General features: G+C 42.2%; 4 protein-coding genes, 2 long non-coding RNA genes, 1 other non-coding gene and 2 pseudogenes across 7 annotated transcripts; 5 read left to right on the top strand and 4 right to left on the bottom strand.

Moving 5' to 3' along the window:
- Positions 1-18,079: 18,079 nt before the first annotated feature.
- LOC114678341 (uncharacterized) lies at positions 18,080-19,945 on the top strand. Its single transcript, XR_003729695.2, has 2 exons — positions 18,080-19,004; positions 19,496-19,945. It is a non-coding gene; the product is annotated as an uncharacterized LOC114678341 (long non-coding RNA).
- Positions 19,946-21,206: 1,261 nt separating this feature from the next.
- Positions 21,207-26,303, top strand: LOC144341180 (uncharacterized). The gene is made up of 3 exons (XR_013417964.1): positions 21,207-21,347; positions 25,910-25,976; positions 26,170-26,303. It is a non-coding gene; the product is annotated as an uncharacterized LOC144341180 (long non-coding RNA).
- On the bottom strand, positions 25,438-38,737 carry NOA1 (nitric oxide associated 1). Its single transcript, NM_001193688.2, is given in 7 exon segments — positions 25,438-25,749; positions 26,487-26,607; positions 28,716-28,832; positions 30,466-30,597; positions 35,220-35,425; positions 35,925-36,089; positions 37,754-38,737. Coding segments are annotated over 7 exon segments (1,896 nt in total). The 5' UTR covers positions 38,697-38,737; the 3' UTR covers positions 25,438-25,537.
- Positions 38,738-40,276: 1,539 nt separating this feature from the next.
- On the top strand, positions 40,277-167,095 carry POLR2B (RNA polymerase II subunit B; the record flags this gene model as incomplete). Its single annotated transcript, NM_001261497.1, is given in 29 exon segments — positions 40,277-40,345; positions 47,506-47,578; positions 51,894-52,044; positions 55,579-55,691; positions 55,817-56,036; positions 56,420-56,578; positions 60,853-61,017; positions 63,619-63,815; positions 63,962-64,081; positions 65,266-65,452; positions 68,793-68,936; positions 69,177-69,316; positions 69,419-69,530; positions 73,914-74,068; positions 75,442-75,640; positions 75,958-76,126; positions 79,342-79,438; positions 80,582-80,676; positions 81,769-82,019; positions 82,110-82,199; positions 82,454-82,561; positions 83,346-83,459; positions 83,833-83,993; positions 88,682-88,877; positions 89,377-89,811; positions 90,898-91,024; positions 91,668-91,784; positions 99,296-99,405; positions 166,863-167,095. Coding segments are annotated over 25 exon segments (3,525 nt in total). The 5' UTR covers positions 40,277-40,326.
- On the top strand, positions 55,250-55,343 carry LOC114678611 (small nucleolar RNA U13; annotated as a pseudogene).
- Positions 89,555-167,373, bottom strand: IGFBP7 (insulin like growth factor binding protein 7). Its single transcript, XM_001083041.5, has 5 exons — positions 166,865-167,373; positions 99,298-99,407; positions 91,670-91,786; positions 90,900-91,026; positions 89,555-89,813 (listed from the first exon to the last, which is right to left on the bottom strand). Exons 1-5 carry the CDS (start codon positions 167,337-167,339, stop codon positions 89,794-89,796), a joined length of 849 nt encoding a protein of 282 aa, XP_001083041.3. The 5' UTR covers positions 167,340-167,373; the 3' UTR covers positions 89,555-89,793.
- On the top strand, positions 128,504-130,604 carry LOC693688 (ubiquitin-conjugating enzyme E2 C). The gene has a single exon (XM_078003523.1). The coding sequence runs from the start codon at positions 129,095-129,097 to the stop codon at positions 129,632-129,634; it is 540 nt and encodes a 179-aa protein (XP_077859649.1). The 5' UTR covers positions 128,504-129,094; the 3' UTR covers positions 129,635-130,604.
- On the bottom strand, positions 162,997-163,099 carry LOC114678592 (small nucleolar RNA U13). The gene has a single exon (XR_003730026.2). It is a non-coding gene; the product is annotated as a small nucleolar RNA U13 (small nucleolar RNA).
- A 35,128-nt stretch (positions 167,374-202,501) lies between the features above and the next one.
- LOC114678630 (small nucleolar RNA U3) lies at positions 202,502-202,610 on the bottom strand (annotated as a pseudogene).
- Positions 202,611-211,695: the final 9,085 nt, after the last annotated feature.

Raw genomic sequence — 211,695 nt, 5'->3', positions numbered from 1 at the left:
CAGGTGACCAGTTGTAGGGAGAAAAGTCACAGCATGTTTGAGGTAACAATCCAGTATGGGTAGTAACCCAAAGCATACACTGCTTGGTGGGAGGTGGGGGAGAAATTGAACAATTCACACAAGATTTTAAATAGTAATTACTTCCCAACCACAAGTCCCCTTAATAGTTTTAATATGCATATCCCTTTTCAGTAGCAGGCCTGGAATTAGTGAATTTTGATTGAGTAGCAGGCCTGGAGTTAGTGAATTTTGAAACAGTCTCTGTCACCCAGGCTAGAGTGCAGTGGCATGATCTTGGCTTACTGCAACCTCTGCTACCTGGGTTCAAGTGACTCTTCTTCCCCAGCCTCCCAAGTAGCTGGAATCACAGGTGCCTGCTACTGCGCCTGGCCAATTTTTGTAGTTTTAGTTGGCCAGGCTGGTCTTGAACTCCTGACCTCGTGATCCATCCGCCTCGGCCTCCTAAAGTGCTGGGATTACAGGCGTGAGCCACTGTGCCTGGCCAGATGTTTTTTTTTTAAATAGACATGAGGTCTCGCTATATTGCCCAGGCTGGTGTCAAAGTCCTGGCCTCAAGTAATCCTCCCGATTTGGCCTCCCAAAGTGTTGAGATTATAGGTGTGAGCTGCTGCGTCCCACCACCAGATGTTTGGACAGGAAGATAAATTGAGTTACACAGTACAGTGTTCATTGGTGCCAGGGCATGATTTTAAGCTTTTATTGTGTTTAACGAAGCTCTGAGAAGAAACCCAAGAGAAAGTGATACATCTTGTAGTAAGCCTCTGCTTCCTCTTAACAGAAAGAAACTTAAAACAGTTGAACTGTATGTTGAGCAAGGCATATACTTTTGTGCAATTTAGGGAAGAGTTGAGAGACCTCTCTGGCCACGTGGGGCTTTGAAGCAATATGATGGCATTTTGTTATTTTTTAATTTTTTTGAGATGGAGTCTTGCTCTGTTGCCAGGCTGGAGTGCGGTGGTGCAATGTTGGCCCACTGCAACCTCCGTCTCTCGGATTCAAGCGATTATCCTGCCTCAGCCTCCCAGGTAGGTGGGACTATAGGCGTGTGCCGCCACACTGGCTAATTTTTGTATTTTTAGTAGAGACGGGGTTTCACCATGTTGGCCAGGATGGTATCAATCTCCTGACCTCATGATCCACCCGCCTCAGCCTCCCAAAGTGCTGGGATTACAGCACCCGGTTGCTGTTACTTTGTTTTTTATAAAATGAGATGGAGTTCTCACTGTGTTGCCCAGGGTGGGCTCAGATGATCCTCCCACCTCAGTCTCCCTAAATGCTCGGGTTACAGATGAGCCACTGTGCCCAGCCTGTGTTCCCCCCTCCCAGACGGAGTCTTGCTCTGTTGCCCAGGCTGGAGTGCCATGGCATGATCTCCTTTCACTGTAACCTTGGCCTCCTGCAAGACAGGTTCAAGAGATTCTCCTACCTCAGTCTCCTGAGTAGCTGGGATTACAGGTGTCCGCCGCAATGCCCAGCTTATTTTTGTATTTTAGTAGAGACGGGGTTTCACCATGTTGCCCAGGCTGGTCTCGAACTCCTGAGCTGAAGTATTCCTCCCACTTTGGCCTCCCAAAGTGCTGGGATTACAGGCGTGAGCCACCATGCCCGGCCTGTTGTTTTTTTGTTTTGAGAAAAGGTCTTACTCTCTCCCAGGCTGGAGTGTGGTGGCATGATCACAGTCCCTGCAGCCTGCAACTTCTGGGCTCAACCGGTCCTCTTGCCTCAGCCTGAGTAGCTGGCACTACAGACCTACCCCACCACACCACCTGCATCCTCCTCTCAAAAGCGTATTATAGGCATGAGCCATCATGCCCCGCCACATTTTGTTTTGACGCAGCATCAGATCTGGAAGATTCTGAGTCTGGAGAAGGATATTTCATATTTGGATTGGTGAGTTATTCACCCTCTTTCCACTTCCCGCAAAACTCCTTATCAGCAACAAAGCAAAATGATTTTTTTTTTTTCCCCTTGAGACACGGTCTTGCTCTGTTGCCGAGGCTGTAGTGCAGTGGCACCATCATGGCTCATTGCTGCTGCCTCAACCTTCTGGACTCAAGCAATCCTCCCACCTCAGCCTCTTGGAGTAGCTGGAACTACAGGTGCATGCCACGCACCCAGCTAGTTTGTTTTTTTTCTTTCTTTTTATTGACAGGGTTTTTGCCTTGTTCCCCAGGCTGGTCTTGAACTCCTGGACTCAAGCAATCCACCCGTTTCGACCTCCTAAAGTGCTGGGATTCCAGGTGTGAGCCATTATGCCCGACCACAAAATGAATTTTCTAAGCATTGATTTTATTATGGTAGAGTCGATGATGAGTAGCATGGAATTTTCTAGCTCATCTGGGATATATGGGGAGTTTATCTTGAATATATAAATCCTTTGATAATCTGATTTGGTGTGTTTAATGAATGAAGTAATTGGTACAAGGTCTTTCTCCAGTCTTTTGCTGTTGCTTTCCCACAACTATCCCTGGTAAGGGTTTTAACATATATTACACATTCACACTTGCCTTGTTGCTCCATCCATTTTTCTTCCCAAGGGTCTCACTTGGATTGAATGTAGGAAGAGTTAACAGTATAGTAGGGTGAGCAGCCTATGGAAACTCATCCTCAGCTTCATAAAGGCAGATTGATGAAAGTTCTAAGACCCATATGCTAACATTTGCTACTCAGGGAGGTCAGTGTGAAGAAAGTGGTGGCTTTTCTTATTTTTCTTCTTTTTGCGACGGAGTCTCGCTCTGTCGCCCAGGCTGGAGTACAGTGGTGCGATCTCTGCTCACTGCAACCTCCGACTCCCTAGTTCAAACAATTATCCAGCCTCAGCCTCCTGGAGTAGCTGGAATTACAGGCACCCACCACCATGCCCAGCCAATTTTTGTATTTTTAGTAGAGATGGGGTTTCACCATGTTGGTCAGGATGGTCTCCATCTCCTGACCTCGTGTTCTGCCTGCCTTGGCCTCCCAAAGTGCTGGGATTACAGGTGTGAGCCACCCCCGCGCCCAGCCAAAAGTGGCTCTTTTCAAAGGATTTGAAGTTCACTGTATCAAGAGCTTTGTGGGCCCTGCAGTGGAAGCCAGGTTTACAAGGGGCTTCTCTTCCATAATCAGGCAGATCATTTTAACTTTACTAAGCCTGTTTCCTCATCTATAAAGTGGATGTGTAGCACATCTATCTATAGAGTGGCATTTGCTTGGCATATAGTACTAGCATTAAGACTTCTTTCACTAGATAACCAACTATTAAAGAAAAGTTGCGTTCTCAGTTTCTGGTTAAGTTGTATAGCTCATCTTTTTTGCATGGTTTGCGAAGTAGTGAGCATTTTACTGGTATGTAAGTAGTATGTAAGCCTTTGTGTCGATCTGTTAACATTTCCATGAGAGCCACAATGCTTTTATTTTCACATACTGGCCCTTATTGGGACAAAGAGTTAATTGCCTAGGCCAAGAATAGTATGTGTATATTGATATTAACTAATACACAATGGTAGTTTTACTGTGATTTTAAAATTCTGATAACGTAGAAATCTCTTTGTAAACAGACTGTTTTCTTTGTGGATGCCTAACAAAGTAAGGAGAATTGCCAGGCGTGGTGGCTCACGCCTGTAATCCCAGCACTTTGGGAGACTGAGGCGGGTGGATCTTGTGAGGTTGGGAGTTTGAGACCAGCCTGGCCAACATGGAGAAATGCCATCTCTACTGAAAAAATACAAAATTAGTCGGGCATGGTGGCACATGCCTGTAGTCCCAGCTACTTGGGAGGCTTAGGCAGGAGAATTGCTTGAACCTGGGAGGCGGAGGTTGCGGTGAGCCGAGATCACACCATTGCACTTCAACTTGGGCAACAAGAGCGAAACTCCATCTCAAAAAAAAAAAAAGTAAGGAGAGTCATCCCAAGTATCAAGAAATAGCAAGCTTTGAAAAAGATGATTGTTGTTTTTTGAGACAGGGTCTCGCTTTGTCATCCAGGCTGGAATGCAGTGGTGCGATCTTGTTTCACTGCAACCTCGGCTCACTGCAATTTTCTTGCCTCAGCTTCCCAAGTAGCTGGGACTACAGGCATGCGCCACCACACCTCGCTAAGTTTTGTATTTTTAGTAGAGATGGGGTTTCGCCTGTTGGCCAGGCTGGTCTCGAACTTCTGACCTGAAGTAGTCCTCCCACTTTGGCCTCCCAAAGTGCTGGGATTACAGGGGTGAGCCACCGCACCCGGCCAAAAAAGATACTTTTTTCAACTTTGTTTTGAGAAAGTTCAGGCTTCCAGAGACATTGAAACAACTGGCCGAAAAAGATATTTTTTTCAACTTTATTTTGAGAAAGGTTCAAGCTCATAGAGACATTGAAAGAATGGTATACTAGGATGGGCGTGGTGGCTCACGCCTGTAATCCCAGCACTTCGGGAGGCCAAGGCGGGCACATCACTTGAGCTCAGGAGTTCAAGACCAGCATGGCCGACATGGTGAATCCCCCATCTCTACTAAAAATACAGAAATTAGCCAGGCATGGTGGCACACACCTGTAATGCCAGCTACTCGGGAGGCGGAGGCAGGAGAATCGCTTGAACCCAGAGGTGGAGGTTGCAGTGAGCTGAGACCGTGCCGTTGCACTCCAGCCTGGGTGACAGAGTGAGACTCTGTCTCAAAAAAAAAAAAAAAAAAAAAAGAAAACGTACTCCAGTTGGATTCACCACTCACATTTGCTTTCTATATATTTATGTTATTTGCTAAACCACTAGAAATTCAGTTGCAGATATACCCTTTCTAAATATGTCATTTGTATCTCCTAAGGATAAGGGCATTTTCTTCTACAATCAATATAATACATTTGGGACATTGAAGATTATTTAAAAAAATTTTTTTTGAGACAGTCGTCTAGCTCAATCTTAGCTCACTGCAACCTGCACCTCCCAGGTTCGGTTTCAAGCCATTCTCGTGCCTCAGCTTTCTCAGTAGCTGGGATTACAGGCGCATGCCACCACTCCTGGCTAATTTTTGTGTTTTTAGTAGAGACGGGGTTTCACTATGTTGGCCAGACTCTGGAACTCACGGCCTCAAGTGATCTGCTCACCTTGGCCTTCTGAAGTGCTGAGATTACAGGCGTGAGTGACTGCACCCAGCAAAATTAATGTAATGTTCTAATATACAGTCTCTACAGATTGAGTATCCCTTAACCAAAAAGCTTGGGACTACAGTGTTTCGGATTTTGGATTTTTGAGTATTTGCATTATACTTACCAGTTGAGCATCCCGAATCTGAAAATCAAAAATCTGAAATGGTTCAATGAGCATTTCCTTTGAGCATCATGATTTCTCAACATGGAATCAGCATTTGCAACCTAATGCGCTTATTATTATTAATACCACACCTCTCACAACTTCATGCTGATCCACGTTCATTTTGTAGATGTAAGTTATCTACTATTGTATTACTAAATCCTAAATGTTATAGGTTATTACAAAATCAGATCTGACTGGGCGTGGTTGCACACGCTGTAATCCTAGCACTTTGGGAGGCTGACGTGGGCAGATCACTTAATGTTGGGAGTTCAAGACCAGCCTAGCCAACACAGTGAAACCCCATCTCTACTAAAAATACCAAAATTAGCCAGGTGTGATGGCACACGCCTGTAATCCCAGCTACTCAGGAGGCTGAGGCAGGAGAATTGCTTGAACCCAGGAAGTGGAGGTTGCAATGAGCTGGAATTGCTCCAGTACACTCCAGCCTGGACAACAGAGTGATACTCCTTCTCAAGGAAAAAAAAAAAAAAAAAAAAAAAATCGGACCCCTATATCTTTGAAATCTAGTAAGTTAGTGTAAGTCTAAAGGAATATCCATAAATATCATAATTTGTTATGGTCTCTTAAATATTCTGTTTTCTACTTCTTAACATTTCCAAAATCAGCATGATGTCCCTTAATATCTTATAAAGTTGAATTTCTTTTTTTTTTTTTCTTTTCCTGACACAGAGTCTTTGCTCTGTCGCCAAGGCTGGAGGGCAGTGGTGCGATCTAGGCTCACTGCAACCTCCACCTCCCAGGTTCAAGTGATTCTCCTGCCTCAACCTCCCAAGTAGTTAGGATTACAGGTGCCTGCACCATGCCCAGCTAATTTTTGTATTTTTAGTAGAGATGGGGTTTCACCATGTTGGTCAGGATGGTCTTGAATTCCCGACCTCAGGTGATCCGCTCCCCCCTCGGCCTCCCAAAGTGCTGGGATTACAGGTGTGAGCCACGGCCTAAAGTCGAATTTCTTCCCTCCTCCTTTTCTTCCTTTCCTTCCTTTGTTTCCTTTCCCAAAGTGCTGGGATTACAGGCATGCATCACCGCACCCAGCCTATCCTTGTGTTCTTAAGATAGAACTACTTAGCCGGGTGTGGTGGCTCACGCCTGTAATCCCAACACTTTGGGAGGCTCAGGCGGGTGGATCACGAGGTCAAGAGATTGAGACCATTCTGGCCAACATGGCGAAACCCCGTCTCTACTAAAAATGCAAAAATTAGCTGGGCGTGGTGGCATGCACCTGTAGTCCCAGCTACTTGGGAGGCTGAGGCAGGAGAATAGCTCGAACCCAGGAGGCCAAGGTTGTAGTGAGCAGAGATTGTGCCACTGCACTCCAGCCTGGCAATAGAGCAAGACTCCGTCTCAAAACAAACAAACACTTTCATATTTTCCAATAGTACCTAAGTTTTAGAGGCATTATGTTAAAAGTTTCTTTTTACACAGAAGGTGTATTTGGAATGTTTAATTCAGTGTTTATTAAAACAACAAACAATAATGAGTAACATCTTACTGGCTTCCCTTTATTATGACATCTAACCACCAGTTTAAATTTACTAAAGACTGGCTGGGCACAGTGACTCAGGTCTGTAATCCCAGCACTTTGGGAGGCAAAGGCAGGTGGATCACCTGAGGTCAGGAGTTGGAGACCAGCCTGGTCAACATGGTGAAACCCCATCTCTACTAAAAATGCAAAAATTAGCCAGGTGTTGTGGTGAGCGCCTGTAGTCCCAGCTACTCAGGAGACTGAGGCAGGATAATTGCTTGAACCTGGGAGGTGGAGGTTGCAGTGAGCAGAGATTGCACCACTGCCCTCCAGCCTGGGTGACGGTGCGAGGCTCCTCAAAAAATAAATTTACTAAAGACCATAATCTACCAACACTTGGCAGATTAATTTCATCCTTTTGACATAAAAGTAAATGTATAAAACAGTCATACCCTGATTCTGCTTTATTTTTATTTTTTTATTTGAGAGCATCTCACTCTGTTGCCCAGTCTGGAGTTCAGTGGCATGATCTCAGCTCACGGCAGCCTTGACAGCCCCCGGCTTAAGTGATCCTCCCACCTCCACTTCCCGAGAAGCTGGGACTATAGGCATATGCCACCATGCCGGCTAATTTTCTTTATTATTTCTACAGACAAGATCTCACTTATGTTGCCCAGGCTGGTCTCAAACTCCTGGGCTCAAGCAATCTGCCCTCCTTAGCCTGCCAAAGTGCAGTGATTACAGGTGTGAGCCACCATGCCCGGCCCTGATTCTACTTGTACAGAGATATCTGAGATAGCATAAGCCGGCATTTTTAGATAAGCCACTGTATTCATTGTGTGTGCAGTTCTTTACAGCCGTAACCGAGGTGGGCGGATTACTTGAGCTCAGGAGTTTGTGACCAGCCTGGCCAACATGGCAAAAGCACGTCTTTACCAAAAAATACAAAAATTAGCTGGGCATGGTGATGCACGCCTGTAGTCCCAGCTACCTGGGAGGCTGAGGCGAGAGAACTGCTTGAACGTGGGAGGCAGACGTTGCAGTGAGTTGAGATCACGCCACTGCACTCCACCCTGGGCGACAAAGCAAGACCCCATCTCAAAAGAATATGTCACAAAGTTTTGGATTTGTTTGAAAAAGTTCTTCATTCTTGGGCCTGTGAGCCTGCTGTATTACAGCCTTGCTATTTGTCTCATCTGATTCACTTATTAGAGTATCACTTGAGTTAAAGACACTTATAGTTGGCCAGTGTCTCTTGGTGTCCCAGAACCAATAACCGACTCTAGAAAGCAGGAGGCCGTGAGAGCAACAAATGTCCCCCAAATGGCTTTCTATCTGCTTGCTTGGTGTCCACTGGACACTTGTGTTGTATTTTGCTTAATTTTAAATCTTTTAAAAAGGTAAGCTGCTTTTTGTGCTGTCCTGCCCTGTTTCATTTCTCCTTGACCAGCCACAGCAGTAATAGCACTGATAGCAATAATAGGCATAGGAATTTTCTCTCTTTTTTTTTTTGAGACGGAGTTTCCCTCTTGTTGCCCAGGCTGGAGTGCATTGGCACAATCTTGGCTCACTGCACTCTCCGCCTCCTGGGTTCAAGCGATTCTTCTGCCTCAGCCTCCTGAGTAGCTGGGACTACAAGCATGCATCACCACGCCCGGCTAATAATTTTTGTATTTTTTTTTTTTTTTTGTAGAGAGGGGCTTTCTCCATGTTGGCCAGGCTGCCCTGGCCAACATGAACCCAAGGGTTCTTGGATCTCGCGCAAAAAAGAATTCAGGGCAAGTCCACAGTAAAAACCAAGTTTAGTAAGAGAATAGAGGAATAATGGCCAGGCGTGGTGGCTCACGTCTGTAATCCCAGCACTTTGGCAGGCCGAGGCGGGCGGATCCCGAGGTAGGGAGATCGAGACCATCCTGGCTAACACGGTGAAACCCCGTCTTTACTAAAAATACAAAAAAAATTAGGCGGGCGTGGTGGCGGGCGCCTGTAGTCCCAGCTACTGGGGAGGCTGAGGCAGGAGAATGGCGTGGACCCGGGAGGCAGAGCTTGCAGTGAGCTGACTCAAAAAAAAAAAAAAAAAAAAGAGGAATAAAAAAATGGGTACTCCATAGACAGAGCAGCCCTGAGAGCTGTTGGTCGCCTATTTTTGTGGTTATTTCTTGATGACATGCTAAACAAGGCGTGAATTATTCATGCCTCCCCTTTTTAGACCTTATAATGTAACTTACTGACGTTTGTAAACTGTCATGGCGCTGGCTGGAGTGTAGCAGTGAGGACGACCAGAGGTCACTCTTGTCGCCAGTTTGGTTTTGGTGGGTTTTAGCCGGCTCCTTTACTGCGACCTATTTTATCAGCAAGGTATTTATGACCTGTAGTTTGTGCTGACCTTCCTGTCTCATCCTGTGTCATAGAATGCCTTAACCATCTGGGAATGCAGCACGGTAGGTTTTGGCGTCATTTTACCCAGCTCCTATTTAAGATGGAGTTGCTTTGGTTCACGCGCCTCTGACATTTCCTCCTCCCTTTTATAGGAGAACCCTTAATCCTAAAGGTTGCAGAGGGATTAAATTCTATCTTCTGTAACTTCTTCAGGCTGAATACGGGGCAAAGATATTTCTGCCTAACTATGAGGGTCTCTGGCTAATTAGGGTAGAGAGGAGCTCAGTCAGAAAGCATCAGTATGGTAAGGTCCATTCATAACTCTTGAGTTTTGACAAAAGGTGATATCTGGAAGATTAGTGTTTAAGAAAACATTTAGTAAACTTGTCCTGTATTCCTACACAAAGAGTACAACAGCAATATATTCCACAAGAGTAAAGCAAAATAAGTAAAGTTATTCCAAGTAAACTAAATTAGAAGGCTTTTCATGAACTGGGCAACTGTTGGAACTAAGCTGATATGGGGTTGTTAGTTGATTATAATGTGCCCAGAATAAGAATACTGATCCAGATTTTACATTACCCATCTTCTTGTTTCTTCTGAACAGCAGTCAGAGATTACTGCTTGGTTCACAGGAATGAGCAACGTTAGCCTAAATTGCAGAAACAAACTTAAAAATAACTAATAAGACTAGAATTTAATAACAAGTGTACCATAGTTCTTGAAACATAATATTTTTCTCCAATTTCCTATTTTTACTAAAGAGAAATCGTAAGACTGATTTGCTTTATTATACTTGGCCTGATTATATGTATAAAGTGCAGCAAGAATAATTATTTTTCACATAAGCTCTTTTTAAATTGGCTTTGATGGAACCCTATTCCATAGAAGGAATTTCAGATAAGACTTTTTTTTTCTTTTTGCAATTATTATTATTATTATTATTATTTTACCATTCACTCAACTGTTTGCGCAGAGAGAAGCCAGAAATCTCACTGGTAAGAAATTCTTAACCTTCTCCCGGGATGCCAGGCTTCTGGGTTCCCTTTCCATGAGTGGCCCTAGTGGTGCAGCTTGTGGCACCATCACCCTGGAGGCCAAGCAGCATCATAAAGGAAAAATATTTTTTTGTTCTGGCTAGAGCAAAGTATGTGTGATAAAACATAGACATTAGCTACTCTGCTTAGCACCCAATATCAAACTGGCAAGGCTTAAATTTGCCCCCAGATGGACCCTATCATCTTTTTTTCTTTTTCTTTTCTTTTCTTTCTTTCTTTTTTTTTTTTTTTTTTTTTTTTGAGATAGAGTCTTGCTCTGTCACCCAGGCTGGAGTGCAGTGGCGCGATCTCAGCTCACTGCAACCTCTGCCTGCTGGGATCAAGCGATTCTCCTGCCTCAGCCTCTTGAGTAGCTGGAATTACAGTTGCACGCCACCACGCCTAGCTAATTTTTGTATTTTCAGTAGAGACAGAATTTTACCATGTTGGTCAGGCTGGTCTTGAACGCCTGACCTCGTGATCCGCCCGCCTTCGCCTCCCAAAGTGCTGGGATTACAGGTGTGAGCCACCGAGGCTGGCAACCCTGTCATCTTTAATCCAGCCTCTGATTTAGAGTTTCAGCACATGGACTCTGGGCAATATGGTTGCCCTGAGTAGCAGAAAAGATAGGAAAAAAAAAAAAAGGGAAAGGAGAGAGAAAAAAGCATTGCCTATGATGGGGTGGGGAAGGCAAAATGCTCAGGGAGGCCAGAGAAAGAGCCACCCATTGCAGCAACACTGAAAAGTTCAGTGGCTGTGGCTGCTGTCATGAAGGTATCTTTTCCGACAGTCCCATCAGTTCTCAAGTTTCCCCTCTTAGGGAGGAAAAAGCTCCCCATGTCCCACGATCCTGTACATGCCTAATCCTGTCACCCACAGCCATCAGCAAAGAGTGCAAGGCAGATTAATACAAAGAGCATAGTCTGCAGTGCCAAACCCCTTTTTAGCTGAGTGGGAGACTTTACTGAGAGGGGCCTCTAACCCCCTAAATCTTAGAAGGGACTCTAACCCTTCTAAGTCAGGCCTCTAACCCGAGGTTAGTCAAGCATCCTTGCCTTTTATTAAGAGGGGCCTCTGACCTACTCTGTCTTAGAGGAGACTCTAACTCCCCTAAGTTGGGTCTCTAACCCAATCTGATTCTTTACCCCACCACTTACCAAAGTTGTCCAGTCACTGCTGGAGTCTATTTCCTGTGGGTGAGGGGGGTCTCCTCAGTATTGTCCCTTTTGTGGTTTGCAAGATAGATGTTACCAGACCCCACCACTTACCCAATGTTAGCCTTTGGGTCGGGAGTTTCTGCGGTATAGTCACTTCCCTGGTCACCAGAAAGATGTTACCGGACCCCAGCACTCACCCAAAGGTAGCTGTTGGGTCAGGGTTTCTGCACTAGAGTCTCTTCTGTGGTCACCAGAAATATGTTTCAGGAAAGGGGGTCCCAATCCAGGCCCCAAGAGAGGGTTCTTGGATCTCACACAAGAAATAATTCAGGGCGAGTCCACAATGCAAAGTGAAAGCAAATTTATTAAGTAAAGGAGCTGGGCACGGTGGCTCACGCCTGTAATCCCAGCACTTTGGGAGGCTGAGATGGGTGGATCACTTGAGGTCAGGAGTTCGAGACCAGCCTGGCCAACATGGTGAAATCCCGTCTCTACTAAAAATACAAAAATTAGCCTGGCATGGTGGTGCATGCCTGTAATCCCAGCTACTCAGGAGGTTGAGGCAGGAGAATTGCATGAACTCAGGAGGTGGAGGTTGCAGTGAGCTGAGATCGTGCCACTGCACTCCAGCCTGGGTGACGAAGCAAGACTCCATCTCAAAAAAAAAAAAAAAAAAAAAAAAAGTAAAGGAATAAAAGAATGGCTACTCCATAGAGCAGCCCCAGAGCTGCTGGTTCCCCATTATTATGCTTATTTCTATGCTAAACAAGGGGTGGATTATTTATCCCTCCCCTTTTTGGACCATATAGGGTAACTTCCTGATGTTGTGGCATTTGTAAACTGTCATGGCACTGGTGGGAGTGTAGCAGTGAGGATGACCAGAGGTTACTCTCGTCACCATTTTGGTTTTGGTTGATTTTGGCTGGCTCCTTTACTGCAAGCTGTTTTATCAGCAAGGTCTTTATGACCTGTAGTTTGTGCTGACCTCCTGTCTCATCCTGTGACTTAGAATGTCTTAACCATCTGGGAATGCAGCACTGTAGGTTGCAGCCTCATTTTACCCAGCTCCTATTTAAGATGGAGTTGCTCTGGTTCACACACCTCTGACACTCATACATATGTGGGAAACGTGCCTTGTAGCAGAACCTGGAAAACCTCAAGATATTCCCTGAGACCTATGCAGATCCCCAGATTTCAAGTCCTGCCAGAATACTTGATCACTTTCATTAGAGTAAGTGGCCTCTTCAAACTTAATAACCTTGTAAACATCTGATGAAATTAATTCATAAAGCATTTAAAAATCACCTTTGGGCCAGGCATGGTGGCTTATGCCTGTAATCCTAGCACTCTGGGAGTCCCAGGCGGGCAGATCACTTGAGGTCAGAAGTTAGAGACAAGCCTGGCCAACATACTGAAACCCTGTCTCTACTAAAAATACAAAAATTAGCCGGGCATGGTGGTACATGCCTGTAGTCCCAGTTACTCGGGAGGCTGAGGCAGAAAAATTGCTTGAATGAGGTGGAGGTTGCAGTGAGCTGAGATTGCGCCACTGCATGCTAGCCTGGGCGATAGAGTAAGACTCCATCTTAAAAAAAAAAATTGACTTTACACCTTTTGCCCAATGGTTTTTTCATCTTGATAGTTTTTACACTAACTGGTGGGGACAGTTCAAGGAGTTTCTTTTTGGGTTACAACACTATCACATCTCTAGATACCCCAATATAAGATTCTAGTAAAACATGGAGTCAAAGATGGATTTAGGAACAAAGGGACCTCCTCTATGGTTCTCCTTGCTCCCTGCCTCCCCTTCTGCCTCAGTATGGGTCCAGTGTGCTCTGGCAGGACTGGTGGGTGTGGGGAGGGGAGGGATAGAGATGCAGAAATGCTGGCACATGGCCGCTGCTAAAAGGGGTTCTGAAATTACTTCCAGCCACATGTCCTCCCCACCTCTCTCCCTGGTCATGGAGCCAGGAAAAGAAAGGAGTTTGTATGGCCTCAGGACCCTCAGCTTGGACTCTGCCTCAAACCCTTGTCCATTTTTCTTTCTTGGAGAGCAGTAGGATACTATTTTGAGACATGAAGGCCCTTCATTTCTGTGTTCTCATTACCTTCCCCATTACAGAGACTTCCAGGTAGAGGACTTCCTAGGATAGCTTTCTTCTAGTATAAGTACTGGAGCTAGAGGGAGAGAGAGCCTAGAATTGAGTCTGCATGGATTTTTTTTTTTTTCATTGAAATTTACCAAAGTAATATGTACACATAAGTAAAAGCAAAATATTTCTAAAGGATTTATGATGAAATCAAAAGCCCAAAATCTCTCCCCTCTTCTTTCCTCAGTCATATAGCAGCTTTATGTATCAGACTTCTGAGGTAAATTTAAATTAGGATAATATTTCTTTTTTTTCTTTTCTTTTTTTTTTTTTTTTTTTAAGACGGAGTTTCAGTCTTGTTGCCCAGGCTGGAGTGCAATAGCATAATCTTACCTCACTGCAACCTCCACCTCTGGGGTTCAAGCGATTGTCCTGCCTCATCCTCCTGAGTGGCTGGGATTATAGGCATGCACTACCATGCCCAGCTAATGTTTATATTTTTAGTGGAGATGGGGTTTCACCATGTTGGTCAGGCTGGTCTCGAACTCCTGACCTTAGGTGATCCACCTGCCTCTGCCTCCCGAAGTGCTAGGATTACAGGTGTGAGCCACCATGCCCTGGCCTCAGTATTTCTTATTTGATAGATTTATATTGGATTCACTTTTTTTTTTTTTTTTTTTTGAGACGGAGTCTCACGCTGTTGCCCAGGCTGGAGTGCAGTGGCGCGATCTCGGCTCACTGCAAGCTCCGCCTCCCGGGTTCACGCCATTCTCCTGCCTCAGCCTCCTGAGTAGCTGGGACTACAGGCGCCCGCCACCGCGCCCGGCTAATTTTTTGTATTTTTAGTAGAGACGGGGTTTCACTGTGGTCTCGATCTCCTGACCTTGTGATCCGCCCGCCTTGGCCTCCCAAAGTGCTGGGATTACAGGCTTGAGCCACCGCGCCCGGCTTTTTTTTTTTTTTTTTTTTTTTTTTTTTGAGATGGAGTCTCACTCTGTTGCCCAGGCTGTGGTGCAGTGGTGCGATCCCGGCTCACTACAACCTCCACCTCCCAGGTTCAAGCGATTCTTCTGCCTCAGCCTCCTGAGTAGCTGGGACTACAGGCATGTGACACCACACCCAGCTAATTTTTGTATTTTTAGTAGAGACGGGTTTCACCATATTGGCCAGGCTGGTCTCGAACTCCTGACCTCGTGATCCGCCCACCTTGGCCTCCCAAAGTGCTGGGATTAAAGGCATGAGCCACCGCGCCCAGCCTGGATTCACTTTCTATAGGTCAATTAGATAGCACATTATATTTGTATTTTCTTCAGGGTGATCAACACCAAAAGCTAATGATGGATTAAAATGGCCACAAATTCCAGTACATGTTTGAATCTGTGCTGCCATTGTGACTTGCTTTGACCAATAAATGCAACAGAAGTGGCACTGTGTGACTTTGAGCTTCGGCCTCCAGAGGCTTTGCAGGCTCTACTCTCAGGCGTTTTGTGAACGCTGTCACCTTGTGAACAAGCTTGAACTAGCCTATTTGAGGATGAGACCCTTGGAAGACAGAGTGATCAATGGAAAATGTCTCACTTGCTCAGCTGTTACAACCATCTCAGCTGAAACTCCTGTGCGTGAGGTCAGCCTGGCTGTGTGCTGTGTGCAAATGCATGTCGCCACAGAGCAGAAGTACCATTGAGCAGAGCCTAGATTAAGTTGCCAAACTAAAGAATGGGAGCAAATAATCGCTTGGTTCAAGTCACCAAGTTTCAGGGTGGTTTGTTATTCAGAAATAGATGTGGATACCAACCTAATCATGTCCTCAAACCTAGTTAATAAAAAAGAAGCATTTTCAATGAACAAGTGAGCAACTGTACCTAGAAGTGACTTACTCCATGCCCAACGGGGGAGTTAGTGGGTACATGGGACAGTTACACATTGTTCTCCTTTGTTGAACAGTCTCTTGTCCAAGTTCCCATGCTGAAAAATTTTAACACATTTCTCAGAATTAGCTTTACATAAAGATTTATTTATCTAATGAAAAAGCTAGTGTTTCAGTAAAATACATCTTTTATCTGGTATTTTAAAGGAAAGCAGCCCCATTTGCCTTCCTGTTGAGTATTTCATCATAGTCCTTTTTTTGTTTTGTTTTTTTTTAAGACAGAGATTTGCTCCTGTTGCCCAGGCTGGAGTGCAATGGCACGATCTCGGCTCACTGCAACCTCTGCCTCCTGGGTTCAAGCGATTATCCTGCCTCAGCCTCCTGAGTAAGCTGGGATTACAGGCGCCCGCCACTATGCCCGACGAATTTTGTATTTTTAGTAGAGATGGGGTTTTACCATGTTGGTAAGGCTGGTCTCGAACTCCCAACGTCAGGTGATCTGTCTGCCTCAGCCTCCCAAAGTGCTGGGATTATAGGTGTGAGCCACTGTGCCCCGCCTCACCATAGAATTTAAAGTCAAAGACAGAGAAAAAAACATAAATCTATTTAGGTCAAATGCTAAATGCCGAGAAAAACTTGCAATAATAGAAAGCTTTTAATTGGACAACCCAGTAACTCCTGTTTAGGGAAAGTCAGTAAGATGTAGCAAGAAACAGGCAACCGGATTGAGTGCTACACAAGTAGGAAAAGCAGGGGGCACTTAAACAACTTCAGGGTCAAATTAACAAATTGGTTTTTGAGGCTTTTTGTTTTGCAAATAGACAGGGATCACCGGTTCTAATCTCATAAGTAGGACTAGGATGAAAAATTAGTCTCTTTTCTATGATAGTTTAGTGTAATTTTTGGATGTTTGCTTTCCAAATTTCCTGTATATCTGATTTACTATTTTCTTAATCAGAATTGTGGGTAAGGATCTCCATGCATGCTGTGATCTGTCCGTGGTACTTGGCAAGCTCACCAGCAATGTGAAAGATTCCCAGCCAGCCAGCGAAGCACAGTCCATTTAAAGGCATCCGAGGTGGTGAGAGAGCATGGAAATCACACTGGCATACCTGTTTTGGTTTGGGCAGCAGTGCTGAAGTAAGACAGCAGGGGCACAGCACATTACACACACACACACACACACACACACACACACACACACACACACACCCGCTCTGAGACAGATGCTCAGGGAGAAATTGTATATGGTAGAATTCAAGGGAAGCCAGAAGGAGATTAAGTGGTAGTTGTCCAGAATTCCCAAGAGAACTGTGCTATTATCTATGAAGGTCTTCAAAGTAGGTTTCCTTCCTAAGGTTGAAAAATTCTCACCTTTAGATTTACTGATGGGTTTTAGTATATAGAGGAATTATTGTTATTGTTGAAGACATGAAGACATGGATACTGATGGAACTGTGTTTTTTTTTTTTTTTTTTTTTGAGATGGAGTTTTGCTCTTATTGCCCAGACTAGAGTGCAGTGGCACAATCTCGGCTCACTGCAACCTCTGCCTTCCAGTTTCAAGCAATTCTCCTGCCTCAGCCTCCAAGTCGCTGGGATTACAGGCGCCCACCCTGCCCAGCTAATTTTTTTGTATTTTTAGTAGAGATGGGGTTTCACCATGTTGGTCAGGCTGGTCTCAAACTGCTGACCTTGTGATCCACCTGCCTTGGCCTCCCAAAGTGCTGGGATTACAGGCGTGAGCCACTGTGCCCGGCTCAATTTTTCTTTTTCTTTCTTTTTTTTTGAGACAGAGTCTCACTCTGTTGCCCACGCTGGAGTGCAGTGTGGTGATCTCAGCTCACTGCAACCTCCATCTCCTGGGTTCAAGGGATTCTCCCTGCCTCAGCCCCACGAGTAGCTGGGATTACAGGCCCCCGCCACTATGCCTGGTTAATTTTTGTATATTTAGTAGAGATGTGGTTTCACCATCTTGGCCAGGCTGGTCTTGAACTCCTGACCTAGTGATCTACCTGCCTCGGCCTCCCAAAGTGCTGGGATTTCAGGCCACCGTGCCTGGCCGGAACTGTTCTATATTGTGATTATGGTGGTCATTAAACAAACATATATGTGTGATAAAATCCATAGAACTGTACATGAAAACAAAGTCTGTTTATAATAAAAAACCCCAGGCTGGGCGTATGGTGGCCCACACCTGCAATCCTAGCACTTTGGGAGACTGACGCAGGAAGATTGCTTGAGGACAGGGGTTTGAGACCAGCCTAGGAAATATAGTGAGACCTTGTTTCTACAAAAAAATTAAAAAATTAGTTGAGTGTGGTGGCGCGTGCCTGTAGTCTCAGTTACTCGGGAGGCTGACATGGGAGGATCGCTTGAGCCTGGGAGGTGGGGGCCACAGTGAGCTGCGACTGTGTCACTGCACTCCAGCCTGGGTGACACAGTGAGAAACTTTTTCCAATAAAACAAAACAACAAAGCCCCACATGAGTTCTAGAGATAGAGTGCCTGGGTTTGTTTGAATCACAGCTTCATCACTTATTATTTAGATCCTGGGTAAGTTATTTGTGCCTCAGTTTCCTCATCTGTAAATGTGGGTAATAATAGTATCTTCTGCATGGGGTTGCTGTAAGGATTCAGTTAATATATGTAAAGCACTTGAAAGAGTGCCTGGCTCATTTTATGTACTATATAAGCGATAGCTACTATTATTATTATTATATGAGTATAAAGGAGTAAAAAGATATATGGGCTATCATATGATTATAGTAACTATGAGTAATCTGAAGTCTGAAATACAACTACCATGAGGTACTGGCTTTATGCAGGAAAAGAAGAAACTCTGTAAGAGGTTAGTGTAAATGCTACTAAGCAAATTTAAGTTTGCTCTTTCCCTGTTTTCCAGGGAAGGCAAAAATCAACCAAACAAAAAAATCCTTTCACTCTATTGATTCATGCGTTGAATGTCTGCTATTTTCTTTTCTTTTGTTCTTTTTTTTTTTTTTTTTTTTTTTTTAAGACAGAGTCTCACACTGTTGCCTGGGGTTGGTGTGCAGTGGCATGATCTTGGCTTGCTGCAACCTCCGCCTCCCAGGTTCAAGCGATTCTCCTGCCTCAGCCTCCCAAGTAGCTAGGATTACAGGCATGTGCCACCTTTGTATTTTTGGTTGAGACGGGGTTTCACTATGTTGGCCAGGCTGGTCTCAAACTCTTGATCTCATGATCCACCCGCCCAAAGTGCTGGACTTGCAGGGGTGAGCCACCGTCCCCAGCTATGCCTGCTATTTTCTAGGGCTTACTGAAAGGTTAGAAAGGATCTTGGCAGTCTTTCACTTCCATATATTTCACTTCCAATATCACCTGACACGTGATGATGTATTCTCTAATGCGTCTGCTTTTTTTTTGTGTATGTGTGACCTCAGTTTTTTCCGATTTACCACAGCTGCCGGGTAGAGGTACTGACGGTGTCTGTGATTAAGCATCATACCTATTACAGCATCTACCAATGAGAGTATTAAGACCAAATGAATTCTCCCACTAGATTGATTACACAGGAGGTAAATTCTGAGAATTATTTGCGAAGCAAAAAGAAGCTTTTGAAAACAGGAACCTGGGAATCCAAGCAGTGGGTGTTTTGAGGATGATCCAGATACACTTAGGAGTATTCAGATCCTGAAACTCCATGACATGAAGGGAAAAGGTGAGGCATCATTGCAATATGATGTTAAAATAGTAATCTTGGCCTGGTGTGGTGGCTCACACTTGTAATCCCAGCACTTTGGGAGGCTGAGGTGGGAGGACTGGTGAAACTAGGAGTTTGAGACCAGCCTGGGCAACAAAGTGAGACCCTGTCTCTACAAAAATTAAAAAATTAGCTGGGTGTGGTGGCACTTGCCTATAGTTCCAGCTACTCGGGTGACTGAGGTGGGAGCATTGCTTGAGCCCAGGAGGTCGAGGCTGCATTGAGCTGTGATTATACCACTACACTCCAGCCTGGGTGACAGAGTGAGACCCTCTCAAACAAAAAAAAAAAAAGAAAAGCAATCTTGAACCATTGTCCTCTCATTACAAGGTCTTCATGGGGGCAGATAATATGACAGAGGGACATTCAGAGCAGGCAGAGGTGTCATCTATTTGATTCACATGGGTCTGAAATCTTGTTTTTAATGTTTAAGCATTACTCTTTAACAGTTGAGAGAAAACAATCCCCCGGGAGGAGGAAAGCGGCCAAGAGAAAATGGAACAGCTGAGAAAGAATGGATATGATTCTAATGCTCCACGACACAGAGCCAAGTGGGAGGGAAGCCAGGGTAAATGATCCGAGCCCGTCTACGAAACAGCCCGCCTCAGCTTGCGCGCTGGGTGCTTACTCAGTGAAGCAATAACAACTCTGTCGTGGCTGACACAGCTGGAGCTCCTCCACGTCAGTCAGCTGCAGGAAACCAGCCTATGTCCATTGTGCAAGGGGTCTGAACACTAGAGACACAGGCATACAAGACTGTGTCTCTACTCCACTTCTCCTTGGTTGTTATGGGAAGTGAGTGTCTCAAGTTAAATAAACTAGACTCTGGGGAACTATACAGTAAAGACTTAGTGATTGGCACAGCTTGGCATTTATGGTGATTAAAGATACAAACATATTACAACTTCATTTTGTCTCAGTAACTTTGAAGAAGATGCTGTTATTTTAGTTTAATTAGAGGGGGTAAAAGCAGAGAGATTATGTGTAACTTTTTATTTTTTTATTTTTTTTTTTATTTTTTGAGACGGAGTCTGGCTCTGTCCCCCAGGCTGGGGTGCAGTGGCCGGATCTCAGCTCACTGCAAGCTCCGCCTCCCGGGTTTACTCCATTCTCCTGCCTCAGCCTCCGGAGTAGCTGGGACTACAGGCGCCCACCACCTCGCCCGGCTAGTTTTTTGTATTTTTTAGTAGAGACGGGGTTTCACCGTGTTAGCCAGGATGGTCTCGATCTCCTGACCTAGTGATCCGCCCGTCTTGGCCTCCCAAAGTGCTGGGATTACAGGCTTGAGCCACCGCGCCCGGCCACGTGTAACTTTTTAAAATAAAACTTTGAACCTAATATTACATAAAAGTCAAAAAGTACTTTGATGGAATTTATTTTACTTCTTTTGGGTGTCATGAATACAAAAGAGGTGACATGCTCAACACCACAAGGCTGCAGAGCCAGGTAAACAATCTAGAATAAACTTGCTTCATTGTTTTCTAGTAACCCCTAACCACCTCTTTGATCTGCGGAAGTCAGGAGTTGGTATTTTGCCATTAATTTCTCCTCCCATTCCTGGCCAGAAGAGCCTACTAATTCTTGTACCCTGTCATAGTGTAAGCGACTGCTGATTCAAGAGATGTCTTTATACTCAGATTAATGGATAAAGCAGTACAGTCATGTATCGCATAATGACTTCTTGGTCAGCAATGGGCCACATATACAGCTGTAGTCTGGTAAAATTATAATGGAGTCGGAAAATACCTATTGCCTAATGATTTGTGTTACAGTTGCCTACAGAATTCAGTACAGCAACATGTTGTACTAGGAGCCACAGGCTATACCATACAGCCTAGGTATGGAGTAGGCTATACCATCTAGGTTTGTGTAAATACACTTTATGATGTTTGCACAAAGACGAAATCGCCTAATGATGCATTTCTTAGAATACATCCCTATTGCTAAGCAATGCACTACTGTGTCCTCAGAGACTAATATAGTAATGGAACTTTCTTAAAGCAAAATCTACTAGGACGTACTTGAGCCTAGCAGTGATCCTAGGCTGCATTGGACTGGAGGTATAATATGGAACAAATTAATACCAGATCCCAGCAGAAGTCCTCAACTAATTCTAGGCATAGAGCATCTTTCTCACCGTTTGCTGGCTTTCTTTCCTGCTTTTTTTTCTTTGAGATGGAGTCTTGCTGTGTCGCCCAGGCTGGAGTGCAGTGGTGCAATCATGGCTTACTGCAGCCTCAACCTCCCAGGCTCAATCAGGGGATCTTCCCACCTCAGCCCCCTGAATAGCTGAGACTACAGGTATGTGTCACCATGCGCAACTAAATTTTTTTTTTTTTTTTTGTAGAGACAGGGTCTTAACTATGTTGCCAGGGCTGGTCTTGAATGCCTGGCTTCAAGGGATCCTCCCGCCTTGGCCTCCCAAAGTGTTTGGATTATGGGTGTGAGCCCTGTGCCTGGCCCTGTTTTCTGAAGTACATTTTCCTAAGTTGTCAGGGGATTAGTAGTCAGTTTTTAGATTGTTTCTCCACAAAGGCCCAGTTCACCCTTTGCTGACTATTTTCCTGCCTGTTTTTCATTTTAATTGTACCTAAATATCCTAGCCTAAGTTCTGAACTGTGAACTCCTGTTTTCAACTGTAGGTAGAAATATAATGACCACAATTTTTTTTTTTTTTGAGATGGAGTTTCGCTCTTGTTGCCCAGGCTGGAGTGCAATGGCACGATCTCAGCTCACTGCAACCTCTGCCTCCCGGGTTCATGCCATTCTCCTGCCTCAGCCTCCCAAGTAGCTGGGATCACAGGCATGTGCCACCACACCTGGCTAATTTTGTATTTTTTTAGTAGACATGTGGTTTCACCATGTTGGTCAGGCTGGTCTCGAACTCCCGACCTCGGGTGATCCACCCGCCTTGGCCTCCCAAAGTGTTGAGATTACAGGTGTGAGCCACCGCGGCCAGCCACAATTTTAACTTACAAATAAATGGTATTTCATTCCCTCCAAAATAAAAACTAGAAATCAACTGCCAATCAATTTTCTCCATTTGGGAAGCTGTCGCCCTCTAGAGGTAATATGATGTTGGTGGCTCTTTCCAGTTGTCACCAGGACTGATGGCAGAGGGAGTTGCTACTGCATTCAGTGTCTGAGATGAGAGATACCAGACATACCGAAATGCAGTTTTTCTTTTTTCTTTTCTCTTCCTGTCTTTTTTCTTTTCCTTCCCTCCCTCCCTCCCTCTTTCTTTTCCTTTCTTTTTTTTTCTTTTTGAGACGGAATCTTGCTCTGTTGCCCAGGCTGGAGTGCAGTGGTGAGATCTTGCCTCACTGCAGCTTCCGCCTCCCAGGTTCAAGCGATTTTCCTGCCCCAGTCTCTGGAGTAGCTGGGATTACAGGCGCCTGCCACCATGTCTGGCTGATTTCTTTTTGAGGCGGAGTCTCTCTCTGTCGCCAGGCTGGAGTGCGATGGTGCCATCTCGGCTCACTGCAACCTGACTCCCAGGTTTAAGCGATTCTCGTGCCTCAGCTTCCCGAATAGCTGGGACTACAGGTACACGCCACCGCAGTCAGCTAATTTTTGTATTTTTAGTCGAGATGGGGTTTCACCATGTTAGCCAGGATGGTCTCAATTCTCCTGATCTCGTGATCCGCCCGCCTCAGCCTTCCAAAGTGCAGGGATTACAGGCGTGAGCCACCACACTCGGCTGAAATGCAGTTTTATACATAAAGAACCACCTTGCCCAAGATACCAATAGTACTTACTTTGAAACACTATAAAAGGTCTACAACATTACAAGTTGCATCTTAAAAAAATTCTCCATTATATTTAGTTTAAGAGGACTTAGAAGAGGGCTGAAGAGTGGGGAGAAGGCAGGAGAGTGTGAAATACATGGGGACTCCCATGTGTTGGCAGAGAACATGGCCCTCTCAGGAATTTCATGGCTCTAACTGCGTTTCAGCCTAGCTTATCTTACCAGCACTTATTTCAACATTAGGATCTGGGACTTCACTTGGCAGTTGTTCGTGACACAGTTGTAGTACTACTTACTCAGCTAGGAATAACAAAAGGTGTAGACTTTCTCTTTTTTCCTGTTTTTAGACAAGGTCTCACTCTATTGCCCAGGCTGGAGTGCAGTAATGTGATCATAGCTCACTGTAGCCTCCATCTCCCAGGCTCAAGTGATCCTCCTGACTCAGCCTCCCCAGTAGCTGAGACTACAGGCACATAGCACCATGACTGGCTAATTTTTTTGGGTTTTAGTAGAGATGAGGTCTTGCTGTATTGCCCAGGCTGGTCTTGAACTCGTGAGCTCAAGCAATCTTCTCACCTTGGCATCCCAAAATGTTGGGATTACAGGCATGAGCCACTGTGCCTGGCCAATAAAGACTTTTGACTGATGTAATATTATTCAGTCATATAAAGACAAAATGTAAATAAAATGGTTAAAGTGTCCTCTCAGTTGCAGAATAGACCTCAGTTGCTAGAAAGACATAGCTTTTTAAAAATCTTGTTTAGTTTTTTGGGATGAAGTTTTGCTCTTGTTGCCCAGGCTGGAGTGCAGTGGTGTGATCTCAGCTCACTGCAACTTCCACCTCCTGGGTTCATGCAATTCTCCTGCCTCAGCCTCCCGAGTAGCTGGGATTACAGGCACCCACCACCACACCCAGCTAATTTTTGTGTTTTTAGTAGAGATGAGGTTTTACCATGTTGTCCAGGCTACTCTCTGACTCCTGACCTAAGGTGATCCACTTGCCTTGGCCTCCCACGAGTGCTGGGATTACAGGCGTGAGCCACTGTGCCTGGCCTACAATTCATTTTTATTAAAAATAATAATAATAATAATAAAGATGGGGGTCTCACTATGTTGCCCAGGCTGATCTTGAACTCCTGGCCTCAAACGATTCTCCTGCCTTGGCTTCCCAAAGTGCTGGGATTACAGGTGTGAGCAACTACATCCGGCCTTGAATCCTTTTTTATCTAAGATTTTCCGACATTGTCAAATTGTGTAAGGTAAATTTCTACTTGTTCTCTAGAATCCATTCTCCCCATTTTTCCTTAATAAAAACCCCAAATGGTTCCCATTTCCTCCTCCATTTCCCAGCTTCCTTATGGGTGGGTATGGCCACGTGACTTGACCTATGGACTGTGTAAACTGATGTGTGCAACATCCAGCTTTTCCTCCCTTCTTTTAAATAGGGAAGCTGCTTGCTCTCCATGCTTTCTCCCTTTTCACCCTTACTGGGAAAGGATGACAACTTGGGCAGCCACCTTAGACCTACAGATGGCCATGGAATGTTCCACCAGCCGGATCCTTGGAGCAGAGCCACCTACTCACTTTTATCTTATTTAAGCCAACGTATTTTGGAGAAATTAATTTTCCTGCCATTTTTTTCATATGCTGGCTGCTAACTCCAAATAAGAGAAATGACATCTGGTCTCAACATAAAAAACAGTAATGAGGTGGGGCATGGTGGCTCATGCCTGTAATCTCAGCACTTTGGGAGGCCGGTGGGTGGATCACTTGAGGCCAGGAGTTAAAGACCAGCCTGGACAACCTGGTGAGACCTTGTCTCTACTAATACAAAAATTAGCCAGGGGTGGTGACACATACCTGTTATCCCAGCTACTCAAGAAGCTGAGGCATGAGAGTTGCTTGAATCCAGGAGGTGGAGGTTGCAGTGAGCCGAGACTGCACCACTGTACTTCAGGCTGGGTGACAGAGCAAGACCCTGTCTCAAAAAAAAAGAAACAACAGTAGTGGGAGAAACTTGAATGTAGCAGGCCTCCAATTTTATATATATGTGGGTCACAGATACATACCGTATACATACTGTACAAAAAAATAAACTTGTTTTTATAAGCTGAATACATTATGAACAGGCACAATCTTGAACAGTTTAAAAAAGTTAACTGGCCGGGCGCGGTGGCTCACACCTGTAATCCCAGCACTTTGGGAGGCCGAGATGGGCGGATCATGAGGTCAGACTGAGACCATCCTGGCTAACACAGTGAAACCCCATCTCTACTAAAAAAAAAAAAAAAAAAAAAAAAAGAGTTAACTATTAAGAGCTTTGAAAAGGGTGAGGCTGGCCGCAGTGGCTCACGCCTGTATTCCCAGCACTTTGGGAGGCTGAGGCGGGTGGATCACCTGACGTCAGGAGTTTAAGACCAGCCTGGCCAACATAGTGAAACCCCATCTCTACTAAAAATACAAAACAGCTGGGCATGGTGGTGCATGCCTGTAATCCCAGCTACTAGGGGGGCTGAGGCAGGAGGACTGCTTGAACCTGGGAGGCAGAGGTTGCAGTGAGCTGAGATCGTGCCACTGCACTCCAGCCTGGGAAACAGAGCGAGACTCAGTTTCAAAAAAGAAAAAAAATGAGAAAAAAAAGGGTGAGAGTGGGAGCTTTATTTATGTTTAATATGTTTAATACAATTTCAGTGTATATTCTTGTGTTCAATACAGTTAATATCTGGAGTGAACAAGGTCGGTCTCATACATCTATCTGTCCTTTCTTCTTCCGCACGTTGAATACAAGGGAAACAGGCTTCTTGGTTTTATAGGCCACACTTTTCTTGATGCGCTCTCCTTTGATGTTAACAATATATGGCAAGAGAGGGGGCCGGACGGTCAAAACTGTTCCTTCAGGTGTATAGCCTCGGAGATGCAGTCTGTCCTTAACATTAGGTGTTACTGAAACCCAACCTATGCAGGCACGTGACACAACACAAAAGGCTGTTAGCAGTCATCTTATTAAAAATACCAAACCAAAGCTGAAAATGGAATATCAGAGAAGGCTGTCACTCTCTTTCACTCTCTTATTATTTTATTATTTTTAAAGAAACTGTCTTGCTATGTTACCCAGGCTGAACTCAAGTTCCTGGGCTCAATTGATCCTCCTGCCTCAGCCTCCTGAGAAGCCAGGGGAACAGGTAGGCACACCTTATTTTTAGCATACAATGCGTTTTTATGAAAAGTACAAACTTATTTTTAGAATAGGCTGTATTTTATTAATAAACTAGTATGTATACCTTAAAATAATCAGCTCTCATCAGTTAAGGCACTTTTCTATTAAAAAAATTGTCAGTAAGGCTGCTTTATTCACTTTTTGTTTTTTTTTTTGAGATGGAGTTTGGCTCTTGTTGTCCAGGCTGGAGTGCGATGGCGTGATCTCGGCTCAACGCAACCTCCACCTGCCAGGTTCAAGCGATTCTCCTGCCTCAGTCTCCCGAGTAGCTGGGATTACAAGCATGCGCCACCACGCCCGGCTAATTTTGTATTTTTAGTGGAGACTGAGTTTCTCCATGTTGGTCAGTCTGGTCTCAAACTCCCTACCTCAGGTGATCCGCCTGCCTTGGCCTCCCACGTGCTGGGATTACACGTGTGAGCCACTGCACTCGTCCTTTTATTCACTTTTTAAAAAGTGCTTGGCATAAAATTACCTGCAGAGGAAAACTTGATGTCTGCCACTGCTTCAGATCCCCCCCGTCCTCCTTTTAACATAATATCTTCAGCAACAAGAGGAGGAAATCCTGCCATTCGTTCTTTTCCACCCATTGGAACCTTCCAATGAAATAAAGATATTTACAAGTTCAAATTAAATTTCTTGGAACTCTAACATTAAGTAAATCACTGATAAGATAATTCTGTACAGGGATCAATAATAAAATCCTTTCAAATATTCAACTGTTGAAAAGAACGTACAATCACTTCTGGGGCCAAATGAAAAGGAAGGGAACTCTGTGATGGGATGAAGCCTACAAATCTCAGGGCCCTGGGCCACACATTGGGCAAGCACCTGGTAACAGCCTCTGGACAGGAGAATTGTGCTTCACTGACACTGTTTTTAGAATCTTCTACAGGGCTTCACATAGATTAATGTTGGGCAATTAAGGCACGGTCCTTCCAAGTACCTCAGTTCTTACAAGTGTGGCCATCAAGATTAATGCCTGGTCTTTATGAGTTAAGGGTCCATATATAATGGATAAGATTTAGTTTTATGTTTACAGGTGTTTCCATGATGAGAAGTAATTGAGTTTTTTTTTTTTTTTTTTTTGAGACGGAGTTTTGCTCTTGCTGCCCAAGTTGGAGTGCAATGGCACGGTATCAGCTCACTGCAACCTCCGCCTCCAGGGCTCAAGTGATTCTCTTGCCTCAGCCTCCCGAGTAACTGGGATTACAGGTGTGCGCCACCATGCCAGGCTAATTTTTTGTATTTTTAGTAGAAACAGGGTTTCACCATGTTAGCCAGGCTGGTCTTGAACTCCTGACCTCAGGTGATCTGCCCGCCTCGGCCTCCCAAAGTGCTGGGATTACAGGAGTGGGCCACTGTGCCTGGCCGTAACTGATAATTTATTCATCTATTCATTAGCAAATCTCTCCTGTGTTTAGCACTAAGGACACAAAGATAGATTTTGCAGTATGGTTTCTGCCCCCAAGGAGATCAAAGGGGTAAATAATATGTAAGCAAATACAAGGTCAGAAATGTAATGTGAGGCATCTATAAGTACTACGGTTGTGAAGGAAGGAGTAATGAATGCGTTCAGTCAAGGAAAACATTAGCAAAGAAGCAATATATATATAAAACAAAGAACAACAACAAAAACAAATAAGCAATTATGAGCAATATTTTGAGAAATGAGTCAAAGTTATTCGGTGGAAAGATATTCTCGGTCAGCACAGGTACAGATAAAAACTGGAAAAAGGATGATGAGTTCAGGGAACTGTAGCTTCACTGTCCAAAGTATGGTGTGTGTGTGTATGTGTGTGTGTGTATGTGTGTGTATTAGTGATGAGGCTATCAGTTTATACAACTTTTTGCAACAATGTCACTATTGGGCACTCAAAATGTGGCTGGTGACACTAAGCAGCCATATTTTAAATTTTCTTTTCTTTTCTTTTTTTTTTTTACAGACAGGGTTTCACCCTGTCACCCAGGCTACAGTGCAGTGGCATAATCATGGCTCACCACAGCCTCATACTCCTGGGCTCAAGTGGTGCTCCTGCCTCAACCTCTCGAGGAGCTGGGACTACATGGACTATAGGTGCATGCCACCATACCTGGCTAACTTGAGCAAAAATTTTTTTTGAGATGGAGTCTCTCTCTGTCACCCAGGCTGGAGTGTAGTGGCGTGATCTTGGCTCACTGCAACCTCTGCCGCCCTGGTTCAAGCAATTCTCCTGCCTCAGCCTCCTGAGTGGCTGGGATTATACGCACCCACCACCACACCTGGCTAATTTTTGTATTTTTAGTAGAGATGGGGTTTCACCATCTTGGCCAGGCTGGTCTTGAACTCCTGACCTTGTCATCCATCTGCCTTGGCCTCCCAAAGTGCTGGGATTACAGGGGTGAGCCACCACGCCTGGCCCAACGTGAGCAAATTTTAATTGTCACTAATATATTTAAATTTAGATACCCACATGTGGCTAATGGCTACCAAATTGGACAGTGTAGTCTAGAGAAACAACAGCTGTGTGGCTATTCTAGGATCAGTCTATATAGCGCAAATGTGCTTTATAGCCAGAATTCTCAAAGAGAATGAGGTGAGGGAAAGCTAGCTCAAGATATTGTATAACAGTTCTGTCCAACAAAGGCCTTCCTAACAGAGCTATTGGACCATTCCAGTGTATACTAACCATAACCATGCAATCATTAAGGTGTGTTGCCTTACCTGGAGTAACGTATGACCTGCATGCTTCTGATACAGAGTGTCTGCCCTGTCCAAGGAGGTGATATGCACAGGGAGGGTGTTGGAAGCCACGACTGTAAACCAAGCTGACTGATTTCCCTTAAGAAAGGAAGAAGTCATTTGACCTGGTGAAAAACTTGGAAAACCTGCATATTCAAGGTACAATCAACTATCAAAAAAAACCCAAAAAACAAAAACCAAAAACCCAATCAGACTCCCTTTATAAGTATTGGTATGGCAGTAGCTGTAAATCAAATTATACTAAGAACAGGGGCACAAGACTGAAGCAGTGCATTTCAGCAATTCATGTGAAACTATGACTTCTTTGACAGACTCAATACTATTTTTGAAAAAACGTGTCTATTATTAAAAATTAAAAGGAAATACTATCTGCTTCAATTGTCTCTGTAAAGTTAGGTTTAAAATATTAACATTTTATGTGCTCTAATGAAATATATAAGGGTGCAAGCCTGGTGTAGTGGCTCATGCCTGTAATCCCAGCACTTTGGAAGACTGAGGTGGGTGAATCCCTTGAGCTCAAGTTTGAGACCAGCCTGGGCAACATGGCAAAACCCCATCTCTATAAAAAATACAAAAATTAGCTAGGTGTGGTGATGTGTGCCTGTAGTCCCGGCTACTTGCGGGGCTGGGGTGGGAGGATCACTGGAGCCCAGGAGGTTGAGGCTGCAGTGAGCCATAACTATCACTGCACTCCAGTCTGGGCAACAGAGTTTCAAAAACAAACAAACAAACAAAAACAACCAACTCCCCCCAAAACAAAAAACCAACAACCTCCCAAAACGAAATATATAAGGGTTCTAAGTGTGTAAAGCAAAATTTCTAACAAAGTATGAGCAAACACAAAACCCAAGAAATGTGCTATAGTGATGGCCTGTAAGGTGTATTGTGTTGTTGGACATATCCATGTTTCATTTTCCTTTTTTCTCTTCACTTTAGCAAAGGGAGAACAATTCCATAGACACTCCAAAATCTCTAGATGCTAAATAAATGAATACCAAACAAAAAAGGATATGCATAAAAACACACATATCATGGGAAACAAAGTGTGGAATTAATTTAATGCCTGTAACCCTGTACCTAAAGGTTTGACTTTATCCCATAGATTTGACTCTGTCCCACAGAATAGGGATAGTATCTTGTTTTAAATGCCAAGCTGTGTGGGGTACTCAATTGAAAACATAGTTTTTAAGACCTAGCACTTTTTGGGGGGGATGAGAGAGTAGGGCATTTATTTTCTCCAAGTTTTTTTTTTTTTTTTTTTTTTTGAGATGGAGTCTCACCCCATCACCCAGGCTAGAGTGCAGTGGTGCGATTTCAGTTCACTGCAGCCTCCGCCTCCCAGGTTCGAGTGATCTTCCTGCCTCAGCCTCTCTAGTAGCTGGGATTACAAGTGCGCCACCACGCCCAGCTGATTTTTGTATTTTTAGTAGAGATGGGTTTTCACCACGTTGACCAAGCTGGTCTTGATCTCCTGGCCTCAAGTGATCAGCCTGCCTCAGTCTCCCACAGTGCTGGAATTACAGGCGTGAGCCACCATGCCCAGCCATCCCCAAGTTTTTATTACAGAAATTTTTAAACATAAAAACAAATTAAACCCTATACAATCATGGCTTAGTTATCAACATTTTGTCAGTTTTGTTCATATATCTGCTTCCTTAAAGTGAATCCCAATATTTTAAAATCAGTTTTTAATGGTACAGACTTTACTTACCTGCAGGAAATCTATGCGGCCTATAGCACCCAAAAACAGAACCATTCCTGGTTTAAGCACAAAAGTTCTTGGAACAATGGACTGTGTTGGCAAAACAATATTTACTTCTTTTTCTGTTAGAAGATTTAAAATCTGTGAAGCAAATGGCAGATTTTTTTAAGAAAAATACTTTTATTGAAAATATATTACGATTTACCTGTAAAATAAAAAGTGAAGAAAAATATGCCAGACTTCAAAATAAACTAAATTATGTCAGTTTGCTACACATCAAATTTATATAGATTCTTCCTGTCAAAATTAATCTCAATCTGATGGCTCTACCTTTGTTTTACAACTTAATCTACAGTAATGGCAAAATAACTTTATAGGTGTATGAGACTTTCCTATGTCAGCAGCATTCCCTAAATGTCAAAATTAATGTGAACCTGAAAACATGTTGATTCAATACCAAGATAGAAAATATACGTTCTCCTTATCAAGGCTTGTGGGGAGGAGCAATTTCAGCTTAAAGTAATGGTATATGTGACCTCATGTCCTAGTGGTAAGTTGCATGCATTAAATGCAAAATGGTCACCCATTCTAGGAGCAAGTAAATTGGCTGAATAACCTCTTTCTAAATTCTGGTCTTCAATTTCCTTATTTATCCCAAATATTCAGCAGAGAATGAGAAAAAGTTATAAATCCCCTATGCTTATAACATAGAGGATTTATAATTTATCCCTATAATTTATCATAAATCCCTTCTAAGGATGACAAGTTCCTAGAGAGACTAGAGAAAAATAGAAAAGGAAAGACAGAAGTACAAGATTCTGGAAAGATTTAAGGAATCAAATTCTGGTTAAAAAAGAATAAAGGTGGTACAAATTGGACACAAAACTTGTAAACTTCCTTTTTAAGAATAACAAGAGGCTGGGCACAGTGGCTCACGCCTGTAATCCTAGCACTTTGGGAGGCTGAGGCGGGTGGACCACCTGAGGTCGGGAGTTCAAGAGACCATCCTGACCAACATGGAGAAAGCCCGTCTCTACTAAAAATACAAAATTAGCCGGGCATGGTGGTGCACACCTGTAATCCCAGCTACTCGGGAGGCTGAGGCAGGAGAATCACTTGAATCCGGGAGGCGGAGGTTGTGGTGAGCCGAGATCGCACCATTGCCCTCTAGCCTGGGCGACAGAGCAAGACTCCGTCTCAAATAAAAAAAAAGAATAACAAGAAAATAAAAAATAGAAATGATACATCACAAGAAAATAATAAGGGAGCTACAAATAGTTTTCTTCATTATTTGTGTTTAAAAAGGCACATTAAAAGCCATTTGCAGGTCAGTCGATAGTGGCTCATGGCTGTAATCCCAGGACTTCCAGAGGCAGCAACAGGCAGATCCCTTGAGCTCAGGAGTTTTTTTTTTGAGATGGAGTCTCACTGTGTCACCCAGGCTGGAGTGCAGTGGCACGATCTTGGCTCACTGCAACCTCTGCCTCCCAGGTTCAAGCAATTCTCCTTTCTCAGTCTCCCAAGTAGCTGAGATTACAGACATGCGCCAGCATGCTTGGCTAATTTTTTTTGGTATTTTTAGTAAAGATGGGGTTTTGTCACATTGGCCAGGCTGGTCTCGAACTCCTGACCTCAAGTGATCCACCTGCCTTGGTTTCCTGAAGTGCTGTGATTAGAGGTATGCGCCATCACGCCCAGCTGAGCTCAGGAGTTTGAGACCAGCCTGGGTAACATGGCAAAACCCCACCTCTATGAAAAATACAAAAATTAGCCGGGGTTGTGTGTGTCTGTAGTTTCTAGCTACCCTAGAGGCTGAGGTGGAGGATCGCTTAAGCCAGGAAGGCAGAAGTTACAGTGGGCCAAGATTCCACCACTGCACTCCAGCCTAGACCAGACTGGGCAACATAGCAAGGTCCTGTCGCTACAAAAACTAAACAATTAGTTGGACATGGTGGTGTGTACTTGTGGCCCTAGCTAATTGAGAGGCTGAAGTGGGAGGATTGGCTGAGCCCAGGACTTTGTAGTTACTTGATCATGCCACTGCATTCCAGCCTGGGCAACAGGGAAAACCTTGTCTCTCTGTTTATTTTTTTTTGTTGAGACAGGGTTTCCCTCTGTTGCCCAGGCTGGGCTGCAGTGGCAAGATCTCAGCTCACTGCAACCTCTGCCTCCCAATAAGTGTATCAAGTGATTCTTGTGCCTCAGCCTCCTGAGTAGCTGGGATTACAGGCATGCACCACCATGCCCAGCTAATTTTTTGTATTTTTAGTAGAGATACAGTTTTGGCATGTTGCCCAGGCTGGTCTCAAACTCCTGGGCTCAAGCAATCCTCCCACCTCCGCCTCCCAAAGTGCTGGGACTACAGGCGCAAGGCACGGTGCGCAGCCTGAGTCTTAATACTTCCATTTCACAACAGAGATACTTGGTTCAGTGTGGGAAATCCTGGTTTAAGACAGCAAATAAGTGTATCTGTAAACTAACAGAGAAGAAAACTACCAGTGCTGACAGACATTTATATCTAAAAATTTGGGGTTCTCATTCTGCTGTCTAGAATATTTTGCAAATTCTTGCCTTTCTGACACAACTCTTTCATAGAGGGTATATGACTTAAGTAACTGCTATGCCTGATCTAACAGCATCTGAGAGGGAAGAATTAGTCTGGGCGTGGTGGCTCACATCTGTAATCCTAGCACTTTGGGAGGCCGAGGTGGGTGGATTACCTGAGGTGAGGGGTTCAAGACCAGCCTGGTGAAACCATCTCTAGTAAAAATACAAAAAGTAGACGGGTGTGGTGGCACATGCCTCTAAAACCAGCTACTTGGGAGGCTGAGGCAGGAGAATTGCTTGAACCCAGGAGGCAGAAGTTGCAGTAAGCCAAGATCATTGCGCCACTGCACTCTAGCCTGGGGGAGACCGTCTCAAAAAAAAAAGTTGTGGGGAGGAAGAATTAGTTCATTAAGCTAAAGTGATAGAATATTATTAGAAAGCAGTTCTGAACTTTTGGACTGCTAAGGAAGAAAAGATGGCATTAGCAATTATTCTAGGAGGGCAATAAAAGTTAAAAGGTCTGTATGATTCAGTGACAGGGGACACCAAATAGAATACAATTCTGAGAATGTAACTGTAAGTGTTACTGACAAGGCCAAGAAAAGTACCTAAGAAACCAATGTGGTTTTGTAGGGAGACACAGAGATAATTAGAATAATCAGAAACTGGTCAGTAACCAGATTCAAAGGAAGTGATTAATGAATCTCTTGTGAGGCTGTATCCTGGATGCACATTTGAGTCAATCAATGATCTGAATGAAGATCCAAACTGCAACGCAAAGGCAAGGCAAGGGAAAGTAATGAGATTTAATGAATATTTAACAGAGTAAGATATAGGCTGAATTTAACAAGACAAAGTCAAAGTTACCTATGAGTCCCAAAGTTGTCCATGAGCAGTTGGATTAAAGAGAGGCATAGGAACAAGACAGGTAGAGTTAATGCTATTCTTTTTTTTTTTTTTTTTTGAGAAGGAGCCTCGCTATGTCACCCAGACTGGAGTGCAGTGGCGCAATCTCAGCTCACTGCAAGCTCTGCCTCCTGGGTTCATGCCATTCTCCTGCCTCAGCCTCCCCAGTAGATGGGATTACAGGCGCCTGCCACCATGCCTGGCTATTTTTGTATTTTTAGTAGAGACGGGGTTTCGCCGTGTTAGCCAGGATGGTCTTGATCTCCTGACCTTGTGATCTGCCCGCCTGTGCCTCCCAAAGTGCTGGGATTACAGGCGTGAGCCACTGTGCCCAGCTGGAGTTAATGCTATTCTAAATCATGCTCACCTGAGAGCACTGCGTTCTCAGTGTCAAACTTTAAGAACAAACATAGAAAACATTCTGATGAGGCCTGGGTCAATGAATAGCCTGTTTCTCAGGGAGCACAGCTGTAGGAAATGAAGACAAATAATCCAGATTGTCAGCACAGTAAATGCTCAATGTTTGCTGGATGAACTAATGAAAGAGAAGAAAAGGGAGGGATAGGTGAAGAAGAGATGGGATGTTACACTTTAAAATATTTCAAAGTCTGGCAAGGGAAATAGGTATTACGTTAGTCCCATATGGCTTTAGGGAACAATGGGTGCATGTTACAGGGAGACTGTTCAGCTCAGTACACTCAATATAAAGAGAAGGTCAAAGACCCAAATGAGTTACCTTGGAAGGTGACGGGGCACAGTTTCAGTTAATGGTGAGTCACTCCTGTCAGTTCAAGATGGAGGACCCCTTGATGGATATGTTATAGGGGTAATTCAAGCAGGAACTAGGGAGGTGGACTTCAGTGATATTTATGTTTTTTTCCAATCTCAAAACCTAGGCTTCTGTAAATGTTTCCCTAACTAAGGTAACAATCACAATGATAAGAAATAAGTTGGTTGTCAGCAATGAAGTCTATCAAATGGAACAGAGAACTTGAGGGCATACAGATTCACCCTTAAACAGCTTTTATGAATGAATCAGAACTGAGTCTAAAATGGAAGTATACTTCTTTTCCTGTTTTCTGCCAATTAAGACAGTGGTACTTGTACAATTGAAAGTAAATGTTTCAGAGGCTGATATGACTAGTAATAAAACTCCAGTTTCCCATTTAGCTGGCTCTGCATGCATTACACTCTTTCTCTATTGCAATTCCCCTGTCTTGATAAATTGGCTATATATGAGCAGCAAGCAATATAAACCCATTAAAAAAGAAAAAGAAAGTAAATGTTTCTAAAGGAAACCAAATACATACACAGTTTTCTTTTGTAATTCCAGGGGTGTCATAAAACCAGTGGGCATCTTTCACATCTTGTGCAGTCAATTCTACTTGTTTGGTGGATTTGTGCGTACCCATAACAGGTTCATTTTCCATGTCAAAGGCAAGTGAATCAGCATCAAACTCAAAGGGAACTGTATCCTTCCGTTCTTCTGAATACAAGAATGTCCTTCCAACCCTTCCTAGAACAAGTTATAGTAAGGTTATCAGTCACTCCTTTAATACTTTTGACTCCAGACATAATTTTTATGTTTCCCTCAAACAAGTTACTAAGATTACAGTGTAGGGAAGTGAGGCAACAATGATACTTTTTTTTTCTTCCAAAAAGCAATGGGAGTCAAACTCTTGCAATCATCAAGTGTGTGGCTGGCGGTGTACATGGAGTGGCAGGGGTGAGTGTGTGTGGAAATCAAACTGTTTTAAAGAAAGCCTGAAAAGATATACCAAGGAAAGACAGACAATCTAATCTAAAGCTGCTGCATGGAGTAAAAACTTTTACTACCTGTACCGCTCTGGGTTTCCAAATAGTAGCCTGAGTGCTAAAAGGCCTCTTTGTTGCAGAACGAGGAAGGCAGTCTCTCCCCACAAAAACTGGCTAGCCTTGGACAACCGTATTTCACGTTGCTTAACAAAGAATTTTAGCATAATACCAACCAGGGTTTTCCCATAGAGGATGCTTACCTACGACATAACCATGCTTTTTCAGGACATTAAGCTGATTTTGTTCTTGCTCACTAAGATCTTCTTCAGCTTGAGTTGAATCTTTTTTAAGTCTTTGATGTCTTTTAAACCTTCTGTAAGGAGTTGGGTTGCAAATGGGAAACTTTAGAAGGTTTAATGTAGTACCTGAAATACACAGAATAAATACATCTTTAGAAAAGGGAATAAGGGGGAAGAAAATGAACATTTTTGAGGATCTACACTGTGTCGGTTACTGTAATAAAACATAAAATTACTGACACTTTACAAATGAGGAAATAGGTTAAGAGATTAGCTCACAGGGGAAACCAGAATTTGAATCCAAAATCTATAGGCCCGATTTCTTTCAATTTTCATCACATTACCATTCAGTATAAAAGTAATATTTGTGTAAAATTCAAAGTGCAAGACAGAGAAGAGCAGCTTACTAAATGAAACTCTGGTTTCAAGGGAACAAATAGGGCAGTCAGTTTTGTAAACTTAAATTTAAACCTGGCTGGGCGTGGTGGCTCACATCTGTAATCCCAGCACTTCGGGAGTCCCAAGCGGGTGGATCACTTGAGGTCAGGAGTTCCAGACCAGCCTGGCCAACATGGTGAAACCCCCCTCTCTACTAAAAATACAAAAAATTAGCTGGGTGTGGTGGTGTGTGCCTGTAGTCCAGCTACTCGGGAGGTTGAGGCAGGAGAATTGCTTGAACCCGGGAGGCAAGGGTTGCGGTGAGGTGAGATCACACCACTGCACTCCAACCTGGGTGACAGAGTGAGACTCTGTCTCAAAAAAAAAAAAAAAAAAAAAGCTAGAATTACAGATGTGAGCCACTGAGCCCAGCGAAGCCACACATCAAATTGCACTAATGAGCCAGGAGTGGTGGCTCACACCTGTAATCCCAGCACTTTGGGAGGATGAGGTGGGTAGATCACTTGAGGTCAGGAGTTGGAGACCTGCCTGGCCAACGTGGTGAAACCCTGTTTTTACCAAAGATACAAAAATTAGCTGGGCATGGTGGTGCTTACCCGTAATCTCGGCGCTTTGGGAGGCCAAGGTGGGCAGATCACGTGAGGCCAGGAGTTCGAGACCAGCCTGACCGACATGGTGAAACCCCATCTCTACTAAAAATACAAAAATTAGGCCGAGTGCGGCGGCTCACGCCTGTAATCCCAGCACTGTGGGATGCCGAGGCGGGCGGATCACGAGGTCAGGAGTTCGAGACCAGCCTGACCAACATGGTGAAACCCCGTCTCTACTAAAATTACAAAAATTAGCTGGGCATAGTGGCGTGTGCCTGTAATCCCCGTTACTCAGGAGGCTGAGGGAGGAGAATCTCTTGAACTCCGGAGGAGGAGGTTGCAGTGAGCTGAGATCTCACGCCACTGAACTCCAGCCTAGGCGACAGAGTGAGGCTCTGTCTCAAAAACAAAACAAACAAAAAAACCCACAAATTTCATTAGGTTCAGACAGTAAAAAGGGCGCGCACTTTCTGAAACAATATACAAAGAAGTTACAAAGCAGATCTCCAGAACAGGAACTTTGTTTTGTTCCCTGGTCTATCTCCAGTGCCTAGTGACTGGGAACAGAGAAGTGCTCCATAAACACTGTAATTAGAAAATTACTACAACACATCCTGAATTTTTCCTAGCAGTAAGCTGACACAGAAGAGAGGTATGACCAGAGTGGGGAGAGAATTTGTAAAGGGAAGGGTACCGGCAGCCCGTAGTGGACATTAAGGGAGGATGTAGTCGGTGCCTCAGCTAGGACCAGACGTCCACCTTGTCAGAAAACGAAGAGGGAGAGAGCCTCCTAAAACTCACCTGGCCAAGGGGAGATGGTGGCTCTGTCGATGGCCTCGGAGCCCTTGGCGGTGCAGTAATCGGACTCCAGGAGCGTGTTAAAGAGAGTGGATTTGCCGGCGTTGGTGGCGCCCACTAAGTAGACGTCCCCACGGTAGCGCCAGGAGCGCTGAAGGGCAGAGATCAACTCTTCCACTCCATAGCCGGTCTTGGCGCTGATCAGTCGCACGTCTCTGACCACCGTGCGGGACCAGTTCGGCGGATTCGAATTCTCCCCGTCCTGTGGCTCGTTCTTGACGGGGATCTGTGGCCCTTGGTGGCCAGGGGCCAGCAGGAGCCCGGCCCGGGCACAGTCGTCCCACAGTCGCTCCCGCAGCCTCTGCCGGTAGCCAGGAGCATCCTGGGGCAGGAGGTCCACTTTGTTTCCCAGCACGATCAGCTGCTTGGGGCCCACCAGCGCGGGCAAGTCGGGCAGCAGGGCGTCGGGCAGGTCGAGCAGGTCCACCATGTAGAGAACCAGGGAAGGCCCGGGCCGCCGCAACGCGGAGCTCACCAGCTCCAGGTACTGCTCGCGGCTCACCTGCAGGCGTAGAGCGCGCCGGTGGTGCACCAGCAGCCAGCATCGCTGGCACACGGTCCGCGCCAGCCCGCCGTCTGCCTCCGCCATGCGGAGGAACTTGTCGCAGGGCAGGTAGCCGGGCACGCCGGAATCCTGGCAGTGCAGCTCTGCCCCGCAGCCCGAGCAGTTCACGCCGCTGGGCGGCACTGCCGCGTCCGGGTGCCCCACGACCGGGTGCTCCCGGGGCCTGGTCCGTAGGTTTTGCTGTCGCCGCTCCTCCCGCCGCTGCTGCCTCTGTCGCTCCTCCTCCTCCTGCTGTTGCTGGAGCTCCTGCAGCTGCTCTTCGCGGGTGGGCTCCAGCTCCGGCTCCGGGATGTACTCCGGGAACAGAAAACGCTCCTGCATGTCAGCACCTTCTCCAAAGCCCTCCGTGTCCACGGGGTCATAAGGAAGCTCGCGTCCCAGACTCGATGAGTGCTGGAAGGAGGAGGCGGCAGCGCGCCTCCTCCCCAAGAGCGGCTCCCGGAGGCCATGGCGCGCTGCCGTGGGAGCGAATCCACGAAAGAAAAGGCTCAGCAGCCTGAACTGCAGGCGAGCGGGCAGCATGAGGAAGTAGCTCCAGGCAAAGGGGCGGAGTCACAAGCGCGCACGCGTACTAGGGCCCGAGGCGACGCGCGTGTTAGAACCGAGACGAAAGCGAGTGGGTACCTGGGAGCTGTCCTGGTTAGTTTTGCGTCTAATCTCGTGAGTTCTCGCGATTTAAGCGCCGAGACTGAGAACCTACTTAAAGCTATAGTAAAGGCATTGGAGGCACTGGAGGATTGAGCTAGATGGGCAGAAGAGAGCGATGAGCGTTTTGAGTTTTTTCACTTTCAGGCTTAACGCCTCACTGCTAGCCCAAGCCGCCCGTAATAAATCACATTTAAAAAGGAGCTTCCGGGCCGGGCGCGGTGGCTCACGCCTGTGATCCCAGCACTTTGGGAGGCCGAGGCGGGCGGATCATGAGGTTAGGAGATCGAAACCATCCTGGCTAAGACGGCGAAACCCTGTCTCTACTAAAAATACAAAAAATAAACCGGGCGTGGTGGCGGGCGCCTGTAGTCCCAGCTACTCAGGAGGCTGAGGCAGGAGAATGGCGTGAACCCGGGAGGCGGAGCTTGCAGTGAGCCGAGGTCGCGCCACTGCACTCAAGCTTGGGCGACAGAGCGAAACTCCGTCTCAAACAAAACAAAACAAAACAAAACAAAACGGAGCTTCTGGCCGGGCGCGTGGCTGGAACGGTAGGCGAGCGGGCAGCTCGCCTCTAATCCCAGCACCTTGGGAGGCCGAGGCGGGCGGATCACCTGAGATCGAGACCAGCCTGGCAAACGTGGTGAAACCCCGTCTCTACTAAAAATACAAAAATTAGCCGGGCGTGGTGGCGCGCGCCTGTAATCCCAGCTATTTGGGAGGCCGAGGCAGGAGAATCGCTTGAACCCGGGAGACGGAGGTTGCAGTGAGCCGAGATCGCTCCACTGCACTCCAGCCTGGGCAACAGAACGAGACTCCATTTCAAAAAATAATAAACAAATAAAAATAAAAATTGCTTCGTGTTTTGGTCTTTATAAAGGCAAATCAATTGAGCATCCCAATGTCGCGGATTCACAGAACGAGCACTTTTTATTAATAAGTATACTTGGCTTTGTTTTCAGGTGTCGTTATTTGTGCAACGACATTGAAAAACAAGCAGAAATAAAACATTAACGGGACGGATGCGACAGCAGATTGCGGGAGCTGTCCTCTCAATCAGCCACCGGCAGCGGCGGCCCACAATTTGCGCGTGTGCAACCCAACTCCCGCCCAAGCTTGCCCTACAATTTGCGCAGGCGCAGATCCTAACTTTGGCGTCCCTGTGGGCGGCCTCTTGTGTGAGACGCACAGTATTCTGGGAACGTCGGAGACGGAAGTTACTTGGTCTTTAGCTCCCGACGCTGGTGGCTTCTGCGCGCTTTTTGTCTTTGATTTCGAGTTAGGAGCTCGGGAACCGTTTGGCAATATGTACGACGCGGATGAGGGTAGGTGAAACACATGCCACGGCGGTCCAGCAGGGAAGCTTGGGGAACTGATTGGATTGATGATTGGGGCCTTCCCTCCCGCCGGCCGGACAGTCCCTAGCCTTGTTCCCACACCTTTCAGGCCGGGAACGAAACTGGGGTAGGGAGAGGCAGAGGGTGCAGGGAACACAGCGTTAATGTTCCCGGTTAGGTTCACTGCTGCTCTGCACTTTCTCGTTCCCTTAGATCTGATCCTCGCTTCCTGTAGTGAAGTAGCGTGCAGAACCGTAAGATAAATTCCGTGGTTTTGAATTTGAAGCAAAGAGCACCCTTTAAAATTTTTCCTTAAAGCCACAGTCGACTTACTGAATAGCTGAAGTGTTGAGTGTCAGCCTGTGTCAGGCAGTGTGGAAGGCCCTGGAAATATATCGGGACAGAGAATATCGGGGGGGAGGGTGGGAGGACTCGGTTTAGTCTGACATTTCTTCATGCTGTTTGTAAGTCAAAGTAAATTGTCTTAAAGGATGGCGTTTAAATTTCCTCTTCTCACAGTGTCACAGTTCTCACAATGTCACAGTTCTCAGATGATATGTATTCTGCTACACTGGACCAATGTATAATATCTGTTTCTTTGCGCATATGGAATTCTTAGTAGTGGCCGAGCGCGATGGCTCCCACCAGCACTTTGGGAGGCCGAGACGTGCAGATCGTTTGAGGCCAGCCTGACCAACATGGGGGAAATCCCGCATCTACTAAAAATACAAAAATTAGCCGAGTGTGATGGCGCGCGCCTGTAATCCCAGTTATTCGGGAGGCTGAGGCCACATCGCTTGAGCCCAGGAGGCAGAGGTTGCAGTGAGCTGAGATTGCGCCTCTGCACCACAGCCTGAATGACAGAGTAAGACTCTTGTCTTGAAAAAAAAAAAAAAAAAAAAAAAAAAAACAGAATTCTTAGTTGAATCTAGTGTATTTTCATAGCTGCCTTTTCTATTCTCCATATCTACTAATGCAAATCTTATTTTCTTCTAGCTCTCAATTCCTTGGCCACCCCTTACATCTCCTCTCTTTATTCCCTCAGCTACTTCTGATAAATGAGATGGAAAAAATTGAAGCAAAAGCTTAAACTTTTTAAAAAATTTTTTTTGAGAGATAGGGTCTGGCCATGTTGCTCAGGCTGTTCTCAAACTCCTGAGCTCAAGCCATCTGCCTGTCTCAACCTCCCAAAGTGCTGGGATTACAGGCGTAAGCCACTGTGCCCAGCCAAAAACTTAAACTTTTAAAGCTGTTTAAACTTCTGTCTCATTTATATCTTGTGTTCTAGAAATTTATTAGCATCATTATAGTACTTGTTCTTTTTAACTGTTATCTCAGTAGAAGAAAAATTCGAAAAAAAGATTTTTTAAAGCATAATTTTTGGCTAGGTAATACATTCTCAGCTCACAAGCCAGAAAGTTTAAAAACGTTAAAGTGGGGTGGCTGGTACAGTGTCTCACGCATGTTATCCCTGCATTTTGGGAGCTTGAGGTGGGTGGATCGCTTGAGCTCAGCAGTTCAAGACCAGCCTGGGCAACAGGGGAGACCCCCTCTCTATAAGAAATGGAAACATTAGCTGGGTGTGGTGGTGCTCACCTATAGTCCCAGCTACTTGGGGAGCTGAGGCAGGAGGATCGCTTGAGCCTTGGAAGTTGACACTGCTGTGAGCCAAGAACAAAGTGAGACCCTGTCTCAAAAAAAAAAAAAATTAAAGTGTCAGGTCTCCTTCTTACCCACCATCTGCCCAGTTTGAACTCTCCACAGTGGGTAACTACTGTTACAATAGATTTTAATCACTCCGCAGTTTCTTTTTTTTTTTTTTTTTTTTTGACAGTCTTGCTCTGTTGCCCAGGCTTGAGTGCAGTGGTGCAATCTTGGCTCACTGTAACCTCCGTCTCCCAGGTTCAAGCAGTTCTCCTGCCTCAGCCTCCCTAGTAGCTGGGATTACAGGCGTGCACCAACATGCCCAGCTAATATTAGTATTTTTAGTAGAGACAGGGTTTCTCCACGTTGGCCAGGCTGATCTCAAGCTCCTGACCTCAGGTGATTCACCTGCCTCAGCCTCCCAAAGTGCTGGGACTGCAGGTGTGAGCTACTGCGCCCAGCCTCCACAGTTTCTTTATGCATATTTGAGCAAATATAAATGGGATTTTTCTCCTTTTTTAAAGACAGAAAGTAATATTCACACTTTTCTCCACTTTTAGATTTTGCTTAATGTATCTAGATTTTTGTATCAGTACACAGAAAGCATCGCCCCCGCCCCTTCGCCCACTCCGCCAGTTACTTAGTTTGTGTGGATGTACCATAACTTAAGTAGTCTCTTGATGGATATTTGATTTATTTCTAGTCATTTTCGGGTTCAGTGCTGTAAATGAATAATCTTGTACATATAATTTGCCCAAGTATGTCTGTGGGATGCATTTCTACATATAAAATTGTCACGTCAAATGATACACACCTTTAACATTTTGCTAGATGATGCCAAGTGACCACCATAGTGGTGATTTGTACTAGTTTTGCAATGTATAATGATCCCGTGCAAAAAAGAGTTTATCATAGTTGCTTTAGCAGTGAGCCTACATTTTATTCTTGCCCATGTCCTCTGAAATGTTTATTAGATAATGTCCTCATCAGTTTTCAGCCACTATGTGAAAATGTCAGATTTCTGTCATCCACATGGAAACAAGTTAAACTTTTCATTTTTTCCTTTTTCTTCTAGTATTTTACCTTTCTCCTTTCATTCACAGCCAAACATAAAAATAATAAGCTGTCCTTGTTTCTAATTTTCATCTTTCATGTCCTTTTCAACTGATTACAATATGTTTCTACTCATGCTACTGCATTAAGATAGCTCTAAGATTGACAGTGACTTCTCAATTGATAAATGAGATGGATATTTAAAAAATCTTATCTAAACCCTGTGGTCTTCAAAACTGTTGATGACATCTTCCTGGAAACTCACTCAGCTTTCTAGCCACATCACTTCCACTTGATTCTTCTTATCTGACTTTTGTTCTCATTTTCTTTCCTGTTCACATTCTCTTTGGGTGATCTCATCCATTTTACATTGTTTAGTTACCATTTGTATGTGGATGACTTCTGAATGTATACTTCTAGTTTAAAAGCCCTGGTATCTAACTGCCACTGGCCAACTAGGATATCTCCCAGGCTACTTCACCTTGTCACTGCCCAAACTGAGCTAATTATTTTCTTTTGCTATTCCCCTCCCAAAGTCACTGCCTCCTGTGTTCTCTGTCTTGGTGAAGGGCACTGTTGGCCCTCTGTATCTGTAGGTTTCACATCTGTATATTCAATTAATCTTGGATTGAAAATATTAAAAAGCTTGAGGCCAGGAGTTTGAGACCAGCCTGGGCAACATAGGGAGACCTCATCTCTACAAAAAAATTTAAAAATTAGCTGGGCATGGTGGCGTGTACCTGTGATCCCAGCTACTTGGGATACTGAGGTGGGAGGATTGCTTGAGCCCTAAGAGTTTGAGGCTACAGTGAGCTGTGATCACACCACTGCACTTCAGCCTGGGTAACAGTAAGGCCCTGTCTCAACAAAAAAGAGAATATTAGAAAAAAATTGTGCCCTTGTAAAAATGTACAGACTTTTTTTCTTGTCATTATTCCATAAACATTACAAGTAAACAATTCTTTACATAGCATTTACATTGTATTAGGTATTATAAGTAATCTAGAGGTAATTTAAAGGATACAGGAGGATGTGCCTAGGGTATATAACAGTGCCATTTCATGTCAGGGACTTAAGCATCTGTGTTTTGGTATCTATGGGAGGTCCTGAAACCAGTCTCCAATGGACACTGAGGTACAACTGTTGTACCCTCTGTTGTTGAAATCAAAAACCTGGCCATCATTTTTGACTCCTCTCTTTCACCTCCATATCTAATCAGTCACCAAGCCCTGTTGGTTCTGTCTCCTAAATACGTCAAATCTGGTCACTTCTCTATCCCCTTCACCATCATTCTAGTTCATGTTGCTGCCATCCCTTGCCTAGATTACTCCTAACTGATTTGTGTACTTCCAATCCATTCTCCACACTGGCCATAGGGATCTTTCAGAAACGAAAATGTGACCTAGCCACAACCCTGCTAAACTCAAATCTCTTGATAAAGGCCAAACTCTTCTTATTCCACTTCCAACTTCACACTCTGCGCTTCCGCTACATTGACCTTCTGTCATTCTTTGAATATGCCATCCTATCTTGCATTATGGGGTCTTTTGCACAATTTGGTTTTTTCTATTCGGTAGGGTTCTTTCTTGACTCCTCCTACCTTTTTCCCTTCCTTTTTGCCTGATTACTCCTGTTTATAACATGAGGTCTCTGCTCAGCTTTTTTTTTTTTTTTTTTTTTTGAGATGGAGTTTCCCTTTGTCGGCCCAGGCTGGAGTGCAGTGGTGCGATCTTGGCTCACTGCAACCTCCGCCTCCCAGGTTCAAGTGATTCTTTGCTTCAGCCTCCTGAGTAGCAGGGATTACAGGCGTGCTCCACCATGCCTATCTAATTTTTGTATTTTTAGTAGAGACGGGTTTCACCGTGCTGGCCAGGCTGGTCTCAAACTCCTGACCTCGTGATCCATCTGCCTCGGATTCCCAAAGTGCTGGGATTACAGGCGTGAGTCACTGTGCCTGACCAGCTTTTTAAAGACAATTTTAGAGACGGGGGTCTCGCTTTGTGGCTCAGGCTAGTCTCGAACTCCTGGTTTCAAGTGTGCCTGCCACCTTGGCCTTCCAGTGGTGGGATTACTGACATGAGCTACTGCACCTGGCCTCTGCGCAGCTTTTGGGAAGTCTTCCCTAACCTCTTCAGGTCTTTGTCAGGAATATTCATATCACTTTTTTTTTTTTTTTTTTTTGAGACAGAGTCACACTCTTGTCACCCAGGCTGGAGTGCGGTGGCATGATCTTGGCTCACTGCAACCTCTACCTTCTGGGTTCAAGCGATTCTCCTGCCTCAGCCTCCCTAGTAGCTGGGACTATAGGCGGGTGCCACCATGCCTGGCTAATTTTTGTATTTTTAGTAGAGATGGGTTTTCTCCATGTTAGCCAGGCTGGTCTTGAACTCCTGGTCTCAAGTGATCTGCCTGCCTTGGCCTCCCACAGTGTTGGGATTATAGGCATGAGCCAGTGCACCTAGCCTCAAAAAAAATTTGATGAGTGGATGAATAAATGAGTCTCTTTCATGGGTTCATTTTCCTTCATATGACTCTCAAAGTTGTTCCCAGATATCCTGCCTTCAGTCTTCCTTCTCTATGTACAATCTCATTTTTCTCCCACGCATTTGTTAATGATTCCAACTCTGTACTTTTTTTTTCAAATTTTAAAATGTTTATTTTATTGACACAGATACACATGTGTTATATGCCAATGTGTATCTATTGTGTGTTACATGTTGTCTATAATTTAGACTCTTCATTTGAGTTTATATTCGTATATATGTGCCTACTAGAAGTATTTGAAGGGATATGTGATCTGTAGATATCTCTAAAGCCGATCTCATTACCTCTCCTTTTTCCACCATCTTACTTGCTTCTCTGGTATGGCAGTGATACTAACTTTTAATCTCTCATCAAAGCTGGAAATCTCTGAGCTATTATAGATAACTTTGTCTTTCTTACCCTTCCCCCAGGTATAGGGATTAATAATTCCAGTCCATTTAAGAAGGGTTCATTAAAAATTTATTTTGTATATGTATCACATTTTGAACCCAAAGTTTTACAGGCTATGTATGTGTACATTAGAATAAAAACCAAAAATACAGCACACTTATTCTTTCACATAAGATGATGGGATTAATATTAGAGGACCAGTGCATACTGATTTTTTTGAATGCATATTTAAATTACTGTTGCATAACTACCCGAAAATTTAGCTACTTAAAAAATTATTTTGTTATGTTCATGGATACTGTGGGTCAGGAATTTGGACAGGACTTGCCTGCCTTCCACCGTGACTCTGGTTCATTTGGGAAGACATTAAGGCCGAGTGTTGACAGCGGGGTGAGAGATGATCTGTAGTGTTGACTCTCATGTCTGACATGAGACGTAGCTTGGGAGGACTCAAGGACTAAAATTGCTAATGGAGCATCTGTAAGTGACCTCTCCTTATGGTTTGGGCTTTCTCAGAATGTAGCAGCCTCAGAATAGTGTATGACTTTAAAAAAAAAATTTTTTTTTTTAAATTTAAATTTTTGAGACAGAGACTCTCTCTGTTGCCCAGGCTGGAGTGCAGTGGTGCAGTCTCAGCTCACTGCAACCTCTATCTCCTGGGTTCAAGCAATTCTCTTGCCTCAGCCTGCTGAGTGGCTGGGATTACAGGCATGTGCCACCATGCCCGGCTAATTTTTGTATTTTTTAGTAGAAACGGAGTTTTGCCATATTGGCCTGGCTGGTCTCGAACTCCTGACCTCAGGTGATCCACCCACCTTGGCCTCCCAAAGTGCTAGGATTATTATAGGCCTGAGCCATCACTACTTTTTAATGACAGCTTAGGGCTCCAGAAAGTGTTTTAGCAAACATGACAGAAACTTCATTGCCTTTTCTGACCTGGCTTCTGAAGTCATGCAGCATTGCTTCAGCGGCATTCTCTTAAGTTACAGGAGAGTCAGAATCTACCTGATTCAAGGAGAGGGTGCATAGACCACTATATCTTATGATGGGAGTGTCAAGATCACATTATAGAAGGCCATGTGGGATGGGAGATAGGCTAGTGGCCATCTTTGGAAAATGTAATCTTTCATACCTGTACATGTATGAAATGTTGCTGTAATAGATCGCCCCACCTCAGGGTATTGCCCAGCTGTTGGAATCCTTCCATGGCTCTGCCCCCTCATTCTGTCTCTTACTCTAGTCTCTGAAAATCTTACTGATCAATAAAATGGGAAACTTAAAATTCATACAACTTACATTACAACTCTCTAATAAACCTCTTCGTATATTGGAAGAATACCTGTGTGACATAGACATAAATTATTTTATTAATGTAATTGAAATTTTAGAGAACCTGGGGTGAAAGCATTACTTATTCAGCAGAAAGTAAATATGTTTCTGCTACTTAAAGTTACAGGAGCAAGATGTTAACTAAGTGGCATCTCATTGCAAATGAGTACAATATTTTGTTTTTACAGATATGCAATATGATGAGGATGATGATGAAATCACCCCGGATTTGTGGCAAGAAGCATGCTGGATTGTAATTAGGTAACTTTGGACCAAACTGAGTTAGCTTGAAAAGGCACTGTAGATTTCCTGCTTAGTCTTCTTGATAAATAGCTGTTCTATATAAATGTGCTACGTGACAGTAGTTACTTTATTTATATATTTAACATTTTAAGTAATTCAGACCTAAAAATTAACACAAAGAATTCATTTAATCACTTCACCCAGATTCCGAAAATGTTACCCCATGCTACATTTCTTTGTCTTTTCTTCTTTTGGTACATATTTTTTTTCTGAAACATGTGAGAATAACTTGCAGATCACTTGATCCTGGGAGGTTGAGGCTACAGTGAGCCAAGATCGCACTGCCGTACTCCAGCCTTGATGACAGAGTGAGACCCTGTTTCCAAAAAACGAAAAAAAGAGTAACTTGCAGACATAAGGACATTCTTTTACATCATCACAATTATGGTGATCTTATTTAATCTGTAGACCCTACCCACATTTTGCCAGTTGTTCCACTCATGTTTATAGCAAAATAAAAATTTTTCTGACCCTGGATCCAGCCTAGGATCACATACTGGATTTAGTTGTCATGGCATATTCTTCCATTTCCTTTAATCTGGAACAGTTCCTCAGTGTGTCTGTTCTTTTTTTTGTACCTTGACATTTTTGAAGAATACATGCCAGTTACTTTTTAGGATGCCTTTCAGTTAGGTTTGTCTAATAGTTCTCATAATTGGATTCAGATGCTTACTTTTGGCAGAAGTGACATAGTCTCAGTGCATCATATCAGGAGGCACGTTTGTTTCGTTACTAGTAATGTTAATTTGATTGCTTGGTTTTCTCATTATTTTAAATAGACAAAGTTAAAATTGGTTTTTAACTTTGTTAAAAACAAATTTGTTAAAATTCACTGCAAATTCCTATCCAATTCTAAGTGTAACTAAATGTGATAAAATTCTGAGAAGCCTTGTATAGGTAAGAAAAGTAACTTATAAGTGATAAAGTAACATCCTGTTATGTTAGGATGTTAAAGGCTTATAACTCTTCTCTCATCCCCTGACCGCTGCTTTATATACAACAACATGACGATGGATGCCTCTCTGAGCCCCATCAGCTCCAAGGTGCATGACCCCTTGGTCAACATTCTCTCTTTTCAAAGAACACATGCTTCCGACATTCTGCCAGTTGTATTTGGAGTCTAACTGAATACCTTTCTTGAATGTTGTTTTGTTAGAAAGATATTGTTTTGCCTGTAATCCCAGCACTTTGGGATGCTGAGGCAGGCAGATCACTTAAGGTCAGGAGTTGGAACCAGCCTAGCCAACATGGTGAAGCTCTGTCTTTACTAAAAAATAAAAAAATTAGATGAGTGTAGTGGTGCACGCCTGTAATCCCAACTACTTGGGAGGCTGAGGCAGGAGAATCACCTGAACCTGGGAGGCAGAGTTTGCAGTTAGGTGACATGACGTCACTACACTCCAGCCTGGGCGGCAGAGCGAGACTCCGTCTCAAAAAACAAAAAAGATATGAGTCAGTGTGTTTGTCCAGAATCTTACAAAAGAAAGTATTGAAAGCTAGGTGCTGTGGTGTGTGCCTGTATAGTCCCAGCTACCTGGGAGGCTGAGGCAGAAGGATCACTTGAGCTCACGAGTTTGAGTGTTGCCTGGGTAACATAGTGAGACCTTGTCTCTAAAAATAAATAATAATAAAAAAAATTGAGTTTTTGGGATATAAGTATATATTTTTCCATAAGGAGTGGGGGTGAGAATGGGAGCTCTGTTTCTGGTGGCAGGGTTTGGAGAAGGGGCAGGGGCAGCAGTTGCCACGTTTGGTTGCAGAGGTGGCAAGAAGCCCGTGAAACAGCCGAAGAAGCAGGCCAAGGAGATGGATGAGGAAGACACAGCTTTCCAGCAGAAGCAAAAAGAGAAGCAGAAAAAGCTTTAAAATTGAAGGCTGTGGGGAAAGGGCCCCTGGCCACAGGTGGAATTAAGACATTTGGCAAAAAGGCTTGACGAGGTGGCTCACGCCTGCCCGTAATCCCAACACTTTGGGAGGCTGAGGCGGGTGGATCACTTGAGCTCAGGAGTTTGAGACCAGCCTGTGCAACATAGCCAGACCCTATCTCTCTCTCTCTCTCTCTCTTTTTTTTTTTTTTTAAAAACAAAGAATAAAAGAAATCTGGCAAAAAGTCAGCTTTTCTTTGTGCCTGAGGTGATGGTAACCTTTGACTCCATTTGTATTTAAACATCTGTATTTTCTGCCGTACTATCTTTTGCCACCTATAGCTAGAATGAAGCATTGTCTTGGAGCCTTTTATAAATACAAAAAATAAAGCAAATTGGCTGTAGAAGACAAAACTTTATTGAGACAGTTACATCTTCTGTGATGTTTGGGTGTTAAACACCAAGAGGTACAGGTAGATGTTCTGTGGAGTGTGCCTATATTCTACATTCTTCTAGTAGAAAAAATATTTTATCTTAGAAGAAGAAGTTGTTTTCAACATATGTGGTAGATTGCTCAAGGATAAAGTACTCTATTGTGAACTGTCATAGCATTTATCATTTGTTACAAAATAAGTTATTTGATTTTTAAGTTTAAATTGACTGTAGATACTTTGGTTATTGAGAAATGAATTTTGATTTTTTTTTTACTTTTCAATATCAAGTGATCTTTACCTAGCAATGTGAATGTGATATTAGTTAATATCACAAGTAACTGTATACGATGACTTCAGGTAAAATAAGCACTAGAGTAGATATAAATATGAAATATTTATATAGTTTAGATGTTTAAGCACCAATCTAATGATTTTGGGGAAAGTAGGTATAGTTCAGCTTCCTGGGGTAATGAAACTTATCTATAGTTTAGAAGCTATTTCCTCTTAAATTGCCTATAAAAAACCATTGCTATTTATATTACAGGCAATGCCATGTTTTTCTTACACATCAATGACTAATCCACATGGTTTTGAGAAATTTCTTTCCTAATATGTGACAGTCTCTACTGAAATAAATTGCCTCAACTATTATTTAGTTCATACCTTACACATGTATGGTTGTCTGCTGTGTTTTCTACCATAGAACCTAACTTCTAATAGTGGTGGCCATACTTGACTGGATCAGGGTGGGCCCGATTTGTTGGCCTGTCACTGATGTGTGGGGTGACCTGATGAAGCCAAAATGGGAGGCTGATGATTAGTTGGACTCTGCATATTGTCTCAGAAAATTGATGTGAAGATGGGGGAGTCAGTAGTTGGGGAGCAGAAGCTAAGAAAGTCTCACAGATACAAGATGACAGAGGTCACAAGATACAGGAGTGGAGATGGGGAGGTGTGGTGGGGCACTTCCTACTGCTGAGGGGTGATGGGATAATCTTGAGGGTTGTGCTAGATCCTCCAGCCTCTGTGAAGCCCAGCTTTGTGGCTATTCCTGGATGGTAATAGGGAGTGATCTGTTGAGATCCTCTTGCACTTGTATCTACTTGTATCTTTATGTCTTTCCACACCCCTCACCTGAAAAGTATCTGTTCCTTATAAAAATAATGTCTACTCTTTAGATTATAGATCTCTCAGCCATGCTACATTTTTATCACCAGTCTTTTGCTGAGTATTTTTATGTAAAGACTTACTCTTCTTATCCCACCTTTAACAATTCAAAATAGAACTAATGATTGGTAACCTAAAGTTGGTATTCTCACGCATTATTTTAGTCATTGATATCACTACCCCCCCCTATTCAAATCAAAGTTCTTATTATCTTTGGCTATTGATTTTTCTTTAGTTTTATCTCCTGACTCATTTTTCAAGAAATATTTCAAAGAGGTAGAATAAAATTTGTCCATAGAGGACATACAGTTTTTTTTTTCTTTGAGATGGGGTCTCGCTGTCTCCCAGGCTAGAGTGTAATGATGCCATCATGACTCAATGCAGCCTCAAACTCTGGGCTCACATGATCCCCCTACCTCAGCCTCTTGAGTATGTGGGCCTGTAGGCACATGCCACCATACCTGGCTAATTTTTTTATTTGTAGAAATGAGGTCTCATTACGTTGCCCAGGCTGAACTCAAGCAATGCTCCTGCCTTGGCCTTCCAGGAGCTGGGATCCTTATAGTTCTTATATCGTGCTTTAAGTATTTTACCCACAAATATAAGCTGCTTTTCCCCAAATAATAAGTTCTACAAAGAAAATATGCCTGGTTTCATCCTTTTTAAGATAGATCACAGTATCTTGTTTAGTGGTTGACATATAATGGTTGGTATTTAATGACTGTTGAATTGATTATAATGAAAATGGGGAATTATGCTAGAAATTATCACTGAGTTGCAACTGACTGAACTCAAATATTTTCCCAGTTCCTATTTTGACGAGAAAGGCTTGGTCAGACAACAGCTGGATTCTTTTGATGAGTTTATTCAGATGTCTGTTCAAAGAATTGTGGAAGACGCTCCTCCTATAGACCTACAAGCTGAAGCTCAGCATGCTAGTGGAGAAGTTGAAGAACCGGTAAGATGGTTAGTTCTAATAGTTACACCAGTACAAGAAGAGTATTGGTTTGAAATTTCAGCCCTTCTGTTAACTGACTTAAAGGTTAAAAAAAGTCAGTTGGAGCTTTTAGCAAAGTACTTATAGCACCGTCAGTCACTTTCTGATTTATTCTCTCTAATGAGGAGGTGTATTTTTTTTTTCAAGTAATCCCATCCTTATTCACATAGTAGGTATTGAATAGTTGGGAAGAGAGGACTCTGAAATATGAACAAATAAGAGAAGTGAGCCAGAGATAGTCACGTTGCTTTAGATAGATAACCCTACTTTTTTCTCTCACATTATAAAAATGATAAAAAATGTTTGAAGGAATTTTCGTCTGATTTTATATATTGCATGAAGTACACTATTATAACCATATGAGGTAAGAAAGGTAAATCACCCAAACATATCAGCTATCTTTATTAAGCTTCTTACAGCTTTTGCTCACATATATGCATGTTTTTTAGCATTGTTAAAATCATACCAAGGGTATAATTTTATAATTTGGTTTTATATGAGTGATTATAAATAAATATGTAGTCCAAAATAATGACTGTCCTAGTTTTAGAGAAGTTGAGAGGCAGTTGTTGGAACATATTGAGCTTTGAGAGACAGGGAAAACTGAAAAACAAAGTGAGGTAGGGAAAGCCCCCCAAAAAGAGTTAGACACAGGGAGAGTCCATTGTTTCTAGCCTGATCAGTTTCTCTTCTGTGTAGCTGATCTCCTAAGGGCTGGTCTGTTATTTCCATTTTAGTTGGACATGCTGTATGGAATTTTGCTATTAAGAACGAAAGCGATTGGCTCTTCTAGGGCTCTACTGGAAAGGGGGACATTAAGTTTCTTTTTTATTCTTGGGTCATATTTTCTTTTTTACAGGGATGACAGGCGCCCACCACCATGCTTGGCTAATTTTTTTGTATTTTTAGTAGAGACAGGGTTTCACATGTTGGCCAGGCTGATCTCCAACTCCTGACCTCAAGTGATCCACCCCCTTCAGCCTCCCAGAGTGCTGGGATTACAGGCATGAGCCACTGCACTTGGCTTGTTGGGTCATTTTTTCTTCATGATCTTTGTATAACAAGCGAAATAACAATAGAACGTAGCAAATTCAATGTGCCAGTAATGGAAGTACTAAAGGAGGAGGAGATCTCTGAGGCTTAGTTATCAGAGCTTAGTAGAAAAGATGGAAGAGACTTAAATTTACTGCGAATAACAGATAGGAGTTCTCTTAGAAGAGAAAAGGTGCTTAGTCATTTCAGCAAGGAAATATTTGGCGTCGCCGGCGTGGTGGCTCATACCTAGAATTTCAGCTCTTTGGGAGGCCGAGGCGGGCAGATCACCCGAGGTCGGCAGATGACCCGAGGTCAGGAGTTTGAGACCAGCCTGGCCAATATGGTGAAACCCGCTTTCTACTAATAAAGTACAAAAATTAGCCAGGCGTGGTGGTCGGCACCTGTAGTCCCAGCTACTCGGGAGGCTGAGACAGGAGAATTGCTTGAACGTGGGAGACGGAGGTTGCAGCGAGCTGAGATCGCAGCCACTGCACTCCAGCTTGGGTGACAGGGCGAGACGCTGTCTCAAAAAAAAAAAAAAAAAAAAAAGAAAGAAAGAAAGAAAAAAAAAGAAAATACCTGGTATATTTAGGCTGGGGATGGGATGGGGACCACAATGATCAGTATGTGATTTTGGCTTATCTATTTTTTTTTTTTTTGAGGCGGAGTCTGGCCGTATTGCCCAGACTAGAGTGCAGTGGCGCGATCTTGGCTCACTGCAAGCTCCGCCTTACGGGTTCACGCCATTCTCCTGCCTCAACTTTCCGAGTAGCTGGGACTACAGGCGCCTGCCACCACGCCCGGCTAATTTTTTTGTATTTTTAGTAGAGACAGGGTTTCGCGGTGTTAGCCAGGATGGTCTCGATCTCCCGACCTCATGATCTGCCTGCCGCCGCCTCCCAAAGTGCTGGAATTACAGGGCTTATCCATTTTTACTAGGCATTAGGAAGATAAGATGGAACCCGGTTGTCGAAAGCTTTGAATGTCATTGGATGTTATGAGGAATTACTGAGAGACTGTCAAAGAATATACATAAAGCATTATTTTAGAAAAGTTACTTTCGAAAGCGATGCTTACTTGGAATAGAAAGAGGCTAGAGGAGGCCTGGTGCAGTGGCTCACGCCTGTAATCCCAGCACTTTGGGAGGCCTAGGCAGGAAGATCTCTTGAGGCCAGGAGTTCGAGACCGTCCTGGCCAGCATGGTGAAACCCCATCTCTACCAAAAAAATACAAAAATTAACTGGGTCTGGTGGCGCGCGCCTGTAGTCCCAGCTACTCGGGAGGCTGAGGCAGGGGAATCACTTGAACCCAGGAGGCGGAGGCTGCAGTGACCCTAGATCACACCACTGCACTCCAGCCTGGGTGACAGAGTGAGACCCTATCTCAAACAAAACAAAACAAAAGAGGCTGGAGGAGATAAAAATCAGAATAGCCTATGATTAAGATAGTAATGACCTAGACTAGATGATGGCACAGATAAGGAGTAGAGGGTTGGCTTCCCTTTGGTTCATTATCACCACCGCTCTCTTTGCCCTTTGTCTACCCCAGCTTGGGAGACTTGAGTATCAATAATTAATCATTAGTAAAACATCTGCTCAGTTCTATTTTCTTCTCTGAGACTTGATTTAGAGAAAAGTACACTATGCATTTATCTGTAGAAAGTTGTCCTCATGGATCTTGTTTTATTAGGCAGCAAGTGAATGTTTAATTGAAAAATTTCTTTTTTTGCTATGGACTAAGCTATATTCCAGCCGGGGTTGGAAGTTCTCAGCCCTTTATATAGAATGTTTAGGATATTTTTTGTGTTTTTTAAAATAAAATTTTTTTCTTTTGTTTACTTGTTTGACAGATTAATTTGTATGTTTAATTGAAGAGTTAGGTTTATTTTTAAAAATGTTCTATTGATTAGATTAGAGCACAGTTCTAGTTGTCTGGATTTGCTATCTTTGTTCTCTGGTCACTTTGTATTTTTGATGACGCTTACCAAGGAGAGGGCACAAGAAACTATGTAGATCATTAATGTAAATCCATTTTAACTGATATAAACTCAGCACATGATGTGTACAGTCTTTGTTTACTTTTAGTATATTAAGTCTCTTTTTGTCTTCTGCCTTAAGAAAGCAATTAGCAGATCCTTTTGTAGTTGATAAGTGTGATGATTAGGTGTGAGATGTGCCTTCCTTAAACCTTGTTACAAACCTTGTTAGCACATTACCTGTCTAATGTGAAAATAAATTTTTAAGAAAAGAGGAAAAAAGAGAAAGTGATATGGTTTAAAACTTGACATCTGTGCGGTATGGATATTGACTTTGAGAAGTCCCCATTTCAGTAAAACGGATTAATTTTGCCAGTTTGTAGAGCTGCTTCTACTTAAAATGTTAATGTCAATTAAAATGGAATCATTAAAACTTTTATGGAAAAAATTACTTACTCTTTTCATGTTTTTTTGTTTAATTTCAGCCAAGATATTTGCTGAAGTTTGAACAAATTTATCTTTCCAAGCCTACCCACTGGGAAAGAGATGGTGCTCCTTCACCAATGATGCCCAATGAAGCTAGATTAAGAAATCTCACGTAAGAAAAAAGTTTTCCTTGTCAGCAGCAGATACTGAAATAGAATTCTGAAAATGTAATTTTAACCACTTGAGGGTTTAACAGATAACCTATTGCTTAAGTGTGATCTACTTTTATCTTCAAAGGTATTCTGCTCCGCTTTATGTTGATATAACAAAAACAGTCATTAAAGAAGGTGAAGAACAACTTCAGACTCAGCATCAGAAAACTTTTATAGGAAAAATTCCAATTATGTTGCGGTCAACTTACTGCCTTTTGAATGGCTTGACAGATCGTGATCTTTGTGAGTTAAATGAATGCCCTTTGGATCCTGGTGGCTATTTCATTATTAATGGATCAGAAAAGGTATAGTAACATTATTTTAAAAAATGACAAAATCGTAGTTAAAATTTAGTTTAAAGTTGAAATAAAAAAAAAAAAAAGATTTTCATGCAGGATAACCTGGCAGTGACAGTTGGCTTATTTAGGGTATGACAGCTAAACTTATATAAAGCAAAACTTTATTTAGTTGTATATAATATGCACTGGAAATTTGGTCAGTTTCAGTCGGTTTTGGAGCTTATGTATTTCTATGAAGTGTTTATGCAAAATGGAGTTTTTAAAGTTGAAGAATTAAATATTTCAGTGAGCCTATATGATCAGATTAAATTAAGATGCAGATTTTACTCTCTTTTCTCTTCAGTGACCTTTTGGATTTTATTGCTATAACCTTCTTATTGTCCAAATAGGTTCTGATTGCCCAAGAGAAAATGGCAACAAACACAGTTTATGTGTTTGCCAAAAAGGACTCTAAATATGCCTACACAGGAGAGTGTAGGTCATGTCTGGAGAATTCTTCGCGACCCACCAGTACTATATGGGTTAGCATGCTGGCAAGAGGAGGACAGGTATGGACTGGATATGACGTTATTTGGGTTTATTCCTTTGTGCCTTGTTTTAAAATTCACTAGACTGCATTCTCGGTCCAAAAAAGCTTTTCTGGAGCAATATTGTTGTTATGTATTGTATCGTTTACCTATCGCTGTGTGACAAATTACTCTTCCAGCAACATTTATCATCTCACGGCTTCTGTGAGTCAGGAATCTGGGTGCTGCTTAGCTGAGTCTTTTGGCCAAGCATCTCTCACAAGGCTGCAATCAGATGTTTCCCTGGGCTGCCGTCATCTCAAGAGCCATTCACATGGTTGTCTGCAGGATTTAGTTCTTGATTGACTATTGGACTGAGTCTCAGGTTTTTGCGCGCTGTCGGCTGGAAGCCTTTCTTAGTTCCTTGCCATGTGGACCTCTGCGTATAGCAGCTGACAGCAGCAGAGCAGCTTGCTTCTTTAGAGAGAGTAAGCAAAAAGAGCTATAGAGAGAGAGAGAACGAGCAAGGTAGAAAGCAGTCTTTTATAACTTTAAAGTTGTAGCAACATTCTGTCATTTTTGCCATGTTCTTTTTGTTAGTTGCAAGTCAGTATGTCCAGCTCACACTGTGAGGAGGATATTACAAGGGCAATAGTAGGAGGCAGGAATCACTGGGTACCAGCTTAGAAGTTGCAGACCACTGGTATAGTTATAAGCATAGGTTGCTTATAATAATGGAATCTAGTAGTAGCTAGCAGTTCTTAAATATTTGCTGTATGCCAATTCTCTTACTCAGATTGCTTGATTTAATCTTTACAGCTATCTTGGAAAACCTCTATTTCAGTTCGTGTGTGTGTGTGTGTGTGTATGTGTGTATGTATACGTATACATATCTGTTTTCTTTTTTCTTTGAGACAGTCTTGCCCTGTCGCCAGGCTGCAGTACAGTGACATGAGCTTAGCTCACTGCAACCTACGCCTCCCTAGTTCAAGTCATTCCCCTGCCTCAGCCTCCTGAGTAGCTGTGACTACAGGCGCACACCACCACACCCGGCTAATTTTTCGTGTTTTTTAGAAGAGATAGGGTTTCACCATGTTGGTTCAGGATGGTCTCGATCTCCTGACCTTGTGATCTGCCCTCCTTGGCCTCCCAAAGTCCTGGGATTACAAGCATGAGCTACCGTGCCTGGCCAGGAGTTTTAAATAATTAAAATGGTTTTTATTTGTGAATGGTTTTTGGTAACTGGTGTTTCCATTTGTTTTTTGTAATTTTTTTAAAAAGCTTTATTTTCAATTTAATTTAATAATTATGCATGTGTGGGATGCAGTGTGATGTTTTGATACATGTATACAATGTATAATGATACTAGGGTACTTAATGAAATTAGGGTACTTAGCATGTTTTTAATAATATTTTATTTGTAAAAAATAAAATTTGTAAGGTAAGCATTCTTCCCCTGTGCACAACATTGCTGGGTATTGTAAGAGATTATCAAAACACACAATCCTTATTGAGAAGGTGGCCAGGTGTGGTGGCTCATGCCTGTAATCCCAGCACTTTGGGAGGCTGAGGTGGGTGGATTGCTTGAGCCCGGGATGTGAGACCAGCTTGGGCAACATGGCAAAACACTTTCTCTAGCAAAACAACAACAAAAACCCCAAAATTAGCTGGATGTGGTGGCAGGCGCCTGTAGTCCCAGTTATTCAAGAAGCTGAGGTGGGAAGATAGCTTGAGTGCTGAGGTTGCAGTGAGCCCAGATTGGCGCCACTGCACTCCAGCATGGGTGACAGAGCCAGACCCTGTCTCAAAAAAAAAAAAAAAAAAAAAGAAAGAAAAAACAGAAAGTAATGGTTTTTTGGGAATACAAGCTTTAGGCATTAAATGATAGTAACACAGTGCAGAGGCCAAATGACACCTATTACATATATTAGTTTTATAGAAATTTGGAGGAGAATGAGATACTAGTATGGTGTGGTCCATGCAACGTTTTTTTTTTGTTTGTTTGTTTGTTTTGAGACAGAGTCTCACTCTGTTGCCTAGGCTGGAGTGCAGTGGCACGATCTTGGCTCAGTGCAACCTCCACCTCCTGGCTCAAGTGATTCTCGTGCCTCAGCCTCCCAAGTAGTTAGATTATAGGCCTGTCCCACCACACCTGGCTAATTTTTGTATTTTTAGTAGAGACAGGGTTTCACTATGTTGCTTAGGTTGGTCTCGAACTCCTGAGCTCAAGTGACGTGCCTGTCTTGGCCTTCCAAAGTGCTGGCATGAGCCACTGCCCCTGACCTGTTCATGAAACTTAATAGAGAAGAGTGGACTTGACTTACACTTTGAAAGGTGGTGTGGAGTTATATAAGCAGAGAGAAACTGGAAGGACTTTCTTATTAGAGGAGAGTGGGGATGAGTGTTTGGAGAATCACTGGAAGATAACTCTGATTGAGCTGAATGGAGTATGTTGAATAGTGAATGACAAGTAGGTGATTAGGGTGGATCTGGATTAGTGGATCTTAACTAAAGGTTCACATCAATAACCTACGACTCTTCCAAGTTCAATGGTGGGAATGGGGCTGGAATGGGGCCCAGGTACAAGTATTTGAAAGAGGTCCCCAGGTGATTGTGATGTGCATTCTTTGTTGAGAGGCATCGGCCTGGATGATGGAGGGCCAAGACCCAAACAGTATATTAGGGAGACTATCATGGCAACTCTGAACAAAATGAATTAATTGGAGGCAGAGAATGGAAAATGATCTGGATTTGATGGTGAGTTTGATAAATAAAAGGATGAGTCAGTTAAGATACTATGGTTTGTATTCTGAGGTTCCAGGAGAGTGGTGAACTTCGAGTAATTGATTTAGGAGAGAATATAATAAGTTCAGTTTTAGATAAGATTTTTGGGGAGTGCATGTTGTAGACATTATGATTTTTTTCTTTAAAAAAAATTTTTTTTTTGGAGACCAAGTCTGGAGTGCAGTGGCTCGATCCCAGCTCGCTGAAACCTCCGCCTCCCAGGTTCAAGCGATTCTCCTGCCTCAGCCTGCTGAGTAGCTGGGATTACAGGTGTGTGCCACCATGCCCAGCTAATTTTGTATATTTAGTAGAGACGGGGTTTCACCATGTTAGCCAGGCTGATCTCGAACTCCCAGCCTCTGGTGATCTGCCCGCCTTGGCCTTCCAAAGTGCTGGGATTACAGGTGTGAGCCACTGCACCCAGCCTGTGAGCCATCGTGCCCGGCCTAAAATTTTAAAAATATTTATAGAGATGAGGTCCCACTATGTTGCCCAGGCTGGTCTTGAAATGCTGGGCTCAGGCAATCCTCCCACCTTGGCCTCCCAAAGTGCCGGGATTACATGCATGAGCCACTATGCCCAGCTATATTATTTTTTAATGTTCTGCTTGTTCTGAAATAAGATCCATGATGAAACAAATAATAGACTAAATGGAATAATTGATGTCCACATAGAAACAACGAATTGGCAATTGGAGATATGGGGGCTGAGGGTACAGGAAAAAGATCAAGATGAAGATTTGGGTGTCATTTATGAGAAGCTGTTACTGAACATGCCCATGAGAGGAGTTCTGAAGGAGGCCTGAGGTGGGAGGAGGAAGATGACGGAAGTTATTAGAGGGATTATAATAATGTAGGGTTGTGAGGCCAAGGGAAAATAGAGTGAAATTGATATTGAAGCAAACAAATATGATTAAAACTGAGAAATCAGGTGTGTCATAGGTTAGTAACTTTTAATTGGTTTTTTAGGTGTGTACAATTAAAGAGGGAGAAATTGGAAAAAAGAAGCTGTGTGAAAGGGCTATTAGTTTTGAAACATTGAAACAAGGCAATGCCTCACAGACCAGCTCTGATTTAATGTTTATTTTTCATTGTGTGCTTAGCTTTTTTTCCATATTTGTCTATCCATATTGTCTCTTTTTTTACCTCTTATATATTTCTTTCTTCCACAGGTTTAATTTTTTTTGGAGGGGGGATAGGTTGGGGAGGGTGAGGAATCAGTATTCATATTTTTTTGCAGCCAGAAGTGATTTCCAAATACAGTATTGAGTAATTCTGAGAGAATCTTGGCAGGCAGATAGGAGAGAACGGAAGTTCTCCAGGTCTGTGACCAGCCTGTGTGTAAAAAAATTAGTACACTTGTTTCAGTGGTTTTGAAATGCATTCATAGCAGGTTCCTCACAGTATTGGGAGGCATACTTCTTTTGAAATATGCACAAAGAATACATATATATATTAAATAGTTCTCTTGATGTTTTTCTATTGCTGTGAGCTTTTGTGTATTCATGTTCTAATGATAGTTTATTTTTCTAGGGTGCAAAAAAGAGTGCTATTGGTCAGCGCATTGTGGCAACTCTACCATATATCAAGCAAGAAGTTCCCATCATTATTGTGTTCAGAGCATTAGGTTTTGTGTCTGACAGAGATATTTTAGAACATATTATTTATGATTTTGAAGATCCAGAGATGATGGAAATGGTAATGTGAAAGCAAAATGTATTCACAGAGCTTTATAAGAGATTTAGAGTTACTGATTGTTGCTAACCTTAAAATAGTAGAAAGCTGTTCTGAAGAGTAATTTAGCTGTCACAAATCTCATGCCATTTACTGTGTGGTAAAAGCTTTCAGCCCTGCCTGGGCCTCTTTTCTGACAGTTTGGTGTAAAATAGACATGAAAACCAGAGGCAGCTGGAGTTAATGACAACAGCAAGAAGAAACAGTGGTAAGGAAGCTTGCAGAAGCACACCAGCTTGGTGCAATTTAGTAAAAAGGGAAAATGAGTAGTTGATACTTCTTGTTTAACTTTTCATTTTGAAATAATTTCAGACTTACAGAAAAGTTACAAAAAGGCCAAGCATAATCCCAGCCTTTGGGAGGCCAAGGTGGGAGGATCACTTGAGTCCAGGAGTTCGAGACCAGCCTGGGCAACATAGGGAGACCTGTCTCTACAAAAAATACAAAAGGTTAACCTGTCATGGTGGCATGTACCTGTAGTCCCAGCTAGTGGGGAGGCTGAGGTGGGAAGATTGCTTGAGCCCAGGAGGTGGAGGCTGCAGTGAGCCCTAATCATGCCTCCCCACTCCAGCCTGGGCAACAGGGTAAGACCTTGTCTCAAAATAAAAAATAAAAGTTGCAAGAATTATATAGAGAATTCTTATATGCTCTTCACTCAGATTCACCAGTTGTTACTTTTGTCACATTTGCTTTATCATTCATTCTTTCTATATATAACACATTTTTTTTTCTGGACCATTGGAGAGTAAGTTATAGGCAATAGCCTCTTACTCCTAAAGACTTCAGTGTATATTTCCTAATAATCAATACATTCACTTACATAATCATAGTATAATTATTTAAATGAGAAAATTTTACTTAGATACAGTACTGTTTTTGTTGTTGTTGTTGTTTGTTTTGTTTTTTTTGAGATGGAGTCTCAGTCTGTTGCCCAGCCTGGAGTGCAGTGGTGTGATCTTGGCTCACCACAACCTCCGCCTCCCGGATTCAAACGATTCTCCTGCCTCAGCCTCCCAAGTGACTGGGACTATAGGCATGCGCCACCACTCCCAGCTAATTTTTGTATTTTTAGTAGAGATGGGGTTTCACTGTGTTGGCCAGGCTGGTCTCAAACTCCTGACCTCAGGTGATCTGCCCACCTTGGCCTCCCAAAGTGATGGGATTACAACAATACTGGTAATGTACAGATCTTACTCAGATTTTTGTCAGTTGTCCTGATAATATTGAAAACTATTAAGTAATAAGATCTATACATTAATAGTATATAGTAATTTAAGTTCAGTATCTTATATAGTTCAGAGTCCAATTCAGAATCATATGTCACATTTTGATTGTGTGTCTTTTTAGTCTTTTATAATCCTTCCTTGGCCTTTTTTTTTTGGAGACAAGATCTTACTTTGTCGCCTAGGCTGGAGTGCATTGGTGTAATCTCAGCTCACTGCAACTTCCACCTCCCGGGTTCAAGCGATTCTCCTGCCTCAGCCTCCCAAGTAGTTGGGACTACAGGCACGTGCCACCATGGCTGGCTAATTTTTGTATTTTTAGTAGAGACAGGGTTTCACTGTGTTGGCCAGGCTGGTCTTGAACTCCTGACCTTGTGATCTGCCCGCCTCAGCCTCCCAAAGTGCTGGGATAGATTATAGGCGTGAGCCTCCAGGCCCGGCAAATCTTTTTTTTTTTTTTTTTTTTTACATCCGAAGTACATACTGGATAAAAATTTAGTTTTCTTTTGTAGATTTAGGTTCTCATTTTCTTTCCCAGGATGGTCTCGAACTCCTGGGCTCAAGCCATCCTCCTGTTTTGGCCTTCCAAAGTGCTAGGATTATAGGAGTGAGCCCCACCCGACCCGGGCCAAACATTTTTAAATACCAAAACTGAAAACAGTCTGGCACATTAAGCATTTGTAGTTCAGTAAACTTTAATTTGACTATGAAACTTCTGTAAATTGGTTTTAGATATCTGGAACTTTATTTTGCCATTGGTAAAACGTAAAAAAGAAATGCACCACTCTTTTTTTTTCCTTTTGAGACAGTGTCTCACTCTGTCACCCAGGCTGGAGTACAGTGGTACTATCTCGACTCATTGAAACCTCTGCCTCCAGGGTTCAAACGATTCTCTCACTTTAGCCTCCCGTGTAGCTGGGACTACAGGCCTGTGCCACTGCGGTGGCTGATTTTTGTATTTTTAGCAGAGATGGGGTTTCACCACGTTGCCCAGACTAGTCGCAAACTCCTGGACTTAAGCTATCTGCCCACCTCAGCCTCTTAAAGTGCTGGGATTACAGGCATGAGCCACTGCTCCCGGCCATGTACTACTCTTTTTATAATGGAATTATTTGTATTTTTCTAGAAAGTGTAATGCCTGTGCTGATGAGTGGATTTTGTCAGAGATCTCTAGATCTCTGAGGGGTCTGCTAAGAATTTGTGATTCCTTGATTTTCTAAAAATATTCACATTTTATTAGGTTCGTAGGGACACTTGGTATGTTATAAACTAAGTGACAGTTTACTCATTTTAAGGTAACAACATGAATTTGAAAATAACCTTTATTTAAATTGTCTGATAGGTTAAACCTTCTCTCGATGAAGCTTTTGTCATCCAAGAACAGAATGTTGCACTAAATTTCATTGGTTCGAGAGGGGCAAAGCCTGGTGTTACTAAAGAGAAAAGAATTAAATATGCAAAGGAAGTTTTACAAAAAGAAATGCTCCCTCATGTTGGTGTCAGTGATTTTTGTGAGACCAAAAAAGCCTATTTCTTGGGGTATGTTAAGTTTCATTGTTTTAAGTTCTTTATCAAGATATAGTTGAGATAAAGGTTTTTCTTAAAGTCAAAAATGATGTTTTTAACATATAAATCAAGAAAAGCCTAAAACTGTTTTCCTTTCTTTTTTCTTTTCTTTTTCTAAGATATATGGTGCATAGGTTACTTCTGGCAGCTTTGGGTAGAAGAGAACTAGATGACAGAGATCACTATGGAAACAAGAGATTGGATCTTGCTGGGCCGCTGCTGGCATTCTTATTTAGAGGGTAAGGAATTATAGAATGACAGAATGAAGTCGTTAAAGTAGGGAGATTTATTTCACTTTAGGTCAATCATTGCACATGGCCAGGCTAAACTGTGTTGGCACCCACGTTGGGTACTTATGAAGTTAGCTACATTCTTATTGCTACTTGCTCAGATTTAGTTTTGGTTCATGTCTAGGAAAGCCAGGTTTATGAGGACAATATATTACATGTTTATATTTTCTTTATTCCTCTGGTAGCTTTGTAAGATGTTTGAGAAAGCTGAATGATTGCCTTGGTTTCCCTAAGGGCTAATATTGGATTTTGTCCCGCTTTGTACACATATATACAAAAGCTGGAGAGAAATATATAAAAATACTATCAGTGATTGTCTCACAGTATTGATATTATGTGCAGTTTTTAATTCTATTCTTGATGTTTTTATATTTCCCATATTTTCTATAATTGGAAAAAAGTTATTTTTAAAAATGAAATATGTAGACAGTACAAAAAGGATAACATTAGCAGTGTTTTGCACGTGTTTTGTTATTTAGTATGTTATAGGTTAGTGTTTTTCAACCTTTTTTTGTTATTACTCCACTAAGGAGCCTCTTTTAACATTTCTGTTTTTTGAGATGGAATTTCGCTTGTGTTGTCCAGGTTGGAGTGCAGTGGCGCGATCTGGACTCACTGCAACCTCTGCCTTCTAGGTTCAAGCGATTCTCCTGTCTCAGCCTCCCGAGTAGCTGAGACTACAGGCATGTGCCATCAAACCCGGCTAATTTTTGTATTTTTAGTAGAGACGGTGTTTCTCCATATTGGCCAGGCTGGCCTCAAACTCCTGACCTCAGGTGATCTACCTGCCTCAGCTTCCCAAAGTGCTGGGATTACAGATGTGAGCCACCACGCCCCGCCTCTTTGACATTTTTGTGTAATTGCTCCCCTGCCATGTATGTTCATGTACTATGCGTATATCTGTGCTTGAGACATAAAAGAGCAACATAAAAGAGCAAGAACTTTCACTCTGCCCAAACAATTTTTGCTCACCTTCCCCATACTTTTTTTCTACTCACATATTTTTTTACTCACATTTTTTTTTGCAATATTGCAAAATACTCGCATTTTTTTTTTTTTTGCAATATTGCTCCTGTTGAGAATATATGTTGTAGACCTCTACATGTTTAAAATAATATCATTTTATTTGGCAGTATGTTTAAGAATTTGCTTAAAGAAGTGCGGATCTATGCACAGAAATTCATTGATCGAGGAAAGGATTTTAACTTGGAGTTGGCAATTAAAACACGGATCATATCTGATGGCCTAAAATACTCTTTAGCTACTGGAAACTGGGGTGATCAAAAGAAAGCTCATCAAGCCAGAGCTGGAGTATCTCAGGTAAGTGTGCCAACTATGACTACAGGTTCAATAGGAAACATGTTTATAGGACTGGTAGATTCTTTTGTTTGTTGAATGTAAATTATTTTGCTTTTCTTACTTGATCAAATGTAAAACTACTGGGTGCCGGGGGCGGTGGCTCACGCCTGTAATTCCAGCACTTTGGGAGGCCAAGGCGGCCTGGATCACCTGAGGTCAGGAGTTTGAGACCAACCTGGCCAACATGGCGAGACCCTGTCTCTACTAAATATACAAAAATTAGCTGGGCTTGGTGGTGGGTGACTGTAATCCCAACTACTCTGTTTGAGAAACTGAGGCAGGAGAATCGCTTGTACCCAGGAGGCGGAGGTTGCAGTGAGCCGAAATCGTGCCACTGCACTCCAGCCTGGGCGAAAAGAGTGAGACAACAAAAAACTTAAGGAGACTTTTGAATTATGAACATGAAATTTTCTTAAATTAACTATTAGCATTACTAAGATAGATTTTTGGCTTGCAGTTTTAAAATAATTAAGAAATTAGAGTAGCTACTTAGTGGGTGAGACCGTCCATGTTCGTGAAATTGTTATGTCTTAAAAGCTCCATATTAGAAGCTAACCCAGAGAATAAATGGTCATTGCCCTCCTTTGTTGGAAAATACAGTACTTCTGACACTGGTTTCTATATGTTGGTCTGTTGCATATATAGTGACTACAGTAGCTATTCTCAGATGGAGTAATGGAGAAAAGCTTTTCCAGGAGTGTCTCACTAGGCATTTTAATTTTTTGTATTTGCTTTTCATAGATGATTGAAAATCTATAATGTACTTTATGCCATTTTTAGGGGTATCTCCCCTTCCTTTCCTTGTTTAAACTAGCCTATACCAGTATCACCTGATTGATTTGGCATTCGGACACCAATTTCAAGCTCCTTTTTCCTAGAAATCTGGATGCTCTAAGAAATTTTGAGGGGCTGCTGATAGCAAAGTTAATATTTAAATTCCTTTTAATTCAGTAAGGATTTATTGGGTATGTTTGATATTTGTGATACTGAGTTCACATACGTGAATGAGATGCTATCTCAGCCTCAGGGAGCTCATCAGCATCTAGCAGAGGAAACAGATTCATTCATGTGTAGCTCACTATGCCCTGTGCTGTGTTATGACAAATGCCACATTGCAAATTCAGTGCAAAGAATTTTTTTTTTTTGAGACAGAGTCTTGCTCTCTCACCCAGGCTGGAGTGCAGTGGCGATCTCCGCTTACTGCAAACTCTACCTCTCGGGTTTATGACATTTTCCTGCCTCAGCCTCCCGAGTAGCTGGGACTACAGGTGCGTGCCACCACGCCTGGCTAATTTTTTGTATTTTTAGTAGAGACGGGGTTTCACCGTGTTAGCCAGGATGGTCTCGATCTCCTGACCTTGTGATCCGCCCACGTCGGCCTCCTAAAGTGCTGGGATTACAGGCGTGAGCCACGGCGCCTGGCCAAGTTCAAGGAATTGTTATTGGGACCTGTGATGTGCCAGGCACTCTGCCACATGCTGGAGATGCAGTGATCCTGATCTTCAGTAGTTCACAGCCTATGCTTGTAGATAGATGTAAACAGATAATTATAACATGGCATGGTAACTATTTTGATAAGAGATGTGCACTACCGCTCTGTGGGAATGCTGGAGAAAGGTACTTAGCACAGCCTCAGAAGGTGAAAAGAAGTCCTTGTTTGGGAGGTAACACCTGAACTGAATCTTGAAGAGTAATTGGAAAACGCCCCAAGTTGCCAGGTAGGTAGAACCAGCAGCTCATAAGAGAGCTTAGAGAACTTCTTAATATTCTGAGTTAAGAGATAGAGGGAGGAAGGAATGTGTGTCTGTCGTGGGAGCTAGAGCAGTTCTGGGTTTTCAAATCAAAGTGGAGGCTTAGGAGGATGGGAACCAGCTCATGAAGAGGAGTGACGTGGTCATTTTTGTTCTTTCGGACAGATTCACAGTAATTGGCAGTGTGGAGAAAAGACTTGAGAAGGGCAAGGTTGGTGGCAGGAAGATTGTTGCAACAGCCTGGGGTGAGAAATAATTAGGGACTGGACTAGAGCAGTTTTATAGAGATGGAGAATAAATTTTAGAAATATTTAGGAAGTAAGTTTCATAAGACTTTGTGATTGATTTCGTTGAACGGTTGAAAACTCCAATGAGTACAGAAAAGAGAATAGTTCTTCCTGGAGGTGGGTCAGATGGCTTTGTAGAGGTGGTATCATTTCACCAGGCAGAGCAGAGTGGAGAAGGGCATTTCATTCTGTGGCAATAGCATGGTCAAAGGCATGGAGGTGAGGGTGTGTGGTGATGTCAGTTGAGTACAGGAGTGTAAGGAGACTAAAGGGAAGGTCGTTTTTGGGGCTTCATTGAGGAGGACTTCAGTGTTGTGCTCTTCAGTAGCCAGTGGCTATCTGTTTAATTTTTAAGTGGGTAAGTGTTTAATAATTCTGGCAAGTGAGGAAGGTAGATTGGAGGGAACCAGGCAGGGATTGGAGGGAACCAGGCAGAGCTGATGGACGTAGTATAGATGAGGGGAAATGGGCTGGTCTATTACTGTGACATTGGGAAGGGAGGGGCTAGGTTTTTTAGAAAATTTGAAAATAGAATTGACAGGGTATGTTTATAGATGTGTGGAAGGAGGAACTTGTAGACAAAAATGATTTTGAGATTTCCAGATTGAGAGAAAGGTGATGCTGCTTATCCATGACAGAAGACTTAGGAAAGAGGAAGGAGGTTTGAGTTATTTAAGGACTAGGGGAAGATGGAGATTTATAAATAATTAATAATACAGAGCTTGAGTTGTCTGCTTTATGTTGCCCTAAATATTATCTTATTTATAAATAACATCTTGGTTAGTATCCTGTAAGTATTGGTAATGGATGTTTGCATTTTTCTATTAGATTCAGAGGCCTCAGTCTGGAAAAAGTAATGAGATGAATTAGTGATGTCTGTTATGATCAAAGGAGTGTGAGTTGGTAGAATTTAACTTAACACTTATTGAATATCTAATGAATGCCAAGTACTGTTTTAGGTGCTGGGATACAACAGAGAATAAAACAATTTTAAAAATTCCCTGCCTTCATGAAACTAATGTCCTAGTGTTTGTTTGGAGACCATACACAGAATGTTTATGTGGTATGTTAGAATGTATTTGCCATCCCTGCTGCAAGTGGCAGGTAAGTTAAGGTGTTAAACAACATTATTCAGGGAAAGAATAGAGAAATGGGGAACAGTTTGATACTCAGTAGATTATGTGTAAAACTTGACTTTGCCTCAGTGTAATACTATGAATCACAGAAATGTCCAGACTTTAAAGATTGGTTATTTTTTTCTAGGTATTAAACCGCCTGACTTTTGCATCTACTCTTTCTCACCTGCGTCGTTTAAATTCTCCTATTGGTAGAGATGGCAAGCTAGCAAAACCAAGACAGTTGCATAATACGTTGTGGGGGATGGTGTGTCCTGCCGAGACCCCAGAGGTAATACATTAGAATTTATATTCAGGACAAAAAGTCAGTGAGTAATTATGTAGGGCATAATTGCTTTTAGAAGTAGATGTTTAAAAAATTATGCAGAGTGGTTTAGAAATAAGATTTTTTTAATAATTGTATTCTTAGAAAGAATAAATCTTGAAATCACATTGAAGGAAAAATGTTTATGGAAAAGAAGTCTGATAGGCATGCAAAATCAGAATGACTAATACTTGGTTTATTTTTTAGGGCCATGCTGTAGGACTTGTGAAGAATTTAGCGTTGATGGCATATATTTCAGTTGGATCTCAACCATCTCCAATTCTGGAATTTTTAGAAGAATGGAGTATGGAAAACTTAGAAGAAATTTCTCCTGCAGCTATTGCTGAGTGTGTATAGATGGAATTAGCTTTTTAAACTGTGGTTAATCTTTAGTTGTTGCTTGGTATAGAATTGTTAAGCATAAAATGCTTTTGCTTTTTCTTTTGTAGTGCAACCAAGATTTTTGTTAATGGCTGCTGGGTTGGAATACATAAAGATCCTGAACAACTTATGAACACCCTAAGGAAATTGCGACGTCAGATGGACATCATTGTGTCTGAAGTAAGAATCTTTAGTTAAGAGGGTGTGGTCTGTGAGATTTTTAAACAAGGCATACGACTAGTGAAAGTTATCTTTGCATTGGCATCTTTTCTTTGAACTTTATTTCCTTGAACTGTAAAGTGTAAATTTAATTATAAGTTATTGCTAGGCCGGGCACAGTGGCTCATGCCGGTAATCCCAGCACTTTGGGAGGCTGAGGCAGGTAGATCACCTGAGGTCAGGAGTTCAAGCACAGCCTGGCCAATATGGTGAAACCTCATCTCTACTAAAAATACAACAATTAGTCAGGCATGGTGGCACGGGCCTGTAATCGCAGCTACTGGGGAGGCTGAGACAGGAGAATCACTTGAACCCAGGAGGTGGGGGTTACAGTGAGGTGAGATCGCACCACTGTACTCCAGCCTGGATGACAGAGTGGGACTCTGTCTCAAAAAATAAAAAAAAGCCTGGGCATGGTGGCTTATGCCTGTAATCCCAGCACTTTGGGAGGCTGAGGAGGGCGGATCACAAGGTCAAGAGATTGAGACCATTCTGGCCAACATGGTGAAACCCCGTCTCTACTGAAAATACAAAAATTAGCTGGGCGTGGTCATGCGCACCTATAGTCCCAGCTACTCAGGAAGCTGAAGCAGGAGAATTGCTTGAACCCAGGAGGCGGAGGTTGCAGTGAGCCAAGGTCACGCCACTGCACTCCAGCCTGGCCACAGAGCGAGACTCTGTCTCAAAAAAAAAAAAACATTGCTTGCCTTAATCTTTGGATACATGCTTCCAAAAATTTTGACACATTTTAAATTATTAAATTATATTTTAGAACTCAAATTATATTTTAAAGTAAAAATTCTTTTGGGGATCTTTTTATAAAGCTGAGAATACTTTTAAAAAGGGAATAAGCATCTGGGATTTATCCTTTGAATTCAGAGATTCATTAATAAAATGTGATATACCGCTAATAGATTCTTTTATATTTTGGAGGATATTGAAGTGCTTTGGGATTAGGATGGGTTTTTAAAAAATCATTATAATAAGGCCGGGCCTAGTAGCTCATGCCTGTAATCCCAGCACTTTGGGAGGCCGAGGCAGGCGGATTACTTGAGGTCAGGAGTTAAGACCAGCCTGGCCAACATGGTGAAACCATGTCTCTGCTAAAAATAAAAAAAATCAACCAGGCATGGTGGCATGCACCTGTAGTCCCAGCTACTCGGGAAGCTGAGGCATGAGAATTGCTTGAACCTGGGAGGCAGAGGCTGCAATGAGCAGAGATTGCTCTGTTACACTCCAGCCTGGGTGACAGAGCAAGACTCTGTCTCCAAAAATAAAAATAAAATAATAATTAAAAAAAAATCATTACAGGCCGGGCGGGGTGGCTCAAGCCTGTAATCCCAGCACTTTGGGAGGCCGAGATGGGCGGATCACGAGGTCGGGAGATCGAGACCATCCTGGCTAACACAATGAAACCCCGTCTCTACTAAAAATACAAAAAAATTAGCCGGGCGTGGTGGCGGCGCCTGTAGTCCCAGCTACTCGGGAGGCTGAGGCAGGAGAATGGCGGGAACCCGGGAGGCGGAGCTTGCAGTGAGCCGAGATCACGCCACTGCACTCCAGCCTGGGCGACAGAGCGAGACTCCGCCTCAAAAAAAAAAAAAAAAAAAAAAAAAATCATTACAATATATTGTGGACTTTATTACTCTCCCAAATAAGGGTTTTAGTATACTGTTTGAGGAATGTAGCTCAGGCTTTTAATTTTCCCAAATCCATATACCTTGGGTGAAAGTGGTTTTGGAGAGAAACTGAACACACTTAGCCAGTAACTACTCTTTGTACCTAACAAAGCAGAGAAGAGAATTTGGTGGTTCTGGGCCTTTTCCAGCAGCAGGCCCTGAGTGTTTTTTCTGGGGCGGGGGGCGGGGGTGGGGACAGAGTCTGGCTCTGTTGCCCAGGCTGGAGTGCAGTGTTGCGATCTTAGCTCACTGCAACCTCTGTCTCCCAGGTTCAAGAAATTCTCATGCCTCAGCCTCCTGAATACCTGGGATTACAGACGTGTACCACCATGCCCGGCTAATTTTTGTATTTCTATTTTTATTTTTTTGAGAGAGAGTCTCGCTCTTTCGCTCAGGCTGGAGTGCACTGGCATGATCTCAGCTCACTGCAGCCTCTGCCTCCCAGGTTCAGGCAATTCCTGCCTCAGCCTCCTGAGTAGCTAGGATTATAGGTGCCTGCCACCATGCCTAGCTAATTTTGTATTTTTAGTAGAGGCTGGGTTTCTCCATGTTGGCCAGCCTAGTCTCGAACTCCTGACCTCAGGTGATCCGCCTGCCTCAGCCTCCCAAAGTGCTGGGATTACAGACATGAGCCACCGTGCCCAGCCAATTTTTGTATTTTTGGTAGAGATGGGGTTTTGCCATAGGTGGCCAGGCTGGTCTTGAACTCCTGGGCTCAAGCCGTCTGCCTGCCTTGGCCTCCCAAAGTGCTGGGATAACAGATGTGAGCCACTGAGCCCAGCCTGGCCCTGGATTTTGACCCAGGCTTATTTACAGCTTGAAGGCAGGAAGAGAGTGATTCACTTGAGGGCAGGCAAGGCTAAGAGAAAGCTCAAAAAAAGGTCTCTTTCTTTCTCTCTCTATCTCTGTATTTTTTAATAGAGGTGGGGTCTCACTATGTTGCCCGGCTGGTCTTGAACTCCTGGGCTCAAGCAGTCCTTCCTGCCTTGGCTTCCCAAAGTGTTGGGAGCTATACAGTAGGTTGGCTGTATTTTTTTTTTTTTTTTTTGAGAGGATCTCCCTCTGTCGCCCAGGCTGGAATGCAGTAGCACAATCATGGTTCATTGCAGCCTCTACCTTCTGGGCCCCAGCGATCCTCCCACCTCAGTCTCCTAAGTGGCTGAGACCACAAGGTGTGTGCCACCACACCCAGGTTTTGTTCATCATACAGTATGTGTTATGTATTTAACTCTGCTGTTGTAGTGAGAACCAGCCATAGGTAATACATAAACTAATAAAACTGTGTTTACAAAAACACCTGGTGGGTGAGGTAGAGTGGTCGGGTGTGCTGGCTCATGCCTGTAATCCCGTAACTTTGGCTGGCTGAGGTGGGAGGATCGCTTAAAGCTAGGAATTTAGGACCAACCAGCCTGGGGCAACGTATCAAGACCCTGTTTTTATTTAAAAAAAAAAGACCATAGAGCTATATTCTGTCAGGAACGTTAGTTTTCTAAGAACTTAAGGCAGTGCATTTGAAAGCAGAATCTTTCTTGGACTTTAGAATACTACTCATGATATTTTTGCTCACAGTGTTTTCTCCTTAAATTACTTTCTAAGGACAGGCAGTAGACTAGGAACTTGGAGCATTTTTCTCTTTCTTGTCTTTTGACTCTTTCATTTTGGAGAAAAACTTGATGTTTTGTTGTTTTATTTTGTTTTTTGAGACAGGGTCTTACTCTGTTACTCAGGTTGGAGTGCAGTGGCATGATATCAGCTCACTGCAACCTCTGCCTCCCAGGTTCAAGTGATTCTTCTACCTCAGCCTCCTGAGGAGCTGGGATTACAAGCGCGTGTCACCACACCCAGATAATTTTTGTATTTTTAGTAGAGACAGGATTTCACCAAGTTTGCCAGGCTGGTCTCAAACTCCTGACCTCAGGTGATCTGCCCACATTGGCCTCCCAAAGTGTTGGGATTACAGGCATGAGCCATTGCGCCTGGTCTCTAATAGCATATTTTATTTGACTTGATACATCCCAAAGTATTACATCAACATTCTATTAATATAAAAATTATTAATAAACCATTTTACATTCTTTTTTTCCTGTTTTGGTGCTGTCTTTCAAATCCATTATGTGGTTTATACTTAACAGCACATCTCAGTTCAGAATGGCGACATTTCAAGTGCTCAGTAGTCACATGTGGCTATCCACTGTGTTAGATAGCTAGACTGTAAGCCATTTATCTGATGGTGGGTGTGAGTAGTCAGGCTTACATCTGATAGGTGTGTGTGAGAAGTCAGGCTAATGACTGGGAAAGTATGGTCAAAGCATAGTGACATAGGGCTGGTTTTTGAAAGGTTGTAGGGTGAGATATATGTCATCAGCAAAGAGCCAAAATAAGAAATTGTCATGTACTAGTGTTTGTGGTATTGAAAAAATATTTCCTACGTTAACTTGCATGACATTATTACCAGATATTATTGTTCAGCTTTATAATTGCCAAGGCTAGATTTTTTGATTCATAAAATTTTTACCTAAGTTTATAATATGTTAAACAATGGTAAACTAAGATTTGCACATTTTACTTGAGAAATTGGTTGCTCCAGAAATTTAGTAGGATTTGTATTGTATTTTTAACTAAGAGAAAATAAAAATTCATGGAACTTTTTTCTTTCTATATATAGGTTTCTATGATCAGAGATATTCGAGAGAGGGAGATTCGGATCTATACAGATGCAGGCCGTATTTGCAGACCACTTCTGATTGTGGAAAAACAAAAGCTACTTTTGAAGAAGAGGCATATTGACCAATTGAAAGAGAGAGAATATAACAACTACAGGTAAAAACATGCAGTGAGAAAAATGTGTGTATTAAAAATTGAGATAGAATTTACATACCATAAAATTAACCATTTTTAAATTTAATTTTATTTAATTTTAATTTTTTTTTTTTTTTTTTTTTTACACAATCTCAACTCTGTCACCCATGCTGGAGTGCAGTGATGCGATCTTGGCTCACTGTAACCTCCGCCTCCTGGATTCAAGCAATTCTCCTGCCTCAACCACCCTAGTAGCTGGGATTACAGGCATGCGCCACCACACCGAGCTAATTTTTGTATTTTTGGTAGAGACAGGGTTTCGTCATGTTGGCCAGGCTGGTCTTGAACTCCTGGTCTCAAGTGATCTGCCTGCCTCAGCCTCCCAGAGTGCTGGGATTACAGGCATGAGCCACCGCGTCTGGCAAGTTAATGATTTTTAAAAAGTATACAATAGTGGTTTTTAGTATGTTTGCAAGGTTGTGCACCCATCATCTAATTTTAGAATACTTTCATTGCCCCCAAAAAACTCTGTACCTTTAGGAGTCACATTTGTTTTTCTTAACTTTTATTATGAAGCAAGATAATTAATAGGATTTTGTTTAAGCTTAAAAGTCTTTTGATTGCCCAGGTGTAGTGGCTCATGCTTGTAATCTCAGCACTTTGGGAGGTCAAGGTGGGAGGATTGCTTGAGACCAGGAGTTCAAGACCAGTCTGGGCAATATAGGGAGACTCCCATCTCTCCAAAAAATAAAAAAATTAGTCAAGTGTGGTGGAATGCACCTGCAGTCTAGCTACTCAGGAGGCCTGAGGCAGGAGGATCACTTGAGTACAGGAGTAGTGAGCTTTGATTGTACCAGCCTGGGCAACAGAGACTCTGTCTCAAAAAAAAATTTTTTGTGATATGTTAAAATCTATTAATAGTAATAAGGAGAAATAACCTATATAATCTAAATATAATATATTACATATAATATGATATAATATGAATAATATAAGAAATTTAGTGAAAAGATGAAGCTGATTTAAATTTTTTTTAGCAAATGAATGTATAGTTATGTATACTAATGTAAAAATCATTCAAATAATATGTGTAATAAATTTAAAAAATTGCCCTCCAATTTATACTCTTCTTCACAAGTAAATACTGGTAACAGTTAGGTGTGTATTCTACCAGGCCTTATTCTCCAGCAGCTTACCTTTTTCACTGTCAACAATCATGTAACTATGTTGGTCAGTTATATATAATATTAAACTATATATATAAATATATATTATATGTATATTTAATATATAATAAACTATATTTAAATATACATATAGGAATACTTTTAAGTAGGAGGAATAGTTAGTTAAAATATTTCAGGAAATATAAAATTGAGTGAATTCTTTTTTAGTTGGCAGGATCTTGTGGCCAGTGGGGTAGTGGAATATATTGATACACTGGAAGAAGAAACAGTGATGCTTGCAATGACTCCAGATGATTTACAGGAGAAGGAAGTAGCTTATTGTTCCACATATACACATTGTGAGATTCATCCCTCAATGATCCTTGGTGTCTGTGCATCTATTATTCCCTTTCCTGATCATAACCAGGTTGGTATCACTTTTCGTCTTCTGGTGTGAGGAATTGGGAGAAGTAATAAAAATTGGAAGTAACTCTGTAATCGTATCTGGAGGGAAAAAGCCTTTAAATGAAAGGCTCTGAATTCCTACAGAATCAGCATTTGATATACTTGCTGTTGTGTTTCATGGTTAAGAGCCGTAATTGATTATTTCGAATGGTTATTACTTACTGTTTTTGAAAAAAATCAGGAATTTTACCAATCATATTTCTTCTGATTTATTGTCAGAGTCTTTTCCATTAGCAATAGTAACTTTTCGTTGATTCTGCTTTTCATTTTTACGTTTAGTCCCCTAGAAACACATACCAGTCTGCTATGGGTAAGCAGGCTATGGGAGTTTACATCACCAACTTCCATGTTCGCATGGACACATTGGCCCATGTTCTCTACTATCCTCAAAAACCACTTGTAACTACACGGTCTATGGAGTATCTACGATTTAGAGAGCTGCCAGCAGGTATGGTCAGTTTTGCTCTACGTTATTTAAGATCCTGCCATGTTTAAGGCACTTTTCTGGGTGCTTGGCAGGATTAAAAAATAAATATGACATAGTGTCTGTTCTCACGGAATTTATAATATGGTGGGAAACGTGAACATAATAAAAAGGTAGTTATGTGGAAAGTCTTATGGTGGAGGTACAAAGTCCTTTAGAAGCACAGACTGATGGAAGCAATTAATTCCTGTTGGAAGTCTAGATTCAATTTCATGGAGAAGGTGGCATTTTAGATTGGAGCAAAATTGATGAAGGGGTGTTTGCATTTGAGAGGTGGTTTAAGCAAGGGCACAGATGGATGAAGTCATGAAAAATGGGTACAGTTAGGAGTCATGTCAGCTTAGTGTGGGTGGAGTGTAAATATATGGGAGTGAAAGCTTGGTCTCAGTGTGGAGAGAGCCTGAACAGGTTGACTTTTATTTTGAAAATGGAGACACATCCAACCTTTTGGATCAGGGAAGTAATACAATTAGAAATTTGTTTTAGGAATACCATTCTGACAGCGGCATAAAGAGTAGATTACAGTGAGGTACTGTATTAGCAGGGTGATAATTTAGGGGTTTTTGCAGTAGTCTAAATGTGAAATGGCAGGGTCCTAAATAAATGAAAAAGAATGATGGGTAAGATACCTTTTGAAATACACTTGATAGGGCTTGATGAATGGCTGAGTATGGAACAATGAAGAGGAATTGGAAATATTGTTGGTGTTTCTGGCTTGAGTGATTAAAGAGAGGTGCTATGAATAGGTTGGGGGAAAAATAAGATTGGGAACATGTTAGAAGGGGGAAGAGGTTTTAGAGGTAAGATAGTAATTCTGTTTTGGATATGTTGATTTTGATTTAGTGTCTTAGTGTCAGAACACTAAGACGTGAACTTCCAACAACAGTGAGTTGCAAACATGATTTGAAAGAAAGTCAAGTCTAGAGATGTAAAATTTTTTATTTATTAATGATAATTATAGATTACTATGAAATTGCCTAAGGAGAATTTAGATTGAGAAAAAGGCCAGAGGCAGACAATTTTAGACACCAGGAAGATAAATCAGGAGAGAAGATTTGAGAATTAGCTGGTAAGGAGGGGAATCTCAGGGAGACTGGATGGTAGGTAAAATGGCGAAGAGAAATCTGAAGGGTATGAGTGTGGACTATTAAAGGAGATGGTAGAGTTCTTTGGCACTGTTGTTATCTTTTGTATTAACAGACTTTTGGCTTTGAATGTGAGTAACATTTGTTATTTGTTAGTAAAGTTCATCTTTAGTGTACTGTAATGGGGCTCTAACATTTTGATAGGAAATTCTCATAGGTTAAAATTACTTACTTTCAAAATCCTCCACAAGGGGTTCCTCTTGTCTAGAAAAGCAAAATCTGTTAGGTTGTCTACACAGTATGCACGTATCTTTGGGCTGTGCTTGCAGTGCTGTGTTTTCTCCAACATTTAGATAATACAGTTTCTTTATGGCTAGAGAAGAAAATACATATACTGAAGGACTAGGTTGGAAAGCAAATGTTCCTTTGGTACTGGCGTAAGTGGAGAGTCATGGCTGGCAGGACTGCAGTTCTGTTATTCCTGACTTCATCATGGCATCTTTATTTTGAAGTTCTTTTTTTTTGTAGAGATAGGGTCTGCTTTGTTGCCCAGGCTGGTCTCAAACTTCTGGGCTCAAGTGATTTTCCCACCTCAGCATCCCAAAGTGCCAGGATTACAGATGTAAGCCACTACAGCCGATCCATCATACCATCTTTAAAAAAACTTTTAACATTTTACCACATTTGCTCTATTATTCTCTCCCTTTTTATTACTTCTCCTGAACCACATGAGAGTAAGTTGCAGGCGTGAAGCATGTGTTTCCTTCTTCAGTATGTGTTTCCTAAGAACAAGGACATTCTCTGTAGTGCAGCCATCAAATCAGGATAACATGGCTATCCATATAGTCAGCAGTCCTCAATTCAAATTTTGCCAGTTGTCCTAATGATGGTTTTTTTTTTTTTTTTTAAAGAAAGCAGTTTTTATTGTATTCAAACCTAACGATGTCTTTAGTGGGTCTAGGAGCTAATCTAGGATTGTGGATTGCATTTAATTACATGTTTCTTTAGTTTCCTTAATCTAGAACAGTTTCTTAGTCTTTCCTTGTCTTTCATGACCTTGACATTTGTGAAGAGTTCAGGAAAGTTATTTTGCATTGTGTCTCAATTTAGGTTTGACTATTCTTTCCTCATGATGATATCCAGGTTAAGAATATCAAGTTATTTTATATGTTATGTTATGTTATGTTATGTTATGTTATTTATTTTATTTTCGAGACAGATTCTCACTCTGCTACCAGGCTGGAGTACAGTGGTGTGATCTCAGCTCACTGCATCCTCCACCTCCCGGGTTTAAGGGATTCTCCTGTGTGAGCCTCCCGAGTAGCTGGGACTACAGGCACACGCCACCACGCCCAGCTAATTTCTGTATTTTTAGTTGAGATGGGGTTTCACCATGTTGGCCAGGATGGTCTTGATCTCTTGACCTTGTGATCCACCGGCCTTGGCCTCCCAAAGTGCTGGGATTACAGGCGAGAGTTGAATATCCAGTTATTTTATGGGCTCATCCAACAGTGTTTTGGCAGCAGCAAGTAAGAATTTCATTGTGGCGGTAAAGATATGATAATTTTTTGGTGGTACAAGGAGAGGGAAATAGGGTAGTACCAGTTTCAAACCTAAAACCAGAAATCGGGAGACAAGGAGCTGGGGCTTGAGCCTATTGCTTATTAATTTTGAGATCATGGGTAGATTGTTAATTCACTCTTCTGATTCATGAGAATAATAATGCTTATTTTGTTTATGGCACAGAGTTGCTGTGAGGATCATGAAACTTGGTTTGGGGAGGCACTTTCTAAGTAGGAGGTGACTCACATGTATAATCACTTATTATGAGAATGGATACATTGGGAGTGACTAGTCTTAGGATTTGCTTGTGTGAGATATTTAGCCATCAGAGTAGTTGCCTCACAGATTGCTATTCTAGGAGGAATAGACTTTGGCAGTTACCGTGACAACAAACACCCAAGCATTTATGGCAAATATGATTTAATTAAAGTTGATTTAAAGAAAGGGCAGTTTTCCTGTTTTCCGGGTGATGTTTTAATGTATGCTTTTTTTTTTTTTTTTTAAAATATGTGCTTTTTAAATTCACTGCAGGCATCAACTCAATTGTGGCCATTGCATCATACACTGGATATAATCAGGAAGACTCTGTTATCATGAATCGTTCAGCTGTAGACCGTGGCTTCTTCAGGTTTGTATTTTGTAAATTTGTCACAACACAGATACAGTGGAAACACTAATATTTTATTCAGAAAAAGTTCTTAAAATATAGTTTAGCTACGCACTACTCCAGAAAGCAGAAGGCCTGGCTGATGGTCACAAACAACTGAAGATACTACTTCTTATATCTCTTAGGAATTTCAAATGCTAGTATTTTGAGCCTTTCTTTTGGTAAGGAAATATACATTTACATTTAGATAATATAGAAATGTCTAAAGAAGAAATAAAAATAACTTAGAATCCATAGATAACTACTGTTAAAATTATGGTGTGTTTTCTTTTCACTCTTTTTTTCCATTATGCTTCAGCTTGATTGTCCTATTGACAAATAGACCTCAAATTCAAGGCATATAAAGATTGTTTTAAAAACTGGGAATTTAGTAGAGGGGAATGGATTTTCCTTTTTCTGTGTAGTTTCAAAGGATAGCACTAGAACTCAGAGGATACATATTATGGCTTAATGTAAAAACTTCCTTTTTTTTTGAGACAGAACTCGCTGTTGCCAAGGCTGGAATGCAGTGGTGCAATCTTGGCTCACTGCAATCTCCGCCTCCCAGGTTTCAAGAGATTCTCCTGCCTCATTTTCCCAGGTACCTGGGATTACAGGCTTGCACCACCACACCCAGCTTTTTTTTTTTTTTTTTTTTTGGTATTTTTAGCACAGACCATGTTGGCCAGGCTGGTCTCGAACTCCTGACTTCAGATGATCCACCCACCTTGGCCTCCCAAAGTGCTAGGATTACAGGCGTGAGCCACCATGCTCGGCCAATGTAAAAACTTCTCACTGGAAGTGTTTGAGTAGAACCTAGGTGACCATCTTTCAGGGTTATTTTGTAATGGATTCTTAAATTGTGTAGGAGGTTGGACTCATTGACCCTGGGTCTTTTCTATTTTGACATATAATTCTAGGTGGTTAAGGTTATGGGTCAGATGCTACATATGTATAACTTGTGATAACATTTGGAGTTTAACTCCGACCCTTAATGCAGTTATTCTTGTCCCAGATTCATAGTTTAAATTGTCTCCCAAATTTCAAGTAAATGAGAAATTGTTGGTATAGTCTCAGCCCTTTTGTTAAAAAATAGACTTTACCTTTAGAACCATGTGGTTTTAGGTCTGTTTTCTATCGCTCATACAAAGAACAGGAGTCTAAAAAAGGATTTGATCAAGAAGAAGTTTTTGAGAAGCCTACACGTGAAACATGCCAGGGTAAGTGACGCTAACATTTAAATGATGGAATCCAAAGTTAACTTACTGTGGTTTTCCTAAGTGATTTTGATGGGTTGTGTCAGCCTGCGCCTGCCCCCATCCCCCTCCCCTTTTTTTGTGCAATGAAACTGTGTTTTCATGTTGTTCTTAGAGTTCACATCTAAGAAAATATGTGTATTTCATAAAAGTCTTTGCACCTACGAGTGAGCTTGCTACAGACCTTCCTTCCTGGTAGGTCCTGCATTGAGGAGGCAGTTTAGGAAATCAGAGAGGTCATGTAATTTCTGGGGACACACTTCACGCCTGTCCCCTCTTCCTTTCCAAATTATGGTGTGATCATAATATTTGTTCAGCCACATTATTTGTAAACATTTAAAAAATAACCAGTGAAAAGAGGATACCTAGCATTTGTTGTTTCTTGTAGAAAACTCAAACTTACTTTCTAGTTATTTATTTTGACAGACACTTAAAAACTGCTTATGCAGTGGGATGGTTGGGATGTTCCAGGAAAATGCAACATTTCTGCTACAGTTTTGACTCTGAATAGCATTGCATGAAGTAAAATGTATTTTGTTTCCTTTGCCATCTTCCTGTTACTCACCTTCCATTGGGTGGTTCTGTGTAGTAGTGAATTGATGTCCATTGGAGTTAAGATTGAGTTAAGATGAAATCCACAATTTCTGTGGGAGGATGTGTGCAGAGGGAATCCACAGATATTCTCTTTTTAATTAAAAATTTTTTTCTCCTGTACCCACTGATAGCAGAGATATTCTTTCTCTTATAATACAGAAATCAGAAGATGGCAAAAAACATATCCAGAGTCACTTGATAAAAGTCTGTCATGGAAGAATCTGCTTTCCCAATGCTGATTCCAATGTTCTTTTTCTTCATAGACTTTTTTTTTTTTTCCTTTTTTTCCTGTGTGGACTGTGGTTTTACAGAATTCAGAATAGTTTGTAATATTTGGAATAAGGGTATGATTCATGGTATAGAAATTCCTGTGGCCTTCTCTCTGACTTGGAACTGATTCATGTATGTGGTTTTTAATCTTTGTTGGGGATTATGTGACATTCCATGTCTATTTCCTCACAGGCATGAGGCATGCCATTTATGACAAACTGGATGATGATGGTTTGATAGCTCCAGGGGTTCGTGTATCAGGAGATGATGTTATTATAGGCAAAACAGTCACCTTGCCTGAAAATGAAGATGAATTGGAGAGCACTAATAGACGCTATACCAAGAGAGACTGTAGCACTTTTCTCAGAACTAGCGAGACAGGCATTGTGGATCAGGTTATGGTAACTCTCAACCAGGAAGGATATAAATTTTGTAAAATAAGGGTGAGTATTGAACTTTGTATGAACTTTGTTCATGTAGCTAGTCTTAGAAAGTAAACCAGATCCACTTAACTTATTTTTATATGAATTTAGGTACGCTCTGTTAGGATTCCACAGATTGGAGACAAATTTGCTAGTCGACATGGCCAAAAGGGTACTTGTGGTATTCAGTATAGACAAGAGGTAGGTATCTTTGATCTCCCTCACACCCAAATCACAGTTTTGTTAAACATTTTTTTTTTTTTAATCAAAATTTGCTTTAACTTAAGAGCTCGAAGATGATACAGATTGAACTTTTTTATTTTATTGTTGAATAAGTATATGAACATACCATGTTGAAACAGAATATGGGACATACAGTAATTCATTTGGGAGGGGGTGTCAGTTCTAGTTTAGTATATGTATCTTTAAGTCCCTTTTAAAATTTTTCTTTATAGGATATGCCTTTCACCTGTGAAGGTATCACCCCTGATATCATCATCAATCCCCATGCCATCCCCTCTCGTATGACTATTGGTCACTTAATTGAATGCCTTCAAGGGAAGGTAAGAGATGTTCTTCAAAAATATAGATTCTAAGCTGATACTTCTTCTAAAACTCTGATAGGTGATTGCTCTCAAATTTGAGCCAGAGTATTTTGTAAAAAGCTAGTGTGAGATTTACTTTTCTGCTTTCAAATTGATTATGATTCTGCCATTTTTTTTTTTTTTGGCAATTTGCAGTTATACACAAGTCAGGATTTTTGTGAGATATACTACATTCAACTAATACTTACATATGTGGTTTTCCTTTTGACTGGTTCTTTTCTATAGATGAAGAGTTAATTTATTGATGGAGAGTTCAATGTGAACTTAATAATTTTATAGTTCTATTATCAGCTCTATATGCATCTTTTGGTGGAGGTTTTCTATTTTTAAGTATTCTTTTAAGGTAAAGTGGCAATAGTCTAACATGTGGATGGCTTGGTTTTAGGGCATTAAAATGTCATTTCCTTGAGCCATCTGAAGTACTTATGAGTCTCAGTCTTTTTGTACTTGATCCCATGGATCGACTTCTGTTGGAATACTTATAATTGAGTTTTTCTTTTTTAAGCAGGTTCATTTCTTCTAAATATTTTGTGTAAGATTATAAAATGAACCTTAATATATCACAGCTTTCCATAACATAGATTTCGAGTTCAAAGTCTTTTAATTTAAAAATACTTAAAATAAATACTTTCAAATTTTAAAAGTATTTAAAATTTTTTTGAATGCATTTTTATTGATATGACTTTTAGGTGGAGACAGACTGAAGCAACATTTTAAAGAGTACTTTTTTTTTTAAAAAAAGGTATCGGCTAACAAGGGTGAAATTGGTGATGCCACTCCATTTAATGATGCTGTTAACGTGCAGAAGATTTCTAATCTTTTATCTGATTATGGCTATCATCTCAGAGGAAATGAGGTATATTTGCTCTTATAGTAGTATTTTGTCATTTGTGTTTTTTTGTATGTGTGTAGTTTTATTCTGAAACAATATAACCTTTCATTGAAGTATAATATGTGCACATATAGAGATGTACAGCTTGATGAATTTTCACAAAGTAAGCACAGCTGCATGACTAGCACCAAGATCTAAAAATGTGAAGGCAGCGACTGAACCTTTTTCAGTCGCTACCTTTCCACTCCCACCCCAAGCTAACTACTCTCTTAATTGCTAACATTTTAGATTAGTTCTGTGCTTTTTTATATAAATGGAGTTACACAATATATGCACATATCTTCTTTGACGTTGTTTAATTTTTAGGTCAACACTTCAAAATCTGTGTTTGTTGCAGGTCCTATACAATGGGTTCACTGGTCGAAAAATCACATCACAAATATTTATTGGCCCCACTTATTACCAGCGATTGAAGCATATGGTGGATGATAAGATTCACTCTCGTGCTAGGGGACCTATTCAGATCCTCAATAGACAGCCCATGGAGGGTAGATCTCGGTAAGAACTGTATCATCATCGTTATTATTAATTAACCTTATATTATGAAAAATGTCAACACACCAAAATGGAGATAGTGGTATAATGAATGCCTGTGTGCCTGTTACCCCCATTTCAACAATTATCGACTGATGGCCAGTCTTGTTGCATTCATCTCTATCCTTCTAACCTTTGATATTATCATCATGTTTTAAAGGCAGAGTCTCACTCTGTCACCCAGGCTGGAGTGCAGTGGCATGACCATGGCTCTCTGCAGCCTTGAACTGGGCACAAGCAATCCTCCTACCTTAGCCTCCCAAGTAACTAAATTGATATTGTTTCTTAAGTCCTTTTTTGAATTTATTGGTTGCCCTCCAACCTTTTTTTTTACTACAGGCCTATGCCACTACACCTTTTAAAAAAAAAAAATTTTTTTTTGTAGAGGCCAGGCAGTGGCTCATGTCTGCAATCCCAGCACTTTGGGAGGCCAAGGCGGGTAGATCACCTGAGGTCAGAAGTCCAAGACCAGTTTGGTCAACATGGTGAAACACCGTCTCTACTAAAAATACAAAAAATTAGTTGGGCACACACCTGTAATCCCAGCTACTCGGGAGGCTGAGGCCTAAGAATCGCTTGAACCTGGGAGGCGGAGGTTGCTGTGAACCGAGATCATACCACTGCACTCCAGCCTGGGTAACAGAGTAAGACTTCGTCTCAAAACAAAAAACAAAAAAAATTTTCTAGAAATGGGGTCTCACTATGTTGCCCAGGCTGAACTTGAACTCATGGCCACAATCCTCTAGCCTCAGCCTCCCAAAGTATTGGAATTACAGGCGTAAACCACTGCGCCCAGCCCTCTTGATTATTTTTAAGCAAAGTCCAGACATCATATAATTTCTCCTATAAATGTTTCAGTGTATATCTTTAAAAGAATGGTTCTCAAATCTCTTGATCCCAGGAACCCACAATGCTTTTGTTTTATGTGAGTTGTATTTATTGATATTTATCATATTAGAAGTTAAAGCTGAGATTTTAAATTTATTATTTAAAAAATGCTAATAAGCTCATTACATGTTAACATAAATAACATGTTTTGGCTGGGCGCGGGGCTCCCGCCTGTAATCCCAGCTACTCAGGAGCCTGAGGGAAGAATTGCTTGAACCCAGGAGGTAGACGTTGCAGTGAGCCAAGATTACGCCACTGCACTCCAGCCTGGGCGACAGAGTGAGACTGTCTCGATAACAAAACAAAACAAAAAACCATGTTTAATGAAAAATATATCTATTTTCCAGATGAATTTAGTAACAAGAATAACATTGGTTTACATTTTTGTGAATCTCTCTAATGACTTGGCTTAATAGAAACAGCTGGATTCTTACATCTACTTCTGCATTCGTTCCATTGTAGTATTTATTTTTTATATTTAAGTATATGAGGAAACTCTGATTTCATGCAGATAAGTGGTTGGAAAGAGAGGAATATTTTGATTTTTTTTTTTTTTTTTTTTTTTTTCTGAGACAGTCTCACTCTCGCCCAGGCTGGAGTGCAGTGGTGCGATCTTGGCGCACAGCAACCTTCACCTCCTGGGTTCAAGCGATTCTCGTGCCTCAGCCTCCCGAGTAGCTGGGATTACAGGTGTGCGCCACCAAGTCCAGCTAATTTTTGTATTTTTTGTAGAGCCAGGGTTTCACCATGTTGCCCAGGCTGGTCTCAAACTCTTGGCCTCAAGTGATCCGCCTGCCTTGGCCTCCCAAATTGCTGGGATTACAGGCAAGAGCCACTGCGCCCAGCCCCTGCCCCCGCCCCCCTTTTTTTTTGAGACAGGTTCACCCCTGTTCCCTAGGCTGGAGTGTGGTGGCACAATCACAGCTCACTGCAGCCTCTACGTTCCAGGCTCAGGTGATCCTCCCACCTCAGCCTCAAGTAGCTGGGACTACAGGCATGCGCCACCATGCCCAGCTAATTTGTCATATTTTTTAGTAGAGACAGGATTTCGCCATGTCTCCCAGCTGGTCTCAGACTCTGGAGCTCAAGTGATCCACTTGTCTGCCTTGGCCTCCCAAAGTGCTGAGATTATAGGCATGAGCCAAGGCGCATGGTCTATGGATATTTTTTTGATGCTACACCAAAACGATAAGTTGTAGTTTCTCAAAGATTGGTTTTGATGTAGAAACTGAAACCATATGAATGAACCTTCTGCATTTTTTATGTTTAAAGTTCATTGGTTTGTCTTGTACTTCAAATGTATCTTTTACACATGCATATTTTGTAGCATCCTAATTGGTCATTTGGAAAATAATTGGTTTGCTGAGTTATGCAGATTTTCAAATGGTGACATATTTCATTATAATAAAAAAATTGCATTTGTTAATATGACTACTGATGTCATTAGAAAAGCCTTTAAATATGTCAGGGAGCTATCAAGCCCATAGTGGTGCATAGAAGTTTCCTAAAATTCTGATTTTTGCTTGAAGCTCACAATTTTAATCATTTTCAGCAAATACTTAAAATTATTTTCCTCAGAGTAAAAGACTTACTTTTTTTGTTTGCTTTCATTTCTTCTTGTTTATTTCTTTGTCTGCCAAATATCTACAGCATCGTCAACTTAATTCTAAGTCTGAATTAACATAATGGGTGTTAACATGTTGATGAGTTAACCTAGTTGATGTCAGCTGGCTAGTCGAGTAAAAAAGATATTCCATGATAAAAGGGACTAGTTCAGAATCATGCAAGTGCTTTTGTTCAAGACAGTCGTCTTCACTATACAGTAGAAGTGCTTATGAAATGTTCCATTTTATTTTACTTTATTTTTTACATAGAGACTGGGTCTTACTATGTTGCTCAGGCTGGTCTCAAACTCCTGGGCTCAATCCAGCCTCTCACCTTGGCCTCCCAAAGTGCTGGGATTATAGGTGTGGGCCATCGTGCCTGTTTGAGGACTTTCATTTTTTAAAAGTTACAGGATATGAAAGAGATGTGTACTCAACGGTCAAAGTTTAATAAAACTATTTATTTTCACTGCTTCATTAAGGACATTTTTCAGTAAAACTGGTTTTTCTCCCCTTCAGTTGAATGGAGAATATGACTGCTAGTAATGTTTGGTTCTACTACCCTGAGTTCTGCTAAGGTGCCAGCAGTTTTATTCATGTTTCCACCATCAGTGCAAATGTAAACACAGTGAAAGAAGCAAATGTATGTTGTTAGTATTACTATTAAAAATAACTTTGACTCTCAGGAGGTCCATAAACCACACTCTGAGAACCTCTGCTCTAGAAGATTAGGATGTTAAACCTAACCACAGTACCTCCTTAATATTAAATATCCAGGTTTACATTTCCCTGAATATCGCATAAGTGTTTTAATGGTTTGTTGGTTTCAATCAGTATACAAATAAGGTCCATGCTTTGCAATTGATTGATAGTGACCCGTAAGTCCTTTTTTGAATTTATTGGTTGCCTTCCAACCTTTTTTTTCCCTTGTAATTTATTTGTTGAAGAATCTGGACTGTTTGTCCAGGGCTTGAGACTGAATTTTGCTGCTTGCATCCCAAATGCTGTGCATTCCTGCTTTTTTCATTTTGTTTTGTTTTGTTTTGTAAATAATTAGATCTTGAGGCTTGAGATTTAGGGTTTGAGTTTTTTGGCAGTAATCCTTCATAGGTGGTATTCTATACTTCCAGTATCTGGTTGCCTTTCTTTTTATGATTTTTAGCAGCTATTAATGATCACTACCTAAAGACCTTAATTAAATAGAGATTTCAAACTGATACCATTCTATTTTTTTCTCATTTCTTCTTCAGTTTTTTAGCCAGACTATTTCTAAAACTTTGTTTCCTCAACTGTTTGATTACCTAGTGACGTAGTTCCTATAGTAAGGGCAGGAATAAATGCTTGATTCTCTTCTTTTATTTACCAGTTTTCAAAATATCAAGTTGGTTTTCTAATGATCCAGATCAGTGGTCCAAAGTCGACCAATGATTTTTTTGTTTTGGGGGAGTATCATTATAAACCCATTGGTTTTATTTTGTGTATTTTGGATATTAAGTATGTTAAGGAAGCCATCACCATCTATTTGCCTGGCCATCTGAATAATGCATTTCACTTCTTATGTTGTGGAAACCTATTATCATTTACCTGTTCTTTCCATTACTTCAGCCAACATGTGTTTATGATTTCAAGGTTGATTGCCTGGGACAGTCATTCCATTGACAAGCTGCCTTATTTAGGTTGTCTTTTTCATTATTCATTTTTTTAGTTTAGAGTTGAATTCTAGAAAGTTAAATGATAGCATGATGAACCTCCACTCTATGCGTTATTGTATCTTATGAGGAAAATTAAATGCTATACTTAAGAATCTAATGTATCTACTCCATTTGGGGACCTTCTTTTTTTACTTTTATTTGTTAAAAAATAGAGATGGGGTCTCGCCATGTTGCCCAGGCTCCTGAGCTCAAGAGATCCACCCAGTCCACTTCCCAAAGTGCTGGGATTACAGGGGTGAGCCACTTTGCTTAGCCCATTTGGGGACTTTCTAACGCACATCAAATAGTTGGTAGACTTCTCCTCTCCCCACCAGTAGAGAGAATGCTAGGGTATAAAAATTAGCCTAGTTCTCCTTCTTTGCAAATATTATTCTCCACCTTTGCCATTATTCAAGGCAGTATTTATAATAAAAAATAAGTACAAAGTAATAATTTTTTCTCTTAACAGTGACGGTGGCCTGCGTTTTGGAGAAATGGAACGAGATTGTCAGATTGCCCACGGAGCAGCCCAGTTTTTAAGGGAAAGATTGTTTGAGGCATCAGATCCATATCAGGTTCATGTTTGCAATCTTTGTGGAATAATGGCGATTGCCAACACCAGGACCCATACATATGAATGCAGGGGCTGCCGCAATAAAACCCAGGTGTGTATAGACTTTACTGGCAGTTGATGTTTGTTTAGAGGAAACTATGTTGGTCTGATTATCCAGGCAGATTTAGTGTGGTGGAACAGATTGGCATTTTTACAATTTTGATAGCATGCTTCTATAAGATTCCTAGTTCTAAATATGAAAAAGATAATTTGATTTTTCTAAAAACCAGTTTAGGTTTTAGTGTGGTAATTTCTTTAAGCTATTCATCTTTTGGAAATAATAAGACTTTGTACAAGGGATTTTAAACAATGAGTTTTTAAAAACCTTTTAGTTGAGGTGGGTGAATATAAATTATGTCTGGCAGAAAGGGTAAAATACCAAAGCCTGCTAGGAGAAAGAACCACCATAAGCTGAGGTAGCAGAGTGCGTGTTCTCAGCTCCGCTCATTTATTCGTTATCTGCAGTACCAGATCTTTGCCTTTTTCTGGGGTAGAGAAGTGGAGTCACTTCAGTACAATTCTGCTAATTACTATTTGTTTTTTCTTTTCAGATTTCTTTGGTGCGAATGCCTTATGCATGCAAACTATTGTTTCAGGAACTTATGTCTATGAGTATTGCACCGCGAATGATGAGTGTTTAGCTATTTTAGAAGACTCAACAAGATAAAAATATCTTGGTGTCTTGTTTCTATTGTGTGGCTTTTAAAAAATGATAAATAATGTACTGTGTTGTGATAAAAAAGTAGTTTATTTGTTTAATGATATGCATGCTTTTCTTCTGTAAATATATAATAAAGTTTTGTAGATAGTCTCGATGTGTGATCTTTATTTTGTATTTCTCTGTATAACACCAGTGAATATAACTAAAGTGTTAGTGGATTGGATTAAAAGAAACTTATTAGGCAAGAACAGGTAATGTAGTTATCCATGACTACTTTTAACCATGCAGACTAATGTATTCTGGAGGTTTATAGCTCAGCACCTTCACCTGTTTAAAAAAAGAAAAAGATAAAAATTAGTTACATATAGGGATGTGGTTGACTTTTGAACTGTCAGGTAGTTGAGTGTTTCCAAATAAATGAAGATGTTAAAATGTGGGGATAAAGGATATATGAGTAATTGTATAAATAATATGCTGGAGTGCTCTGTGGAACTCGAGTTACATGATTTTAGCCATGAAAGGCAATTTTGCTGTATTGGTTGATGCATCAAAGGTACATCTTATTATAGAACGGGAAGAGCACATTTCACAAATGAGATTCAGAGAGGTTAAAGACCTTTCCTTTGTAGTCCAGATCTTCAAAAGGTAAAGTGGAGGAAAAATTAGTAGCAGAGCTGAGACTCTAACGCATGGCTTGACTCTTAGCTACTGCTCTGTTTCATTGCCTGGCATTACACATTATGGCTGAAGAGAATCTGACCACATACTTCTTTACTTTATTTTCATATCACAGCTGAGTGATCTGCACAGTGGCATGGTTTGACATGCTGATGGTAAATTTTGTTCTTTTGTCTAAGGGAAAGCCAATTCAGACATCAGTTTCATAGAACTATATAAATGTAAAGTAGCACTGCTATGACACTCAGGATGGGTTCTTCAGAGGAAGTTTTTTGGCAGTGAAGGAAGGGGAGACAGAACAGAAGTGGGCATTTGCCAGTATACTCTCTTTCTGGCTTTTTCTTTTAAAAGCAAAAGTGAAGGGTGAGAATTGCCCACAATCGTTTTCTTTTAAATGGGAATTTAATATAATAGTCACGACACAAAGGGAAAATGCCAAGTAGATAGGTAGAAAGCTATGGGAAATAGAAGCCATTCCAGGCAAGTTTGAGTTTTGACTCTTACATGTTAGATAAGGTAAAAGCATCTAAGTCATAATAACGACGTTGAGTCACCCATCCAGATAATCTTTTGGAGTCTCGTGCTCTACATTTTAATGGCATACTTAATGCCCTTATGGATTCCTAACTACAGAATTTCATTAATAGCTATGTCTGATACTTTCATAATTAGTTCTGTTCTTTTTTAAGCAAATGTACTAGTCATTTTTAAATGGCTGTGAGATTTATTTTGTACCTTTTTTCACTGGTATTTCATGTAAGGCATCAACCACTGTAATTTTTGCCGATGCTGAAGCCTGTCCTTGGGAATTGGATGCATGGCACTCATATTCTCCAGCATCGTCCTTACTTAGAGGAGATACCTGTGAAAGAAAAAGGATCTAGTATTCCTCTGTGGTGGTCTTCTCTTTTGTCAGTGGTTCCAATGAGGTCATTATATCATAAGTTTCCTAAGATGACCAGGGGATTCATAGCAAAGGTGCTGCCAGAAGTAGTGCAAGTCCTGTGCTAGGAGACTTCGATAGCTACTACATTTGGTTTGCTGAGGAGTCATCTCAGGAAATGTAATGGACAACTTTTGATCATACTGCACAGGTTAAAAACTAGATAGGTACACATTATCGGTTTGAGGGCAACCTTGATAAGGGTATATGATCAAAGTATTCTCTATGAATATCAAGGGTCAAGTAAAATAAGGTATTTATTAATCAATAATGAGTTAAAACGATGCTTGGACCATGCAGCTCTGTGTAAGGATTTTGCTTTGAACTCTTAGGAAAATAGTAGTTCTTGTTAATTCATTGGTTGTTTTCAAAACATGCAAATAAAGCACTTTTCCTTTAGTTTCTCTGAAAGAGAAGCAGCGACTCCACGGTAAAGCTATTCCAAAGAGATGTGGAAGAGCAAGCACCTTCAGGCTGGCAGTACATCAGGCACCTTTGCCAGGTCCGCTTATGTCTAATGCTAAGAATGAAACTCTTGCCAGCTCTTGGTTCTGGTACTCACCAGCACCCAGCCAGTTACTTCATGCTTTTCTGGGCCACCCCGGGTCTGAATGGCCAGGTTGTCCCGGTCACCAGGTAGGAGTTCTGTCCTTTGAACTCCATAGTGACCCCTTTTTACCTGCAAAAACAAAAGGAGAGAGTAATACTGAGTTTTGTACACCAGATCATCTACTTGGAAGTGGCCACATCCCTACAATTTCACATGGTGTATGTCAGAGTTTCTAATAGAGAAAACCCAGCATTTTTCTCAACTATTTCCCTTTACTACTTTTAAAATAGAGATCCTTTTATTTCTTCCTGCCAGTTTTCTGCTAAGCTTACGTGTTTTAAACTAATGTGTTTTTCTGCATGCTTGGGGAATACACATGTTCATAATTTCCTTCCACTGGCCACCATCATTCATTCACTCATACTCTTGGAAATTCTGCTTCTCGGTGCCAGGCCTTTTCCCTGTCATGCCATGTTCGACTGATGAACTGTCACCCAGTACTAGGTGTGATGCTTGGGACCTTGGGGCTCTTCCTGCAACAGCTTCATCAATGGACAATAGTAGGCTGAGACCAAAGCCAATACCATTACTTTGTTCTGAGGGCTAAGAATTACTCAAATGATTTACTGAACACCTAAGATAAAAAACACCTATCAAAGGAGTTCGAGACCAGACTGACCAACATGACGAAACCCTGTCTCTACAAAACACAAAAATCAGCCTAGTGTGTTGGCGAGCGCCTGTAGTCCCAGCTACTCAGGAGGCTAAGGTGGGAGAATTGCTTGAACCTGGGAGGCGGAGGTTGCAGTGAGCCGAGATAGCGCCACTGCACTCCAGCCTGGGCAACAGAGTGAGACTCCATCTCAAAAAAAGAAAAAAAAAAAGAAAAACAGCTGTCAAATACATGTGCTGTCATTGTTCTTTTATGACAAAACTTGTTGACTGTTTCTGTGTATGTCATGTTGAGATTCAGAAGAAATTTCTTTGATTCAAGGCCAATACTAATGTATCCTTTTTGCTCTCATTTTAAAAGGCAAAATGTTTATTGTATAAACTCTGGAAAATATACAAAAGAATGAAATTCACTTGTAGCTCCTCGATATATATACATTTAGCAGCTGAGTTACAGAGTACAAATATTTTAAGCCTTGTGATAATGGTGAGTTAAAAAAAAAAAAAGGATATACGAATTGTTTGTTCATTCCATCCCAGACCTCCTTTAAGAGGCTGACATTTATTGATACTTGACATTTATTGATACTACCTTTGTAATTAGAAAGGATTTACAACCTCAGGTAATTTCCTTTTCATTTTCTTCTATAATAAAGCAAATCTTAATAAAGACCAGATAATAGTGTGTATATATAGACACACTGTATGTGTAAATACAATAAATACATATATAAGTAAATCTATATATACACTTTGTTAACTTCCATCTCAGTGTTGCTTTTCCCATGTGGATCCCACTCCTACCATGTGTTTTTTGTTACTCTGCTGTTGTCTCGGCTTCAAACCTACACTGTATTTTCTCAGCTTTATGATGCCAGGACTGGGACTCAGCAAACCACATGTGATCTAGGCCAACTCCTGCTCTTGAAAAAATACCTTGATTGACTGATTTGGAAAGCCTGGCTCTTTGCATTTTTTTTCTGGAATTTTCCCACATTGCTACTAATGCTGTGAAGACAAACATGTACTCAATAGGTACCTTTCCCCTTAGTTTCCCAAGTAGCTGGAAGAAATGGTTTATGCTAATACAGCTTTTGCAATAGTTACTTAAAAATGGGTTTTAAGAATATTTTGGTAGAAGTATTAATTTGATTCAATGTCTAAAGTAATATGTCTCTGACCTTTATTCACTGAATTTCAGAATCATATAAGAGTTTTATGTGTGACCAAAGCAAGAAAATAAGAAACACTGCAGCACTGAAATACTGAATCTCAGCAACTGAGCCTCAAATCCCATAGCTCTTGGTAAAGAGCATTTTATGTTAATTAACTTGAACCACAATGGAAAGGGAAATGTATCTTGTTAAATATAATATTTAACAGAAATCACTGTATATATATACTTTGTTTTTCCCTTCTTTTCACAGGTGTTGGCATGGTGTATTTTAATTAATGTTACATAATTATAAAAGGTTATACATCATGTAGAAAACATAGAAAAAACTGCCAAGAATTTTCATATGAAACATTTTTATATGTCAAGCTCTCCCTTATTCATGTAAAGGGATTCTAAGTGTTGATAAGCATGTGTTTTCTGGGTTTTTTTTTTTTTTTTTTGAGACAGAGTCTCGCTCTGTGCAGGCTGGAGTGCAGTTGGTGTGATCTTGGCTCACTGCAACCTCTACCTCTGCCTCCTGGATTCCAGTGATTCTCCTGCCTCAGCCTCCTGAGTAGCTGGGATTACAGGCACATGCCACCACACCTGGCTAATTTTTGTAGTTTTAGTAGAGACAGGGTTTTGCCATGTTGGCCAGGGTGGTCTCAAACTCCTGACCTTAAGTGATCCACTCGCTTTGGCCTCCCAAAGTGCTGGGATTACAGGCATAAGCCACTGTGCCCGGCCAATAAATATGTGTTTTCTCGTTAAAATAGGAACTAAAACTAAAAAAGAGAGGTTAATATTCAGTGCTTGTAAAGATGCAGAGAAATGGCACTTCTCCATTGCTGGTGGGAGTGTGAATTAGTACAGTCTATTTAAAAAGTAATCGGACAATGTCTATTAATACTAAAACAAATATTTTGACTTATTCAGGTAACTGTTGGGAATCTATCTTATAGCAATAAAAGCACCGTATGATATGTGTACTTTGATGCTTAAAGTAGGATTGTTTAAGTTGACAAAAATTTGGAAACAACAGAAAAAATACAGAACTGATTTAATACATTATGGTATTCATACTTGGAATATTACGTAGCTGTTGAGAAGCAGACTTGGACGGATGTCCATGAAGTATTTGTTGAGAAAAGCGAGTTTCAGAATAGTTTATTGGCACACTATATTCTCATTTCACCGTAGGGATATATGTTTGAATAAGCTTGGATATGAAAAAGAATGTGGAAAGATACAAACCACGGCAGTTCACACTGGTTATCTCAGGCAGGAGGAGGAGGTGGTGGGGGGACATTATCAACTCTTTCTTTATACGTCTTTGGATAATTTCCGCTTATTATCATTACCTTAGAGGTCACTATTTTTGATTAAAAATATTCTTAGAGTTCATGGAAGCCCTAATCTGAAGAAATATTCAGGCAAGAAAAGAATTAAATAGAGAGTCTCTCGGTCTCAGAGACAAGTATTGGGAAGGTGTTTTGCTTTCGCTGTGAGCATCATCTCTGATTTAAAAGGGTTAAGTCAAACATGGCTATTTCAGTTCATGTTCCCATTTCAAAATATTGCCCTTCGAATCTTTCTAGGCTAGGGGTTTGCTGAAAGGCTTGTTAAAGCCAGCAGGATAATAACTGCCAGTAAGGAAAGTAAAGACCACTCACCAGGCTGTGCCAACCGTAAGAATTGCCACTGCAGTCTCAAGTGTCATGGAGAGAAGGCTTGTGCCATCAATTCTGCTGTTGCTAAGAATCCTTGAGCTAGAAAGACATGCTGTCTTTATTTAAGCCTCAGTTTCTCTTGTTTAACAAGCGTGGATTCTAATATTCTATCCAAAAAGGTGTTCTACTCTTAAATTGGATTTGAAACACATGTGCTAGTAAATATGTCTGTATTCTTAACAGTCTGGTTACAAGGACAGCGATGAGAAAACAAATACCCTGTTTAATTATTTAGGACAGTGACTTCCCAAGTTTCCTTAGTTTTGACATGGCCCAAACTAAGAAATACATTTTACATTGTAATCTGGAATATACAAAAGTTTCAGGAAATGACACCTTTTTAAGTGGTGTGATGCCTTAACATAGGTTCTGTTCTATTTTTTATTTTTTATAAGAACATGCTGGTTGTGATCGCTACGTTAGTTCCAGGACTCGCTGATGAGTCACAGTCTGCAGTGTAAGAAACACTGCTTTGGGTCATGCATGTGGCAAATTACATTATGAAGGTAGAGGACAACTGGCAGAGCATCATAGTTGGGTTTTGCTTGTTCTGGAAAGTCTGCAGAAAAAATTGTTTCTCTCCTACTTCCTCTTCACTTCTTTTCTTCAGCACCCATCTCATTGACTGACATAGTGGGTTTTGTTACGGGATCTTGCTCTGTCACCCAGGTTGGAGCGCAGTGGTGCCATCATAGCTCACTGCAGCCCCACCTACTGGGCTCAAGCGATCTTCCCACCTCAGCCTCCCAAGTAGCTAGGGACTACAGGTGTGAGCCACCACACGGGCCTCAACTGCTGTGGTGTTTTTGAATAGCCCTGAGGACAAGCCCTCAGTGAGGCCTATTGGGATCTGCCCTGTACAGTCCTAAAAGGGAAAAGATTCCCGAGGCAAACGTATTCCTCTGGTATGTGAATACTTTAGCTGGGATTGGGTAGAGCAAGGACTGAAGAAATTATTTTTTGCCAAGATTTGCCAATAAGGTCACATGCCCCAGGACACTTGGGTGACCCTCACTTCTCATTGTGTAAGTATCCCTAGGAAACTGTAGAGAACTGAAATGGAATTTTTCACGAGTATTCCTTGGAACATTATTTCTCCACCTCCCCACACCCTGAGCAAACCAGCAATCTCCAAATTAGCAGTGAGGAACGCCTGCAGTTCTTGCAGTAAGGATGGAGGGGAAATCATCCACGGACTGCATTTCTGCTCTTAATTGCTCTTGCTCCGCCTTCCTCTTAAAAACATAATTGATTGGGGTGAAATTTTATTGCTCCTTTAAGAGAAGCTTCACTGTAAAGGATGGTATAGTAGTGTTGACTCTGCCATCACCCCCACCTCAGGCATTTTCTGGTATCTGTTGCCAGATTTTACACAAACCAGGGGGATTCACGCTGGTGCCAATGTCAGTGGCCGCATCCCTCTGGCCGCACGGGGGAGCCAGAGGTTAGCAGGTGACCCGACCTGGGCTTGAGCCCTTCAGTGGGATTTTCACAACGCAGCAGGGAGAAGGGAAACCCTTTCTTTCCTCTGGGGTCTTTAAGCTGTGATAAAAATGTGAGTGGAGTTGACATCTCCCACTGCACAGGAAGCTTTCTGAAGCAGAAGAAAATGAGACTAGTATATTGAGAGCAAAGAGTCAAGAGTTAGAGTTCTCATGGCGTGTGTACCCGGATGCAGGGGCCCTTGAGGCTGGACCCCGCTCCCGTTTTTTGTTTTGCCTAGGTTAGTTTCAGATGGGCTGGTAGAACTTGCAACAGAAAGAGCTCCGACTGCGGGAGCCACAGTCCTCCTGGAGTTCTAGAAGTTGCTCCTCCGGTCACACAATGAGCAAACGAAATAGTCAAGGGAGACCATCATCCACCTTAGAGCTTGCTGGAGAAGTAGGGTAGCTAAAAAGGGATGTCTGGTTATGCCCTTTTACTTAAACGAAGTTTCTTTTTTGGTAGCATGAGTTTGATAATTTTTTTTTAATTCTTCGTAGGACAGTTGTGAGGCTAAGCAATTCAAAATGTATAAAAAGGACAAAAACGACTAGGTGTGGTGGCTCACGCCTGTAATCCTAGCACTTTGGGAGGCCGAGGCAGGCGGATTACCTGAAGTCGGGAGTTTGAGACCAGCCTGACCAACATGGAGAAACCCTGTCTGTACTAAAAATACAAAGTTAGGCATGGTGGCGGGCTCCTGTAATCCCAACTACTTGGGAGGCTGAGGCAGGAGAATCACTTGAACCCGGAAGGTGGAGGTTGCAGTGAGCCGAGATCATGCCATTGCACTCCAGCCCAGGCAACAAGAGTGAAACTCCATCTCAAAGAAAAAAAAAAAAAAAAAAAAAAAGACAAAAACCTAAGTATATGGTATAATTGTGAAGTATTAGTTAATGGCAAGTAAGTGTTTTCTTTTCCCTCCTCCATACCATACATGCTGAGAAGATGTTGTTCTTCAAATATGAAGATAATTATACAAGACAATGCCACTCGAAGGGAAAAATTTCCAGGAACAGTAGCTAATGTCTACTGAGTGCTAACTATGTATCAAGTGATTTTTACCTGCATTACTTTATTTAATCTTTATGATAATTACATGCCACTTTAATAATGTAGAGAAGGGAGCTGAGGCTAACAGCAGTGGTTTTCAGTACAGGGCAATTCCCCAGCCCCACACCCTTAGGGGACGTGTGGCAATGTCTGAAGATGCTTTTAATTCTCACGACAGGGGGATGGGAGATGCTACCATTATATAGTGGTTAGAGGTGGGGGTGCTGCTAAACATCTTCCAAAGCACGGGCAGCCCTCACAACAAAGAATTATCCGGCCCCAAATGTCAATAGTGCTGAGGCTGAGAAACCCTGGCTTGCAGAGAACCTAGCCAACCTGGCTAAGGAATTCACACTCTTTCCTTTTTCTTTTCCTTTTCTTTCGTTTCTTTTGAGACAGGCTAGAGTGTAGTGGGGCAATCACAGCTCACTGCAGCCTCGATCTCCTGGCGCAAGGGGTTTTTCCACCATAGTGTCCTGAGTAGCTGGGACCACAGGCATGCCTCACCATGCCCAGCTAATTAAAAAAAATTATTTGTAAGAACGAAGTCTCACTGTGTTGGTCAGGCTGGTCTCAAACTCCGGGACTCGAGTGATCCTCCTGCTTCAGCCTCCCAAAGTGCTGGGATTACAGGCATGTGCTACTGCACTCAGCCTCACACTTTTTTTTTTCTTTTTTTCCATTTGGGAAGTCATTTCAAAACTGATTTATTAAAAGAATATCATGCTTTTTCCACTTGGGGCCAGCATTTAGCAAAATTCGGAAAGGAGAAATTTTTTTCTTTGCTATTCCTCCTCTTGTTCCTTTTTAATGCTCTGTTCTGGAGTGGTCTCCTTTGTCCGTAACTTGTGGTTCTACAGTCTTGGTACTTAGAAGAATAGATCCCACCTCACTCCTTCTACCCTGCTTCCAAGTGCTCTTAAAATGTACTCATCCATCTCCCGCACTTAGGGAATCTGAAAAAAATAATCCATGCTCACAGGAGAAGGCTACAGGGCTTTATGTCCTTTTACCTTCTTAGCCGAGCCTCCCAGTAAAATAATAATAATGCCTCCAAGCAGACAGGATCTAAAGTATCAGCTAAATGTTCAGTCTTAAATGAGGAGACTGATGACATCACAAACAGCTTGGTGGGGGCTTGGAGGTGGTATTTTGGGACAGAAAGAGAGAAACATACACTTTTAACCCCTATGCTATATTGTCTCCACTGAGGGTGCACACACAGACACACACACTTCACTCACACCCACATATGCACACACATACACACACCACAGGTGCACACACACCCCGAAGGTGGGTTCAGGTATTCAGCATTATTGTTCTTCCAGTTTCTCAGTTTCTAGGATGCTGCTAATTAAAGCATGGCAGGGACTGGTTTTTGTCCCATGAATCCAGAGGAGGTGCCTGTATGACTGCCCTAAGGTTTCACCCTGGAGCATCTGCAGTCAACAAAGCATGCTAAGGCTTTAACGTTTTACCATCATTGTGCAGTGCAAGAGAAGCTTGTCAGCCTAGGACGTCTTCTTGAAGTCTGTGCCACTGACCTTGTTCCAGATGAGGACAGGTGTCGGGATTCCGATGACCTCACAGCTCAAGTACACCTGGGCACCAGTGACATTCCAGATGTCCTTGGGGGGCGTCACTATGGAAGGACCTGCAGGAGAGGGCACAAAGCCAAAGTCATCTTTTAAATAGCCCTTCACATGAGTCAGCATCTTAGGGAGAAAATAATAATTGTGTTTATGAAGCCGTCCCCTTGGTGGATTATCTGAAGCAAATTTCAAAGACTACACTGGCTTCCTCCTGCCACCAGCATGATTTTAAGGTCCACTTTGGGAATGCATAAATCTAAACAAACAAAAACAATTAGGAAGAAAAATTTGTTATGAAAATTTTCTTCTTCCCCAGACCATGCTTAAATGAGTGCTAATTTACCAGCTGTTTTTTTTATTATCTGGGACTTTTCCAGTAATAATAAAATTTTAGTTCCAAAATGTTCAGTGTTTTTCTTCTTTTGTTTACTGCTATTTCTATTTTGGTTGGAAAGGCAACAAGCAACCGCTCCGTGGGTAATGGAGAAAAACACCTAAGAGAATATTTGAAAATGTGCTGAGCACCCAGACAAGATGGAAGCCTCTGCCTCAAGAAGCTCAGGATCTAAGGTTGAAACGGGTGATGAGACAGGGAAGAAAAGGAGTGCTGTGTGCCTTAGGGGATTGTAAGGGACACCTTTATTTTTAATTTAATTTTATTATTATTATTTTTTGCCACAAAATCTCGTTCTTCCACCCAGGCTGGAGTGCAGTGGCTTGTTCACAGTTCACTGCAGCCTCAAACTCCTGGTCTCCAACGATCCTCCCACCTCAACCTCCCGAGTAGCTGGGACTATACGCATGCACTACCATGCCAGTTCATTTTTAATTTTCTTTTGTAGAGACAGGGTCTTGCTATGTTGCTCAGGCTGCTCCTGAATTCCTGGCTTCAAGTAATTCTCCTGCCTCAGCCTCCCCAAATGCTGGGATTATAGGTGTGAGCCACCATGCCTTGCCGGAAGGCACCTTGGAACAGAAGAGGCCCGGGTGTCGAGGAAGGTGGTACAAGGGTCCTTCTCCCAGTGTGGTCAGGTGAGGCAGCTGGTAAGAAGGAAGACGAGTGACTGATCTACTGGGTGTGACCAGGGTCCCCAAGGAGAGGGCCCTTTCCCAGGGTTCTCAGTGTGCAGGTCCCTAGCAGGAGGCATTGGCAAGTGGGGGGCACCCTCAAGCCATCGCCTAAATAGAGTCAGCAGGTATGGGACCACTGAGAGACGCCAGAGTGATGCTCTTCCATTCCCACAATTAGGGAACACACCCACCACCTTCTGTATCATGGCACCCTTTGGAGAAGGTCCCTACTCAGAGTCAACACAAACCATGTGCATCCTTTTTGCTGTGAAAGTGGTGGGACTCTCTGGTCCTAGGTTAGCTAACTATGGCCTGCGGGCCAAATCTGGCCTGCCATCTGTTTTTGCATGGCCTGTGAGCTAAGAATGGTGTTTGCATTTTTATTTTTTTTAAATTAAGAAAAATTTTATTTTTTTGAGAAAGGATCTCAGTCTGTTGCTCAGGCTGGAGTACAGTGGCATGATCTTGGCTCACGGCAATCTCCACCTCCTGGGTTCAAGCTCAAGCGATTCCCATGCCTCAGCCTCCCAAGTAGCTGGGACTACATGTGCATGCCCAGCTAATTTTTGTATTTTCAGTAGAAAGAGTTTTGCCATGTTGGCCAGGCTAGTCTTGAACCCCTGAACTCAAGCGATCCTCCCGTCTCGGCCTCCCAAAGCGTTGGGATTACAGGCCTGAGCCACTGTGCCCGGCCTGCATTTTTAAATGGTTGAAAAAAAAAATTAAAAGATGGATATTTCACAAAGTGTGAAAATTGTAAGGAAATGTCCATAAAATAAAGTTCTGTTGGAACACAGCCACACTTATTTGTTTCCTGCTGTCTCTGGCTGCCAGAGCAGTTGTGGCTGAGACTGCATGGCCTAAAAGTATTCACTGTCACTGGTCTTTTATTAAGAAATTTGCTGATTCCTGCTCTAATCAACTGAGGGAGACTGATGCCTAAATAAGACATTATGGGAAAGCCTCAGGACTTCAATCCTTTACACATTTTCCGGAGCTGATGCAAGTAACCCCCCTGGGCGATTTCTGGTTCGGCTCTGAAACACAACACTGTGGAAGCTAACAGATACCGAGAGAGCGGGTGCTGCTGACTGCGCCTGTCCGCTGATGGCCTGGTTTCCCGGCATCTGCAGGAGAGAGGTGCACACCTACTTTTTATTTACTGGTAATTAGTATGTCACTTCTGCTAATTCTAAATGCCAGGGTTCAGCCACCAGGGGGCTTCAGAAAGACTCGGGACTGTCTGCAGAGGACGGTCACGGAGCTGGCAGCCTGGGTTCCTCATGTGGGGCAGTGTGAGACTCCAGAACCGAACCTGGCCCCTATTCCATGCTCAGCATGGTTTCTTGAATGAATAAATTAATGACCCCTTCCGAATTTTAAATCTCTGTTGACTTGGGTCTCCTATCCTAGCAAAATAGCAAACTGCAGGGTCATCTTGCATCAGAGTCCTGGGAAAGGGACAACCTCCCCTTTAGGACTGGAAAGTTTTCTGGCATAATCAGCATTCAAAGGACATGAAGTCTCTCCTTTTGCAACAGGCTATTTCCAGCACAATATTAATTTCTTGAAACAGAAAGGAAATGACCCCAGTGTGCAAGATTTTCCCACTCATCTAAAGCATTAGAAGCTGATTTTTTTTTTTAATCTCATGGGATATTTTTATTTTTTCCCTTTGTAGGAATGTGCCAAACAATCAAAGTTTGGAAAGCTCTAAATACATTTCGTGCTTCCTTCCCTCCAAACCATAGGTCTGAATAGGAAGCATATATCCTGGCCAGGGGGCTTGGCTCTTCTGCTGCTAACATGAATGTGGTGAGCACAGTGGTGCAGTATTTATGTTTCTGGCTCTGTCTCAGACATTTCCTAGTCTGGATGCAGCAATACAGCACCCTGCAAAGGGCTGGGCCTCACCCTATCCCAGGCTTCCTCTAGGGCTCTGGGACCCCAAGGGCTTGGACACCACAGAGCCGGATCTGGCTGTGCTTTGAACTGCCTTCGCCCACCTCTCGAACGGCCCTCACGCTGCTCTGTTCTCCTTCCCACACACAGACTTGGCAGGAGGACTTCAAAGCTCAGGGGATCTCAAAGGATTGTTCTGAGAAGAACATACCAGTGTTCAGAGATCTGGGGGGAGCTCGGGAACAAAGCTGCTTCTCACAGATCCAAATCACACAAGGAATGCAAGACAATTTTATTGTGAGGATCTGAGGGCCTCAGCCCTGCCAAAACCTACTTACTTGAACCGTGTTCATCTCCCTATTGCCAGTACAGGTAGCAGGGTCATCAGTCTTGGGCAGGGGGCAGATTCTAGAGGGCTAACGGACGGGTTCCAGACTGATTTTCTGCCAGAGATCTTGAAGACATGCTATGGATTTTTCCCATGGGATTTAAAAACAGATGTTCTTAGTTTTAGTATAGTCCAATTTATCAAGTTTTCTTTTCTATGGTTAGTGCTTTCTGTGTCCTGTTTAAGAAAATTTTTGCCTAGCCCAAGGCTATGAAGATCTCCTGTTTTTTTCTACAAGCTTTATGGTTTTACCTTTCACATTTAAGTTTTTGCTCCATCTTGAATTAATTTTTGTGTGTGCTATGAGGCAGAGGTCAAGGTTCATTTTTCCTCCCCTAAAAGGACATCCAATTACTTCAGCACCATTTGTTGAAAAGACCTTCTTTTTCCCAATGAATCATAATAATGCCTTTGTGGAAATCTACAAGACCCACTGCATATGTGTGGGTCTATTTCTGGACTCTGTATTTTTTTCCACTGGTCTATGTGTCTATCTCTGCACCAATAACTATGGCATAATTTAGAAATTATTTGTATTAAAATTGAAGCACTAAATAGAGGGCAGATATGATATATCTGTTTTCCCCCAATCCTCTTACTATTCCAAGAAGCAAAACACTCTAGGACAAGCAAGGATTCTTTTTTAATTTTTATTTTTGTAGAGACAGAGTCTTGCTATGTTGACCAGGCTGGTCTCAAACTCCTGAGCTCAAGCAATCCTCTTACTTCGGCCTCCCAAAGTGCTGGGATTACAAGTGTTAGCAACAGTGCCCAGCCATGAATTCTTTAAAAATACCTGAAGGCAGGAATACTTTGAATGACAGCCATCTTCAGGGGATTCAATATTAGGACAAATCTTAGCATGGGTTCCTCTTTCTCCTCTCCCAGTGCTTGGAATACCTTAGGTAAATGGGTTGAGTCAACATTTGGATTATTCTAAGAATGTAAATGATTTTGTCAATCCTGCCACCAGGCTATGCCTAGAATTCTACAAGACTTCCATACTACAAAAATCTGTAATATTCACTGACTCCTGTTGGGGTGATGGAGTGGAAGGGCAGAGGAGGGGCTGTTAGGATTAGTTTGCTGCACAACACTTACAAAAACCCTTGGCTATTTCAAATATCCTTGAACAAATGCTGGGTTTACTACAAAACAATATGTAAACTGGAAAGTACTAACCTACAAGAACTGCCTTTGGTTTGAGATACAATCTCTTGCAAAAGAAAGTCACATCAATAAATTATTAGTGTAATATTCAAGTGATCAACAGACCTCTTAGAGTAGGTGGAGGCAGGTTGGCCTCCACCTGACTTCCTGTGTTGCAAAAATCTGTAGGGATTCAACATTCTTCCCGGTACTTTGTTCAGAGCTGATACCCAGTAGGATTCCTATTTACTAAGCTGTGATTGGTTCTTTACCACTTACCTGGTCTGGAAATTCCCCCAGAATATGCAAAGGGAATGGAAACATTCTTTTTTTTTTTTTTGAGATGGAGTTTTGCTCTTGTTGCCCAGGGTGCAATGGTGTGATCTTGGCTCACTGCAACCTCCGCCTCCTGGGTTCAAGTGATCCTCCTGCCTCAGCCTCCCAAGTAGTGGGAATTACAGGTGCCCGCCACCATGCCTGGCTAATTTTTGTATTTTTAGTAGAGATGGGGTTTTGCCATGTTGGCCAGGCTGGTCTTGAACCCCTGACCTCAGGTGATCCGCCCACCTCGGTCTCCTAAAGTGCTCGGATTACAGGTGTGAGCCACTGCACCTGGCTGAAAAACTCTTGATAAAAGCAAATTACAGAAGTTTTAGCGAAACGTAAATGAAGACACATAGTGAGAAAGAATAAGCAAGCGACTTAATAGTGACCCACAGGGACACCAAGAGGACAAGTCTTGTATAGAAGAGAAGAGATGCTGAAAATGTTTTCGGTGGATACGATGGCAGCCTCAACAATGCTGCACTCTCTTCCCCGACTCTCAAGAACCATCATCCCACATTTTCCATTGAGAAGCAATTTCACTGCCAACAATCATCTTGAATTGCAATTCCTGACAGTTCTGTTCTACCTCAGGAGAGCACTCTACTCAATGACTCTGTACCAAATAACTTCTAACTCTTTCCACTCTGCCTTTCTTCCAAGAAGGTCAAGGCAGATCCGGAATTTATTTATGTTTTTAAGAATAAAGAAATTTTCAGGTCACTCTGAGCTAATTTTCTCATACAGAAAGCTCAAAATCACTCCTCAAGGCCAGGCGAAGGGTAATAACAACACTATCATCTAACTCATACTCAGTGTTTGGATTCCATTTAAAACAGGTCACAGAATTCTGAAATGTATAGGGACAAACATCAGGATAGGTCCAATTATTTACTTATCCTTGCCCTTGTTCCATTAAGAGCTTCAGGCTGCTCAAACATCTGTGTAGCAAACATCCTGTTCATAGAATAAAGGACTGTGCACTGCCTCCCTCTGCCCTGTACCCACCCTCGGCAACTCCAGAAAGCAACCAAGCTGTCTTCAGTGTTGGCTGATGTAAAGAGATATCCACCCAAGGTGGACTACCCACATTTTTCTATCCAGATGACTGTACCCAAACCAGGCTACCCCATTTTCCTTTTACCTTACGCACTCAATTAATTCTCATTCAATCTCTTTAGATCCTTCTCAACCCTCTAAATTCATTTTCTTGCCTTGCCTATTTTTTATAACTATTGCTCAGTAACCTTAGAGCGTCTCTTCTTTTTGATCATTCCTTAGAGGGTCTCTTCTTTTTGATCATTCCATGAAGGGAAAGAAGAAGAAGAAAGAAGGGGGGGAGGATGATATGGTTTGACTGTGTCCCCACCCAAATCTTGAAGTGTAGCTCCCATAATTCCCACGTGTCATGGGGGTGGGGGATGGGACCTGGTGGAAGGTAATTGAATCATGAGGACAGGTTTTTCCTGTGCTGTTCTCGTAGTAGTGACTAAGTCTCATGAGATCTGATGGTTTTATAAAGGGCAATTCCCCTGCACATGCTCTCTTGCTTGCTGCCATGTAAGATGTGACTTTACTCCTCCTCTGCCTTCCACCATGATTGTGAGGCCTCCCCAGCCACGTGGAGCTGTGAGTCCATTAAACCTCTTTTTCTTATAAGTTACTCAGTCTCGGGTATGTATTTATTAGCAGCATGAGAACAGATTAATACAGAGGAGGTGAAGGAGAAGGAGAAGAAAGAAAAAATGAAGAAAGATAGCCAGATCCTAAAGGAAGTTATAGCAAGGAAGACAAAAGTTCTAAGTTTGGAACAAAACAAAAATTCACTACTATGAAATATATCCTTGGAACAAAATTACATTTGTACTCCATAAATTTATGCAAATAAAAAATAAACATTAAAAATAAAGTAAACTAAAATTCAATTTAATGAATCAGATCACCTTAAAAGTACTTAGAAGTCTCCTGCAGAATCTCCACCTAAGTCTGCATACTCCTCCTTTGCCATATATTTTCTTTTTAGAGACAGGGTCTTCTCTTTCACTCAGACTGGAGCATAGTGGCATGGACATGGCTCACTGCAGCCTCAATCTCCTGGACCCAAACAATCCTCCAACTTCAGCCTCCCAAGTAGCTAGGACTGCAGGTGTGTACCACCACACCTGGCTAATTTTTGTATTTTTTGTAGTATGGGGTCTTGCCATGTTGGCCAGGCTGGTCTTGAACTTCTGAGCTCAGGCAATCCACCTGCCTCGACCTCTCAAAGTGCTGGGATTACAGGTGTGAGCCACCATGCCTGGCTTCTCCTTTGTCCTCTCACCTTTTTTTTTTTTGAGATGGAGTCTTGCTCTGTCGCCCAGGCTGGAGTGCAGTAGTGCAATCTTGGCTCACTGCAAGCTCCGCCTCCCAGGTTCGCGCCATTCTCCTGCCTCAGCCTCCCAAGTAGCTGGGACTACAGGCACCCACCACCATGTCCGGCTAACTTCTTGTATTTTTATTAGAGATGGGGTGACCATGTTAGCCAGGATGGTCTCGGTCTCCTGACCACGTGATCCACCCGCCTTGGCCTCCCAAAGTACTGGGATTGCAGGTGTGAGCCAACGCATGTGACCTCCTTTGCCACTTTAAATTAAGTTCTAGACAAAAGACTCACAGACTACCAGATTATATTAAGAATATTTGATTATAATCTAGAAATAGGTATGTTCTGAAAAAGTACTACTGATATAGAAAAGGTAGTTTTATAGATGGATGGATTTAAATTTGGAGTATTATGAGTTTGTTCAGAAGAGTTTAAGAAGGGCAGTTTTCACAAAACACACAAATATCATGAGGAAAAGACTTTGACATGAAATTAATTTTGAATTTGACCAGCAATTCATTCCAGCTGATTTTATATAAAGTCTTAGTAGTGAGGACAGAGTTAAAATGTGTTATCCTATAAAAAGCACAGCAGGAACAATATTAAAGAAGTATGTGAACAATTTCCTAGTCTCTTACAGAGCACAAAGCACTCCCCAGCCATGACCTGAGATGTCCTCATGATGTTACTATTTAAAAAAAAAAAGGCAAAAGCATTCTTGGGGACAGAACACTTGGCTCTGAATCCTTGTCTACAATTTATAGCCAAAATACCTTGGAGAAGCCACTTAACCACTTTTACAAGATGAAGAAACTAGGAAGTGTCTAAGAATATCCTCTTTGGGTTTGGAAGTAAGTGAACCTATCAAGAATGTGTCCTAGAGCTGGGTCATATGGCATCGTTGGCATCTATGAAGTTCTGAAGTCCCACTGCCTGGGTCTGGAGCTCTCATTCTCTGCAGATCAGTTCAACACATTTCCTCATCTACCCTAAACACAATGTATGTGACTCATAATATGGTTCACTTCCTCAGGGATTAAAAAAATAGAGCTTATAAAGGTATCACCCTTTACCTAGTTAGCCAATTTTTTTCATCTGAAAGAGCTGTGTAGAAGATGCTAGAAGCAGTCATGTTTGAAAGCTAAATATACTTGAATTAAGCCTGGGAAATAGTCAAAAGTCAGATTTCCCCCAATAATCAATTTCTGTCCTCCAATATCATATTGAACTATATATTTGTTGCTTCTTTGCTTTCCTCATTTCCCCATCATCTCTTCTATTTTTACCAATTCACTCTTCTACGTCATTTCTACCCAAACTCTCTCTCTGCTCCCAGCAGTCCTGCTCACCTACCATTACATATTCACTACCCCTTTCATCACCTTTGCTTATGCTGATGGTCTTGCCTACTTGGAATATCTTCCCTCCTCTTATTTATTATCACACTTTATTGGACATTCTAAGGCTGAAGTTTCATTTCACTTTCACATTTTTTGAAGCCTAACAGCTTCAGGCTCCCCCTTATTTCTTCTCTAAAATCCTGTTGGGTTCAGTAAGTTCCACAGGGCGTAGTGCATCACTGTTCTCTAATGCTATCCTCAGCTGGCCTAATTGAGGATGCCAGCATCCTGTTGGAATCAGAACTGAACCAGGAACCACGGAATCAAATGTTCTTCATGTTCATTGGAAGGAGACAGAACTCAGGTTGTATGAAGTGGGTATAGGGCAGCAGTAACTTCAGAACAACATAACACGATTAGCCAAACAGAAGTGAAAAGATAGCCACTGTCTTGAAAATGCACCAGTGTACACATGGCCAAAAGCGTACACCTCACCAAAGTGGTGTTATAGCTATCTTATTTATCAGTTGGCAGATTATTCATCATGATTTTCTTTAATCTTCCACTTGACTTTCTCTTGCCATAAGCAATGTTTCTTGGCTACTAACCACTCACCAACCAATTAGTATATGACCAGGAGATGCAAATTAATTTGAATATACATCACTTGAAGCAAATCCCACTGAGATGGGTAGGTCTGCTGGAAGAAAAGGATTATCAATCATCCTCACACCAAATCATGCTGGGTTATACTATTCACATTATGGTTCTCACTGAGCATTTATTTTATTATTAATTATTTATTTAAGTTTTATTTTTTTGAGATGGAGTTTTGCCCTTTTGCCCAGGCTGGAGTAAAGTGCTGTGATCTCGGCTCACTGCAACCTCTGCCCCGTGGGTTCTCCTGAGTAGCTGGGATTACAGGCACCCATCACCACACCCGGCTGATTTATATATATGTATATATATATATTTTTTGATGGAGTCTCGCTCTGTCACTCAGGCTGCAGTGCAGTGGCGTGATCTTGGCTCACTGCAAGCTCGGCCTCCTGGGTTCAGGCCATTCTCCTGCCTCAGCCTCCGGAGTAGCTGGGACTACAGGCGCCTGCCACCACGCCTAGCTAATTTTTTTTTTTTTTTTTGTATTTTTAGTAGAGACAGGGTTTCACCGTGTTAGTCAGGGTGGTCTCGATCTCCTGACGTCGTGATCTGCCCACCTCGGCCTTTTAGTAGAGATGGGGTTTCCCCATGTTGGCCAGGCTGGTCTCGAACTCCTGACCTCGGGTGATCCACCCGCCTCAGCCTCCCAAAAAGCTAGGATTAAAGGCATAAGCCACCGTGCCTGACTTTTTAAAAGTTTTTATAGACAGAGTCTTGCTCTGTCACTGAGGCAGGAGTGCAATAGTGCTACGATCATAGCTCACTGCAGACTTCAAACTCCTAGTCTCACGGATCCTTCTGCCTCAGCCTCCCAAGGAGCTAGGACTACAGGCAAGTGCAACCATGCCCGGCTAATTAAAAAATAATTTTTTTTTTTTTTTTTGTAGAGACGGGGTCTTGCTTTGTTGCCCAGGCTGGTCTCGAACCCTTGGCTTCAAGTGATCCTCCCTCCTCGGCCTCTGAAAGTGCTGGGATTACAGGCGTAAGCCACTGTGCTTGGGCTCTTACTGAGTACATACTAACACGGCTAAGACATTTGAGTATGGGGACTTCTCCAAGTTATGACAGATTTGCAAACAACACTCATCTTGACTCTTTATGCTGGGTCCTGAAAATAGTGTGTGCATTAATACCAAATAAGGGGAAAATCAGGGTTTAGGAAGGATCTCAGATACCACATATGGAGATAGAGAGTTCAGACAGCTTGGCAAAAATCCCTAGATTGAGATGAGATTCTGATAACACATTGAAGGGAACAGGACCACACAAAAATACAAAACGGGAAAGAATAGTAGGAAGGCACTATGGCCAAGAGGGGGAAGGGGATGAAACAAGTGGAAGCTTCCGGATATTAAATAAGGGGAAGCAGTAACTGTATGGCTAATTAAAGAGCAGAGCCATCTGCCAAGGCACGTCATTTAGGGAACTTCCAGAGGCGGGATGATGTAGCAGCTGAACCCTGGTATGGGAATCTAGCACATGGTCTCAGGAGTACTGGCTGAGGACAGCAGGGGCGGAGAAGAAAGTACAACACTTTGGGCAGCGTAGGCCAGATTTAATCTCAAGCTTTTAGTTTAAGGCAAATTCATCTGGTTATGGAACCTACTGTTAGTCATTTCCACTTTAGTGTGAATGAAGAACCCATAGTTTATAATAATGGGACCCTGCCAAACACGTCTAGGGCAAAAGTGTGTAAGAATTGCTTCCTCTTCTCTAAATATAATCTACTGGGGAGGTGTTGGGGAGGTTTAGCGCAGTTAGAGTAAGAACAAAATGCTGGGAGGTAATAGACGATAGTGAGTTTGGACGTGGACTTGGAATCAGGAATTCTGCTCTACCACTCCTGAGTGATGCAACATTGCACGAGTTACTTCACTTCCCCCGCTTTGTTCATCTGTGAAATGGAATGGTAGGATCTCAGTCACTAGACCATCAAAAGGAAGGTTTACCTGGCATGGGGTAAACATTCAATAAGTATGAGCTGTTACTTTTCATTGCAGAAATTAGACTTTAATCAAGGAAGGTGAAAGACAGCGGCCTGCCTGAGGAGAGGCAGGAAAACACTGGCCGCCTCGGAACAGTGAGCGTGCAGGCCAGCCTGGGAAGAGGATTCGTGTGTGGTGAAGGGCATAGCAGAAGGCAGATGAGGTGGCCTTACCCTCCAATGTGTCTCTGAAAGTGGGAGTGTCATGATTCAAGTGGCATTTCCCAAGATGATTTTGGAGGTCTCTGCAGCAGGATGGGACATGGTGGGGATTAAGGCTCTAACTCAAGATCGCAGCAATAAGAGAGAGAAAAGGGGAAGACTTGGGGGATTATTCAGGAGGAACTAACACTACCCAATAAGTGACTGGATGTGGGGAAGAGGGGCATGACTTAAAGGCTGTGAGCCTCAAACATTACAGGAGGCTGCTGCATCATGAACAGAAGCAGGGGTGTCGGTCTGAGGAAGGTGCTGGATTGAGGAAGGGGAAGGGGTGGACTTGGGTTTAAATTTGCTGAATTTCAGGTATCACCTGGGCTATGAGGAGGCACTGAACCACAGTGGGGAGACCAGAAGTACCAGGGCAAGCACTATCTAGCCGACATTTTAGCCCTGGGAAGGCTATGTGTGGTCCTTTGGGTGAAAGGAAGACAGATTTGGCACTCCCTCTCACTAGTTTCTCCAGAGGCAGTTCCATCAGCTTGCTGCTGACTACCTGGCCCGTCCCCACCCCACCCCAGGTAAAGCAGGTAAGTGAATAGCAAGGCCTTGCTTAGCTTCCAGGCATGCATTTGCAGGGCCAGTCTGTCTAAGAGCAGACCATTCAATACTGTGCAGCTCTGGTGACCGCGTGCCCAGATCTTGTGAGCTGAGTTTCCTGGCTGATTGCTAGTTACCTCTGGATTAATAAGACACCTCATTTTGGCTCCAATCTTTGACGCTGAGAATCTTTGTAGGGAGCATTAAGTCTATTTTTCTCAAGTGGACGCAGTACTCAGATGTCTCACTACAATCACTGTCAATCTTGTGATATCTCACAATTAACACTGTAAGTTTGAACTGACCATGGAACATGCACAGAAAGTTGCTTCTTGCAATGTGTTGGTTGCTTGCAAACAAATCTCTTATTTAATGATGTTTTCTTTTTGTTTTTGAAATGAAGTATTACTCTGTCGCCCAGGCTGGAGTGCAGTGGTGCAATCTCGGCTCACAGCAGCCTCCACCTCCCAGGTTCAAGCAGTTCTCCTGCCTCAGCCTCCCGAGTAGCTGAGACTACAGGCACATGCCACCACACCTGGCTAATTTTTGTAATTTTAGCAGCAATGGGGTTTCACCCCATTGGCCAGGCTGATCTCGAACTCCTGACCTCAGGTGATCTGCCCGCTTCGGACTCCCAGAGTGCTGGGATTACAGGCGTGAGCTACCGCACTTGGCCCTTGATGATGTTTTCTTATTCTTGTCCCCTTCCTTGTATGGGTCTAGCACTAAAAAAAGTGGGGTACTGACAAAGAGTCTGACTCCAGGCTGTGGTTTTTGCCCATGGTGGTTCTGGTACATGTGATCTGGTGTCATTCTTGAAGGGACCCTGCTACTGCCATGAAGTACATCCATGAAGGACTTAAAACCGTGATCAGGTGTGCAAGATGGTGAACTCGCTCTGGTAACCATGTGATGGATGAGGTAACACGGGCTGTGTCAACAACATTGCCCGGGCATGAGCTAACTTATTCAGCAGAGCTCCTCTAGGAAGTTGGAATACCTACACTATCATCCTAATACCAGACTGGCTGAGGTCCACACAAGTTGAATCAGCAGGCTAGGTTTCGAATTGGTTTGAGGACCTGCAAGAACTGACTTTATAGAGAGTGCCTTCCTGAGAGGAAACTCCCTAGTGATGTTAACAGAGTCTTGGAAACACATTTTTTCCACATCTCATGGGCCTGTTCTGTCTGGACTATGACTCACCTTAAATACAAGTATTAAATGTTTTTGCTAGCAATTTCCTATTCTGAAAGCACTGAATTGGATTGGGAAGTTTCCACAGGAAACTTATTGCTAACCATGTGGATGGTCACACCTGATTCTGGGATTCCTAGAAGCCTAGATGGTGAGTTTCCCTAGGAAATTTCTCCTTCTTTTTTTGGGATGGGATCTTGTTACGTTGCCCAGGCTGGTCTTGGACTCCCAGAAGTCGAAGCTCATGCCATCTTCCTGCCTCAGCCTCCTGAGTGACTGAGACTACAGGTGAGAGCCACCAAGCCTGGCTAGGACACTTCATCTTGGAGTCCCTGTCCACTCTCAGTCTCCTACATACTAACCCAGTGCCTGGTATCCTCAGACATCAGGAAGGGTTTCTTGAACTACCTGTAAGGGGAGGCTCACCCATCTTCAAAGCTTAGTCTCTATCCATAGGCCCTGTGCTAACGAGAATTACAGTCTGCTTAGAAATAGATGTGCTTGGCTGCGCACGGGGTGTGTCAAGCCCGTAATCCCAGCACTTTGGGAGGCAGAGGCGGGCAGATCACAAGATCAGAAGATCGAGACCATCCTGGCTAACATGGTGAAAACCTGTCTCTACTAAAAATACAAAAAATTAGCCAGGCTAATTTTGGTGGCATATGCCTGTAGTCCCAGCTACTTGGAAGGCTGAGGCAGAAGAATTGCTTGAACCTGGGAGGCGGAGGTTGCAGTGCACCGAGATCACACCACAGCACTCCAGCCTGGCGACAGAGCAAGGCTGTCTCAAGAATAAATAAATAAATAAATAAACAAAATGAAATAGATGTGCCTCTGGGGAAGAGAATGTAAGAGATTCCCAAGTGATCTTCTACTTTAGGAGAGTTGGACTTGCTAAACCTCCTCCTGAGAACATTTTGCGAAGCTGAAGGCTGAGGCGTGAACTCCCTGGGAGGACGCTACAGTGGGGTCAATTCTGCTGTTCCCTGTACACTCTGACAACCAAGGAGGACCAGGAAGCTTAACATCTTGGGTCTTTAGTAGAAGACTAAAGTTCTTCAGCTCCCTGAGAACCAGGCAAGTGTTTAGCACCACTCTGCCCAAGAAAGAGATATACACTTTAGAAATCCCAGCAAATCCTTCAGGCCAGGCTGATAGCACTGGAAAGTGCCTGTGGGGTCCGACAGTGCAGTATAGGGTGACCTTCTTAGACCAGGAGCTACCAAACAGAGGTTTGTTCAGTCTCCAGAAGGCTATGCAGGTTGGAAAAGATTACATAGCGGGGCATCTGCAGAAATAGGCAGCAGACACGCAGAGCCTCAGCCACCGGGTACTGGCCTCTAGGAAGGATTCTGTCCTTCAGGATCTTATCCAGTGGTTGCCAATCCTGGCTGCACACTGGACTCATCTGGGTGTGCCGAAAAAAATGTCCATTCCTGGGCTGCACTCCTAATTTCTCATTGGTTTGGGCGTGGAGTCTGGCACAGCTATCTAAAAAAAAAAAAAAAAAAAAAAACTCCCTAGGTAGAAGCACTTAATTAAAACATGGTTTAAAGCAGGAGATACTCAGATGATTAGGAAAACAGGAAGGTGGAAAGTTAGAAAGGAGGAGAGGGGAACAGATTAGAAGAAATTATGTTCCTAGGTCTTTTTGGGGAGTGAGAGACCAAGTGCTACTTGGGAGGTGCCAGTATTCATGGAGAATTGAGAAAATGCAGTGGGCGGGTTCTGCATGAAGGGTACAGACACCTGATAACACCAGCATCACCATCACTTCGATCGCGCGGGGGTGGACAGAGGGCAGTGTCTAACTTTCCTTCCTTTGACAGGGTATCGCAGTTCTCCTTCTGGACTGCTTTCCATTTCCATAAAACAGGGCAGTCGTCTTCCATGTGCATCCTGCCCCTCTTCTACCTTCCTCATTCCTACCCTTGACTGTGCTGTGCGGAGATGGGGCTCTGTGTCTGGAGTGCGTGGGTCTTATTCAAAATCCCTCGAACTTGGGAGCCGCCTTTTGCTCATTGCTGATCCAACTGCCTCTCTGTTAAGACATTCGGTTTGGTTTAAGAGGGCAAGGCGGAGGATGAAGAAAGGGATCTCTGTGTGCGAATAGCCCCCTTCAGGATTCCGTGGAGCAGAGCGCAGGGCGTGATGGCTGCTTGGCGGGCATCTGGCGTTTGTACTTGTGTATGTTTTTACCCTCCAGGCCCCGGACTCCCATTGTCACAGCCCAGCCGCCGCGACTCCCTGGCAGACAGCCCCAGACGTTAGCCAGCCGCGCATAACTGAGCTCCTCCTGCTCTTTCTCAGTGTTTTCCTCTTCTCCAGCTTGGTCTCTCTGGTCATTTTCTGAGTCCTTTTGTGATGTCCGGAGACTGAAAAGTTCTCCGTTATCTACCCCATCCTTTGCTCATGCACTCCTTGCTGAGAGTTCTCAGATTTTCTTTCTTTTTTTTTTTTGAGACGGAGTCTCGCTCTGTCGCCCAGGCTGGAGTGCAGTGGCGAGATCTCGGCTCACTGCAAGCTCCGCCTCCCGGGTTCACGCCATTCTCCTGCCTCAGCCTCCCGAGTAGCTGGGACTACAGGCGCCCGCCACCTCGCCCGGCTAGTTTTTTGTATTTTTGATAGAGACGGGGTTTCACCGTGTTAGCCAGGATGTTCTCGATCTCCTGACCTCGTGATCCACCCGCCTCGGCCTCCCAAAGTGCTGGGATTACAGGCGTGAGCCACCGCGCCCGGCCCTGTGTTCTCAGATTTTCTCTCAGCTTCCTAGCAAGACTTCGTGTTTCTTCTCCCATTTTTGGTATTTTCTCTAGTGTCGTCCCTAAGGCTGAACCTGGAACAGAATGCTTCTCTTACCCCCGTGTGGGCTAGTTCTTCTCGTGTGTGTGTCTTGGGTACTTAGGATATGTATTACTGTGTGTTTGAGTTCAGCTACAAGACAATTTTCCCGAGTGCTGAGAGGAACTGAGAAGGTGCTAGATGTGGGTGCAGTAAACAATCTGGGCCAGGAAGAGCCAGACTGTTCAGTGAGGCTCAGAAGTGCCAAATAGCACAGCTCTGAAATCAGGGAAATGGATATGCCTCTCTGATCACAGGAGAGGAGGACCTGCCTGGTGAGAACTGGAAGGCTTTGCATAAGGAATTGACCGTTTAGCAAGGCAAGTCACACTTGCTCTTATCCGGCTAGGGGACAGAGGAGCCCATCCGGCTGGGTGTGAGCTGTGAGAAATGGGAACAAGGTGAAGCAAAGCTATGCCAATGCATTTGGGACGTGTTACCCCACAGAAGGAGATCGCAGGGGCATGGAAATACTCTTTTCTGCTCTTATTGGCATTTTTCAAATCAGAAATCTCTGCACTGGCACTTTGGCTAATTTTAGGCAGTCATTATTTTTCTTTAATTAATGGTGCTTTCTTTTTTTGAGTTTTGTTTTTTATTTTACTTGAATTATTAGTTCCCTAACAGTGCAGGGAGACACAGAAAGGAGTTTTTCATGGTTTCTAAGGTAGATTTCTCTTCTTTTTTTGAGACAGGCTCTCACACTCTGTTATCCAGGATGGAGGGCAGTAGTACAATCATGGCTCACTGCAGCTTCGTCCTTTAGGGCTCAAGAGATCCTCCCAACTCAGCCTTCCAAGTAGCTGGGACTACAGGCACATACCACCATGCCTGGCTAAGTTTAAAAATTTTTTTCCATAGAGACAGGCTCTCCCTGTGTTGCCCAGGCTGGTCTCGAACTCCTGGGCTCAAGTGATTCCCCTGCATTGGCCTCCCAAAGTGTTGGGATTACATGTGTGAGCCAGTGCACCCATCCGTAGACTGGATTTTAAAGGTGAGGACATAATGCCTTTACAAGGACTGGGAGAAACTAGATGCAAAGTATCCTAAGGGTGAGGTGAACCTGGAGCTTACTGTAGAACTTCCAAAGGCATTCCTTCTAGAGCAACCATCAGTTCTGGCCTTGGAGACTTTATTCTTTTGTTTATGTAAATGAAAATAATTTCCTCATAAAACAGGGGATTTCAGATTTGGCGCCTCTTCAGAGCAACCATACATAAAAATAGGAAACTCATTATTTATAGGCACAAGGAAGAAAATGTTCTCAGTACTCCCGAAATTGGCCTTGGAGCTGCTGTTTATGCCTCCCTCATCCTTGCTTTTTGGGTATGTTCTCCACCTTTATCCCTGCAGAGGATACTTTCTACAACCCCCAGTGGATGCCTGAAACTGTGGATAGTACTGAACTTTATACAATATATATTAATAGTATATATTAATATTATGTTTTTCCCTGTGTTTTCCCATATATACATACCTCTGATAAAATCTATTTTGTACATTAGGCACAGTAAGAGATTAACAGCAACTAATAATAAAATAGAACAACTATAACAATAAACCACATTCATTATTTTTGTGCTTTGGGGCCATTATTAAGTAAAATCAGGGTTTCTTGGAACACAAGCACTGTGATACCATGACAGTCAATCTGACAGCTGAGACAGCTGCTGACTGAGTAATGAGTGGGTGGCGTCGACAGTGTGGACACCCTACACAAACGAAAAAATTCGCATGGACAGAGCTGGATGGGGTGAGATTTCTTCACGCTACTCAGGACTGCGTGGAATTTAAAACCAGAAAGTGTTTGTTTTTGGAATTTCCCATGTAATATTTTCAGACCAAGGCTGACTGCAGATAACTGAAACTGGAAAGCAAAACCATGGATGAGGGTGGACCGCTGTACTTTACATTAATAATGGGCTTTACACCTCCCGGAGAAATTTTATTTTTATTTTTACTTTTTTTAAAAATAATGAGATAGGGTCTTGCTATGTTGCCAGGCTGGTGTCAAACTTCTGGGCTAAACTGATCCTCCCGCCTCGGCCTCCCAAAGTGCTGAGATTACAGCTGTGAGCCACAGCACCTGGCCTCACAGCAAGTTTTTACCTCCATTACTTCATTTTTATTTTCCCAGCCATCTTGTGAGAGAAGCCAGTCATTTTGCTGATAAAGAAATTGAGGTTCAGTGAGGCTAAGTGTCTTGTGGAGGTCACACAGACTGGAAATGGAGTGGGCAGGACATGAATTTAGGTTTTCTGAGTCCAAACCCAAAGCCTCCCCTATGCTACCATGGTGCCTCTTTACATAATCTGTATTGCTGGAGTGTTCTGTCTCATTTTGCTTTGTTGGAGAATGAGGTGTTTGTGGAGAAGAAAACAGAATCTTAAGAACTGTAGGCCAGACTAGATTACAGAGGTTTTCAATGTCAAGCCAAGGAGATTAGTTATGTCTACAAGCTACCAAGACAGAAAGAAAAACAAGAAAGTAAAAGCATTAATATATTTTGAAGAAAAGGTCACATATTGCTGGAATCATAAACAGGTTTCATGGCTTACTATTTGCACCTGGTCTGAAATGTTTCTGAGGTGTTATCTGAGTGGTTCTGGATAAGTAGCGTAGACTTGCAACCCCAAATAGATGAGAATCAGTGGATGATAACCCCATCGTGGTCAAATGGCTAAAGTCCTACCCACATCTTAGAATAAAGTGATCTGGGAACCCCAGCCCTTTTTATTGGATTTTAATGTTTTCAATTAGTGTTTAATGTGCAAATCAGTATTTGAAAATATGCTTTGTGTTTTGTCTTGCAAATCATTAAAAAGATGCCATATGCATAGAATTACCTTGTATGGCAGGAATCCTAGGAAGATTTTAAAAGTCAATGTTAACACTTGGTAAACACTCCTGGGTAGAGTCCAGCAATCCTTATATTAGAGAAAATGTTTTCTCTCTGGGATTTGAAATGTTTTAGATTTACATCTTCCTCTTGAGAAAAACTTTCTAACTGCCAGAAAGAAGATAATGGTCCTGAATGAATACATTTACTAAACTGTAAAATCCAGAATAGATAAGATCTGACTCTGAGTAGCTTTTCCCAGCCTCATTTCTTGCCACATCCCTCCTGAACCCTGAGCTCCAGCCATAACGAACTTCCTCTCGCTCCTCAAGCATGTCTTGCTCTCCCTAGCCCCTAGCCTTTGCACGTGCCATCGCTTTTTTTAGAATATTCCCCCATTTCCCACCCCTCCATACCTTTGCTTGATTAACTCCTAGATATCCTTTGTGTCTCAGGTTAGTTTCCTTTTTGTTTGACAAGCCTCCCTTGACCTTTCCTCACCTCTCTTCACTCCTGAATCCAACCCCTCCAACTTAGAATGCGGGCCTGGTTCTTACATGACTCTCCCTTATCATCCCATTTTCACAATGCATTGAAATTGCTGCATACCCTATTAGATCATGGGCTCAGTGCTGCTAAGGACCAGTCAATTTATTCTCTCTAGTTCTTTCCTGTGATCCAACGCCTGGTGTTGAGCAGGTAATCAACAAACTGCTGAGTAGTTGAGTGAACCAATGTCACTACCAAAATACACACTGTTTAGTATTTTCCTATGAAGGTTTAAATAACAAGAGTGTATGAACCATTCCAAGAAACTGGCTTTTGTTGTTGTGGATCACTGAAAAGATTTTCAGGGGACTCTGGACTATGCTAGACATAGCTAGCTATGACTGCTTTTATTCCACAGTTTGTAGAAGGGCATGGTTTAGCATTTGGAAAAGATTAAAGTGCAGAGATTTTAATTAACTGTGACCTATTTAAAAATCGGAACTCAGCTGTTCGTAGGTACAAATAGGTCAATGTTTGGGTATGCCCTTTTTATGTTTCTGACTCAGCCACTCAACTAGAGCAATAAAATGACCAGAATTGCTGATTCTCAATTTTTACCCTTATGCTAACATAGATCATAAGTTAAATATCTATAAAACAGTAGCAATTTCATTTAAAAACTTAGATAAAACCCAGGAGATAAAAGATAAAGATTAATGCTGTAGCAAAATATTCCTTTATTAGTCAATTTATAAAATTTAAAAATTGGATGTTAAGTGGTCAGATTTTTTTTTTTTTTTTTTTTTTTTTTAAGACGGAGTCTCGCTGTGTCGCCCAGGCTGGAGTGCAGTGGCCGGATCTCAGCTCACTGCAAGCTCTGCCTCCCGGGTTTTTACGCCATTCTCCTGCCTCAGCCTCCCGAGTAGCCGGGACTACAGGCGCCCGCCACCTCGCCCGGCTAGTTTTTTTTTTGTATTTTTTAGTAGAGACGGGGTTTCACCGTGTTAGCCAGGATGGTCTCGAACTCCTGACCTCGTGATCCGCCCGTCTCGGCCTCCCAAAGTGCTGGGATTACAGGCTTGAGCCACCGCGCCCGGCCAAGTGGTCAGATTTTTTAGTGGGAGAAGCCCAAGTGACGTTTAGAGTAACTATTGAAAACTGCAGGCTGGCATGATGCCTCACACTTGTAATCCCAGCACTTTGGGAGGCCAAGATGGGCAGATCCCTTGAGCCTAGGAGTTTCAGAGCAGCCTGGGCAACATGGTGAAACCCCATCTCTACCCCTCCCAAAAAAACAGCAAAAAAATAAAATTTTGCTGGGTGTGATGGCACGTGCCTGTGATCCCAGCTACCTGGGGGGCTAAGGTAGGAGGATCCCTTGAGCCCAGTGATCTTCCCACCTCAGGAGGTTGCAGTGAGCTGACATTGCACCACTGCACTCCAGCCTGAGTGACTGAAAAACAAACAAACAAATAAAACTGCAGAAGTGCAAGTCTGTGTTGACAAGCAATATTTTTATATTGGGAAAATGGATTTAAAAGAAACAATCAGCAAAGCATAAGCTTCAGGTATACAAAGATGTTAAGAACATTTGTATGGTTTTAAGAGAAAAACATGAACTTAGATTCTATTACCCAACATGAAGAAACTGCTGCAGAGGGAAATCTCTTGTTAAGGTACAGATCCTTTCTAGTGAGCTGGGTGACAGGAGAAAGTATAGAGATTCTCCTCTTGAGGTAAATAAATCCTTTCCTACTAATATTTTCACATTCCTAAATTATGGTATAGTCAATGAACTTGAGACTTAGAAGGGCCCTGAGATCCATCTTGACCAAATCTCTTTTTTTTTTTTTTTTTTTTTTTTTTGAGACGGAGTCTCGCTGTGTCTCCCAGGCTGGAGTGCAGTGGCGTGATCTCGGCACACTGCAAGCTCCGCCTCCCGGGTTCACGCCATTCTCCCGCCTCAGCCTCCCAAGTAGCTGGGACTACAGGCGCCCACCACCGTGCCCGGCTAATTTTTTGTATTTTTAGTAGAGACGGGGTTTCACCATGTTAGCCAGGATAGTCTCGATCTTCTCACCTCGTGATCCACCCGCCTCGGCCTCCCAAAGTGCTGGGATTACAGGCTTGAGCCACCGCGCTCGGCCCCAAATCTCTTATATAAGAGGCCCCAGGGGCTAAATATTTGCCTAAGCTCCTTCCTAGATAACGGCAGAAAAGGAACTAGAATTACAGGAATTCAACTTCTTGCACTTTATTAATAACACAGCAAAAACATGATCTGTTCTCAATCGGTTGGCTACCACGTAAACAGTGTGAAGCTAAGAGATTAGGAAAGTGCTGAGGAAAGCCATTGAGCATCCACAGCTCCACTGCCTAGGTAGATGGTCAGCAGGCAGTTTAGCTGTGGGAGTATTTCCAATTTGTATGAATGAAACATGGACAAATAAGATAAGGCTGGCTCCAGGAAAGTAATTTCCCCAGTTCCCATGAGCCTTGGATTTGGAAAACTGCAGTCCATCCTGGAATTAGGGAGCATCACAAACGGTACTGGGTAGAACTCCTCATGTGGCCTCAGCCCACGCTTAGAGGCAGTCAAGGTCCCAGGTGCCGGCTCGCCCACAAACTATGGCTGAGACAGAAAAACAAAGGAAAAAAAGTCCTCCCCAAACACACACATAAGCAAAACTCATCTTCCTGTGTTCTCTGCCAAGAGAGCTGGAGCAAAAGAGATGAGTTTGAGACTCTGATTCATCCATCAAGACAAATAAACTCAGTCTATGGAGGTTAGGAGGGCAATTTGGGAAGCAAACTAAAGTTGAGTTTTGGAAACGGGCTCTAGAGAAAAGGAAGATGACATCCTGGGAATTTGACTCCATGACGAGAAGAGAAAGCGGCTCACTCTTGAAGCGTGGAGTACCGCAAATGCCAATAGGCAAACATCCTCAAAAGGCAGCTCCAGAGGCTATCCTGCCAAGGTGTCGGCCCTCCTCTCAATCCACAAAAACGTGCACTCAGAGTTCCAAGCTAGCGTCCTGCTGAGCTGAAGGAGCATCTCCAGTGGAGAAGGCGGCCCGATGGCACTGTTCCATTTCAGCAGCAGCAAAAGAAGCTCTGATTGGTATAACACACTTCCTCCAGTGGCGCCAAGCTCTTGGGCTGGCCTGGGGCATCCACCCTTGCTCCCTGATCAAAACCACTGTCTTTACCTGCATTCACTTCTCTGGTGGCCTCCTGGCCTCATCCTCAGGAAATCTCTAACACATCTTTGTTTCCATTATCTCTCTCTGCTCCACAGTCCTGGCTCCCAGAGGACTCTCAGGGTGGTCTGGCCAGGTGTTCCTTTGCTCCTTCCCCCCATCTCCAGCCCCAGCACGGACCATAGCTGTGAGTTTGTGCTCAGACTCCGTGCACTCTCTCTTTCTTTGTCCCTGAGCATCACTAGAGTATCTGGCTAAGGTCCCGTCCACCCTTCTGGTGGCATGGGTCTCCCATCCCTTTATCAAACCCACACCTCTGCTTTTTAGGTGGAGCTAATTCTGCTCCCCTGGAGTGTGGTCTGTACTCAGTGACTTACTCTCGTGACATATTTGAATAAAATATATTGGGAGGGACAGTGCATGCCTGAAGCTTCTTTCTTGCTTTCTGTGGGATCACTTGCTCTGGGTGAAGCCAGTGCCATGCTGTTAGGATGCTCAAAGAGCACAAAGGAGAGGTCCATGTGATAAGGAACTGGGTCCTCCTGACAACAGCCATGTGAGTGAGTCAATCCAAAGCCAGAACAAAGTCCCTGCTGACACACTGACTGCAGCCTCATGGGACACTCCAGCCCAGAACCACAAAACTAAGCTACTCTCAAGTTTTTGATCCGCAGAAACTGTGTGAGATAGTAAATATTTATTATTGTTTTAGGCTGCTAAGTTTTGGACTAATTTATTATGTAACAGCAAACAACTAATATTTTCCTTTAGTTTTAGGTGTTTTTTTTTTTTTTTTTTTTTTTTTGAGATGGAGTCTTGCTCTGTTGCCCAGGCTGGAGTGCAATGGTATGATCTCAGCTCACTGCAACCTCCGCCTCTTGGGTTCAAGTGATTCCCTTGCCTCAGCCTCCCGAGTAGCTGGGATTACAGGCATGTGCCACCAGACCCAGTGAATTTTTGTATTTTTAGTAGAGACGGGGTTTCACCATGTTGGTAGGGCTGGTTTTGAACTCCTGACCTCAGGTGATTCACCTGCCTCAAGCCTCCCAAAATGCTGGGATTACAGATGTGAGTCACTGTGCTTGGCCTTAATTGTTTTAAAAGAAGAAGAAGAAAAAAAGAATAATACAACATCTTTGAACTTTCTCCATCATCAGCTAGAGTTCTTTCTTAATAATCATAATCTCTTTTTGGAAGGTTTTTTTTTTTTGGTTTGTTTTTAGTCATAAAGTCCTCTCTCCAAGAATTAGGGCAAAAAACCAAAACCAAAACAAAGTATCAATAACATAAACAAAGTCCTCATGGATGGACAGTTATTTATTTGGGAACATTATGACTTGACCCCAAGAAGATGTCTGCAATGATAATATATATTTTCAAGGGCTGTTCTTAACATGCTCTTTGTACCTGCCGTCCTAGAATCTTTTATGTTACTTTCATCATTATACAAAAAAGAACTGGAACTTATATCCTCCCAGGGACCCCAAAACATAAGCCTTAACTGTGAGCATCTGTAACCTTAAGCAGTCCATGGAAGACACAAGGGATTTTTTTTGTTGTTACTCTTGTATTTACACTTTAAGAAATAATAAGTGAGATTAACTTGTCATATGCCATAACACAGATGTACCTGTAGGACATTATGCTAAAAGAAATAAGCCAGTCCCAGGAGGGCAAATATGACATGATTCCATTTGTATGAGGTATCTAAAGTATTTAAACTTATAGAAGCAGAAACAGAATGGTGGCATCCAGGGGCTAGGGTAAGTGAGAAATGAGGAGTTGCTGTTCAATGAGTACAAAGTTCTAGAGATCTGCTGCACAACAATGTGCTTATAGTTAATGTCTTATTAAGAAACACTGTACTGCACACTTAAAACTTTGTGAAAAGGGCAGATTTCATATTATGTGTTTTCTATCACAAAACACATAAAGAAAAAACATAGTGAGTGAGATTAAAATGACCTTATTCCAAGATTCAAAGCAGTGATTGCTTTTTTGCAACCCTTCAGGACATCTCCAATAGACCACCGAGTATTGCACGGTCTCAAAAATTCCTCAAAACTGAAAAAAAAAAAAAAAAAGTTTTACTTGTTTTTCATACAAAACAAAAAAATATTGTACTCTTCTCCCTGGAGAATAATTGATAGGGTAGGGAAAAAGATGGATATCATAAAATATCTAAACCAAACATAAGGAGAAGAGGTTGTGGTTACAAGAAATTTGGGAATCACTGATCTGGAAACAGGTTGAAGTTTCAAAAGAAGCGGGCTTTAGGCTGGGAGTGGTGGCTCATGCCGTAGTCACAGCACTTTGGGAGGCCGAGGGGGGCAGATCTCTTGAGCCCAGGAGTTCAAGATCAGACTGGGAAACAGCCCTGTGTGGAGGTGCATGCCTATAGTCCTAGGTACTTAGGAGGCCGAGGTGGGAGAATCGCTTGAGCCTGGGAGGTGGAGGTTGCAGTGAGCCAAGATCATGCCACTGCACTCTAGCCTGGGTGACAGAGACTCTGTCTCAAAAAAAAAAAAAAAGTAAGTTTAACAAAAAATATGTGCGCATTTGAAATGCTAACCTCCAGTCAAAGGACTGACATCACCAGTTTACTATCTAATTTCCCCTATAGCAAAGACGTGTAGACACAACAACCAAGGGGGGGGGGGGAAATGGCAGCCAGTGACAAGTGACGACGAAAAGCAATGAGCTAATGCACAGATAAGATGGGCCTAGCAAGACATCAGTAATGGCAGAGAAAAATAAAGGAGGCTGAGATACTTTCTATTCAGTAGTGCATGACTGGAGTCAAAAATGAAGAACATACAAATGGCAGGATTTTGTCATATCATTTTCCACAGAAAAAAGAAAAGAAAATATCAGAAGATGGGAACTGGCACATGAAAGGTTGAACTGTCACAGCGCACGTATATAATTATCAATGCCAAGCAGTAAACCAAGAATGGGATTGGTCGACGGCACCGAGGGAAGTGAAAGGAAACTGGATATACAAGGAGAAAGGGACAGATTGTGTTTAAATTTAGAACATGGGCTCATGCCTTCAAAGTTGACTGATAGCTGGAGCATGCTTTCTCTTCAGTCATTCCTCCATTCGCTACTTTTTTACAATAAAAGCTAATTCTGTGAAGCTTTCCATGGCCACTTTTGGATGCAGGCCCCTTCTGAAGGACACGAGAGAAATGTGAAAGCTGCAAGGAAGCCTTTCTGGCCAAGATTGGAGAAATTCTCTGAGCCCCTCACCCAGCCATCAGGCCTAGAGGTCTAATGTGGATGGTTGAATCACCAAGTTGAACCAACCAGGCTTGCCCCTCCCAGGCCTCCTTCTACGGGTGTTTTTAGGAGGAAGGAGACCTCATGTCCTTCCCTGGCATTGTTTCAAGACAGGATCTCACCAAGACATCTTGACTTGCCTAGTAAAGAAACTCAACTTAGTGGGGAAGCTTGACTGCCCATTTGGGGTCTTGGGCCATTTGTGGGGCTGGAGGGAGCAGAAAAGAGAATCAAGACAGCAAATAGGCCTGGGATGATGGCTTATGCCTATAATCTGAGTGCTTTGGGAGGCCAAGGTGAGAGAACTGTTGGGGCCAGATGTTCGAGACCAGCCTGGGCAACATAGTGAGGTCTGGTCTCTACAAAAAATAAAATAAAAAATAAAAGAAATAAAAAATTAGCCAGGTGTGGTGGCTGTCCAGCCTGTCCTTGTGCTGTCTTTTTTTTTTTTTTTTTTTTGAGACAGAGTCTCGCTCTGTCACCTAGGCTGGAGTGCAGTGGCCAGATCTCAGCTCACTGCAAGCTCCGCCTCCCGGGTTTACGCCATTCTCCTGCCTCAGCCTCCCGAGTAGCTGGGACTACAGGTGCCCGCCACCTCGCCCGGCTAGATTTTTGTATTTTTTTTTAGTAGAGACGGGGTTTCACCGTGTTAGCCAGGATGGTCTTGATCTCCTGACCTCGTGATCCGCCCATCTCGGCCTCCCAAAGTGCTGGGATTACAGGCGTGAGCCACCGCACCCGGCCTGTGCTGTCTTTTTAAGTTTTCCTTAGATAGTCTTTCCTTCTGTGGTGACACCTGCCTGTAGTCACAGCTGCTCGGGAGGCGCAGGTAGAAGCATTGCTTGACCCCAGGAGTTTGGGGTTGCAGTGAAACATGATGTCACCACTGCACTCCAGCCTGGGTGACAGAGAAGGCCCTTTCTCTTAAAAAAAAAAAAAAAAAAAAAAAAAAAAAGCAAATAAGCAGAGAGAAGGTGGACGGGAGCCACACATTACAGAAACTTCTCATTATTGAGATTTCTATCTTTCTAGGCTGTTTATGGTCTCTCACAACAAAACAAAACGGGGTCAGGTGCGGCGGCTCACTCCTGCAATCCCAGCACTTTGGGAGGCCGAGGCAGGTGAATCACTTGAGGTCAGCAGTTTCAGACCAGCCTGGCCAACATGACAAAACCCTGTCTCTACTAAAAATACAAAACAGCTGGGCATGGTGGTGTATGCCCATAATCCCAGCTACTTGGGAGGCTGAGGCAGGAGAATTGCTTGAACCCTGGAGGCAGAGGTTACAGTGAGCCAGAATCGTGCCACTGCACTCCAGCCTGGGTGACAAAGTGAGATCCTGTCTCAAAAAAACAAAAGACGAAAAACACCAAAATGGAAGGTCCTCAGTGGGAACTAGGTCAGCACCAGCCCTCTGTAGGTCCTGGGAATCTTAAGTGAGTCTTTCCCTCTTTCTTCTAGAAGTTCTCCCAGAGTACCATATTTTTCCCTCAAAATGACTGGAAAAATTCATTGTATAATGTGTTATTAAGAAAGTAATTTTCTAAAGAGGGTGATTTAAATAAAAACAAAAACCAAATAAATATTCCGCTTATGTTGGAAGGAACTTTTTCTATTTCCTCTATCCCATCCCTTCCCCCACAACTAAACAAAAAATGTGATTGTCTTATTATGTTAACACGGATTCAGTTATCTATGCATTTCCATTAAGGATAACAAATAAAAAAAGTACATTTCCTGCTGAAAATCACATTTAACAAATCCCTTTGAGGACAGAAAAAGTGCAAACCATTTAGAAAGATTAGTTTGTGGGAGGAAGAAGTCAGTTGCAAATCACTCCTCTGCATTATCCTCTAGTTAAATGAGGTGGACGCCCCAGGCCACATTTATAATGATGTAAGGCTCTCAATCTCTTACTGCAGGACTGAACCATAATTGTTCTCAAATCAAACATGCAATGTACAACCAAAAGGTTCAATAAGAAAACCTTTGTTTTCTCTTCTGAAAGTCTAAGACAACATAAGCCAGCTCACAAACTGGCCTCAGGGGTAATAAGCACTGGATACCAGGGATGCTCAATGTATTTTTCTATTTGATTAAGATCGATTAATTCTAAAACACAAATGTATTCAAGCTTGTGGATCAGTGTTGAATGCTGTAACACACACATCTCAATGTATTAAATAATTTATTGACATATAATTGCTAATTAAAAAGGCCAGTTCATTTGAAGATGGGTTCTCCCTGCACCTATTCATTGTGCACTACTTCCTATTTCTTCTGCTCTGAACACACCTGGCCCTGCAAATTACTGAAGTCCCGAGGGTCCATGTGCACAAGGCAGTGGTAAATCTGGAAGAAGTGTGTGAATCTATATAAGGTAAGGCAGGAGCATATGTTGGTCAAAAGTGATACCCATCAATGCAGTACTCCAGGTCCTACTGAAGACACTGTTTTTGATATACTGGGGGGGAAGAAAATACTTGGTGTTTAATCGATCTTAATCAAATTGAAAAATACACTGAGCATCCCTTGTATCCAGTGCTCATTACCCCTGCGACCAGTTTGTTAGCTGGCTTGTGTTGTCTTAGACTTTCAGCCTGTTCCTCCTGCTGCAGCCTCTGGAAAGCCACTTCTAGTCAACCATTCAATTCCATGCTGTCATTGAGTATACATATGTCTCAGCAAGTCAGAAGAGGTCTGCATGGGTTAGCAGAGCAGGATCTGTCAGTAGGAGGCCTATTTGGGGTTTTTACATCTGGTGTGCCTATTTTCTTCCTTCATCTGTGCTGACAACTAAGTTTGCACTCAGTCTGGTGTCACAGCTGGGTCTTAATCACTTGGGGTTAGATTAAGCAATCCTGGATCTCTGACACTGGCCATGTTGCAACACACACAAGGAAATTGTGTCTTTCTTTTTCCCCGGGTGGTCACTGTGTGGGCAGTGTCCTCTAACAGCACACACACGGCTATCAGGCTCTCCTCCCAGAATAAGGGACTGATCTCAGTTGATATCAGAATAGGTCTAAGGGAGCCACATCAGCCTTGATGTGGCATATTTGGTCATGGAGGCTAGTGGGGTACTCAGGAAGGCAGGTTTCATGTGAGCTTTCAAAACTTTGGGTCTGCTTAGGAAGGTTTGTCTTGAATAGCTTTTTTCCTGAGGATTGGGAACCTTGGCTGGGGTAAGGGAGGTGATTATTAAAAATGTCCTAGGCTTGGTGCAGTGGCTCATGCCTGTAATCCCAGCACTTTGGGAGGCTGAGATGGAAAGATTGCTTGAGGCCAGAAGTTCGAGACCAGCCTGGACAACATCGTGAGACCCCTATCTCTTTTTTAAAATTTAAATTTAAATTAAAAAAAACTTTTGTTTTAGGTTTGGGGGTACACGTGAAGGTTTGTTACATAGGTAAATTCGTGTCACGGGGTCTGTTGTACAGATTATGTCATCACCCACGTATTAAGCTCAGTACTCAATAGTTATCTTTCCTGCTCCTCTCCCTCCTCCCACCCTCTGCTGTCAGGTAGACCCCAGTGGCTGTTGTTTCTTTTTTTTGGGTTCATGAGTTCTCATCATTTAGCTCCCACTTATAAGTGAGAACACATGGTATTTGGTTTTCTGTATCTGCGTTAGTTTGCTAAGGATAATGGCCTCCAGCTCCATTCATGTTCCCGCAAAACACATGATCTCATTCTTTTTTATGGCTGCAGATATCCTATCTCTACAAAACAATAACAAATTAGCTGAGTGTATGTGTTGGGGGGTGCCCCTGTGGTCCCAGCTACTTGGGAGGCTGTGGCAGAAGAATTGCTTGAGCCCAGGAGGTTGATGATACAACCAGCTGTGTTCACGCCACTGCACGCCAGTCTGGGCGACAGAGGGAGATCCTGTCTCAAAAAAATTAAATAGGCAGTTGCAGTTGTGTTCTCTATGTTCCTATCTTTCTGCCAGTGCCACCTAGATGGCCTCTCAAAACCTTGACCCAGCCGCCACCAGCATTGCTGCTGCCTATAAAGGTGCCACCCCCAGCAGGGGTGCCGCCTGGGACCCTGTGGGCAAAAGGCTACAGCAGGAGTCGATGACCTTCACAATGCCTGGTGACACAGGGATTTCTGCCTTCCCTGAATCAGGCAACCTTTTCAAATGGGTGGGGACCATCCATGGAGCAGCTGGCACAGCATATGAAGACCTGAGGTATAAGCTCTCCCTAGAGCTCCCCAGGGGCTACCCTTACAATGTGCCCATAGTGAAGTTCCTCACGCCTGGCTACCACCCCAACATGGACACCCAGGGTAACATCTGCCTGGACATCCTGAAGGACAAGTGGTCTGCCCTGTATGGTGTCAGGACCATCCTGCTCTCCATCCACAGCCTTCAAGGAGAACCCAGCGTTGATAGCCCTTTGAACAGGCATACTGCCGAGCTCCAGAAAACCCTCACAGCTTTTAAGAAGTATCTGCAAGAAACCTACTTAAAGCAGGTCACCAGCCAGGAGCCCTGACCCAGGCGGCCCAGCCTGTCCTTGTGCTGCCTTTTAGAGTTTTCCTTAGATGGTCTGTCCTTTCTGTGATTTTTGTACAGCACTCTGTATCTTGAGCTGTGGTATTATTATTGTTATTATTATTATTTGTCTTTTAAGCCTCCAGTTGAGAGCTTGTGATGTATATTAAATAAATGTATTTTGGGTTGGGCAGGGTGGTGCATCTCTGTAATCCCAGCACTTTGGGAGGCTGAAAGGGGAGGATTGCTTGAGTTCAGGAGCTCAAGACCAGCCCAGACAACACAGCAAAACCTTGTCTCTACAAAAAATGCAAAAATTAGCTGGGCATGGTGGTGTGTGCCTGTAGTTCCAGCTACTCGGGAGACTGGGGTGGGAGGATTGCTCAAGCTAGAGAAGTTGAAGTTGCAGTGAGCTGAGATTCCTGCCACTGCACTCAGCATGGGTGACAGAATGACCCTGTCTCAAAAAAAAAAATAAAATAAAATAAAATAAAAATAAAAATAAAAATAAATAAATAACTAACAACAAAATGCAAAATGCTCCAGAACTGCCCAAGATTACTGGTGTCTCTGGCTCATGAGGTCAGACTAGGATGGGTCTCTTCAAACAGCTCCCTAAGCTTCCATGACTACAGTTACTGGCCAGGCTACAAGCCAGCCCAGATGCCAATACCACTGTCACCACCACCACCTCCATGGCCACAGCCCATTTATGGTGAGCTTTCTAAAGCATGTTCTCTTTATCTGATTCTCAGCACAGTCCTGTGGAGTGGATTGGGAGTGATCATAATCTCTATTGCACAAAGGTGAGGAAAAGGGAAGAGGGAAGATGGGAGGACCTAGTGACTTTCCCAAGGGCAGCAGCTCACCCAGCTGTGGTCCTGGCACAAGCAAGTGAGCTTCTAAACTCTGCCCATCGTACTTTCCTCTTTGGAAAATGGATCCTTCTCTCTCTTTTTTTTTCTTTTGAGACAGAGTCACGCTCTGTCGCCCGGGCTGGAGTGCAGTGGAGCAATCCCAGCTCACTGCAACCTCCGCCTCCTGGGTTCAAGCGATTCTCCTGCGTCAGCCTCCCGAGTTGCTGGGATTACAGGTGCGCGCCACCACGCCTGGCTAATTTTGGTATTTTTAGTGGAGGCGTGGTTTTGCCATGTTTGCCAGGCTTGTCTTGAACTCCTGGCCTCAAGTGATCTGCCTGCCTCAGCCTCCCAAAGTGCTGGGATTACAGGTGTGAGCCACTGCGCCCGGCCTGGAAAATTTACCTCTAATCCCAAATAAAAACATTCCCCTCACCCACCATTGTCTCCTGCCTCTGAAGGTGTTAAAAAGCTAAAAAGAAACTGCAACTGGCATCTGGCCTCTACTTCCCATTCAGACGAATGTGAAAGTACTATAGGCTTCACCCATTTCTCTCCTCACATGAGACACAAAAGAGTCTCCAGCCTGACTTCAGGGGCTTACGTCACTTTTGCCCAGACTCTCCCATTTCTTTCCTCTATCTCTTAAAGTTGGAGGAAGGCCCTTTTTTCATAGCATCCTGTGCCTCTGTCCTATTTATACCATTTGAAAACCAAGCTCTTTTAAACACTTTTTCAGACAGCTTGCTTCTTTTAAGTCTTTCAATTAAAAGAAAGAAAGAAAGAAAAAAAAGATACAGCTCCCAACTAAAACACAGCCACCAGCACTCAAGGACTGTCATGCCTCAGGAATTTAAATTGTACTTCATTTGGCATAATCTGTGTTACAACAATATAGCATTATCTGCTTTGAATGCACTAGGCACCCTCAGGGTGGAGTTGCATTTTATATGAGTTATTAAATCTGGTTGGAACTCAACAAGAAACAGTGCCATGTGGGGAAATCCGTGCCGAATGGACCCTTGACTGATCACATTTCAAAGCCTAGCACTTTGCTAAAGGGCATCTTCCTTTAAAAATAAGCAATCCTATTACTCAGAGCCTTCTCTGCACACCATGTCTTTGAAGGAATTTGATAGTTTGCAAATTCAAAGTTGGAAATTAAAATCCCACAAATAAGACTTGAATCCATTTATTCATGCTAAAATGAATATAGTTTTGGAGAGCCTATCCTTATTAGGATCATTTCAGTATAATCTGTGATCTGGTGTGAGGTTGCTTAACTAACCTCCTGCCCGCTAAAGGAGGCATATTTTCTAAGATAAGCTCTGCCTTCAAAGGACTCAGGAGATACCATAGAATAATATTAACTGAAGTGCATTTCTTCTTAAATAACGTTTCATTGTTTCTTTAATCTGTGTTATTTTTATTTTGCCAGGCTTAGGATATCTTCTCCTCCTTCCCTAAAATGCATTAAAATAAATCCTGGCCCCTGCAGGAGTGATCAAAGCTCTACCATTCACAGAGGAATGTCTATTCCTCCAAGCTTGGGGAGGTTTCCTAACTAATGAGCTAGAACATTGTCAGATGTCTCATTGCCAAGTAATATATTAAAGTGCTTTTCTAATGAGATTTCTGCAAGGTAACCATAAAATCATAAAAAGCACACTAAGCTTCAGTGAAGCAAAAACATTAAAAAAAAAATAACCAAATGCCTTTTAGAGATAGAAGAGGTCAACACAACAGCTAAAAAAAGCTAAAGAGAATTTGACAAGTAGAAAAATAAAGTCCAGATAATTTTCGCATTTGAAAAAAAAGGTGGACACAAGGCAGAGGAATGTGGTGGGTAGATAGGTCATTAAGGAGTTACCTGAATATCTGTGTATGGCTGAAGTACCCGCCTTTCCACTCATCCTCGTCCACTTGGAACATGGATCTGTTATACATAACTACATATGGCCCTATGAACATCTCTTTATTTTCAGAACTTTCAAGAATTTAGGAATACGATATAAAAATCTTGAATACCAAAGCTCTTGTCTCAGTCAGCCTGGGCTGCTATAACAAATACCGTGGACTTGGTGGCTTAAGCATCTGAAGTGTATTGGATGGGAAGTCCAAGATCAGGGTGCGAGCATGGTAGGGTTCTGGGAGGCCCGCTTCTTGGCTTGTAGATGGCTGCCTTCTTGCTGTAGCCTCACATGGTGGAAAGAAAGATCATCTTCTTTGTCTCTTTTTATAGTGCACTAATCCCATTCACCTCTCAAAGGCCCTGCCTGTGAATACCATCATAGTGGGGGTTAAAGCTTCCACAGAGAAATTTTCGGGGGGACACCACCAACATTCAGACCATAGCTGATCTCTTTACTAGAACCAACGTACCGAGGAATTCTTGCTCAAAGCACAAACAATAGGAATGCCATGAAGCCTCTACAATGGATCACTCGGAAACAGTCCTTGGACTTCCTTCCCTTGGCTTTTGCTTGTCACTCCTCCTTCATTATTTAACCATGCAACCTCCCTGACATCAATGAAGCCAGGAAGCTAAGAAGCCAGCCATTTTGGTCACCTTCATGTAAGCATATGGCTCCAGCATGTTCTGTACAGATCTGACAGTCTTGCAGCACTGGGTCCCTTCCAAGAGGTAAAGAGTAGAACCGACAGATTAAAGGATCATGTGGGGTCTGAAAACCAGCTTGGAAGGTGATGTGGGTGTTTAGCTTAAGGAAGAGAAGCCTGGGGTGGGGACACACCTGTGAAATATGCTCTACATTTGAAGGGAAGCCATGTCAGAGAATGAGCACCCTTGATTTTAGTTACTTCAGAGGGAAGCACTAAGATCAAAGAATCATTACCTATTTAAGGTCAAGGTAACAAAGATCTGTCAGCAGTTAAGGATATCCAACAATAAACAGACTTCCTAAAAACGCAGTCATGTGTATCTGAGCAATAGTTGAAAGTTGTCAGGGATGTATCCTTCATCTTACTCACAATTTCAATCATATCCAATCAAATGATGGCTTGATTCCAAAGGGACATTTTTTATGAATAAATATTATTTTAAACAGCTAACCTCACGAGTACTGAGAAAAGATTTCTTCAAAACTAATAGTATTAAAGTATTTTTCAAAATACAGTACTCTGTATGTCAGTATGGTGTGGAAATAGAAAAACAAAAACAAAATATGGTGCTCTGGGTTTATACAAAAGAGACAAAGCAGAATAAGGCACACATTCATGGATGTTATATATTCACTTCTATGAGACCATAGGACACATCCAAAGAGTCCTCCTTTTATAGCAGTTCTTCAAAAAAGGCATATTTATTTATTTATTTATTTATTGAGACAGAGTCTCACTCTGTCGCCCAGGCTGGGGTGTAGTGATGTGATCTCGGCTCACTGCAACCTCCACCTCCCAGGTTCAAGCGATTCCTCTGCCTCAGCCTCCTGAGTAGCTGGGATTACAGGCACATGCCACCACACCCAGCTAATTTTTGTATTTTTAGTAGAAACGGGGTTTGACCATGTTGGCCAGGCTGGTCTCAAACTCCTGACTTCAAGTGATCTGCCTGCCTCAGCATCCCAAAGTGCTAGGGTTACAGGCATGAGCCACCAATGGCTGACCAAAAAAAGGCATAGTTTAAAAGGTCAAATAATTGACAGAACAATTTACTCTGGCACTCCAAGGCCAATGCAAATGCTGGAATGCAGCCTTCAGGTGAATCTTATACTGGAGCACCATCAGTCTTCAGGAATGTAACAGGAAATGAAATGCAAAGGGAACAGAACTGCGCGTCACTGCCGGGTCACTCACAGAATCTCTGCATTCACACAGGTCTGCATTCAGATCCAGGTGATGTTGGCTAAATGACTTAACAGTTTGAGCCTCAGTTTTCTCATCTACAGAATGGGGTAATAACAGCGCTCAGCCCTCGTGGAATGTTGTGATGCAGGCGCAGAGCTTCCCATGCTGTCTGGCACACAGAGCACTCAATCAATAAATCGGCCCTGTTACTTACAATTTCAAAACAATTATTTTAAAATGCCAGAGGATTTGTTTCCCTGGTTAAAGGCAAGCTGGACCGGATGACTTTCATGGTTCCTGTCAACGACCACATTCTATTATCCTGTTTCATGTTATTCTTTTCCCCCCTCAACTCACTCCTGCCACCCACCACCCACCCCACTCAACTGTGGCCACAGTAACAAAATAAACAGCAACACCTGTTCACTGACTGCTCACTATGGGCATTCATATGGGTAAATAATTTAACCCTTGTGACAGCCTTGTGAGGCTGGTACTGTCTCCTATTTTACAGAGGAGGAAACGGAGACACAGAAAGGTTGAGTAACTTGCTCAGAGCTACAAGGCTCATAAATGGTAGAGCTGGGATTAAAAAGCTAGATACCTCCTAACCACTATCCCATATTACCTCATAGGTAACCTAAAATTCTGCCTCAACAAATCAATTAGCCGCTGCACAAGTAAACTACCTGGTGTAGCTGATGGGAAAGTGGTAAAACTCAATTTCAAATTTGTCTAAAAAAAAAAAAAAAAGAAAAGTGGTAAAAGATCCAGTGTTTGCCTTCAATCTCTTCTTCACAGTTTTCAATGCAGTTCTTCCAGCTCTGAATTTGAAGAGTTTCATTCCTACGTATCGATTTATCTTCTTTCCCTCTCACAGAACACCCTTACCCTTGATGGGCCAGTGATAAAAATACGCATTTCCCATTCACTTGTGAGTTTAGGATGTTTTTTAAAAAGAGCTCTACCATGTTTCTTTGATCTTTGCTTTCAATGCAGATGGGATCCATGGAGAACCAGCTAATCCAGAGCCTACAGAGCCCTGAGCACGGTCAGGCATTTCAGAAATGCACTTGGATGGTAACTAGGAGATTTCTTGAACAATGGAAAGTTCCCAACAAAGCTGCTATGGCTCAAGAGGACCAGCTCCACCACCCACCCCTGCTGATCTGGGGGCTACTACCTGGGCTGAGCTGGCTCCCGTCCACAGGGCCCCCAATCCTCTGGCTCAATTCAATACCTCCTGCTGCGGTGGCTTGTTTCTTCTTGTCCTGAATGTTGTTTTTCAGAGCTGATGATTAATGCCTTCCATTTAGGGTGAGAAAAATGACCTTGCTGTCTATGCAAGTGAGGATCATTTATACCGTCTACAAAAGCAGCACACATGTACTCGGCTCAACTCAGAGTATTTCTCTTTGCTGTCTTCTTGTTAAACACCATCGTTTCTTCAAGCGAGGTTTATATTGTCTTGTGATTTCCCTTTTTTGGCGTGTGTGTGTGTGTGTGTGTGTGTATGTGTGTGTGTGTTTAAAAAAACAAATTGCAGGTGATACATGGCATTTTGTGTGGCTAAAATTCACATCCCACTGTACTTTATTAGTAAAAGCTGTTTATCCCCCACCTTTCAACACTGCTGGATGAGACACAAATAGAACCATTTCAGTTTTCCAGTTGAACAGCCATAGGGAAAAAAAAAAAGAGCAGAGCCTTGCTTATCTCTGTGTTACACATTAACACGGTCCTTCTTTGCAGAGGTTCTTCAAGGTAGACAGACTTTAAAAAGTCAAATAACTGACAGAATAATTACCCTGGCACTGAGAGGCCAATGCAGATGCTAGGATGTAGCCTTCAGCAAAATTCTACACCGAAGTTTCAGTCTTTAGGAAAGTAATGGAAAATGAAATGCAAAGGGAAGGGAATTTCCCAATTTCTCCACTAAGATTTTTGTTTTTTAAACCTCAAGTGAAAAAAGTCTAGTAAGTCAAATTCTACATGAAATCTTCCCAGTTATCTTCTGTCCAACAATCTCCCCTCCACTGACATCTAACAGCTTTTCCTATCACTCTCATGCTATTTGTCTCATTAATAATTGTTAATAATAAAAGTTACTACTATCCTTACCACTGCCTCTATTACCATTTACTGAGTTTACTGTATGCCAGGCACAGTGCAGGCTCATTCACATATTATCTCAGGCAACCCTCATAGGAATCTAGTGAAGTGGCTATGCTTATTACCCCATTGTACGGATGAGGAATTGGAAGCTTTGAGAGCTTAAATAAGTTGCCCAGAATCACAGAGCACATGGGAAGCAGAGCCAGGATTCAGGGTAGGTTTGACTCCAGAACTTCCATCCTGACCACGATTCCCACAGTTTCTGAGTGATGGCCCATTGACATGGCCCTTTCTCCCAACACAGGGTCTCCCACAGGGCTTGGTGGGTACCCGAATGAATGAATGACTACAAGAATGAACAAAACGAAGAAAAAGTGATTGTGATTTCTGAAGACTAGGTTTTCAAAATAACATACTTTATCTCAGTAAGAAAAGCAGGAAATGTCTAAAACTGAGTATGGGAATAGTTAGGAATTTAAAATGAGATAATTTCTCTATCTGCCTAAGATTCAAAGGAGGGAAATTGACACTGCTGCATTCTACTCACATTGCCCGAGTGCTCCAGCCTACAGGGGTTACAGCGGAAACAATAGAAGCTGACATATTCAAAAGAACATTGATTGCAGATACATGAAGGGTTTTATTAAAGTTGTTATCAGAACCTTTCTTCCAATACTGAGCCCCCATCTTCACATTTAGAGGAAGATTTCTGAGTGAAATTTATTTTATTTTTTGAGACAGGGTCTCACTTTGTCACCCAGGGTGGGGTGCAGTAGCACGATCATGGCTCACTGCAGCCTCTAACTCCTAGGCTCAAGTGATCCTCCCACTCCAGCCTCCTAAGTGGCTGAGACTACAGGTGTGCACAACCACACCTGGCTGACATTTTCTTTTCTTACTTTTTATTTAGAACCGACCAGAGAGAATACTAGGCTTACTCACCCTCCCTATGCCTACCGTGCTCACCGATTCAGGAGACAAACCAAACAGCCAATGAAAAGGAAAATGCTAAAAGACATTAGCTGGATCAGCACTGCCAATGAAAGTGTGTTGGGTCACAAAAACGACCTGCAGCTTTCCTTTCCACTGCCAAGGGGATATCTCTGTTGGCTTCCGCTCATCAATCCCTCCTCCTGGTCCCTGGCCAGTGTTCCCAGAAATCTCTCCGGTAGGCTGAGGATGCTGACAGATGCCATCTGGTCCTTCTCACCTTTCCTTTCCTGGAAGTCAACACCCATTCCTCTATGGAGCTTCCCCCTTTTGTCAGCAGGGGAAGTGAAGATCCCAACCTGGGTACTTAAAATGGGCCTTGAGTGATACTTTCTGGAACATTCTTAGCTTCAGGGTGGGGCCCAGGGAAAGTGCCTCTAACGATCCTAATGTTAGTTTTAAACTTGCTTGGTAATCACTTTGGAATTGTCCATTTTTTTCCACAGAGTTTTCTGGCCCATACTCAGCTATGGGTTCTAAGTATGAAAGCCTGTTAGGGCATTAAAAATGACTGCTGTTAAAACGCTTAAGAATTATGAAGGGAGGAAGCTAATGCTTAGATTTACCCCCCACCAGCCCCTCCCACTCATACCATAGACCACATATTTTCCCTCCAGAAAGGAAAACATTCCTGGCCTCTGTTTAAATGTTTATCAGAGGTTGTCTGGACTTGTAAAGTCTCTGAAGTCACATTCTTTATTAGTCACATCCTTCTTGGTGTGTGGTGTGACCCTCCTATCAGGGCAGGGGGAATGCTGGGCCTTGTGCAGAAATCATTTGGTGCGGGAAACTACCACCCAGGGATTTTCATGTAGCCCAAATACAAGCAGAAGTTGAGCAAGGACCTTGAGCTTCTCCATGGCGGCAGGGCTTCCGTTTTGAATATGTGTGAAAAAAAATTCCTTAGTTCTGAGTCCGGCGGGGCCTTGATTTTAAAACAAAGCCCCAGCATGAAGTCTGGCTCCAGAGAAGGACAAGTGGAGGTTCTAGGTCCTCAGCACAAAATAAAGGACTATTCAGAGTTCTATTCTGGCTCTGAAGTGCTGCTGCTTTCGGTTTGCAATCGAATCACCCTGCCTTCCTGGTCCTTTGACGTTGATAACTTAGCTTCTGCTTGGGATTCTGTGTAAACAGTTTGCATCCAACAGACTTCGGCTTACTGGTGAAAGGCACTGTTGTAGAACTGACTAGGGGATGCTGGTGTGTGAGAAAGAAAGGTACTACTAGAGCAACAGAAAATGCACTGACTGGCAAGCAGGGGAAGTGGGTTTTGGTACCTGTTCTCCCCACATTTTAGTTAGTCCTCAGTTTTTTTTCATCTGGAAAATTGAAAGGTTGAAGCAATGATCTAGGAGGTCCTTTGGGGTCAAGAATCTTCTCTCTTTGTCTTTACATCAGAAGTGGAGGAACAGGTGTGAATAACAGCTCAAGGAATATCAGTTATAACAAGAAAGACTTTCCTGAGAGAAGGCTGAGTTTACAAAGGATGCTCTGTGATTTTCCTCTTTTGACCAGTGTGGGACCCAAATCGTGGTGTCAGAAAGCTCTTCTGAGACCTGCATCTTTGGAGTTGCCGTGTTTGAAATCTCTTAGACTAAGATGATACAGGGAAGTGGGTAGGGAAAGGGTTAATGGTGAACTGAAATCTCACCCCAGAATCATTCTAGATCTATGAGTATATAGTTTTAAATTTGAAACAAGTTTTTGGTAATTAAAAGAAAGAAAGAAAATAACCTTCAAAATTTGGTTATGAGGCATATCAATGATGTAGTGGTTCAGTATTCTTTTAAAATATTTTGTTGCTATTTTAAAAACTGCAAAAGTGCATGCTCACTGTAACAATTCAAACATAGGCTGGGCGCGGTGGCTTACGCCTGTAATCCCAGCATTTTGGGAGGCTGAGACGGGCGGATCACGAGGTCAGGAGATCGAGACCATCTTGGCTAACGTGGTGAAACCTGCTCTCTACTAAAAAATACAAAAAACCAGCCGGGCGAGGTGGCGGGCGCCTGTAGTCCCAGCTACTCGGGAGGCTGAGGCAGGAGAATGGCGTAAACCCGGGAGGCGGAGCTTGCAGTGAGCTGAGATCCGGCCACTGCACTCCAGCCTGGGCGACAGAGCGACACTCCGTCAAAAAACAAAACAAAACAAAACAAAACAAAACAATTCAAACATACAAGTATATAAAGCAGCAGCAAATTGTCCACTTTTACCTCATGATAATTCTAACCCCCCAACAACCTATATAAACTGTTTATACATGTGGTTTTATTTTTTAATGAAAATTTCATTAAAAATAACATGCAAGCTGCTTTAAAATTTTTTTTAAAGTTTTATTTTAAGAGACAGGGTTTCTCTATGTTGCCTAGCCTTATCTTGAACTCCTGGCCTCAAGCTTCCTGAGTAGCTGGGTCTACAGGTGTGCACCACCACGCCTGGCTTACACTGCCTTTTTTCAGTGAACAATCCATGTATTATATATTAACTTTATTAGGTCAATACACATAAATCAAATTCATTTTTCCAATAGCTGAAAAATGTCCCCAAACATGGGCATACTTCTTTAAGAATATTCCAGATGTTCCAAATTCTTCTATATACGAACTATAATACAATAAATATTCTTAATACTTATGTCCCTATGCATTAGCACTTTTGTTTCTGTAGGAGAGGTTTCCAGAAATAAGAGTGCTAGGTCAAAGGGTATGAGAATGTTTAATTTTAATAAATACTCCTAGATTACTTTTGAAAAGCTTGTTAGGAATTCTGGTCTTGGCAATAGTGCAGGAAGGTCCCCATTTCCCCACACATTTCCCAGCAGTGGGAGTGAGAAATTTCCAAAAATTTGGCCAAGTTGAACAGGGAAACATTAGAGGTTATTATTGTTCTAATTGCATTTCAGGACTCATTGTGAAGTTAAGCAACTCTTCACATGTTTATTGGCCACTTGCAGTTGGTCCTGTTTTAATTCACTATTTATTACTTTTTTCTTTTTCCTATCGCTTTATTGATCAACTTACATGAGCTCTTGTTTACTATAGATATTTACTTTGCTTATCATATATTTTGCAAATAATTTCTCCAGGCTGTCACTGTCTTCCTGTTTTGTTTATGGTTTTGGCTGCCATACAGCATGCCACGAGGGCAGTGATGCTGGCTGTTTAGTACGTTGCTGTGCCCTCAGCAGCAGGAATAGTGCCTAGCACATAGTATGTTCTCAGTAAAAACAATTATCTCATGAATGGGTGAATGAATAAGTAATAAACTTGAAATTTTAATGCAGCTAATCTGTTAATCCTTTCTCTTATGGTTTCTGGGTTATCAGAATAGTTCTATTTTATTAGTTTTACTTTTCTTGCAATTAATCCTTTAATCCATCTTGAATAGTTTTTTATTAAGAATTTTTTTTTCTATTTGGAGTCCTAATTCATCTTAAATTTGTTCTGCATGTGGTATGAAGCAGGACAAATTGACCCTAAAGTTTGGCCATTACTTTGTGTGAAAAGCATTACATGAAATGCAAATTCTTTTTAGAATTTATCTGAAGGTGTCCTATACAGTAAAATACAAATAGGCCCTACCACTCATATGTTGTTAAAATATCTAAAATTAACTAAAAAATAAAGATTGGATAATGCTTTTCTGAAAGCTAATTTTGTTCACATTTTTGTTTGATTATATACGATTACTTTTGTCTCAATTATCAATGAATGCAGATTATCAGGGAATATCAACACAAAATTTAAGTATGTGGCTTATCATCTGTAATGAAGTCACTAAATTGTATACAATTTATTTAATAGCAGCATATGCTGGTTTAACAGAATCAATTACTCAAATTTCAGTATTAAAAAAATCCCTTTAGCCAGAAATGATGTGCCTTTTCTAAAAATCATGAAGAAAAAACATGGACATGAAATGGTATGCAATGAATTCAACATTATACAGAGTTGAACATTTTGAGGGTAAGTCACATGTTTATGCATTATATTATTCTGATGTTAGCAGTTTAAACATTTTCCAAGATTTCTTTAAGATTCAATCACTCCACCTCCTCCATGAAGCCCTCCTAGTTGGAAGTCATGGCTGCTGCTTCTGGACATGTGCAGCAATTCTTGTTTCCACCACTCATAAGGCACTGCCCACAAAATGGCTTGCAAGGAAACTGAATTGCCTCTATTATTCAATGGCTACTGTATTTTCTCTGGCAAGATGAGGGGCTGTCAAATGGTTTGATGATAATGTAATCTTTTCCCTTATAAGTCATTTACTCTTTTTACTCAGATGTTTAAAAAAAGTTTTTTTTCACTGGGTTGTTCAGGCTGGGTTGCAGTTGTGTGATCACAGCTCACTGCAGCCTCAGACTCCTGGGCTCTGGTTGTCCTACCACCTCAGCCTCCCAAGTAGCTGGAACTACAGGTTCATCAAGTAGTGTAACATCATGCCTGGATAATTTTTTTTTTTTTTTCAAATGGATACATGGTCTCACTATGTTGTTCAGGCTGGTTTCAAACTCCTGGGATCAAGCGATTCACCCACCTTGGATTCCCAAAGTGCTGGGATTATAGATGTGAGCCACTGCACCTGGCCCAGATCCTTTTTTCTTTTTCTTTAAAGTGCAGTGATTTTTTCACTAGAATATCAATAGGTATTTGTCATTCTAGATCCATATTCTCAGATATGCTGTCTGGTCTTTCAAAAGGTAGTTCTTGTATTTCAGTGAAGTTTTTTGGAGTTATAGTTTTTAGTGTTGGCTTGCCTTCTTGCTTTGGTTTCCTTCTTAAGTGATTCCTATTATCCATATGCTAGATCTGCTCTGCATATCTTCAGTGGTTGCTTCTTTTTATCTTTCTTCCTTTCTTTTTAATTTAATAATTTTCCTCCTTTTAACCTTCTAGTCTTTTAAGGGATTCTCTGTTGTTCTTATTTGCTATTGTGTTTGTTTTGGTTTCATTTCTGAAATAACAACTGAGGTCTTCACCACATTTTCGAGTTATTCTAATTTTGGCTTAAGTTGTTACTCTTTATTTGTATTATTTAAAAAATGTCTTTTAGCTCATGTTATTCAAATAGTCGGTTATAGTTTTCACCTGTTTGTGGACATGCTTTCACCGTAGGATGTTATTCTCTTTCTCTCTCTCACTCTTTTCTTATATAAAATTTCTTTCTAGTATGGGGTTTGACCTTAATCCTTCTCTGTGCTTTTTTAAAATGTAAAATTGGTTTTCCAAAGCCTTTCATGGAGACATTGTCCAAAATGCCTTTTTGCAACTCCTCAGAACTCCATTTTGTGTTGTTTTCATTTAGTGTTAAAAACAGTAACTTGCTTTCTGTGATTTTCTGGGTTTTCTCCTTCACTTGTATTTGGCCTTTTCTTTTCTTCATCTCTATTGTTTCTGTCCTGCTCAATTTTGATTCTATTCCTAGTAGTTTTTCTTTGGTGAAGGGCCCTGTCCTGGAAGGGAGCTGTATTAGTCCATTTTCACATGGCTATGAAGACATACCCGAGGCTGGGTAATTTATAAGGGAAAGACGTTTAATGGACTCACAGTTCTCCATGGCTCGGGAGGCCTCACAATCATGGTGGAAGGCAAAGCAGGAGCAAAGGTACATCTTACATGGTGTCAGGCAAGAGAGCATGCACAGGGGAACTGCCCTTTGTAAAACCATCAGATCTTGGTTATTCACTTATTCACTATCATGAGAACAGCATGGGAAAAACCTGCCTCCATGATTCAATGACCTTCCACCAGGTCCCTCCCATGACACATGGTGTTTATGGAGTTAAATTCAATGTGCGATTTGGGTGGGAACACAGTCAAACCAATCAGGAGCCCTGGCTGGGGGTTCTGAGAGTTCATGGGTCCCAGGCTGCTCAAGCCCCTTCTACCCCTTGGGTCCCTTGCACTCACCCACTAATGGACTTTCCAGTGAAAACCTGCTGGCTATGTTTGGATTGACCTATTATTGGATCTGCCATCACCTCACTACTGCCCTCTGCTTCCTTCCACCTAGCTTCTGACAGCCTGCAGGCTTGGTGGCATAGGTGGTTTGTTCCAATCCACTTATATTTTGGCATTTGTAGGGATAGCTTGTGACATTTTTGTGGTAAATGTTGTCCATGGGGCTTGGGTTTTGGTATCTAGAGGATTTATGTTTTTGTTTTCTAATTTTAAAAAAATCGTGGTAAAATACACATACAAATTTTACCATCTTAGCTTTTATTTATTTTTATTTTTGAGACGGAGTTTCACTCTTGTTGCCCAGGTGGGAGTGTAGTGGCACGATCTTGGCTCACTGCAACCTCCACCTCCCAGGTTCAAGCGATTCTCCTGCCTCAGCCTTCCGAGTAGCTGGGATTACAGACATGCGTCACCATGCCTGGCTTTTGTACTTTTAGTAGAGACGGGGTTCCACCATTTTGGCCAAGCTGGTCTCGAACTCCTGACCTCAGGTGATCCACCTGACTTGGCCTCCCAAAGTGCTCCCAAAGCTGGGACCACAGGCGTGAGCCACTGCTCCTGGCCTAGTGGCTCAGTTATTACGAAGGGATTGAATACAGGAGACCAACACACTGCTGCTGCCTCAGCCCCATTTAACGGTAACCCCCTGGAAACTGGAGTCTGTGTTCTGTGCCCCACAGCACCAGGATGGCACCTGACACACAGAAAACACTCACACATTTAAGTGATAAATGAGTCCTTCTTAATTCCTCTGTCTTTTGGCAGGGTAATAGGATGCTTTCTTGTACTCATTAAAGTGATTGATGAATAACATAAAAGTTGCCATCAGTACCTGGACTAATACCTTTGCAGGTAAATATGCAACATGAGCTTCTAGATGGGAGAACACTGTCAACTCTTGAGTACCCAACTAATGAAGGACAGGAGAGGAACAGACTATCTTAAAAGGATGCCGATTTTAAAATACTTTATATTTTGCTCTGTATAAATTTGTTGTAGCAGATTCCTTACTATTTGGTTCATGCTAACATTATAACACAGGAGTCCCTGGGTACTACTTGCTAATAGTGATTTGAAGGGGAGCAGTGGACCAGAGGTACATAGGTAAAAAAAGTAAATAACTGACACAGCTATACAAAAGGTTATAGCAGTTAACTGATTGGGCATATTTGAGAGTTATTGCTACAATAGTTGGTAAAGTCAGAGGGAATACAATCTTAGATTCATAAAGGCCTAACAGTTACAAAGGCTTTCAAATCTGTGACTTCATTTATTTCCATAACCCTAATCCTTTAATACAGGTCCTGCTTGCTCCATTTTACAGGTGAGAAAATAGAGGGACCAAGAGATTAAGTAATGTGTCCATGATCACAGTTAGTCAATGTATAGTCAGGATTCAGATGCTTGGCCAGGTGCAGTGGCTTATACCTCTAATCACAGCATTTTGGGAGGCTGAGGCAGGAGGATTCAGACTCTTTTCTTCTAAGTTTATACTGTGTTTTTATTTTGAGATAGGGCTTTGCTTTGTCCCCCAGGCTGGAGTGCAGTGGCGCAGTCATGGCTCACTGCAGCCTCAAATTCCTAGGTTCAAGTGATCCTCCTACCTCAGCCTCCTGAGTAGCTGGGACTACAGATATGCACTACCATGCTTGGCTAATTTTTTTATTTTTATTTTATTTTATTTTTTTTTTGTGGAGACAGGGTCTCACTATGTTGCCCAGACTGGTCTTGAACTCCTAGTCTCAAGTGATCTTCCTGCCTCAGCCTCCCAAAGTGTTGGAATTAGAGGTGTGAGCCACCGTGCCCAGACAGTTCAGTGCTTTTTATAGCACTATTGTTGTATCTGAAAAGCATGGTGATGTAAATTGCCACGAATCTAATGTTAAAAGAACGTAGGCTATAAATTGTAAGTATATAAAAATATTGAGGTTCTGACCAGTCTGGGCAAGAACAGCCCTCATTCTCTCCATATAATACCATCCAATCATTCCTGCCACTTTCAGTTTCTGCCTCTACCCTTCATCCCGTCTCTAGGCATCCCTCCAGAAAAAGAGGGAAGAATGAAGGTAAAAGTACCATAGTATGACATTTGAGGGCTGTTTCTGAAGCATTTGAGGGCTGTTTCTGAAGCATTAGCCACTACTCAATCTGGCAATGGCCAGATTGAGACCCTATTGTGTGGCAAGTAGTATGCTTAGAATCTCATATGAAGTTAATACTCTCACCTACCCTTTGGGTAAGCAATATTGTCCCCAATTTAAAGATGACAAAATTGAGGTTAAGAGAAGCAACTTGCTGGCCAGGCACAGTGGCTCACGTCTGTAATCCCAGCAGTTTGGGAGGTTTAAGGCAGGTAGATCACCTGGAGGTCAGGAGTTCGAGGCCAGCCTGGCCAACATGCTGAAACTCCATCTCTACCAAAAAAAATACAAAAATTAGCTGGGTATGGTGGTGGGCACCTGTAATCCTAGCTACTTGGGAGGCTGAAGCAGGAGAATCGCTTGAACCCAGGAGGCAGAGGTGGCAGTGAGTGGAGATCACACCACTGCACTCCAGCCTGGGCAACAGAGTGAGACTCTGTCTCAAAAAAAAGAGAAGCAACTTGCCATTTAATAATCACACGTTTAGTAAGTGGGGGAGTAGGGATCTGAACCCCACACTCTCCAAAACATTAATCTCTGTTACATGTATGACTTAAATAAGCATAAAAACGTTACAATAATTAGAAATTCACCATACTTAGATCTGAGGATGAATTGAAGTTTATACAATTTATAATAATGAAAGTATAAGCAGTTTTACTGTATCTATCCATATGTAATTATAATAACTTTTTCCTCCTTTTGAGCTCATTTTAAAATTAGCCCCTTCCACATATTAAACTAAATCAGGCAGGAACTCTCAATTCTGGTAGCCATTATTTCTGTGAAGGAAAGAGTGAAATGTCATTTCCTTAAAAATGGACTCTATGTGGATCTCTGACATCTTTCAGATACGACTTCTTTCCACTGAACTTTGAGAATGACATATTTGCCACAAAGCTTTCCACTTCCCGCCCCCCCCGCAAGCTATAACCTATTTTATCATCTGTTTTCACATTTCAGTGAAGTCTGATGGGGTCTGTGGTCTCTAAAACACTAAACTTCTAGTCACCCTTTGAATTCACCTTCAGCAACTGTGTCTGAAATGAAAAGCTGAAAAGAAGAACTACTGCCCAGCTATGGCAGGCATTGTAGCTGGCTGACTCAGCCCCAGTGTCCACCACCCTCTTCTCTGTCTCTTTTGACACTAGGGCGGCCCAGTGATCATTTCTGGCCAATGAGATTAGGCAGAAACATTTATTCCTTCTAAATGTTTTTAATGATGACGATGATCCGAGGTGCAGCAGCCTTCTTGCTATTATTAAGCATGAAGACAAAAGTCAACATACAAAGGATGATAGAGCAGAAAGAACGAAAGAACCCTGGTCCTTGACAGCACTGCTGAGTGGTTAAACCCGCACCAGCAACCATCTACACCTAAACTCCCTGTTCTACAAGCAAATAAACCCCATTTTGGTCAAGCCACGAGAGCCCGGTTTTCTGTTACTTGCAGCTGAACACATTCCTTACCAATAGACCAGCTACTCTCCTTTTTGGTCATCATTCTTCTCTTCCTCTTCCCCAAATCCCACCATCTCCTTATATGTTGAGGGAGCTGGTACAGACTAGGATCTTCACATCAGGTACAGACTTAGGTACCTAAAAGTATTTACGAATGAAAATGTCATAATTATACAATTGATTCAGAAAACTGCTGTGAACTGTTCCTTCACTCTGTTTGTGTAAGAATTTCCTGAGTTGTGCTACCATGAGAAACGTACTATTTCCTGCTTTCTTGTCAGTGTCTGAAGTTAGGCTTTCTAGTTCTTATGATATACCTTATTTTTAAGGACTTAGTGGGTCACAGTCACATTCTTATTCTGTAGTGTTGAAATACACACACACACACAAAACACAATAAAATCTCCCCAGAGCACTCAATTTTATTCAAATTGATTGAACATTTAATTTGTTCCCCACAAAGTTCTTAACACTCTTCAGTGATAGAGGCTTTATTTTTAGAAAACATGTGAGAAGGCTGGGCATGATGGCTTATGCTTGTAATCCTAGCACTTTGGGAGGCCGAGGCAGGCAGATCACTTGAAGTCAGGAGTTTGAGACCAGCCTGGACTATGTGGTGAAACCCCGTCTCTACTAAAAACACACACACACACACACACACACACACACACATACCCAGGTGTGGTGGTGCATGCCTGTAATGCTAACTACTTGGGAGGCTGAGATGGGAGGATTGCTTGAACCTGGGTGGCAGAGGTTGCAGTGAGCTGAGATTGCGCCACTGCACACTCCAGCCTGGGTGACAGAGCAAGACTCCATCTCAAAAAAAAAAAAAAAAACAGAACAAAACATGTGAAAGCAACAGTTTATTTGATTACCTTTTCTAGTTAACATTTTTCACAGAAAATGAAATGATACATTGGTTATTTAATGCAGCAGAGCTGACAGATCCAGGCAGTGTGTATTCTTTCGGAGTTGGATCACTTGTAATTAACCACGCTGATGACGGGAACCTGGGGGATAATTTTATCATGCTATGTTAGACAACTGCCACTGCCAACACCTGGAATTTAAGTTGCTTTAATTTGCCAAAACAACAGCCTTAGAGTCTGTGGATGTGTTTCTTCAAAAACACATACATGGTTTAACAAAACAAGCAAAAGCATATGTACTTCCACATACTGATAATGACGATAGTATCTGGAGATTGTGGAAATGCAGTGTAATGTAGGATATATAAGATTAGGAATGAAAGAACTATGAATGAATGAGTGAAGCATATTTATGTTTAACAGGTTCTGACACTCAATTTTAGATTTCTTTGGATTGAAATGTGGGTACGTGTGTGTGTCCGTGTACACAATTCACCTGGATCCCTTGTTCCAGCTTCATTCAATTCCCATTAACAGTGGCTCTGCTTGGGCACTCAAACACACTGAATCTTGGTTGCCTAATTTATTAATACAACGTGAGGATAATACTTTACCACACGGTTATTGTGAGGATTAAAAAGGCGATATGCATATGAACGTATGTGAAAATTCTTAGAAAATGCACTGTGCTGTTATTATTCCTATCTCCCAGTCAAATACGGGAATAATTCTGCCTGAAAATCACACGCAGCTTCTCCGTTTTGTAAATGTATTCTCAGCACTGTTTACCATATTAACAGGAATACCCACCTTACAAAGGACGATTGTTGCTTAGTGTGCTGGAGATTAAAGGGCTTGAGAAAAAGGGAAACAAGGCTTTGCCAGCCTCCTTAAGGACCCAAGGAGAGCTCCAAGGACATGTGTGGTAAAAATATTGTAAGTAAATTCTTTTCTAGTTTTAATAAGTGGAGCAGGAAACAGGCTCTCCCTAAGAGGTGGAGAATAACAGTATGTAGCAGAAACTGAGGTGAAACAAGAGCCGTCAAAGCATGCTCTCAGTATTATGCAGGGAAGCTGCATTTAAAGAGATGCTGAGATTCAACTTGGAGGTATGCCACTGATTGTAGTCAAATAGAATAGTAAAGACCATTTTCTTTCCTTCTGTGAAAAAAATCTTAAAGACAAAACCTCCAAATTTCACAGTGTTTCCTGTTTACATCTCAGATGGGTGGCTGCGCTTACAACAAACATTTTCAAGCTGCTCTAGTAGGAATGTGGATACTTTTTGTGAACCTCAATTCAATTATGTACAAAGGAATATTCTTTTCTTCTCCCTGTTATTTTGAAATATTTGACTGACCAAATTGGACTTAAAAAAAGAAAACTATTATAGTACACATATCCTTTCTTTCTGTTCTTGCTGGAATAACTCTTCATGATCTGAGATAGAAACCATGATTCCTGGTAATATTAGATGCAAACTAGACAACAGGCAGGGTCCCTGGTTTTATGGCTAGTAACTGCAAATTTTATAAATAGAAACTAGGATGCAGGTACAACTCTCAATGGTCTCTATGCCATTGAAGATATGCAGTTACAATACAAACCTAATGATAATTAACAAGTAATTTCTATTGTATTATTGAAATGTTTTGCTTTTAGCCTATTGTTTTAAGGAGATAATGTGTCTGAATTGTTTAGAAGAGGCTAATTTTTAAGCTGGAATCACTAATGTCAATATATAAAAATTTATACATATATATAAATCTCCATATCATTTAATTGGTAATTCCAATTTGGGATCTATTATAAAGAAATAATGCAGAAGGAAGATCTTTATGTCTAAAGAGGTGAATTAAAAGGTTATTTATGACAAAAAAAACTGGAGTAAACTATGGTTCATTCAAATTACTACAAATAAATATAGATTTATAAATAAAATTTATAAAATATTTTAAATACATGGAAAATATTAGTTATAAATTTAAAATTTGCAAATATATGGACTCCATATTTGCAAATTCACCTACTTGCTAAATTAAAAACAAGATGTAAATACATATGGACCATAGTATGACCAAAATAATGTCATATGAGCCTAGAAAAAAACTAGAATGGAATACAATAAAAATATTAACAATGACTGTCTTTGATTTCAATGAATTCTACAAATTTCCACTGTTAGTTTTTAATAACAAAAAAGATCTTTAGTGAAAATAAAATGAAATTAGCTTACATTCCCAGGACACACTGAAGCTGCACAGCAGCTAAAGTTTAATTAACAAGGATATGTAAGTCTAGAATTTAAAATCCAGGCTGGGCATGGTGGCTCATGCCTGTAATCCCAGCACTTTGGGATACTGAGGCAGGCGGATCACTTGAGGTCAGGAGTTTAAGATCAGCCTGGCCAACATGGTAAAACCCTGTCTCTAGTAAAAATACAAAATTAGCTGGGCATGGTGGCGGGCAACTGTAGTCCCAGCTACTCAGGAGGCTGAGGCAGGAGAATCACTTGAACCCGGGAGGTACAGGTTGCAGTGAGTGGAGATCACACTTCTGCACTCCAGCCTGGGCAACAGAACAAGACTCTGTCTCAAAACAAACAAACAAACAAACAAACAAAACTTAAAATCCATTGTAATTTGTCCAAAAAGTGAAACTTCTGACAATGAATTGTTGGAGACTAACTGCCAAATAGTGTTCTTATCATCTCAATAGGTCATTGCACCTATTTTTTTTTTTTTTTTTTTTTTAACACATTTGCCAGGGAACTAGGTAGAGTGAAGTGAATTTACTGCATATTTGTTTCCTTAGCATTTACTAAGTTATTTAAATACAATCTTTAAGATGCTTTTGGATCAATATTCTCTCCTTAGCTGAATTCTGAGCAAACATAAGATTCACTCATCTCCACTCTAGAATGTCACTTTGGGCAAAATAATAACTAATTCATTTATGTACTACTACACCTCTAGCCATAGTTACATTATGTATAAGCTCATAGAGTCTGCAGTCAAAGTATAATGTATTCACAGGCCACAGATGTAAATGTACCTTTGTTCATTTTTCCCCTTCCAGTAGAAATTGCCCAGAAAATATGCTTCCAATAATTAAAAAATGAAGGGTTGAGGGAGTGTGTGTGCATTCTTTGTTCTTGTGCATTTTTATTGGCTTGGCTTACACAGGGACTCTCTTATTTTGAGTCTAACTGCCTCTTCTCTCTTCCCATACTTTACAAACCACCAGGATGGACTGCAGGTTTCTAAGCTCCTTAGAGCAGGGGCAGTCTTTCTCATGGGGCAAATTTCCATCTGGCACCCAGCACATCATTTATAAAAAGCAGGCACTGGATGTGAGTGACAGGGAATTATTATAATTTTCCACTTCCAGTGATAGTAAGGATCCAAGTAACCTTGTGTCCTGAGCTAAAAGATGGGTGCACTCTGCAGAGCCAGGGACAGAGCCTACTTGCCAAGTGGAAACTGGGAAAGAGATGACAGGCGTGGTTGTGAGGAAAGCGTGGACGGGACGGTGCCTTTGAGGGTGGCTCCATGTGAAGTCAGGGCCACGTGGGATGCTCTGTAGCTGGTGGGAAGGCTGCGCAGAGAAATGGGAGGAGAAGCCTCCCACAAAACCTTCCTGCCACTCCTATGAAAACTTAATGAACTCTACTCTTCTCACTAACATCTTGTAGGTGGGTGAAGGGCAAAAACAGGCTCATCATGGGATAGTCAAAACAAGGTTAGTTTACGCATTTGTTAAATTGCATCAAGAGTCATCCAAGAATGATTTCCTAAATACCTGCTCTGTGCCTCAAATGATATTTTATGCTTTGAGGCATATAAAGGAAGCATCACCCACACTTGGGTTCTGCCCTCAAAATCCTTGGTAGTTCTCTAATGCTTGTTGTTGAAGCCTTGACCATTTCCAAATACGGTCAATTCTCATTATTTGTGGATGCCATATTTGCAAATTCACCTACTTGCTAAAATGTAATTACCTCCTCCAAATCAAATTATTTGCAGACATGCATAGAGCAGCAAACATTTCAGTCATTGGATGCGCAGGGTCCCCACTGAGGTGGAACAAGGCACCACTCTGGCTTCTAGTTTCAGCTGTCACACTATCAACAAGCACCCCTCTTACAGTCTGTGTAATGCCACTTCTTTTTGTATTTTTGTGCTTTCTGATGGTGACTCAGATGTCTAAAATGGCCCCAAACTTTGTGCTGAAGTGTTGTCTAGTCGTTCCTGATGGAAAATACGTGTTAGATAAGCTTCATTCTGGCATGAGCTGCAGTGCTTGCTGTTGGCCATGAGTTCAACATTCATGAATCATAATGCATATTAAGTAATGTGTCTTTAAATAGAATCACACATAAAACAAAATTATATATTGATCAGTTGATAAAAATGTTGTGATTGGAGGCTTGCAGGAACCTAACTGAATTGCTCCTAGGAGCAGTGGTTCAGTATTTACAAATTTAGCGCTTGTGGTGACTTAGTAGAACAAAACTTCAGTAAATAATGAGAATGCATTGTACTTACGCCTTCCTCTGCTACTGTTTAACTGAAGGGCAAGGTAGACTAAGATTAACCTTTATTAAAGGCCAATTGTGGGTCAAACACTGTGCTAAGCATTTAAAATACATTAAGTCATTGGTCCCTCAGCTTAGAGGAGTATCTCTTGTCACTTGACTGAGGCCTTTCCGATTGGCTTCTTCTCAAATTACCCCTTATACTTACTCTCTATTGTCACAAAATCTCTGAGACTGACAGTAGTGTTCCATTCCATTTCACTTCTCCTCTGATCATTTCTAACTGCCTTGTGAGGTCGGTAGTATCTTCACTTTACAGATGAGAAAACTGATGCTCAGAGAGGTTAAATACATTTCCCAAGGCTGCACAATCCCCATACCCATTGCCTGGGAAATGATTTGAGGAGAGAGAAAATGGAACGGAATACTGCTGTCAGTCTTAGAGATTTTGTGACAATAGAGAGTAAGTATAAAGGGTAATTTGAGAAGATGCCAATCGGAAAGGCCTCAGCCAAGTGACAAGAGATACTCCTCTAAGCTGAGGGACCAAGCAGCTGAGCAGAGCCGCCTCTCCCTATCAGAGACTCCAGATAGATGACAGAGGTGGGCTTCCATCAGTGTGAAGGTTCCCCTTTCCAACACAGCACATAATAAATCTACTCTTAATTATGCATTCATTTACGCAACAAGAATCTATTGAGTGCCTACCATATCCCAAGGACGGTTTAGATATTGGAGATTCAATAGTGAATAAATAGATAAAAAGCACTGGGCTCACGGAGCATATATTCTAGCGAAATAACAGAAAGATTGGATCATGTGGCTTTAGGTGAATACTTTTCTGAATGTATTGGGATACTATTTTTTAAATACCAACAATACTGACATATTTCCATTCTGTCTGATTCAAATAAGAGCTCTGAAATAGCCAAAAAGATAAGTAGCCAAATCATTTATGCTGCCTGCACTATATTGGGTGATCATGTTTTCTAGGGCTTACACTTCCTGTGGCATCCTAGATCTTCTCGAAAGTCCCCTGTTGCGAAACACTAGATGCTGGATAAACTGAGCGAAAACTGGCCTATTATTATTATGATTATCCCAAGGGAATGAGGCATCCCAAAAAGTGACCTGAAGTCTTTTTAGAACAATAGTTCCGAACTGGGGCTGGACATTAAGTCATCTGGAAAGTTTTAAAAAGTCCTGCTGCCCAGGTCACATCCAAACCAATTAAATCAGAATCTCGGAGTGGAACTCAGGCATCAGCATTCTGTAAAGCTCCCCAGGTGATTCTGATGTACAGCCAAGCTGAAGAACCACTGCTTTAGAAGGTGATAGAGTGCACAGTACATGGAGAGTCAGTAGTCCCAATGTTCTGCCAATTTCACTCAAAATTGCTGGCGCTGGTGGATCTCAAAAGTTATCCAGTTTCTTAAACCTCTTCTCCATACCTTCATTTCTTTACTCGTCAACCCACACTGGAAGGTGGACATTATCACCTCTCAGACAGATGCAATGAACCAACCTAAGTGGGCACTTTCTGAGTCTAAATACATCTGTTTATAGTTGAATGTTTTGATTTTTAAATGGTTTTAAAAGAATGAGTTCCTGCTAAGCTGAGGCTACATGTATAAGCCAAAGAAGAGACACATGAATTGCAGCAAGAACTTTATTATTTCCACCAATAAGACTCTAAAAGCCAAAGATAATACTCAATGTGTACCTAATGGGCACTAATTGTGCTCTTTTTCTGCCAAACTCTGTGATTTTGGTTCACATTCCTCTTTGGAGCCAGTACTTCATTTTTTTCCCCCATGAACCATCCAACAAAAATTACTGAGTATTTCCTATGTATAAAATACTGGTAGAATACCCAGGGAGGAGAGAGTCCAATGATTACTAAATGTGAGTGACATCTGAATCCAAAATTATTCTATATCTAAAAGGTGTTATTAAAAATAATGGGAGTGACAATGAGCTTGAAGATGGAAATATTCTATGCTGTAAAGCAAAGCATGTCCTCTGGCTAGCATCCTGGGTGGTTCCCATTAGACTGCCTGCATTTGGACTCGGAGATCTCTCAAAAGATGGGCAGAACTCCCTGTTCTAGAATCTCTGCAGAGCAAGATAGAAGTTCCCAGGAATTTTCTTTTTAAGAACACTATCCAGTCATTTTGTTTACGCAGGTCTGAACATAGGTTTCAGATCTAACCTGGGAACACATGAGGCAGTATTGTGTTTGGACTGGTCAAAGTAGGACATCAGCAAGCCACTAATATATTAATTCATACTCAGTTCTATAATGCTAATAACAATAAAAATGGAAATGAAACAGGTACCAATGTTTTTCATGTATTGCCTCACTTAACTTCCCCAAACTCTAAGTATAATAACATTGTTATTATACCTGTCTTGCAGGTAAAAAAAATCATGAATGAAGGAGGTAGGGTCACACAAATAGTTAAGTGGCAGAGTGGGGATTTGACTCAGGTGGTCTGACTCCAAAGTTCATCTCCTTAACCACTCTGCTATATTTCCTTGTGTATACCAGCCAATCTTGGCTTCTGAGTGACCTGGCACAAAGAGTTGAAAGTAACTGGTAGGGACAGCCCTGGGGTGAGCATTGCAGACCTGTCAAATCCACAGTCACACCATGGGGTTACAGCTATCTCTCCTACCCCTTGGGCTTGTCCTAAAAAAGGAGATAGGTTTGGGGCTGATATATGGGGTGGATTATGATCCTAAGGCATGTGAAAAACTTCATTCCAATGGAGCATCAAGAAAAAAAGGGCTGACCATCTCTCCTGGATGACATGGACTGAGCGAGCTGCCTTTCAGAGGTGGCATGCCAAGTTTTTGCTTATTTGCTCTCTCATGGGGGAATGTCAGGTGGCTCGTAAGTCTGGGGATGGAGTTAGGAGGAGTGGACTGAGCAGGACTCACCATTTATAAGGTTACTGGCCAAGCTCTGTAACTGTAATTAAGAAAGGGTTGGTGGGTGGAGAAAAGAAAATCCCACGTGGTTGAGTTCAGTCAGACAAGAAAAAGGGGCAGCATGCAGTAACAGGCCAGCCCGAATGGGTGAAAAGAAAGAGGCTTCAGATGAGAGGACATGGGGAGGTGGGGAAGGGACATGAGCTGCTCACTTTGCCACATTGCAACTGGGTCCAGAACAGGCCTGCCCTGCCCTTCCAGTTATTTTCTAGTGAACCAAAGGCCCAGCAGGGCAGAAACAGCCAAGTCAGATCAACTTTTTCGTCCTGCTGTGAGGCTCTGATCTGAGACACAACAGAGCAGAGAGGGACCTCTGGCTCCGAAGCCCTGGACTGTCGAATATCTGGCGGCATCTTGATCTCTGCCCCAGCCTGCCCTTTCCCACTGAGCTGAGCATTTCTACTAAGCAGCCACACTGCGTGGGTCTCTCATCTCCCCTCTCTCACTCAGAGAGCACTGCTACACAAGCCTTTCATTCTCCATCAAACGCTCTATGGCTTCCTGAGGGGGGTCCTTTGGAAGCCAGGGGTGCAGTGTAATTGCTGCATCTGCTATTGAAATTCACTTTTGGATTTCTATTCCCAGAGCAGAAAGTTCTGAAAGCTCCCATGGAGAAGGAGCAGGCTCTGAATCCTGCAGGCTTGGGCTACCCTAAAATATTCTTGAAGCCTCATTTCTGTGTGGTCTCTTTCAAAACCTTCTGAATGTTCCAGGAGATCTATTTCTTGATAAATTTTCTCCCTTGCTTGGGGTCAGGCCAGAAGACAGCAGAACAGATGTCAGATCTAAAGCTTTCCCAATTCAACCACTTGACCACTGGCCCACTAATCTGCGGTGATGTAAATGAAAATGCCTTTGAGCATTTCTCACTCAGAGAAAAAGACAAACCTCTGTAGAAGCTGGAGACTTCCCTTCAAGAAAAACAACATGAAAGAACAGGATGATTGGAGTCAGCTGCCTTTCTGCCTGTAAGAATATGAAAGCCTTCTTTTTTTCTTCTCCCTCAAAAAGTCTAAATGGATTATGCTTAATTGAATTCTCAAACCCCTGCATGAATTTTCCTTCTGCAAGCTGTCACCTAGCTGACAAAAATATGCTTCAATTAAAAAAAATGCAAATTCCTTAGACCACAGCTTAGATGTGGACTAAATATTATTACTCAAACTGGGAAAATTGATGGTGGGACAGTGCTGGGGTCAGAGGTCAAGGTCAACATTCAGGGTTAAACCTCAGGTGAAAGTGAATACTTGAGCATGTTGACAGTTACCTTAGTGATTATTTTCCTCTACCCTACTCAGAGTTACTAGAAAGGCCTGGAAAATGATCAAACAGCACATGCAAACATTATGCTCCCAGAGGTCTTTCTTGGACTAATATTCGTGCCAGCAGCCCTAGCACACTCGCTGATCCTTCAAGAGCCTCTGGATTGCAACTGAAGGGTTGGGCTCCAAGGTTTTTCTATTTTATGAGACAGGGTCTCCTTCTGTCATCCAGGCTGCAGTGCAGTGGCACAATCATAGCTGACTGCAGCCTTGACCTCCTGGGGTGAAAGTGATCCTCACACCTCAGCCTCCCAGGTAGCTAGGACTACAGGCACACCACCAAGCCCAGCTAATATTTTAATTCTTTTTTTGGTAGAGACAGGGTCTCATGCTATGCTGCCAGGGTTGGTCTTGAACTCCTGGTCTCAAAGGATCCTCTGCATCAGCCTCCCAAAGCAATGGGATTACAGGCATGAGCCACGGTGCCCTGCCAGGCTCTAAGATTTCTTATTTCTTTTTTGTTTTTTTTTGAGACAGTGTCTCACCGTGTCATCTAGGCTGGAGTGCAGTGGCACCATCATAGCTTCCTGCAGCTTTGATGTCTGCGCTAGAGCGACTCTCTCACTTTAACCTCCTGAGTAGCTGTGACTACAGGTGCTTCCCACCATACCTGGCTAATTAACAATTTATTTTTATTTTTAGTAGAGATGAGATCTCACTATGTTGCCCAGGCTGGTCTTGAACTCCTGAGCTCAAGAGATCCTCCCACCTTGGCCTCCCAAAGTACTGGGATTACAAACAAGAGCCACTGTGCCACTCTAAGACTTTTAATCTGGCCATAGAAGGACTAATGTTAGCTACCTCAGAGACATTCATTCATTTTAAGAAATACTGTCTTTCACTGAATATGACATTTTTTAGAAGGCACACCATATGTACCATAAAAAGCCATCTCAACTCTGACATAAACTTTGTTATCATACAGAATGTTTATTTTATGCTAATGAAAGAGCTCTTTTAGATCTATTTAGACACAAATATATCATATATCCCCCTTGCTCATTCATCAAAAACAAAATACAGGCAAAATAAATTCAGAAAGTCTTCCTAAAACTTTTTCACACCCAAGGGTTTGACTCTTCTGAATCTCTTTTGTTAGAAACCTATTTTTAAATAATTCTGAGTTTATAAAAAAGAAAGATAGCACAGAGAGTCGATGCTGCTTGTCTACGTACCACACTTTGAATTGCAAGGCTATAGTAGAATACCTAAAGTAAGTACCAGAATTGCTATTTACCACCTGTGTGATGTCTGACCTGTAGTGTCCCCTTACCTTCCAGGATTGTTATGAGTAGCAAATGAGGAAAATCCACAGAAGCCCTTAGCAAACTGTCAAGTACTTCACAAATACCTGTTGTCATTATCACTCACTAGGAGGCATGATGCAGATGTATTCCTTGCCCCTAAGGCATTTACAGTCTAGTTAATAATTCTTTACAGTTATTTGGTGCCACACAGTCCACATAGTTTACACAGTGCTTTCATATCTGTTATGTAATTTGACCTTCTCAATAATCCTGTGAAGGTATGAAATTGTACCTCCATTTATTATATACATTCTCCTGAAGTTCTGAGGGGGTTGTTTTTTCACAGTGGCCAGGCCTACTTTGAACCTGTTGGGTTGGCCTTGGCCTAGTCAGTGCTCTTTACTGTGGGAACTTCATACCATATGAATGGGGCTTTGTCAACACAGGGTTCCTAGGTCTGTTTCACCTGAAATGAACCTTTCTTATTTTTCAGACACAAAACTTCTCTGCAACTCTGGCCTGCTTTTGGAACCAGCAGCTCCTCCCTGGATACCCTGGACTGCTCCTCTCCCTGGTAACCCTCTCCTGGTAGGGACACTGATGGGGGTGAGGCTTATTGTTAGCTCCAGCTGTTTCTAATTAACCTTGACCCGCTCTCCTTTGTAAAACAGTAAAGGCAATTCAACACATTAGCTTTTTCAAAAAGGCCAAATCATTTTGCCATTAATCCAACTTGGGATAAAACAGAGATCAACTATTTAACACAATCAATTTTAAGTTAAAAAAAATAAACAAATAAACTTTTTTTTCCCCCTCATTATCATCCTGGCTTTTTTCTTCTGATCTCATTTTCTCTCAGAGGGCCCGGTGGAGGAGAGGGTCTTGATTGACCTGGAAAAGTGATATATGACAAGCTGGGGGAAGCTTCCCTTGGACGTTTCTAGTCCTCCACCGCTACCCCCACATAAGAGTAAAAGACTCACTGGGAAATCTTTGAAATTGCTTTAAATAAGTGGGCTTATTAATTCATATATACCTAAGTCTCCTTCCATTTCAAAGCTTTCTAATTGTGCCACTCTTACATTTCAAAAAAAGGTTATACTTATATTCCCTGGCTTAAAAATTCTTTTGATGATAATTCAGGGTTCCCCAGCTGCTAAAAACAAGATGTTATTTGCCTAACAATGAAAAACACAGATGAGGTCAGATTGTTTGTGGGGCATGGGTGGCTTGAGGTAAAGGAAGCATCATAATCTCATCCACTGTGGGGAGGAATTTTGAATCAGTGAAGGCTAGCTGGCCTTGGACTCCATCCAAGGGTGTTCTGTCACTGAACTATCCAAGAGAGCCTTATAAGGCAGTTTCTTCTAGAAGTCCAGTGTACAGTGGACCCCGAGGACAGGCTCTAGGGACAGGATGGAAATCATATTTCAGGATGTTAACAAATGCCTGCTCAGCTTAATCATTTTAATCATTCCATATTAAAGCTGTATAGTTTAAGAGATTTAAAAATTATAAAATCCTCCCCCAGATGTGGCCCCCTCCCCCTCAAGTTATTTCTCAGTTCTCTTAAAGAGAGTCTCCTGACTTCTGCCTGAACACAGTATCCTATTCAACAGTTTTTACTGGAAAGTTCTTCCATTGTGTCATCTAAACGTGCCTTGTGGCTATTTAATTCCAGGCCTTTTAGTGCCGTCCTCCTGAAGAACTGATTTAAAAGAGTAATTTGTCAGGCACCTTCGATTTAATAACTAATTCCCAAACGATGAAGACACATTAACTTGTTCTTTACTTTCCTCTGAAAGAATCCTAAGTCCTCTAAGACCCCACTTTCTGTCCTTCAGTTTTTCAAATCTTTCCTAAAATGCAGAGATTGAAACTGGACAAAGTGATAATGAAGAACCAGTGATTCATTCAATATTCTAGAAATTTCTGTGCTCAAGAAGGGCAGCTGAGGTCAGAAAAAAATTTAAAGCATTTCTATTGGACTGGGGCAGGCTCTTAGGGAATGTGACTTTTTCTGTTTTTGATCTGAAAGCGGAGAGAAAGAGTAATAGGGACTTTAGGGGGAAGAGACTCCTGAAAGGAGCAAGTGGTGGTAATTTGGAGGCAGGACTGGCTAATAAGGCAAGTGAGGTGAGGGAAGTTAATGAGCAGTCACTGAATAATGAAAAGCTCCTCAAGGGCTTTTCACTCCCAAGTAGCAAGCAGCTTGCCATGGCAGGCTGGGAACCTGGATTTGACAGCGCTTCTAAGATCTAAGAGGGAAACAGGTCTTGGGAAGGAGTGCAGGCATCTGTTGTTGTGATTACAGAAACAGCTTCCTTATGGGTGTCTCTGACTGTAGTCTCGTCCCCTTCCAATCCACACTCCCAACAGTAGCCAACAAAGCTTTTCTAAAAGCACAAATCCAGCTCCATCACTCAGCGGCTCCCACTGCTCTGTGACAGCGTCTCAGCTCCTTAAGGGGTCACAGGCCCTCCCCTATCACTGGGCTCTTTCATGCGGCCAGCTGCCTCTTTCTCCGCAGGCAATCCCACCAAACCACATGTGAGTCCTTCTGCTGGCTATGCTCTGGTTATCTCCTTTCTCTTAAAAAATTGTTTTAACTGATAACTGAAAATTGTATATATATGGTATACAACACGATGTTCTTATATATGTAGACATTTTGGAATGGCTAAATCAGGCTATTTAACATATGCATTACCTCACATACTTTTTTTGTGTATGTGGTAACAACATTTAAAGTCTACTATCTTCGAAATTCTTTTTTTTTTTGGCTGGGTCTTGCTCTGTTACCCAGGCTGGAGTGCGGTGGTATGATCATGGCCCACTGCAGATTTGACCTCCTGGGCTCAAGTAATCCTCCCGCCTCAGCCTCCCAAGTATTTGGGACTACAGGTGTGCACCACCACGACCAGCTAATTTTTCGTTTTTTTTTATGGAGACGAGGTCTCACTATATTGCCCAGGCTGGCAATTTTCAGGTATATAATATATTGTTATTCATTATAATCACCATGAGGGACAATAGGTCTCTTGAGCTTATGTCTCCTCTCTAACCAAAATTGTGTGTCCTTTGACCAACATCTTGCCAATGCTGTCCCCTCCTCCCAACCCCATGTCGGGTAACTGCTGTTCTATTTTCTGCTTCTATGGGTTTGACTTTTTTTAGATTCCACATATAAGTGAGATTACATAGCATTTATCTTTCTGTGCCTGACTTTTTTCACTTAATATAATGTCTTCCAGGTCCCCTCATGTTGTGGCAAATGACAAAATTTCCTTCTTTTTAAAGGCTGAATTAGTATTCTATTGTGTGTGTGTGTGTGTGTGTGTGTATATATATATATATATATATATATAGTTTTCTTCTCATCTCCCTTCTAACTCTACCACAACCTCTATACTAGCTCTTCTCCAGCCAGTTCCTTCTTATCCCTGTCTCAGTCAGGACATCATTCTTCCACTAAGTGATTCCTGGCTTTTCCTCCACGAACCTGGGTCCCCCCCTCTGGCTGACAGTCCTCATGGTACTACTGTGTTAGTTTAATGATATTACACTGACTTGTACTCCCCCAAGATAAACCAGACAATTAATGACTCCATTTAATTTGAAACCCCTTTGTTTCAACTTTCAATGAAGTTCATAAATTTACTGAAGGATAGTAGTAGAACGTGGGCATTTAAATGATATATTATCAACATAAAAAATGTGTCTAATGAATCTAAAATGAGCATCTCAAAGAATGGAGGTTTAAAACTCATCAAATAAAATGAGTTCCTGAAAAATCAAAATCTATACTGAAGTGTTTTCCATTTACACAACAGTTTCTATAGCTCTGGACCTAATTCTACTCAGCAAGGGGACGTGGAAGTGTTGGGATTTGGGGGGAAAAGTTACCGTCCAATGTTAGGGTTCAGGATTGTTGATGACAGAAGGGAAGGCAAGTCAATGTCAGATGAATTTCCTGGCCTAGACTTGAGGAAGGCAGAAGATGCCAGGAGGAAAGAGAGCAGACAGGCGGGAGAGGGGCTTTCCTGCATTTCCAAACAGGAAGGTGCTTTCTTAAGAGAATTCCTTTGTTAATCAACAAATATTTATGATATGCCCAACTATTAGCCAGACACTGTGTTTATAAGGAGTTATAAGATGAAATCCCTCTCTTACAATGCTTACAGTCTAGTGGGGAAGACAGACATTCAAAGAGTCCTTCTGTGGCAGTTGGCGAAGGTCTGTACTAGCTAACTTGTTCTCCACTCGGGGCCCGAGGCCCTGCTGTTCCCTTTGCTGAAATCCTCCCAAGTGTTCTTAGCATGGCTCTACTCATCTCACTTAATACTGCTCATTCATCTGGAGTCTCTATCCTATTTCTCTGATGTACACCCTTCACAGCATATACACATTGTGTGAAAATACATTTTTGTTTCTGTGTATCTTCTTCAAGGTTACTTACCCTGAGATTAGGAGAGTGCCTAGCCAATTCACAGGTTGATTCATTCATTGATTCATGCATTAGACATGTGTTTAGAGCACATGCTACATACCATGCACTTATCTAGGTCCTTGGGTCTATCTATATGAGGGAGCAAAATCTCCCTTCCCACCCGGAGCTTAATTTCATGTTGAATAATGACAACAATTAACGTTCATCGAATGCTTTCTATGGATAATATTCATGACATTTAATCTTCATGACAACCCTATGAGACAGATAATGCTTATAATCCCTGTCTTACAAGAGAGCAAGACCTTGGGCAGACAGGTCAAATAACTTACTCAAGGCTATAGTTAGTAAGTGGTCAAGATTCACACCAAGGGAGTCTGGCTTGAGAGCTCCTCATCTTAACTTCTCTGCTATACTGCCTCTTATATATGACACACAGTACACGTGGAATAAATATTAGTTGAAACCATGGCTGGATGCATAGTCCTAGAAGAACAGATACATCATTTTGGGGTGGGGGAAAGTCAGAATACTTCACAGAGAAAGTGACAGAGCTGATCCTTGAAGGCTAGGTAAGAGCTCATTTTGCAAAATTTTTTTTCTTTCGTGTCAGACAGGTAATGTGCCAATGTCATAAAAGGTTTGGGGGTGACATACCTCACACATGTGTATGAACGCTCAATCATCATGCTTATGAACTACAAAAGGATCATAGGTAAGAGTTCAAAGGATGGAAAGGAAGTGAAGGAGGGTGCGATTGTGGTCTGTGTGGAGGTGGGAGGTGTTGCAGGCAGAAGGCACAGCATCTACAGAGACATGCAAGCATAGAGACATATGTGCTGAAGTGTGAATAGCAGATATTTACTGTGGCTAGTGCATAAAAGAGGTTAGAGAGAAGAGGTCAAAATAATAGAATGGAGTTATATCATGAAGGGCCTCTTATATCCTGCTAGGTAGTTTGAACTTGGTCCTAAAGGTACTAAGAAGGGAGACCCTTAAGAGTAACATTCTGATTACAGGAGTGAAAATTAATTCTGAGGGAGAAAGGATGGTACCTAACGAGACCAAAGCGGCTGAAATGGGATTGCCAAAGAGCTCAGATTTAAAAGACTGTGAACAACAGGTATAACCAGTAATTGGAATAGAGAAGCATCATGTTCTCTTCCAACTATGAAATTTTATTATATACTTAGTTTCTTTGTATCAACTTCTTTTAATTAAATGGAATCTTCAAATTCCCCCATCTGGTTACCTATGACTTCAGGGACCTCAATACAATCTAATGGCAGTAAATTCATAATGACAGTTCCAAGATTCGAAATTATTTGGTGATTATCTTTCAGACATATTTTCAAGCAGATCGCTTTGCCTTCTACCAGAGAGGTATGGAAAACAAGCAGATCAAGATCTCTTCCCAGGTGGGTAAGTGGTGATCTTACAAAAGGAGGAAGACTGGGGCAAGCTCCAGGGCTCCAGGGCAAGTGCTCTGGGAGGTGAGTTTGTAACTTGTACAGATACTTTCTTAATCAGCAACATCAAATCTGTTTTGTACATCCCTGGTATATAGCACCTAGTACAGTGCTGACTCAAGTTAGCTGCTCAGTAAATGCATGTTAAATGGAACCAAAAGACCAGAAGGCAGATTGAATCACACCATTGTGGCTGAATCCCACAATGCTGCCCCTACCTGGCCCCCACTCAAGTTATACTCAAGCATAACTCAAGTTTCTTCTGAGAATAGAAAGGAACCTAGAGGTCTAGAGGAACCTAGACAACGCATTTCCTATTCTGTGCAAAGCCCCAGTATGAAATGGCACAGAAGTAAATGGCACTCTGTCCAGTTTGCTTCTATGATTGTCAAAACCCATTCAGGTGTCAGAAGAAATATTTAGGGGACATGATAGGGATCCCTCTATTGTCTCTGCAGTGGAAAGGTTCTGCTCTGGGAAAGGCTTCCCATTCTCTTCTGCTGTCTTTGGCATTCTCCTACAAATTGTCTCTGCCATTTAGACCTCATCTCTCTCAATTTAGGATGAGAAGAAATGGCTAATTTAAGTCAAGGTTTCCAGTTTTAGATGCTGTTTTCTCGAACATTTCCCCAAATATAAAGAAAAGCCACGCTGGAACCCTCAAAGGGTTTGCAGTCTGGAGACGCACTGAGCTGGGTGGACGTGGTAATGAGGTTATGAAACTGGTTCTATATGACGGTCTCAATATTTTATAATCAGACTGTGTGAGTGTTTGGAGATGTAAGTAGCAGATGAGAAAAAGGAATATTAAGTATAAACTAGAAATTGACAACACTTGAACAATCACCAAGCTAACCTTCTGCTCGGATAAAGCAAGTATCTGTCGTTTTGGAAAACCTATAGAGAAAGTTCCCCACTGTAATGTTTATAGGAAAATCTCAATATTTGGAATAAATTCTTAAATAATGCACATTTATCTTTTCATTACGTGACTGACAAGTGAGATCCAAAGTAACACATAACTGTTTCTATTGGAAACATATGCAGATTATTTTGGATTGCAATTTTCTAAGTTTAAGGTGATGATACTATAAATATTTAATAGTGAGTTACACAATTTAAGGCTTTCAGTAGTGAACTCGGAAATTGATGACATACAATCTATTAGTTTGTGGACTTCGGGGAAAAGCTCTAAAGAAAGAATTTGGAAATTCTGGAGAAAGTCTGAACTGTGTTAAAGAAGCAATAGCTTCTGTAATCTCAGAACTGCCTCCTCTCCCTTTTCTACCTTAGCTAAGATTAGGAGCTGCCAACATTGAATGTCTGACTTTCCCTTGAAAATACTGCCAATGGAAAATGTTATTTCAGGCATTAGAGTTAAAATTTCTCTGTGTGTGTGTGTGTGTGTTTACAAGTCCAGACTTTATTTTCTTCTTTCTTTATTTTTGAGATGGAGTCTCTCTCTGTTGCCCAGGCTGGAGTACTGTGGTATGATCTCGGCTCACTGCAACCTCCGCCTCCCAGATTCAAGCATTCTCCTGCCTCAGCCTCCTGAGTAGCTGGGATTACAGGTGTGCACCACCACACCTGGCTAATTTTTTTTTTTTTTTTGAGACAGAGTCTGGCTCTGTGCCCAGGCTGGAGTGTAGTGGCTGGATCTCAGCTCACTGCAAGCTCCGCCTCCTGGGTTTACGCCATTCTCCTGCCTCAGCCTCCCGAGCAGCTGGGACTACAGGCGCCTGCCACCTTGCCCAGCGAGTATTTTTTTTTTTTTTTTTTTTTTTTTTTTAGTGGGGAGACGGGGTTTCACCGTGTTAGCCAGGACTGGCTAATTTTTATATGTTTGTTTTTTAGTAGAGATGGGGTTTCGCCATGTTGGTCAGGCTGGTCTCGAACTCCTGACCTCGTGATCTGCCCACCTTGGCCTCCCAAAGTGCTGGGATTACAGGCATCAGTCACCACACCCGGCCTATTTTCTTATTTCATTTACAGCAAGCTTGGACTTGCTTGGAATAAAATAAACAATCAAACAATCTCAAAGACATTTCTGAACAGTGCATCCTGGGGACAAATTATGCAAAACAATACAAATCAAAGAAACAGGAAGGGAAAACAAAATGATCAGAAGGTTGACAACAAAGTGCATCACAAAAACATTCTTCAAAGAGTTTGTATTTTATTTTTGCCCACAAATAATTAGCTAGATTACTGTCTGAGAACCTTTAATTTTTAGAAAGTGGACTATTTTCTTCAATACTAAGAAATCAGGGCTGAGCACGGTGGTTTATGCCTGTAATCCCAGCAGGCCAGGATTACTTGAGCTCAGGAGTTCGAGACCAGCCTTGGCAACATAGTGAAACTCCGTCTCTACAAAAAAATACAAAAATTAACCAGGCGTGGTGGCACAGGCTTGTAGTCCCAGCTACTTGGGAGGCTGAGGCAGGAGGATCGCTTGAGTCCAGGAGGTGGAAGTTGCAGTGGGCCGAGATCATGCCACTGCACTCTACCCTGGGCGACAGAGCAAGATCCTGTCTTAAAAAAAAAAAAAAAAAAAAAAAAAAAATCTGTCTGGAAGTCCTTACTTTATATTTCATTGTCAAACTGCTTTCCCCCATCTCATGACTTCACCTCTCTCTACATCCCCAAGCCAAGAAAGAAAATGACAAGAAATGGACAGATGTTAGCACGAGTTGGGTGCGCTTTGGGGATGGGGAAGTCCGAGGTCTCGGAAAATCTTTTCTACATATACACCCAGCCTTGTGAGTTCTCACTTTCTTGACGCACGCACGAAACTCTCAAAACCACCAAAAAGGAGAAGGGGGGGCGTCGCCCACCCCTCCTGGCATTCCGCGGCTGCCAACTCTTTCCCTCCCATCTGGCTCCTCGGATGCCCGCGGGGGAATCGAGGTGAATAGCGCCGGGCGAGGCCGCCGCGGACGCCCCGTCGGATGTGCCCTTCGCTGGGCCGAGAGGGTCAGGGTTGGAGAGGGAAGCGCTCGTGCCCACCTTGCTCGCAGGTGCCCTTGCTGACCTGGGTGATGGCCTTCTCCCCGCGGCTCTCGGCCCTCTGGCTGGCGGCGCGCAGCTGGCAGCCGCTTGGGTAGGTGGTGCCATCGCTGCCACACACCGGGTAGCGGCTCTTGCACACGCACACGCCGCTTACCCCCGGGCCGCCGGCTGCTGCCCCGGCTTTACCCTTCCGCCTCTTGCGGCTCTTCACGCACTCCATGCCCGGCGCGCAGTACCCCCTGCCGGCGCCGCCGCCCCCGCACGGCTCGCCCTCGCCGCGTGCGCACATCGGGCAGCAGCCGCACGCGTCGCGGGTCTCGCCCAGCAGGCAGCCCAGCGGGGGCAGGGGCGGGCAGGCGGCCGGCTCGCAGGGGCCGCAGGTGTCCGAAGAGGAGGAAGAGGAGAGGGGCAGGAGCAGGAGCAGCAGCCCGGCGGCGCCGAGGAGCAGGGCATGTAGCGACGGCCGCTCCATGGCGTGGTGCGGTGGCAGCTGCAAAGGCGCAAGTGAGCCGGGTCGGGCCGGCCCGCGCCTTAAACCCGCCGCCCCGCCCGGCCCAGCAGCGGGAACCACACCCCCGGGCGGTGAGAGCGCTGGGGCCCCGCCCGTGCCGCCCTCCCGGGCCCGCGGGGCCTGCGCGCGCGCTCCTGCTGGAGTTGGGGGATGAGCGGTCACCCGGCGTGACCGGCCCATGGGCGCTCGGTCTCACGGCAGCTTCGCAGAGCTCACCCCGCCAGCTCCTGCTTGGTCCCCAGTCCTCTGCCCCGAGCCCTCAGGGATTGCCCCGCAGTGCGAGCGGCTCCTCCACTCTCTGATTTTTCCCCGTTTCCGGTCAATATATTTAAACTTCTTAACAACCACCACTTCGAGACGATCCAGGGTTTCATCTATTAAACTCTCCGTGGGCCTGAGACACCTGAGTGCTCATTACGCTGTGGTTTGGGAAGCTCTCTTAAGAACAAGCTGTTAAAAAACCCCACCTGTGGATTTTTTGTCCCCGTTGGCCACAGGCCCGCTGTGGTCTTGGGTGTCAGGAACTAAAAGGACAAATCGTTGCCAACCACTTCCCTTTCTGGAACCTCCTAACTGCCTGCACCTCCCTCCCCGCTTCGCCTCCCAGTGGCATTCAACAAAACTGTGCTTTTTTTGTGCTGAGCCGTTTTCAGTGAGTACTGGAATCCGTGAGAGCTGTGCCCTTGTTTTGAGTTCTTGCTGAACTGCTCGCCCTCCAGCAAGCCTCTGGGGAGAACAGAGCGCAGCTGAGAGGAGCAGGGGTCCCCAGCTCCTTCCTCGTTGGGGCTGCCAAGGAGGTACCTAAAGCGCCCCCAGTCTTCACCAGCATTCCCGGAGGTTTTTGATATAAACGATGGACACTCAGTCTTTCTGCGAAGTGCTCTGCAAACTCAACTTGAAAGCCTCTCTTCCCAGGAACATTGGCCTCTCCAATGCAGACATGGAAGTTGCTTTCACTTTTTAACTGAATGTGTAACACTACAGCGTGCAATATTCTGCATGTCACATTGTGGTTCTTTTGTGTTCTTTTTTCTTAGCATAAATCCAGGGATTTACAGGGTTGCTGACTGAAAGCCAGCAGTTCAGTTCATAATCCCATCAGCAATGTAAAGAACTCATTCTCAACAGACTCTTACAAGGATAATTATTGCAAACTTTTGGAAAATTAAGTGACCACAAAATCGGGGGGTGGAGAGTGGAGAAACGTCCTCCAATCCAGAAAAACCTAGCACTGCTTTTTGGCCTCTCCTTAGTGTATTATAGACAAGTGGAGCATTTTTTTTCCCTCAAAGGTCATATGTTGACCTGACAGTTGTTTAAAAAACAATGAAAAATCTTTAGAGCAGAATTTTCCCAAATATTTTTGTCTTTGGTCCATCCTAAGAGATGCAGTTTACATGACCCATTTGTTTTCCTGAAAAGGAAACAAATGCAGAGTGCACTCTATTTCCTGTTGTATTTAATTTCTTTCTTTCTCTTCTTTTCTTGCTTTCTTTCTTCTCTGTCTTCTTTCTTTCTTTGTTTTTTTTTGATGAAGTCTCTCTGTGTCGCCTAGTCTGGAGTGCAGTGGTGAGATTTTGGCTCACTGCAACCTCTGCCTCCCGGCTTCAAACAGTCCTTCTGCCTCAACCTTCCAAGTAGCTGGGATTACAGGCATGCACCATTATGCCCAGCTAATTTTTGTATTTTTACTAGAGACAGGGTTTCAACATGTTGCCCAGGCTGGTCTCGAACTCCTGGCCTCAAGTGATCCACCTGCCTCGGCCTCCAAAAGTGTTGGGATTACAGGTGTGAGTCAACACCCCTGGCCCTGATTTCATTTAATTCACTGGTCAGGAGCCACTAAATTGGTTCCATGATCTAGTATGACGATCTGTAATAGTTCTGGATTCTCCAGAAGCTTACTGTGAGACAAGGATTCCAGTGCAAGTAGGTCACATCAGGACACACAGATTGAGGGTTGGGGCAGGCAGGTGAGCAAGCAGGAAGGGAAGACAGCCAATGAATGTGCTTATCTCTGCAGGCCGAAGAAGCCCTCAGGCTCTACAAACTCTTTGTGTGTTTGTGTGTGTGTGTGTGTGTGTGTGTGTGTGTGTGTGTGTGTGTGTAGGGCATGCGGGTGGGCAGTGGCAGCAGCTGTACACTAAGAGCTGTCACCCACAGTGTGTGAAAGTCCTGCATCAGAGCCAACAGTGAGAATGCAAACATGTGCCGCAGCAGAGTCCCTTTGAGGAACCTCCTCACTGCCCAGCAAGCAAAGAAAACAAGCAAGTTTCTGGTCACTGAAAGGGGAACCCGAGCTCTGTGACAGCGCCAGTTAAGGAGGACTTGAAAACAAGAAGAGATGTTAGAAAAAAGGCAGGTGAATGGAGCCTTTAAAGAGCAAGTTGACAACTCCACCCTTCCAATAACAGATATTGTCACCTGTCCAGCTTCAGTTTTAAGGAGGTGGAGAGGCTGGATGTGGAGATGGAGATACTTTTACTTCTTCCTGTTTAATTGGTGCCTTTCGTTTCTTTTTCTTGCATAATTGCCCTGGTTAGAACCTCCAGTATAATGTTGAATAGAAGAGGTGAGTGGACACCCTTGTCCCAGTGCTCAACTTACAGGGAAAGTTGTTAGTTTTTCACCATTAAGCATGGTGTTAGCTGTGGGCATTTCATAGACAGTCTTACCAGGTTGAGGAAATTCCTTTCTATTCTGCTTATTGAGTGTTTTTATCTTGAAGTGGTGTTGAATTTTCTTTTCTTTTTTTTGAGATGGAGTCTCGCTCTGTTGCCCAGGCTGGAGTGCAGTGGTGCGATCTCAGCTCACTGCAACCTCCACCTCCCGGGTTCAAGCGATTCTCCTGCCTCAGCCTCCTGAGTAGCTAGGATTACAGGTGCATGCCACCACGCCCAGCTAATTTTTATATTTTTAGTAGAGACTGGGTTTCACCATATTGGTCAGGTTGGTCTCGAACCCTTGACTTTGTCGTGATCCGCCCGCCTTGGCCTCCCAGAGTGCTGGGATTACAGGTGTGAGCCGTTATGCCTGACAGAGAGTAGATTTTAAAAGTTCTTGCCTCAACAATGATAAGTATGTCAGGTAAAGGATATGCTAATTAGCTTAATCTAGTCATTCCACAATACATGCATATATCAAAACATCATGTACACTGTAAATATACACAATGTTTTCTCAATTAAAATTGTTTTTAAATGTTTAAAAAGAATCATTCCTGCTTTCTGACAGCACCCAATCCGTAGCAATCTCCTGCTTCCTTAGACCTTCCCCTAAATTACTCAACCAAAGTCCAAATCCTGTAACAGAATCTTTCTAACACCCCCTTACTGAGACCCCCATAGTTCCATATGGTGTCTATCCTCCTTGCTACAATGAGTGATAAACTCAACTTACTCAACTACAGGTGCATTCCTGTGATCTTTGGCTGAAGGGTAATGACGCAAGAGATATATGCCCCCCTCTCTTCTACACTACTTCAGCTCAATATTCCCCCAGCCCACAGGACACTCCCAAACCCTTTGCCGATGGGTCCTTGTACCTGGTGGGCACCCTTCTTGGTGGAGTATCTCTAAGACTACTCAGGCTGGCAAGCTTCTTGATATCTGTGGGAAACCCATGGTGCTGTGCAGCCTGCCCCTGCGACGTTCCTCTGTGTCCAGTCAGCACAGGGCCAGACGCCAACCTGCCTATTCAGGAGACATCTAATTGGACAATGGAATGGTTGTCTCTTTTTCTTGCAAACATCACAGATCTCTTGGCTCCATTTCCCTTGTCTTCTTAGGAGTTGGGGGGTAGGGATTAAGGGGAGGAAAAACCTTCTGCTGTCTCCAGTAGGCTGTCACCCCAAACCTGTTTATATGTATGTGTGCGTGGGGGCCTGGAGGAATGGTGTGTGGGGCTTGTGGTGCTTGTGGTAGGGACATGTAGCATTGAGGAGCATTCTGGTTCAATATTTTTTTTTTTTTTTTTTTTTTTTTTGAGACAGGGTCTTGCTCTATCACCTAGGCTAGAGTGCAGGGATGTAATCATAGCTCACTGTAGCCTCAAATTCCTGGGCCCAAGCAATCCCCCCACCTCAGCCTCCTAAATAACTGAGATTACAGGTGCACACCACCATACCTGGCTATTAATAATTTTTCTTTGCTTTTGTAGAGACAGAGTCTCATTATATTGCTCAGGGTGGTCTCCAACGCCTGGTGTCAAGTGATCCTCCTGCCTTGGCCCCCCAAAGTGCTGGGATTATAGGCACGAGCCACCACACCTGGTGCTGATCCAATTCTTGGTGGCTCTGCTTTAGAATGTGGGGACACATAGCACCTATAGTTTTGGGTTGTAGATCCTAGTGCCATTTTTAGGCAAGGGAAGAGTTGTTCTGTTCAACAGTCTGTTACAATAGTTATCTATCATCTTTATTATTTCATTTTTTTCTCCTGTCTCTCCTTCATCATCATCACCATTAATAAGTCAGAGATTGTCAGGTGGTGGGGTAGGGTGTATCCGATCACCCAAACTCAGATAAACAGTGCATGAAAAGGGGCTAAGCCAGTGGAAACCACTTTGGCACATTCCAGCTACCACACGAAGTTCAGCTTAGCTGAAGCAAGGTGAGTATGTGGAGAAGTGGGGAGAAATGAGTCTGGAGAGAGGGCAGAAGAGAGATGATGAAGGGCTTTGCACACCACGCCCAGAGCTTTGGACTACATCTTATAGATGACTGTGAGCTGTTGAGGGGTGCAGGGGAGAGGCAAGGTCAGGTTGTGGTGTTGGACGGTCATTACAGAAGTCAGAGGGAAATGGATTATTAATAGGGACAGACTTGAAGAAGGAATGTAGTTTCCACAATGCAGGGGCTACTACTGTCAGCCTATGCTGTGCCTTTATGGGAATTAAAAAAACCCACCTCCACTGGGCAGATGCAGCACTGAGGGTTCAAGACTTGGCAAGCAGGTGGTTGCTTTGTGTGAGGAAAAAGGCGTCCCTTCCTCCGATGAGGCAGACCCAGCCCACATGAAGATGTGTGGCCCAGCAGGTGGAGAACTGAATTATAGTTTTCCTTGCTCCCTGGGCTGGATGCCCCTGTGCAGTGTGCAAACTGCATGTCCCTACAGGGGAGCATGGCCTCACGCTAATAGTGTGTCTGGTACAGAATTGGCAATCAATTAAAATTTTTTTCTTTCTTTCTTTTTTTTTTTTTTGAGACGGAGTTTCGCTCTTGTCACCCAGGCTGGAGTGCAGTGGTGTGATCTCGTCTCACTGCAACTTCTGCCTCCCGGGTTCAAGCGATTCTCCTGCCTTAGCCCCCTGAGTAGCTGGAATTACAAGTGCCCACCACCATGCCTGGCTAATTTTTGTATTTTTAGTAGAGATGGGATTTCACCATGTTGGCCAAGCTGGTCTCGAACTCCTGACCTCAGGTGATCCACCCACCTCAGCCTCCCTGCTGGGATTACAAGCGGGAGCCACCGTGCTCAGCCGATTAAAAAATTTTAAAAGTAAGTAGACCAAAGGGAAAATCAGTTGGCAGCTCCTACTGCCAACTACTACTACTATCCGGGTAGGAATTAGCAAGGGCCTGAAGTCAGCTGTGGCAATGGGAGTTGAGGTAGAGACAGTATCAGTTGTCTATACTTGGACTCTTGTGAGTGAAAGGGAGTAGTGTTCATGATTATGCTGGGACAATGGGCATAAATTAAGACTGTCCTGGACAATAGGGACATATCGTTACCCAAAATAGAGGCGAAGAGATGGACAAGAGATTTTAAAGAAGTTGAATATACAGGTCTTGTAAAGAAACTGACTGGAGGAAAGTCAAGAGAAACCCCAACATTTCTCCCATGAGAGACTAGGTGCCAGTCTCTGCCACAGCAGGTTTGTGTTGGGGGAAGAGGATGAGCTTGATTTTGGACTCGTTCTTTACAAATCAAGTCAGCCCTTTACGGACAGTTCTGGAGAGGAAGGAGTGGGGGCTCCCTAGCGATCATATCACATTGTATTGGAGACATTGCAGGACATTTGGCTGAGAGTAAGCCCTTGAGGTAAAGTCCCTCAATGATAACATCTCACTGTGTAATAAAGGACAGAAACTGATTTCTTATCAGTATTCTGCATCTCATCTCTTAAAAGAGGTACTGCCATGCAGGAAAATAGCTAATGATATAATTGAAAAGGCATTAATAGCCTGTAAAATTCAATATTAGAGACACAGAACTTGAAGGACTCACTAGAGGTCATTTAAATCCAGGTGACTCTGGATCCATTAGCCCTGATGCTAAGTCATCGGGGGCACAGAAATATCTGAAGAACCCCCAGAAATCATCAAGGAAGATTTTTTGTGTGGTCAGTCTTGTGTTCTGCTCTATCATTTAACTGCCTTTCACATCAGGAAGATTTGAGGTAACGGAATAATAGCCAACTTCCAAATATCCACAGTTGTAAAAAAATTTAGATTTTAAACTATGATCCTGACTATACTGCATATATCAAGAGAGGCTTTTAAACCCATAAGAGCCTCATTTCCTGTCTTAAAATTCATTATCTTAACGTGTTAACTTTGCATTAACACAGACTTTTACATTTACATTTCCCTGTGAAATAAATTAGAGAGCATTTCTTTTGGTGACAACAAGTAGAAAAAAATGTCTTTGGGTTATTCCATAATTAGGCTTCATCCTTCTTTTGTTATGGGGGAAATGATATGATCATTTGGTGGCAAATGATGCAGTGCCCCATGTTAATCTCCCAGTGGCTCAATTTCATAATTCACCTTGGCAAAGTAGACAAATAAAAAATAAAAATGTCTCCTCATCATCGAAAGGAGCTTGGGAGAAAGTCAAATCAGGGAAATAAAATATTTTCAGTGGTTCCTTCACAGACTTCACTATGAATAAAACTTTGTGCCCAGGAAGGAGTTTCTTGGATGTTTTTGAATGTTTAGGAGGATATTTATCCTGAAAGCATTGATTCCTTTCCTTTTGAACAGATGATCAGCTGGGATGTTAAGATGTTAACAACGTTTATTTCACGGATGCTAGTTTTTAAATTTTGTTTTAGCTTGCTAAGATGTTAGAATAACAACATTCCTTTCACTGATGCTGAAGATTCACCTTTTTAAGAAAGAGTCACTGATCATATGAATGACATAGATGTTGCTTTATCTGCCTCTGCAGTGCAGCTACCTGGCTGATGTCAGCCTCTTAGGTGAATAACAAGTGCATTTCAATATTGTCAAAGTCTATAGCTGTCAAGCTTCAGATCCAGCTTCCTTAACGCTAACCCACTTCCTCTGTAGTGTCTTCTCATAACATCACTGCTTATTAATAATGCTTGCTTTAAAAGAGAAATGTGGATGTGTCACAATAGAGGAAATCCTGGAAAACTTTAAGTCCCTCTTCTTTTTGATTCTTGTTGAGTATATTCCCATGCCTTATTGAGGAGTAGCATTTTTAGGTCTTCCCTAAGGTTCAAAGGTTAAATATTTGTCCTCATGTTACATAAAATTGGGGCCTGGAAGCCCATGTGACACAGTAGAGATGGTGATCGGCTTGAATGTCAAGGTCTTCAGTAGCACGGCAGGTTCCTTGTGACTTTCTTACAGCAGGGCAAGTGATTTGGGAATGAGATATTCAAGAGACAGGAGAGAAGATATAACTGCAAGAGGAAGGAATGAGTGTCTTTGGCCTGCAGTAAAATCTCTAGCATTCTGTGTGTGGTTCCTGGTTTCAGGAAGGAATGGGGCAGGTTAGTACATAGCTGAGGAATGTAGTGGGGGCTTGCATGGCCTCAAAGGGTCAGAAGTAGACCGAACTGAAAGTCCTGTTATCCTGGTAGATCTTCATTGAGAGGTTTAGGAGGGGCTATGTGGTGGCAATGATGCCTGTGTAGGAAAACCTCCTATCTCTTTAGTCATTGAAATGAAAAGATGGACATCCAGAAGTCTAGGAAAATTGGCTTAATGCAAGAAAGCAACACTTTCTAGCTTTATGTGCCTCTCGGAACTCATCTTGCGAAATCTTTTTGGGTCACATTCTTAATGTAATTCTATACCAGTTGTGTTTGCAAGAAGAGGATAATTGGGGACTGAATAGAAGCTATTCTCAGGCATAAGGCTGGGTGCGGTGGCTCACACCTGTAATCCCAGCACTTTGGGAGGCCAAGGCAGGTGGATCACCTGAGGTCAGGAGTTTGAGACCAGCTTTGCCAACATGGTGAAACCCTGTCTCTACTAAAAATACAAAAATTAGCCGGGTGTGGTGGCATACACCTGTAGTCCCAGCTACATGAGAGGCTGAGGCAGGAGAATCGCTTGAACCCTGGAGGTGGAGGTTGCGGCGAGCTGAGATGACACCATTGCACTCCAGCCTGGGAGACAGAGTGAGATTCTGTCTCAAAAAAATAAAAAAAAAAAGCATTCCTAGGTATAAATGTACCAAACCAATTAGAACACACAGAATTCTTAATCTGGGCCTCTTGCAGCAGCTCTGGTCAATCAAGGGTTTATACTCAGATAAATATCATTGACCTACCACCCCCCGTTTAATGAGAAGAATGCCAGACTTCTTATGATTCTTCATAAAGTCATTACCAACCTGCCCTCTGTGTGCCTCACTTGACCCCTGTCTTTGACCTCCTGATGTGCCAAGTTGAATGACTTTCCGTCTCCCAGAAAAGCTGTCCTCTTTAGATGTCTCACATGTGATTTCTTGTTTCTGGAGTTCCCTGGAAAGACTGAGCCTTTACCTCATCCCAAGCCTCTGTTTTCTTTAGGACTACAGTCTTGCCTCCTCTGCCCACTTCCCTTCTGGGAGTTGTCTTGCTATTGAGTTCCAGCCAAGTCTACAATCCTGTCTGACGCCACTCCTCTCTGCGTAGACGTCTGCTCAGTGTCTGCCCAGGAAGTGCAGCTCCCTCTCTCTGAGCCGCTCTGGGTTTGGTTGCTGTCTTGGACTGCTTTCACTTGTCCCTGTTATATTCTCCACAAACATGTCAACATGCCAGGCTGAGCTCTCTTTCCCACTGCTGTAGCGGCTCGTCCCACAGAGCTTTATTCCTCCCAGTGAGCCCCTCGCATCCTAACTTCAGGCCTTTCCCAGTCCATCTGGCCACCCACTGCCTTTGCCAAGCCCTTTCATTTTTCCCTGAGGGCTTTTAGGGTAGGAGGAAAAATAAACTCTATGACTGGATTCACTTGGAATTTGGCTGTCAGAGTCATGTTCTCTTCTTTTGGGGTCTATTTAAAAAGCATCCAGTGCCCATGGGAAGGAAAAACCCTTTCCAAAGGGCTAAGGCCATCTACTCTGACCCCTGGAGCATCCTTCCTCATCCTCCACATCTCAGAGCAGACACCGGTCTCTGCTGGAAGAGTCTTTCCAACCCTCAGGTCTCACAGAAGTCTCTCAATCCCCTCACTTAGTGCATTCTCCATTTTAGCTTTACTGCACTATATATAACCACCAGATCTCAAGGACAATGACTAGCTTTAAAAACTGGTTTGCCATTGCTGTATTTCCAGCACTCAGCTCAATAGGTGCATGAGTCAATGAATGCATGAATGATTTCTCTGCACATCTTCCACTGATTAGCTCTCTGTTGCCTAAGACATCTCAGTTACCATTCATTCTTCAGACTTTGTTTTTTATTCCTTTCTTCTCTTATTCCAGTTTCTAGCACTTATTAGCCATATGACCTTGGGTAAGTTACTTAATCTCCTTGTGCCTCAGTTTTATCTGTAACATGGAGTAATAGTATTACCCATCTCATGAGGTTGTGGGGAGATTGAATGGAGCAGTGCTTGGTACATAATAAACCCTCAATAAATATGATGATTGAATTATTTCCTGTGCTTTCCTGAATGTTTTTACAGGATTATTAACCAATGATTTTGTTAAAATTGACTAATAGAATAAAATAATTACTCATTGCAACTTCCCTTGCTCACTTGCTAAGTTGAGGAGAATTATATAGTTTTATTTTCCTTTTCCTTTGCTCCTCCACTTGATCTCTCCCATATTTTTGGACAGACTCAGGCTTTTGGGTGGGGAGAGAGTGAGTAGTTCTCTTGGTTCCTCCTAGGGCTGAATTACTTTGCAGGTAACACTTGGAATATTAGAGATACCTAATGTTGGACTTAAGTTTGAAAATCTTTCAATAGCTTTATAAGGTCAAAACAAACTTTTTAAAAACAACCCTATGTGAACACTGATAAACTTGAAATGATGACTGAGAAAAAGTGGTGTCAACTTAAATAACAGAGAGATGCCATCTAAAAGAAATAATATTTATTTGGGAACAGGCATTGCAATAGGAATACACATGCCAATAGGAATACATGTGAACTATGTGCGTATTCAGGAAAGTAAAAGAAGACAATGGCTTTTAAAGGAAAATGAGAGGGTTGCATAGTTGTTTTGAGATAATTATCCTGGGTTATAAAGATCAATAACAAGGGTGGTGCCAGTTCAGGGTTGGACAAATCTGCTGGGCAGATGTCCTTGCAGAAGTATTGTTTTCCTATGAGATTGTGATGGTCTTTGTGCAAGGCTGTGGTTTTTGCAGAATCTTTTGTGATAGTTCCTGTTATTAGGCGTTTGTGTGTGATAACCTTCTTTTCATGGCCTTCTCTGGCTTCTTTTGTTATGGTTTTTAACACAAGTGACTCAATTTTGATTCCATCAACTTTCATAGTGGAAACTTGTTTGTGTAGGGCTGGTCCTTCCAGCCCAACTTGCGAAGACTTTCAAGCTGGACCTCTGTGCATCCGCTAACGGGGAGTCTGTGGGAGGATAGTACCTCTTGAAGAGTGCAGCCTCCTGGGTGCCCATGGGGTTCTTCGTGAAGAGTTTCATGGTTGCTGCTTCAGGACTTATTGAGATTTGGGAATTCTCCTTTCTCGTTCTTTTAAAATAAGCAATAAGTCAAAGGGTTTTTTGACTGCTTTTTTTTTTTTATGTGACAGAGTCTTGCTATGTCACCCAGGCTGGAGTGCAATGGCACGATCTCAGCTCACTGCAACCTCCACCTCCTGGGGTTCAAGGGATTTCTCCTGCCTCAGCCTCCTGAGTAGCTGTTTACAGGTGCGTGCCACCATGTCTGGCTAATTTTTGTATTTTTGGTAGAAACGGAGTTTCATCATGTTGGCTATGCTGGTCTTGAACTCCTGACCTCATGATCCACCCACCCTGGACTCCCAAAGTGCTGGGATTACGGGTGTGAGCCACTGCACCCAGCCTTGACTGCTTTTTAAATTCTCTATCTCAAAGAATAGTAAATAATATCTGAATACTAACCACACTAGTTTTAGCCCCGTGATGGTTAATTTTATGTGTCAACTTGATTGAGCTAAGAGATGCCCAGATAGCTGGTAAAGCACTATTTCCGGGTGTCTATAAGGCTATTTCTGGAAGAGATTAGCATTTGTATGAGTAGACTGAGTACAGAAGATCTTTCTTGCTAATATGGGTGGGCATCATCCAATCCCCTGAGGGATAAAATAGAACAAAGAGGCAGAGGAAAGGTGAATTCTCTTTTTCTCTGTCTTTGAGCTGGGATATCCATCTGGCCTTTGGACAATGGAGTGCCTAGTTCTTGGACCTTTGGACTCTGAGACTTAAACTGATTACTGCACCCCTTTCCCACCTGCTGTCCAACCTCCTCCAGGTTCTCATACCTTCTGCTTCAGTTTTGCCATCAGCTCCCTCCCCTGGTCCTCTGGTCTTTGGACTCTGCATTGTGCCACCAGTTTTTCTGGGTCTCTTGCTTGCAGACAGCATATCATGGAACTTCTTGGCCTCCATAATCACATGAGCTAATTGTCCTAATAAGCCAATTGTCATCTCTATCTCTGTCTCTATCTCTATCTCTATCTCTATCTCTATCTCTATCTATCTCTATCTCTATCTCCATCTCCATCTCCATCTCTCTCTTGTCTCCAACTATATCTCTCCTATTGGTTCTATTTCTTTGGAGAACCCTGACTAATCCAAGCCCTCTGATGGTAAGATATACTTTTTTGTTTTTCAAAAGTAGTTCTGGTCCTTCACTTTAAAGGGCAAAGTGGACCTATGTCCACTTTGGTTCTGCTCACAGACAGGGGCTGATTCCAAGGGGCTGGGATAGGGCTGTTTTATCCATCTTTATTATCTTCCATGGAGCAGAAGTGATAGCAGTTATCAATATCCAGTCTGCATTTAATCACCCCTTTTGAAGCAGGTTTATGGCAAGTCTGCCTTTGCTCTACAGGAACAACATTAAACAGCTGACTGGCCCAAATTTTTGGGAGATGAGTGTCTCCTAGGAATCTCACAAGCACTTCATGTTCTACCTGTTGCAGCATTTGTATTTTTGGAGAAAGTGTCTGCAGATTTCAATGTAACTTGCTTAATATTCATAGATTCTTACTAATTTTTCTTCCAGGAAAATAAAGTATTGTTAGTTTTATGGTGAGTGTCAGGGAGGTTGTAGGAATTTGATCAAGCAGAACCATGATAAGAAAAGCCAACAGATGCTTTCGAAATTCCTTGTCATTCTGGCCATAATAATGGAAGGAATGACAGTTTTATTAGTTTTCTTTTCTTGCTTAACAAATCACTACAAAGTTTGCAGCTTGTAGGCTTGACTGGGTTCTCTGCTTAGGTTGAAATGAAAGTGTGGGCTGGGTTGGGCTTTTATTTGGTGGCTCTGGGGAAGAATTCATTTCTGAGATCATTCAGATTTTCAGCAGAATTCAGTTCCTTGTGGTTGTAGGACTGAGTTCCCTGCTTTTTTGCTGGATGTTGTTGGACAGCTCTCTGGTCCTCCTTGCACATGGCCCCTCCATCTTCAAAGCTAGCAATGGCATATTCAGTCTTTCTAGTGCTTCAGATCTCTCTGACTTCCTCTTCTGCTGCTACCCAGAGAAAATTGTGCTTTCAAAGGGTTCATATGATTAGAGTAGACTTACTTGGATCATTTCCCTTTTGGTGAATTCAAAGTCTATTGATCAGTAATAATGTGATTATTTTTGCAAAATCTCTTTTGCCGGGTAATGTAACATAGTCACAGACATGATATCACATCCTATTCATAGTCTTGGAGATTAGGGCAGGAAATCTTGGGTGGTCAGTTTAGAGTTCTGCCCACCACAGTTGTCAAATATTGTTTTCTCAAATTAACTCTTTGCTGAAATTGAGCTCTAGGATCTCCCTTGCTTGTTTTTGTTTGCTTGTGAACCATACAGTTTGTTATCTATGCTGTATATCTTTTTTTTTTTTTGAGAAAGAATCTCATTCTGTCACCAAGGCTAGGGTGTAGTGGCATGATCTTGGCTCATTCTAGTGCCCACCTTCTGGGCTCATGTGATCCTCCTGCCTCAGCCTCCCAAGGAGCTGGGACTACAGGCGTGCACCACCATGCCCAGCTAATTTTTTGTAGAGACCTGTTTTTGCCATGCTGCCCAGGCTGGTGTTGAACTCCTGAACTCAAGGAATTCACCCACTTCAACCTCCCATAGTGCTGGGATTACAGGTGTGAGCGACCACACCCGGCCTATATCTTATCAATGAAATTTTATTCTCTGGCTCAAACAGGATGCCATTTTCCAGGGCACGTATTCCTGGGGTTCATCTATTGGTTTTGGATTTTGAGGTTTGGTGTCCTCCTTGCACTTGGCCCCTCCATCTTCAAAGCCAGCAATGGCATATTGAGTCTTTCTAGTGCTTCACATCTCTCTGACGTCCTCTTCTGCCACTACCCAGAGAAAACTGTGCTTCAAAGGGTTCATGTGATTAAAGTAGGCTCACTTGGATAGTTTCCCTTTTGATTAACTCAAAGTCTATTGATCAGTAATGATTTAATTATTTTTACAAAATAGTTATTTTAGAATGGAATTATTTTAATTTAACCAAAGCACCAAAGCACCATTTTTGCTTGGACCACACAAGGAGAGATATGAGAAGCATAAAGCAGCAAACACAACCCTGGCTAGCCTCCAAACCTGTGTCTTTTAGTGTTACAAGTACATATGAGATTGCCGCTGTATTCACAGACCAACAATTATCTCATTAAATAACTTCCTAAGCCTTGATTTAGCCATTATGAAAGATGTTTTGATAAAGAACATCTGGTGTTGTTTTCAATTAAATATTACACCACTAAACTTTGATTAAAAACTGATTTAAAATTTTAATAGTCCCTCCTTTAGAAGATGGCAAAATGCAAAAAAGGAAAATGTCATTCATTTAAATTGTTTTCTTTCTCTTCTTTGTTGCTCTATTTTAACTGGATTCCCATTAATGACTGTTTAAAACCCACACAATTTTGGATGCAGTAAATCGAGATACATAAATAAGATTACCATACCAATACTGCTGTTCTCACTCTTTTACTGTTGATACCTCATTTTGTTTTTATGCTTTAATTAAATTGAGTATATTTTATGTTTCAGTTTGCTTTAAAACAACTGCAGTGCATATAATTGACACTATTTCATCCCTGATAGAAAGTGCTGAGTTGAATTAAACACACCAGTTCCATTTCTCTTTATATTTAATCTGTGGCAAAACTAAGGCAGAAATAATATGAACTATATTTCTTCCCCAAGTTGCCATGATAGGTGAAAACAACTAACCATCTAATAACTACTAATAAAGACTGAAATGAAATCTTTAGTGTAACTCTTATCTATATAAAAATAGATATTTAGTGGTATAAGCTAATTTTACTTAGTAATTTTCCCCAAGTGGTACGTAACAAATGATAAACACATAATTGCTATTCCATGTACTCCATATCAAGCATAAATCTTCAAGCACAGATTTTAATATATTTTTACTCAGGCTATCAGGTTTAGCCTAAGTATTTATAGTAGGGAAATGATAGTATGCAATGTTTCTACAGAATAGGGATTGATGAACTTTTGTAAAGGGCCAGATAGTAGATATTTTCAACTTTGTGTGGGCCATATTATCTCACAATTACATAACCCAGCTGTTACAATATGAATGCAGCCATGGACAATATGTGAACAAATGAGTATAGCTGTGTTCCATAAAACTTCATTTACAAAAACTGGTGGTGGGCCAGGTTTGACCTGTGGGCTATGGTTTAATAGGTTGACCCTTATTATCGATCATAATGACCAAGTGCTAGCTAATGTTCACTGCTGAGAAAAATCAATAGGTCAATTCATGAATTAGGGTCCTGCATATACTTTTGTTATCATAGGTATTTTGTTTTTGTTTGTCTTGCAATAGTTTGTCTTAATTTAATCTGTTGATTCCCATGTGGGAATTTCCTCCGCAATCTTGTATTTTAAAATAGGGACCTACACTCATCAACATTTCCACAAGTTTAAATTAAGTCATCAAATAATTACCATGATTAAAATTAGCTATCTTCTCTTCTGCAGTGGTTCAGGCAACAACTGTAACATGTTTATCTTACACAAACTTGGCTTAAGTCAGGCCAGACTTTGCAAGCTCTTGGCTTCATACCATTTGATATGATTTTTCTCTGTGTCCCCACCCAAATTTCATCTCAAGTTGTGATCCTTGGTGTTGGAGGAGGGGTCTTGTGGGAAGTGATTAGATCATGGGAGCAGATTCCCCCCATGCTGCTCTTGTGATAGTGAGTTCTCACGAGCTGATGGTATAAAAGTATGTGGCACTTACCCTTTTGCTGTCTCCTACCACCATGTGAAGGTATTTGCTTCCTCTTCCACTTTGATTGTAAGTTTCCTGAGGCTCCCACTCATGCTTCCTGTGAAGCCTGAGGAATTGTGAATCAATTAAACCTCTTTTCTTTATAAATTACCCAGTCTCAGGTAGTTCTTTATAGCAGTGTGAAAATGGAATAACAAACCACTAAATTTTTGTTTTAATAGAGAGAGATAGGGTCTCACTCTGTTGCCCAGGCTGGAGTGCAGTGGTGCCATCATCACTCACTGCAGCCTTGAACTCCTGGGCTGAGGTGATTCTCCCACATCATCTTTCCAAGTAGCTGTGACTACAGGTATGCACCATGATACCTGGCTAATTTTTACAAAATTTTTTGTAGAGATGGGGGTCTCTCTATGTTGCCCAGGCTGGTCTTGAACTCCTAGCCTCAAGTGACCTTGGCCTCCCAAAGTGTGAAGATTACAGGTATGAACTACAGTGCCAGGCCCCATTATATTTTAGATATCATTTTCGTTTTGGGAGGCAAGAGGGTCAAGTACAGTGGTATGATTTGGCTGTGTCTCCACCCAAATGTCACCTTGAATTGTAATAATCCCCACGTGTCAAGGGTGGAGCCAGGTGGAGATCACTGAATCATGGGTGTGGTTTCTCTTATACTGTTCTCATGTTAGTGAATAAGTCTCATGAGATCTGATGGTTTTATAAATGGGAGTTCCCCTGCACAAACTCTCTTGCCTGCCACCATCTAAGATGTGCCTTTGCCTCTCTTTTATCTTCTGCCATGATTGTGAGGCCTTCTCAGCCACACTGAACTGTGAATTCACTAAACCTCTTTTCTTTATAAATTACCGAGTCTCAGGTATGTCTTTATTAGCAGCATGAGAACAAACTAATACAGTAATTGGTACTGGTAGAGTGGGGTGCTGCTGTAAAGATACCTGAAAATGTGGAAGTGACTTTGGAACTGGGTAACAGGCAGAGATTGGAACAATTTGGAGGGCTCAGAAGAGGATAGGAATATGTGGGAAAGTTTTAAACTTCCTAGAGACTATTGAATGGTTTTGACTAAAATGCTGGTAGTGATATGGACAATGAAGTCCAGGTTGAGGTGGTCTCAGATGGAGATGACAAACTTGTTGGGAACTGGAACAAAGGTGACTCTTGCCATGTTTTAACAAGAAACTGGTGGCATTTTGCCCCTACCCTAGAGATTTGTGGAACTTTGAATTTGAAAGAGATGATTTAGGGGATCTGGCAGATGAAATTTCTAAGCAGCAAAGTGTTCAAGAGGTGACTTGGGTGCTGTTAAAAGCATTCAACTTTATGTATTCACAAAGATATGGTTTGGAATTGGAACTTACGTTTAAAAGGGAAGAAGAGCAGAAAATTTGCAGCCTAATGATGTGGTAGAAAAGAAAAACCCATTTTCTGAGGAGAAATTCAACCTGGCTCTAGAAGTATGCATAAGTAATGCAGAGCCAAATGTTAATCGCTAAGACAATGGGGAAAATGTCTCCAGGGGACGTCAGAGGTATTCATGGCAGCCCCTCCCATCACAGGCCCAGAGGCTAAGGAGGTAAAAATGGTTTCTTGGGCTGGGCCCAGTGCCTTGTTGCTTTGTGCAGTCTTGGAACTTGGTGCCCTATGTCCCAGCCATGGCTAAAAGGGGCCACCGTAAAAGTCAGTCTGCTGCTTTAGCAGGTGCAAGCCCCAAGCTTTGGTGGCCTACATGTGGTATTGGGCCTGTGGGTGCACAGAAGTCAAGAATTGAGGTTTGGGAACCTCTGCCTGAATTTCAGAGGATGTATGGAAATGCCTGAATGTCCAGGCAGAGGTGTGCTGCAGGGGCGGAGCCCTCATATAGAACCTCTGCTAGGGCAGTGCAGAAAGGAAATATGGAGTGCAAGCTCCCACACAGAGTCCCCACTGGGGCACTGCCTAGTGGAGCTGTAAAAAGAGAGCCACCATTCTCCAGAGGCCAGAATGGTAGATGCATTGACAGTTTGCACTGTGTGCCTGAAAAAGCCAGAGACACTCAATGCCAGCCTGTGAAAGCAGCCAGGAGCGGGGCTGTACCCCACAAAGCCACAGGGAAAAAGCTGCTCAAGACCATGAGAACCCACCTTTTGCATTGGTGTGACCTGTATGTGAGAGATGGAGTCAAAGGTGATAATTTTGGAGCTTAATATTTAACTGCCCTGCCAGATTTCTGACTTGCATGGGGCCTGTAGCCCCTTAATTTTGGCAAATTTCTCCCATTTGGAATGGGTGCATTTATCCAATGCCTGTACCCAAATTGTTTCTAGGAAGTACCTTACTTGCTTTTGATTTTACAGGCTCCTAGGTGGAAGGGACTTGCCTTATCTCAGATGGGACTTTGGACTGTGGACTTCTGAGTTAATGCTGAAATGAGTTAAGACTCCGGGGGACTGTTGGGAAGGCATGATTGGTTTTGAAATGTGAGGACATGAGATTTTGGAGGGGCCAGGGGTGAAATGATATGGTTTGGCTCTGTGTCCCCCCCAAAAATCTTACCTTGAATTGTCAAGAGGAGGTCCAGGTGGAGATAATTGAATCATGGGAGTAGTTTCCCTTATACTGTTCTCATGGTAGTGAATAAGTTTCATGAGATCTAATGGTTTTATAAATGGGAGTTCCCTTGCACAAGCTCTCTTGCCTGCTACCATGTAAAATGTGCCTTTGCTTCTCCTTTGTCTTCTGCCATGATCATGAGGCCTTCCCAGCCATGCTGAACTGTGAGTCCAATAAACCTCTTTCCTTTATAAATTACCAAGTCTTGGGTATGTCTTTATTAGCAGCATGAGAACAGACTAATAAATACAGTGAGAAAGTCAAGAAACATTTCTTTAATGGACTTTGAAAACTGGATACTACGATTTTGCTAATAAGCAGGAAAGACATTTTTCTGTTTTTTTTTTTTTTTCTGTGCATGATGGTACATATACAAAATGTAATATATGCCTGTCCCACATTCATGTCATATTCCCGTGGTGACTTTGCCACCCATAGTTTTCTATAGGTACAGTATTTGTATTCAAGAACAGTTACTGACTTCCACATCAATTGCTTTGTAGCAGAATAGCTGCCTCCTGGTCTATAGTGGCTGACATGAATTCACTTTTTAAGCGGCTATTGCCTCAATAAAAAGAATCTGGAGATGTTGATTTTCAGAGGAGTGTACACCTGGCCTCCAAACAACTTTCATCATATGAATAGGCTGAGGTGGCTTACACAAAAACAAAAAAAAAGGACCTCTTTTTCTTAAAGCACTAACATTTTGTTGTGTAGGCAACATTGCCTTACATGTTTAAAACATATTGTTTTAAACAGGTTATAGGGAGGAATTAATAATATGTATACATAATTTTATTGAGGGTTTATTATGTACCTGGAATTTTGAACATGTTTTCTCTAATCTTTACAATAATCACATGCAGTAGGAATTATTGGCACTTTACTTGCACAGAAAGGAAGGCTTAGGCGGTAAATGATGGCAAAGGTGGTAAATGATGGAGTTGGGATTCCTGCTTAGGCCTCTTTGGAACCAAAGCTCTTATCTATCTTTCTCTTATGACACTTTTTATTTTTTAGGAGATAGGGTCTTGCTCTGTTGTCCAGGCTGGAGTGCAGTGGCACAGTCATAGCTCATAGTATCCTTGAATTCCTGGGCTCAAGCAATCCTTCTGTTTCAGCCTCTTGTGTAGCTAGGACCGCAGATATGTGCCACCCACCTGATGGGGTCTTGCTATGTTGCCCAGGCTGGTCTCAAACTCTGAGCCTCAAGTGATCTTCCTGCTTCTGACTCCCAAAATGCTGGGATTACAGGTGTGAGCCATCATGCCCAGACAGCTATATGTTTTGATACAGCTCAAGGCCAGTGGTTCTCAAAGCCTGGGCCCCATCCTGGAGTAATTTATGTACAATGTCCAGGGCAGGATCTGGATGTGGAGATATATTTATAGATTTTATTTTTTAGAGCAGTTTTAAGTTCTCAGCAAGATTGAGCAGAAAGTATAGAGAGTTCTTATATACCCTCTCCCCCACACAGGCATTAGCCTCCCCCGCACTATAGAAAGCTATGAGTGGCAAAGGCACTATGACTATGGGAATATGACATGAGTGTGGGCCAGGCATATATTACATTTTTCATCCCCCAGCAAAGTGGTACATTTGTTAGAATTGATGAACCTCCATCGACGCATCATTATCACTCAGAGTCCATAGTTTACATTAGGGTCCACTCTTGGTGTTTTACATTCTATGGGCTTAGGAAAATATATAATGACATGTATTCACCATTATAGTATCATACAAACTCTTTCCACTGCTCTAAAAATGCCCTGTGCCTGCTTATTTATCTTTCCTTCCCCACTAACCCTTGGCAACTGCTAATCCGTTTTGCTGTCTCCATAGTTTTTCCTTTTCCTGAATATTACAGAGTTGGAATCATAGCATATGTACTTTTACAGGTTGGCTTCTTTCACTTAGCAGTATGCATTTAAGGTTTCTCCCAGGATGTGGAGAGTTTTAAAAAGCACCCCAGGGAATGTTAACATGCCGCCAATTTTGAGAACCACTGGTCTCAGGGGTAAAATCTAGAAACAGCTAGCATTTAGGTAAAGACTGGGCTTCTCCTTGCTGCTAAGAGGGCAAAGTTGATCTTCATCACCCTTGCTGTGTTTCCCCATGTTGCTGTGCTGCCCAGTGGCCTTTGTCAGGAAGTCATATGCCCTCACTAGGCACACAGCTCATCGTAACCTCTTGTACCTGGAATGGGTGTCAGATTCTGGCCCCATCATATTGTAAATAAATCTCTGGGTTATCCCTGCTAAGGATCTTTGGGTGGCATTTTATTATCTGATTCTTACCTTTCTCTTGCAAAGAAGCCTGGAGCAAGTCCTTAGCAGAGGTTGAACCAAGGTGTTTCTGACTTTGGGAAAAGGAATGGTTAATTTAGAATGACAGAATCTGGGAATGAGATGAAATCTGAGTTGAATTCTGAAATAAGGCTATAACATCTATAGCATGACAGTGGGGTTCGGCCGTTTTGGATGAGACTTTCTGGAAAGGAGGGAACAGTTTGAGACAAGATCTGAAGCAGGGAAGACAGAGTGACTTAACAAAAATGTGACTGCCTATCAGAGCCAGGGGTTTTGAGTAGCCCACAGGAATGGGGTAGTGATGTGTTGCACATGCCCTTGTGGGAGATAACTCTGCAAAGGCTGGTGAGTCTTCTCTTAGGCATGTCTTAGTGTCTTCTTCACCTGTAGATCCCTGGAGACTCACCACCTCTCATAACCTTTGGAAAGGGTAGCCTCTGACTCTTCTTCCTTGACATGGCAGATTGGACCAAGGCTGAATGCTAGAACTAAAAACACTAGTTCTAGCTGTGTTTTTAGTTCTAGCATCCACCTTTGGCCCAATTTCTATATTTAGAAAAACTAAAAGTATCTAGAGTGGTTTTAGTTTTAGCATTCAGTCTTGGTTCAATTTCTATATTTGTTGATTCAGATGTGCGGGGGAGATCATCTAGCTGGCAAGAGAACTAATCAGATGGTCTCACATGAGCATTTGAACCAGCAAATATACAAATTTCATAGTAGAGGGTCCTGAGTGTGAACCATCATGCATTTAATAAGTGCTGATTATCTGCCTCATGCTTTTCTAGGGCCTATCGATACATGGATGTACAAGGCAAAGTCCTTCTTTCACAGACATTAGGTTTAAATGGGAAAATGAACAAGTAAATAAATAAAAAAATGTCAGGTCATAACAAAGGCAATGGATGAAGCAGAGTCTTTTGACAGAGTATAATCGGGAGAAACAGATGTCATCAAATGGTGAGCTTGGGGGGAGATCAGAGAAGACCCTTGAAAGAAGGTGACAGGGGATAATAGATATGGAGGCCAAGGAAAAAATTAGGAAAAGAGTTGACTAGAGCATGTGTGTCTCATGGAAAAACTAGAGATGGGGGTAGCTATGTGGTCCCTCAGAGATTTAGGGTGCCACAGGTGATTCCTGGTTAATTTTTGGTTCCTTTGAGCCATTTCCTCTCTTGCATTCTTTTAATAACATCTCTACACACACACACACACACACACACACACACACACACACCCTCTCTTGAGCTAGTTTAAGTGGATCTTGCATCTTGCATGACAGAGTGCTTAAAAACAGGGATAAATTGAGGAAGATTCTGAATGGTAGTCTGTGGTTTTGGACTTAGTTCTGTCTCAGAAAGGGCTTTTGAGCACTATAGAGTGTCTTTATGCACTGGTGTCAGGGAAAACACATTCCTTTTTTGAGGATGGAAAGCTACTGATTGTACTGAAGCTTGCATTCCTCTGCCAACTGCTGGAACAGGAAAAACAACCATCATCCTGACTGCCAGCAGTCTGGCCAGACACCACCTGTTCTCAGTGCCTGTGTGGGGTGTTTAGCTTAGCTAGGCAGCTCCAACAGCACCTGGGATGCAAAAACATCCTGAATTTCTCCAAACACCACAGCAGGGCTATTTAAACAGCACAACATTAAGGAAATAGTCATTATCTCCACACCTCCTGCATTCAATGGGATGGATTATTGGATGAGCTTCAGAGGGCAGCTCCAGGGAGTGCCAAGTCCTCCCAGACCAGATCTCCCATCCGTATGAATGTGCCATTTGTGGGCCAATGCGGCTGGGCTTCTCAGGTTATTGGAGAGGAAGTTGGGCTTGATTCTCTCTGCCTGTGTGGAGTCCTTTCTGTATACCAAATGAACTGTCAGCATCAGCACAAAAAATGGGTGCAGACTTGGGCAGGGAAGAGGAAGACTGCTGCTGTTGCACATATTTTCTATAGGGAGTATTTTGGACCATTAAAAGGGGAAAAATGTGAAGGTGGGTGAGCGAGCCTCATCTATCTCATTTGCCTTGGAATAGAGAAAGGATGTACTGGTAGCCATCAGTCAGTGTCTTCCTTCCCTTCATTTGCCCCCCTTTTCCCCCTATATTGGCAGGAGCCCAAAGCAAACCATTGATGTTATAATTTCTGTTCTTTTACATTTGCTGAGGGGAGCTTTACTTCCAACCATGTTGTCAGTTTTGGAATAGGTGTGATGTGGTGCTGAGAAGAATGTATATTCTTTTGATTTGGGGTGGAGAGTTCTGTAGATGTCTATTAGATCCGCTTGGTGCAGAGCTGGGTTCAATTCCTGAATATCCTTGTTAACTTTCTGTCTCATTGATCTGTCTAATGTTGACAGTGGGGTGTTAAAGTCTCCCATTATTATTGTGTGGGAGTCTAAGTCTCTTTGTAAGTCTCTAAGGACTTGCTTTATGAATCTGGGTACTTCTGTATTGGGTGCATACATATTTAGAATAGTTAGCTCTTCTTGTTGAATTGATCTCTTTACCATTATGTAATGGCCTTCTTTGTCTCTTTTGATCTTTGTTGGTTTAAAGTCTGTTTTATCAGCGACTAGGATTGCAACCCCTGCCTTTTTTTGTTTTCCATTTACTTGGTAGATCTTCCTCCATCCCTTTATTTTGAGCCCATGTGTGTCTCTGCATGTGAGATGGGTCTCCTGAATACAGCACACTGATGGGTCCTGACTCTTTATCCAATTTACCAGTCTGTGTCTTTTAATTGGAGCATTTAGCCCATTTACATTTAAGGTTAATATTGTTATGTGTGAATTTGATCCTGTCATTATGATGTTCGCTGGTTATTTTGCTCGCTAGTTGATGCAATTTCTTCCTAGCATCAATGGTCTTTACATTTTGGCATGTTTTTGCAGTGGCTGGTACCAGTTGTTTCTTTCCATGTTTAGTGCTTCCTTCAGGAGCTCTTGTAGGGCAGGCCTGGTGGTGACAAAATCTCTCAGCATTTGCTTGTCTGTAAAAGATTTTATTTCTCTTTCACTTATGAAACTTAGTTTGGCTGGATATGAAATTCTGGGTTGAAAATTCTTTTCTTTAAGAATGTTGAATATTGGCCCCCACTCTCTTCTGGCTTGTAGAGTTTCTGCTGAGAGGTGTGCTGTTAGTCTGATGGGCTTCCCTTTGTGGGTAACCCGACCTTTCTCTCTGGCTGCCCTTAATATTTTTACCTTCATTTCAACTTTGGTGAATCTGACAATTGTGTGTCTTGGAGTTGCTCTTCTCGAGGGTATCTTTGTGGCGTTCTCTGTATTTCCTGAATTTGAATGTTGGCCTGCCTTGCTAGGTTGGGGAAGTTCTCCTGGACAGTATCCTGCAGAGTGTTTTCTAACTTGGTTCCATTGTCCCTGTCACTTTAAGGTACACCAATCAGACGAAGATTTGGTCTTTTCACATAGTCCCATATTTCTTGGAGGCTTTATTCATTTCTTTTTACTCTTTTTTCTCTACATTTCTCTTCTCGCTTCATTTCATTCATTTGATCTTCAATCACTGATACCCTTTCTTCCAGTTGATCAAATAGGTTACTGAAGCTTGTGCATTTGTCATGTAGTTCTCCTGCCATGGCTACTCGAGGGTCAGGGACCCACTTGAGCAGGCAGTCTGTCCGTTCTCAGATCTCAAACTCCATGCTGGGAGAACCACTACTCTCTTCAAAACTGTCAGACAGAGACATTTAAATCTGCAGAGGTTTCTGCTGCCTTTTGTTTGGCTATGCCCTGTCCCCAGAAGTGGAGTCTACAGAGGCAGGCAGGCCTCCTTGAGCTGTGGTGGGCTCCACCCAGGTCGAGCTTCCCCCGCCCCGCTCTTTGTTTACCTACTCAAGCCTCAGCAACGGCAGGCGCCCCTCCCTCAGCCTCCCTGCCGCCTTGCAGTTAGATCTCAGACAGCTGTGCTAGCTATGAGGGAGGCTCTGTGGGCGTGGGACCCTCGAGCGGGATATAATCTGCTGGTGTGCTGTTCACTAAGACTCTTGGAAAGGCACAGCATTAGGGTGGGAGTGACCTGATTTTCCAGGTGCTGTGGGGGTCCCTTGGCTAGGAAAGGGAATTCCCTTACCCCTTGTGCTTCCCTGGTGAGGCGATGCCTTGCCCCGCTTCGGCTCTCGCTCAGTGGGCTGCACCCACTGCCCGACATGCCCCAGTGTGATGAACCCAGTACCTCAGTTGGAAATGCAGAAATCACCCATCTTCTGTGTTGCTCACGCTGGGAGCTGTAGCCTGGAGCTGTTCCTATTTGGCCATCTTGGAACCGCCTCCAGCAAACCATTGATATCAAGCACTGGATGATAGCAGTTTGGTCTGGTTAATATTCTCATCAAGAAATCAGGTTGGTAATTAACAACTATATGAGACTTTCAAAATACTTTCATTTTACAACTGCCTATTGTAACCCTCTAGTGTACCCTGATGTGCATACCTGTTCTTTTGTGGTTTTAAAACTTCACTGAAAAGTCAAACACTTTATTCAAGTGAATTTTACAGATCTGGATTAAGAAGTAGATCAACTGAGCTGCTTCTTAGGCAGAAGCTAAAGGATGCTGGAATAAATCAGAAATATGGCACTTTTAAAACTCAGGTTTCCACCTGCTATTATTTTCAAAAGCATCAAAATGTATATCGTATTTGGTCCTAATGAAGTAGAGCCCCTCATGTGAAAATGAAAACAAAAGCAAAACACTCTTTGATGGTGGTGGCCAATTTGGTCTGAATGTTTTGATGACTCCAGCATGCCTGCAGTTCATTTGGCCCCAACAAGTCCTGGCAAGACAGCTGACAGAGGCCTGAAGTTGGCAGTTGCAGTCAGCTGAAATTCTGAAACCCAGCAACATATCACTTAGTCCCACTTATTGAGAAAAAATGATTTACTCTCTCATATGCACTGTAATCCCTTAATGCCTCCCAAAATATATCTGGTTTGGAAAATCTCACACATCCTAAATAATAACACATATTTCAGAAAAGAGAATGTTTTGTTAACAAGAAAGGCAAAACAAAACACAGTAAAATCACCCTGAAAAAGCCATGTAAGCTGCTTCTATTCCCAGTGACTCTGAGGGACTTGGTATAACGCAACAGTGCTTTGTAGCTAGGAATAATGGAAAATCAGTGAAATGAAAGACAATTGCAAATAAGTCAAAATATTATGTTAATGATAAGTGTATATAATTGTCTCTTGTTCTGAACATAAAGAAGGAGGTATACAGTTTTTTTCAAGTGAAGTTAGTTGGTTTCTCCCTACTCTCATTGAAAATGTGTTGAATCTATATTTGAAGAATTGGCACAAACCATTAGCCAACCCAGAGAACCCATGTGCCTCAGTGAGCCTGATTAGGTGGCATCCCAATATACATCAAATAAGAGTAAGGCCTCTCTGGCTGAAGTGGAAGGCTGGAAACCCACAGCTTCGCCCCTTGCCGGCTGCCTTTGAGTATCTTCTGTGAAGCAACTTGCAAACCATGGCTCTACTGGATCATTGTCTGATGACTCCTAATCTTTATTTCTTTCTGTGTCTTCACCAGTCTACCCTCGCTCCATTTTTGTCTTTTCCACCACCCCTAAGCTGGAGTTTCCCAAAGCCAGTGCTCAGAGCAGCGCTGGTGCCTGATGAAGTTCACACTAGTATCTGAAGAGTGGTGGAAGAAAGGCACGATTTAGTGAGTTTTTGCAAAGGGCACCATCTCAGCTCACTGCAACCTCTACCTCCTGGGTTCAAGTGATTCTTGTGCCTCAGCCTCCCAAGTAGCTGGGATTACAGGTGTGTGCCACCATACTCAGCTAATTTTTGTATTTTTAGTAGAGATGGGGTTTCGCCTGTTGGCCAGGCTGGTCTTAAACTCCTCGCTTCTAGTGATCTGACCAGCTTGTCCTCCCAAAGTGCTGGGACTATAGGTATGAACCACTGTTCCTGACTAGTATTTATCATTCCTATGTGTTGGTAATATTTCAAGTTCTCTCTTCCAGCTATTTTGAAAAATACACCTTGTTGCTAACCATAGTCACCCCACTTTGCTATCAAATATTAGAACTTGTAACTTCTATAGAACTGTAAGTTTGTACCAATTAACTAAACTCTCTTTATCCCTCCCCACCCCTACATAACCATCTCAGTCTCTGGTATCTATTATTCTACTCTCTACTTCCATGAGATCAACTTTTTTAGCTCCCAGGTATGAGTGAGAACGTATGATATTTGTCTTTCTGTGCCTGGCTTATTTCATTTAACATAATGACTTCCAGTTCCATCATGTTGCTGCAAATGACATGATTTCATTCTTTTTACAGCTGAATGGAACTCCATCGTGTATATACCACATTTTCTTTCTTTATTTTAAAAATGAAAGCAAATTTGTTAAGAAAGTAAAGAAATAAAAGAATGGCTACCCCATACGCAGAGCTGTAGCATGGGCTGCTCGACTGAGTATACTTGTAGTTATTTCTTGATTATATGCTAAACAAGGGGTGGATTATTCAAGATTTTTTAAGGAAAGGGGTGGAAATTTCCTGGAACAGAGGGTTCCTCCTTTTTTTTTTTTTTTTTTTTTAAGACTATATAGGGTAACTTCTGGACGTTGCTATTGCATTTGTAAACTGTCATGGTGCTGGAGGGAGTGTCTTTTAGCATGCTAATGCATTCATAATAAGCATATAATGGCTGGGTGTGGTGGCTCACACCTGTAATTCCAGCGCATTGGGAACCCCAGGCAGGTAGATTGCTTGAGGCCAGGAGTTGAATACCAGCCTGGCCAACATGGAGAAACCCTGTCTCTATTAAAAATACAAAGAATTAGCCAAGCATGTGGTGTGCACCTGGATTCCCAACTACTTGACTGAGGCACGAGAATTGCTTGAACCCAGGAGGTGGAGGCTGCAGTGAGCTCAGATCATGCCACTGCACTCCAGCCTGGACAACACAGTGAGACTCTGTCTGAAAAAAAAAAAAAAAGCATACAATGAGCAGTGAGAATGGCTAGAGGTCACTTTCATTGCCATCTTGGTTTTGGTGGGTTTTAGCTAGCTTCTTTACCACATCCTATTTTATCAGTAGGGGCTTTGTAAGCTGTATCCTGTGATACTAGTCCTGTCCACCTCTTATCTCATCTGTGACTAAGAATGCCTAACCTCGTAGGAATGCAGTTGAGCAGATCTTACCCTTTTTTTACCCAGCCCCTATTCAAGATGGAGTCACTCTTGTTCAACTGCCTCCAACATATTCCCACCTCCACCTTTTACAAGGGAACCCTCAATCCTAAGGGTTGTAGAGGGATAAAGATTCATCTTCTGTAACTTCTTCAGGCTAAATAGGGGCAATGCTATTCCTGCCTAACTATTAGGGTATTTGTATGTAGGACAGAGAAGAACTCAGTCAGAAAGTGTCAGTATGCTGAGGGTCATTCATAACTCTGAGTTCCAACAAAAGGTGATATCTGGAAGATTAATAAGTGTACAATTTAAGAAAATGTTGAGTAAGCTTATCCTACATTCCTACAAAGGGTACAACAGCAATATATGTCACAACAGCAAAGCAAAGTAAGTAAAATTATCCCAAGTAAACTAAATAGCTTTCCCTGAACTGGGCAATTGTTGGAACCAAGCTGATATGGAGTTGCTAGTTGTTTCCAATATGTGCCAGAATTAGAATACTGAACTAGATATTTACATTACCCATCCCTTTTGTTTCTTCTGAGCTGCAGCCAGAGATCACTGGTTGATTCACAGGAATAATCAGGGTTAGTCTAAATTGCAGAAAAAAATTTAAAAATAACGGATGAGGCTAGAACCTAATAACAAGTGTACCATGGTTTTTGAAACATAATCTTTTTCTCCCCAGTTCTCATTTTGATTAAAAACAAATCATGATAGGACTGAACTGTTTGCAAAATAAGCTTTAGTTTATACTTGGCCTGATTATTTGTATAAAGTATAGGAAGAATAATTCACATAGACTTTTTAAGTTGACCTTGATGGAACTCTGTTCCATAAGGAATCTCAGATAAGACTTTTTTTTTTTTTTAAAGCCTTGAGCCCAGCCATGGCTTTGTGCCATTAAATACCTATATGAGTTGGATACATTCCTCTCTCTTGAGGTCTCAAGACAACTTGGGGCTACTAGGCCTGTCAGGAAGTGACATTCTTTACTTACCACAGGTCAGGAAATCTGTACAGGGACTGTATAGACAAAGAATGAAACCAGTTTTCCCAAGGGGCTTTTATTGACTTTATAAGTAAACTTTAATTCTTTAAAGAAATCTGTCTGTACCTGAAAGCATGCCATTCCAATAAAAGCCTTAATAAAATAACCAGGGTTTCCAATCATGTCCTGTTACAAAAGAAAACAGATCCTTTTTACACCTATGCAAATAATGATATTGCTATAAATTAAGAATACTTACAAATAAGCCAGGCATGGTGGCTCATGCCTGTAATCCCAGCACTTTGGGAGGATGAGGCAGGCAGATCACTTGAGATCAGGAGTTCGAGACCAGCCTGGCTAACATGGTGAAACCCTGTCTCTTCTAAAAATGCAAAAATTAGCCTGGTGTGGTGGCAGGCACCTGCAATTCCAGCTACTCAGGAGGCTGAGGCAGGAGAATGGCTTGAACCTGGGAGGTGGAGATTGAGTGAGCCAAGATCATGCCACTGCACTCCAGCCTGGGTGACAGAGCAAGACTCTGTCTCAAGAAAAAAAAAAAAATAAAAGAATACTTTACAAATAGTTTCCAGATTATGGAGAAATCAGGTAGAGAGAAACAAATACACTTCAAATTTTGTTTGTAGAAGTATACTTTACTCAATTGTTAAAAACTATAAATAGCTCAAAAGAAAAGTTTTCTTGACTCTGAAAAACAAAACAAAGGATCAGTAACATTTTAAGCAAAAAATCACAAAGGGGATTATTTCAGTCTTCTATTAGTTAAGTTCATGCAGTTAACCTCTGTTCTGCTTGGTATTCATGAACATTTCAGCTTTCCATGAGAGTCCTGAAAGATTTTTCTGTATTCTAATGTCACAATCTACTAAGTTATCAGAAACCTGCATTCAAGAGCACCTGTCAGAGTCCTATAGCTGATTATAAAACTGCCCTTTAAAGAGGATCAAAACAAGACAACAATTGTCTGTAGATGACAAAGTCTTAGGGCAGCCACTATTAAAGCCACAATTGACTAGAAATTTTGGTAACTTCTTTGGCATACAACAACTTTACATAACGATTATAATTGTAAATGATGTACACTAAGTCAGAATTATAGGAGTTTCCCATAATTTTGGATATTATTTATTTGGTCAGAAAAAGACATAATTTACAATATGATTTTGGAAAGTTTGTCAAATATCAAAGGTTTAGAAGACTTGGCACTATAAAATAGAATTTCAGGTCACCATAAGTCATTCATTTAGCCAAAATGATAACTCAACAATTTAAAAAAGGCAATAACTTTTACTTATTATTAGAGAAAAGACTTAGATTTCCAAACATCTGTCTCTTTTCTTTCCTTTCTTTTTCCTATAGTTTATTTAAAAGGCAAACAAATTTATTATTACTTTTAATATTACATGAAAATTTTGTTCAAGAGAGAAAGGGGTGATATTTCCATACCTTCCAGGTAGCCAAGAGCATGTATCTCTGATCAAAAAGTGCAAAGAGCTGAGTATCCCCCCATAACTGCTATTAATATCAGCCATCCTCAAAAGTATATTTCCTACCTACTTATTACACACCAAAGCTCTCTCATAATATGAAGTAATTTCTGATACGCTCCAAAGCTGAAAACATCAGATAATGCAATGCAAAGCAGAACAGAGCCTTAGATTTTGAGAGAGATCTATCCACTTTCAATTCCTGGGGTTTCATGAGGAAAATGGTGTTTTTTTCCCCCTGGCAGGGTCTGTGGTGCCTCTTCTGTTTTTCCCAAGGAGTTCCAGGCTGTTAGAAATTATCTTAGGATAATTTCTCTCACTTGTGCATCAACAGTGGCAAGAAGACAAAATAGAGAAAAACAATTAAGTCAGCTGAGAAGAGAAAATTTTTTTTTATACAGAAAAATAAGATCCAGTAAGAGAAAAAACCATAATGGCCTTTAAAATATATGTATAGCATGGATATTGCTTTTAATTTAGCTGACTTTTAACCAAATGTCTTATTACCAAAGTCTATCCAGAATAAACAGCAAGTATTTCTGGTTTTTGAACTTTACCAAAGGTAACCTCCCAGGTGCTCAGAGAAAGGAAAACCCAAGATGGGAAGTCAGAAGTTGTACATGGAGGGCAAGAGAATCAGCAAATGGCAAAGGTCACACAAATATCAACCAGAAAGTACTCATTCCCTAGTCTGAAAATGGAACCTGGGATGCCATTGTGAAAAGACAAAGCCTTAGCTCCTAAGCTACAGCACTGGGCCGTTTCAACTGCCCTTCCCAAAGGGACCCTAGAGGCAGCCAATTTTGAGCCTGCAAAGGCTTTTAACTGCTCAAGAGAATTTTTAGAGCTATGACATGAGTTCCAAAATTCCTGTCTCTGAATTTTGGCAGAGACCAAGAGCAAATACTGCCATGTGGTTACAAGGACAAGTTCCCAAGGACATAAAACAAGATGAGAGGGAAATATCATCTAGTTTTTGTTTGTTTGTTTCAGGGAAGCAAAAGTTGGTAACTGACTAGTTTGCTGGGCTGGCTTGGACAGGGGACTTATGGGGTCCTAGGCCTGTGTTCTATCCTAAGGTACCCCTCCTTATGACACAATGATACAGAAAGACAAATTCATTGCGTAAAGTCCATCGGATTTGTTACAGCCTAACACTAGCCTCACAGATTATTTTTTCCCATTATTCAAAACCTTGCAGAGGAGATGAACAGTGATTTATTTACCATTCACCCAACCAGTTTGCACCGAGAGAGAGGCCAGAAGCCTGACTGGTAAGAAATTCTTACTCTTTTGCTGGCATGCTAGATTTCTGGGTTCCCTTTTCCTCAGCACCTGTAGTGACCCTTTTTGCCACATTATAACCCTGGGTGCCAAGCCACAACACAAAGGAAAGCCATCTTTTTCTGTTTCATAGAACCGTAGGCAAAAGCCTATCAAGTTTCAAGATGCCATCCGAGGGGTTGCATGGGTTAACCAAATTCACATTTTCCATTCTGGCCAGAGCAAAATACATTTGACAAAACACAGACACTAGCCACCCTGTTTAGTGCCCAATATTGAACTGGTGAGGCTCAAACTTGCCCCTGGTTGGGCCCTGCTATCTTTAATCCATTCAAAGTGGGGTGGAATGACCTCTAACCAAGAGTTTCAAAATGTAGCCTCTGGGCAAGATGGAAGAGCAGATGGTCTCCTTGAGTAACAGACAAGATAGGAAAAGGAAAGGAGAGAAAGACAGAGAAAAGCATTGCCTGCAGTGTGGTGAGGAAGGTGAGGAGCTCAGGGAGGCCAGAGAAAGACCCACTGTTGCCCATTGCAATGACAGTGAATCAAAAGTTCAGGCAGCTGCTTGTCAGTCACAAAGGTATCTTTTCCAGCAGTCCCATAAGCTCTCAAGTTTCTTCCTTAGGGGAGAGAAAAGCTCTTCATGTCCTGTGATCCTAATTCTGTCACCCATAGCAATCAGCAAAGAGTGTAAGGCAGATTAATCCAAAGATAATAGTGGTTAACATCCCATAATGTCAAATCTATTTTTAACTGAGAGATTTTACTGAGCGGGGCCTTTAACCCCCTAAATCTTAGGAAGGACTCTAACCTTCCTAAGCTGGGACTTGAAACCAAGTTTGGTCAAGTGTCCTTGCTTTTTATTAAAAGGGACCTTTAGCCCTCTTTGTCTTAGGAGGGATTCTAACCCTCCTAAATTGGGTCTCTAACCCAATCCCAATATTTACCCTGGTGAAATGTACCCGCCCTCTTACCCAAAGTCAGCCAATTCTTGCTGCAGTCCATTTCCTTTGAGTTGGGGGTCTTCTCACTATAGTCCCTTCATGGTTTTCCAGGAAGATGTTATGGGAAAGGGGTCCCAATCCAGACTGCAAGAGAGGGTTCTTGGACATCATGCAAGAAAGAATTCTGGGTGAGTTCACAGAGTAAAATGAAAGCAAGTTTATTAAGAAAGTAAATTAATAAAAGAATGGCTACCCCATAGGCAGAGCAGCCTATACCACATTTTCTTTATCCATTCATCCTCTTAGATTGATTCCATATCTTTGCTATTGAGAACAGTGCTGAAATAAACATACAGGCACAGGTATACACTTGATAAGATGATTTCTTTTCCTTTGGATAAATACCCAATAGTGGGATTGCTAGATCATATGGTAGTTCTATTTTCAGTTTTTTGAGAAATCTTCATATTATTTTCCATAGTGGTGGGACTAATTTACATTCCCACCAACGATCTACAAATGTTCCCTTTTCTCTACAGCCTCACCAGCATCTGTTATTCTATGTCTTTTTAGTAACAGCCATTCTGACTGATGTGAGATGGCATCTCATTGTGATTTCAATTTGCATTTCTCTGATTATTAGTGATGTTGAGCATTTTTTGTATACCTATTGGCCAGTTGTATATCTTCTTTTGCAAAATGTGTATTCATGTTCTTTGCCCACTTTTTAATGGGATTATTATTATTATTTTACTGTTGAGTTTCTTGAGCTCCTTGTGTATCCTGGATATTAATCCCCTGTCAGATGAATAGTTTGCAAATATTTTCTCCCGTTCAACAGGTTGTCCCTTTACTCTGTTGATTGTTTCTTTTGCTGCACAGAAGTTTTTTAATTTAATATAGCCCCATTTGTCTATTTTGTTTCTGTTGCTGTGCTTTTGATGTTTTAGCCATAAAATCTTTGCCTTGACCAAAGTCCTGAAGTGTTTCCTCTGGTTTTCTTCAAGTAGTTTCGTAGTTTTGAGTCTTACATTTAAGTTTTTAATCTCTCTTGAGTTGATTTTAAATTTTTTTTAATTTTAAATTTTGGTAGAGACAGGGTCTTGCTATGCTGCCAGGCTAGACCCAAGCTCCTGGGTTCAAGCAATCCTCCTGCCTCAGGCTCCCAAGGTGCTGGGATTATAGGCGTGAGCCACTGTGCCTGGCCTTGAGATGATTTTTGGATAAGATGAGAGATAGAGGTCTAGTTTCATTTTTCTGCATGTGGATATTCAATTTTCCCAGAACCATTTATTGAAGATACTGTCCTTCTCCCAACGTATGTTCTTGGTGCCTTTGTTAAGAATCAGTTGGTTGTAAATACATGGATTTATATCTAGGTTCCCTATTTTGGTCCATTGTTCTGTGTGTCTGTTTTTATACCAATATCTTGCTGTTTTGGTTTCTATATCCTTGTGATATATTTTGAAGTCAGGTAGTGTAATGCCTCTAACTATGTTCTTTTTGCTCAGGATTGCTTTGGTTATTTGGGCTCCATATAAATTTCTTTCGGTTCCACATAAATTTTAGGATTATGTTTTCTATTTCTGTGAAAAATGACTTTGGTATTTTCACAGAGATTGCATTGAATCTGTAGATTGCTTTGGGGAGCATGCTTATTTTAACAATATTAACTTTTAAAATTCATGAGCACCAGGTGTCTTTCTATTTGTATCCTCTTCAATTTATCTCACCGGTGTTTTGTGGTTTTATTTGTAAAGGTCTTTCACCTCCTTGGTTAAATTTATTCCTAGGTATTCTTTTGGTAGCTATGTAAATGAGATTTTTGATTTCCTTCTCAGCAAGATCATTATTGGTGTATAGAAAGGCTACTAACTTTTATATATTGATATTTTATCCTGAAACTTTACTAAGTTTATTTATCAAATCTTAGAGTTTTTTGTTGGAGTCTCTAGGTTTTTCTAGATATCTGATCATGTCATCTGCAAAGAGGGATAATTTGAGTTCCTCTTTTCAAATTTGAATGCCCTTAATTTATTTCTCTTGATGGACTGCACTGGCTAGGACTTCCAGTACTGTGGTGAATAGGAGTGGTGACAGTGGGTGATATGGTTTGGCTGTGTCTCCACCTAAATCTCATCTTGAACTGTAACTCCCATAATCCTCACGTGTGTTGTGGGCGGGATCTGGTGGGAGGTAATTGAACCATGGGGGTGAGTTTTCCCATGCTGTTCTTGTGATAGTGAGTAAGTTTCGTGAGATCTGATGGTTTTATAAAGGACAGTTCCCCTGCACACACTCTCTTGCCTGCTGCCATGTAAGATACACCTTTGCTCCTCCTTCACCTCCATCATGGTGGTGAGGCCTCCCCAGCTATGAGGAAGTGTGAGTCTATTAAACCTCTTTTTCTTTGTAAATTACCCAAGTCTGGGTAAGTTAATATAGCCCCATATTAGTCTTCGTGAGAACAGACTAATACAGTGGGCATCCTTGTCTTGTTGCAGTTCCTAGAAGAAAGTCTTCCAGCTTTTCTCCATTCAGCATGATGTTAGTGGTGGATTTGTCATTTTTGGCCTTTATTATGTTGAGGTATGTTCTTTCCATGCCTAGTTTGTTGAGAGTTTTTATCATGAAGAGATTTTAAATGTTATCAAATGCTTTTTCTGCATCGATTGACATGATCGTATTGTTTTTGTCCTTCTTCGATGCTCTACCCTTTCAGAGAATGTTCTCTAATAATTCACTACAGAAATGATCCTTGGAAGTACAGTCTTTTAAGGTACATTTTAAAGACCTTCTGTGTTTTATTGAAAAAAATAAAGGAAATATGCATTTTTAATTATGTTATACATATTCATTAAAAAGATTTAAAAGTACAGATATGATAGAGTCTGTAACATAGAGTCTGATTAAGTATGAATGTATAAGTAATCACACCTTTTCCCATTCCCTTCGCTTTCGAAGGAAGACAGGATCTAGTGTTTTGCTGTGTTAATTGAGAAAATGTGAGGTTGCAGAACTGTAAGGTCAGAAAGACTGAAATAATTTTTAGTCAAAAGAGCCAGTGCAATTGGAAGAACAGAGCAGACAAGCAAAGCAGAGAGCTGGGGGTGGAGGGAGGGAAAGAAGGACAAAATTTTGTATGTATCTGCCTAGCTGTGTTCTGTGAAACTGAGAAGAAATATATATATATGTATGAATTTAAAGATGTTTTCACAAGTGTCATGCCATTTAATAACTCTTCCCACTCTCTTCAAAAGAATTCCATAAAAATGTATGTTGCTTTTTAATGTTTTATTTTGGATTTTGGATTCTTTTGAATGCAAAACTGTATTGTGACTAATCATGAAATATCCAGTTTTATTTGGGTTACAAAAAAGAAAACATTAAAAATTCGTAATTCCATCTTTAGAATGTATTAGGGTTTAAAACATGGTAAAGATAGTATGTATGTATATGTTTATTTATTTTTTTGAGATAGGGTCTTGCTCTGTTACCCAGGCTGGAGTGCAGTGGTGCAATCTCGGTTGACTGCAAGCTCCACCTCCGGACTCAGGTGATTCTCCCACCTCAGCTTCCTGAGTAGCTGGGACTACAAGCATGTGCCACTGGACCTGGCTAATTTTTGTATTTTTTGTAGAGATGGGGTTTCACCATGTTGCCCAGGCTGGGCTCGAAATTGTGGGCTCAAGTGATCCATCTGCCTCCCTTCCAAAAGTGCTGGGATTACAAGCATGAGTCACTGTGCCAGGCCAAGATATATGTGTGTGCCTTTTCTTTTGTTTGGACCTCAGGTGAGATTCTTATCATTTCTGGAATCCCATGCCTGCATATGTTTCCTAGATGTTCTTTCAGGTAATTAATCCTTCCTCCAATTTATTCCTCCTCTTCTCCCTGCACCCAACAGAAATAAGTTGAAAATTCTTGCAGCTTTTTGATAAGAGAGAATGGACATAAAAAGCATCTAATGACTAAAAATGCTCATATAAATGTTGTAGAATCACTTCAATTTTTAATGGAAGTATCTCTGTTAAAAAAGGCCTAGAGAAGCCATCAAATATCAGAGTCCCTTGGTCTTGCAGTCCTTAGTTTCTTACTCTTTTTGTTTTGGTGATCACTGTACCTCCTTCCTTACCCTTTCTCTTTTGTCCATTTCTGGACAGTTGCTCTTGACTTCCAGGAATTTCTTGGCACTTCTGAAAACCTAGTTTCCCTCGTCCCCTTCTTATCCCCATGGTGTCTGATATTACCTTTAATATCATCTTCTGTTATCTCTGTTGCATGTTGGTTCCACGAACATGTGCTGAATAGCTCCTTTTTGTCAGGCATGTCTCTTGGAACTGAAGATTGATACAAAGATAATTGAGATCATGGTCCCTGCCCTTGAAGGTGGGAGAGAGGAAAACCCCACATTAATTCACTATACAGAATCTGACTGAGATATCAACAACCCACACCATTTTACAGACATGACGGCAGGTGGGGGAGCTGGGGAGGACACCTTGGTCTGCATGACTCTAAAGATCTGCCTGTTCCCCTTTCACAGTGCTGCACTCCCTCAGCTATGGCTGGAAGGCTGAGAAGCAAATCCACCACAGTTAGGGAAAAGGAACGACCACATTGTGAGCATCTGCTATGTGCCTGTCACTCTGGATATATTGTTTAAAGGATACAAAGTAGTTATTGAATTAGTGTCTGCACTTTTTACATGGAGGGAGGGTTGAGATGTTTTAATTAGGTGACTCAGATGCATATTTAGAGGCTGTGAGTGAGAATGCAGAGGACAGGAAGCATTTATAGGGTGGCGGTTTAGGGTTAGAAAGTTCGTATTTCAAGATACAGCAGGAGGCAAAACGGACAAGACCAAGGAAGAATGGAAGTGGAAATACTATGTCTCAGAGAGAAAGGGGTATAGTATTTTCCCTGAGATAGGATTGAAGAAGGGGCAATGGGTAATGAGGTACCTTCAAAGATAGAGAGAAGAGCATTTGGAGAATTTATCCCCAGCAGGTTTTTTTTTTTTTTTTTTTTTTTTAAATCAAAGCCAGTGGATCAAATGATGACAGTTACATTAGATCATTTCAAGGTTTTGGTGCCATAAAACACAAGAGACAAACTGTTTCTATTAGTAGTAGAAATGGGAAGCAGTAAAACAGACACATACTAAATAGGTGGGATGCCAGCAGTTCAGTATTACCTTTATAATAGTTACGTAAAACAAGCCAGGAAGGAGAGTTAGTGAATATGGGCTCTGGGCCATTATAGATTTCATTTAGAGTAGAAGAATTTCAGTTAGTAGCCTTCCTGAAAAGAGATGATAAAGAGGCCAGGATTATGCCCAGCGTCTAAATACCGGCTGAGTATGAGGAAATCGACTCTCCTCCAACTCTGGGGTAGAAGAAAGATGATTGGATCAGAGGGAGAGAGATGATTAAGTCATTAGTTAGACAAAGCAAGAGCTGACGACAATGATAAAGCACTAATGCATCCAAGGAGATTTTTTCCCCACTCTAGCGGCAATTTTTTATACTTTAAAAAAAGAAGGTGAAGTCGACTGATTTGTCTGGCTGACTATAGAAAGCATTTAAAAATCTTTTAATGACACTCGATTATGTTGAACGGTACGTTTCTCCTCTTTAACTTCTCTTTGCCTTAAGTGTATCTACCCACTTGTCCCAATTTCCCTGATTAGGCACCTGGTGGCAACCAATGATGTGAGTTACAGGAATGAAAAGGCATAAAAACCTACTTTAGGATTTACTGAAGTTCCAGGAGGCTGGGCATGGAGGCTCCCACCTGTAATCCCAGCACTCTAGGAGGCCGAGGTGGGAGGATTGCTTGAGCTCAGGAGTTTGAAACCAGCCTGGGCAACATAGTGAGACTCTTGTCTCTATAAGAAATAAAAAAATTAGCCGGTGTGGTGGTGCACTCGTGTAGTCCCAGCTATATGGGAGGATAACTTGAGCCCAGGAGTTCAAGGCTGCAGTGAGCTATGATTCAGCCACTGCACTCCAGCCTGGGCAACAGAGTGAGACTCTGTCTCTAGAAAAAAAGATTCCAAGAATGTCATGTGGAATTTTATCACTTCTATTCTCTGGACATTTCACTGGTACTGGTTTCTCTTATAAATTGGATGGGTGTTTTCCTTGAGCAGAGTCTGGACTAAATTGGGAAGTGGTATCTGAGTGCCTTCTTCACTTGTTTTCTGTGACTCATTTCCTACTCTTCATGTCTCTCTCCAATCTGGATGTTTCATATTCTCATAAATGCTTGTGCTGAGTGCCTGTCAACTTAGAAGTTACCTCTGCTAAGGTGGAGATAATAGCTAGCCCTCTCAGAGCTTCTGGGATTCTTACAAGGGCCATTCAGAGACCTCACTTTGATTGAACTCGAATGAAACAACATTTTTTTTTTTTTTTTGGAGCCAGGGTCTCACTTTGTCAGCTAGGCTGGAGTACAGTGGCGCAAACATACCTCACTATGATCTCAAACTCCCTGGCTCTAACGATCCTCCTGCCTTATCCTCCTGAGTGGCTGGAACTACAGGCATGCATCACCATGTCCAGCTAATTCTTTTATTTTTATTTTTATAGAGACAGGTTCTTGCTATGTTGGCCCTGGTCTCAAACTCCTGGCTTCAAGTGTTCCTCCTGCCTCAGCCTCCCCAAGTGCTGGGCTTATAGGCACAATCCACTGTGCCTGGCCTGAAACAAATCTTTAATGGTAAAATTTTAGGTATCATAATAGATTGCTGGAAGAGGGTTCTGGATTAAGGAAACTTTAGGAGCCCTTTGAATTCTACCCTGTAAGAAGCTTCACACACTTAGAATTTCTGAGCTTACCAGACCCTGATGTCCTAGTTGCTCAGAGTTTAGAGTAACATGAAGCTGACACTCGGACACTGTTCTCTTCCTCTGTTAATTATCTATGACCAACCAACCACATTCTGCAGGATTTAAAAGTATTCTAGTAGCCAAATTAGCTAGTAATCCTTAATGCTTTTAAGCACCAGAAAGTGAAAAATATCAAAGAACTATTGCTGCATTTGAGGAACTAGAATGAAGTTTGGTTTGGCTTGAGGAGAATTAATGACAGCCAGGAGTATGTGCTGGTTTCCATTTGGTTCCCATTCACAGGCAAACGGAAAGTACATACAGCCTGGGGTAGGTCAGGCCAGCAGATATTTAAGTTGGTCAATAGTGTCTGGGCCTGCGAATATGGGGTGATTTTGAAGAATTAAGTTCTGCAAAAGATTCAAGAGTATGAAGCTGCCTTCATCTTAGTCAAATGCAGGCAATCAATCTGTCCTTTGCATGTAATAAATTGGGACCTTAGAAGTGAAGATCAAATAATCCGAGATGGAAAATTGGTTGGAGAAGGTCCAGCCTGACCTACACGTAGACATTTCTCCTACCTTGTCTTGTCTTTTGCTACAAATCATTCTGCAAGGATTAGGTAACAGCAACTTCAATTCACACACCTTTGAAGGATGGTGACTTCAGCATTATCCACGGTGAAATTCACAGCCAACAATCAATATGTATTTTCAGGCAAAGAACCATTATTCATTTCTGTTATCGGACAATCTCAGGCAGAAATCATATCTTTTGTGACTTGAACGCACAGCATTTTCAACTGCTTTATTACTGTGGCTGAGAATAGGGCTTTGCTCTGACTGGCATTTAGCTGCTGAAGTTTTCTGGACTGGCATTTGCATTGGGTATCCAGGACAAGTGTGGGTTTTGAAGGGAAGGGAAAGAGGGGGAGAAGAAGGAAAGAAAAAGCCATCTGCAGGTAAAGGCCAGTTTTGTTAGGTTGAAGCAGCATAATTTGTTATCATTGACACTGAGTGCAATGTTCATTTAACTTTTGCACTGGGGCTATTGACTTTACATTGAAAAGCCAGACACCAGTCATTGTCTGACAATGACCAACACAATCAGAAATTCAGACCTAGCATGATGTAGAGGAGGAAAGTCTGCCAGAAGACAAAGGATCTTGTCCTGGTTCTTTGAAGAATTAGTTGTGCGAAGCTAGCCAAGTCACTTTACCTCTTTGGGCATCAGTTTTTGCATCTGTAAGAAGATAAATACAGAATACTTGACTTATGTTCCCTTCCAGCTCTGAAAGGCTTTGACCCTATGATTGGGGTTGTGTTTTACTCTTCATTAGCATTATACTTTCATAAAATGAGGGAGGTTGCTAAATAATATAAACACAAATATGCCTTAATCCACTTATTGAAGTGCCAACTGCTGGCTGATTTTTATTTTCAAAATCATCTATTAAGTTGGGAATATGATGAAGCCATTACTTAGAAGTTAACTAGTTTCCCACGCACTTTTCAGATCATGGTAATGATATTCACCAACATTTGTACAGTTCTTTAAAGTGTGCAGAAGATTTCAAATGCACTGTCTCTTTTGCTTCTTCCTTAATCTGTAATTCTCAGTCTTGTAGTGCAGCTGAGAAGGGAAATGAAAACATTGTTTACATTTTTTACATTGGTTTACATTTTTTTGTAAAAAAGTTTTGTTTTGTCCAAAGAATGGGTTTATTAATCCACAAATGTTCATTGAGCCTCTATGAAGCGTCAAGACCTGTGCTATAGATGAGGAGATCAGGAGAGACATGGTCCTACTCTTGTGGAGTTCACAGTGCAGTAACAAGAACATAATTAAACACATGATTGGATAAATTAGAGAGTGGTGAGAATTTCGTGACTTCATGGAAACTGGGTTGTCCAGGAGTGGTGATAGAACAGGGATACTGGAACCTTCCCATGGCTGGAAGGAACACAGTGCCCACTCCTCCTCTGCAAATGGGTTTGGGGATGTAAGTTGGCCATCTCAGGTCAACTTCCGGGGGTTACATCAGCCCAGCACACGAGGCCCCACGGATTTTGGTTTGAGATGCCCTTCCAATCAAAAGCCCATTTTCCTGCTTTACAGAGTGAAAGCCCATTTTCCTGTTTCACAGAGTGAAACGAATACTCTTTATGGTGCTGTTGGGCTTCAAGTCTGTGCCAAGCAATTGGCTTTCCCAACACTTTCATAACCATGCAGCTCTGGATTTTTCAGAAGCTCATGCAAGACTAGTTTGTTGTATAAAATGCATCTAAGAATTTTTCCTCACAGCACTGAATGGTAACTTGGTGGCACTAGCTTTACCCCACATTGTGCTAAAATCCATGGGTTCACTATATATATATATATATATATATATATATATATATATATATATATATTTAGATGGAGTCTTACTCTGTCGCCCAGGCTGGAGTGCCATGGCGCAATCTCGGCTCACTGCAACCTCTGCCTCCAGGGTTCAAGCGATTCTCCTGCCTCAGCCTCCTGAGTAGCTTGGATTACAGGCGCATGCCACCACACCCGGTTTATTTTTGTATTTTTAGTAGAGACAGGGTTTTACCATGTTGGCCAGGATAGTCTTGAAGTCCTGACCTCAGGTGATCTGCCCACCTTGGCCTCCCAAAGTGCTTGGATTACAGGCATGAGTCACCGCGCCCGGCTGGGTTCACTCTTAAGAGATGAATTCATCTTGTGGTTTATTATGGCCAAGTCTTCACAATAGGAGGCGGGGCACAGTGATCCTAGGGTGTGTGTGGATAGGCTGCCCAGTGTTGTCTTTACATTGAGGCTCATCTGCAATTCCCAGTGCCTGGCATACAGTCTAGCATACAGTATGCGTTGATTACATGCTTGCTCATCCAAAACACTACTCAAATATATTGCTTTTTACTGTTTTTTCTTTTGTCCATTTTTTTTGTTGTTAATTACCAAAGTAATTTATATTTAATTTTTAAAAATTTCAATAGATTTTGGGGGCACAGGTGGTGTCTGGCTACATGAATAAGTTCTTTAGTGGTGATTTCTGAGATTCTGATGCACCCATCACCCAAGCAATGTACACTGTACCCAATGTGTGGTCTTTTATCCCTCACCCCCTCCTACCCTTTCCCCTGAGTTCCTACAGTCCATTGTGTCATTCTTACACCAAAGTAATTTATGTTTGAGGTAAAAAAATTAACCATATAAAAATGATTTAAAAGTGAACGGTCCCTCATCCCACTGCGCAGAAATTACCACTGTAAACCGTTTGATCTTTTTAGACCTTTTCAACACATGCATTCATTCCTCTCACTTCAAAAATAGTATTTAAAACAGAGCTTGAAACTGGTTATTTTTACTTATCAACAAAAATCTGACTTTTTCATCTCAGTTATATTGATCTACCTGATTCGTTTCACAATGTTTCATGGCATAATGCAAAATAATTTGTGAATCAGTTTTTCTATTGAGTGACACTAGTTGTTTCCAATCCTTTCCCAAAGGATCGTTTGTTAAAATGCTTTAATGAATTTCTTGGTTGTATATATATATATATATATATATATATATATATATATATATATATTTTGATAATTGTGAGAGCATTTCTTAAGAATATATTTCTGGAAGTAAAATTGTTAGGGTAAGAATTATGCACAAGAAACTCTTTTTATAGACACTGATAAGTTGCCTATTAAATGCTGTATGAATTTCTACTTTAAAATGTTTTTGGTGTTAGTGATAAGAAAGTCAACCGTGGAGAAAGGAAATTTAATGGACCTTGTACTGAAAGGTTCAGAGTGTAGCTGGTTTCAGGCTTGATTAGATACAGGCTCAGAAATGATGTCACCTGGCTCTAGGTTCTCTCTCCTGGCCTCTCAGCTCTTCTTCCTCTTTGGTGGCTTCATCTCAGACAAGTTTCCCTCATAGTCTTAAAACCTCTCTGGCTGGGTACTGTGGCTCATGCCTCTAATCCCAGAACTTTGGGAGGCTGAAGCAGGAAGATTGCCTGTGTCCAGGAGTTTGAGACTAGCCTGGGCAACATAGCGAGACCCCGTCTTTATAAAAAATTTAAAAAAATTTAGCCAGGCATGGTGGTGTTTACCTATAGTCCCAGCTTCTCAGGAGGTTGAGGCAAGAGGATCACTTGAGCCTGGGAGTTCAAGGCTGCAGTGAGCCGTGATTATGCCGCTGCATTCCAGCCCAGGAGACAGAGTGAACCTTGTCTCAAAAAATAAACAAACAAACAAAAAACAAAAACCCCCAAAACCTCCAAAACCCAAACCAAAACAAAAGCAAAAATAAAACAGCTGTGGAACTCTAGGCTTCATCATTTCAGGTTTTAGCTCAGTGAATACAGGTTTATTTCCCAGAAGCTCCAGTCAGTGTCTCATTGGCTCTGATTGGTCATGTATCCATCTCCGAACCACTTAGAGTGTCCAGGGCCATGAAGGCTTTTGTTGACTCAGCCTGGAGCTCGGTGTAGAGTCAGCTGCACCAGAACTACATGGGCTGAGAGTGGGGCAGGACGGCTCACCAATAAAAGTTGTTACTATTCTGGAAGCAGGGTCAGTGTGTAGAGTGTGAAGTCAATAAAGGTGGATGGAGTACCGTAGAGACAGATTATTTTCTGTGACTTAGGAGTGTAGATTCAGTTTTATCTTGAGAGTCGATCTTTGGGAAAGCTGTCACTGAGGATCAATTTGGTGATATGACTTAATGACGTTCCTTACACTGCTAATTGGGACAATAATTATGTACTGCTGAAGTGTGTTTAAGGGTTATCCTTAGATAAGATTGGATTTATAGCTGAAAAAGAAACACAGTCCCTTTAAAAGAAGGAACAGATGTATTAAAGAACAAAAGCATCTTAATGGTTTTGTTAAGGTTGCTATGGAAATGACTGAATGCAAATTTCACTTTAAATCCCTTGAAGTTAGCAATCTATTGAGAGGAGAGAAGAAGTTTGCAGCAGGATTTTTTTTTTTTTTTTTTTTTTTTTTTTGAGAGA

The sequence above is a fragment of the Macaca mulatta genome, chromosome 5 (assembly GCF_049350105.2).
Source record: "Macaca mulatta isolate MMU2019108-1 chromosome 5, T2T-MMU8v2.0, whole genome shotgun sequence".
Classification (NCBI taxonomy): Eukaryota; Metazoa; Chordata; class Mammalia; order Primates; family Cercopithecidae; genus Macaca; species Macaca mulatta.
This window is presented reverse-complemented; position numbering and strand designations above follow the sequence as displayed.

Bases quoted from the DNA above. Each gene is read 5' to 3' on its own strand.
- LOC693688 (XM_078003523.1), top strand. From the start codon at position 129,095: ATGGCCTCTCAAAACCTTGACCCAGCCGCCACCAGCATTGCTGCTGCC.
- IGFBP7 (XM_001083041.5), bottom strand. From the start codon at position 167,339: ATGGAGCGGCCGTCGCTACATGCCCTGCTCCTCGGCGCCGCCGGGCTG. The intron at 99,408-166,864 runs GTGGGCACGAGC...CCTCTCCTGCAG, and splicing joins CAAGGGCACCTGCGAGCAAG to GTCCTTCCATAGTGACGCCC. The intron at 89,814-90,899 runs GTACAAAATAAA...TTTTTTAAACAG, and splicing joins TGAAATACCAGTGAAAAAAG to GTGAAGGTGCTGAGCTATAA.